Here is a 288358-nt window from a genome sequence, read left to right on the forward strand (position 1 = left end):
CTCTCTCTGTCTCAAAAATAAATAAACATTTAAAAAAAATTTTTTTTAATAAATAAAATAAAAAGTTTAGTTAAAAAAAAACAGAGCAAAGGAGTGGGTGAAGACAATCTTAGATTCCATCTGATGTTAGTAGAATTCCAAAATTGATTTATAGGTGATTACAAACCCAAGTTAATTTTGCTCCAATAGATTTCTGAACATTTTACAACTCCCTTTAAGTGGTTGAAGGATGCCACAATTTTAGGGCTAGGAAATAGTGCTGTGAGTAAGTGAAAATTAATGTCAAATGCAAACTTGATGTTACTGTTCTTTTTTGTTATATTATTTATAGATACTTCAGTACTAGCAGATGTCTTAATCTGTGGCAAAGTAAAGTGCAATCTTTTGAAAAGATATGGTTTTGGAATAACCTTAGGAGTAAGTCAACATAAATGACCTAAAGCATAGTGACCCTAACTCATGCTTATTCATTTCACCCCTAACCTTGGCACCCTGCAGCCATTCCTGTCTACCTAATCATTCCCATAATCCACACAGAGCACAAGAATTACATTAGGCAATGTGACCTTGGAACTCTCCAGTGTGCCATTACTCTATGCTGACAGAAATGATATGACACTGTGATTCATAGCAAACCCTTACCAACTGCTTCTCAAAGGTTTGTCATGGTAGCTTTGTAAGTCTGCCCTGGTTGAAGAGGGTGTAAGGAAGTGTTCTTTGGGAAAGAGATAGCTGAATCAGTACCACCCTCATCTTCATTATCATATGAATTCCAATGTGCTGGGCCAAATTGGTTAGATGAATTTTATAATGAACAAAAGAAGACTGAAATCAAAGGCAAATTATTTTGGGGGCACCTGGGTGGCTCAGTTGGTTGAGCGTCCAACTTCGGCTCAGGTCATGATCTCACAGCTCATGAGATCAAGCCCTGCATCGGGCTCTGTGCTGACAGCTCAGAGCCTGGAGCCTGCTTCTGCTTCTGTGTCTCCCTCTCTCTCTGCCCCTAACCCACTCACATTCTGTCTCTGTCTGTCTCAAAAATAAATAAATATTTTTAAAAAATTAAAAAAAAAGCGAATTATTTTTTAGGAGAAAGCTAGGTCAAAAGTGAGAGGGATTTTTGTTTTGGTTTTCAAGCAATGAAAAGGGTTTTTTTTTGTTTGTTTGTTTTTTGTTTTTAATTCTGGAGAAAAGTATAATGTGGAGCATAGTTTAAAAGAAGTTAAAGAAGAAATCAATCTATAAATCCTGAGAAGAAGATGGAAAAGTTAGATAGAGTTGAAAAGTACTTGTGGGAGAGAGTTTGGAAACAGAGTGATGTTGAGAGTGACCATGTGCAAACACAGTAGTCGAAGATAGTATCTAGCTATTTTCAGAGCTGCAAGGTCAGGACTGTTAGCCACAAATACAGTGTGTGTGGGGGGGAAGCCACAAAGGATATTATTGTCAAGCTAGAGGTCAACTGGAGAAGGAACCAAGTCCATTGGATTCTCTTCAGGAAAAACTGTTGCAAATGAATTTATATTTAAAATAAAACATTATAGGGGCGCCTGGGTGGCGCAGTCGGTTAAGCGTCCGACTTCAGCCAGGTCACGATCTCGCGGTCCGTGAGTTCGAGCCCCGCGTCAGGCTCTGGGCTGATGGCTCAGAGCCTGGAGCCTGTTTCCGATTCTGTGTCTCCCTCTCTCTCTGCCCCTCCCCCGTTCATGCTCTGTCTCTCTCTGTCCCAAAAATAAATAAACGTTGAAAAAAACTTAAAAAATAAAATAAAATAAAACATTATAATTTATTATTATATCATATAAATATTCCATACAGTCATATTAAATATATATTTTAAAATAATTTGGTACATGGCATTTGTTCTTCCCTTTGGCCCTTATAAGGAACTCTTGTTTGTAATCTTTTATGCTATAGCTTTAAAATATTGATCTATTCAATACACATTTAATGAGCCTTCTATTGCTGTGGAGACTAGAAATATAGATAGGCATGGCCTCTGCCTGGCAGTTGTCTTCCCCAGGGATACTGAATGGGCAGCTGGAGTCACATGGCCAGGGACGGAGTCCTAATACCATCGTGTCCTAGCCACGTGGAAAGTCATCTACTCTTTGGCAAACCATTTCTACACCTTTAAATTGAGAATAGCTTCTGATATGCTTACCTTAAATGTGCTTCTTGTTTTGAGAATCGAATGGGATAATCTTAAGTGTGTGATGAGCTCTGTTCTTTATAAAGCATGATATATTTTTGTATGATTTTTGTACTTGTTTATACTCAGTCCATTGTGGGGCAGGAACCATGCCCTACGTTCTTTATATCCTCACACCCTAGCACGGGGTCTGGCACATAGTAAGTGTGGGCAGCAAATGCTGGATATCTCAGTGAATAATATCTTTACTCGCATGGGTCTTACTACCGAGGTGACAATAAACAACAAGGATAATAAATCTATACATGATATGGCATACTAGAAGTGATACATGCTGTGGGAATAAAAATCTGAGTAATGAGAACTCAGAGTCCTGAGGATATGAGATGCAGTTCTTAAAGGGGAGACCAGGCTTGATTCCACTTTATAGAAGGTGAGGGTTTTAGTCATGTGAATATTTGCGGGAAGAAAATTGGGGGCAGAGGGAAAGACCAGTTTCCTAGTTGGTGGAACTCTGCCTCTCTTGTTCAAGGAACATCAAAGAAGCCAGTGTGTTCTGGGTGGAAGAAGGCAAGAAGAGGAACAGAAAGGGAGGTCAGAGAGGACATGGACAGAGTGAACTATTGCAGGTGCGCCTCTGAGTGCACTGGGGGCCACTGCGGGGTAATGAGAAGATGTACCCTGATGTGGTCTGATTAGCTTCAAAAGAATCACTCTGGCTGCTACTTTGAGAGTGGATACAGGCAGACGAGGGGGAAATGACAGCAGCAGAGAGATTGTTAAGAGCTATTGTAGTAATTCAGGTGAGAGATGACAGTGCCTGCACCCCGGTGGTAGAACTGGAGAAAGAGAAGTGGTCAGATCTGGAAATATTTCGACAGTCTGCGTATGGGATGTGGAAGACAGAGGAGCCTGCATGATGACTCCGCTGGTTTTGCTGAACAACTGGAAGGCTGGAGCTGCCACATGGAAGAAGCCTGTTGGGGGGTGCAGCTTGGAGAGAGGACCAGGTGTCAAGGTTGGGCATATCAGACATCCCAGTAGAAATGTCAAAGATGCATTCGTATATCTCAGTCAGGAATTCAGGAGGGAGTTCTAGGCTAGAAGTAACAATTTAGAAATTGTTGGATACGAGTGGTACTTAAAGCCATGAGACTGGCTGAGATTACAGAAGGAGTGAGAAAAACAGAGGCAAAGTCCAAAGAGGGAGACTTGGAGAACGCTGGTGGTAGTTTAAAAGTTGCAAGAAAAGGAAGACAAAGGAGATTGAGAAAGAGTGATCAACGAAGCATTGGAAAATCCAAGATTTCCTCCAGGAATCCAAGTGAAGAAAGTGTATTATGGAAAAGAGAAAGATAAACTTGTCAATTGCTTAAATTTTTCAAGTAAGTTAGAGAGAACTGACCTTTGGATTTAGCAATATGGAGGTTATGAGTGACCCTTAATAGAACAGTTTTAGTGGTGTGAAAGTCAAACTCCTAATTAGAGTGGGCTTAAGGGAAAAGAGGAGGGCAGGAAATGGAAACAGTGATAGAAACAACTCTCTTAAGAAGTCTAGCTGCAGGGGCGCCTGGGTGGCGCAGTCGGTTAAGCCTCCGACTTCAGCCAGGTCACGATCTTGCGGTCCGTGAGTTCGAGCCCCGCGTCAGGCTCTGGGCTGATGGCTTGGAGCCTGGAGCCTGTTTCCGATGCTGTGTCTCCCTCTCTCTCTGCCCCTCCCCCGTTCATGCTCTGTTTCTCTCTGTCCCAAAAATAAATAAAAAACGTTGCAAAAAAAAAAAATTAAAAAAAAAAAAAAGAAGTCTAGCTGCAAAGAGAAGGAGAGAAATGTGATGGTAGTTGGCAGAAGAAGTTGAGTCAAGAGAAGTTTTTTTTTTTTTTTTTTTTTTAAGATGGCAAAAATAACAGCCTCATGTGTGCCAAGAGGAATGATCCAGCTAGGATGGGGAAGTTGATGATGCTGGGAGGAAAAGCGTTCTTAGGAGGATGAGATACATAGTATAAAAATACAAACATAATAGGGGCATGGATAGTTCATTTAGAGAAACGGGTGGAAGGGCAGAGTGTTGGGTACATTCTGGTGAGTGAGCAAATGTCATGTCAATGGCAGTTCCCTTCTGAACACTTTGATTCTATCTGTGAAGTAAGAAACAGAGTAAGTCAGCAGAAGGTAAAGATCGGGAAAGAATGATAGACTTTTGAGGAAAGAAAAGGCATGAAAATTAGATAGTGGAAGAGAGAATGAAAAACTTTGTCCTTATGAATCTTTTTTTAAATTTTTTTTAATGTTGGGGAGCCTGGGTGGCGCAGTCGGTTAAGCGTCCGACTTCGGCCAGGTCACGATCTCGCGGTCCGTGAGTTCGAGCCCCGCGTCGGGCTCTGGGCTGATGGCTCAGAGCCTGGAGCCTGTTTCCGATTCTGTGTCTCCCTCTCTCTCTGCCCCTCCCCCATTCATGCTCTGTCTCTCTCTGTCCCAAAAATAAATTAAAAACGTTGAAAAAAAAATAAATTTTTTTTAATGTTTATTTATTTTTGAGAGAGAGACAGAGACAGAGTATGAGTGCGGGAGAGACAGAGGGAGAGGGAGACACAAAATCCGAAGTAGGCTCCAGGTTCTGAGCTGTCAGCACAGGGCCTGACGCGGGGCTAGAACCCACGAATTGCGAGATCATGACCTGAACTGAAATTGGTTGCTTAACCGACTGAGCCGCCCAGGTGCCTCAACTTCTGGTTGATCAAAAAAAGAGACTCTTCATGGTTATGGTAGACTGGGTAAGGAGAAAAAGCATTCTGAGGGGAAAAATACCTAAGTAAATTCACTTCTATCACCGAATTCGAGAATATGCCATAGAATCAGTCAAGTTGTGGCAGGACTAATAGTAGACTTTAGTACTAATAAGGCACAGCATAAGGAAGAGACGGTGGAGAATCTTGCTACCTGATCAGGAAGAAGGCAGGCCATAAATGTTGGCCATATACTATGTTTTAGGCATCATACTAGGTTTTCACCTTCTTAATTCACTTGTTCCTCACAGTAACCTGGAAAAGGAGTTGTTTTTATCCTTATTTTCCCTATGAGGAAACTGAGGCCCAGAGAAGTGAGCAAAGTGTCCAAGGTCACACAGCTTACAAGATGTGAAGCTCTGGGATTGAATCGCACTGGCTTCGAAGCCTTAATGATGTACTGCTCCCTGGTTTAGACACTTTCTTTTCAAAAGAGTGTGGAGAAATTAATCAGAAGGGACAGTTCCCATACAGGGGACTCAAGTAGGTGCTAGGTGCAGAGACAATTTAGTATAGGGAGAAAGGTCTAAGATCAGAGTAGGGAGAGGAGAGGCCACTGGAGACTGGATTCTCATACCCTGATGCAGCCTCAAGCAAGACTCAACCTCTGTAGCATCAATTTATTCTTGTTTAAAAAAAAAATGCAGGTTTTTATCAGGTGGTCTCTGACAGCCCTTCCAGCCCTAAGGTTCTTTGTCTCTAAGTAGTAAGAGGGCACCAACAGCTTTCCTCTTCTCTAGGGAGCGTCCCCTGGGCTCTGTGCCCCCAGCACCAGACCTGAGGACGCCTAAGTGGGAGGCGGGTCTGGAGCTTTCCCCGGCCCCTCGGTCGCCCTATGATTGTTGAGGGTCCGGAAACAACCCCCCCCCCCCCCGCGGGGGTGTAAACAGAAAACTGAGCACCGAGAGAGTATGACAGTCACTTTGGGGGGGCTTAGGTGCCCTGCCAGGCGAGCCTCTCCGAGCACCGAGCAACAGGAGCCCCAGGCTGGTCGCCGGCTTATCGACAGCAGAAGCCCCAGGCTGGGGCTCGCCCGGGTGGGCGGGGGCCGCGCCGGGCGCCCCTCCCCCCCCCCCCCCCCCCCCCCCCGGCCTCCCGGCGACGAGGGAGGCACTCAGCGCCCCTCGCCCGCGCCTGGCCTGCTGAGGGAGCCGGGATGGGGTGGGGCGGGGGGCGGCAGCGTTCTGCTCCCGCGGGTAGGAGGGCTGGCCCCGGCGGCGGCGAGAGGCGTCGCTGGGGCGCGGCCCGCGTAGGGGGCGGAGGCGAAGGTCCTGCGAGCAAAGTCCAGGCTCCGCGGCCGCAGCGCCCCACGCGCCCCGCGGCTCGGACAGAAAGAGCTCGAGGTTGGAGGTGAGTCAGGCCCCCGCGCTCAGGCCTGCGGCGGGAAACGCCGGCGGCCGTGCGCGTGAGACCCGGACAGCGGGGTCTCCGCCGGGCGCCCCTTGGCCCCGCGACCCTGCGCCCGGCTCATACCCCTCGGTTGCGAGCGGTGAGGAGCTGGGCCGGTGCCCCTGGACCTGAGGCTGTTGGTTTCTCCCCAGGTTGGCATGGATGTTGAGGCGGGAAGGAACGGAAGCGTCCGGTGCCCCGGGAGAGAGGAGGACGACTTTGAACTGAGCAGTAGCAGGTACCTCGCCAGCGCGCCAATCGGCAGGGCCCAATTCGGCCTTGGAAAGGGGAGAAAGTCTGTTGATGCCTTTGTTTTGGAGGCTTCTCTGGAGGGTGTCTTCTAAGATTCCGACTTTCCTGAAGGAGTGGCACAGAAGCTCCTTTTGAACAGGCTTAGAAGAGAAGGCTAGCTTCAAAAGTGCCTCTTCCCCGCTTGGTGCGGTGTGATTCGATGAATATCTGTGTTGTGTAACACTCCTTGCATCATAGAACTCAAAACTTTTATAAGTAACTTTCCTAAACATCTTCTGATTTTTCATGCTTATAGAGCATGAGATATCTGCTGTTGATGGCTGTGCTTTTTGAACAAGAGTAGTGAAGCAAACAAAAAACAAAAACAATAGCAATAACCACAACAAAAACCCTCCTCTCCCTGTTAATTCCTCTTCCTCCTTGGGTTATCTCCTCCCTCTGCCCCCAGCACCTCCTTGTTCCTATTTCTGCCTTTGGGGCAGTGAGGTGAGGAAGGGGTCCTTGAGCAGACTCTTTCTTGGGTAAACTGAGCTTCCAGATCAGTGTTTGTTCAGATGCAAAGGAGATACCTCAGCGCTTCATTTGCTTGCTCCTCTTTCTCCGTGACTGGCTGTTTGGTACTCTGGGGCCCTTGTTAAGAGCATTTCACAGGCCTTAGTAGGGGTAGAAGCGACCAGTCAGTCAATGGTGTGTTGTCTTTGTTTCCTCTTTCAGTGTGGGAATAGTGAATCATTTTCGCCTTTAGCCTCAAATAGTTTCTGAGGCTGTTATGGGAGTTCATGCCAGGCCACCCAAAACTAATTGACCTGTGTCATCAAGTAATCACCCAGAGGGACAAATTTATCAGGTTCTGTAGTGAGTCCTCAAGCTGCAAGGGGCCTGATTATCCAAATGAAAATACCCTATCTGATGTTTAAACTAAAGAATTATTTTAGTCTGTTAACATCTTCATACAGTGATATTGCTCCACTCCTTCTAAGTACTGTGGTATTCATTCATAGAAAATTTAGTTTGCCAATTAGAATTAGGAACCAGATAGATGGTATTATTTCTATAGGAAAAAAAATGTGGTTTTCGTAAGCTGGCAATTTAGGCTGGGATTGACTGTGAATCCATAAATAGATGGCATTTTTATGAAGGCTATATTTATGTATTGCACCCGTTGAACATTTGATGAGTGTACAAAGGAGCTATCACTGCAAAAGACGCAGTAATCCCCCAGAACCCACAGGAGGTCTCAGAAGTGAAGTTCGCAGCCTTGTATTGCAAACATGAGAAAACAGTTCAGAAGATAAATAGAGAAAGTTAATATTAGTTAAGACTGTAAGATTGTGAAAGTAAATGTTGAGACTAATTTTTATTTAAAAAAGCAGACCAGGGGCGCCTGGGTGGCTCAGTCGGTTGAGCGTCCAACTTTGGCTCAGGTCACGATCTCATGGTCTGTGAGCTCGAGCCCCACATCAGGCTCTGTGCTGACAGCTCAGAGCCTGGAGCCTGCTTCGGATTCTGTCTCCCTCTCTCTCTACCCCTACCCCATTCATGCTCTGTCTCTCTCTCTCTCTGTCAAAAATAAATAAAACATTAAAAAACAATTAAAAATAAAAAAGCAGACCAAAGCTTATTCGTTCAAAGGAAGTCAAGCACACATTAGTTATTTAGGGCAAGTGGCAAGTTAGTCATATGATAGTTCCAGTCATGCTGCTATATTGCCTATGGCACCTTCTTCAGGACATTAGTGTCAGATGTCTGTCTTTTGATTTTAATATATGTTCCAAATAATTTGGGATCAAGTCTTCTGAGCAAAACTTTATCACCTACCTAAACTAAACAGTTAACAAATTAAGCTAAATAAGTGCATTTAGGGGCACCTGGGTGGCTCAGTCGGTTGGGTGTCTGACTTCAGCTCAGGTCATGATCTCACGGTCTGTGAGTTCGAGAACCGTGTTGGACTCTGGGCTGATGGCTCAGAGCCTGGAGCCTGCTTTCGATTCTGTGTCTCCCTCTCTCTCTGCCCCTCCCCCGTTCATGCTCTGTCTCTCTCTGTCTCAAAAATAAATAAACGTTAAAAAAAAATTTAAATAAGTGCATTTAGGTAAAAAAAAAAAAAATCTCTACCCCCATGGAGTTTACATTATTATATGGACGGCAGACATAATAATACTTGTGCAAACTAAATAAGCTACAGCAAATGTTAGAAGATAATAAATGCTATGGAAAATATTAATCAAGGCTAAAGAAATCAGGAGTGCACAGAAAAAGTCAGTTGCAATTTTTAATAGGGTGGTTAAGATAGGTGTTATTGGGAAGGCATTATTTGAGGAAAGACTTGAAAGACACGAGAAGAGAGAGCTATATGGATGTGTGAGGGGACAGCATTCCCGGCAGAGGGAACTGACAATATAAAGACCTACTACAGGACCATGTTTGGTATGTTCACAGAACAACGACAGCAAAGAGGCCAGGGTGGCTTGAAGCAAAGCAAACAGGAGTAGGGAAAATATGGTCAGAGAGGTAACAAGGAAACAGATCATATAGGAACCAAAATCTCATGTAAGAATTTTGGCTTTTACTCTGAGATAAATGGAAACCATTATAGGCTTTTGAGCAAAAGAGTAACATATGACTTGAGTTTGTAAATGATTAGTGTGGATTCTGTGTTGAGGGTAGTCTGAAGTTGGTATAATTGAAAGTAGAGAGACTAAGCAGGAGTTTTCCTGGGCTACTGGGATAGTAATAAAAGTGGTGAGTAGTGGTTGAATTCTAGATTTATTTTGAAAGTAGAGCCAACAGGATGTCCCGACATCACTCCTTACAGTCTTTCAGAAGAGTAGACTTTACTATTTTTAGATCAGTACATATTTTAAGCAACAGAAGAATTTAATTATTTGGCAGATATTAACCTCTGTGTTTTCTTTCTGTGTGTGGCCTCTGCAAGGCAGGTGGCCATTTCTCATTAATCCAGATATCCTTGTGGTACCTTGGACAGTTACCTTTGCACTTGATTGCCTTGCAGTGTTTGTTAAACTGGATAATGATGACAATGTGTGGATATCACTGTTTTATATTTGAAAATATTAGAATATTTGAATGTGATAATGACTCAAGTTTATAGTCAATTGACTGTAAAACATTTGGTAACAGATTTAAATTCAAACAATTATATTTTTTTACAGCAACCCAGACACGAAAAAAAAGCAGAGCGTGAACTTGATTGGACCATTAACCTTGGTAAGCTGTGAAATATTAAGTATGAATAATTCTTGTCTTCATTCAGATTTGGTGTCTTGAATCAGTAGTTATGGAGCCAGTAGTTTAAGATTGTCTTAGGTTGGCTTCTTACAATCAACAGATCACATTCTCAACATAGATGATAAAAGAAGTAGGGATAGGCTGGCTATGAAACAGAGCAGAGCCACGACTTGTGTTCATAGCACCTCACAAACTCACCAATTTCTAGAAAACGCATCTATGTATCTGTTTCACACACACTTACACACCCACCACCGCCACCACACACACCCACCAAATTTTGGTTAAATAAGATTGCATATATGGGGCGCCTGGGTGGCTCAGTTGGTTAAGCGTCCGACTTCGGCTCAGGTCATGATCTCACGGTCCGTGGGTTCGAGCCCCACGTCGGGCTCTGTGCTGACAGCTCAGAGCCTGGAGCCTGTTTCAGATTCTGTGTCTCCCTCTTTCTCTGACCCTCCCCTGTTCATGCTCTGTCTCGGTCTCAAAAATAAATAAATGTTAAAAAAATTTTTTTAAAAAAAAGATTGCATATGAAGAAAGTGATTGTTAACTACAGAAATTTAGAAATAATTAAGAAATCTCTGTTTACATTTGGCTTCCCAGAAAATTGATTAAATGTGGAGTAATTATTAGAGATTCTGATTATGTTTAACACAATTCTCAGTGCTTTTCTGCTGGTACAAGGCAAGCCAGTATATTTTTGGAAGAAGTCTAATCAGTTTTTCATTTGTAATATGTCTCAGAGAGGTGGCCCAAGGAAGTGTTTGCCTGCCTTGAGTAAATATGATGGGTTTCAAACTATGACAGCCATTATTCCATAGCAAAGAAGTTGGTATTAAGTGGCATGTCAGCTGAAATCTCCAATTTAGTAAGTAAATGAATGAAAAGACACCAAAACGTCTTCAGTCCCAAATGTTGTTGCACATTTCTCATGTCACCGCAAAGCCCCATTCTCCTCACCCTGATTCTTGTAATATTTTTGTTTAAAGGTGTCTGTTTTTTTTTAATTCAGTGCTTTAGAGAATAAGTTGTTTGTAAAACGAAGTCTAGTTTTAATGCACATGTTTTAAATCTGCCTCCTACAGGAAGTAAAACACCACAAATCTGGACGTAGAAATTTAGAACATTTAATTTGACCTTAAAAGTTAAAATTTAGACTGAGTTGAAATATAATCTTTTCTGCCTCTGAATACATATTTATCCTGAAAGAGGTTCAGGACAACTGTTAGACGTTGGAAAACACTGTTTCCAACAAGAATTAGCAATTAATTGTTTTATTGAAAATCACTTAAAACAAATCTAAGTTTACTTAGGATGTTGCTGTGAAATTCTTATAATTTTAAATTTAAGCTTAGAGACAATGAAATTTTACTTAAGTAGTATGAAAAGTATTTAAAATGATCCTCAATTTCATATAAATGTTCACTAAAGAGAACATTACATGACAGCCCAATCCTGTACTTATAACTGGCCAGGAGACCCAAGTGCTGTATCTCCATTCCCTGGGAGTCACTAAAATGAACCTTAGGGACACTAGTCCCCATTGTAGCAATTTTAGGGAAACTTCACCATTTGCTCTTAACTTTACCTGCTCCCTTTGTTCTTTGCCAAGCTCTCCCTGGCACTGAACCTTTGACTCTTTTGGTACTCTTGCTTGCCCTGCGTGTTTGATGATGGAATTTGGCCTCCCCATACTGAACTTCTGGAACTCTGTGAGAACAGTTTGCACACCCCTCCTCCCCACCAAGTGTGTGTGACCTCACATTGCCCTGGCCTGTTGACCCTGTCTGACTCTGCGTCAGCTCTCCAAGACCCCACTCTGCCAAGCCTGACTCATCACTCATTCTCCTGATGACTGTGCCTCATCCCCAAAAGGGGGTGGGGTGATGGAAATGGGTAGAGAGAACAGATGAAGAAGGTGGTTGAAGGGAGATGCAAGGGATGGAGGGGAAGGTAGAGAAATGGAAATATAAGAGAAGAAGGATGTAACCTAGAAGGCAGAGAAAGAAAGAAGAAAACATAGAGAACCATAGAGCAGTCAATCAAAAATGGGAAGAAAAAGTGAGATTGGAGCTAAAAAGACAGTAAGGACAAAGTCTTTGGAGTATTAGGACATTGATTGGCTGGTTAGTTCTTTTTTTTTTTTTTTTTTTTTTTTTTAATTTTTTTTTTCAACGTTTATTTATTTTTGGGACAGAGAGAGACAGAGCATGAACGGGGGAGGGGCAGAGAGAGAGAGGGAGACACAGAATCGGAAACAGGCTCCAGGCTCTGAGCCGTCAGCCCAGAGCCTGACGCGGGGCTCGAACTCACGGACTGCGAGATCGTGACCTGGCTGAAGTCGGACGCTTAACCGACTGCGCCAGCCAGGCGCCCCAGGCTGGTTAGTTCTTGAGTGTTGTGCATGTCACTGTGACAACTGGTATCACCCTTCTAAGTGATAGTACTAAGTACACTATGCATTGATAGTCTTAAGTCCAGGAGGGTTGGTGTGGTCCAAGTCTTTTATACCTCTTTCTAATAACATGTCCCACACTGCGCACTTCAGGACTTCTACTCATGGGGTTATCTGAGCACTCCATGCAGCTTGCTAGGCACCTTGCTATTCTAGGCCTAAATACCCTCCACTTCATCTGTACTCCCCAGTTCTTCAGCAAATTCTCCCTTATCCTTCCAGATTCTACTGTGAGCATCATCTCTTTAAGCACGACTTCTCCAAATTACACATATAGGCACTCCATAATGTTTGTTTCACTTCACTTCTGAGCTCCCTTTTAAAAGCCAACAAACTTCTTAAAGGAAACTTATCCATAAAACTTAGGGTGTCTGTTTCCTCCTTCTTTGTAATTCTCCCTCTGAAATATTTTGAATGTTGTTTTAAAGAATGTGATGTGTGTGTGCATGTGTGTGTTCTTAATGTTTACTCCTAGCTGTTTTTAACTCACTACCTAAGGAGCTTTGGAAGATCAAACAATATTTCTTCTTTTTTGTTTTTAATGTTTACTCATTTTTGAAAGGGTGGGAGGGGCAGAGAGAGAGGGAGACACAGAATCTGAAGCAGCTCTAGGCTCTGAGCTGTCAGCGCAAAATCAGATTGATTAACAAATAAATTAAAACAAACAAATAAAAAAGCAATTAAGCAAAATGAGATTGATTTCTTCACAGTATATAAAATAAGTAGAATCATAAAATTAATCTGTCAATAATTTGGATTGAAATCTTTCGTCTTCCCTACTACATTTATCTGCAACTATTATAAAAGTACTGACCTTAAATAAAAACCCAAAGAACATATAGTTGTGGAGAAAGAGAGATTCTTTTCTATGAGGTAGTATTTTATTCCCCCCTTCCCCCCCCTTTTTTTTTATATTTTAGTTTCGATATTCTGACTGGCAGGATAAATTATTGATGTCCCTGGGCACTGTCATGGCCATAGCTCACGGATCAGGTCTCCCCCTCATGATGATAGTATTTGGACAAATGACTGACAAATTTGTTGATACTGCAGGAAATTTCTCCTTTCCAGGTAAGCATTTCTCTATTTTTTTAAAAAACATACATTGTACTCTAACTGGATGAAAGATTGGAAGTTGATTTTGCTGTTCTTCATCTACTTGTTTAATGGTTTGGATTCCTGGGTGACTCTAGATATCACTGATGGAGTTATAAAATTCTCAGAAAATTCCTCAAATACTCATTTAAGTTTCAACAAATGGGTGTATGTTTGACTTTTCTGTTTGACTTTTAATACAGAATAGGGAAATATACAGAAAGCTTTGCATCTCAATAAAGCAGGGCAGTCCCTTTACTTGAAGGCTGTGGAACTGTAACAGAGTATGTCCCTCCCTTTGGTGATTACTGACAGAATTCAAAATACCTCAGTTAGCATGGCATTACTTCTTTTTTTTTTTTTTTTTTTTTTTTTTTTAAATTTTTTTTTAATTTTTTTCAACGTTTATTTATTTTTGGGACAGAGAGAGACAGAGCATGAACGGGGGAGGGGCAGAGAGAGAGGAAGACACAGAATCGGAAACAGGCTCCAGGCTCTGAGCCATCAGCCCAGAGCCTGACGCGGGGCTCGAACTCACAGACCGCAAGATCGTGACCTGGCTGAAGTCGGACGCTTAACCGACTGCGCCACCCAGGCGCCCCAGCATGGCATTACTTCTTAGCTATACTCGGCTTATAGCTCTGTTTCTGGTTTTATTTTTCTTTTTTCTCCCTCCACCCTTTCTGTTAAAATTATTCCATTTTATGTCTCTAATTTTTGGATCAACCAGGTTGATTGAACCTTGATATAACACTTCATTAAAGAGGAATGGTTTCAATATGAGAATGATGTGTTTTGAAACTCAGGCAGAGGAGTATTAATTACTGAAGAGCCAAAGGGGTCCCATAAGTTAATGTCATCTGTAAGAGGGACTTGGGCAACAGCTCTGGATTCCGGTTCCAATGGACAGAGTTATTTTCATAGTGGCCAAATTCAACACAGAAAGAAAGATGTCTGTCCTTTCTACCAAGCCTGATGGCTCAGTTCCGGGATCCCAAGAGACCCTGTGGGCTCTAGGCTGGCTAACACTGAGTGAAGCTTTATCGGTACACAGATGGTGGAGTATAAGGGAAAAAAATGATAAAGGAAAGGCAGCTTAACATAGCAAAGATACCTGAGAAAAAATGGACTCTATCATTTAGATCAGTAAGAGTTTTCAGTGTTTACTGATTCAGGGCTACGTATTTGGTTAGCAGTGTAGAGCTTAAGTGTAATTACCTAAGAGAATATGATTGCTTAATTCATACAATAAGATCTGTTTACGTAAATATTAATATCTTTTAGAAATCTGGTAAAAGTGTCTTTTGAATAATTAAAGTTCCTAAAAAAAAAAAGCACACTTTATTTTTGCTCAAATATTGTCTCTGAGAAGAACCTCTTTATCATAAAATAACAATGATAATGGTAATCTTTTATTGTATTTATTATATGCTAGGTCCTATTTCACTTAACCTTTACAAGAACAATCCTTCACAGTAGGTAATATTATCCTCTGTAACATATGAGGAAACTGAGGCTTGGAGAGGATAAATAACTTGTCCAAAATTACATAGCTGGTGGGGGTTAGGACAGATTCAAACCCAGGCCTTTCTGCCATCCAAACAATGCTCAGGACCCAACTATACTCCAATGTAAAAATGTGGGTTTTCTTATAAAAGCAAAAATGGGTTTGGGAAAGTTTTAAATGGATTACTTTGACCAGTGACCGAAACTTTAACACAAACATTGTAAAGGTAAAATTGGAGCAAGATAGGATAGTTTAAAAAGTCTTTAAGGAAATGAGGAGTAAGAATTTTCTATTTGTTGTCCTTTTACTTCTTAGAAGATCTATAGGTCTATTATGTGTTTACATATATGGCAGGATATAGCCCAGATTTGGACACATCAATCAAGGCTAGTTTCAACTCAGGGTTAAAAAATTAGATTAATGGATGAATGGATAAACAAAATATTATATATATATATATATATATATATATATATATATATATATATATGTGTGTGTGTGTGTGTGTATATATATATATATACATATATATATAATGGAATATTATTCAGTCATAGAAAGGAAAGCAATCCTGACATGTGTTACACCATGGATAAACCTTGAGGATATTGTGCTAAGTGAAATAAGCCAGTCCCAAGAAAGACAAATACTGAATGACTCCATTTATATGAAGTAGTCAAATTCATATAAAGAGAAAGTAGAATAGTGGCTGCTGGGGGCTGGGGAAAGGGGTAAATAGGGAGTTGCTGTCTGATGAGCATAGAGTTTCAGTTTTGCAAGATGAAACGTTCTGGAGATTGTGCAACAGTGTGAATATACTTAACACTACTGAGTCATGTGAATGTACTTAACGCTACTAAATTGTACATTTAAAAATGGTTAAGGTGGTAAGTTTTGTTATGTATTTTATCTCAATTAAACATTTTTTAAAATGAGCTTAAAATAATGCATCACACTTACCACAGATGAGTTAGTGTTTGGGCCAATTTTTTTTTTTTTAATTTTTTTTTTTTCAACGTTTATTTATTTTTGGGACAGAGAGAGACAGAGCATGAACGGGGGAGGGGCAGAGAGAGAGGGAGACACAGAATCAGAAACAGGCTCCAGGCTCTGAGCCATCAGCCCAGAGCCTGACGCGGGGCTGGAACTCACGGACCGTGAGATCGTGACCTGGCTGAAGCCGGATGCTTAACCGACTGCGCCACCCAGGTGCCCCGTGTTTGGGCCAATTTTAATAGTCCTGTTTTTGGTTTTACTGACACCAGAATAATTCCACAACTTTCTTATTTGGAACAGTTTGTTTGTTTATTACTTGTTTCTAATTATGCAACCAAATTGCTTTGAGCTGGGCATGGCAGATAGTGCCATGTGCTGGGCCCAGTGCCAAATTCAAGGTCTCTCTGGGAAATGACACAAGCAAGTCACTTACAAAGCTGTGATTGGGGGGTTGATAAACTCCCTAGAGTTGCCAACATAGTTTCTGTAGCCACCAAATGAAATGACCCTTGGTCTTCTATAGCCACATTTGTCATCAGGCCTATAGGCTGTCTTGGATGATTTGCAGTAGGAAGCCCCTCACATGTTATTAATTTCCAATGTCCACTCTTCAGTAGTTTGTAAATATAGTATTCGCATACCTCTTTGGAGAAAATGAAATCTGTAAATTTCATACTCGGTCTAAATCCAGAGAGTTCCCTGGTATGTTGGGAGTTGTAGAGTTCAGCAGAAATCATGGAGATTGAGACAAGATCAGGTACTTAGCTGTACTTAGCCTTAGCTGAGCTCGCTTGCTCATCTCATAGAGATGATATTTATTTATTTATTTATTTATTTATTTAAAAAAAAATTTTTTTCAACGTTTATTTATTTTTGGGACAGAGAGAGACAGAGCATGAATGGGGGAGGGGCAGAGAGAGAGGGAGACACAGAATCGGAAACAGGCTCCAGGCTCTGAGCCATCAGCCCAGAGCCCGACGCGGGGCTCGAACTCACGGACCACGAGATCGTGACCTGGCTGAAGTCGGACGCTTAACCGACTGCGCCACCCAGGCGCCCCGAGATGATATTTATTTAAAGTCTATTCCTTAGAATTGTTGGATTCTTGGACAGCTGGACTTAATGGGAACCAACAAGAAGGGAATGTTGGAAGAAAAAAAGGTTTAAATTACAAGGTTTGACAGTGAATAATTGTGAACGGAGTCCATCCTGTGAACAGAGCCCATCCTGTCAACAGAATAAACCTAGTTGGTGACAAGGTTTGTTCCCTCACAATGATTCAGTTGTGCAGAAAGTGTGCACATTCTGTGTCCAAAACTTTAAGGACAGAGTCATAGGAGACATTTTTATGCAGAGTATCAGGAACTTTATCTATGTTGTGTCAAGTCTATGTGACTGTAATGAGCTGGAAATTTTTGTAGAGAAATCAATATACCCCTCACACCTTTGCGTTGCTGCATGGTTAAGAGGAAAAGGCATTTTGGAGACCCGTTACCTTACCTAACTGCACATACTGCCTAAGTTGTCTGGATAAATATTAGCTGTTTGTTTTGTGCTGAATATTTCCATAAGATAAGAGAAGTCCTAGGCAGAATGGAGGAAGGCAGACATTGATTTGAGACTTAAACATGACATTCAGGACTCTATGTAATATCTCCCCTGTAGTCCTTAAGATGTACAGTTATTTAAGCCCTTTACTTACCAGCTGTATGACCTTGTGCAAGTTACTTAACCTCTGTAATTCTTATTGTTCTCATCTTTGAAAGGTAATCATAGACTTATTGATAGAATTAAATGAGACCATTTATATAAAGCATCTGGAACATCGTAAATGATCAATAAATATTGGGGGAAAGTAGCTGTCAAAACTTGGAAATGAAACAACCACTCTAATATTCTGTTTCTTCATCCATAAGATAGATTTTATGGGAGCTCTCTGAAAGGAATAGGCAACTTCAAGAATTCCCCGTTTCCTTGTTCTGGGAGGCATTCAGGCAGACCGGAGTGGGAGTTATCCATCTTTGTGCTATAGAATCAAGTGGGGAGGGGCTCTTGGGTGGCTTAGTTGGTTAAGTGTCCCACTTTGGCTCTGGTCATGATCTCGTGGATGGTGAGTTCAAGCCCCACATTGGTCTGTCTGCTGTCAGCACAGAGCCTGCTTTGTATCCTCTGTCCCCCTCTCTCTCTGCACCCCCCTCTCAAAAATAAACATTTTGTTTTAACAAGAATCAAGTGGGGCGGGGGGTGCCTGAGTGGCTCAGTCGGTTAAGGGTCTGACTTCGGCTTAGGTCATGATCTCACGGTTTGTGAGTTCAAGCCCTGCATCGGGCTCTATGCTGACAGCTCAGAGCCTGGAGCCTGCTTCAAATTCTGTCTCTCCCTCTCTCTCTGTCCTTCTCCTGCTTGTGCTTTCTCTCTCTCTCTCTCTCTCTCTCTCTCTCTCTCTCTCTCTCTCAAAAATAAACATTTAAAAAATATATCTTAAAAAGAATCAAGTGGGGGTACTTCTTAGAAATGTGATGCTCTAGACTCAGCCAGAGGTTCTGATTTAACTATTCTTGCATGGAGCCTGGTCAACTCTATTTTTTTTAAGCTCCGCATGTGAGTCTAACAGGCAGATGGCATTGAGAACCCCCAACAACAACTTGGAGATTGTTTATGAGACTGGGGTAGAGTAGGTAACATCTGAGAAGACCAGGCCTAGACCCTTTCAGATCTAGAATCCCATGAGATTTCCAGATCTAGAGTCCTATGACTTTTCAGGGAACACATCAGCACACATCTGCCTTATCTTAGTCCTTAGGCAGCGGAAACTCTCCTAGGAGCTCCTCGGGTTACTAACCCAGACCTAGGTTGCCATTGTCAGCTTGGACTCTGAGAACAGAGCATTTCAAATTTTGAATGCCCATAGATTCTTATTTCCTAAGATGGAGGATCAGTCTGAGTTATAATATCCTCACTGGGAGAATTTTAACATTTGCAGTAAACACTGGAGAAGAATAAAATTCATTTAAATTTTACCTGATATCTTAAGTTCTGGAGGGGGGTGGAAACTAGCCCTATACACATATATGTGTTATTTTCCCAAGGTTTGAACAATGATTTCCACCAATACCCAGCTTTAGGTAGCTTGTCTGCCTCCAAATTCCAAATACAGTTCCAATTTGGCATCCCAAAGCTGCCATATTTAAGAACCCAGGGAGGAGGTGCCTGGGTGACTCAGTTGGTTAAGCGTCTGACTTTGGTTCAGGTCATGATGTCATGGTTTGTGGGTTTGAGCCCCATGTTGGACTCTCTGTTGACAGCTTGGAGCCTAGAACCTGCAATGGGCTCTGTGTCTCCCTCTCTCTGCCCCTCTCCAACTCCTGCTCTGTGTGTGTGTGTCTTTCTCTGTCTCAAAAATAAACATTTAAAAATTAAAAAAAAAAAAAAGAAGAAGAAGAACCCAGGGAGGAAATGAGCACACACAACTGAACTGATTAGAACAGAAGTAAAATAGGGTATGATTCCTTAAGGATCTGATAGCTTAAAAAAAAACAGATTAATAAGCAGAAACACTTCCCTGTGAACATCAGTAGAAATTGCAATATCGAGGGAGAAATTATGCCACAGTCAGGCCCACGTGCCTGGTTATTGATCCTGACTGGTAATTGATTCTGACAGTAGTTTAAGTTTTAAATACATTTCAATTTTAGCCCTCTTTGGAAGAAGCTAAGGAAGATACACTGCATGCAGAAAACATGAATATTGGATTATTTCCATGTGTTAAAGGAACAAACACTAGTTTCTCTCCTAGAGTCCTGGTAAATGGGAAATACCCTGGTATATTTTGTCCACAACACTGTGGTGACATTTTGTCCTATTATTTTGTGAGTGCAGTGGACATGGGCTGTTTCCTTTTTTTTTTTTCACTTAGTGGGTTTTTTTTAAATGTTTATTTGTTTTTGAGAAAGAGAGAGAGAGAGAGAGAGAGAGCAGGGGAGGGGCAGAGGGAGAAGGAGAGAGAGAAAATCCCAAGAAGGCTCTGCTTTGTCAGCACAGAGCCTGATGTGGGACTTGATCCCATGAACTGTGAGATCATGACCTGAGCCACAACCAAGAGTCAGGTGCTTAACCAGCTGAGCCACCCAGATGCCCCTTCCACTCTGTGTTTTTTGAAAAGTGAAAATAAGTCCTTACCACATGAAACAATCAGTGTAGTATAAACTTAGGAACTATATGTACAGCGCTAGGACTCTCAGCCTCCTTAGTGGCTGTGTGACTTTGGATAAGTGACTTTGTCTGTGTCTCAATTTCCTCATCTGTGAAAGGGGGATTCATAAAGTAGTCATACCTCATTGGATTGTGGTGAAAATTAAATGAATTAGTACATGTAAAGTGTTCAGAACAAAGCCTGGTATATAATAAATGTTCAGTAAGTGCTTGTTATTATTAAAACAGAAATGGCACATTGATAGTTTTATCAAATTAGTTCAAATTAATAGACAATATAATTTTCCCTCCTTTACAATGGATGTAACTCAGCCTTTCTGTTACTTACCACAAAAGGAAACGTGTAAGGGAAAACATGCATATATTGAAATAAAATCAACAAAAACAATTATCTATAAAGTGCTTTTAGCCACTAAGAAAAAATGCCCCTTAAATCTTGTGTTTTCTATTGAGACCATTTATTTTTTCCTCCTCTGTCTTCTGTATCCGCTCCTCTCTGCTGCCTCAGAAAGCTGCTTTGCTAAAGGCCTGAGCTCTCCAGGACCGCGGCGAACCTGGAAGGGCCACCTTTCCCCATCTGGACCCTAGAGATGTCCTGCATCTAAACCCTTGGATTTTTTATTTGAGTAAAGTGAAAAAAATTCATTGAGGGTGAAAGGAAAAAAGATTTTTAAAACCTAGTAATGCCTGTTAGTAGTTCAGCCTTTCAAAAATGTCTTATTTTGTTTTGTTTTGTTTTGTTTTTTTGTTTTTATTTAGTGAATTTTTCATTGTCAACGCTAAATCCAGGCAGAATTCTGGAAGAAGAAATGACTAGGTAATTGGCTGATATATATGTAGTTATGATATATAAATGTAGGTACTTATATATATATATAAATATGATGTACTTTTTAAAAACATTTATTTAACTATTTTAAGAGAGAGAGAGTGGGAGTGGGGCAGAGAGAGGGGGAGAATGAGAATCCCAAGCAGGCTTCGTGCTGTCAGTGCAGAGCCCAATTCAGGGCTCGAAATCACAAACTGAGATCATGACCTGAGTGGAAATTAAGAGTCGGATATTTAACTGACTAAGCCACCCAGGTGCCCTATGATGTACTTTTAAAAATGTATTATTTGAGAATAATGGCAAACTTACAGAGAATTTTAAGAATATAAAAAAGTGTCTGTATGCTCTTGACCTTTTGTTATATTTTTTGACCTGTTGTTATCATTTATACCCACCCCCATCACATCCACTATTTGAAGTAACTTGCATACATCATCATGGCCCTTTATTCATAAAAACTTCAGTGTGGTTCCTAAGCACAGGATATTCTTTTCATAACCACAGCACAGTTATCAATGTCAGTAAATTTAATATCGATACAGTAGTTTGATCTAATAGAAATCTCAAGGGCCTGTAACATAATGTTTGTATGTTTACTTATCCATCAATGTTGCTGATTTAAATGAGCACATCTGTATACTATTATAGACCCAAAAGGCTTTCATCTGGAAATAGTTTGTAAAATTATATCAAAAATGTATTTGAAAATGTCAAAACTGAATTTGCTCTTTTAAAGATACTAACTTTCCTGTAATTTAGTTAAGACTTTACTCAAAATTAGTATGAATTTATGACATATTTAGCATACTATTAAAAAAATATTTTCAAATTCTGCCAAATAGGAAGAGGTTATGCGGGGGGAGTTCTTTCTGTAAACAATATGAGAAAACTTACACTAAGACCCACTTCACATGTTTGGTCTCTTTATTCCTGTAACTTGTAATCTGTGAATAGTAGTGAAGTTTTTCAATAGGATCAGATATACAAGTCTAAAATCTAAATAATGAAAGAAAAAACATACCATGTTTATAAATTGTCAGTATCAGTTTTAAAATCATTAATGTCATGATTTTTGTAGTTAAGCACAAAAAATTATGTTTTCTTTGATAGTTCAAGTGGATAGATTTGCCATCATCCTCTTAAAATTTAGGAAAAGAGGAAAGGTTAAAAAAAATTTTTTTAATGCTTATTTATTTTTGAGAGAGAGAGAAAAGAGTGCGAGCTGGGGAGGGGCAGAGAGAGGGGGAGACACAGAATCCAAAGCAGGCTCCAGGCTCTGAGCTGCAGCATAGAGCCCGACACGGGGCTCGAACTCATGCATGAGATCATGACCTGAGCTGAAGTTGGACACTTAACTGACGTAGCCACCCAGGTGCCTCTGGAAAAGAGAAAAGATTTTAATGTGTATTTGTTATGATGTCCTACACAATCTTTGTGATTTCAGTAAACTTAATTGCCAATTCTGAAGATTTTTCCTGAAAGAGATGAAAAAAGGACAGTATTTAAAAGAAACTTTCTAATTATTTTCCAGATATGCGTATTATTACTCAGGATTAGGTGCTGGAGTTCTTGTTGCTGCTTATATACAGGTTTCATTTTGGACTCTGGCAGCCGGCCGGCAAGTCAGGAAAATTAGGCAGGAGTTTTTTCACGCTGTTCTACGACAAGAAATAAGCTGGTTTGATGTCAGCGACACTAGTGAACTGAATACAAGGTTAACAGAGTAAGTGTATTGTTAATGTCAGACTTTCATAACGAAATTAACCACTAACTATGCGAACATTTGTCATGGTTAGGTTTTAAATTTAAAACAATTACTAGATGAAGCATTTAATACGTACTGGGACTAGATCATCTGATAGCCCTTTCTAGCATTTACAGCCTGTGCCACAATGCATTTTCCTTATGTTAGTTTGTTCTCCTCAGTGGTAGGGTAGGCTAATGTGAAGATGTGCTCACATCTTATATTATCTCTCAGTGGAGCTTACCACAGGGCCTGACAGATGTTATACATTCAATTTAGATGACTGAATGAAAAAGTAAATGTGTGAATGAAGTCACAGAGAGACTTTTCTTAGTTAATTGTTGGCTCTTCACTTATTCAACGAGTATTTGAGGGGCTACTTGTGCCAAGCACTATTCTAGATGTTCGTGATTATACCAGCGAACAAGACTAAGCTCACTGTCATCGTTGCTTACTTTCCCGCAGAGGGAGATAGATGGTAAACTTTTTCTTCCTGGAGGCCCTGGCACAAGTGTAGTGAGCAAATGAAGTAAAAAAGGAGGGAAGGTCAAGACATTTAGGACCTGGTTCGACCTCACTAAGGCCTTGTGCTTTGACTCGGAGTGACATGGGCGGCCGTTGGGAGCTTTTGGTCTGAGGAGTAACACGTTCAGACTTCCGTTTTCAAAGGATCACACTGGCTGCTGTATGGAGAATAGAGTGGGTTCAGAAGCGGGTCCGGGGTAGAAGCAAGTGGCACTTTCCAATTACCATTGAGATGCCCTTCCTAACTCCCACTTTTAAACAAATTGACTCATCTGTTCAAAATGCTAATCCTTCTCAGACAGGATTAACTCGTTCCATAGTATCAACTTTAATGATACTAACTTCTTAGAGGCATGAACTGATCCTGAAACTCTTCCTTTGTGCAGTAGTTAGATAAGGAAAAATATCGTTCAAGAGGCTAAGACTGTGAAAGTGGCTTGCTATAGCGTGAACAAGTTTTACCTGTCTGTGTGTTTGTTAGATGTCTGCTTCAGGTTTCCAGCCGAAGATCTCCTGCCTGTAACCACTTAGTGTGATCTTTTTTAGTGACATCTCCAAAATCAGTGAAGGAATTGGTGACAAGGTTGGAATGTTCTTTCAAGCAGTAGCCACGTTTTTTGCAGGATTCATAGTAGGGTTCATTAGAGGATGGAAGCTCACCCTCGTGATAATGGCCATCAGCCCTATCCTGGGACTCTCTGCAGCTGTCTGGGCAAAGGTGTGTGAAACCGGGGCGTTTTCACGTGTGTCAGGCCACACATACAAGAGCTATTTTTAATATGCAGGACTCTGGTTCTTGCAGTTGTGCAGATCTGTGTTCCATGTCGATTGAAACCACAATAAGAAGCATGTTGTTAATGCTGTAATGAAGAAACTTATTTCTGGTGTGATTTAAAATGTCACTTACTACCTCACAGATTTTTCTCACTGCTCTTATTGCTTTGGGTAAATCGTCAGGCATAGCAGTTTAAACTACTTACATGGTATGTCCTTATAAAGGAAACACAACTTTAAACCATAACATTCTTCCAAACCATTGCATGAATATAAGAAAATTAAAGTTTGGGTTTATTTACTTTTAAGTGTTACCTGTGATGGTTAAGTGGCACCCTGCCAGTCTTGCCTTGCTATAAAATGTGTATAACCTGTTCTACTTCAGACAATACTGTAGAGTTGAGAAATTTTTCTGACAACTTTCTCTCTTTTGGAGGTTGATGATTTATCTAGTAACTTACTTGTACCCCTTTTATTTGGATTATTCCTTTACCTTTCTCCTGCAGCGTCTTGTTTAGCCATCTTAGAATGCCCATGAGGAGATCTGGAAGTATTGTGTTCATAGTACGGTAAAACCTTGGATTGTGAGTAACTTGTTCTGCGAGTGTTCCACAAGATGAGCAAACATTTCTAACAAATTTTAACTTGATAAATGAGTCATGTCTTGCACTCTTAGTAGTCTGTGATGCCGAATGTCACATGGTCACAATTGAGCCAATGGTTCTTGAAATTCTTTGATATATGAGTGCTTTGGATTATAAGCATGCTTCCAGAACAAATTATGCTCACACATCAAGGTTTTACTGTAATTAGAAATCATGACACAATAAAGGAAAGAATAGTGATTTTCCAAAGCATTAAGATTTTAGTTTAGTTTATTTTGCAATTAGAAGAGAAAAAAAACATAGTAGATATGGGACGTGACATTATTCCTCAAAATGTATTAGAGAATTGTATGTGGATTTTCTGTTCCTGACTGCTCTTGGGGAGCAGATCACCAGGGTGGGTCAGATCTAGCCTTTGTAGGGGGTGGAGAAGCCATTGGATCTGGTACACTGAGTGTCGTTCACTTAGTGACTTCGGTTTTCGGGAAGGGATAGATAGACTTTGGAAAGAAAAAGTAAAATGAAGAGTTGACAGTCTGCCTTTTAACTTTTCTCCCCATACAAAAGTCATGAATGTTTCTCTTCTGTCCAGATACTCTCGGCATTTAGTGACAAAGAACTGGCTGCATATGCGAAAGCAGGAGCTGTGGCAGAGGAGGCTCTGGGGGCCATCAGGACTGTGATAGCATTTGGGGGCCAGAACAAAGAGTTGGACAGGTCAGGAAGGTTCTCTGTCCGCTTTTATATTTTTTGTTGCTCATTCTTCTATGGTATGTGTTTGCTGCTTTCCTTTTCTTAGTATTAATCCCTCCCCCACAAAATACACAGTTTAACGTCAGCCCCTAAAGCAGGGTTTTTACCTGTTTTATGTTCCGTAGACCCCTTTGGCAGTCTGATCAAGCCTATGGACTCCCTTCTTAGAGTAATGATTTTAAACTCCTAAGACAGAAATAGATAGGATTACCAAGGAAACCAATTATAATGAAGTACAGTTTTCAAAATATTTTTAAATTACGATATAGTAAATATGTGCTTTCATTGGTAACATATTAATAAGAGCGAACTATGGGTTCAATAACTACTGTAACTCTGAAGGAGAAATACAGGTAAAAGTTATTTCAAGATATTTGTATCACTTGTAGCATGATATAAAACTGATCCGGGATTTCTACTGGCAACAAAGTCATAGTTACTGCTAATTTTACCAGGGTTTGTTGCCTGCATTGATAATCCAAGGAAATACTTAAATTTCAGGTATAGGTCAGTGAAAATAACTATATGATTTTTTCCACATTCAAATTCCTTGACCATGGATCCCAGGCCAGAACCCTGCTCTAAAGGAACCTGACATACAAAAACCAAAATGCCAGATCAAGGCCCGCTGATAAAGGCTAGGCTGCCTTACTTTAATGTCCCCAACCAGTTTTCTTTAAATAACATTCCCTAATACAGTGAAAGTATGATTCTGTGTTTTTTGTTTGTTTGTTTTGTTTGTTTGTTTTTGCCATTCTGTGGGACTCCTGATATCTACAACTTTTTGAAAGAGAAATTCTCTGGAAATACTCCAGCATTGAAAGCAACAGTTCCCCTAATCCCCTCCATTTTCATTTTCTATTTTTCTGTTCCTTAAGCCCTCTTCAAAACCGAGATGCTCCTTTCTCTAATCTCTTCCTTTTTCTCTCTTGCTGCTGCTTCCTGCACACAATAGCCCACACAGAGCACACTAACCCTCCCTCGGACCTCAGGATGTGAGTGTAATCAGTACCGCTCCATTAGCCGCAGTAAGCAAGCCACCTAAGCGAAGGTAATTACAGCACATCCACCACTGTCACCGGAGCCTGGGGGTCACACGGGGCTGGCCTGAATCTCCCTGGGCCCTGGGGCCCAGCCACACGAGACTCATCACAGTGCTGGACGCGGCATGCTGGCTGTCTCCCCAGGGACGCTCCTCTGCTAAATGAATGCAGTGCCCGGGACTGAGGAAAGCATGCTGGAAGCTGGCTGCTTTAAGTAAATAAACAAAGAAACTTTTTGGTGACAACTACATTTTTTAAAAAACTAATACATGCTCAATATCTCATTTGGCTAAACTAAAAAGAATGGTATTTGTTTTTTGTTGGCAACACACTATTTTTATATATTTTCCCTACAGTATCATTTTATATACATTGTGTTTTTTCCCCTAATTTTAGGAATCCCAAATTAGATTTTACACACTTGCTGTTTCTAGCATGGAAAGGTAGATTTAATATAAATTGATGTAAAACAATTATAATTTAACAGACCCATTGTAGACACTTGTACCTTTGTATGACATCCTAGAAGCCACTAATATGAATTTTACTTATTTATTGATGTTTATTTTTGAGGGGGAGGAGGGGCAGAGAGAGAGGGAGACACAGAATCTAAAGCAGGCTCCAGGCTCGGAGCTGTCAGCACAGAACCGACGCAGGGCTTGAACTCACGAACCGTGAGATCATGACCTGAGTGGAAGTCAGACGCTTAACTGACGGAGCCACCCAGGTACCCCAGTAATATGAATTTTAATTGCTACTCAAAAGTGTAATAGAATGAGCAATATTGAGGAGATTAAATTCTAAACAACAATAGTAATAATAACAGGAATAGGAATTACTAGGTTGTGCCAACTGTGTACCAGCACTGTGGTAACTACTTTCTAATGTTGTTCTTCAGTATCATAATTATTTACAAGGTAGGCATTATTTACTCCATTTTACAGAAAACGTAATGAAAATCTAAAAAAATTCAGTAAGAACCCATATCCTATGAGTAGTGATCACTTCATAACCTTGTTCCCTGGCTTGACAGTTGAAGATCACATGACCAGAAAACAAACAAAACAAAACAAAACAGCAAAGGCCCAAGTTTAAGTACTTGTAGAGTGTAAAATTCCTGTCCCTCATGCAATGGGGCAGTAGAGGGAGGTTTTTCTCTTGCCTAGAGAAGAGAAATTGAGTTGTGTAGAGTCTAACTAGTTTTGGCATCCTGAAAAGTATTTACATTTTGATGCCATTCCTGTTTGGCTTGGTTTCTCTTCTTCCACCTTAACGTTGGCCATGAGGGTGAAGGTGAAGGTGAAGCTCTACCATATCCCGGAGTGACGTTCAATACTGGAACAGCTACAGGAGACTGTAGGGACCAAGGGAGGTGAGTTCCCACCAGTAAAGAGAAGGTTCAGATGGGTTCTAGTCCTGGCTGATCCTGAATTGGTTCACTTCCCAGGAAGCTGGGTCCCAGCAAGTTTCTTACTTTAATGGCTTTCTTCCTTAAACCTCCAACTGTATAGGAGATGAATATGGCTCTGATTGTGGATTGTTTTCTTGTTACAACATTTGCCTCTCATTTTCTGGTAGGTATGAGAAACATCTACAAAATGCCAAAAAGATTGGAATTAAAAAGGCGATTTCAGCAAGCATTTCAATGGGCATTGCCTTCCTATTAATATATGCATCATATGCACTGGCCTTCTGGTATGGATCCACTCTAGTTATAGCAAAAGAATATACTATTGGAAATGCAATGACAGTAAGTAGTTTTCCTAATATTGATGAAGAAACCAAAAATATTGTTTATCCATCTACCTTTTGTTTCCTTTCATACTCCTCCTTTTCGAAGTATGAGCCATGATTACAGGCTTTTTTCTTTTGGTGAATCTTTGCTCTGTCCTTTGGGCAGAGCTGGCCTTCTAGGATACACAAGGCACAATTATGAGTTGGGGCCAAAAAAGTGGCATGTATTTAGACCAATTGAAAAGCTATATAACATATAAAAGGAAATAAAAATTGGATACATTTATGAATGAACAAATATGGATTGGAGGCATCCTCTTTGTGCCAATGAGTTTCATCATGTAAGAAAGTAAACAGGGGCGCCTGGGTGGCTCAGTCTGTTGAGCATCCGAGTCTTGATTTTGGCTCAGGTCATGATCCTAGGATCGTGGGATTGAGCTTGGTGTCAGGCTCTGGGCTGGCAGTGTGGGGCCTGCTTGGGATTCTCTCTTGCCCTCTCTCTCTGCCCCTCATGTTCTCTCTCTCCCTGTCTCTCAAAATAAATAAAAATAAACATTTTTAAAAAAAAGAAAGTAAATATTATTATAGATAGGTCATAGTATGAGATAATGCTAAATTTATAGAATATAAAACATCGGTTATACAAAATATAAGGTGGAAAGTCATTTTGTTTCTCAGAATGAACATAGCTTTCTTTTATGATTCTAAAAATAACATACATTAGTTATACAAAGGATTAGAAAACAGAGTTTTCAAAATTATGAACTACTTACAGTTGCTTATAATTTATTAATCCATATATACTTAATGATAACTTTTGGGGGGCACCTGGGTGGCTCATCAGTTAAGCGTCCAACTTTGGCTCAAGTCATGATCTCACAGTTTGTGAATTTGAGCCCTGCGTCGGGCTCTGTGCTGACAGCTCAGAGCCTGGAGCCTGCTTCAGATTCTGTCTCCCTCTCTCTGCCCCTCCCCCGCTCATGCTCTGTCTCTCTCTTTCAAAAATAAATAAGCATTAAAAAATTTTTTTTAAATGATAACTTTTGGTATAGATTCTCCAGATCATTCTGTATGTATGTATTTTTCTTTCAAAACTGGGATTATGATGCATATCTTTCCATAACCTTTTTTATAACCAGCAGTATTTTTTATAAACCAACAATATTTTGTGACCATCTTTACATGTCATTGATGATCAAAACAACATGTAACCATTCAAATAGCAACCTTTTAAAACCTACACTTCCCTGTGTTTCTAAACAGAGGATACTGAACACAGTTTGGCTCTTTGGTGAAAAATGAGGGCCATTGTAAAAATTAATCATCTGAAAATGTTTTCTGGGGTGATATCTTCAGTTTCCAATGATATTGAGGGCTGTTTGCTCGATGAGGTTTCAAAATTGAGGAGTCTATTCTTTCTCATTTTGGTCTCCTTTCTGGTGGTCAGCTCATAAGCTCTCCACCTTCTTCACTTCCTCATTTGCTAAATTTTGTGAAGGAGACAGAATCCTGACTCCTCTGTGACCTGGTTTCCTCATTTGTACTATGTGGATGGTGATATCTTCCCAGCAGGGCTGGAGAATGATAGTCATGATGTAGAGAACCCAGCAATACCCTCTTCGTAAAAGGCAGGAGCTCTGGTGCATGAGCTTTATAACATCTATTTTGGTAGAGACTTCTTTGCTTCCTTACTGGTCCTTACCGGTACTGCAGATAGTGGATAGATATTTGAGGGATATTTGAATTCTGGGTATGTGAAGTGTTACTGTTACTGTCTTCAGAGAACAGTGGAGCTACGTGTAGATGTTTCATCATGACCAGAGAGAAAGGAGTAATTTCTCTACATTTATGTTTTCCTAGTATGTTAATTATATGGATTCCTGAAGCTATATTCCTGGTGCTTCTATATTAATTTAAAGGGAAATGTGTTAGATTTTGTTTGCTATAGTATAGAATAATTGTGTAAAGGAATTAGTGCACACAGATGTGATTTAGTGGCTTATAATATGTGAACTGTTACTCTTTCATTAAAAATCTTATCAAAATACATATGGAAAATGCTATTTAAAAAATAGGAAATTCCATGGGACCAAAATCCTTCATGTTTCATTTTGAACATTCTGTGTAATTTCGTGTATAGGTGTAGAAAGTCACAAAGAACTGAATAACAATACTGATGGGAAATGTTTCCCTCTAGTGGCATTAGCTTCAGAGTCAAAGAAGTAGGTTTGAGAAATCTTTTTGACTCTGTGTAACTTCAGGAGAACAACAGATAGTTCAGCAAGCTAGACAAAAAAAAATATTTTTGATGTTGAAGAAGCCCATTGAGCAACGGAATACTATATTAACCTTATAAATTTTGCCCTTTTGCTAAATAAAAAAAACAAAATGTTAAAAGGATAAACTAAACTCAATCCTTAGTGTAATATGTTCAGTCATATCTGAGGTAACAGTGGGCACCAGAATGGGGCTTGCTTCTAACTTTTCCTCATATTCTCCTGTTCAGGTCTTCTTTTCAATTCTGGTCGGAGCTTTCAGTGTTGGACAGGCCGCTCCGTGTATTGACGCTTTTGCCAATGCAAGAGGGGCAGCCTATGCTATCTTCAATATTATAGATAATGTGAGTCACTTATTCATTCCATGTCAAAACGTACTTTGAGGCTTGCATACTTAAATTTGGCTTTGGGTTATAAATCCTGTGAAAATTAATTATGTGAAAATAAGGAACCTTTTCTTCGTGAGAGAACAAAAGTACCTCTTATTAATAATATTTCTAAAAGTTCGTCCTAAAATAATAGAATAACACTGACCTCATTTGGGAAAAGTACATCTGCACTAATGTTTATTATTAGAGTTCAGAGTAAAGACGTTTGCTCTTCCAAGGTTTTCTCTTTTTCTCTTCCAAGGTGCAGCTAGACCAAGAATACTATGACTTTCATATGCAGGAAGAATGGGTGGAAAAATTAGCCGTGTATTTTGCTGTGGGTTGCCCCCTTCAAAGAAAAAAATCACTGCATGATTCATATGATTTTTTAACCCACTATATCGAATGGGTTTTACCAGCTGCAGTGAAATAAAGAATACAATTTTCACATATTAAAACATGTTGCTGCATTTCTGCAGATAAAATGCAAAGTCGCTAATGAAATTTGGCCCTTTAATTCAGGCAGTTCCTTCTGTGTCATTGTCCTAAGTCATGAGAAAACTGAGTGGCTTCTGAATATACTTGCAGTTTACACTGCTCCTAAATAACTTGGCCCCAACCAACGTTTCAGTCTTCACAACCCAAATCCATGGCATGTGCTGTTTAGGAATAAGCTCATCTTCAGAGAAAGCTAAAATACCTGGCTCTATCAATTATAATATGTCTTGTTATCACAGGTGTATAAGCATGCATCTCTGACCATTTCAAAAATTTATGAATATATGCCAAAAGCTTAAAGCAAGATATTATAAGAAATCGAATTAATATGTCCCTCTGTACTTTTCAGAAAATGTCTATTTTCTGAGAAGGAATATTTCCTTCCACACACACACAACACACACACACATGCACACATGCACACACAAAATCTACAACTAGCGTTCTGTCTCATGTGAAGGAAACTGAGCCATTCCAGGTCCTGTTTTTTGGAATTTGCTAAGCCATATTCCTTAAAAGTGCAATTGTTTGTCCTATGATGGAATAGTCATTGAATTTTGTTTTATTTAGAGTCCTAAAATTGACAGTTTTTCAGAGAGAGGACACAAACCAGACAGCATCAAAGGGAATTTGGAGTTCAATGATGTTCATTTTTCTTATCCAGCTCGAGCTAATGTCAAGGTACTGTAAGCAATATTTACAAGAATTCCTAACTCAGATGGATTGTTTCATCATTATAAAGGACCTAAACTCCCTATTATTTTGATGTTTATATCCTTTTTCCTTTGGGGTTTTATTCCCTTATTTGATACTTTTTTCAAATTTAAAACTGAATCAAATTAGTCCCCTTTCAGGATTTTGTTGTAAATGATTCTTCTCTCTTTTCCCTCACAGATCTTGAAGGGCCTCAACCTGAAGGTTCAGAGTGGGCAGACGGTGGCCCTGGTTGGGAACAGCGGCTGTGGGAAAAGCACGACAGTGCAGCTGATACAGAGGCTCTATGACCCTGATGAGGGTACGGTAAGTGGGAAGAACCAAGTTCTCCAAAGTGAAAGCTGGGTACCAATTAGCCCTTCAAAAGTGTTTTGTTTTGTTTTGTTTTAGCAACAGTTGGCATGTGAATCAATTTTAATAAAAAAGCTATAGACTTGCAATGCATCTAGACAATGCATTCAAACATTTGGACTGGAGGCCACTGAGACTGTTGTTTTCAAAGAATTTTGGGGTTTGGTCAAAAATATTTCATCCAGCATTTTTTGACAAGCTGATATCAATGTCACAAGAAGTAATTAAATTAGGACAGTAATTAAATTCATCAAAGGTAGTTGAGTTTTCTTAAATGTTGGAATATCTCCAGGGGAAAGTGGGATTGTCTCTTAAAAAATGTCTTCTGGGGGGCGCCTGGGTGGCTCAGTCGGTTAAGCGGCCGACTTCGGCTCGGGTCATGATCTTGCGGTCCGTGAATTCGAGCCCCGCGTCAGGCTCTGTGCTGACAGCTCAGAGCCTGGAGGCTGTTTCAGATTCTGTGTCTCCCTCTCTCTGACCCTCCCCTGTTCATGCTCTGTCTCTCCCTGTCTCAAAAAATAAATAAAACGTTAAAAAAATTTTAAAAAAATGACTTCTGGGACATGGGGGACATTAATAACCTAGGGTACCTTTTTTACCTGTTAAAAACTTCCTTATAATTGAAACTTCAGGGGCACCTGGGTGGCTCAGGCAGTTAAGTGTCCGACTCTTGATTTTGGCTCGGGTCATGATCTTGTGGTTTGTGAGTTCAGTCCCCACATTGGGCTCCCCGCTGACAGTGTGGAGCCTGCTTGGAATTCTCCCTCCCTCTCTCTCTGCCCCTACCCCACTCATGCTCTCTCATTCTTTCTCTCTATATCTCTTTCAAAATAAATAAATAAACTTAATAAATAAATAAATAAATAAATAAAATTGAAACTTCAACAAAAGGTGCAAGACATAGTCTTCACCCACATTTACTAATGATATTTTGACCCATTTACTTTATTGTCTTCTCTCTCTGTCCACATGTGCCTATGTATATATAACAAACATACATGCACATGCATGCCTGCACACACACACACACACACACACACACACCCCACAGGCATATTTTTTTCTGAACTTTTGAGACTAAGTTAAGGACATCATGTCCCTTGCCCCTTAAATACTTCAGAACATATTTTCTAAGAAGAAGGACATTCTTTTACATAACCACAAAACAATTATCAAAATCAATAAATTTAATTTTAGTACAGCACTAGCCCACAGTACATATTCAAATTTCCTCAGTTGTACCACCCTGAGGACATTGAGTTTACCTGATACTGAAATATAATTCAACAATTACGAAAACAGAAGATTACAAGTTACAAAGAAAAACAAAAAACATTAAAAGGCGCTGAGATAGAATAGAGATGGCAGAAATGAGTACAGAGTTTTAGGGTTCATGAATTATTTATTTAATTAATTTAATAAAATACACACTTTGGAAAAATCTGATATTACTAAGGAGGAACATAATCCTTTCCTCATTTGCTAAAGCTAACTCTAAATTGGCTCAAGTGTAAATATTTTTCTTTATTTTTTAAAAACAACCTAGTAAATCATGATCTGGTGGTCTGTGAATTCGAGCCATGGGTCGGGCTCTGTGCTGACAGCTCAGAGCCTGGAGCCTGCTTTGGAATTTGTGTCTCCCTCTCTCTCTGCCCCTCCCCCGCTCATGCTCTGTCTCTCTCTCTCTGTCAAAAATAAAAACATTAAAAAAAATTTTAAAACAACCTAGTAAAAGACTAACCATTAAAAATACACATTTGAAAATATCTTATTTTTTTTTAATTTTTTTATTTTTTTTCAACGTTTATTTATTTTTGGGACAGAGAGAGACAGAGCATGAACGGGGGAGGGGCAGAGAGAGAGGGAGACACAGAATCGGAAACAGGCTCCAGGCTCCGAGCCATCAGCCCAGAGCCTGACGTGGGGCTCGAACTCACGGACTGCGAGATCGTGACCTGGCTGAAGTCGGACGCTTAACCAACTGCGCCACCCAGGCACCCCGAAAATATCTTATCTTTGAAATTATTATTGGAATAGGGGCATCTGGCTGGCTCAGCCTGAGGAGCATGAGACTTTTGATATCAGTGTCATGAGTTCATGCCCCACGTTGGATGTAGACCCAAGTTAAAATTTTAAAAATTTTAAATAAAAAATAAAATAAAATAAAATAATTATTGGAGTAATATATAAACTTTAAATATACATGTCAACAGGAAAAAAACTTCAGAAATTTTGTAACTCAGAGATATTCAGTGTTTACATCATGATTTAACAATTTTCTTACTACTCAAATAATAAATGTCCAGTGGTATAGTTTTCATTTAATTTTTCCTAAATTTCTCTTCAGTAAAAAATCAGTAAAGCTTCAATAAAAGAAAGCAATACATAGAACTATGATTTATATATGATAAAACTATTATATTTAATATTTGAGAAATTTGGATCTATGGTAAGATATGAACATGAAAATCTTTGAGAATAAATATAATTATGCATTTGTAAAAAGTTTCAAGATATGTTCATTTATAAATAAATATAAAACAAAGCAATTATAAGGTACCGGCTTGCACTTATTAATTAAAAAAAAAAAAAAGCAAAATGATAAAACTCAGAGGTAGTAAATTGTAAAAGAAAAAAAAAAGCAGATACAGTGCTGGCACTGTAAATTATTAAATTCTTTTTAGAGTGTTGCTTATGCAACCTTTACTCAGCAAATAATAAATACCCAACATATACCAGTCATTGCACAGGTAAGTAATTGTTATCAGAGAAAAAAAATAAATCATACTCTTTAGCCTGGTAACTCTCTACTTCTCCAGTGATTCTTCAGTGTTCCTTAAAAGAAGCCAAATGTCCAGCAGGTGGGAAATGCAGTAAATTATGGTATGTTACATATTGTAAAACATCATAATACCATCAAAATGATATGTACACTAAGTAAGTAAGTGGACATTTTAATCAAATTTAAATAGCAGTAAGCAAAAAATAATAGTATGCCCAAAATCTATAACCTATTATTGCTTATGGAGAATAATCCATCCATGAAAAAAACTGTATGTGTAAGATAACAAATATACTTTTTTAAATGTTTATTTAGTTTTGAGAGAGAGAGAGAGAGAGACAGAGAGAGCATGAGCAGGGGAGGGGCAGAGAAAGAGGGAGACAGAATCCAAAGCAGGCTCCAGGCTCTGAGCTGTCAGCACAAAGCCCGACGCGGGGCTCGAACTCAGGAACCGCGAGAACATGACCTGAGCCAAAGTCAGACACTCAACCAACTGAGCTACCCAGGCACCCCAGTAAGTATACTTTTTATTTTTATTTTTGCACATTGCTGTTTGTTTCTAATTCTCATTTATAACCATTTTTAACCACCACAGTAAGGTAAATAAGTTAAATGTTAGCTAAGACTTTTTGTAACAAATTAAAGAGTCTTGATGCTTTGAATGTCAGATGGATTTAAAATATTTAATGGAAATATTTCTGTCTTTCAGATTAACATAGATGGGCAGGATATTAGGACCTTTAATGTAAGGTATCTCAGGGAAATAATTGGAGTGGTGAGTCAGGAGCCAGTGCTATTTTCTACCACAATTGCTGAAAATATTCGTTATGGCCGTGGAAATGTCACCATGGATGAGATAAAGAAAGCTGTTAAAGAAGCCAACGCTTATGACTTTATCATGAAACTACCACAGGTAAAGACTTTGTTAATGCAGTTGCCCTTGAAATTAGAATTTGACTTCATGTGTCTGAGTTCTTTCTTCAAAGTTTAAGCTAATAATGTTTGAGATGTAAGGTTGTCCAACTTTGTTTAGGAAAATCCCTTAAATTATTCACTTGGGAGTATATGGACAGTCTGGTACATAAATCCTGTAAAATTTTATAAGAGTATATGTAAGTAGTTTTTTAGAATTCAGTATTCATTGATTTTATTGTAATTTAGGAGTCATTACAATAGTCGAAATGAAGCTCCGTGTTGCCTTGATGAATTTTAGACTCCATAGCTTTTTCTATTTAAAATACATCAGGAACTCCTCCATGTTTTCTGTTGTAGAAATTTGAAACCCTGGTTGGAGAGAGGGGGGCCCAACTGAGCGGTGGACAGAAACAGAGAATCGCCATCGCTCGGGCCCTGGTTCGCAACCCCAAGATCCTCCTGCTGGACGAGGCCACATCAGCCTTGGACACCGAAAGTGAAGCAGAGGTTCAGACGGCCCTGGATAAGGTCAGTCAACCCTGAACACCCGAAGGACCAGCAAAGTGAAGCTTTATTGGAAATTCTTGCCAGTGCTTTGTGAGTCTAGATTGAAAAACATAAACATAAAAGCAAGTGAAGCTCTCTCCTGGGGTTTTATTGATTTCCCTTTTCTGTCAAGTCACATTGCAGAGGGAGGTAGATGGCCCATTAACTGGTATGCTTTGACTGAAGTGCACAGAGCCCAAATCCAGGTCTATGCAGCGAGCCACGTAGCTTCGTTTACTTCCTGCACATAGGCTGTTGCTTTGATCAGAAAGTAGTTGTGTTAAAATGTGCAGAGAAAAATCTTGTTACCTAGATGCTGGTCCAGCTGAAAAACAGCTCAAAATACTTGCCTTGTTTTGTAGGCAGTAACATTATCTTTATTCAGGAAGGCAAAAGGAAGGCAAAAGGAAATAAAGTTCAATTTGTGTGTTTGTCTAAGCACATAAAGAAGCAATACATTTTAAGGATGCTGAGCTCATGTGCCCAGCTCAGGTATTTCTAAATCTCTCACTACCATTTTTAAATTTTTTTTTTTTTCAACGTTTATTTATTTTTGGGACAGAGAGAGACAGAGCATGAACGGGGGAGGGGCAGAGAGAGAGGGAGACACAGAATCTGAAACAGGCTCCAGGCTCTGAGCCATCAGCCCAGAGCCTGACGCGGGGCTCGAACTCACGGACCGCGAGATCGTGACCTGGCTGAAGTCGGACGCTTAACCGACTGCGCCACCCAGGCGCCCCAATCTCTCACTACCATTTTTAAAAGCGGAAACTTCACAGGAAGAACCTTATGTTGGGACACTCCTGTGATCAATGCTGATATCATCTGTACTAACAACACAGTATAATAACCAGAGTCAGAAGACACCTTATAAATGGGTTTCAAAAACATAAACATCACAAATATATTTGGCTTGAGAAAGTTTAATAATCAAATGTGCAAGTTACTGAACAGCTACTATCCAAACTACCTCTTGCAACTTTAGAGACAAGCTGTATGTATCTTATTTTCTCAGGAAAATTTCTACCTGAATCCTAAGTAAACACAGTGTGTGCTATAAACTGTGTTAATCAATGCTTCCCAGTTTATCAGATTAATCTTTTGGCTTATCTCATATAATTTAATCTAATGATGATTAATGAGATTATAATTGTTCCTCACAAATTCTTGCACTGAATTATATTGCTTTCGTGTATGTTAAGTCTCAATATTGAGGAATCGAAATATATACATAGGAAACTAGTATTTGGTTGGTTAATCAGGCATGACTTAAAGCAGGAAATTATTTTTTTAATGCATATATTAAAACAAAAATTAGGGGCGCCTGGGTGGCTCAGTCGGTTGAGTGTCCGACTTCGGCTCAGGTCTTGGTCTCACAGTTCGTGGGTTTGAGCCCCGCATGGGGCTCTGTGCTGACCGCTTGCTCAGAGCCTGGAGTCTGCTTCAGATTCTGTGTTTCCTACTCTCTCTGCTTCTCCCCCGTTCACGCTTTGTCTCACTCTGTTTCTCAAAAATAAATAAATGTAAAAAAAAAAAAAATTAAAAAAAAACAAAAATTAACTTAAAATGGCATTTATCTGTTGACATGGACTTTTTTCAGGAAAAGTCAGGTAGGATAAGAAAGGTATTTATGGGGCAAAAAGTCCCATTCAGCCCTAGAGCCCAGGTCCCAATACTTTCTAGGATATAAGTATTCAATATATTAGCACTTTCTGTGCTAAAAGAACACAATTATTGGACATGTTATTTTTTTGTGATATGGATAATTTCAGAAAAATTGTAGTCTTGCAGGTTTTAATTCATAGTTGGACAAGTTACTTCATCAACTTTAGCAGTTTGTATTCTCTAGGCTTATGACCCACACTCCCCAGTTGATAAACTTTTAGGTTTTAAAAATAGCTGATAAATCACTCATAATTTTTTTAAATCCTCAAGAAAAGCCATTAGCAACTTTGGCGGGGGATGCTGTTAAGAGCACAGGCTTTGGTGCTAGACAGGCTGAGGGTGGAGTCCTGGCTCTGTCCCTTTTCTAGCTGCATGACCTTGGTTGGGCAAATTAACTAACATCTCTAAGCCTAATCTACTGCAGACTTAATTAGGGAGGGGGGGAGAAATAATGTCATAGGATGATTGAAAAGATTAAATGAGTACTACATGTAAAGCTGTTAGCACATGTCTTGCACATGGGAAACACTTGGTTATGTTAGCTGATGCTATTATTACGGTGACTACCATTACCATGATTATTAACAACTTAGGTAACTGCTGAATTGGTGCCCTATTGCTGCATAACAAACCATCCCAAATTCATACCTAAAACAGTAGTTGTGTGGATTGGCTGGCTAGACCTGCTGTTTTCACCTGAGCATATGATTGCATTTACCTGAAAGGTTGACTTAGCTAAAACAGTCCAAGACGGTCTTACTCACATGGTGGCTGCCGGCTGGGCATCTCCTGTGACTTCTCATACTCATACTAATACTCACGCAGTAGGCTAGCCTGACTACCTTACATGGCGTTTTCAGGACACTGTACCCAGAGGCAGAAACCAGAAGACATCTAGAGGCTTAGCCTCCCGGACTTACACAGTGTCATTGGCATCATATTCTGTTGGTCACAGCAATTCACAAGGCAGCCCCAGACTGAAGGAGGAAATAGATTCCACTTCTTTTTTTTTTTTTTTTTAAATTTTTTTTTCAACGTTTATTTATTTTTGGGACAGAGAGAGACAGAGCATGAACGGAGGAGGGGCAGAGAGAGAGGGAGACACAGAATCGGAAACAGGCTCCAGGCTCTGAGCCATCAGCCTGACGCGGGGCTCGAACTCACGGACCGCGAGATCGTGACCTGGCTGAAGTCGGACACTTAACCGACTGCGCCACCCAGGCGCCCCTAGATTCCACTTCTTAATGGGTGAGCTGTAAAGAATCTTTGACTATATTAAATCTTCCACAGCACACCCTCTCTCACAATTATTTATATTTCTCCCATGTGCAAAATAAATTCACCTCTTCCCAATACCCTCAAAATTTTCATGCAGATATGAGCTCAGGTTCAAAGTCTAGTATCTGAAGACCTGTATGTGGTCCAGATATGGATGAGTTCTTCACGTAAACCTCATCTTGATCCAGAGATCTGTGACTGAAAGAGACAAGTTTCTTCCACAGATACACCCAACATGTACTGTTGATTCAGGGATAGGATAATGGTAGTCGCTCTTGTTCAAAATTAGAACAGGAAGCACATAGCAGTTACTGGTCCATACAATTCTGAATGCAGTCAGGTGCATGTAGCCAAATACCCCGCTGCTCCAGGGAAAAGGAGCGGTCCTTGATTAAGGCCCAGTTCTATCCCGAGTAGTGGAACATTCTGAGCTCTTAGATCCTCCCTCTGAGAAGTCTTTCCTTTTCAATAAGAAATGGCCTGTGTCTGCCTCTGATCAGCTTTCTCAGTATGCTTTCTGCATATAGAAATTTGGGACCTACAGGCCTCTTCATATTTTGAATTTTCTCAGTCTCTTTCAGTCCAAGCTGATGAGTTCTCTTAAAAACTTAGTTTACTTGGAATCTGGCTATGGTTCACTCAAGCCTCCAAAGCCACATCTATAATTTTTTTTTTTTTTCAAAAATAAACTTCCCTCTACTTTGGGCTGTGAGTGAAGCTGCCATGAGAAAACCCTTACTTAAGAGTCTTAGAAACCCTTTTATGTAGATGCAGGTGTGTACTAGACTGTACCTTAAATCTTTCAGAGATTTTAACAAAAAATCTTACACACTGATTTGATCTTTGGCTTCATTTCCCTAGATGGTTAACGATACACTTTCCAACCAAGCAGGTACTGGGTCTTCTATGTTTCCTCTAAATTCACCTTGCAAACCAAATAGCTCTTTCTTTAGCTCACCTTTCTCTTTCCATACCTTATAAAATACAGCTATTGGAATCCAGTTGGCACTTTCAACATTCTATTTAGAGATCTCTGGAAACTAGATGTACAAGTTCAGTAGATAAAATAACTTTCTTCCAAGTGACTGCAGGAAACATTCTTAAGCAATTATTGCAACGTTGCATAATGCAGGTAACCCTCTTTCCAGGCTCCAATACCAATTCCCTTACTTTTCTCCTAGACTTTACTAACAGTATTTCTTTTTTTTTAATGTTTTTTAAAATTTATTTTTGAGAGAGAGAGAAAGAGAGAGCATGCACGCACACATGCATGAGTGGGGGAGGAACAGAGAGAAAGGGAGACACAGAATCTGAAGCAGACTCCAGGCTCTGAGTGGTCAGCACAGAGCCCAATGTGGGGCTCGAACCAAGCTGCGAGATCATGACCTGAGCCAAAGCGGACATTTAATCAACTGAGCCACCCAGGCGCCCTGTTACTAACAGTATTTCTGCATCAGTTGTTTTAAGCCAAAACTTAGTGAGGTGGCTGGTGTGGTTCCTCTTTTGGTTTACTTAGTCTCCCTCAGGCAGCTACTTCCAACCCAGAGTCAGCTGGGCTGCAACATTCAAGATAGCCTCACCCTTGTGCCTGGCAGTTAGTTGGTGATGGCTGTTGGCTGAGGCAGCTCAGTTCTTCCCATGAGGCTTCTTATCTTCCAGTAGATTAGACAGATTTCCTTTTATTATGTTTTCAAGGTAGCAAACACACAACTGTAAAGCCTTTTGAAGTCCAGATTCTGGAAATTGCACAAGTATCAATTCCTTCATATTCATTTGGTCAAAACAAGTCACAAGACCTGCCTGGAGTTGAGGAGATGGAGAAACAGACTTCCCCTCTGGATGGGAATGCCTGCAAAGTGTTTGTGGCCATGTTTAATGTACCATAGCTGCCATGAATAGTTTATAATCTACATAATCGACTCCATATTTTGTAAAATTACTAAGCTAATATATTTTGCAGACAATAAATTGTATCTTTAAAGGGGAAATCTTTTATCACTACACTCCCCTCAATGTTACAAGTCAGTCAGTTGGGCCAGTCATTCTAAGGTATAAACTACATTTTAACAATGAAAAATTGAATTTTGCAGTTCATTATCTTTCCTCTGAGGAGCGTAAGGATATAGCACTATTTCATCTATTGTGATTCTTTCCTGATTACCTATCCTGTAAGAATATTTTCCTCTTATGGATCGTTTCTACATTTATCAGTACCTCACGTGTGGCACCACCTTACTGTAGTTATTTATTTAGTTATTTATTTATATGCCTTCTCTTTCCTGGAAAGAATAAATTTTCTAAGAAGCAGAATTACTGAATGGTTCGTGTTTATATCTTTTTTTAAAGTACGCTCTATCCCAGACTTGAACTCAGGACCCTGAGATCAAGAATCACATGCTCTACCAACTGAGCCAGCTGGGCACACCTATGTTTATATCTTTTTAACAATCGCTGCCTTGCACATACTAGACCCTAAATAAATATTGACTGAATTGATTACTGTGATCCAGCTCATTGAAATCATACATGACTACGTAAAAAGAATTTAATGACGACATCAGCTTTTGACTCAATGACTATTTATCAAAACATACAACAGGTTCTTCAATATAAGATCTTAAAGAATGCAAATGTAGATTTATTATTTTGATTTTTTAAAGAAAGTCAATAACCACAAGATTTTATACCTACATGACTCTCCTACTCACAGTGTTACCATACTGGAGGGGCAAGAGAAAAATAAAAAATAGCTTTCATGTGATTTTTATCAAATGACTCCAAAGGTTTCACTTTATATACCTCCCCCACCTCTTTTTTTTCCTCAGAAGTTCCAGAAAGGTTAATGGATCAGTACTCCCTTTGTTTGGGCCTGCCTTTCATCCCTGCACATCCAAAATTAGCAGAAGGTCCAAATTTCTTAATAGTTGGTGTCCTTAAATCTTGGATATTTATTTGCCAGTGTTTTTTCATCACTGGAACATCTGATAACTCTGAAAAGAAATCTCTTTGTGTCAAATCTCTATTCTGGCCAAGGTTTTTTTGGTCAAGGGTGACAGTTGCTAACTTTTAAATTCACCAACATATCCTTTGTTTCTCTTGCACACCAATCATTTACTCATAAGTCTGTTTGTAATTCCTCTGGGTTTGTTTTTTTTTTTAGTGTTGACAGGGGCGCCTGGGTGGTGCAGTCGGTTAAGCGTCCGACTTCAGCCAGGTCACGATCTCGCGGTCCGTGAGTTCGAGCCCCGCGTCGGGCTCTGGGCTGATGGCTCGGAGCCTGGAGCCTGTTTCCGATTCTGTGTCTCCCTCTCTTTCTGCCCCTACCCCATTCATGCTCTGTCTCTCTCTGTCCCAAAAATAAATAAAAAACGTTGAAAAAAAAAATTTTTTTTAGTGTTGACATAGTATCAACCTATTATTAGCATAATGTTAACATAATCACTGTTAGCAATTTACACATCACTATTTTTAGTATCATGAATATGATTAGACTGATCAAGTTATTTCCTATGCGCCTTGCCACACATGGACTGAGCCGTGCAACTTCCACATCAGTAACTATTTTTGAATGCCTCTTTGGGACCTATGTACTAAAAATCAGACAGTCTTAAATGTCCAATAGAGCAATGCTCTAGTCTCTGTCTTTTCCTATGGTTTAACTCTTTTATACTTATTTAAACACAGTTGAAGGTGGTTATTTTAGTGTAAGGACGGAAGGAGAAAGACCCTTTTTTTTTTTTTTCCAGGAGCCTACACATATGGCTCAATACCATTCTTTTGTATATTCCACCTTTCCCCTTCTGATAGACAATGCCATATTTATCAGACATTAATTCTTAAATGTTTTATGTCTATTTCTGGACCCTCTATTTTGTTTTATTGATCAAGTTGCCTATTCATGTGATACTGTCCCCTGGATTTTATTAATTTAATTGCTATAGCTTTTAATGGTGTAATATTTGGTGGAGGTATTTCCCTCTCACTAACTTCTTTTCCAGAATTTTCATGGCTGCTCTTTTTTTAAATTGAGATATAATTCATATACGATGAGGTTCTCCCTTTTGAAATGTACAACTCAGTGGTTTTTTAACATATTCACTACATTTTGCAACCATCACCATTATCTAATTGCTGAAGATTTTCATCATCCCCATAGGAAACCTTGTACCCATTAGCAGTCACTCTCCACTCCATACTCACCCCAGCCCTTGGCAACGACTAATCTACTTTCTGTCTCTATGGGTTTGCCTAAGTTTGATTTTTCATATAAATGGAATCATACAATGCCTAGTCTTTTGTGACTGGTTTCATTCATTTAGCGTAATGTTTTCTTTCTTTTCCCTAATTTTTATTTAAATTCTAGTTAGTTAACATGTAGTGTAATATTGGTTTCAGGAGTAGAATTTAGTGATTCCTCACTTACATACAATACCCAGTGCTCGTCACAACAAGTGCCCTCCTTAATACCTATCACCCATTTGTCCCATTCCCTACCCACCTCCCTTCATCAACCTCAGTTTGTTCTGAATCATTAAAAGCCTCTTATGATTTGCTTCCCTCTCTTTTTTCTTTTTTTCTCTTCCCATATGTTCATCTGTTTTGTTTCCTAAATTCCACATATGAGTAAAATCAAATGGTATTTTTTCTTTTTCTGATTGACTGACTTCACTTAGCATAATGCACTTTAGCTCTATGCATGTCATTTCAAATGGCAAGATTTTATTCTTTTTGATGGTTGAGTAATATTCCATTATATGTATTCACCACATCTTCTTTATCCATTCATCAGTCAATGGAGACTTGGGCTCTCTCCATAGATTGGCTATAATTGATATTAGCATAATGTTTTCAAAGTGCATCCATACTCAAACATGCATCAGAATATCTTTCCTTTTTATGGCCCAATAATATTCCATTGTATGAATGTACTTCATTGTGTTTATCCTTCGATCAACTGATGAACACATGGATTACTCCCACTTTTTGATTATTATGAATCTAGGCTGTCGTTTTAATTTGTATTTTTAACTACTTAGGTGAATTAAGCTGGACTCCAATAACCATCCTAATGATGTGGTTTTATTGCCTCAGAATAGAAGTGGTCGTAAGAAGCTGTTATCTTAATAGAGTTAAAGAGAATCAAAAAGAATAACCTTTATTAATGACATAACATGAATAATTTGATGAGCATTTTCCAGGATTTAAATGCCCACTGATAAATCCACCAAGCCAACATGTGAGTTCACTGAACTACCTACTGGGGTGATTTGTAGATTTTAGCTTGGGGCTAGATGGGGGCACTTGTTAAAAAGCAGTTATGGGTCCCACTCTGGAGATAGTGATGCAGATGGTCTTTGAACTATAATTTAAACTGTCCTCATCTCGAACTACATTTTCACCTAAACTGCCGGCATGGAGCCCATCAGAATTATAATTGAAATCAGGCACTTCAGAAGAAACCCTAGAGAAGAACCCCAGAGAAGGCTGCATTTGACAATGATTCCAACATGTTGCTGCTAAAGAGCTAGCGTACCATATAACTGGCAAGATAGGCTCCCCAGACAAGTGTAAAAACACTTGAGAAAGGTCACGCCTTTTCTTGTTTTGCTTGGGTAAGCCTGCACGGTGAGCTTGCAGAATTATCCATCCTTATACTGGAATGGTTGGCCTCCTTTCCGGTCCAGAACTCAAGTGTCCCTGTGACCTTTCATAGATAAGGATGCCTGTGAGCCCTAATCACACTGGGTAAGCTACTCTCATCCACCGCAAACACGGGCATCCAAATGCTTGACTGTGTGTGCTACTGACAGTATATCGACAGTGTGACCCTGCCGCACCACGTCTGTCCTTCTCCCTTTTAGGCCAGAGAAGGCCGGACCACCATTGTGATAGCCCATCGACTGTCTACAATCCGAAATGCAGATGTCATCGCCGGCTTTGAGGATGGTGTCATTGTGGAACAAGGAAGCCACGGGGAGCTGATGAAGAAGGAAGGGGTGTACTTCAAGCTTGTTACCATGCAGGTATGTGTTCCCCAGGATATGTTTTTGCTTCTCAATACAGTATTCTTTATATTAGTAAAATATTGGGCAGCTAATGACGTGCTGAGAAATATAAAACTTCAGGAAGATACCTAAAATGTGCATCTGAGACTTCAATTCAGAATCAGCGAAAGAATCCTGCCTGGAAGAGAGAGAAAGGTGAGGGAGGAGAAAAATGTCAAAAACATTTTGCATTTATTCTTCAGGACAGAGACCCTTAGTTTCCTGGGGAATGTGTTCAAACTTGCAGGTCTTTTCCACCGTAAGATTAGGGACCATCGGAGAAGTGGTAGGAGTGAGGGGGCAATGCCAGGATCTCTAATGGTGGGAGGAGGGCCTTTGTGATTTTGAAACGCTTCCTAGAAGATCCTAACAAAACTGACAGCTTCCTAGAAGATCCTAACAAAACATGACTCTAGGAAGTGAATAGTTTTGTCTTCTTTGTAAAAAAATCATGCGCTGTAGCTCCTAAAACAGGTAATATTGATAATTATTTATTTGTATTATCCTTGTATTGTGTTCACTTGTGCACTTTGCAAAATAAATAACCTGTAAGTATTTTTCTATAAATATGATTCTTAGACCAAGCAAATGTATATACTTCTATAAATATAACTGTAATTAGTATGGTCATGGACTTTTTTGTTGTTTTTCTTTTCCATTAACATTTCAGATACAGATCATCTGGATCCTAACATTTTAATGGGTGCTCGGCAGTCCATTATATTAATATGTAATGAATTGCTTAGTCATTTTTCTAAAGTTGAATACTTGGTTTATTTCCAGTATTTCTCTATTCTAAATACATGTTTCTTCCTCTATCCAAAAGTAGAGTGTTCCTATGAAACCTTTCATAAGCCAAAATGGCGTAAAGCTTGGGGCACCTAGGTGGCTCAGTTGGTTAAGCATCTGACTTCAACTTGGGTCATGATCTTGTGGCTTGTGAATTTGGGCCCTGCATTGGGGTCTGTGCTGACAGCTCAGAGTCTAAAGCCTGCTGTGGATTGTGTGTCTCCCTCTCTCTGCCCCTCCCCTGCTTGCACTCTGTGTGTGTCTCTCCCTCTCTCTCTCAAAAATAAATATTTTTTTAAAAATGGCATAAAGCAAAGAAGCAATTAGCATTAATTTACATAGAAAAATTTTTGAGCATTCCCGGACCCTCCAAATTAACCTCTCTTAGGCTTTTCTGATACCTTAGGCTCTATACCTTGCTAACAGATGCACAGAAGAAATCAAGATACAGCACAGATGCTTGCAGATACAGTTCAAAGCTCTGACGGCAGTCAGAGTGGCTAAAATGAACAAATCAGGAGACTATAGATGCTGGAGAGGATGTGGAGAAATGGGAACCCTCTTGCACTGTTGGTGGGAATGCAAACTGGTGCAGCCACTCTGGAAAACAGTGTGGAGGTTCCTCAAAAAATTAAAAATAGACCTACCCTATGACCCAGCAATAGCACTGCTAGGAATTTACCCAAGGGATACAGGAGTGCTGATGAACAGGGGCACTTGTACCCCAATGTTTATAGCAGCACTTTCAACAATAGCCAAATTATGAAAAGAGCCTAAATGTCCATCAACTGATGAATGGATAAAGAAATTGTGGTTTATATACACAATGGAATACTACATGGCAATGAGAAAAAATGAAATATGGCCCTTTGTAGCAACGTGGATGGAACTGGAGAGTGTGATGCTAAGTGAAATAAGCCATACAGAGAAAGACAGATACCATATGGTTTCACTCTTATGTGGATCCTGAGAAACTTAACAGAAGACCATGGGGGAGAGGAAGGAAAAATAAAAAGAGAGGGAGGGAGCCAAACCATAAGAGATTCTTAAAAACTGAGAATAAAAATAACTGAGGGTTGATGACAGGTGGGAGGGAGGAGGGGGTAGGCAATGGGTATTGAGGATGGCACCTGTTAGAACGAACACTGGGTATTGTATGGAAACCAATTTGACAATAAATTTCATATTAAAATAAATAAATGAATTAATTTTAAAAAAAGCTCTGGCGGCTTGTTGCTGAAATGCTGAGTGTAGTTCTGGGGAAAGAGCTTGGCGGGGCGCTGTCCATGCCCAGGGGCACTGCCTCTCTGGCAGCGGCTACGAAACAAATGCTGGTCGCTGTTTTCACTTTTCACCTTTCTTCCTAAGAGCAAAAATTCTCTTCATATTTCGTTTTGCTAGTGTCAACAGGTACTAATGTAGATCTTTCATAAAAATGAAGTAGCATAATGCTGATGTTCAAAAAGCAGGGGATACCTATACTGTCCCTTGGAAACATGGTACTAAAAATGTTAAGTCAAAAATTGGCTTTACCTTTTGACAAGTCACTTCTCTGAGCCTCAGTTTCCACATTTAAAATACTAACTCTGGGGCACCTGAGTGGCTCAGTCAGTTAAGCATCCGACTCTTGATTTTGGCAAAGGTCATGATCTCATGGTTCAAGAAATCAAGCACCACATGGAGCTCTGTGCTGATGGAAAGGAGCCTGCTTGGGATTCTCTCTCTCTCTCTCTCTCTCTCTCTCTCTCTCTCCCCCTCTCCCTCTATGCACCTCCCCCACTTACTCATGCTCTTTGTTTTTCTCTCTCTTTCTCAAAATACATAAATAAACACTTAAAAAGTACTAAATCTACCATGCAAGTTTGTTATAAGGTTAAGAAATAAGCAACTGATTATACTAAAAAACAACAACAACAACAAAAACAACAACTTCAAAAGAGTTGCTCTTATGGTATGCGAATTGTTTTAGTAAAACTGTAGGTTTTTAAAAAGAAGCACTCAGGGGGTGCCTGGGTGGCTCAGTCCGTTAAGCATCCCACTTTGGTTCAGGTCATGATCTTACGGTTTGTGGGTTTGAGCCCCGCATCAGGCTCTGTGCTGACAGCTTGGAGACTGGAGCCTGCTTCAGATTCTGTGTCTCCTTCTCTCTCTGCCCCTCCCCAACTTGTGCTGTGTCTATGTCTATCAAAAAATAAATAAATGTAAAAAAAAATTTGAAAAGAAGCACTCGGGGCGCCTGGGTGGCTCAGTCGGTTAAGCGTCCGACTTCGGCTCAGGTCACGATCTCGCGGTTCGTGGGTTCGAGCCCCACATCAGGCTCTGTGCTGACAGCTCAGAGCCTGGAGCCCGTTTCGGATTCTGTGTTTCCTTCTCTCTCTGACCCTCCCCCATTCATGCTCTGTCTCTCTCTGTCTCAAAAATAAATAAACGTTAAAAAAAATTAGAAAAAAAAAAGCACTCAACACAAAATAGATGCACGATAAATAATAGTTGCTGAAATTTAAAAGTCCTCAAAGTAAAAATACCAAATGAAATGATAGAAAGTATTATACCTCTTGCCACAACTTGCCAGAGAATGTTTTCCAGCAGAATGGGAGTAAATTTTACTAACTGCCTCTCTTTATATGTCCTAGCCATCACAGGGTCTTTATCATTTCCCTAGTTTAAAAAATATGAATAATGTTCCTTTAATTCAGTTTTAGTTTTCATTGTATTAATGGGTACTAAGGCTGTGCGGTTTTGCCTGTGAAGACACCTTACATCCTCAAAAGAGGTGGCCACTTTCTCCCCTGTCTGGCCTGTGTCTGTGCCCCTAAAAGAATGACCTTCCATTCCCCCTGGCACATAGCCTGGGAGGCCGCCGGGGGGTAAGGACAGCTCTGACCTTTCTCTAGGTATTCCGTAACTTTTTGTTCCTGGGAGAAGTTGTACAGTGAAAGATGGAACGGTGTCGTGTGATAGACAAGGCCTGTCACCAACTAGGCAGTGGTTTCAGCAAGTCATTGCGTTTTGGTGCCCTCGGTTGTTAAATGAGTGGAGTGTGCACTAAGATGACCGCTATTTCCACTGGCTCTGGCATTCCGTGATTCTTAGCCCCTTTGAACTTCTTGTCTTGGTACCCTCGCATTTCTCATTTCTGGTGTAGGCTTTACTTAACCATTTATTTGCTGGTGCTGTTGCAGAGATGGAGGAAAGAGCTGCAGTGGGCCTGAGTGTTCGCTAAATGCTCAAACTAACGTGTTTCTTTTTTTTCCAAAGCCCAACCTAGTGTTAATAAAAACCTGGTCTTGGTTATGTTTCTAAGTAGAATAGTCACTGCTTTTTCATTAGTTGGATTATTGGCTCTTAGTTGTTTCTTTTGTTTAAAAAATTTTTTTTAATGTTTATTTAATTTTGACAGACAGAGCATGAGTTGGGGTGGGGGGGGGGAGGCACACAGAGAGAGGGAGACACACAATCTGAAGCAGGCTCCAGGCTCTGAGTTGTCAGCACAGAGCCTGACACGGGGTTCAAACCCACAGAGGTTGGTTAGATCATGACCTGTGAGCCAAAGTCAGATGCTTAACCGACTGAGCCACCCAGGTGCCCCAGTTGTTTCTGTTACATGTATACTAACTTTTTCCTGATTATAAGTGTAATGCACTCTTATTTTTAAAAATTTAAGCTTAAAAAAAAAAAATCCAAACATGAATATCTTTGAAACTTGAAAGACTCACCGTAATCCAAACCCCTGTTGATAATCACTAGCAGCCATTTAGTATATATTTTTCATCTTTGCTAGCCTGAAAGAGCTAAACAGGATTTCCAGATTTCTTTAATTTTCATGAGATTGAGCCTCTTTTCACATGTTCAGTGGCCATTTGTGTTTTTTCTTACATTAAAGTGTTCCTGGGGCGCCTGGGTGGCGCAGTCGGTTAAGCGTCCGACTTCAGCCAGGTCACAATCTCGCAGTCCGTGAGTTCGAGCCCCGCGTCAGGCTCTGGGCTGATGGCTCGGAGCCTGGAGCCTGTTTCTGATTCTGTGTCTCCTTCTCTCTCTGCCCCTCCCCCATTCATGCTCTGTCTCTCTCTGTCCCAAAAATAAATAAAAACGTTGAAAAAAAAATTAAAAAAAAAAATAAAGTGTTCCTATTTTAGGCCATTTTTCTGTTGGGTTGTTCATGACATTCTTGTTGACTTCTAAGAACTCCTTGCATGAAAAGGAATTATACTCCTGCATGTATTGGAAATGTTTTTCCTGCTTTGCTATTTCAGTTTCACTATGTAGTTTGTTTAGCTACCATAAAAAAGATTTAAAACTGTATGTAGTTATATTATCATTTTTTTTCTCTTCACGTCTTCAGGATTTGGAGTTGTTCTTAGGATATTCATCGTATTTTCTTTCAACATTTATTGTTTTGCTTTGATAATTAAATATTTAAAACAGCTAAAATACATTCAGGTGTAAGAAATAAGGGCTAGTGGTTTTAAACGTATGCGTCTCATCACCTGGCAGAAAGTAGCCATCTTGAGTTTGGAGCTCAGTGACCTCAGCACCCACCAAATGAGGGCTTCAGGTAGGACACAGAAAAACGTATTACAGGAGAGAGAGAGGGATTGTTCATTTGGTCATAGAAGGCTAAAATCATAATGGGCTTATTGGGAGAACTGTCTGTTGAGGTGGACCCTTTGGTAGCATGGAGATGACAAAAAGAGGAAAAGAAAATGCCTTCATCAGTGGTAGTCCAGGCCATGAGCTAGAACTTGGGGGAGCCAGGCCTGAGCATGTGGTGAACCTGTGGAAGACTTTTGAGCTGGGATGTGATTTAAGCAGAACCGCCCTTTAGAGAAAAGAATCTGGTACCAGTGTGGGAGTGGATGGTAGCGAGGATGCAGGGATCAGTTACAAGGCCAAGGCTTTAGGTTCGTTTGGGTTAGGAGATGGTATAAAACAGTTCTAGTTATAAGCAAGTAAGGAAGTCCACCAAGCAGAACATATCACTGCAATGTGGTTCCAGGCACATGGGTGATATTTTGTCAGGTATCAAAAGCACAACTGGAAAGCTAGGATCAGATTATATGCAGAGCTCTAGATAGGCCACTGTAGGTGCAGTAAGGCACAGTCATAGGATTGGATTTGGGGACAGGACCTGAAGATGAGGAGCAAGAACAAGACAGACAATACTATAATAACTCAGGCCCTGTATAACCCATTAAGATGTGCACTTGAACATGGAGAAAGCAAATGGAGAACCAGACTCAGATTCCCACAAGGTTGGCTTGATGTTCTTCGTCATTCATTGAGCTAGAGGTCCTTAAGTTACCTTTAGCTTGGTCCCTTTAAGGAGAGAATTGATCCCATGCAGGCAGTGAGGCTTAGCCTGCAAGTGAGGTCACCTGTGATGACGTGAGTCTGAGCGGGACACAAGGAAGAAAATAATTACAGTCAGCTAGTCAAGGAAAGCAGTTTAATTGCCTCCCATGGGGAGTGACCCAGCTTTTCTTTGTAGCTTTAAAAATGAGCCCTTGGTAATGTTTCTATTTATTCTTTTTCCCTTTGGTGGTGGTCATGAACTGGCCCCTGCATTCTTGCATGTTGACAGAACTCCTATATACCTGCCGGATGATGAAAATTTGGCCTTTTAATTTTGGGGAAACACTTTTATACTCCAATATTTATATTGTTCAAATTGAGTTTAACCTTTCTGTCCTTTTTAACCTTGAACACAACTTCTGTGTGTTGTAACACCTCTTTACAGTTTTCAAGCTAACCTTGATTGAAAAGCTGTTAGAGAATCTTAAAGTCATGACACATGTAATATTCACCGTGACTCCATGGCTCTAAAGATGGAGGTTATCTCCCTTTGGGGACACGCACACATGTGCACAACTTAACATTTTGTTCTTCTTTCAGACATCAGGAAATCAGATGGAGTCAGGAGAATTTGATGTGGAACTAAGTAATGAAAAGGCTGCCATAGGAATGGCCCCCAATGGCTGGACATCCCGCATATTTAGGAATTCCACCCATAAAAGCCTTAGGAATTCACGAAAGTATCAGAATGGCCTTGATGTGGAAATCAAAGAACTCGTAAGTTGCTTTTCACTTAAATTAAATCTTTTGTGATGTAGTTTGGCTGTTGAAATTCTTATCCTTGCAAGTATATTGCAGGCACAGATGATTCCTACTGTGAATTATACCCTTCCTGGAAAAAAGGAAATTGCAACTTTTAAATGTATTGGACAATGAATTGAAATCAATTCCAATTAAAAGTGGACTTCTGGTAGATCCAGATACACAGTCTGTGTTTCGATGATTAAAAAGATTCTCCATTCATCTTTGAGATCCAGAGATAAAGCTAGTCTAAAGTAAAAGGCTCCGATATTTGCATTCTGTTAACGGACAATTACCTCTCATGGCCTGGGCTGAAAAAGCCAGAATAACATCCATTTAAATAAAGTAAGACTCTGCATTTTTCTTTGACATAAAAAAGCCTTAGTGGTGAGAAACCCAAGGCTAGCATGGTCGTGGCTCTACAGTTCCCTTGGACTCAGGCTCCTTTCATCCTTATCTTCACTGTCCTTGCCTGTGACTTGCACCCATGTGACCTAAAAGGGCCCCTGAAGCTCCAGCTGTAACATCTTTATTCCCAACAGCAGGAGGAAACAGAGATTTTCCACAAGTTCCATACAATGCTTTTATTTATATCATTGGCTGTAACTTCATCCCACGGCCATACCTAGCTACAAGGGAGGGTAAGAAATTGGATCTTTTTACTGTATGCTATTACCACTCTGAATTGGATTGGAATTCTCTTACTAAAAGAAGGGGAGAATGTTCAGAAATAGCAAAAATTGTATGTTCTTTAACACTTCTCACCTGAAGACCTGTGATATCATTAATTCAAGTCAACAGAAACTTTTGTAATCGAGGGGAAATCCATTCCAAGAAAACATAGTTTATTTCAAGAGATTGTTTGAAAACACATTACTTGATAAAGGTTGAGTTTATTTTTACTCTTGTCTTAGCCTTAAGAAACTAATCGTACTGAGAGTTCGCTGCATCTGTTTTTCTCTGCCCACAACATTACTTACTGCAGAAATTACAAGGGCTCCCTTAGAGGTCTTAATCTTGGTATATTTATGAAAAGGAGAGTAACAATCATACTATTGTGAATTTGCATTATCTGAAGTAATATAAATACCCCCCATCTTTTGGCTATGGAAGTTTCCAGTTTTTTCTCATTTATCTTAAGAGCTGTGCTGCTAAGTCTTTACAGTCTGGTATTTCAGAGGACCACTTGAAGGGAAATGCACTTCCCTTGAAGAATTGCACAGAGAAGAGGGGAAGGCAGAAAATGCCACAGTCAACAAATTGTCACAAGTACCATCAGAGAGGGTTTGACAGTGTGCCCAAGGAGAGGGAGGAATTAAGTGTGATGAGAGGGACCTGGGGACACCTGTTTGTGTGTGTTGTGTTGAAGAGCAGTCTGAGTAAAGGCTCATTTATCAGGCTGGAGACCAGGTCTTAGAGATAATGCTAACTATTGGGGGGGGGGGAGGTAAAATAAAACAGAAAATGGGTGGCTTGAAAAATGAAAGCTGAGTAGAATCTACCCCTATGTTCTATGTTTCATAGAGACCCAAACATGGGGCTCTGCAGTGGCTCAGTCAGTTAAGCATCCGACTTCGGCTCAGGTCATGATCTCACGGTTCATGGGTTCAAGCCCCACCTAAGGCGCTGTGCTGACAGCTCAGAGCCTGGAGCCTGCTTCAGATTCTGTCTCTCTCTCTCTCTCTCTCTCTGCCCTCCCCCACTTGCACTCTATATCTCTCTCTCTCAAAAATAAACATTAAAACAACAAAACATAGAGTCCCAAACATGACCTATTTAAATGACCATAAGGCTCTGGGATTCCATGTGCACCTTTTCTATCTAGTTTAATTTTACAGGAGAATATTCTGATTCCAAAAGTAGTTTATATGACCTAAATCCTTCATGTTTGAGCAGACCTTGAATTTGACATTTGCTGAGAATCTGATATGGGCCAAGCACTAGGATAGTTTCTAAGGATATAAAGACATAGTCTGCGGGTGGGTGGCTCAGTTGATTAAGTGGCAGACTTCAGCCCAGGTCATTATCTCATGGTTCATGGGTTCGAGTCCAGCCCCAAGCTCTTTGCGGACAGTTCACAGTCTGGAGCCTGCTTCAGATTCTGTCTCCCTCTTTCTCTGCCACTTCCCCGCTCACAGTCTCTCTGTCTCTCAAAAAATGAATAAAAACGTTAAAAAAAGTAAAAAAAAAAAAAAGACCTAGTCTTCACCTTAAAAAAAAAAAAAACCAACATATTAAAAAACAAGGCTTGGAAATAAATAAATGGGGGAAAAATGCAAAATAAGCTAAGCTTTGAAATAGGAGAAGCCAAGGAACAGTGATAAAAGAAAAGGGGCATAATTAATTTGGTTTTGTGAGTTAGGAACACGTCACGGAAAAAGGCAGCACTGGACAGGGTTCTGGGGGTGAGGAGACCAGGTCCAGGTTCATAATGGTATCCCACATTTATAAGGACATTTATCCATCTTTTCATGGGTATTATCTCATTTAACCCCAACATCATCCCTGTGTTGAGTTGGGACAAGATTCTAGAGCATTTTGTGCCCAGGTCCTGCCTCTCCTCCCTCTGTTGGGCTAGTCACATCATGAAGACTGCTTCTTGAGTGAACAGCTCTTACCTTATGTAATCAGTGGACACTGTTAACATTTGATAACAGACCGTCTTACTCTCTAGGAGACTGGTGTGGACTGGTTATTCTCAGCACCTAGTTTGGAAGTTCTTTGAGGACAATGCTGTGTCTTTGTCTACAAACTCTGGTGGTAACTGTTGTGTTATGACCAGTTTGTCCTGATACATAGATGTGTGTGTGTGTATGTGTGTGTTACAGGATGAAAATGTGCCACCAGTGTCTTTTCTGAAGATCTTGAAGCTGAATAAAACAGAATGGCCCTACTTCGTGGTGGGAATAGCATGTGCCATTGCCAATGGGGCCCTTCAGCCGGCATTTGCAATCATGTTCTCAGAAATGCTAGCGGTAAGTTTGAAACCATCATGTAGTAGTTTGAATTAAATGCGTTCTCGGGGCACCTGGGTGCCTCAGTTAAGCATCCAACTCTGTATTTTGGCTGAAGTCATGATCTCACGGTCTGTGAGTTTGAGCCCCACACGTTGATGGTGCAGAGCCTATTTGGAATTCTGTCTCTCTACCCTTTCCCCGCTTTCATGCTTTCTCTCTCTCAAAATAAGTAAGCTTGAAAAAAAATAAAAATTAATAAAAATTAAAAATCCGTTTTTGTGCCGACCTCCCCACTGGGTCCATTTTGGAGTAAAGCAGCCTCCATTTTGGAGTAAGCTGAAGTTTTTAATTCCCCTTTGAGGAAAGACGCAAGGGAAAAGAAAAGGTAGCCTTTCAAACGATTCCAAGTTATGATACTAATGAAATTGTAAGTTATAAAATCACTAACAGAGGCTTTTAATTAGCTCTTCATTGAGGTGAAGACGGTGCTCCTTTTCCCAATTGAGGAGAGCAGGTGCAGGCTCCAGGAAGGCTGGGAGGAGGTGAAGGACAGGCTCAAGTCCCAGCCCCCAAGGACCAAGCACTGGGCACAGACCGGCCTCGCCATTTCCCGGCTGTGCATACGTGGGCTGGGTGCTGCCCTTGTCGGTCCCCAGTTCCTTCATGTATAAAGTAATCCTGCCTCACAGGCTGGCTGAGGATGGAAAGAGATGCTACAGATAACTACAAGGGGAGTGTTTAAGAGTGTCTGCCTCAGAGTGAGTATTCAAAAACTAACAGCAAGTACATCATTGTTTTAGCAATCCTTCCCTGGCCTGAAGAGTCTAAGAAAACTCATAGTATCTAATCCAACTTCCTTGGGGAACATTTAGAGAAAGTTATCAGAAACATCTAAGGCTCCATTACACCCACCATTTGTATTGCATAATCTTAGTCAACCCCTAACATTATTGCAGAGACTTTCTTGTTAAGATAAATTCTTCTTCATCATGTTATAAGTTTATTGTACTTGTGACATGGGACGTTGGTCTCCAATTAAGAGCACAAGCCAAAACAGTAGTAAATTAGAAAGGACCCTTCAAATGTTTTAAAATTAGAAAATAAAGCAATCCCTAGCTCTCTTGCAATTCAAGAGCTGTGCAGACTGTATTTCTATTTTGGGGCCTCTCCTACATGCCAAATGGTGTCCTGGGCACCAGAGATAAAGCAGAAAATAAACCAAGCCCTGCCCTCAAACAATTTACTTTCTGTTGGGACAAACACAGAACACACAAACAAAACACAAACACGTAGCGTGTCAGGGGACAGCAAGTCTTTTAAAGGCAGGGCCTGGCAGCAGGGGGCTGGAGGTGGAGGTGCTGTTTGATGTTAATTGGTCAGGAGCAGGCAGAGCCCCTGTGGGGCAGGGGTGCAGGGCTGGGGCCAGGCAGGCACCAGTTGGGGCAGAGGGAACAGCAGTGCAGAGGAAGAGGAACAAACACCAAAATGTGCAACCACACACAATCCAGATGCAGTGTTTCTTCTCATGTTAATTACCACGTGACCCTCAAGTTCTGGGAGATGGGAAGTAGCATCGTGGTCCCCAAGGGCCTGGGGAGTGGGTACGGTGAGGTTCCTGTTTCACGGGTGCAGAGTTGCAATCTGAGATGATGAAAAAGTTCTGGAGATGGGTAGTGGTGAAGGTTGCATGATACGACACAGTGAATGTATCTTATGCCTCTGAATCGTACACTTAAAAATGGTTACGATGGCAAAGTTTTTATTGTATGTATTTTACAATTTAAAATAAAACCCCATATGTTCAAAGCCCAGTTTTTAAACTGTAATGCTGAAGCCATTATTATGGGAAGAGTGAAGAGAATCATGTAATCCAAGTGGGCATTTTAAATGTTCTTTTGTAGGTTTTTGGACCAGGGGATGATGAAGTAAAGCAGTGGAAATGCAACATGTTCTCGTTGCTTTTTTTAGGTCTGGGAATTATTTCTTTTTTTACTTTCTTCCTTCAGGTAGGTACCTATGATTTCATCTTCTCGTAAGTCTACCTTCTATTAGAGAATATAAACTATTAGGTTTTATTATCTATTAATATACATTAATTATCAATTAAAACCTAATGGAACTTTTGAATCTTAAATTGAAATGAATTGCAAACATAGTCTGTGCAGCTCTTTCAGAGGGCAGTGTCCTGAGCAGGAGGAATAGAGACTTTGCTATGTTCTAAATTATATTATGTCCCAGGTTTGCCCACAGCAGACATTCATTACAAAGGAAAAAAGAGACTTGAATTCATAAGAGAACATAAGTACCAGTTAAACTCATTATAAAGTAGAAAAAAAATCAGTACACCAGTATATTCTCTTTTTTGCTATTACTTTTGGTACCGTTTCAAGCAACTTCTCTGATCTTTTCCTTCTTAACAGATGAACTCTGTGTAAGAACATCTATAATACTGCATTTATATATTGTAAAGCTGGGCAAAATGAACTAAAAAGCCTGTTCTGTTTGTACTTTTCTGCCTAGATTTACTAAATTTCTTTTGTCTCTGTAACTCAGCACCACACAGGCTTTTCCAATACAATCCAGTAAGTCAGCAAAATGAGGTTTCCTAGTCTTGTCCACTATGCTTGTCTTCTGTCATTGTTGAGCCAATGGTAAAAGTAAGCCAAGCTTTTTATTTGGAAATCATTGCCTTACTGGTAGCAACGCAGTGATGCAATCCATCCCAGGCCCTGGTGTGTTAAGGAGTGGGGATAGTTTTAGAAATGTATTTTATATACTGTGGGAACAGTGGGATGACGAATAGAACTGCAGTGCCCACATTGGCCTTGAGCGCTGTGCCGGCCGAGGAAGGAGGAGACCGCAGTAGCCCGGGCTTGGACTCCTGGGGCAGACTCATCCCCAGGTACTGATCACCTACTCTCCTGGCTTAATAAAGACTCCTGATGTGTCCTCCCAGAGCATTCTCTGCACACCTACACCAAAGCTCTGTGTACCTGGAGGTCTCACCCAGCCCAGCGGTGGACATCTGTGCTGCTCTTCCATTTGAACATGGCATAATTGAGAGAGGAATTTTCTGGCAAGGCCGCTTGAGGAGGAAGAATAGCCTAATTGTTCCCCCAATCTGAGAACAGGTGGAGCTGTGACAGAGAACCAGCAAACTCGTGTGGAACTTGATAGTACAGACCTCCTCCTTCCCTCTGCACTACACAAGACAGAATGTGTTCCTGCATGGAGTTTTGTTACTTGTGCTTCCGGTGGTTTAAAGTATCAGGAACATGCCAAAAGTTGTAATTCTATATGATACTGTGCTTACTGAGATGCCCTTGAAAGTTGGGGAAAGGAAACACGTTTAGAATGTTTCAGAAGCCAGGGGTGTCTGCGTGGCTCAGTCGGTTAAGCATCTGACTATTGATTCCAGCTCAGGCCACTTTCTCACAGTTTATGGGTTCTAGTCCCATGTCGGACTCCATACTGACAGTGCGGAACCTGCTTGGGATTCTCTATCTCTCCCTCTCTGCCACTCCCCTGCTCACGTGCTTGCGTGCTTTCTCTCTTTCAAAAATAAATTATTAAAAAAAATTTTTTTAAAGAATGTTTCAGAAGCCATAACTGGACATTTGTAAGGTTTTTGGTCTCAGGATTCTTTTGTATGTTAATGATTGGGCAAGTACATGAATTTGAAATTCGGACTTGGAATTAATGTTTGGTCATAGACTTTTGTTACCTGAATAGTGGACTAATGTATGTGTAATGTAAAAACTAATATGAGTATACCCACTTGGGTCAAATACTACCGATCATCAAAAGGGACAACAGCTTTTTTTTTTTTTTTTTTTTTTTAACCAGGGCTTCACTTTGGGGAAAGCTGGTGAGATCCTCACCACAAGGCTTCGGTTAATGGCTTTTAAAGCAATGCTAAGACAGGTAGGTGTGTGCACTGGAGAATGCCTTCTGCTCAGATTTCTTAAATTCACAGCCTCTTTCTGTCGTTTGGGTGTGTGTAGTTCATGACCATGCCCACCTACCCCATCCATGCTTTCTTGCAGGGACTGGGCAGGGCCCTACCAGTTGTCCTGGTCTTTCAATATCCAAAGACTTTTCAGGAATTTCATGGGAGTATGCTTAATTTAGGTAGCTTTTTGAGCTTATTTTGTAACTGTCTCTATCCATATGTATACTGTCATTTTTAAGGACCTGTATCTCTTCTCTGGATTCTATGCAGGCCCAAGCTAGGAATCTGAGACCCCAAGATATCTTGAAACAAAGGAGAAGGTGGTTAGTAGGATTCATGTGCCACAACTGACTGTGCTAACTATACATTTTCCCAAATGTTGGTAACTGAGTTTCGGTTTTGTCTTGAGCTCTGTTTTCATATTAATTCACGTGTTGATTCACTCAGTCATTACCAACTATGAGCCCCTGTGCTATTAGCCGGGACTATAAAATGCATTATGTGCCCTCTTGAGAAGTCCACAGTCTTAGTGCAGGACATATGGGGAAATGTGCTTATATGAATTCTCTGTTTTTATGGAGGAGGCTTAAGAGAGAGGGCCAGAATATTATCCATGCACTTGACAGGAAGTGATTATATCCGTGCTCACAAAAAAGCCCATAGCAGGTATCCTATTTAGAGCAGGTCTGAGTTGAGCAACGTTTTTTGCAGTATCTTTTCAGTGTTGCTATGTGGGGAAGATGATTTGCTGTGAAACTCACATGCTATGGATGAGTGTAGGCTGCGGTTAAAATCTTATCTAACATACACTTTTTCAATTTTTGGTTAAAGAAACCAAACCAAACAAAACACGGTGAGGAAGCAGGGCTGATTTTCTCCTGCTTAGGAGTTACAGGAGCTGTGTTGAGCACCACTCCATCCCATCTATGCAGTACATCACCTCAGCAGGGAGGAGGTGTCTGCAGTGCATGGGGTAAGGATGGGGTGGTGAAATGTGCCCACCTGTGCCCACCCCCTCAGGTGCAGCTGACGGGGAACACAGCTGCAGCTAGAGAAGCCCTACCCCACTCCCGGCCCCCAGATCAGCTGTGCTCTCCCGGCCACAGCAGGGCAGCCTGGAGCAGGGGTCCTAATGGACCCCAAGGGTGCGTGTTCCTGTCAGGGACCGCAGCTCCGCACTGCATGTCCACTCTCCCCTGACTCCGGGGCCACATTAGGTATGGGTATTTCCAGCATTGAAGGTTTTGGAGGTTTCATCTACTTTTCTTGGCTCGTTTTAATTTGGAACTAATTTAAAGGTGTGCTTTGTGCCACAGGACATGAGCTGGTTTGATGATCATAAAAACAGTACCGGTGCCCTTTCTACAAGACTTGCAACTGATGCCTCCCAGGTCCAAGGAGTATGTAGACTGCATTCTACTCTTTTTCTTTACTGTGGTTTTGAATACAAATATGGCATAGCTGCATCGGTGATGCAGCTGGAAATAACAGAAAACTCAAACCTAAACAATAAAGAGGAAAGTTGGACTTCAGGGTTGATTGATCCATTGACTCAAAGCCGTCATGAAGGACATGTGTGCCCTCTGTGTGTATGTGTGTGTAGTAGTTCTGTGTGTGCGTGTGCCCTCTGTGTGTTGTATGTTCTGTGTGTGTGTGTGCCCTCTGTATGTGTGTGATTTTGTGTGTGGCTCTGTGTGTGTGACTCTGAGTGGCTTTCAGTCCTCCAAGATGGCTTTATCCTAACGCTCCTTTCCTCGTGGTGGTAAGATGGTTGCCAGCGACAAACAGGAGGGTCCAGTGAGAGAGCGCCCACCTGTACCTCAACCACCAAACAACCACCTTCCCTTAAATCTAATTAAGGCTAATTTGGGTTATCTGCCCAACCCTTAGCGATAACTGTCTCTGGGGACGGCCGCATCTCCTTGGTGTAGGTCCCTACCCTTGGAGCTGAGGGCTTTTTCTTTGAAGCTTCCTGCTCCTACACAATGCAGAAGCAGTGGGAGAGCCACCTGCCACGTCCCGAACACCAGCCCTCCTTTTCTGAGCCTACACACAGTAATTCATCCGATGTATGCTTTCTAGTGGGTAGTCTGTTAGGACACGTACACTTCGTAACAGATGGTTTCTTGAGGTATATCAATTCCCCTCTTACACATTTGCAGCAAAGCGTTCTCCAAATGACCAGAGTATGCTGGGGTTTTCTCTCTAAATGTTGCTTTTGTGCAAGAGTGCCTATGCCCCACATCCTATCCCCAGGGCAGAGCAGCTGATGGCCTGGTTCTGTAAGGCTGAATCCAGGTGGGAAGGACAGGAATGAGAATGGAGGGGCATGACCAAAAAAAGAACTGCAGAGCCTCATGAGTTAGGCACAGGTGTTGTGGGTTCATTGCAATGAAAGGGAGCAAATGTAAGCCAGACCCACAACCCTCTCCTCATTCTGAACTGGAAGCCTGCGGGGTTTGCAGCTTAAAACACAGCTCCCTCTTTTCTTTTGCTCTTCCAGGCCACGGGGACCAGGCTGGCTTTAATCGCACAGAATGCAGCTAACCTTGGAACTGGTATCGTCATATCGTTTATCTACGGTTGGCAATTGACCCTTTTGCTATTATCAGTTGTTCCAATTATTGCTTTATCAGGAATCGTTGAAATGAAAATGTTGGCCGGAAATGCCAAAAGAGATAAAAAAGAACTGGAAACTGCTGGAAAGGTGGGTCAAATAAGGCTTCAGTTAGTGTAAGTATTGTTTTTAGACATGTATTTTATTTGAGTTATTCCAACATGCATGTTTTGATAATTAAATGTGCTTGATACAAGTGAATAACTGTCAACACTGCATGAAGAAGTTTATCTGTAATAATGCCTATAATCTGACAGTGGGATCGTTAATATAAGGGTCTTAGCCTGTAGAAAAGCACTTTATGTGTGGTTCTTATAAAGAATTTCTGAATATCTGAAGTCTGTTTTGCCTTTTACTTCATAACCTGATGCCATTGTTGAAATAAATATCACCCCTATTTTACACAGGAGGAGTCCTTAGGGCAGAGAGCGTAAGCGCATTGTTTAAGTTAGTAATTTGCTGTTGCATAGGGGAGCAGTCTTTTCTTCTTGACTGTGATTTCTATAATTAAGGTGGGTGGCCACCAGATGGCAGTAATGCTTTGATTTGTGCTTCCAACTATCCTGGCAATTGGGCAAATATTTACTTGGGCCCTTGCTATGTACCAATTACTGTGTTTATGCACCAACTCATCACATTCTTAGAGTAATTCTATGAAGCAGGCACTAACGTTATCCCGATTTTATAAATGAGGAACTTGAGAAACTACATAAAGGGGTTGGCTGGGATTCAAGTTCTGGTCTAATTTCAAAGCCCTTTAGTGTGTGGTCCCTATGTATTGAAATGTGTCTAAATCTACATCTAAACATTTTACTCACATGTATATGCTTTTAAATATTTAAATATAGATTATAGCCAGGAATATTTTTATTTATGTCAGTATTATCCTCTATTGAAAGATGAGGAGGGGAAACATATAATGAGTAGAAATTGTGATCTAGTTTCTACAGCACCACACTTTACACAGCCCTTTCAACCATGTTACTGCGACTGGCTTTCACTCTGGTTATGCGAGGGGGGTAAATAGTATGGCCATGTTACAGGGAAGAAAGTATTCAGAGGGTCAGTGACTTGTTCCAGATGTATGTCACCTAAGGTATGAGATTAAAATTCCCTGCAAGCATGTTTGCACTAACCCACTAATGTCCAAGGAAACCATTTCTGTTTGTCTCTTAACCCACATCAGCTGTAGCTCAGTGTCATGTTGACATCACCCCTGGGTCTCCTTCAGAATGCTTCATTCTTCAGCCCACATCCTCTTCTGGAACCACTAGGACATTTTATAGTTCTGAGACTTGAGAAGCCCTGGGTGTTCAAAGTGCTTGAAGATTCTCTTGGCTGCTGGCTGTGTATATTTTAAGGCATCACCTCCTGGACTTGTGTTTGGCACAACTAACTGCTGAAAAAACTCTGTAGTTTTTATTTCCCTTTTCCCCGAATCCTGTTTCTTCCACATTTCAGAAGGGAAAATTGTCAGTAGGTAGAATGAAGGTCAAGTTTTCTTAGACTAGTTACATGAAAGAAAACATCTCGAATCTAGTTAAGATAATAGTTTTCACTCTATTGAAAATGACTAGGAACACTGAAAGGTATCAGGAGGAGGGCAGTTAGAAATGACCTTATGGCAAATGAAAGATAACCTCTTGGATTATTAGTCTCCGTCTTGGTAGTCACTGTGTATGATACAGGAGAAGATCCCCAACTTCTCTGTTCCTCACTTTATACTTTAATGAACTGAGAAATTTGATCCAATAATGTCCCTTCTTTCTTCCAGCTAATACTCTCATTCTAGGAACCAGAGAATAACCTGGAATGTCCAGTCTGAAATTATTTTTAATAACCAGTTAAACCTAATAAGGTTTTTTTTAATTTTTTTTTTCAACGTTTATTTATTTTTGGGACAGAGAGAGACAGAGCATGAACGGGGGAGGGGCAGAGAGAGAGGGAGACACAGAATCGGAAACAGGCTCCAGGCTCCGAGCCATCAGCCCAGAGCCCGACGCGGGGCTCGAACTCACGGACCGCGAGATCGTGACCTGGCTGAAGTCGGACGCTTAACAGACTGCGCCACCCAGGCGCCCCAATAAGGTTTTTTTTTTAAATATAATGTGAGTGGGGCATCTGGGGGGGTCTGTCGGTTGAGCATCAGACTCTTGATTTCTATGCAGGTAATGATCTCGTGGTTGTGGGACTGAGTCCTGTGTCAGGCTCCGCACTAAACATAGAGCCTGCTTAAGATTCTCTCTCCCTCTCCATCTGCCCCTAGCTCTCTCTCTCAAAAAAACAAAAAACAAAAAAAACAAGAACTGTGTGTGTATATATTTATAATGTGAGAAACTAGAAATTTTAGATGTTGTTAGCAATGAGTTTGTTTACTTAGTTAACTCTTAACACAGAATGAGGGTTAGAAAAAAGGTCCTGGAACACCCCCGCCCCCCATCCCCATCACAGTTTTTTGGTTGTGGGTTGTTTTTGTTTGTTTTTTTTTTTTCCCCCACAAAAATAAAAGCTCTTACTAACCTGGGTATAGATTAATCATGGCTAAGTACATCAGGATTTGGGATCCATTTCCATTTTCATTTTTCAAAAAGGGCTTGGTAATGAGGATGTTGACTCTTTGGCTGGTAAAGAGGTGGGGAGAGGCTGCATTTAATCCTCCTGACAAGGGCCCTGCCTAATGACTGAAATTATAACCCCGCTGAACCAAGCCTAGCCCATGACCAGAAAATCAAGAGGTGAGTGTGAAGTCATTAACAACTAGCTTCTCCTTGTGTAAATTACAAAGCAGGGCAAGCAGTAAGCATGACGGGTTACGAATGCAGACACGGAATTCTTGTCTACTTTTCAACTCTGGAGCCTCAGCAAGTTAGTGACTTCTCTGTGCCCCAGTTCCCACATCTACAAAAAGAGGAAAATACTGATCTCACAGGGTTGGCGTGAGGCTAAGTGGGAGCCTGTCAGTTAAGTGAAGGAATACCTGGCACATAGCAAAAGCTCACAAAGCAAGTATTCTCTAATCTGGCTATCATTACCATTAGATTTTTCATTTCTAATTAAAGATAAAAGGTCATTCAGCCTAAAATATCAAATATCTTGCTTTCATCTGGTTGCAGAGAACTGATGTAAAAATCTTAAATCTGATCAAACAAAAACATAAACTCTTATGCTCTTTGTGTTAATAGTTTAGATGAGCCGCCTGTGGAACTATGCTTTATTTGTTTTCAAATGTTTCTTTGTTTTTGAGAGAGAGAGAGAGAGAGAGAGCAGGAGGAGGAGGGGCAGACAGAGAGGGAGACAGAGGATCTGAAGCAGGCTCTGCACTGACAGCAGAGAGCCCAATAGAGGACTCAGACTCAGGAACCGTGAGATTGTAACCTGAGTCCAGGTCAGACCCTTAGACCCTTAACGGGCTAAGCCACCCAGGTGTCCTTGGAACTATGCTTTAAACTAAGTCACAGACCATTAACATTAGTCAAGGGTGGTTTGGCTATAAAAGTCAAAAAACTGCTTTGACTGGCTTGGGTAGAAAGGGTTTTGAGATAAAGAGGGAAGTTCGGGGGATACAGATGGATTATATTACTGTAAAATCACCACCAGGTCCTCTGTTAGAGCCACAAGCTCCATGGTGTCTGAGTCTCTTTACACCTTTGTTCCCTTCCTCCCCTGCTGAATATTCAGACCAGCTTCCTCCACATACCCAGTGTGGCCCCCCCACATGGAGACCTTCATCTCTGAATCCACAGGACATCCTGGGTCAAGCAGTGGCCTCCAAGTCTAGTAAACCTATCCATCTGGTGTCTGTCCCTAGTTTAAGCAGGGACTTAAGGCAGAGTTATGTTGTTTACAATCGGGATCTTCGTTCCAGTTGTGAGTGACCAGTTTCTCTAGGGATATGTGCATGGAGGAAATGACCGGCCCCTTCAGTGGGCCCTTATAAATTCCATAGCGTAATGCTAGGACCCTCTCTTTTAGGGCCCTACCCTGTAAAGAAAGCAAAGCCACAAAAGGCTGTGACTAAAACCAGTCAAGTAACTGACTGCTGGCAGGGCTGCAAATAAAAACCGGTTTCTGGTGTCGAGACCAGTATGTTTGCTCTAAGCTTGTCAGTCTCCCTGGACATCTGAAGACTTGCCCACCAAGTCTTACAAGATTTGCTTTTAAGATGTCCAGTTTTGTCACAGAGTTCATCTTGAAGAACACCTTATGCCATTGCTGTCAAAACTGAAGAAATTAAAAACCTGTCAACAAAATGTTGAGGATTCTTTTGACAGAGCCCTAAAGTGTATATTTTTCATTATCCAAAAATGAAAGCCCCACTTCTCATCAAGATCTGTTCTATGTTACAGATTGCAACGGAAGCAATAGAAAATATTAGGACAGTTGTGTCCTTAACCCAGGAAAGAAAATTTGAGTCGATGTACGTTGAAAAATTGTATGGAGCTTACAGGTAATGAGCATATGTGATTGTTGCTAAGAAACTACTGCTTTGCTGAGGTTTATTGTTCCCAAAAGGTAATAAAAATTGTGCTCAAACAACAATAGAACTGGAAGGATGATATTTTCTCAGTATCTCACTGAAAGTAAGTAGCTTTTTGCGCTATAGGATTGGATTTTTACATCTCGTAGAAAAAATAGGTGTGTTCTCCAAGACCTAAATGACACAGAGGTCTGTGCAAACAAATGTTCCTTAGTGTAGGCAACTCAGACACCCAGTGTAGGCGTTTAAGGATCAATATTATTTCAGGGAATTCCTCAAACTTTTATTTTCTTGGAACTGTGTAGACTGAACTAAAGATGAGACTTACTTGGTTAGACTATTCCATTTGTTCTCTGGATGAGGACCAGACCCAACCTACTCTGAAAACACACGTCTCCTGTCTCACTAGTTCTTACTCGAGCAGTTTAAGAAACTCAATGGCACTATTTGCCACTGGTTTCCAACCAGACAAGGCCTAGTTTTATAAATGAATATATTTTAAAACTAACAAAAATGAAAACAACTTACAGTACAACTTTGTAGACGAGAACAATAGTTCGAACGCTTATAAATTTGAAATGGGAGAATTGAAATTCTCATTCTATCTCCTTAGTTATGTACACTTCATGAAGTAATTTTTCTCTCCATTTGATGCTTGACGTATACGTGTATGTGCCATTACCTAAGACTTAGGGTTAATTTGAATTGCAAGGGAATTAAGGAAGAATTCATTTTCAATTTGATTATAATTTAAAGATTGAATAGCATTGTAAATTGTTGAGTAATTTTACATATTGACCGTGCTCACAGGATATAAGTTAAAATATCCAAATCAGTAATATTTTCAATTTTCCCGTCTTTCCAAATGACTTCCTATTTTAATCTAGGAGAAAATAAATTACTGTTCTTTTGGAGGATTTAGAATACTGAAGTATATATAATAAAGTAGCTATACTGATAAAGGATAGCATGTGGTCTAATTAGAAATGGTGTGAAACACATTGTATTGGGGCTGGTGGGATCTAGCTCAGGGAGGAGCTTCTGATGGGTGTCTGCATAAACCTCAGTGACCCTACTTGTCTGAATCTGAAATGTGAATTTTGACGTATGAGGCTATACCTTGTCACTATTAGAAGGCAAGATAGTAATGAAGAAATTGCATTGAGACCATTCCAACTTTAGTCCTAACTTTACATCCTCCACATTTTTGATAAAACAGTCATATTTATATCATAGGGGTTGAATATCTGATTGACTAGATACTAACATTTAATAATATCAGCACCTCTCATTTGAACAACCAATAATGAGGTGCTTTGCTAGACATTTATATTTGTTTAATCCTCAAAAGAATTCTGCATCATGCTGTTTATTCCCATTATACAAATTGGAAAACGTGATGATACACAGATTGTCACTCACTCAAACTAATAAAACTGGAGTCAGAATATAAACCCAGCCTTAGAAGCTGTTGCTCTTTCTATGACAAAGTGCTAAGAGAGGCCAAAGAGAGGGTTATGAATATACTAACTTGCCTTTCAGGAATTCTGTGCAGAAGGCACACGTCTATGGAATTACTTTTAGTATTTCACAAGCATTTATGTATTTTTCCTATGCTGGTTGTTTTCGATTTGGTGCGTATCTCATCGTGAACGGACACATGCGCTTCAGAGATGTTATTCTGTAAGTAAACTTAAAAATAGATTATTCTAGGGGTGCCTGGGTGGCTCAGTCGGTTGGGCGACCGACTTCGGCTCAGGTCATGATCTCACACTCCGTGAGTTCAAGCCCTGCGTCGGGCTCTGTGCTGACAGCTTAGAGCCTGGAGCCTGTTTCAGATTCCGTGTCTCCCTCTCTCTCTGACCCTCCCCCATTCATGCTCTCTCTCTGTCTCAAAAATAAATAAATGTAAGGAAAAAAAGAAAAAAAAAATAAAAAAAAAAAGATTATTCTATAAAAAGGTTTTAGAAAAAGGTTTTAGTAGGTCTATGTAAAGTTTGGGAATAGAAAAAAAAAAAAACACGTGCTCTAAAATGAGGTCAGAGAGTTGAATCTGCCACAGAAATCTGATCTTGATAATACTCCAAGTACAATTTAAACATCCGAGTTGAACTAAAATGAACCAAGCTCCTAAAAATGATCATATACCAGAATTGTAGTAATACACAGAACTCCAGTCAAGAGGAGAGCGAGTGTAGGCAGAAATAAATTGTAATGAGAAAATCGCTGGTTACCATGGACTCAAAACAGAGGGTTAAATAGCTTGCTGTTGATCTGCAACCAAAGATGGCATTGATAATGGGATGGGAACGCTTAACTGAAATCTGGCAGAGCCTTGTTCCCCTGACTAGGCCTGGGATGACCTTGCCAGCATTGCCTCGTAGCCTCTCCTTTTTTCTCGGTTTCCAAGGCTAACCAGTGGTCTTCCTAACGGATGCATTCCTCTTTTCAAAATATGCTAAATACATTCAATTAGGTTGCATTCTTGTTTTGCCAAAGGGAAGCCATTCTTTTTAAGATCACTGGGCGTATTTCTGCTCTAATGGGTTGATTTTAAAGTAGTAGTAGTGAGCAGCCTTTTTTCTGAACAGGGTCAAGACAAGGAAAGCGTTTTCGTCCAAAATTAAAATAATTATGAAAAAAGGTATATATAATGTTCATAGCTTTCAGGATCCCAGCAGGAAACAGATGCTCCTTCAAAGCGGTAACTAAGAGTTTGCTAAAGGGTCTGTTTATAAAGGTGTGAGAAGAGTTAAGGTAAGCACTACCCAGGAAAGCTGTGAACACCCCAGCAGTTTGCAGCTGGGAACCGACCACTGAGAGCCTCAGCCTAAAGGGCCAGAGGAGGGGAAGAATCTCAGAACCGCGCATAGGGGGGCGTCTGTGGTCCCTGATGGAGGGACACCAACAACACAAGAACCTAACCAGACAGAGCCAATACCCTGGCCTCACACTCCTCCAGCCCTCCCTTCCCCTGCTGTTGCCTTTCATGGCCAAACCCCATCAAAAGCCAGAGGACAAGAAAAACCTTTTGATGCCATCCATGAAGGTCAGCCTCTCAGGCAGGAAGTGAGATGGTACAAGATGGGGGGTGGGGGTGAGGTGGAGAGCAGAAAGCGGTTGGAGAGGCACAAATGGCAATATCCAGCTCTGGGAATTACAACTTAGAGTACTTTTATTTTCTAGAAGAGCATCACTGAGAAAATTGGCCCTGCTTTTTTGTTTCTACTGATGAGGGAATATGAGTCAGGCTAGCCCAAGCTAGCAACCCCCCCCCCCACCCCAGTCCCCAGGTGGGATCTGTGTGATACTCCTTGGACACTCCTGGCTACCCAAGAACAAAGGAAAAGGGTTTAAGTGCTTGCCATGGTAGTGTGGGAAACTAAAGCAAATGAAAAATTAAATTCCCTTACGGCCCTCAGCCCATTGACCAGTCCTTGAAACTGGCAGAGTGACCTCCCTCCAGGAGCTGAGCTGCTTAGATTATGACACTTTGTTAGGGGCAAAAGAGAACCTTAGCTTATTCTCCCAACCTCAAGGATCCTGTAATTCTACTTCCTTTATCTCAATTGCCCCAGGATATATGCTGGCAATCATACTCCAAGCTTATGCCCCCCCTCCCCAGTATACATTTGAAGGGCCTCATGGCTGGGGTTTTATTAAATGGTAAAAAATGGCATTTTCCTAGCAACAGCTAGCCCTTCAAGGTCCTGGAAACCTTGCTTCCAAAATTCCTTAGAGACTTACTCTCTCCCTGACCCCTTCCCAACCTGAGGGTATATAATGATTTACCCGTCAAGACCCCATACCATACAGCTATTTCCCATGCATGGGTCGTGTCCCCATGCTTTATTAAAATCACCTTTTTGTACCAAAGACATCTTCAAGAATTCTTTCTTGGTCGTTGGCTCTGCACCAGCCCACCATCCCCCCAAAACTTCATCACTACCATTAATAAATTAAATTCTGGATAATTGGAAGACAACTTTTTAATCTTCAATGCTAAAGCTAATTTATAGGCTATATCAGAAAGCTAGGCAGCAACATGCTGGTTCATTACTATTTTAAAATTTAGTTTTTGGTAACCAAACTTACCCAGTATTTAAGGGAAAGCCTTATTACACCCACCATTCCTGCCCCCCATGTACTTAAAACATAGTTTGATACCTTAGATTTAGAAGTTTGGGACATGAAAGTTTTTAAAAATTTTTTTAAGTATTGCTAGATAAAAATTTTCCTCCCCTCCCCTTTTTCTAGGGAAGCTCTGATGTCAGAAGTAAATAGTTTTGTGGAGATACAGATCTCAGAATCTTTAGCCCTTCCTAAAAGATACTATAATGTATTATCATTCTTCAAAGAGAAGATCATTGGAAAATAGAACTTTAGGGCAGTTGTTTTTCTGAGGGTAGTGCCAATAGTTAGCTGAATTGTAAGAGAAAACCTAGTTCTAGTAAAAGAGCTTATTTTCCCTAACAAAATTTCTTTAACTACAGTGATTAATATTGTTTGGGAGCCTAGAAGAAACTACCAACTGGAAGTCAGGGCCAGCAATTCAATAGGAAACATCCTTTCTTGTTGGAGGCTGATCACACCTGCCCCCAAACCACCCCCCCCAGCCACCCTCCCACCCCCCCCCCCCGCCACCCTCCCACCCCCCCCCCCGCCACCCTCCCACCCCCCCCCCCAGCCACCCTCCCAACCCCCCCCCCCCAGCACTCTGTATGTACTTCATTCAGTTCCCTCAGGTCTAAAAAGGGTATAACTAGTCACTAAAAGTACTTGAGGTCACAGTCAGATTCAGTTATAAGCCACTTCCTGAAAAAGAAAAACCGTGGCAAGTTACATCAATTTTTGCTTCTCCTCTAGATGTCCTTTGTTAGTGGAATTTCATGGAAATGTGTGTAGTGGTCTTGTGGTGGGGTCGGGGGGAGGCAGGGATCAGTGAAGGGGTACCCAAGGGAGTAAAGAAAATCAATACTAGTAAGCAGTATGTCTTTGGACTTTGAAATATCACAGAGCTAATTATAGAAACTAAGGTTTTCATTCCTCTCCTTCCTTCTAGGGTTTTTACAGCGATTGTGTTTGGTGCGGTAGCCCTAGGACACGCTAGCTCCTTTGCTCCGGACTATGCAAAATCCAAGCTGTCTGCAGCCCACTTATTCATGCTGCTTGAAAGGCAACCTCTGATTGACAGCTACAGTAAAGAGGGCCTCAGGCCTGTGAGTTCTCCGTTGCCTGATGAATGCTTGCTTAATTTTTCCGAAAGGTTTGATGTCTGCTAGATTATAACTGCAGGATATGTTTGTAATGATTCTATCAGCCTGTTTTAGCTTACTCTGGGATATTTACAGGGCTAATATTTGGCCTGCATCCTTAACAGTTTAACATTTCATAAGAGGTTTCAAGGATTCTGAAATAGAGTACACTGAAAGTAAAGAAAGAGGAGCCTGGGCTCAGTGAGTGGAGCATGCGGCTCTTGATCTTGAGGTGGTGAGTTCAAGCCCCATGTTGGGCATAGAGCTTACTTAAAAAAAAATTTTTTTTAATCTTGAAAAGCTAAAACCTCCTGTATCGAATGAAAAGTCATAATAATGAAATTTTTAAAAAAATTAAAATACTCCATCAAGAACTAAGTAATTCCCATGAAAACAGTTATTTCTGCATGAAGGTCTATGCATGTAATTCTATGGGTAAATGCAAATAGCAATTGTGCTGGGGTGCCTGGCTGGCTCAGAATGGATATAGCATACAACTCTTTATCTCAGGATTGTGAGTTCAGGCCCCATGTTGGGTAGAGAGATAACTTAAAAAATACAATCTTGGGGCGCCTGGGTGGCGCAGTCGGTTAAGCGTCCGACTTCAGCCAGGTCACGATCTCGCGGTCCGTGAGTTCGAGCCCCGTGTCAGGCTCTGGGCTGATGGCTCGGAGCCTGGAGCCTGTTTCCGATGCTGTGTCTCCCTCTCTCTCTGCCCCTCCCCCGTTCATGCTCTGTTTCTCTCTGTCCCAAAAATAAATAAAAAACGTTGAAAAAAAAATTAAAAAATACAATCTTTAAAAAATATTAAAAATAGCAATTGGACTTTAATCACATTTTGTAATGACAGTGTTAAATTGGTAAGAAGGCTCCTTCATTCACATTAAGAGTAATAATGCTATACTGTCTCCAAAGTTAATTCAAATTTAGATCTGAATGTTCGTTGTAGGACATGAGCTGCTGTACATTATAATGCACAAGCAGCAGTGTGGGGAAAGAAATGAGGAGTTAGTTTTTCTGGGACTTTATCATGGATGTCACCTGCTGAGAAAATGGCCGTGCCCCACGAATGAGATAAAGAGGTGGCCAGGGGGTACCCTGGGTGGCTCAGTTAAGTGTCTTGATTCTTGATTTCAGCTCAGGTCATGATCTCAGTGTTCATGAGTTTCAGCCCCACATTGGGCTCTCTTGCTGTCAGTGTAAAACCCTCTTGGGAGTCTCTGTCCCCACCCCTCTCTCTGCCCCTCCTTCTCTCTCTCTCTCTCACAAAAAGTAAAAAAAAAAAAAAAAAAAAAGGTGCCAGGGTTGGAGGCCAGGGCTGTCCACCGACACCTTACTCAGACACTGCACTGAATGCCCAAGCCTTTGAGCCTTTGGCCACTGGCTTGGCTCTAGCCTCAGAATCCTCATCTGGGAAAGCTAAATAGTTATCTAAATGAACCAGAAATTGAGTTTAGAGAACAAGTCTTTCTAATGTGACTCTAACGTTTACCCCATTCTCCTATCTTCATTTTATGTAACAACAACTTGCTTTCAGTAATAACCAGTGCCAACACTTAAACTGAATATGAATTTTATGTCTTTCTACCTTATCTTTGCTAAAGTTGCTGTGAAAGACTTGTAATAATTATCAGACCAATTATAATAGCAACATTAAACTTTGGTGTTGTTTTGTTTTTAGGATAAGTTGGAAGGAAATGTGACATTTAATAAAGTCCTGTTCAACTATCCCACTCGACCAGATACCCCGGTGCTTCGGGGGCTGAGCCTGGAGGTGAAAAAGGGCCAGACGCTGGCCCTGGTGGGCAGCAGTGGCTGCGGGAAGAGCACGGTGGTCCAGCTCCTCGAGCGGTTCTACGACCCAATGGCCGGAACAGTGGTGAGCACACTTTCTTAAGTTTGTAACGGGATTTAAGGCTTTACTTCAAGTGGCTGATAAACCAGTAGTCTTGTAATGGAAAAAAATGGGGCAAATAAAGGCCTATAATCCTATTTGGTGTGATGACCACATTCTATAAACCTCAAACTGGCACCCCTAGATGAGGAGATGGGAACAATAGGGTAACAATAGCTTGACTACACTGTGTAGGTATTCTGTACTAATACTCTGGTGGGAATATCTTTATTTATGGAGAGGTCAAGACTAAATGTACTTGTTTCTATTCCCTCACCCAGAAGGTTACTGCATTCTCAGCTAATATATCACAAGACTTCTCTAGAAGCACTGCGCCTCCTGCTTAAAAAAAATCACCACCACCAAAACCATATTCCCAAAGACAGTGTCCTTTGAACTTGTTTTATGTAGTATTGAACTCTTGTCCTTAGTGCCATCAGAAAGAGAAATGGGAGAAATTTAAGGCTGGTAGTTCTCAGGGAAAGAGTGGTAGAGGTAGGACAGGAAATACCCAACTTTCAGAAACTGGGGCCACATACTTACCAGCTTTTTTAACTGGTCCACCCAGAAGAGGGGAGTAAAGTCAAGTTGAAAGGTTGGAGTCATTCCAGGAACAGCAGATATGAGTAGGACACCTAATTGCAGACTTCTAGAGGCAGAAGGAACACTGGCCTGGAGGAGGGCAGATAAGGACGAAGAGGAATTTGGAAAGACAAGGCCAAATAAGCTACCATTTTGCTGGTGAGATACAGGAAAGGATGGCCTAGTCACCATAAAAATCATTTTGTTGGCCTCCAACAATGTGAGCACTTAGAGGCTGGGAGTCTTGTTACTTCACAAACTGATGATGCCCACATGCAACAATGCTCCAAATGGTAAATCTATTAGTTTATGATTTGGTTTTTTTTTTTTCTTTTTAAGCCCGTCTTATAGTTTGTGGACTTTGGTTTTCAGCTCCTAGATGGTCAAGAGGCAAAGAAACTTAACATCCAGTGGCTCAGAGCCCACCTTGGAATTGTGTCCCAGGAGCCGGTCCTGTTTGACTGCAGCATTGCTGAGAATATTGCCTACGGAGACAACAGCCGGGTGGTGTCACAGGATGAAATTGTGAACGCAGCCAAAGCAGCCAACATCCATCCTTTCATCGAGACCTTACCCCACGTAAGTTAATGCGTCACTTCTTAGGATGAAATCACAGTCAACTGCAAACAGTTTTCATCCTCCAAGCAGTACACAAAGTTACACACCAACGAAATCTTAGAGGAGAATTTATCTCTTTAGTAGCACTGGGACCTTGGACAACACACTGAACTGCATACCGTGTTTCCTTACTGGCAAATGAGAATATTGGTCATCATGTCTAGATCTTATAAATGCAGTGAGAGGCAAATGAGGTGACATTGGCTGCAAACACCGTCTCTCAGGTTGCAAACTGGTGGCTGTGGGCTGCATTCAGATTGCAGTCCCGTTTGATTTATCCCTTATGGTGCTTATATTTTTAATGATTTTTGAGGTAAACATGGACATGTGGTTGTAAGGAACAGAGATTTTACGTACCCTTTACCTAGCTGCCTCCAGTGCCATCTTGCCAAACTGTAATACAGTATCACAACCAGGATATTCACTGATAGAACGTGCTCATCTTAGATCCTCTAGTTTTAGTCGTCATTTGCTTCTGAGTTTAGTTCTCTGCACTGTTACTGCACGTGCAGACGCCTCCCCAGCATCCCTCATGTTGCCCCGTTACAGTCAGGCACCTCTCCCTTTTCTCCTCACTCCATCCAACCTTTGGCCAACCACTAAGTTTTCCATTTCTCTAATTTTCTACTCTAAGAATGCTATATAAGCATGCATAAACTATTAAGATGAGCTTTTCCATGCAGCATAATCCCCGCAAGTTCTTGTTCTCTATAGTTCATGCCTTTTTCTCTCTTTAGTGCCATGCCATCCTGATTATTAGGACGAGTAAGGTTGCATGGTACGGATATACCAGCTCGTTGAGCCATTCACCTGTTGAAGCCTATCTACGTTGTGTCTAGGTTTTGGCTATTAAATCTCCTAAGCATTACTGTACAGGTTTTAGCGTGAACTGGAGTTTTTATATCTCAGATACATGCCACAAGTGCAGTTGCTGGACCATATGGTAATTGTGTGTTCAGTTTTCTAACAAACTGAACTGTTTTCCAGAGTGTACCATCTTGTGTTCCTACGGCAGGTGTGAATTACAGCTTCTCTGCATCTTTGCCAGCATTTGCTGTTGTAATTCTGGTAGATGTGTAGTAATAACTCATTGTGGTGGGTTTCCTAATGAGAAATGTTGAACATCTTTTTACATACTTACTTGGAAATACAGACTATTTCCTTTTTGGTGAAATAACTTGTTTTTTTAAATTATTTTCTAATTTGAAAAAAATGTTGAGTTCTGACAGTTACATATTTTAGTTATTAGTCCTTTGTCAAATACATAGTTTGCAAATATTTTGAGCCAATCGATAGCTTATTTCTTCATCCTTTAACAGGGTGGGTCCTATGCAGAGCCAAGTGTTTAATTTTGATAAGGTCCAGTTAACACGTTTTCTTTATACACATTGTGCACTTGGTATCAAACAGGGCTATTTCCCTAGCCCCAGGTCTTGAAGAATTTCTCCATTTTTTTTTAAGTTTTATATTTTCGGATAAAGTTTTTCTTTACTGTTTCAATTTATTCATTTGGAGAGGGCATTATTCTCTTATTTGCATGGTCCCCAACTCTCCCTTGTTAGCTTATTGTAGCTACCGTGTCTGTAGCCAAAGTGCATTTAAGTCACTATGGATTTAAAAATAAGAAAAAGTTCAGTGGAACAATTTTCTCCAGTAGTTGGTAAAGGTGAGTTGTCCTGCAAAGATTATTTGAAACTCGAAAGTGATGGCAGGGATCATTAATCTTGTGTCTTAGCTAGCATCTCAGGTTCCACTGAATTAAGCTGAAATAAATCTCAACTATTTTTACCTTTTCTCTTCTGCTGTAACTAACAATCACAGTCATACACTGTCAAACCCTCCATGTTGGTTAACCTTACTCACCCTTAACACCTAGTCATGGACCCTCATATAGAATTTGATTAGCAGAAAAGCTAAAGCTTCAGCTCTTTACTGACATTGGACTTGAGGAAATTCACATTACTGCCTAAGCCCTACAGTACTTTTTTGGCCCTTTTATTCCTTCTGCTTTTTTCCCCCCCAGCCTAGAATGTTCTTTCTCAAGATGCAGCTTTCCAACTTCTTTCCTTCATGCACAAAGGTTTCTTTCCTTCATGTATCTCTTGTTTGTTCTCCTGCTTTCTCTCCATAGTTGCTATTTGCTGCTTCTGATCTTTCATACCATGTTGAATATATTACTCATTTGGCACCTATTTGACCTTAAATAGAGTGCTGTATAGGTGGCTGATCTCTTCACATTATAAATTCCTTCAGGGTTAACAACAAAAGAAAGCTGCCTCCATTTTTATATTTCTCACAGTTGTTGGTATAACAGGTATTCCATAAATATTTAAGTGAATGCGTTGAAAAGAGAATACACTAGGTTCCACATGAATATTTAACCTTAAAGTTAAAACTCAAATATTTGTATTTAACCTTTAAAGACTGCAAAGACATCAGATCAATTGGCATTATGAGAATGGTGGGAACTCAAGAATTTACTGCTCAAATTTCTGTTGCAGAACACTAGTGAGAACTAAAGAACTTTGTTCTAGTTTGATCGTGATTAAGTGGGGGGAAAAATTAAATGGATCACCAAGTAGCTGTTATGTATTTTTTTCCTGTTAAGCAGAACTGTCAAATGTTGCAAAGTACAAGTTTATTCAGTATACCATGAATCATTTTGGGGGGTTAGGACTTGATTAACTTTACTAATGGTTAACTTGCAGAAATATGAAACAAGAGTGGGAGATAAGGGAACTCAGCTCTCAGGAGGTCAAAAACAGAGGATTGCTATCGCCCGAGCCCTTATCAGACAACCTCAAATCCTACTGTTGGACGAAGCTACATCAGCTCTGGATACTGAAAGTGAAAAGGTGTGGCCTCTGCCCTGATGTTCCATTTACTTTGCATAATAGTTTTGGTGCACTATCAACTACGAAAAAAAGTAAACAAATTTTTCCCAAATTTTGTAAAATTATCTGATTTCCTAAACCAAAAATATTCAAAAGAAAAAAGCAGCATACATCACATTTTTAGCACAATAATAAAAGGGAACTATTAAGTACGAGAACTGGACAGAAAACTTAGATACCTGTGACTTAGTGAGAATCGGTTTTTATTATAATTAAAAAGAAAATACTTTTTAAATGCCATTTATGTAAATTTACATGCATTAAAACCAAAGACTCAAAGATTCAGAGATGAGAATATAAAAAGTAAAATAATCTTCTGTGATGGTGAAAGTTTAAGGTTTCTGTTCTGATTGATCATTAGATTGTGCAAGAAGCCCTGGACAAAGCCAGAGAAGGCCGCACCTGCATCGTGATCGCTCACCGCCTGTCCACCATCCAGAACGCAGACCTAATAGTGGTGTTTCAGAATGGCAAGGTCAAGGAGCATGGCACACATCAACAGCTGCTGGCTCAGAAAGGCATCTACTTTTCCATGGTCAGTGTCCAGGCTGGGACACAGAACTTATGAACTCTTGTTACATCTTAAAAATAGATTCAAATTATAGCTTTCTCTGATTTAAACTAGAAATCGTTTTTTTACAAATAATCCTATAATTCAGATGTGTCTCATTCCATAAGTTTTAGAACATCTGATTTGCTGCTGATACTATAGCATTGCAAATTCAGGAGTTACAAGTGACACCTGTCTTGAGGTATAAAAATGGCAGCCTAGCTGTTGAGTTATCAGAAACATACAGAGAAAAGACAAGTTCAAATAAAGCTATAGAGCTAACAGCACAGACACAGGGAAACTTCTTACTGTCCTGAATAGCTGGGTAGATGACCGGATAGATTGGAAAATTTTCCAAAGAAAAAGGAAAAAGACATTCATTGTTCCACTGCCTACTGTCTACCTTGGTGAGTTTCTGAACTATTCTTTTGGGGACCTGAGGTTTGTTTTTTCCAAAAGAATGGATTCCCAACTTTATCATCAAAGTCCAAGAGAAAATGAGATTCTTACACAAGCTAACTTCACAGGCACACATCTGTTCCTGTAAAATAAAAAATTGAACATTAATTAAAATTTTAACTCCATAAAAATTGCAGTTATCTCAAGGGTAATTTGAAACATTGGAAACAATAAAATGCTAGGTTCTCTATTACTTTTTATCACTAATCCTAATTTGCCCAGGATATGTTGAGATAGGGAAAAGAAATCTAGGCAACCTTTGTAACCATACTAAAGGGTTTTTCCTTAATTTCCCATTTGTTTATAATTTACTGAGGCACTATCCATTCTCACCTCTGTCACAGGCTCTTTAGGTAAATAAACTGCCCCAGCTCCGTTCCTCTATCTGTAACAAACCAGATCTTACCAAAGATTTTTTTCACATGGAACCATGTGGGTAGTGGACTAAATTTCAGATTAACCAAGAGAAGAATAGGGCAAGGGGTTCATTACCCAAGTGGTGACTCAAAAGCCTCTGAAAATTTTACTACTACCAGTCGGGTTGAGACCCAGAAAGCTCTTTGTAAAAAGCATTACAGATGATTTTTACATCAGGCAGGTTAGGGAAACGTGTTAAAGTAGGACAGAAGAGGTTTCTCTGCAGGAGGTGAATAGTTTCTAAAATACCCAAGTCTTTAGACATTATTCAACAACAGCGAACCAAATGATTCTAAATCCCATGGCAATGTAGTCTATAAAATTGTACTGAGGAAAAAGGGCCAAAGTACAGAATAGGAGGAAATATGAACTGTTAAGGATGTATCCATTGCTAAAGAAGCCCACTCAACTTTTCACAAAGAAACAGGGGCCACCTGGGTGGCTCGGATGAGCTTCTAACTTCAGGGCAGGTCATGATCTCACGGTCTGTGGGTTCAAGCCCCACATCGGGCTCTGTGCTGACAGCTCAGAGCCTGGAGCCTGCTTTGGATTCTGTGTCTCCTTCTTTGTTCCTCCCCGACTCATGCTCTCTCTCTCTCCTTCAAAATAAAAACATTCAAAAAAGTAAAAAAAAAATGTTTCTTCTATCAAGAAATGACACCCCCCCCAATCTACACTGCTATTGCAACTTATTTGGCATTTTATTGGTTAAAACAAGTGACATCACGTGACTTCAGAGCCTAGGCCTTAAGAGGTCTTGCAAATTCTACCTTTCTCTCTGGGAACACTCCCAATGCCAAGTACAGAAGTCAAGGCTAGAATACTGAATGATCAGAGACCATGTGGAGAGTGTCCCAGGTACCAAGTCCCCAGCGAGTGGGGGCTTTACAGCCTCAGTCCAGCACCCTAGTGAATGCAGCCACATTAAACTACAGCAAGATCAGAAGAACTACCCAACTGGGCACAGTCAACTGACACCATCGTGTGAAATAATTGATTTAAGACCGTTAGTTTTCGGTGGTGTTGTACGCAGCAGCACCTAAGTTACATCAGAAAGTAGAAGGTCAAACAGGAATCGATTAGTTATCCAAACACCATACAAGAAGCTATAGGATTGACAGCTTTATTTTCTATTTTGAACAGCAGGGAAAAAAAACCCTGTAAAATCCTGAGAATCTGATTCAACATTCAATCTTTTTAAAGTCGCCAACTCTAAATATGTGCTTTCATTTTATATATTCACAAACTAGTTATAATGAATTTTGATAGGTTTGGTATAAACCTCCCTCTAATTCTTATATCCAACAGAAATTCTACTTTTAAATGACCAGTAAATTGTAGTGGCCTTTCCCATCAAACAAAGCAGGCTTGTATCCCTGTGCTGAATGTGGAAGGCAATGATTTCATGGGGAGTTAGCATTTAATCATGTACTTTATATCCTTTGGCAACTAGAAACTGTTAAAGTGCTTGGAAGACAGACTCTACAATGATGGTCAGAGGATTTATAACCTATACAGGTACCAACAAAAATATTTGTAAGTTAAGAGTAAGACTTGCATTATTAAAAATTGTAGACTTGCATTGTTGAGGCTCATCTTCAACTTTCGCATGATGCTATATCTCATTGTATCAATTTGCATTGCTACTGCATCAGAGGAAGCTTAAAAATCCTATTTTTATCTTCTAGGTGAGAATAGATTTAAAAAACGTGATTCTACCTATGTCTACATTTAACAAGTTTCCTTAAATCAATATTCCTTTCTATCTCACATCAACAACCCACTCTCCACACCCAGTGTAATATTTTTGTCAATGCTTAATAAATGACTAGTCTCTAAAGATGAGCAGTGTTCATCAGTTGCATCATATCTTGGAAAGAATGAAAAACCAGCTGAACCAGCTTTTCTGCATCAGTTTCTGGGCAGGATTTCCAGGCTGTACTGGCCACATTAAACCTGTGAAGCACAAATAAAAAATGATTAAGTACTATACAAAAATCACAACACAAAGAGGCTCCAAATGGTGATGATGAACACAGCCATGACCTTTACAGCATCTGGTAAAATGCCTACTATTATACTTAGGAGAAAATTCTGACTTCTTGTATTACAAGGCCCTGTATCAACTGACCACCCAAACCAAAACTCCAGAAGCAATGTTTTTAAAGCTCTCTAGGTGATCCTCATGTGTACCCAGACTTGAGAACACTGTCCTCCAAATGGAGGACCTCTTCAACTTCTACCCCCACCCAAAGCAACTTCATTGCTAATTGTCATGCTGTTTCTTTCTGTTCCTTATAAATATCAGGCTCTTTCCTACCCCACGACCATATAATTTTGTTCACCAGCAAAGTCACTGTGAAAACATTAAGTGTATTCTACTTATTTAGAAGGCATTGTTACAGGGCTGGGGATACAACAGACAAATCAAAACCCCTGTTCTTCTGGGCTTATATCCTAGGAAGGGAAGAAAGAGAACATACAAACAAACATGGATACCCACTGGATGGTTATGAGTGTTCTAAAAAAAAAAAAAAAATGCAGCAGGTGTGTGTGTGAAGGAGGCACAAGGGCTATTTTAGACCATCAGAGAAGGCCTCCCCGGCCAGAGCAAATTTTAAGCAAATACCTGTACGGACTAACGGAGTGATCCCTGCATGTTATTTCAAGGAAGAGTAGGAGGCAGAGGAAATCACAACCACAAATGCCAGGAGGAGGGAGCTTGCTTGCTGTACTACAGGTACAAGAAGGCAAGGGTGGCTGCAGTAGAGTGAAAGAGGAGAGCTAGAGAGGAAAGGTCAGATCTGTGACTGAGAACTTGATCAGACAGGATCTCACAGGAGGACTCTGAATTTTACTGTGAGTGAGATGAGCTCTTGGAGAATTTTGAGAAGAATGATAGGACTTGAGTCACATTTTTAAAAGGGCATCAGGGCTGTTGTGTAGACAGTGGTCTGTAAGAATGAAAGGGTGGACCCAGAAGACCACGTGAGAACCTGTTGCAATAACCTCAGTGGGAGAAGATGGTGGCTCAGCCCGGATGGTGGCACTGGAGGTAGGAGGCGGTGATCGGAGTCTGGAGAGCTGCTTTCTTGGCATAGTATTAATTCCTTCTCATCCCTAACATCTCAACTTCCCTGTTGCTCTCTGACCACACTAAGTAAAGTGGTGCTCGATCTCGCCCTCCCCACCAGTGTGTCTGTATTACCACATCAGCTTGCTTTCTGGTTCCCAGCACTCATCACTACTTACCTTGCTTATTTGCTTCTGTCCCTCTTTCCCCAGGAGAAAATAAAATCTCTAAAAGCGAAAATCTGGTCTGTCTTGCATCCTGAGCACCTAAAACGCTACAAGTTTCCACTACATACTTCCTGAATGAGTGAATGGATGTTCTGCCCCAGGATCGGGACTTCCAAAGTCAGAGACCTGGTGTGTCTGGACTGAACCCTTGTCACTGCATGCAATACAAGATCCATACTTGTCAGGAAATATGTTAGAATGCTTATGCTCTGTGTCTGGTCGTGATTTTAGACCGTAGACCCTTTATATGAAAACATAGTAAGATCTATGTTGAACATTTGTAATTTAACCTTTAATTTGTACATTCATGGGCATAAACTAAATACTAGGGGAACAAATATCTAAGGACTTAGATGCTAACAAATGTAAGTACCACTGGTGTAAGAGACTATATGCACAGGTCACACTTGACACAGAGGCAGAAGAGAACATTTTGCAGAACAACCCTGACTGTAAACTCTTTTTAAAAAGTTAATGAAAAAAATAAATTACAAACAAATATGTCAGACATATTATCAATCCAATTGTTCACATTCCATCCGAAGCCCCCAATCCTACCATCTTATTCACATAGTGCTAAATGTGGCCACATGATTTTTTACAAAGCCCCCCAAGCTCTCAAAGATCTCTGAGATGGCCAGACTATATGGATGAAGACCTTGCAAGCCATTCTTCCAATTTCATATTACCTTATTCTCCACCTAACAGGTTTTAATATTTTCTTTCTCTTTCTTTCCACAAACACCAATCAAACCTCATCTGAAATTGCATCTGAGCAGGTAAAACATTCTTTTTTGGAATATAAATTAATTTACCTAGTCTCTTATCTTGGTCACATTAGTACTGTTAGGACTACATGAACCACCACATATTTATAGGCAATTACATTTTATGTGTTTTATTACCATAAAACACCTTGCCCAGAATATGTTAATATGTGTACTGAGATTTAAGGATGATGGCAGTATATCACTGAGTCAACCTAAATCGGTGTTCTGCACAAAATGCCTAAGGGACTGATTTGACCAGTGTCCCAAAAGCAGGATAGAGAAACAAACACACATTAAATGCCCACGTGGTAAAAACAATTACCTACGTAGCGAGTGGCAGATGACAACACAGTCAGAATTACAGTGCAAGAATGACATTCAAAAGACAGAATAAAAGCTCTCTTACTCTATAGCACAGTAAGAATGAGAAGAGCAGTCTCACCTGTCATCTCTGATGTGGTAGAAAAATCCATAGCCATTGTGTACCATGGGAACCACCACTCCCAGGACTCTTGAATACCCAACCAGACTTGTTGAGAGAACAAAGTTTCCACCTCCTCCACTGTATGCCATAAAGAGAGGATATTTTACTAGGCTTACAGAAACTTACATTACTTCAGAAAAGCTTTTAGGGGCCCAGAGGTGGCTCAGTTGGTTAGGCCTCCTAGTTCAGGTCAGGTCATGACCTCTCGATTGCGGAGTTTGAGCCCCACTTTGGGCTCTGTGCTGACAGCTCAGAGCCTGGAAGCTGCTTTAGATGCTGTGTCTCCCTCGCTCTCTGCCCCTCCCCTGCTGGCACTCGGTCTCCCTCTCTCAAAAATGAATAAATGTAAATTTTAAAAAAAGCTTGTAACCTTCAGAAAGAAGGAACTGATTAAGTTATTAAACACTACATTACATTATATTACCTTTTGGAGAAAAGTGGGTCTGTAAAGAGTTCTGGAACTGGAAGATCTTCCTCTTTTGCTATGAGTAAAAGACCTAAAAGATGACGGTCAAATCCTGCAATGAAACCCCAAGTATTAAGCTAGAAAACATTTTTCAACATGAGAGAATTTTTTTAAGTCAGAATAATTCCAATTTAAGTACCTTTTCCAGCCAAACAATATTTCATCATTTTATCATGTTTTGCAAAAGCTTGTAACATCTTTCGCTGTCGCTCAAGAGGCTGTGTTAAAAATCAAGACATATTTCAATAAACTGTACAGCAACAACAACAACAACAAAAAAACCTGAGCTCAATGTAGTTAGGATGCGGGTCATCTGAGAGAGAAAAGATTTCTAAAAAGACCTTTAGACACATGCTTCTATTTATTTTCCTCACTTCTACTGCCTTTTCTTTCCTATAGGTCCTGCATCTTGATTCTTTCTTTCCCAGAGCAGGAAAAACAATAGGAACTTGTGGGCAGCACTGAAGTGATACTAACAACTGTCAAGACAGAAACAAGTAGGATTTCAATACTAACACACAGCTGTTCAAAATGATAAGGAAGCGGTTCTAGGACACTAAAATAAATTAACACATACATAACTATGTCTATCAAAACTAAAGAAAAAAAATACAATACCAAAATACCAGGGGGAAGGAACTACCCTATCGTCTAAATGCTTCAAAAATAAATAAATAAATAAAGTATACGGGTGCCTGCCTGACTTCGTTGGTAGGAGATGTGACTCTTGATCTCGCTGTTGTGAGTTCAAGCCCCAGATTGGGTACAAAGATTACTTTTAAAACAAAACAAAAATATAAAACAAAACTGTTCTGGGTCCAACACATTAAAACAAGAATCTGTGATTTCAAAAACGTTCAACCACATTAAGAAAAGCTTCCTTTTAAGGCACTTTGGGAAAGTCTTCACTTTATTGGTGTTATCTCAAAGGTAGATCAATAATAGTAAAATACTCATGGTATTGAAGACACTTTGCTGAAACACCAATCAAAAGCACAATGAGATACCACCTCACACTTGTCAGAATGGCTAAAGTCAACAACTCAGGAAACATATTGGCAATGATGCAGAGAAAGGGGAACCCTCTTACACTTTTGGCAGGAATGCAAACTTGTGCAGCCACTATGGAAAACAGTGTGGCGGTTCCTCAGAAAGTTAAAAATAGAACTACTCTAACAACCCAGAAACTGCACTACAAGACATTTATCCAAAGGATACAAAACTACTGATTCAAAGGGGCACATGCACCCCAAAGTTTACAGAAGCACTCCCAACAACAGTCAAATTATGGAAAGAGCCAAATGTCCACTGACTGATGAATGGATAAAGATGTGTGTGTGTGTGTGTGTGCGCGCGCACGCGCGTGTGCCTCTCTCTCTATATATAGAGAATATTAGCCTTCAGAAAGAACAAACTCTTTCCATTTGAAAAACATGGATGGAACTAGAGTGTATTGTGCTAAACAAAGTAAGTCAGAGAAAGACACATACCATATGATTTCACTCATATATGTAATTCAAGAAACAAAACAGATCAACAAAGAGGAAAGGAAGGAAAAATAAGATAAAATCAGAAATGGAGGCAAACTGTAACAGACTCTTAACCGAGGGTTGCAGGAGAGGAGATGGGGGGGTGGGAAATGGGGGAAATGGGTGATGTGCAGTAAGAAGGGCACTTTCTGTGATGAGCAGTGGGTGTTCTATGTAAGTGATGAATCACTAAATTCTACTCCTGAAATCAATACTACATTATATGTTAACTAACTTGAATTTAAATAAAATCTTAGAAGAGGAAGGAAGGGAGGGAGGGAACCAACTTTGCCTGGAAACAGACACAAATGGACTGCTTCTCAGGTCCTTCCTGTTTCATATTTTTCCAAGTATATACTTCATTAGCAAATGAATGAATGCTTCAAAAACTTTCAGAAAAAAATATCTGAAAGTATTTTACTGATCCAGGAGAACTGAAGCCAAGGGGTTCGTTATTCAAGGTCTAAGGATCCTTTAAACAAGTAAATAAATACTATGAATTTTTTGTTTTTCAAATACTCACACTAGTAGAGGGATCCTGCATGGACTGGCACCACCTGACTGCTTCTACTGTACATGACCTCACAGTCTCTGTGCGGCCATGATAAAAGTATCTGGTCATGGCAGTTTCATAGCAGCTGCCAGGGCTACAAGAAAAAATGAAAATACAAGGATGTGTCACAAGAAAGAAAATGCTCAAACATCATCCAAAGAAAGCGTACGTAATAAAGCTGGCTTTGGTCAGAGACTAAGTTCTGTAATACAGACCACAGTCGAGACTTTCAATAACAAAGAGACTATTTTCGGTATCAAAGAGCAAAAAGGTATTCTGATCAACAAGGCCTGGTATTAATACGGGCTGTTTCCAAGGCTTGGCTGCTCTGAGGTTATGTACACTGGAGTGTGTGTGGTAGATGGCCTGTAAGATGCACTCGCAGTGATCCCTGCCTCCCGTTATTTATGCTCTGGTGTAACTCCTCAGATGGAGTGTGAGAGGGACCTCATGATTTGCTTCTATTGAAAAGAACAGGACAAAGGTGATGTCATCTCTGAAATAAGGTTACAAAGAGATCTCACTGCTCTCACTTCCTCAATATGAGGAACACAAGCTGCCATGCTGGAAGGTGCCCTACAGTGAGGCCCAGGTAGCAAGAAACTGAGGGAGGCCTCTGGAAAACAGCCTCGGAGGAAGTGATCCCTGTTAATAATCACATGAGTGAGCCTGGGAGCAGATCCCTTCTGAGTACCTTCAGATGAGAAAAGAGCTGAATGACACTCTAACTACAACTTCAGCAGACTACTACAATTGTATTTACCCACAGACTACAAAAATTCTAACTCAAAGGGATATATGCACTCCAACGTGTATAGCGGCATTATCTACAAAAGCCAAATTATGGAAAGAGCCCAAATGTCCATCAACAGATTAATGGATAAAGAAGATATGGTATACATATACAATGGAATGTTACTTGGCCATCAAAAATAATGAAATCTTGCCATTTGCAACGACGTGGATGAAGTTAGAATGTAAGAAACAAAACAAACAAGCAAAGGGGGGAAAAAAGAGAGGCAAACCAAGAAAGACTCCTAACTACAGAGAACTGATGGTTACCAGAGGGGAGGTGGGTGAGGAGTTGGAGATTAAGGAGTACACATGTTGTGATAAGCATTGGGTATTGTATAGAAGCTTTGAATCACTAAATTGTACACCAGAAACTAATACTACACTGTGTTAACTAACTGGAATTTAAATAAAAACTTAAAAAAAAAACACTACAAGAAAATACTATAGGCCATTATCCCTTTACGAATATAGATGCAAAAATCCTGAAATTAGCCAACCAAATTCAGCAGCATATTAAAAAGGACAATTCACCATGCCCAAATGCAATATATCCTAGGAATGTGAGGGTGGTTCAACAAATGAAAATCAATCAATGTAATACACCTTATTAATAGAATGAAGGGTAAGCCCTAGAATAATTGAGACAGAAAAGCATCTGACAAAATCCAACACTCTCCAGTAAAAACGCTCAGTATACTAGGCATAGAAAGAAACTTGCTCAACATGATCAAGGGCATTTATGAAAAACTCACAGCTAACATACTCAAAAGTCAAAGACTGAAACCTTTCCACCTAAAAGGAGCAATAGGACAAGAATGATTCAGCATAGTACTGGGTGTTCTAGCCAGGAGAAAAGAAATAAAAGGCACCCAAATTGGAAAGAAAAAAGCAAAACTATCTCTATTTACAGACAACATGATCTCATATTTAGAAAACCCCAAAGAGTCCACAAAAAATTGTTAGAGGAAATAAACAAATTTGGCAAAGTTTATTTATTTTTTAATGTTTATTCATATTTGAGAGAGAGCACGCACGCACATGCGTGAACGGAGAAGGAGCAGAGAGAGAGGGAGACACAGAATCCGAAGCAGGCTCCAGGCTCTGAGCTGTCAGCACAGAGCCCGACACACGGCTCGAACGCATGAACCGTGAGATCATGACCTGAGCCAAAGTCAGACGCTTAACTAGTGAGCCACCCAGGGGCCCCCGGCAAAGTTTAAAGATACAAAACTAACACACAAAAATCAGCTTCATTTCCATATGCTAGCAATGCACAATCTGAAGAAAATTAAGAAAACAACTGCATTTACAACAGTGTCTAAAAGAATAAAATACTCAAGATTAAACTTAACCAAAGAGGCAAAAACAGTATACACTAGAAACTACAGAACATTGCTTGAAGAAATTTTTAAAAACATAAATAAATGGAAAGGGATCCTGTGTTCATGGACTAAGACTTATTATCATTAAGGTGACAATACTACCCATAGCAGTCCACAGATTCAAAACTCCCAACATTTCTGTAAAAAGGGAAAAACTAATCCTAAAATTAATATGGTATTTTACAAACAGCCAAGAACTGCCATAACAATCTTGCAAAGAACAAAGGTGAAGGACTCACACTTTTGGATTTCAAAACTTACTACAAAGCTACCATAATCAAAATAGTATGGTATTGATATAAGAAGAGACATACAGACCAATGGGATAGAATTGAAACCCCAGAATTAAACCCTTACGTCTATTATCAATTGATTTTAAACAACAACATCAAAACCATTCAATGAACAGTCTCTTCAACAAATAATGCTGGGAAAACTGAGTATCCACTTGCAAAAGAATGACATTGGACCCTTACCACACAAAACTCCTACAAGAATATGTAAGGGGAAAACTTCATGACATTGGATTTGGCAACTATTTCTTGAATACGTCAACAAAAGCACAGGCAACAAATAAAAAAAAAAAAAAAACAGATAAACTAGACTTCAAAATTAAAAACTTGTGCGTCAAAGGGTACTATCAAGAGAGTGAAAAGAAAACCCACAGAATGGGACGAAATATTTGCACATCACATATCTGATAAGGGTTTCATATCCAGAATACATAAAGAACTCTTACAATTCAGCAACAAAATGGCAACCCAATTACCAAATACACAAAGGACTTTTATGGACAGTTTGCCAAAGAAGATATACAAATGGATAATTAACATGAAAAGCTACACAACCTCATTAGTCAATAGGGAGATGCAAGTAAAAACCACCATGAGATACTACTTCACAAATAATAGAAATAATTTTTTAAATGAAAAATTAAGTGTTGGCAAGGATGTGGAGCAACTGGAACCCTTACATATTGCTGGTGGGAATGTAAAATGGTATAACCATGGTAGAAAATAGTTTGGCAGGTGCTCAAAAAGTAAAAGAGAATTATCACACAACCCAGCAATTCCACTCCTAGGTACAGACTCAAAAGGAAACTAAAACAGGACTCAAACAGATACTTGTACGTGAATGTTTACAACAGTATTATTCACAAGATCTAAAACATAGAAACAACCCAAGTGTCAACCAAGAGATGAATGGACAAACAAAATGTGGTATACTCACATAATGGAATATTATTTAGCCATAAAAAAGAATAAAGTTCCGATTCTACAACATGGATGAATCTCAGAAACATTATCCTAAGTTAAATAAATCAGACACAAAAGACAAATTCCACTTACATAAAATATCTATAAAAATAAGCAAGTTTATAGAGACCGAAAGTAGTTTAGATTACCAGGCGCTGAGGAAACAGTAGGAATGAGAAATTATTTTTCAATGGGTACAGAGTTTCTGTTTGGGGTGATGAAAAAATTTTGCTATAGACAGTTGTGACGGATGTATAACATTATGAATGTAATTAATGCTGCTATATCATACACTTAAAAATGGCTACAATGGCAAGTTCTATTTTATATATTTTACCACATTAAAAAAAAATACTCAAATGCTTAAGGCAAATACTAACAGTGTACTGTAAGGCTTGTAACATATGTAGAAATATAATGTTATGACAACAACAGCACTAAAGATGGGAGAATCAAAATAGAAACATTCTGTTTTAAGGTTCTTACATTATACTTCAAGTGGAAAATGTTATTTAAGGGTAGACTCTGTTAAGTTAAAGATGTGCTTTATAAACCCCAGTTCAACTATTAAAAGCAAAACAAAACAGTATATCTGACAATGGAAATAAAAGGGAACAAGTGAAAAAAAATGAATTCACAAGAAGACGAGGGGCGCCTGGGTGGCTCAGTTGAGCTTCTGACTTTGGCTAAGGTCATGATCTCACAGCTCGTGAGATCGAGCCCTGCGTTGGGCTCTGTGCTGACACCTCGGAGCCTGGAGCCTGCTTCGGATTCTGTGTCTCCCTCTCTCTCTGCCCCTAACCCACTCGCATTCTGTGTCTCTCTCAAAAATAAAATAAACATTAAAAAAAAATCAAAAGAAGATGAAAAAGAACAAAAATCAGATATGATAAAAAGAAAAGAAACAGCAATATGGTAGACTTAAACCTATCATTACTGATAATTATATTAAATATAAATGACCTACATATCCTATTTAATGACACATATTCTCAGGGCACCTGGGTGGCTCAGTTGGTTGAATGTCCCCCTCTTGATTTTGGCTCAGGTCACGATCTCATACTCATGAGATCAAGCCCAACATTAGGCTCTGTGCTGGGCGTGGAGTCTCCTGTTTTTTCTTTTAATTTTTTTTTTTTTAAGTTTCTTTATTTCTGAGAAAGAGTGAGCAAGAGTGAGCGAGCATGAGCAGGGGAGGAGCAGAGGGAGACACAGAATCTGAAGCGGGCTCCAGGCACCGAGCTGTCAGCACAGAGCCTGATGCGGGGCTCAAACTCGCGAACTGCGAGATCATGACCTGAGCTGAAGTCAGAAGCTCAACTGACTGAGCCACCCAGGCGTCCCTGGGTGTGGAGTCTCCTTAAGATTCTCTCTCTCTCTCTCTCTCTCTCTCTCTCCCTCTGCCCTTTCCCATGCTTACAGGCAGCATGCTCTCTCTCTCTGTCTCTCAAAAGAAAAAAGAGAAAGGAAAAAAAAAAAAGGACACATATTCCCTGATTAGATTTTTAATTTTAATGCTTATTTATTTTTGAGAGAGACAGAGCACGAGCACGCACGTGAGTGGGGAAGAGGCAGACAAAGAGGGGGACACAGAAACCACAGCAGGCTCCAGGCTCTGAGCTGTCAGCACAGAGCCCGATGCGGGGCTCAAATTCAAGAACCAAGAGATCATGATCTGAGCCGAAACCAAGAGCCGGACAGTCAGCCAACTGAGCCACCCAGGTGCCCCTGGATTTTTTTTTTTACACTCAGCTGACTGAGCCGCCCACATGCCCCTGGATTTTTTTTAAGTTTTATTTATTTATTTTGAAAGAGAAAGAGAACAGGAGTGGGGAAGGGGCAGAGAAACAGAGAGGGAGAAAGAGAATCCCAAGCAGGCTCCACACTGTCAGCGCAGAGCCAGATGCAGGACTTGAGCTAACTGTGAGATCATGACCTGAGCCAAAACCAAGAGTCAGGCGCTTAACCAACTGAGCCACCCAGGTGTCCCTCAGACTGGATTTTTAAAAAGCAAGATCAAGGAGCTTCTTCTTCTGCTTAAGATTTAAGAAAGTCTCAACATACCATTTCTCCAATCCTAAAAATTAGTAAAGACTGGATAATCTATAAAATCATGAACACATCAGGAAACTGAGGCTACAAGAAAACCAAGTGATTTGAATTCCAAAGAACATAAAACCCCTCGTAGAACAAAGCAGACACTTCAGAAGTATTAAGGTTATGAAAAACAAGACTATGAAAGTGTCACAGATCAAAACTCTAATATACTAATGATGTTAAGTCCCAATTAGGACAAGGTGCTACTTGGGAGAAAAGTCAGGAAAAACAATGGGAAGGAGTTATGATGGAATACCTATGGTAAAGATATACCCTTGGACTTCAAGATCTGAAAATGGAAAATGAATGGTCCTCACCGTCCATGAAGTCTATAATAGGCCAGCTGAAGTGCAAGCTGAATAAATGCATCAGGGTGAAGCCTCTTCTTCTTGGTTAGTTTTTTGCCAAAAGATGTAAAGGCATACACCACAATCTGCAGATCAGATGCCTAACAAAAAAAAATTAAATGGGAAAAATGAAAAATCACCTAAGAAGAATACCCCAAAGATAACCAAATCATCATTTGCATCAATCATTAGATATTAAATAATAAAGGTATCAAAGCTATAATTTAAAATGTTTTATGTTGTCATGCTTGGATGGTAGCCAAATTTTTATATACGGTAGTTAAAAGACAAAGCATCAGTTTCTAAGAAAAAAAGTTAAAAAAATCTACCTGCTTGAGATATTGGGCTTCAGCCTGTTTAATGTTGTTTAGGATTTTATCATCCACAGTGAAAACGAGCTCCTCTGGAAGTGATATATCCCGTACTTTTTCTGAACCCTGAAAATAGGGAAGACTTAAAAATGCTCAATCAAAAAACTACCAGGAAAAAAAAAGGATGAAATATTTTTTCTGACATACCTTCCATCTTCCTTCATTCTCTACAATTTTCTCATCAACATAATGGCTGACGTTTACTAGAACCATTGCATCAAAAGGAGCATGCTAAAATGAAAATATACAAGATACTGAATACTTTATGTCAACTTAAAATTTGACCCAATATTTCATTTTCAATTTCCCTGCCCTTCATTCTTAATACAGAATAAACTGCAAAATTCAAATGCTTCACCTAATAAGAATATATGGCATAATAAATGACTGTTATATTTTATCTACTGCAAAAGAACAAATACTTAAAGCTGGAAGCACCTAATTAGAGATCCTTAGGTAATGATATTTATACTGGAAGTGAAAGCAGGTGTATGTGTGCAGTGCTAAGATGCTCTGAAATTTTAAGAGCACTGTGCAAAACACAAATAAGGCTGGCAGACTTTCTGAAGGCAAACTGAGCATGGATGCAAACTTTTTAGGTGAAGACATAGACCACTAGGTTGAGTATCAAAAAGCATAACGATTTTGTGTTTATGTCTACAAAACTGTTCAGATGTAGCAGAAATAATTCTCAACCTTTAAGGAATTCTGGAAAGATGGGCTGAGTTACAGGGGTATTATGTGTTTGACAACTATATTAAGAGAAAGGAATTGCAGCTAGTGAATTTTTCCATCATTTACTGTGGAGGACAAACTTTATGCCTTCTTTTTCCCATGTCCTTTGACAATTGCATCAAATAGTTTTATTTTTTCTCCATGTTACTGCTTCACTTTAAACAGTTACCATCCATGAACTGTATGTGGCACTACTAGCCTTGGAGAGAAAGATGGAGGCTTAAGATAGGAACTGAGCACACTTGGACCCAGTTTCAGAGGGAGTTAGGTATCGTAAATATCACCCTAACATTACAGAGATGCGCTGCCCTCTCGAACAGCCCAGTGGAGCCTAGAAGTACAGATGAATATTGTTACCAACTAGAGAGCAGCCACAACACGAGGAACGGCTCCTGAGAGAGTTCAGAACAAGATGCATGAACAACTCACCCCACCTGTCAGCAACAGCACCCATAAGACACACAGATCAGTGACAAGTACATTTTCTAACTGCATCTTGCAACTTTACAAAGAATTTTTATTGGTATCACATAATGTTTCATTTGAGAAAATACTATTAATTTATAACTCTTTTACTAGAGCCAGTAAGAAAAAGCAAGACTGGAGGATAAAAGTCTCTTTGACTTCTAATTCTACCCTACCCATCTCATGGTAGAAAGCTTATCTATTTTTTTAAAAGTTAGGAACTATGAAAACTTTAAATGCTTTCGTGACGTTTTATCTGTTAATACAGTTTTAACTTCCTTTTCTTTTTATTTATGTGGCGACAATACGTGTAACATACTGTTTAGGAATGAGGGCTTTGATTCGGAGTCCAAACGCTACCATTTCCTAGTTGTTCAAGTGTTGAAAAGTTACTTAATTTTTTAAGTAATCTGCCTCATCTGTTAGTGGGGATAATAATCACAGACTTAGTGAGAAAAATGATTTTAATAATGCTTATAAAGTACTTACTACAGAACCTGGACCACAGCAATCATCAGTAACTGCTGTTATTATTTAATTACTTTATTATATGCCTCCTTATGTGCCCTTCACAAAGCCCTAAAACAAAGCCTGTATAGAGAAGACAAAATAGTTGACCCCAGGATTTTAAACCCCAAAAGGGAAATGTAATTAACTGCTATAATCACAAAAGTACATATTCAAGTACCAATGGAATACAGCAGCGACATGGCTTTGGATATAGAGTAGACCAACTTTTAGAGTATACAGATGAACAACACTGGCCTCTCATGCAATCAAAAATCCATATATAATTTTTCACTACCCAGAACTTAATTACTATTGACCCAAACGAAGTCTTGCCAATAACATCAACAGTCAATTAACATGTTCTGTGTTATAAGTATTATATCTACATTCTTACAATAAAGCTAAGAGAAAAGAAAACGTTGAGAAAATCCTAAGCAAGAGAAAATACACTTACTGTATAGTACATTAGTAGAACAAGGCACTACACATCTCCTCATTCCCACCCAAATTAGCAAAGCTACCCAGGAATGCAGGAAACCTCCTTCCAAGAAGATTCTAGGGGAAGGCAGAGAAATGGCGAAGAGAGAGCACCATTACCCTTCTTGCTAGGTTGCTTGCTCCCCTGACCCCTCTGCATGGTTCTAACTCAGCTTCTGCTTGTGGCAAGTGCTGGCAAGTGGCTCCCAGCAGTATTAGTTTTCTACTTCAGAGAATTTTCAGCACCTCAGACAGCATTCCTTCCTGCCCTGAGCTCTGCAACCCAGGTTCCTGCCTGGTGCTATCCTGCCCCAGATATTCTCCTGGACCCGTGGCACGGAGAAAGGGTTGGAAGGAGTGCAGATTATCATTCTGTGGTTCCTGGCCAACTGTGGACAATGACTGGCCTCCAGTTCCTCTGCTCCTTTCAGTTCAAGACCTCAGTGAACCAAACTTTGCACAGGTAGTGAGGTGAGGACTGCCAGGAGCACGTAGGAGCCCTGCTGTTCCAGCCTTCCCAGCATCTCTTCTCTACCTTTCCTTCACTTTTAGTCATTTGGCAACTTCTATTTTTCAATCACAATATAAAATATATACTTAAAACAATTAAAAAATAAAAATAAAATATATACTTTTAAAAATCCATGTATTTACACCCACACAGTTGAAACCCATGTTGTTCAAAGGTCAACTGTATACACTCTATTAATGATATTTTACATAAGTTAAATTGTTTTTTTCTGCAATCATCTCAGGTTACAAGGGAAACCTACATGGAATTTTAAAATAAGTGGATATTAATAAATACACATAAAACATGTCCATACACTTACTACAAGAAAACATCTCGTTTGTGCTGAGATGTGTGTTCATTTTGAGACCAATATTCTTCATTTAGAGATGAAAAAACATCATTAAAGTTATTTTCATCCTGAATTTGAGCAAGTATCAAGAGTTTAGTGCTATTAGTAAAAGTCAAAGTAGTGCAAGGAGTTTTTTGGAGGGATTTGAGGGTTGAAAGTGATGATGAGAATAATTTACCCTTATGTAACAATATAACAACCAGTTTGAACAATATACAATGAAACAAAATTCTCAAAATAAGAATAGGTAAAAACTAGAAAAGAATAACTGCTCCATTGAGAGATGAGTGGATAAAGAAGTTGTGGTATACATACTCAATAGAATATTACTACTTTGCCATAAAAAAGAATGAAATCTTGCCATTTGCAACAACATGGATGGAGTTAGAGAGTATTATGCTAAGCCAAACAAGTCAGTCAGAGAAAAGACAAATACCATATGATTTCACTCATATGTGGAATTTAAGAAACAAACAAACAAAAATGATCATAGGGAAAAGAGAGAAGCAAACCAAGAAAGAGACTCTTAACTATGGCAAACAATCTGCTGGTTACCAGAGGGGAGGTGGGTGGGGGTAAGGGTGAAATAGGTGATGGGGATTAAGGAGGGCACTTGCAAAGAGCACTGGGTACTGTATGTAAGTACTGGATCACCACATTGTACATCTGAAACTAATAGTACACTGTATGTTAACTGGAATTTAAACAAAAACTTGAAAAAAAAAACGAATAACTTTAAGCTACCCATATACAAATGGTCAATGAAACTATTAAACCAGGGGAGAGAACACACATAAGAGGAAACAGTGAGACTAATAGTAAGGTCAGAATCAGTACACAGGACAAGACTGTTAAGAGATGGAGGCAATGTCAGAATATGTATGAAGAAGGTAATCAACTGCAGCAGACAAGTCAAGAGAAAGAGAGAGGAAGACACTAGGAAGTAGTTAGCTACTATACAAAGGATAGTTTCCGGGGAATAGAAAGAACTCAAGAAAATGGAGGCAATTAACAACAAGTATTTTGTCAACAATGAATCCCAAGGAAGATAATAGACAAGAAATCTTTAAAATGACTCAAAACAAACTTGCACTCTGATGAGGTACTATAATAGACATCTAGTTTATTACCTGCTAATCAACCCTTCACCCTCTTCTGAGATTTATTTTTCTGTAGGCAGCCAACACATATGCTGTGGTGGTATGAATGAGAGTGATTCTACCCCCTAGGTTCCAAGGTTTAACATGTGACCCAGGCCACACAAATGAGAGCACCTGATCCCTCAGAATGGGCACATGATAGACAAAGGCCAATCACAACCAGTGAGCATTATTCCAAGGGCTTTTGCTGGAACCGCTAGGATGGTGGAGGCGGTGTGTGTGGGGGTGAGGGGGACGTTTGGGGGACGTTTGCATGAAGAACACTAATCTGTGAAGGGAGCTGTGAATGTGAAGACAAGACATTTTGGGTACAACGACCACATGGGATGGTCCACCTGAAGTCAAACACAGGAAGTAGTGTAAAAAATGAAGAGGGAAATTTCTTTTTTTTAAATTTTTTTTTCAACGTTTTTTATTTATTTTTGGGACAGAGAGAGACAGAGCATGAACGGGGGAGGGGCAGAGAGAGAGGGAGACACAGAATCGGAAACAGGCTCCAGGCTCCGAGCCATCAGCCCAGAGCCCGACGCGGGGCTCGAACTCACGGACCACGAGATCGTGACCTGGCTGAAGTCGGACGCTTAACTGACTGCGCCACCCAGGCGCCCCTAAAGAGGGAAATTTCTAATAAAAGCATTTGGACACTGGAAGTCAGCCTTACCCAAATTCAGCTGTACCCTTATGCCAACAAATACCTTAAGCTAATGCCAGTATAATTTAGGTTTCTATCACCCACCACTGAATACTGATTAACACAACTACTGAACGCAGATCAACATAACAGGTCTTTTTAGTATTGTATAGTTGCTAAATGCTTCTGGAGGAAGACAACCAAAAACAATCTACCTAATACTACTTTATAGCAAATTACGTATTTTATGAAAGGTCTTAAAATGAGGTTACAAGTGTATGCTGCAACTCTGACTTTGATTGATTTTTTAATTTTCTTGGTTTATAGACTTCTTGAATGGCCATCAGAAAATGGCAAGGTAGAGCTAATAAAGATGATCAAAGGAGAATGAAAGAAACAAGTTTTTTCTTTTTATTATGAAGCAGGTAAAAAATTGTAGAAGCATCACTTTAATATCTACAGTGTAAATAAAAATTCCAAGGATCATGTGCCATTTTAGGAAAATAGTTTAATAATTCCTGGGTAAATCTAGAGATATATCCACATATATCTCTCTGTGCATAGAACGTACACATAATGATCTTTTTTTTTAATGCTTTTATTATCTTTATTTTTGAGAGAGACAATGTGAGCAGAGTTGGGGCAGAGAGACGAAGACATAGAATTCAAAGCAGGCTCCAGGCTCTGAGCTGTCAGCACAGAGCCTGATGTGGGGCTTGAACTCACGAATCATGAGATCATGACCTAAGCCCAAGTCAGAGGCTTAACTGACTCAGGTACCCCAATGCTGTATCTTTTAAAATAGGTTGTAACTCTCAACCAACAGGTAACAGTGGACTTCAAGACCTTCAAAACTCTTTAAAATCCTTAACTACATAAAATACATGCAAATTCCACTTTGCAGATACACGTCAAACCGTCAGCCTTACTACGAATAAAAATAACTTGTCCTATACTCTGTCTTCACTGGAAATCATAACTAAGCCTTTTAGTATAATGTTACAGAACTACCCAAGTGTTTATTTGACCACAGCACAGCTTAACTACTATAGTTTATTGCCACTAAATTAACCTCAACAATTGAAAGGAAAAGTAACTTTAGTTGTTTACTTACATCACAATTACAGCCAAATACTCCATTGGAAAAGGAAATCAAGTTATACGATTTGTCTCCCCAGCGTAATGTTGGATCTCCTGCAAGAATCATTGCAGTTACCTAAAACAAATTCAATGTTTTAAAATTAAAAGAATTTTAATATTAAAAGGTATATAAGTATTTATACCTTAAACGTGTATATATACACACACACAAACACACACAAAACCCACTTTTCCTCTTCAGGTAAACCAAATTTAATAAAATGATAATAATTATACTCAAGAGATCATACTAATTTCAGCCCTGTCTCTAGGTATTTCTCAAAATCTCAAGAAATCCCACCAGTAAACAGAAAGCTGGTAAAATACTCATGGGTGTTTAGAGAACTTCGAAGGGAAAAGACAAAGCTTTTGCAACTTGAATAGTCTAAGAAGCTGTGATAAGTTTCGTCATTAGAGTCTAGTTACAAGAAGAATAATTCAAGAATTCATACCCTACGAAGCCTGTTTCTTAAACAGTAGGTTTTGGCCCGTTAGTGAGCCATGAGAACAATTTAGCACATCAGAGTAAACATTCATTACAAAAAAAGTACAAAATAAAAATAAATATCAGAGTCTATCACAAATAGTAAAAGTAATTACTATTTTGTGAAACTTCCATTATGTGTGTATACGCGTGTAGTGGGCTACAACCTAAATGCATGTCTAACTAGACTGCAGTAAAAGTTCAAACACTACATTAAAATACATTCTTCCTCAAGAAGTTTGGTGACTCTCCCAGGCCACCTGGGTGGCTCAGTCGGGTAAGCATACAATTTTGCCTCGCGTCATGGTCTCACAGTTCATGAGTTTGAGCCCTGCATCAGGCTCTGTGCTGAGTTCAGCCCCTGGCCGGGCTCAGAGCCTGGAGCCTGTTTCAGATTCTCTGTCTCCCTCTCTCTCTGCCCTGCCCCGCTCACGGTCTGTCGGTGTCTCTCAAAAATTAATAAACATTAAAAAAAAATTTTAAAAAAAGCTTGCAGACTTTCCTACTAAAAAAGTCCAGCTAAAGTTATTTTTACTTACAAAATTTTTCAATCCTTTATTTTTTCTACTATTTAATCGTGGTGAATCCATTATGAAATAATTTAAGTGTTTTCAAAAGCCTAAGAGACTTCTACAGGTACGAATACTACCTTTTATTGTTTCCCAGGAAATAACATTACCCTGGGGGGGCAGGGAAGGAAACAAAGCAAGGCCACATTTACTCTGTACTCTGTACCTCACTAAAAGTCAGTGTGTCAATAAAAATCAAATGATAAATTACTTACAAGAGTGATATAACTCCTAGAACAGACCTCACCAACTAAGATGTCAAGGCACACTGCTGTGGGTTACCGGAAGGTTCTCATGTCACCTTTGGCATGATAAGCTCACTTAGCCCAGAGTCCCATGCAAATTTTCCGTTCATCCAAACAACAGCCATACTTCTTTAAATAATGTACAAGATATATCTAAATTACCTAAACAATGAGGCAAGAATTTACAAAGGATTATTTATGTATAAGCTTCAATCTGGTAAATGTATGTATGACAGCTAAGTAAAAATTTTAAGAAACTGCATGTAACAAAAAATCTTTTCATCTTTAATATACACAAGAGCCTTCCAGAATAATCTGTGAGAAGAAGTAACAGAACAAGATAGTCAAGCACCTGAGAATAATCTTCTGGCGTTACATGTGGACTGCTATCCTCTAGGGAATACACCAGTAAACTGCTTTGAATTTTTTCTAACCTAGTCAAGTTCTCCGGATCAAGACTAATCAAATATTCTCGTGCCTAAGAGACAAAGAAATAATGATTAAATGTTACAAACTAAATATATCCAGAAAATCTACAAATAGTCTGTTAGGGAAAAGGTTTATTAAGAAAAGCATAAACCTCTACCTGAAAGTAGACTATTCCTATGAAATCTTTCATGAGCCAAAATGGTATAGAAGAGCAAAGAGGCAATTACCATTAATTTATATGGAAACAGGTTTGAACGTTCTCCAAAAATAACCTCGCTTTTGCTTTACTGATAACACAGAACACATCTTGTGAAGGGATGCACAAATAAAGTCAGATAAAGCACAGGTGCTTCCAGACACAGATGCCCAGAGCTTGATGGTGAGATTCTGAAGGCAGCTCCAGGGGAATGAGCTTCGTGTGCCACTCTTGCTGCTCAAGGAACGTGCTGTGACACACACTTGCTGACACTATTTTTGCTTTTTGCCTTTTTTCATGAAAGCAAAAATCTTCCTTGGGTTTCTTTCAATGCACAAAACCCAGTACTAATGTAGGTACTTTGTGAGAGTGTAGTGACATAACCAAAACTTTCAAAAAGTGGGAGATACTTGTGCAGTTAATAATGCCCTGTTATATATTTCGAAACTGCTAAGAGAATACATGTTAAAAGTCCTCATCACAAGACAAAAAATTTAATTATGTGAGATTTATTGTGATCATTTTACAGTATATACAAATATCTAATTATGCTGTACACCTGAAACTAATAGAATGTTATGTCAATTATACTTCAGTTAAAAAAAAAAAAAACACACACAACTATAAATTATAACCTTAGCCCATCGGGTTCGCTCCTCACTGGTTAATGCTGGTATCCCAGGTCCATCGGGTTCACTATGGCACTTCTTGTGAATATATGTCAATTGCCTTAGGGAAGATTAAAGAAAGAATATGTAAAAAAAAGCATAAGCAGGATCACTAGCTACTTTTAGCCTTTAATAGGTCATATTGTTTATCAGTACTTAACTGTTTTGATGTATTATCCAAAGAAAGGGATTATGATCTCAACAGCAATTTCCCACACCTTATCTCCTTTTTTTTTTTTTTTTTAAAGTGAGTGTGTGGCCTATTAACACAAAAGTATATTTAATAACTTTAAGTAATTAAATTTGCTGTTTGGCTGGTATTATTTATATTTTCAAAATGTACATGTACTTCTGGGGTCTAAGTAAATACCCCTTACAATAGAGAACTTGAAAAATATTCTGTAAATGATATCACAAATATTATGTACATCTTACCTAACTAAAAACTATGTGCATATATGTTTAACAGAATTACTCTATAACCAATTAATATTTGTGTGTAACTTCAAAAATAGAATACGTTGTCAATTTTAAATGTTTTCACGTTACTTACAATCATTTTAAAGACTCTATTAAAGAAAAAATTTCACTCCAAAGTACTCTATACTCCCAAACTGATGAGTTTCCTGTATCTTTAAACATTTGACAGGCAAATAACAGGGTTCTTCAATAAAGAAATACACTTTCATCAATCCAAAATCCACAGAGGTTTAGCATAGGCAACAAAAGCAAAAAATTACATCAAACTAAAAGCTTCTGCACAGTTAACATCAAAATTAAAAGGCAACCTACAGAATATGAGAAAGTATTTGCAAGCCATGTATCTGATAAGAGGTTAATATTCAAAATATATAAGGAATCCCTACAACTCATACCAAAAAACCAAATAACCCTAATTTAAAAATGGGTTAAGGAACTAAACAGACATTTCTTCAAAGACCTACAAATGGCCAGCAAGTGCATGACAAGGTACTCAACATGACTACCCATCAGGGAAATATTAATCAAAACCAAAATGATACATCACTTCACGCTATTTGGATGGTTATGAGAAAGTAAGAAGTAAGTGTTGGTGAGGATGTAGAGAAAAGAACTCTTGTGGACTGTTGGTAGGAATGTCAATTGCTGCAGCCACTATGGAAAATAGTAAGGAGTTTCCTTGAGAAATTAAAAGCAAAACTACTTTATGACCCAGCAATCCCAGTTCTGAGTGTATATCCAAAAGGAATTGAAGTCAGGACCTTAAGAGACATCGGCACTCCCATGTTCACTGCAGCATTATTCACAATAGCCAAGAGGTGAAAGACACTTAAGTATCCACTGACAGATGAATGGATAAACAAAATGTAACATATATGTACAATGGAGTATCACTCACCCTTAAAAAAGAAGGAAAGGAAATCCTGCCATTGGCAACAACATGGATAAGCCTGGAGTACAATACACTAAGTGAAGTAAGTCAGACACAGGACAAATACTACATAATATCACTTACAGGAGCAAGCTAAAATAGAGTGGCATGGTGGTTTCCTGGACATGGGTAAGGAGGAAAGGGTGCGGTGGGGGGGGGGGGGGGGGGGAGTGGGTAATTAGTCAAAGGACACAAAGTTCCAGCTTTGTGGAATATCCAAGATGAATATCCTAGAGATCTACTGTAGAGCACAGGGCTTATAATTAACAATACTGTATTGTATGCTTTAAAAAATTAAGAGGATAGGTTTTATGTTAAGTGTTATCACAAAAAAATTATTAAATAAAGGAGGCAGGCAACTTTTGGAGGTAATGGATAGGTTTATGGTAGATTGTGGTGATGGTTTCATGGGTGTGTACTTATTTCCAAACTCATCAGGATGTACACAATAAACATGTACAGCTTTTCATATGTCAATCACACCTCAATAAAGTTTTTAAAAGTCTGTTCAAATTTTTTTAAATGCTACAGATTTGGTAACTAGGATAACCCCTTTTCCTTTAATTTGGCCATCTATGCATCTGTTTTTTAGCTACACATGCATTGTTTGATATTTAAAAGCACAAAATTTGTATTACCAGTATTTACATTTCAGACTCCTACACCTTTCAAAATATTCTATACTTGAGATTTTCTCACAATCTGGTTTCTGCCTTCATTACTTTCCACTTTCATTTACTATAATCTGGTTTTGTCCTCCAATGATTATCTTGAAACTGCATTTCTGAAAGTCACCAACAGTATCCCATAAAACAAATGTAGTAGGTTTATCTCAGTCCTGTTTTCCTGATCACAGAGTATTTAACACCCAGGAGTAAATCTTAAAATTATCTTCTATCTTAGCTTTTGTAGCACGGTTCCACGGCAGTCTCCTTACCTCGCTTTCGGCTTAGTCTATTTCACTGATCATCTGTTCTCTTTTCACCACCAAACGTTCCCCCAAATCTGTCAATGACCTCTCCTGACGTCTTCTGCAAGTTTCTCCTTTGGTAATTTCATCAATTTGTTTAAGAGCTTTAACTGTCTATTACCTTTGTGTAAGAGGCAACCAAATCTCTAACTTTAACCCCACTTTCTCTTAAAATTTCTGGTCCCAAATTTCCTAATGCTTGCTGATATCTCTATTTCAGTTTCAGTCAGCATTCCAAACTAGATTTAAAAATCATCTCCCTGTCCCCTTTCCAAATTAAAAGAAAAAAAGCTTATCTTAGAAGAAAACATAGGTATACATCTTTGTGACTTCGTTTTTGTTTTTTAAGGAGGCTCCATGCCCATTGTGGAGCTTCAACTCATGATGCTAGGCTCAAAAGTGGGATGCTCTACCAACTGAGCCTGCCAGGTGCCCCTAAATATTTATGACTTTGGATTAGGCAACGATTTCTCAGATACAAGACCAAAAGCGCAAGCAACCAAAGAAATAGAAAAGTGGACTCTGTAAAAATTAAAACATTTGTGCTTCAACGGAAGTCAAGAATAAAATGAGAAGAGAACTCCAGAAAGGGAGAGAAATATTTGCAAATTATGTATCTGGTAAGAGACATACTTAGAATATACAAAGAAGTTTTACAACTCAATAATCAAAAGACAATCCAATTAAAAATCGGTAAAGGATTTTAATAGACTTTTCTCCAAGGAAGATACACAAATGGTCAATAAGCACATGAAAAGATGCTCAACAGCACAGAAGAAAAAGAACACTACTGCACCATTGGTGGAAATGAAAACTGGTGCAGCCACTGTGGAAAATAGTATGGAGGTTCCTAAAAAAGTTAAAAATAAAACTACCTAGAATCTAGCAATCACACTACTGAGTACTTACCCAAAGAATACAAAAACATTAATTCAAAGGGGTACATACATCCCTATGTTTATAGCAGCATTACTTACAATAGCCAAGACATGGAAACAGCCCAAGTGTTCACTGATTGATGAATGGATAAACATGTGGTATACATATACAACTGAAAACTATTCATCCATACAAAAGAATGAAATCTTGCTATTTGCAATGACATGTATGGACCTAAGTGAAATAAGTGAGCGAAAGACAAATACTATATGGTTTCACTCATATGTAGAATTTAAGAACACAACAAATGAGCAAAAGGGAGAAAAAAGGGGAGACACAAACCCAGAAACTGACTCCTCACTATAGACAACAAACTGATGATTACCAGAGGGGAGGTGGGGGGAGGATTGAGTTAAATCGATGATGAACACCGGCTGATGTATGGAATTGTTGAATCACTATACTGTATACCTGAAACTAATACAGTTAGGTATGTGAACTAAACTGGAATTAAAACAAAAACTTAAAAAAAAATAAAGTTCTTAGTCATTTAAAAAAACGCTCAAGATCCCTGTCATTATAAAAAAGCAAAACTAAACCACAATGAGATCCTACGTCACACCTTTTTGGTTATAGCCAAGGTTACAGGATGGCTATAACCAAAAAGACAGATAATAACAAGTGTTGGTGAGGTGAGGATGCTGAGAAATTAGAACCCTCATTTACTGCTGAAGTGAATGTAAAATGGTGCAGTCATTTTAGAAAACAGTTTGGCATTCCCTCTAATAGTTAAACAGAGCTACGACCTAGCAATTCCCTCCTAGTTATGTATCCAAAAGAAATGAAAATACATATTCACACAAAAGTCTGATGTTCAGGACAGTATTATTCATAATGTCCATTAAGTGATGAATATTTACATAAAATGTGGCATATCCACAGAATGGAATATTCAGCCATTAAAAAGAATAAAGTAATAAAGCATGCTACAACACAGATGAGCCTTGAAAACATCATGCTAAGTAAAAGAAGCCAGACACAAAAGACCATGTATTTTAAGATTCCATTTGTATGAAATGCCCAGAATAAGCAAATATACACACACAAAAAGTCCACTGGTGGTTATGCCAGACTAATGGGATTACAGTGTTTGGGAGAAATGGGTAGTGTCTACTAATGGATGGGGTGAAAGCTGGGGAGCAATAGGGCTTTACTGCTTATGGGTCCAGGGTTACTTTTGGAGGTAACAAAATGTTCTAAAATTGATTGTAGAGATGACTGCACAATTCTGTGAATATTCTAAAACATGCCAAATTTCACCCTTTATTTTTTTAAGTAGCTTCACACCCAGCACAGAGCCCAGTGTGGGGCCTGAACCCATGACCCTGAGATTATGACCTGAGCTGAGATCAAGAGTCGGACACTCAACCAAGTGAGCCACCCAGGCACCCCAAGAATTGCACACTTTAAATGGGTGAAAGGTATGGTGTGTGAATTGTATCTCAATAAAGTAGTTATTAAAAACAAGAAAGAAAATGAAATGGTTCCTCCTCCTCTGTTGCCTCCTTCTGTTATAATACTACTTGCCTACCCAACCATGTTTAAAAATTTCAGTCCTATTTAATACCTTCTTTTCTTTCTAAGCCCAATCACCAACTCTTACTAATTTTATCCAATGATATTCTAATAGTGTTGTATGGTGACGATTGGTAGTTGCACTTCTGGTAAGTATAGTGTAACACAGGAAAAAGTTGAATCGCTATGTTACGCACTTAAAACTGATCTGGGGCGCCTGGGTGGCTCAGTCGGTTGAGCGCCCGACTTCAGCTCAGGTCATGATCTCACTCTGAGTTCGAGCCCTGCATCTGGCTCTGAGCTGTCAGCACAGCTGAGACAGCTGGAGCCCGCTTCACATTCTGTGTCTCCCCCTCTCTCTGCCCCTCCCCTGCTCATGCTCTGTCTTGGTCTCAAAAATAAATAAAAACATTTAAAAAAAATTAAAAATTTAACTTATCTAACACTGTGTGCCAACTTCCCTAATAGAAAAACTAAACAAAAAAAAAAAAAAAAAGATACTTTAATAGGGTACAAACATCTTCTATTCCGTGGATTTCAACACCTAAACACAACAAAAGGCTCACATCCAAAAAGTATAAAGAACTCCTCCCACATAGTCATATATGTATGAAAGTGCTAATTAGTATAACTATTTTCATAAACTGCATTATGTACTGAATTTCAATGTTCACATACCCTATGACTCAACAAGTCCTTTCCTAAGTGTAATCAGAAAGAAAACGTACAAGGATTCTCACAGCATCATTTTTTGTTCTAGTAAAAACCGTAAGCCACCTAAATAATTACCCTTAAAAAGAAGAGAAAGCATGGTAACTGACGAGTGGTATGAAGGAAATTTCTAAAATACTGGAAATATTCTATTATCTTGACCTGGTGGTGGTTACATGAGTATGTAGCTGTATATTTCTGTGTGCACTTTTGTACATGTTTGTAATACTTAATAAAAAATTTTAAAGATATATATATAGATACATACAACTCAACATTTATAAGACAATCTAGGAAGATTTGAACAAATGATTGTATATTAATGATATTAAAGAATTCCTCATTTTCTAAAAGAAGCAAGTCATTAGGTGTGATAATGGTACTGCATGTGTATGATTTTAAGAGTCCTTATCTTTTAGAGGTACATACTAAAATACTTCAGTGGAAACATTATGTCTTGAGATTTTCTTTACAACAATCCATAGGAGACTGAGGGGAGGAGAAAAGGCGAGTCGATACAAGGCTCTGAATTCATAATTGTTGAAGCTAGGAGATGATAACTGTTGAAGCTGGGGTATGAGAACATGGAAGAGCTTCATTATACAGTTCCCTCAAAATTTTGAAATTTTCCATAATATACTTTGAAAATATAAACACACAAAATACTATACGTACATACTACGTGTACATACTATTTATATGCATTTAAATACATACTAGATATAAACTACATTCTTTTTTATAAGTCTTTATGTGCATATAAATTCACTAGAACAGATACAGAAGGACAGAATACACCAAACTAGTTAATGGTGATAAATTCTGGGGCAAGAAGTGGAATTGATAATATTCTCCAAGTAGAATAGATTCATATACATCTAGTAAAGTTAAAAATTAATGAAAGCTAAAAATAATAAATTTGCAAAAATCAGCATATACAGAGTTATTTCTTTTTAGCTTACTGTCCCTTTATACAAAGGCAATTGTGAACAAAATTTATTTTTTTAACTCAAGCAAAAACTTAACACCTTAAGACTCAAGAAAGTAGTTTGAAAACCTGTGAATCTCTGGTGGGGTCATCAAACATCCTTCATGCATTACATCAAAGACAAAGACTCGGCCTCGACAAAGCACCGTAATGTGAGTTGGGGAACGCCCTTCGCTCTCTGGAAAAAGAAACAGGAAATCCAAACTCAATCTCTCAAAGTTAAACAAGAGTAAAACTGCTTATTTACATCCAAAATAAGAAAATAATCCTTGCTCCAATACTTGATAATATATTCATATATTCATCAAAAATATCATATGAACAATAAGGTGATGGACTTTCAATTATGATATAAATATACACTCTTGAAATCTGTCCATGTGAAACAGCCAAAAATCCATGGAGTTTCAAATATTTGTACACCTTGAGACTTATATAATCCCAAACTCCTGCAGGGCTTTCTAGTTTATTCATGGATAGAAATGACAAAGGGAAAAGGGCAGCAAGAAATCCTGTAGAAGAGCTATGAGAATTAGTTGCTCCTAGGCTTTATTTCAATGTTGACGGCTTATCAGATAATTTAATTGCAGTAATATCTAGCTATGATTTCTAAATAAAATAGTTTTCAGTTGAAAAAGGGCACTGTTTGAGTGGCAAGGAGAATGCTTTTTGCCAAATCTAGTTTTACTTAAGGCTCTAATCACACCTGGCAAGCCACTGATAATTGATTCTATGATTCTTTGGGCACACTTTAACTCTCCAAGAACTGTATGTTTGCTGTAAATCTCAGAATATTCTGATTTAGCCTCACTTTTCTATTACCATTGCCTTTGACAAAGGTCTTCCTATATGGTCCCTGTTCCTTTCCTCTAAGAAAAAAGACAGAAAAGACATACACTGCCAATGGAAGGAAATGTACTGATTGATATGTACAATTAACTGTGGTAAATGCTTTACACACATTATCTCATGAAACCCATCAACTATGAGGAAAGATCATCTCCTCATAGCACTGTTTTTTTTTCTCTTACATCCTATTTCTTCCAGTTCTAGGAGGTAAGGTATGTATTTTCATTGTCTTTCATGGCTACTTCCAATACATTTCTTCTCTCTTCTCCTTCAAAAACCTCCTCATCTTTTTACATTTAATACTACTACATCTTATTGTTGCCATTTACTGACCACCCCCTATTCAAAATTTAGGACTGGAAAAGAAAAAAGAAAATAAGCTTGATGGCAAATTCATCAACAAATGTTGGGAGGGTGACAGGACAGGAGGGTACTACTTCAGGATGGGCCTAAGTGGGGATATTTTAGCAGAGACCTAAACGAAGTTAGGAGTGAGCATGGAAATATCTGCAAGAAGAGAATCTCAAGCAGAGGAAATGGCAAGTGCAAAGGCATTAGGACAAAATGAGATAGTTTGCTTTAAAAAAAAAAAAAAAAGTCAGTATAGCTGCAGCAGAGAGAGAAAAGGGTAGAACGGTAGCCAGGATCAGGGCCAGGTTACATTGGCCTCAGAAAGCACTTCCAATTTTAAATATCATGAAAAGGAAGCCTATGGAGGGTTTTAAGTAAGACAGTAATAATGTGACCTCATTAGTACTTGAAAAAGGTCACTCAGGCTACTCTATGAAGAGGAGATCATAACAGTGAAGAGAACATACAGCAAGATCAGTTGAGAGATAACTAAAGTGATCTAGGAGACAAGGATCTATGTGAAAGGTGATGGTGGCTTTGAATGAGGTGTGACACTTGAAGCAGACAAGAGGTCAATTTTTTTTTTCTTTCCAGATGAGAGATACTACAGATTAGAACAATCCAGTAAAGACGGAAAACTGACAATGCAGCAAAGAGAAGATAAGTCTGCAGCAAGGTCCTTGATTACACAAGAAGAGGTGGGGCCCAGTGTACCATACAGAAGGTTGTCTTTATGAGACACAGCAGTTCATCCGTTTAAACCAGGGAAGGCAGAACGTAAAATAATGTATTGTGAGGGGGTTGCAGGATGGACAAGTATTTGAATGAGTAGGTTTTCTATGACTGCTGTAACAAATTACCACTAACAACACAAATGGATTATCTTACAGGTATGGGGAAGAGAAGTTTGAAACTTGTCTTACTAGTCTAAAATGAAGGTCAGCACGTCTGTGTTCCTTCTGGAGGCTCTAGGGGAGAATCAGTTTCCTTTGCTTTTCCAGCTTCTAGAGACTGCCCACACTCTTGCCCTTAGGACTCTCCTCCATTTTCACAACCATCAAAGGAGGATCATGACTTTCTCATCCTGCCATCAATTGGGTTCTCTTCTGCCTCTTTCTTTACTTCTAAGAATTCTTGTGATTATTTTGTGTCCACATAAATATTCCAGAATAATCTTCCCATGTCTAGTCAACTGATTAACAAACTTAACTTCATTTTTGACCTAAATTCCCCTTTACTATGTAACCTAAAACATCTGACAGGCTCCAAGGATTAGGAAGCAAACATCTCTGGGGGGCTGAGGAGCATTATTCTGCCTAACAGGTTGGTAAATTTTGTGATGGAAAGACTGCTTTACATTTATTGAGAATAAGAGTTCATTAGCTGAGAATAAAGAAAACCATGAGACAGTCTTTCTGGAAGAGAGAGAATAACCTGACAAAAATATATGGCAAGATCGGGGCACCTGGGTGGCTCAGTCGGTTAAGCATCCGACTTTGGCTCAAGTCATGATCTCACAGTTTGTGAGTTCGAGCCCCACATCGGGCTCTGTGCTGACAGCCTGGAGCCTGCTTCTAATTCTGTGTCTCCCTCTCTCTCTGCCCCTTCCCCATCATGCTCTGTTTCTCTCTCTCTCTCAAAAATAAACAAACATTAAAAAATATATATATATGGCAAGGTATGCTGTGGGTCCATTTGAGGTTTAACTGAGAAAATTAAGTTTTCTCAAGCCAAGGAAATTGCTATGGTAATATGTAGAGGTAAGAGAGAAGATTATAATTAAACAGTGATGAGGGGTGGGTGGAGTGGGGAAGGGGGGGTGGGCAAAGATTTGAATGTGTATGCAAAGGAGTGATTACAGTGGAGGTGGCAGGAATGGAACTGTGAAGAACTGTAGAATAACTGCATTTAAGTCACAATGTGATCAAAGAAACAGCTAAGGTAGACTCCCAAAGGAAGGGAGTTGTGAAGACAAGGTGGAGATCAGAGTGAGATGCTTATAATTACCATGCAGCATCGAAATTGGAGATGGAGTTTTTGATAACAAGGTCTAGGGCATGACCACAGGAGTATGTGGCTCCTTGAGAAGGAATGGAGGTGCAGATTACTAGAGGAAGAAAGTGAAGGAAAGCAGAAGTCACAGATTATCAACAATTGGAAGTTCAAGTCATCAAGGATGTGACTGAGGTAGTAATGGAAAGAAATGCAGGGAGCCTGGTGCTATACCAATCAATGAACAAAGGGGAATGGTCAAAAACAAAGTCACTGCAATCATGACAAGCTCTGGGGATCTCACCTGATAGCTTTCCTTTTTTCCAGAGCTCAAACTGTAAGGAAGAAGGGAAAGTGGAAAGAATAACAGGAGATAAAGAGCATACAACATCTCCTACCTTTCTTCTAGTACCAAAGTATGAGAGAAAATATACCCACTTGAGATGGTTATAGGGAACGCAGTAAGCTCAAAGAATAACCAGGTTCAGTAACAGAACCCTTCAAAGTAAACAGGAACTTTCAGAGAAAAGGTTGAAGATATAAAGGATTTTGCTGACTGTGTGCTTCAGGAAGTACAGAAGAGTCTGGAAAAGGAAAGGAGTGGGTCACAGTAGTAAGGAACGTAGATCAAATTAGGCTATGCACAAATCCACGAATCCAGAGGACAGGCTATGATCTGAGAAGTCTGAACTTCTAGGCAAAATGAGGTAAACAGGGCAAAAGGCATGACAGAATTAGTGTTAATGGTCTCTTAAGGAGGAAGTAAAAATAAAAATAGTTCTAACTATTGCCTCCTTATTGACACCATCCTTTGAGCCACAGCAGCTTACAGGCTGCCTCCACATACATCATTTCTTCAATTTTCTCTGTCTCCAAGATAGATTCCATGACCCATTTTAATTTCTCTCTTCCAAAACACTTAAATCTTCCACTTTCTCTTTCTGCACCTGCTTGATTGTTGTAGGAAAAAAAAAAGAATATATCATCCAATTTTAAATTCGTAAACACCATTTCAAATGGGCACTCAACACTGATCAGCTACCCTACATTTCCATAGCAAATGTGTTTCTCCCACTTTCCAAAAATGACTAGTATTTCACACCATCTCCTTTCTCCTCAAATCTTCTACCCCAGGTGATGACCTCAGTTCTCATTTCACCAATGAAAACACAAGGAATTCATAGGACCTCCTCATCTTCCCACAACAAAATTGGTCAATTATGTCTGCATCTAGATGCACACTTTCTGCATTCCCTCTCATCATTGCTCTTGTCAAAGACCAACCCCTCCACCATTTCTACTTTTTTGACCCTCTCAGCTCTTATCTTTTCAAAGACTCTGGCTGTTTATTCTTACCCCTGTAAGATCATTGTTCTTTCTCTCCTATGTCAATCTCATGATGTAATAGCACTCATTTTTATTTAAATTTTAGCTAGCCAACATCTAGTGCAGTATTGGTTTCAGCAGAATTCAGTGATTCATCGCTCACATACAACTCCCAGTCCTCATCACAACTGCCCTCCTTAATACCCATCACCAATCTAAGCCCATCTCCCACCCACCTCCCTCCATCAGCCTCAGTTTGTTCTCTATCATTAAGAGTCTCCTGTGGTGTTTTCCTCTCTCCCTCTTTCCAACCTCCTCTTCTCATATGGTCATGTTTGGTTTCTTAAATTCCACATAAGAGCGAAATCATATGGTTTCTCTAATTGAGTTGTTTTGTTTAGCCTAATACATTCTAGTTTCCTCCATGTCATTTCAAATGGCAAGATTTCATTCTTTTTGATGCCTAATATTCCGTTGTGTGGGTGTATGTGTGTATACATATGTGTACATGCATATACACATATATATGCATACACACATAGTTTGACTATTGTGGATAATGCTGCTATAAACACTGGGGTCTGTGGACCCCTCTGAATCTGTACTTTTGTATCCTTTGGGTAAATACCTAATAGTCCAATTGCTAGATGATAGGGTAGTTCTATTACTAGTTTTTTGAGGAACCTACATACTGTTCTCCAGAGCGGCTGCACCAGTTTATATTCCCACTCACAGTTCAAGAGGTTTCCCCTTTCTCTGCATCCTTGTCAATGCCTGTTGTTTCTTGTGTTGTTAATTTTAGCCATTCTGACAGGTATGAGGTGGTTATCTCATTGTGGTTTTGATGTGTAGTTCCCTGATGAGTGATGTTGAGTATCTTTTTATGTGTCTGTTAACCATTTGGATGTCTTCTTTGGAAAAGTGTCTATTCATGTCTTCTGCCCATTTCTTCAGTGGATTGTTTTTTGGGTGTTGAGTTTGGCAAGTTCTTTATAGACTTTATCTGATACGTCATTTGCAAATATCTTCTCCTATTCCATAAGTTACCTTTTAGTTTTGATTGCTTCCTTCACTGTACAGAAGCTTTTCATCTTGATGAAACAGTTCACATTTGCTTTTTTTCCCCCTTGCCTCCAGCAACGTGTCTAGTAAGAAGTTGCTGTTGCCAAGGTCAAAGAGGTTGCTACCTGTGATCTCCTCTAGGATTTTGATGGTTTCATGTCTCATATTTAGGTCTTTCATCCTTTTTGAATTTACTTTTGTGTATGATGTAAGAAAGTGGTCTAAGCTTCATTCTTCCACATGTCACTGTCCAGTTTTCCCAACACCATTTGTTGAAGGGACTATCTTTTTTCCATTGGATATTCTTTCCTGCTTTGTTGAAGAGGAGTTGACCATGTAGTTGTGGGTCCATTTCTGGGTTTTCTATTCTGTTCCATTGATCTTTGTGTCTCTTTTTGTGCCAGTAACAATAGTGTCTTGATGACTACAGCTTTGTAATATAGCTTGAAATCAGAATTATGATGCCTCCAGTCTTTTCTTTTTTAGGATTGCTTGGACAATTCGGGGTCTTTTGTGGTTCCGTACAAATTTTAGGATTGTTCTAGCTCTGCAAAAAATGCTAGTGGTATTTTGATTGGGATTGCATTAAATGTATAGATCCCTTTGGGTAGTATAGACATTTTAACAATGTTTTGTTCTTCAATGACCATGGAATGCTTTTCGATTTCTCAGTGTGCTCTTCAATTTCTTTCCCAAGTGTTGAATAGTTTTAAGAGTACTTCTTTAGTTAGGTTTATTCCTAGGCATCTTATATGTTTTTTGATGTAATTGCAAATGGGATCAATTCCTTGATTTCTTTTTCTGCTACTTTGTTACTGGTGTATAGAAATGCAACAGATTTCTGCATGTTGATTTTATATCCTGTGATTGTGCTGAATTCATGTATTAGTTCTAACAATTTTTTGGTGGCATCTGTTGAGTTTTCTACATACAGTACCATGTCATCTGCAAATAGTGGAAGTTTGACTTCTTCCTTGCCAATTTGGATGCCTTTTATTTCTCTTTGTTATACAATAGTACCCATTTAAAAAAAAAATAAAGTATTTCCCACTGTACATCAAAACTTCTTCCGTAAGGATTATTTCTATGTTGTCACTACTTACTTGGCTTCCTTTCATCTTCTCCAGTCGAGCTCCCTTCCCCAACTTCCACTAAGACTGCTCTTGTTGAGGGCAGCCGGTCCATGTCATGTTGACAAATAATTTGGTCACTTTTAAATTTTATCTCAGTTGACCTTCGGAGCATTCAGTACAACACTTCCTCCTCTTGGCTTCCAGGAGACCACTGTCCTTGCTTCCTTCCCACTTTAGTCTCTTTTGCTGTGTTCGACTCTTCAGACCACCAAATACCATATTTAATTGTGCTAAGCATCATTATTTGTTCACTTGATAATCTTCCTCTTTATGTGTTACAAAAGCTACTCTTAGGGCTTTAAAATGTTTTCTATGCCTGCTAATATTGATTCCTAAATCTCTTGGTGCAGCACTGAAACTGCTCCCCCAGCCCAAACTTTGCATCCAACTATCTACTTGCATTTCCACTTCAGATGTCTAAAAGGCATCTTAAACTCAACATAGCCTAAGGGACCTCTTAATTTCCTCCCTGAATATTTCGTCCCAATTTTTCCCACCTCATCAACCAACACACCTATCTACCCCATTTCTTAAGCCAAATACCTTGAAGTCATCTGATTCCCCTTTTTTTTCTTACATCTCATAACCAATCTATGAATAATTCTGCTAAACCCAAAACCAAAATATATCCAGAATCTACAGAACTTTTTATCAGTTCCATATTATTACGCTAGTACAAGTCATTATTGTAGCTCACTAGAACTACTAAAACTATTTTCTAACTGATCTCCCCGCTTCTACCACTGTCTGTTTCCTAAAAATCTTAATCTTCAAACAGCAGGTACAATCATCTTTTCAAAACATAAACCTGATCACATCACTTTCCTCCTCAAAACTCACTAATACTATCTTATTCACATTTTAAATAAAATCTAAATCCACGAGTTGGCTTCCAAATTACCATATGATCCAGCCTCTAGTCACCACTCCAGTCGGCCACCTCCCCGTGGCCTAGTGAGCTCCATCCATATTTCCCTTCAAACATGCCAAATTTATTCATGCCCAGGGGATTTCTTCCCTCAACACAAAAACAATATGAACCAATCAAAAATAAAAAGACAAAAAACTGCTGTAACATCTTATTCATATCCTCAGAGATGCTTTCCCTGACTAAACAGCCACCTGCTTACCCATTATTTGAATTCTCTATACAGTATTTATCACCAACTCTGTTATTTGTTTACTTATTACCTCAGCTTTATCCCTAACTATACCTCTTTGCATGGCTGTAAGTATAAGAATATAGTTTATGATAGCTTGAAGGACTGTATTAAGAGGCACATTGTTAAATTAGTGACTGCATTTTACATGCCCAAACACCATAAAATACCTAGCAATAAACCTAACCAAAGAGGTAAAGACCTGTATGCTGAAAACTATTCAAAGCTTATGAAAGAAATTGAAGACGACACTAAGAAATCAAAGAACATTTCATGCTCATAGATTAGAAGAATATTGTTAAAATGTCGAAACTATCCAAAGCAATCTACACACTCAATGCAATCCTTATCAAAATAGCACCAGCATTCTTCACAGAGTTAAAACAATCCTAAAATTTCTATGGAACCACAAAAGACCCCAAATAGCCAAAGTAATGTTGAAAAAGAAAACCAAAGCTGGAAGCATCACAATCCCACACTTTAACTCGCAATACATGCTGTACCTTAAAGGATTATTTTATCTATCTTAGAACATACCTATGAAATAATAAAGATTGAACCTGAAAACCAGGTTGACTGATTGGAGTTCTTAACCGATACGCATATTTCTCTCTTTGCTACAGCTATTCCATTTTCTCCTGTTCATTTTTTCCATTCATGTTTGGGCATTAAACTTTATGCCCTAAGTAACCAGGTTTTTCACTTGCAACATCAAGATAAATGTGTGTGGGCCTGAGGACATTAAATATCTCAAGCATCTAATGAGGTTTACAAAGAGGAGTTTATGAAAGTAAACTCATATTCCTCACACTACAAGCAAAACTGGCAAAGAAATTTTACTTTTAAACAAAATTTCAGGTAAGAAAAATATCCTTTCATAGTTACATTCTGCAGTAACTATAAACTATGTTATTAAATATATAAAAAAGAAAAAGATCCTGAAATAACCAAAAACAAATAGTTACTACAATAGAATTTTCCATTTTGAGATATGCTAGGACACCAAGCAGAATTTACCATTAAGCGGACAGTAAAAACAAAAACTTTGGTGAGTCAATCTGAACTCATATGCCTTCAAGAAGACTGACACCAGGCTCTCACTTCAAAAGGCTGGGAGTGGAAGGAAGGGCATACTCACAGAGAAATGGGGCATAATAACCATATATAAGCAAACACTCAAAAAGAAAATTCAAGTAAGAGGGTAGAGACAGAAAGATCCAAATCATATGCTCCAGATTTCCCAATATTCTAATTGATAATATTCTTTAAAATTTAAATACTGAAATGATGCAACGTAAGCACCAGCTTTTATATAGAACTAGGTAAGACACATTTTATAAAATCCATTCCCAGGGCATCTGGGTGGCTCAGTTGGTTTAACATCCAACTCTTGATTTCAGCTCAGGTCATGATCTCACAATTGGTGAGTTCACGCCCCATGTCAAGCTCTGGGCTGGCAGCAAGAAGCCAGCTTGGGATTCTCTCTATCCCCTCCCTCTGTGCCCCTCTCTCTCTCAAAATAAATAAGCATTAAAAAAAAAAAAAAAAACCCATTCCCATAAATTACTTACAACTAAAAGGTTCACAGAAAGCCTCCAATTAGTCATCCACAGCATCAGAGTAGAAACCACAACACAACTATCCAAATCCTAATGACTTAACCAAAAAAGTACCCATGTTTTCTACTTACCAGTCCTAAAATAATTCATAATTGAATCTCTAGTAATCCCTGGAATCTTGCATGTGGAAAACACCATTCGGAATTGATCCATATCTAGAGGATTATTTCCAACTTTATGAACAGGCACTTTTTCCCTATTAAAACAAACAAAAAAAAAGTTTTTTGGTCAACGAGTCTTTATAACACTTGTAAAACAAGTAGTCACAACTATAGTATCCTTGAATAACTAAAATTCAGCTTCTCAACATTTTGCCACCTAAAACTGTAGGTAAACCTGTTACTAAATTCACATAACTGTCCTTACTTTCTTAATAGCTGCCAGTAGTTCAAGTTGTGCCAAAGACTTATACTTCCTCTTTCCAACTGAGTCCCTTCCTTTGGAGGCCAGTAGTGTTCAATATAAGGTGCAGGACCAGCAAAATTGACATTCAATTGTGACGGTAAACGAGCATCCAGATAGGCAACATTCAGCCACCATTCTTCCAGCTAAAAGAAATTAAGAACTTCAGCCTAATGCAATTGGGTATACTTGAATGTATAATTGCTGCCAAAGAAAACCAAAAAAACAAAAACTGTATTTGTTCTTTTCTCTTTACTCTTTAACACTTAAAAACACATTTACTTACCCACATCAAATTGTACACAGACAATGGACTTTAAGTCAATTTTACCTCAGTAAGCTCTTTTTAAAAAAATGATAAAAAATAAAAACACACTTTCTTGTTTTAAATTATCACAGATATTGAAAAATGGTGTTATGATCATTTCTTTCTTCTGGAACTATAGGATCTTAATTATAATTACATTACCAAAAACAGGCAACAAGAAAGCACTGAAAAGGCACCTTCAGATAGATCATACTGAAGTCAGAACACCAAAGTCCTTAGGTGAGTCTTCCCAGAGTACTTTGGGTATAATAAATATTTAACAAATCCTCAATTATAACAACTAGTAAGACATTTGCAATTTTCCTTTTCCAAGCAAAAACTGCAGTGCTAAATCAGAAATATGAAACCTTTTCAGTACACATAAAACTAATTTAGAATTTTCAGTGCTTTCTGTGTCCTTCTTTTATAATATGCAACTAAATTTCAGGCAGATATGCAGATCTCATCAAATTATCTGGAGTTATTTTTAAGAAATGGATGTTATAAACTATAATCATTCAGAAAAGGAAGTAGCCAAAAAGGATACAGACTTCTTACCTTACCCTGATTCAATTAAAATTGCTCAAGTCTCAAGACTGCGAAGAAAGAAATCTCAAAGTATAAAATTCTATTACTCCTTCATAGTTATCAATGACTAATGGAAAGATCAACTTGCTTTTTATTTCTAAAGCTTAAATACAGTTACAATCATTATTTCTAGATTAAGGCAATTTTGTTTTGATGTTTATGAGAGAGAGAGCACGAGTCATTGAGGGGCAGAAAGAGAGAGAGCCACAGAATTTCAAGCAGGCTCCAGGTTCTCAGCTGTCAGCACAAAGCCCAATACAGGGCTCAAACCCACAAACTGCGAGATCACAACCTGAGCCAAAGCCAGAAGCTTAACCGACTGAACCACCCAGGCACCCTGGCAATTTTTTTAAATTACAAAAACCTAACCTCTGGTTCACACTACAGAAGCAGAGTAGTTAAGCTGAAGAAGCCCAAGATTCCTTAAAGAAAATTATGCACTGCCTCAGTAATGACTGTATCAACATCTCCCAATCTATCTAATTCCAACATATAATACTCAAAACCATTCTCCACTCCAACTTTGTAATGGCCCTTTCTCTCCCATGCAATGTTTAAGTATTTGTATGCCACCTATGTGGCATGTCTATTTTTTTCAGGCTAGGATTACCTGAACAAAATGTTTCTCTCAAAGCAGGGTCTGCAGATCACCTCCACCAGGACCACATGGAAAGTTAAAATAAGGACTTCTGGGCCCCCATTCCAGAGATACTGAATCAGAATCACTGGTCCCAGGAAGTCTGCATTTTAACAAGTTCTCCATGTGGTAAAAGAAAAGTTCACACACAACACTTAAAACTCCCTAGAGTTAAGCAATTCCCTCATTCTTCTGGATGATTACAACAACGACTGCAAGGATATTTACACTAATAATTTTAAATTGAAAGCTATTTAAATAAAACATTTTTATTTCTCATTCAAGCATCATCAATTTTCTAATTATAAGTACAATAACAGAAATACCCAATTTCTTTTTCCTTTTGCCCTTTCAAGTAATTTCTGGTGCAATTTTCTTCCAATACCATCTTGAAATTTTTGGACAATTTCTTCAGTTTTTTTATATTCTTCTGTATTTGCAAATGGCTTTACTATAAAGATAAAACATGCATTAAAATACTTAGACATCAAGTACCATAAACTCACATTATTACATAAATCTTGAGACTTAATTATGTAAAACAACTATAAATGCATTAATTATCACAGCAGTCCGATAAATTATGCCAGAGTTTACAACATAAAAATAGCTGAAAAGCAACAATGCAAAACGAGGTGAAAAATAAAACAGTGGATACTGGGTATTCTGATAACCTTTTTCTGAAAAATTATTTTAAAATTATTCTGGATGATGAGAATTAAAAAGATAAAGATAGAACTATCATCTAGCTATTAGTCCAACAGAAAAGTTAATCCTGTTTAGCCATGAATAAGAGAAATTAAAATTTCTTTCCACTAATGTTCAAGCAGAGCCCTGAACATCATGTATGTAAGTGCAATATGTATGTAAATTTAAGTGTAAAGCCTGCCTCCAGCCCAGAGCCAGAGCCAATAACAGTTTCCTTCCAAACTGTTCCAAACTGTGTGTACACACACACACACAAAACAAAAACAAATAAAATACAGGATTTTAGTCCATGAAAATGAAAACCAATTGTTCTGAAAATTTGCTACCGAGAAAAGCAAATTAGCAATCAAAGGACATTAATATCTTCCTTTTTTATGATTCTGTCTCTTCCAAGTACTATCTTAAAGTCAATTTAAACAGCTGTATTTAGAAACAGTCCAAGTGAAATGTATAATCAAAAACAGTGAATAATCATTAAAATTTTTACAAAAGAAACTTGAATTCCCAGATAAAAGTACCTGAGGAAAAAGAGAAAAGAAGAAATTTAAAGAACATCAAGGGCTTTCAGTTCAAGAAATTGAACCAAATGCATACATTTATCTCCAAACCTCCTAGAATTCAGTAAAATCACAGTAATTAAAAAGGCAAAAACCTATAAGGACCAAGAATATGGAAGGAGAGGACAGCAGACCAGTTAGGCTAACATTCTACAAAATAGAAAACACATGAGAAAATGGGGACTTTGTAGAATGGAGAAAGCCTGTCTAAAGCCTAGACAGCGGAAGGGAGGAAGATACAAGGTTAAGGTTAGGTGCAAACCAAGAAGCAAGTCAATTCCTGCAGTAGAATCCCAGAAAGATTCAAGAATTCTAGGCAAATGGACTTTCAAAGGGGGGGCAAAAAGTGGCTGAAAACAGGTCTCCTGTAGATCTTTCTCCACTCTAGAAAGCCAGGCAACTTCCTACCAATGCCAGCGGAAATCTAGAGGTTTATTCTTAGGAAAAATTGACAAGCAGAATACATGGCTTCTAAGTCATATTGAAAAAAAGAAATCATGATGAAAGGGTACACCCAGAACAATGACCCCTCCAGCCTCCTTCCCCTACTTAGTTCCCAAAACACTAGAAATCAGGCTCATGCCTTCTAAACAAAAGAGGACTCTTTGGGGAAACAGATCAGTCCAAGAAAAATTATTACTTAGATCTGGGCATGGTCCCATTGGAACTGCTAGATCTCTGCAACAAGAGTCACTAGAAGGCCCACTGGTCACCAAATCCCTACCCACACATATAGAGCTTCCAATCGGCTTTTTAGGGTCTAACTCTAAAATATGAAGACTACAGATTTTCTGATATTTGAGGAAAGCCTCTTACATGACAGTCAAAGGCAGAATAAGCAAAAATAGGATTGGTGGTCCCAAACAATAAACAGACCCTTTCCCAGGAAGGGAAAGGCACTAATAATAAGGGAAATCATTTTTTAATTAAAAGCTTAGTCCAGAATGCCCCAGATCCAATTACTAGGAATTCCAGAAAGAGAGGGAAAACAAAGGAGAAAACTATTCAAGAAACACTATTTTTCAAATTTCCTCGAACTGAGTAACTTGAATTTTTCAACTTAAAAGAACCTACTGTGTATTCAGAGAAATAAATGAGAAAAAAAAAAATCTACACACTAAGGGACATGGAAACAATCAAAATGGTAGGGATAAAAAGGTTTCCAAACACATCTGTAAAGTAAAAAACAAGCCACATATGAAGGATCAAACAGAATGGCATTAGACCTCTCAAGAGAACAGACAGTACCTTTAAAACTCCTAAGAAAAATCATTTCCAACCCAGAATATTCTATATTCAGCCAAACAATCAGATATGAGGGTAGAATAAATTTTTAGGTCTCACATTATTTTTTTCCCAGAAATTCTTTTCTCAAGTAGCTACTAAAGATATACTTCACAAATATAAGTGAAAAGAGGAAGAAAAAGAAAGACAGGAACCAGAGAATCCAGTAAAGGAGGGAGAGGTGAAGCAAACTGCTAGGATAATGGGGGAAAGAAAGTCCCCAGAGGACAGCTATCAGCCAACTTAAGAAAAGTATGCTGATTGAAGGAAGAGGGCAGAGGGCCCTAGGAGGGATGTCTCCAAGAAATGAAACTCAGAGAATAGCTTATGTGTTTAATATATGTACAGGTACATACACATATATGTATCATATATAATGTACATAAGGGTTTTCAGTGTATTGAAGTGTTTGGGAGTGAATTAGTTAAGGATACAAAGTAAGCAAATGAAAAATGAGGCAAAATAAAACAAAAAACCAGCAAAAAGGTAACCGAAGCACAGTGTGATTAACTGCATAATCATAAACCCTAAATGATCAGGTAAAGTAACACAGGTACATACTGATTTAAATGAGGTAAAACCTGGAGTTCCATCAAGTGAATACTAATTTTAATCATTTAATCCCAAATGGTGATTCTGTACAACTATATTGAGAGAATGAAAAGGAAAATGTGGATATGTTGGATTGCATATATGCTGAGCGTGAAGAGTGGAAAAGTAAAAGGTGTGGAAGAGCTAAATCCACATCTTTTTACCAACAAATTTATAATATCTAAAACTAAAAAAAAAAAAAAAAAATAGTAGTATAAAAATGTTACTTTAAATCTGGAGATAAAAAATATCTGGAGATAAACAATATCAAAAAACTGAGAAAATGTTTGAAAATGCTTGCCTGAGGGAGTGGGATTTGGGGGTGGGAGTAGAGAATGAGGCAGAGGCCTGCTACTTTTTATTATAAACCTAAAAATACTATCTGGCTTTTCAAACTATGGAAAAAGTAACTTGAGAAATAAAGACAAAAAAGTTCTGCACATTTTAAGGATACATTACCATGAGTCTCAAGGAAAAAACAATTACACCCCCATCAACTTCTAGTAATTTCATAGTTTCCTACATTACTAATAATATAATACATACGAAAAAATTACAAACATACATACCTGATTCAAGGTATTTTTTTAATGATTCTTCAAGTGAAGGAACAGGCAGAGATGGAAGAGAATCCTGGTATTGAAATGTTCGTTCTTCAGTTGATTTAGCCAACTGATTTTCCATGATGCAATCACAACAGGAAAACTAAAGAAAAAAGCCCTCACAATTTCAATCTCATAAATATTCTTATATATGCTAGTTCCAATGCAATAAATCATTATCTAGAGACCACAATATATACAGAACTTTGTTCTAGTCCTTACAGAAGTCATAAACTTGTCAGAGTGAGAAAATCAATTAAAAAACAAAAAAAACAAAAACAAAAAAACATGTAGATTCCAAGAGCTGGAGCTCAGAGTCAGTACCTACTATTTACCAAGTACTACGGTATCATAGAAGACCTTATCTAATCTTCCTATTATCTCTGCCTTTTGGCATTCACTGACATTTTATATACCAAGAAACCAAAATTCAAAAGACAATTTACCAACTCTAGTAAGGTCAAGATCTGTTTGATTCCAATCTTCCCCTTAAACAAAAGCTACTAGAGAGCGGGTAAGAGAACCCACAGGAGCTCTAAATGGGTAGGGAAAATTCAGATGTGTAGCAAGTTATGCTGGGTGGAAGGTGAGCACTCCCAAGAGCCTAGTATGAAAAGCAGAAGATTCATCCAGCTGTGGACTTGTAGAATATTACAGAATTCATCAATCATACGACAAGCTGTTGTAACCGCATACAGATGGTTTGAAGCCTACCCAGAATGACTTCAAGTATCCCCAGCAATCTTGAACAATTAATTTTCATCAGAGAAATCAAACTAACCCAAAATGTGAATGAGGTATACAAATGTTAAAAGGAAAACTAAGTTTCTCAAAGTCTTTAATAGCAACTGAGAAATCAAGGAACCTTAAGAATTATCTGTGTTTTCAAATCTTTTTAAATTAAAACTGATAGCAAACCAAATAAAATATTCCACTCATAGGTTAAAGAATAAAACATTATCAAAAGCAAGGGTGTGGCAGAGACTGTTATCAGCCAATATTAACTGTTTCCTTTTTTTTTTTTTTCTTAACAGAATCCTGACTTTCAACTGGGTATAAAGCCACACAGCTTTATCTCCTACCCTGCCTTGGAGCTCAGTATGACTTTGTAATGTGTCACCTCCAGGTCATGCCCCTATAAAGGACTAACTACATGTGTTCTCCCTGTGCTTTCTCTCCTCACTAACAGGTATGACCAACGGAAGCAGCACCTTACAGACACCTCAACTGCTTACAGACACCATGTATTGAGGTTGTCAGAATCTTCCTATTACCCCTAGCCTCCACCCTCTAGATGTATGGGAAAACAGTGTCATTCATGTCATCGAGCTTTGTTAGGATAGAACAGTTCAACCTACAGCACTAATAAAAAGATACACTCCAGAAGGTACAACAAAGACCTCCCATTTAATAGCTTCTTGCTATCTAATGACTTTGCACTTTATTTTGACCATCCACCAACATTAGCTTTAGACTTAACGGAAATGTAGGCATGGGTCCATATGCCAACTCTACCACTTTCTAGTCATGAGCCTCTGGTCAACTGACTTGAACCAAATTCCCTTATCTGTAGAGAGGATAATCATACAATCAGAAAGAGTTGTTGTTAGGATTGTTTTATTTATTTTTATTATCATTCTTAAATAGGCTCCATACCCAATTGGGGCTTGAACTTGCAACTCTAGGATCAAGAGTCAGATGTTCTACAGAGCCAGCCAGGTGCCTCCAGGATTGTTTTTAAATGACTGCAAAAACACGTCACAGGAGCGCCTAGGTGGCTCAGTCGGTTAAGAGTCCGATTCTTGATTTCGGCTCAGATCATGGTCTCACAATTCGTGGGTTCAAGCCCCTTGTCGGGCTCTGCATAGACACCAAGAAATCTGCTTAGGATATTCTCTCTTTCTCTCTCTCTTCCCCTCCCTTGCTGGCACACAATCTCTAAATAAACTTAAAATAAAAAACAAAAAAACACACATCATAAAAATAAAGCAATCTGGGGCATCTGAGTGGCTCAGTTGGTTAAGCATCCGACTTTAGCTCAGGGCATGATCTGCCCGTTCGTGAGTTCGAGCCCCGTGTTGGGCTCTGTGCTGACAGCTCAGAGCCTGGAGTCTTCTTCAGATTCTGGGCCTCTTGTCTCTCTGCCCCTCTTCTGCTTATGTGCTGTCTCTCTCTCTCTCTCAAAGAATAAATAAACATTTAAAAAAGTGTTTAAAAAAATAAAACAAATAAAAAAAGTTAAAATAAAGCAATCTAGTTGAGACAACCATGTTATGCTAGGCAGAATTTCTAGGAATGGCTCCCATGATTTCACCCCTACACTCTCCAGAACCTGTGAATATAACGAGATCATCACTTCCATGACTGTGATCACGTTGTCTTACACAGCACAGGTGACCTTAGATTATCCAGGTGGGTCTAATCATTTGAGCCCTCAAGAGCAGAAAGCTTACTCCAACAGTTGGCTGTAGATGAGTCAGGGGGATTAAGAGCATGAAAAGGATTGAAGGTGCTGTCTGGCAATGAACATACAGGTGGTCTTACGGAACTGACAAAGCCCCCAGCTGGAGCCTAGGAAGGAAATCGGGTCCTCGGCCCTACTACACCTGCAAGAAAATAAATTCTGCACCTTCACTTAGCCTAGAGGTGGATTCTTCCTCAGGGCCTCCAGACCAGAGCCCAGGACTACAGAAACCTTTATTTCAGCTTTGTGAGGTGCTAAGCAGAGTACCCAGCTGAAACTACATGGACTTCAGACCTATAGAAGCTGTGAGATAACCACTTTGTGATTTTGTGTGGTTTGTTTTGTTTTTTTAATTAAGTTTATGGTAAATTGTTATGGCAGCAATAAGAATCTAATACACATACGTAGAAAAGATAAGCTATTCTCTGTATACTTACCTCCCTTAGTACTTAATGGACGCTAGAAAAATGATACCAAGACTACCAATCCCATACCTATATGGTCTTAACTCACCAAAATGTACACAGTGAAAATATGAATTAGATTTTTTCAGCAAGGACTGTTTTGAATGTTCAACTACAAAGATGAAGTCTAAAAGAACCTACATACGCACTAAGAAAAATCATGACACTGGATTTAATTACAGGATCGCTTCCTGGGGGCAATAAAATGTAAACACAGATTGGAAAAGAGAATCGGGAACAGCAAGTAAAAAAATAGTCACATACCGGTACACCAAGATGAACTGTTTAGGACTTCCAGGAGGCCGCTGCAACCATCCTGTTTGAGAACACAGGGGTTTGAACTAGGCTGGTGACTGTGGGAAGCAAGAAACTAGCGTGACAACCGCCGGGGACGGGGGGGGGGGGGGGTAATGGAAATTTTTACCAAAAACTGGCTTAAGAAAATGGAAGACAAGAAATCTGCAGACTATGAAGCCCTAAGACTTAAAACTGTTGGGAATCAGAGCACGCACTCAAAAGAGCCCATCTACGAGACAGCTGGCGAACAATTGTTACGGGATTCACCAGGTTTTGGACAACCACACTCAAGAGACAAAGTGCTCCCGGTGCCCGGTATCTGGGGCCCCCGCCCAAACGCAGGGCGACAAGCTTAAAGCTTGGCTGTAGATACAGAAGTGCAGAGCGAGGAGAGCTCAGACTTCTCCCACCACACCAAAAGTTGCTCTGCACACTCAAGAGGACACCAAATGAGAGAAATCCAAATAAGCAGCGCTACGGCACCGCCCGGCGGCCCAACCTCGGGGGTACGTCTACGACCGCGGCAGGCGAGCTGCCTGGCTACACGACACTCCCGCCGAGTCCGGGCACTTCCGCCGTTCTACGCTATGGAACTATGTTCTACGCAACTTAACTTTTCCCCACCATCTCCACGGGCTGGGGGAGAGAGGGAGCGCTGCCCCATCGGGCCTACTGGTCCTCACCGCTTGCCCTTCACCTCCTCGGCCGCGGCCCACAGCCGCGCTGGCCCGCTCCCCCGCGGCCCCCGAGGAGCAGGAATTAAACGGAAAGCCGCGAGGGTCCCGCCCCGCAGGCACCGGCGAACGAAGATTGGATGGAAAGCCGCGAGGGTGCCGCCCCGTACTTGAAGCCTGGGACGAGCCGGGCCTGCGCTCTGATAGGACCCAGCCCAATCTCACTCGGGCGTCCTCTGCCGGAGGCTGGGTTCCAGGCTGCGGGGCTGGGAGGGGCTTCCCCGACGCCCGAGAAACGGCCCCAGCCCTGCTGGACAGCGGTTGACTGCTTTCAGCAGGTGGAGCCCAGCGCCCGGGCCAGGGATACAGCGGGAGACTCCGGGCAGGCAGCCCTCCGCCTACGCAGGTACACAACCCTGGGACGGGCGTAGTAACTGATGCCTCAGACTCATCTTGGTCCAGTTTGTGCAAGACTCGGCGCCCTGTTTACCTGCCTCTTCTAGCCCCAGCTCTGTCTTGCCAGCCGCTCCTTCTTCCCCTTACCAGTGCGACTCTTTTTGCAACCCTCAAGCAATAAGTTATACCATTGCTTTTTAAAGGAATCTTGTTCACCCTGTGTCTTGGCAAGACAGTAGTGACCACACAGATTATCTGCTTAATCTCTTTCTCTATCCACTGAGACTGAAGTTTGCCCAGCGAAGATAATGCTTCAAGCACTCTGCGGCATCCCTGGCTTCCCTACCCGTCTACAATTCTTAATGATGCCCAAGGTCGGTGAAGCCCCAAGGGATGCTTACCCTGCAAGCTTGGGGTTGATCTGATGTTTTTTTTACTATTGCGCTAAAAAATAAGAGTTTTCAACCAAAATGGAGCTAGACGAGTTCAAGAAGATCACAATGTGATTAACTTCGTTAAACAGGCCAGTCTATTTTACATTTACCTCCTGAAACAAAATATACTGTTCGAATTTTCATTTTAAATACATTGTTTCATTTGTGTGGAAGCAAAGACCAATCTTTTACCCTGGCTCTGAACTAAATATCCAATATAAAGAACTGGGTTTCTAATTAACATATCAATGCAGGTCTCAATCCTTTATCTGTCTTTCTTAACTCCCTGGTAGTTAAATCTGAAGTGAATGGAACTGAAGCTATGTATAACTGAATATTCACTTGGTTTGAATATTCCTAAATTTCCTACAGAACTGTTAATGTGGGTGATTATGGTGCAGCTCCAGCCCTTGCTGAAGGTGTCGCAAAATATATGACAGACACACCTTTCTAATAAAAGTTCTGAATTCTGAACTATATCAGGTCAAACAGGTTTCGAATAGGAGTTGTAAATTTGTAGCAGTTGTTTCTGAAGGTGTCATAAAGAATATTTCTCACAGTATGTAAATGTTGTGTTCTGGATAATGTTACAATTGGCTTATAAGATAGTATTCTTACACAGAATAATAAAGTAATAAAAAGCTGCTCAAAAGCCTTCATCGTACTTTTTTCTTCTTCCTGATGAGTGTTGGCACCTCTTGAAAAATTTATGCTTATTTAATGCCTTTTGATGGCATAGAAGTTAGGGTCTCTTCACTATCTTTCTCCTACTCTTGTGACTTATGGGGAAACAAGTTATTTCTGTAAAGATTCCTGGATTCTTGAAAGGTGGAAAAAGATGGACTGAATGAAAATGACAGGAATGGAGACTTGAGTGTGCAGGGAAAAAATGTAAGCTTAAAATATACTGAGGAGCCACTTGGGTGGCTCTGTCAGTAAAGCACCCAACTAAGGTCATGATTGTATGGTTCCTGACATGGAGCCCCACATGGGTGCCCTGCGCTGTCAGTATGGAGCCTGCTTGGGATTCTCGATCTCTGTCTGTGCCATGCGCACCTGCTCTCTTTTTCAAAAATAAATAAATGTTGGGGTGCCTGGGTGGCTCAGTCAGTTAAGCGTCCAACTTCAGCTCAGGTCATGATCTTGCAGTTTGTGGGTTCGAGGCCTACATCGGGCTCTATGCTGACAGCTTAGAGCCTGGAGCATTCTTCGGATTCATTGTCTCCCTCTCTATCTGCTCCTTCCCTGCTTGCGCTCTGATTCTCTCTCAAAAATAAATAAACCTTAAGAAAAAGTTTTAAAAATAAACCTTTTTAAAAAGATTTTAAAATATACTGATAAGCATATGTACTAATAATCCTTAAAAGCATATAAGTGATTTTTCTTCAAAATGCATAATAACTACTTTAATGGCAGACTCCAGATTATGTTCTGTTCAAGTTAAATTCTAACTGGTTTGCATTTCTTAGATGATATGGAAGATACTGGCTAGTGAGGAAGATGTTTCAGGCACATGAAGTACATTGATAACAGTAAGTTTTACCAAGATTAAGAACTGATTGTGAATCAAAATATTTTGCTACAGAAAAACTTGTAAGTACTATAAGTGGTGATAATAAGTTTTTTTAAGTTGCCATAAAAGATCTTTCATTTTTAGTCCTGCATAGGTCTTTCTCACTATGCTACAAATAGAAAAAGCCCTTAGAGACGAGTCCAGTAAGTACAACTAGCTTACTGCTAAGACTTGTAACTCTAATGTGATGGGGGAACTGAAGGGAATCCGATTTATTTTATTTTTTTATTTTTTTTTAATGTTTAGTTATTTTTGAGAGAGAGAGACAGAGTACAAGCCAGGGAGGGGCAGAGAGAGAGGGAGACATGGAATCTGAAGCAAGCTCCGGGCTCTGAGCCATCAGCACAGAGCCTGACGTGGGGCTTGAACTCATGAACCATAAGATCATGACCTGAGCCAAAGTCTGAGGATCAACCGACTGAGCCACCCAGGTACCCCAAAGGGGATCCATTTTAGAAAAGGTCCATCTGTGCTGTTTGTCTGCTAGGCCCATTTGCTCATGTTTTATATTTCATCTTTTATCTGAGTAAACCAAAGAAGCTATTATGTTTGCATTCCAAGGGGGAAACAAGAAAGTTAATCATTCTCTGAGTTTCGTCCTAGGCCCCCATATACCTGATAGCATCTTAAGAACAAATCTCAGCAGACACTGGTGCCAATAGCCCCTTCCTTCGGTGATTTGTGGAATAACACCTATTGTTCACCTGACACTCACCTTTGATTGGACCCTACCCTGGATTCGTGAAGGAACCCATGCCCTGGACCCCTTTCCAACATAAAGCCCTAATCCCAAGCAGTGGAGAAACTCACTTCTTTTCTGAGCCTCCCAGACACTCCATCTGGGGTATTCTATCTGTTCTGTGCTATCACTTAGGTTATTCATTAAACTCTGCTCTCACTTCTTCCCGGCTCATATTTGATTTGTATCCCGTACAAAGCCAAGGACCCTCCAGTCCTATAAGACCCCCTTTGGGTCCTCAGACGTAGCCTGCTTACTATGTCACTACCTGTCACTAAGAAGTAATGAAATAACATATAAATAGCTCTAATCTATAGAATAGATCTTGACTTTCATCCCAGTGTGTAAAATGAACATATGGAAGACATAGTGTTCTTATTTTTAATGGGGAGGCAGTAAAAAGGTGGTCATTTTGGGAAGGAGCCAAAAACAAAGTATGCTGGATGCAAAGAGGCCAAGAAGGTCTAGAAACCTACTTCTGCACCTGTGAGACATGTGTTCTCAATTGCACAAGGATTCATCATGCAAACCCCACGTAGGCAGGCTTTGGCATTTTCTGGGAAATAAAATGATACTCTCCAAGCTCCATGCTCCTACTTTATAGTTCTGAGAAACTCCCAATAAGATTTACCAGGTGTCCCAAAGCAGGGCCCATCATGCCCATGTCTCCAGCTGGGCAGAAGCCCCAAGAGAAACTGGAGTCGTCCTGGCTTGAGCAGGATTTACAATCAACCACACGAAACTTGTAGGAGTCCTTAGAACACAAAATGGGTTTCATCATCTCTTGCAGCTGCCATGCACTCTTTCGTAACACGCAAACTGCTGTGGGAAACCTTCCTTCCTGTTCTTGTTCCTTCACCTTACCAGCAACCCAGGCTGACTGCGTACCTGTTTCCTCACAAATCCTTTCCACTGCCCACCTTTTGTGTAATCATCGTGAACCCTTCTCAGCTGCAATTGCACCCTGAATTCCCTCCATCACTAAAGATGCTTAACCTGAATAGTTAACATGACTAAGCAATTTGATACACTTGTCAACACCGGCCGCCCACTATTGTAGTTTTCTTGTTAGCATTCCAAATATCCTGGATTCTGCTTTGGTGTGCGTAAGATTCACTTCCTTTTTCGTGTGTTTCCTACACATTCATATGTGATTAGCTACAGGATAAAAGGCTATACAAGCAAGTGTTTATTTTTAATTTATTTATTTTTGAGAGAAAGAGAGAGAGGCAGAGCACAAACAGGGGAGGGGCAGAGAGAGAGGAGACAGAGAATTGGAAGCAGGCTCCAGGCTCTGAGTTGTCAGCACAGACCCCTTCGCTCGAACTCACAAACTGTGAGATCATGCCCTGAACTGACGTCAGACGTTTAACCAACTGAGCCACCCAGGCACCCCTACAAGCAAGTATTGACTGAGCACTGCTCCTTACCTAACATTCTATTCAATATCAACAAATCAACAAGTCAAATCCATAAATTTATGAAAACCTCCCCTCAGAGAAATACAAATACACATATAGAAACAAAGTGTAAAAAATTTCTGAAGGTTCACAGATGCCCTGGAGCTTACTCATACATACCCTTTCAGCCTTGATCAAAGCATGGGCTACAATTTTCATCAGAACACCTGAAATGCTTGTATCAAATGCAGATTCCCAAAGGTTGCCCCAGGCTTTAATTGAATTGGAGGGAACAGTGGGACCCCAGAATCTGCGTCTCTAAGGAGACAGTCATTCCCTACCCTCCAAGTATGCGGAGTGCATAGCAAGTGAGAATCTCAGGACCTAGGTGTCTACACATCCCACATTAAGAATCCTAAGTAAGAATAGCAAAAATTAAAATGATAGAGAATACCCAGTGCCATGTCTGGAACTTAGGAATCTGAGCAGAAGGCTGTCAAGTAGAGAAAGCGAGAAGGAGGCTTGCAGCCAAGGAAGGGGAAGAATTGGACAGAGGGAAGCATGGGCACAGAAGCGTGAACTAATAACAGTCTGACTGGGAACTGGAAAGAACTAAATAAAGGAAGTTCAAAGTGCTCACACAAAGTCATGAGCAAGACTGTCAGAGTCACATGTAGAAGTCATGAGGCCAAAAATAGTGGTGCCAGGCTCAGGCTAGTGTGGTTTTGGAGAAGGGATGTTTAAAGTAGTCTTGGTGGGAGGACCTGGGTGGCTCTGTTGGTTAGGCAGCTGACTCTTGATCTTTTTTTTTTAATGTTTTTTAATGTTTATTTATTTTTGAGACAGAGAGAGACAGAGCATGAGCAGGAAAGGGGCAGAGAGAGAGGGAGACATGGAATCCAAAGCAGGCTCCAGGCTCCGAACTGTCAGCCCAGAGCCCCACATGGGGCTCGAACTCATTGACCGTGAGATCACCACCTGAGCCAAAGCCGGACGCTTAACCGACTGAGCCACCCAGGTGTCCCTGCTCAGGTCTTGAGCTTAAGGTCGTGAGTTCAAGCCCTGCACTGGGCTCAGCACTGGATGTAAAGCCTACTTAAAAAACATACATAAATATGGGGCGCCTGGGTGGCGCAGTCGGTTAAGCGTCTGACTTCAGCCAGGTCACGATCTCACGGTCTGTGAGTTCGAGCCCCGCGTCGGGCTCTGGGCGGATGGCTCAGAGCCTGGAGCCTGTTTCCGATTCTGTGTCTCCCTCTCTCTCTGCCCCTCCCCCGTTCATGCTCTGTCTCTCTCTGTCCCAAAAATAAACGTTGAAAAAATAAAATTAAAAAAAAAAAAAAACATAAATAAAAATTAAAGTAGCCTTGGTGGTACATAAGGATGTTTCATATTGTGAGAGTAGAGGGGAATCCCATGAGCAAATATGGCAATATTATTTATCTGAAGAGAAAATAGGAGCTAATGAGTACTTCAAGAAGCTATTCTGGAATCATAAGATGTCAAGAATAGAAAAGACCTTGTTACTTATCTCTTACAGCATCCTCATTTTTAAAAACTGCTTTAAAGTTTATTAAATATTTATGTATTCATTAGCATTTGAGGTAATATTTTTATGAAAATACAATAGGTTAATATAAAGTACATTTCATCACCGTATTTATTTTTTAATTTTTATCCGAGCCTCATTCCCTACCCCCAGCCCCCAATCTCCTCACTTTCTTATTGACACCTAATGATGTAATTTGCATCCAGGTCACACATGACAAAGCTGAGCTTGAAAGTAGCTCTATTTCCATACCACTCAAATTACACAGTGCCCAATGCTGAGAGGTAATAGGTCAATATTTATGCTACAAGCAGCCTTTATCCAGTAATTGGCTCAGGAGTGATAAGCACTGAGGATGGGCATTTGAGACAGCTGCAACAATAGCCTACGGCTGCCACTGCTCGGCTCACCGCTGCCCCTACGCAGGGGAGCCACAAGGCCCAGGAAGCTCCACTCCTTCGGGGGCAGGCATTGCTAGTGAGCGATGACCAGAGGGTACAAAAGCCAGCCCCTTTGCCTCAGGTGGAGCTAATTTCGGGGCAGCTCCTGTTCCAGAGCCCCCCAGAATAGACTGAGGCCAACTCCAGCCAGGACAATTGCTCTGCCCCATTCAGCCTCACCCGCTGCCTTCCTGGGTCACCATCATGCATGGTCTTGGATCCAGATGGCAGAGAGGTGGAATGCAAGAAGGAAGAGGCGGACTGCAAGAAGTTTGGGAACACCAGAATTGCTGGAGGTAGAGAGAGACTTTTTCTACTGGTGCAGAAGTGTTTTCAGGAAACATAAGGTCAATGGGTGGGATTAGGTTTGTCGTAAATGAAACCTGGGCTTTGGACATGATACTCAACCATTAGAAATGTTCGCAATCCTAGATAAATGTCCACAAACCTGTAAACAAGTGAAAGTTTGCGTCCTGCTGTTACCCTAATAATTTGGCACATTTATTTTTTCTCCTTGGTTCATCCATCCGTCTATACCACCATGTTATTGTCAGTCACAGTAGTAAGTGCAGGAAATAAAGTGGAGCCTAAGACTGACATGTCCTCTAGCCCATGGAGTTTACAGTTTAGATGGGGAGACAGCCAACAAGCAAAGGAAATACACAAGTAAATATCAAATAAGCATTAAAAATTTTTATTAAGATAGTAAGTGAAATAAAATATCTAATTTATATACTTGGTAAAAGAAGACCTCGTGGACAGATAACATGAAGCTGAGACCTGAAGGATGAATATGTTCCTGGGGGTGCCTTGGTAACTAGGCTCTTACCAGGTGAAGATGGTTGAAAGAGTCCTCTATGTAGAAGGCAATCATGTGCGAAGACTTTGAAGGATCCCAAATAAGATCCATGTGGCTGAGGTCCAAGAAGCAGAGGAGGCGTGTCAAGAGAAGAGGTAGGACAGGAGCAAGCTCACACAGGAATGCTCACCGTCCAAATCAGCATGAGGCTTCTAAACTTCAGCTGCTGCTTTAAATGGCCGTTCTGATCTATGTTTTGGGAGAGGGATACTTCAGACTGCTGGAGTGCAGTATTTTTAAAGACAGACTGTCCATATTGTTTTACAACAACCTCATCAGAAAATTTTTAGCCAGGAGTTCATTTTGAAAACCTTGTCTTGGTTGGATAAGTTCACTAAATTCCTCTGAGCATTCAAGGTATTCCAGTTTTGGACAGTTTAAAAAGGTAAGATTTTATTCAGACCTACACAATTAACTAATATTTTTTTTTTTTTTTTTTAAATTTTTTTTTTTTTCAACGTTTATTTATTTTTGGGACAGAGAGAGACAGAGCATGAACGGGGGAGGGGCAGAGAGAGAGGGAGACACAGAATCGGAAACAGGCTCCAGGCTCTGAGCCATCAGCCCAGAGCCCGACGCGGGGCTCGAACTCACGGACCGCGAGATCGTGACCTGGCTGAAGTCGGACGCTTAACCGACTGCGCCACCCAGGCGCCCCAATTAACTAATATTTTTAAAGCAATAATATTGCCCAATGTTGGTGTGTATTTGGGGTGTGAATATGTTATGCCAGATGACAAAAGGGATTTTGCGGAAGTAACTGAGTTAAAGACCCAGAGATAGGGAGCACTTCCAGGGTTACTCAGATGTGTCTAATGTACACAGGTGTTCTTAAAAAGAGGGAAGTAGGTGGGTCAGAGTCAGAGAGGGAGATGTAAAGATGGATGTCAGGTGTTGGAATCCTGTGATTCCTGCCTGGGTTTGAAGATGGAAGGGAGCCACAGGCCAATGAATGCAGATGATTCTAGAAGCTGGTAAAAGGTAAAGAAACAAAATAGCTCTTAGCGCTTCCAGAAGGAATACAGTTCCACTGGCCCCACAATTTTAGCCCCTTTTCCTGAGTTTAGATGGTAAACCTATGTTGTTTTAAGCCACTAAATATGTTGTAATTCGTTACAGGAGCAAGAGGAAGTTAATATAAAATAGGCATACCAAATATGTGCCCAAGGCCACATCACTAACATCACTAGTAAGTGATGGATCACAGTTCAAGCCTAGATCCTCTGTGACTACCAAAGTTATACTTAAACCACTCTCATAGTGGTATGAGTTAAAGATTTATTCAATTAAAGATATATTGAGTTAAAGATTTATTCCAGAAGTCTGAAATAGCTGAGAAAAGGATATGTCCTAGTATTTTGAGTTGGCTTTGGTATCACATCAGTCTTCCAAACAGAATTCCCTGCAACAGTGGTGTGGATAAGACCAACTACAACAAAGGCCAGAGCAAATCTTGAGTGAAAGAGAATTTCTCCATTCTGTCTGCCCCCCCCACACACACACTTAACTGCTACTATCACCATGATCTACTTTGAATTCTTGAGTGTTCACATTTTTAGCAATACACAAAGTGCTTCACATACATAAAGTTCGTTCATCCTTTGCTTACACTAACATTTTAATAAAGACCTTTAGCACACTGCATCAGCATTCAGGTTTCATGGTTTATAACTAGGGTGAATAGAAAGAATAAAGAGGATGACAGACAAAAGAACAGAAACTCTTGAAAATGTGAGTCTGTAAACAACTGCCTTCTATTGAGCCAGATGGCCAGTCAAGTTGGAAATGAGCGACAGATGTGGCCAATTAGTTCTTAAAAGTAGTGGAGTTAGAGCAGCTCTACAGGTTACTTTGAAAAGATGCTCAGAGACATCACTCAGCCACTCATGAAATAAAATGCTAGATCCTTTCCTACTACAGAAGAAATGGAGAAAAAGACTGATCATATAACACTTTAAGGTCCTTAGAGTTACATACAAAGCAAATACACTTACATGTGCTGGCTATCTATGCTGGCAGATTAGGTCATGTTCAATCACCATCACTTTAAAGATTAATCGTTTATTCTTTCTATCTTGGTTCTAATTTTTCTAATCTCCATTTTATGAATGCCATTATGTGTTGAGTTGTAAACTGTTTAAGATTGTTTTTGAAAAGATAGACTAGGGGCACCTGGGTGGCGCAGTCGGTTAAGCGTCTGACTTCAGCCAGGTCACAATCTCGCGGTACGTGAGTTCGAGCCCCGCGTCGGGCTCTGGGCTGATGGCTCAGAGCCTGGAGCCTGTTTCCAGTTCTGTGTCTCCTCCCTCTCTCTCTGCCCCTCCCCCGTTCATGCTCTGTCTCTCTCTGTCCCAAAAATAATTAAACGTTGAAAAAAAAAATTAAAAAAGAAAAGAAAAGATAGACTAGATAGAAATTTTAAATGCACAAATGTCTGGACCGTCAGTTGCAGAAAATCCAACTTGAAAGAAATTTAATTTCATTTATTTTATTTGAATATTTGACACAATGTTACATTAGTTTCAAGTGTACAGCTTGGTGATTTGACAAATTGACACGTTATGCTATGTTCTCCACAGAAAGAAAAAAAATGTTTAAATGTAAATTATAACTGCAAGCATCACCTTTTAAGTCACTTTGCAAATCACCTCCCTTATATTTATTGGCTTTCTTGCTTCTACAACCTCAAACTCTTCCTTGCCAAGCACAAGAAAGGGTTAACTCTTCATCTTCCTAGTGATTCTTACAGAATCTATGATGATTTACTTAGAGCTGCCTTATGCAGTCCAGGCTACAGTTAGGTTGAACCCCTGCCTTGAGTCAGACATTGTAAATGGAAAGCATGAGGATTATGAAGACGGAAGGGGAAAAAAAAAAAGAAGATTGTTGTTGTTGAATCCACACCACTGTTTTCATCACGATCCATTTCCAGCCCTACTTGTGTTTTGTTTTGCATGTAGCTTTTATCAGGCTTTCTGTGAATGCATTCCTGACTTCTATGCTGAACATATAAAAAACCATAAATACTAATTAAGTGAGTGGAAATCTAGAAAATTCCACATTTATTTAAGCCTTAGAGGAGAAAAAAAGAAAGAAGGGGCAGAAATCATGAGGGCTAAAAGAAAGACCTATTACTAATTTGCAGTGCTTAGATTTGGGTCATAACGTATTATCTGTTTTATATATTACTGGATTTGGCTTACTAATATATTATCTAGGATTTTTCCATTTATGTTCATTAGTACATTGGCTTAAAATTGTAATTTCTAGTTATGTCCTTCTGGGATTCTAGTATTAAGTTTACACTAGTCTCATAAAATGAGATAGAGATGGTGTTGTGTCTTTTTCTATTTTCTGTAAAAGTTTGAGTAAAATAGGTATTACTTTTTTCTTGAATTTTTGGTAGAATGCACCAGACAAGTCCTCTTGACCTGTAAGGGTGTGTGTGTGTGTGTGTGTGTGTGTGTTTTGTTTTTACATATTACTTTAGTGTGTAAGTTAGCAGTTTATAGAAACTTAAAATAGAATTGAACTTTTAAGGTATGACTTAAAAAAAAAGTCTAGTCTGAAATAATGACAGATTCACAGGAAGTTGCACAAGTAGTATAGAAAAGTCCCAGGTACTCTCCCCCTAGTTCCCCCACATAGTTTAATATAACTATAGTACATATAAACACCAGGGAATTGACAATGGAACAATGTGTGTGTATACCATTTTATGTTATTTTATCACATTTGTGTAACTATAGCTGTAATGAAGGTACAGAAATATTCCAACACTACAAAAATGCGTTTGTGCTAACCTTTTATTAATAGAGCTCTTCTCCCCTCCCCTTCCTTTCCCTTCCCAAACTCTGGCAACCACTAGTCTGTCTTCCTTTTCTACAACTTTGTCATTTCAAGAATGTTGTATAAGATGGAGCGACTGGGTGGCTCAGTTAAAGATCCTGCTCTTGATATCGGCTCAGGTTCTGATCTTGTGGGTCATAAGATTGAGCCCCACATATGGGTTCTGCACTGGCAGTATGGAGCCTGCTTGGGATTCTCAGTCTCTCTCCCTGTCTCTCTCTCTCTCTCTCTCTCTCTCTCTCTCTCTCTCTCTCTCTCAAAAATCAATAAATAAACATTTTTTAAATGTTGTATGAATGAAATCACACTTTTGAGATTAGCTTACTTCACTTAGCAAGATGCTGCTGATAGCTGTCCTAGTAGTTGTACGTGAAAGTTGATTCTTTTTTATTGCTGGGTAGCATTTCAAGGTTCAGATGTACCAGACATATCAGATGTTCAAGGTTCAGATGTTACTAGAAGTTTTATAATTTTATATTTTACATTTGAATCTATTATCCATTTTGCGTTGTTTACATTTAAGCATATTAGAAATAAAACTGCTGTGGACATGTGCAGGTTCTTGTGTGAATAGGAGTTTCCATTTCTCTGGGATAAATGACCAGGAATGTAATTGCTGGGTTGCATGGGAAGTGTATGTTTGGTTTCCCAAGAACCTTCCAAACCTTTGTCAGAGTGGTTGTACCATGTTTACATTACCGCCAGTAATGTATGAGAAATCTAGGTTCTCCACTACCTTACCATTATTTGATATTACAAATTTTCAAATTTTTGGCTATTCTAATAGGTGGGTAGTGACGTCTCATTACAGTCGTGACTTGCATTTCCTCAGTGGTTTAGAGATGCTGAACTTATTTTCATGTGTTTATTTGCCATCTGTATATCCTCTTTAGTGAAATAGTTCTTCATGTACTTGGTTCATTTTCTAACAGGACTGTTTGAGTTTTTACTGCTGAGTCTGGAGAGTTCTTTTTTTTCTTTTTTTAACATTTATTTATTTTTGAGACAGAGAGAGACAGAGCGTGAATGGGGGAGCGTCAGAGAGAGAGGGAGACACAGAATCTGAAACAGGCTCCAGGCTCTGAGCTGTCAGCACAGAGCCCGACGTGGGGCTCGAACTCACAGACTGTGAGATCATGACTCAAGCTGAAGTCGGACGCTCAACTGACTGAGCCACCCAGGCGCCCCTGGAGAGTTCTTTATATATTCTAAGTACAGTTGGTTGTTGGCTATGTGATTTGCAAATATGTATATTTTTTTACCCAGTCTGTACTTACCTTTTCATCCTCTTAACAAAGTCTTTTCCAGAGAAAACGTTTCATTTTGATCAGGTTCAATTTATCGATTTTTCCCTTTTTGTATCCTATTTTCATATCTTAAGCACTCTTCACCTAGATCCTGAAGATTTTCTCCCTTTTTTTTCCTAGACATTTTGTAATTTTATATTTTACATTTAAATCTATTATCCATTTTGAGTTAATTTTTGAATAAGGTGTGAGATTTCCTTTTCTTTTTTTGGCCCCTGTATATCCAATCACTTCAAATATTTGTATATATTTAACATTTTCTCTTAATACATTTTTATACATTTTATGAGTATACTTGACACAATGTTACATTAGTTTCAGGTGTACAACTTAGTGATATGCCAAGTTTATATATTATGCTAAGCTCACCACAAGCGTAGCTACCATCTGTCACCATAAAACATAACTACAGTGTCATTGACAATGCTCCTTATGCTACACCTTTTATTCCCCTAATTTATTAATTGCATAACTGGATGCCTGTATCTCCTACTCCCCTTCACCAATTTCACTCATCACCCCTCCCTTTCTCTGGCAACCATCAGTTTGTGCTCTGTATTTATAGGTCTGATTCTGCTTTTTGTTTAATGCATTTTTTTTTGTTTTTTTTTTTTTAGATTGCACATATGAGCGAAATCATATGGTACTTGTCTTTCTCAGTCTGATTTACTTGACTTAGTATAATACCATCTAGGTCCATCCATGTCATGGCAAACGGCACAATCTCATTCATATATGGCTGTGTAATACCCACTGTATATGTGTGTGGGGTCATGGATGTATACATAGAGTACATCTTTTTTATCTATTTGTCCACTAATGATACTTACTCTGTAATTGAAATCATTACCTGGCCAAGTTAGATATTTTGCCACACGTACTCTTTTTTTTTTTTTTAATTTTTTTTTAGCGTTTATTTATTTTTGAGACAGAGAGAGACAGAGCATGAACGGGGGAGGGTCAGAGAGAGGCAGACACAGAATCTGAAACAGGCTCCAGGTTCTGAGCTGTCAGCACAGAGCCTGACGCGGGGCTCGAACTCATGGACCGTGAGATCGTGACCTGAGCCAAAGTCGGACGCTTAACCGACTGAGCCACCCCAGGCACCCCTCCATAGGTACTTTTCTTTGACAACTTTGCTCACACCTGTAACCCTGCATAACCTTCCCCCAAAATGGCCATAAAGCTCCAGTGGGTCTCTGTAGGCAATTTGAAGACCAGCTTATATAGGAATTCATTTCAGTAGCACTTGATTTACCAAATGCAGCTTTATTTACTTGTCTCAAATTATGTTATCAAATCAAGGATTATTTACTTGGATTAAATTAGTTCCAGCTCACATAGTTCATATCAGTGTCAAATATCAAAGTTCAAAAATACCTGTATTCCAGAGAGAATATTTTGAACTAGAAGGGAAAGCTTTGGTTTTTTCCAAATATTTTGTCAAAACTAAAACAAAGAACAAAGTGACACAGGAGGTTATTACCCCTGAAAAGAATAAATGTGCACTTTGATATTACCAATATTGTAGATTTCCAAGTGAACTGGAAAATTTCACTGAAGGGCAAAATTTCTGTGAAGAGTAAAATTTCATTCTATACTTCGTTTAGATAGGTAGCTTCAACAGACTTAACAAATTTAAATGAGAAAGTCCAGAGAGGAGATTTGTACTGTTAATCTCTGTTGATGACATTAATAGAAAAAAACTAGTGGTAGATCGTGGGTTATTTCCTCCTTCACCTAATTATCGACCCTGATTTTGCAAATATATTAAACATTAGTGATTTCTGATGTCACAATAATCACCAACACCTTTATCTTCAAATGTCAGTGGGACTAAATAGTGTCTTAAGCCTCTTGGTGTCACCTAAAGGCAGAGACGGGGGGAAAAAATAAGAGAAAAGAGGAAGGACAGGATACAATTGGAAAAGAGATAGTAATATGAAAGAAAGAGATGAGAAAATCAAAAATTAAGGCAACACTTGCACTTGAGTGAAAAATCCATGGAGTATAAAAAAAATGTATCGAGTAGGGGTGCCTGAGTGGCTGAGTCACTTAAGAGTCCAACTTTGGCTCAGGTCATGATCTTGTGGCTTGTGAGTTCGAGCCCTGTGTTAGGTTCTCTGCTGGCAGCCCAGAGCCTGGAGCCTTGCTTCGGATTCTGTGTCTCCCTCTCTTTGCCCCTTCCCCAGCTCACTCTCTCTCTCCCTCTCTCTCTCTCTCTCTCTCGAAAATAAACATTAAAAAAAATTTTTTTTTAATGTATTGAGTAACATGAAGAAAGAGGTCAAGAAACAGCATGAAGAATCTTATCACACTGACCTAGATATTGGGAGAGTAAAGACATATATAGGCAAATATTTTTATGAGAGAATAAGATGTGAATAAATTTATAAAGTTATTTTAAATAAAAAATATTTCAATAAAGACAATAATTAGGGACAATTTTCTTTTTTTCTTTTTTTTTAAAAAGAAGATGGTTTTTTTCTTCTTTTTTTTTTTTTTTAGCCTTTATTATTTTTGAGACAGAGGAAAACAAAGCGTGAGCAAGGGAGGGACACACAGATTCTGAGACAGACTCCCGGCTCCAAGCTGTCAGCACAGAGCCTGACTTGGGCTTCAACTCAGGAACTATGAGATCATGACCTGAAATGAAGGCAGACAGACACTTAACGGACTGAGCCATCCAGGACCCCTTGGGACCATTTTCAAATGGCAATCTTACCTCCATTAGTTTATCTTATCAAAATCTCATTGGCAAATTTACAAAGTTTCCTTGAACAGATAGGACTATTTTTTTTTTTTAATTTTTTTTTTCAATGTTTATTTATTTTTGGGATAGAGAGAGACAGAGCATGAACGGGGGAGGGGCAGAGAGAGAGGGAGACACAGAATCGGAAACAGGCTCCAGGCTCTGAGCCATCAGCCCAGAGCCTGACGCGGGGCTCGAACTCACGGACCGCGAGATCGTGACCTGGCTGAAGTCGGACGCTTAACCGACTGCGCCACCCAGGCGCCCCCAGATAGGACTATTTTTATTTGAGTTGCTTAAAGCAGTAGTGTAACATTAATAGAAGACTGTAGGTCTATACTGTATCTTGGTGTTAGCATTTATAGATCTATCGTTTCCATCGCCAGTGTCCAGTGTAAGATATGCTGGAACAGACCTGTGATCCAAAAAGCCATTTGCAAAAGACATTTATCATATTGTTGATGATACTGCTAGTTCTCTGATGCCAATACTTCATGAAAAGCTTTTGCTTATTTTGGTCACAAGGTAAAAAATACAAAAATAAGCACATGGATTTCTAATGATCCATTTTGGAGTTTTTGATACACATGCGTCTAAAGCCATTGATTTGGCTTTGTATTTGTTTAATGAATTAATGTATTAATGCTTAACATATTTGTTTAACATATTTTTAATTGGTTAAATTTTATCATTAATAAATGTTGTATCTACATTCTCAATAAGAGATCAAAAGAAACTATTAAGCAGTAACTATAAATAATGTAAACCCCATGTGGCAGTGCTGACACATTCTTTTAAGGACTGAATAAGTCTTGTTTCACAGGACAATAAGTCCCCCACTAGACTGTAAGCTACTGTACCTAGCACATTTTAATTCCTCAATGGATGCTTAGAAAACAATGTTTAAAAGTTGGTTGAGGGATGCCTGGGTGGCTCAATCGGTTAAGCGTCCGACTTCGACTCAGGTCATGATCTCGCGGGTCTGTGAGTTCGAGCCCCGCGTCGGGCTCTGGGCTGATGGCTCGGAGCCTGGAGCCTGCTTCTGATTCTGTGTCTCCCTCTCTCTCTCTGCCCCTCCCCCGTTCATGCTCTGTCTCTCTCTGTCTCAAAAATAAATAAACGTTAAAAAAAAAAATTTTAAAGTTAGTTGAGAATAAACAATTTGTGGAATATCCATGCAGTGGGATGCTGCTGAGCTACAAAAATAAATGAATTATTGATAAATGTAATAACATGTATAATCTTAAAAAGAATATGTTAAAAAAAAAGAATTATGCTGAGAGAATGATTCAAGATGGCGGCATAGGAAGATTCTCAACTCATTTCCTCCCATGGAGACACCAAGTGTATAGCTACATATGGATTAATTCCCTCTGAAAATGACCTGAAAACTAGCTGAAGAGCTCCTCCACAACAAAAGGTCAAAGGGTCACAGCACAACAGTTAGGAGAGGTAGAGAAGCAATGTTACCCTGAACCTATCCTTGTCATGGCAACCCACAATTGGGAGGGATTTCACAAATACAGAATTTCTCCCTGAGGAGTGAGGGGTTTATACCCCACATCAGGAACCCCAACCTTTGGAACCTACCTCAGAAAGTTGAACCCCCAAAACATCTGGCTAAACATCTGGCTCTGAATACCAATGGGGCTTGTGTCCCGGACATCCAAAAGGCTGTGGGGAATGAAAAGTCTGTTCATAAAGGGTTTGCACACAGACTCACTCTGGATCCAGCACCAAAGCAGAAGTTTGAAAATCACGATGATACATAAAGGAGATTCGTTAGCTTGTTTTCAAAAGTCTGTTGGAGACCCCGGGGTCTGGTAGGATTTTCTCCAGGAAGGAGACACTGGTGGCCATCATTTTTGTGAGCTCACCTGAGTTTGCTACTAACAGCATTCGTGGGTGCCATTTTTGTGCTCCTTCTACCTGGCTAGGCCAGCAGACTTGTCCCACCCTCACATTCTCCCATTGTCCCACTGTCACTGTCTCCCATTGTCCCACCCCCACACATTCCTACAGCCCTATTGTATAGCCAGGGGGCTCACCTCACCATGCACTCTCCCAGAGCCCCACTGTAGCAGACAAGGGTGCATAGTCCATGCAGGGAACACCTTTCAAACACTTGGCTCTGGTGGCCATGGGGACATGGGGACTCAACCCTATGGGACCGAAACAATTGGAAAGAGAGTTCTAGGCAGGTTACCAACCCCAGGGTACTGCACAGACAACAGACTGAAACAAACCATTAGTCTTCATGTGACAAAGATCTATTTACTTGTCCTGGAACTTCTTCCTAAGGGGCAGGCTTTAGTTTTACCACACATCTAGAGTATGTGGAGGATTTCTCAGGGACTGTAGGTCAGGGAACACCAGTTTAGCACTTCCTCTTGGCCTTGCTATAGCTCCCTGGTACCTCCCAAAAAGGAGTTTATAGACTTGTCTAGAGCCCCAGTTGTCACAGCTGTCACCAAGGGGACACCAAGATCTCCTGATGTGGAGGCCAGCAGGAATTATGAGTGCAGTCCCACAGTACTGTATACATTTGTATATACTTTAAAAGCTACTACAGAGGGTCTGGCTTCAAATCAGCTTGAAACTAGGTGCTTACCAAGCTCCCACGTTTTGGAGCACTGACTGGCCTTGGCAGAAGCCTACCAAGAAAAAATAAGGCTGCTTAGGTAATCACAAAGATTCAAAAGATAACCATGAACTAGGGCAAAGTTGAAAGATAAGTTTCATCACCTAGATAAGGCTGCTCTTCCAAGAGGGGAGAGGTTGCTGTTTGTCTAATACATAGAAACAAATGCAGAGAGAAAAGCAAAATGAGGAAACAGAGGTATATGTTTGAAACGAAAGAACAAGATAACCTCCCCCCTACCAAAAACAAAACAAAAAAAAAAACCTTCACGAAATGAAGATAAGTAATGTACCTGATAAAAAGTTCAAAGTAATGGTCAAAAGTGTTTACCAAACTTGAGAAAAGAATGAACTCTCTAACTCAATAGAGAGTTAGAAAGTAGAAGAAAGTAACAAACAGGAGTCACAGAACTGAAGAATACAATTGCTGAAAAATATACTAGAGGGGTTCAACAGCAGAGTAGATGAGGCAGAAACAGCAACCTGGAAAACAGGGCAGTAGAACTCCCCCAAACAGAGCAGCAAAAAGAAAACAGAATTTTAAGAAAGAAAGATGGCTTAAGAGACCTTTAGGACAGCATCAAACAGAATAACATTTGCAATATAGGGATCTCAGAAGAAGAGAGAGAAAGGAGCAGAAAACTTACTTGAAAAAATAATGGCTGCAAATTTCTCTAACCTGGGCAAGAAAGCAGACATTTAGGTCCAGGAAGCACAAATATTCCAAATAAGATGAATCCAAAGAGGTCCATAGCAAGCACATTCTAATTAAAATGTGAAAGGTTAATGAATCTTAAAAGCAGCAAGAGAAAAACAACTTGTTGCATCCAAGGGAATGAGGCTACCGTCTGGTTTTTCAGCAGAAACTTTTACAGGCCAGCAGGAAGTGGCATGATACAAAATGCTGAAAGGAAAAAACTTCCAAACAATGAAATCCTGCTCTCTAACCAAGGGACTAGAAGAGTGGTGAATCAGCTATACAGAAACTTTTGGACAAAAATAAAACACATGGGACATATCTCAAGTTAGATTATATCCTGAACCGTAAAGCAATCCTCAACAAATTTCAAAGAAACAAAATCATAGAATATAATTGTTGAATGTGTTAGGGTCAGGCGTAAGGAAGGGTAAAGATAGGAGTCAGAGGCTAAAAAATTTTAGCAGTCAAAGGCTTTATTTGGGAACTAAGGTCTAGGGCGAGGTTGCGTGACTCAGGGAGGGAGAGAGAGAGGGAGGAGTCAGGGAAGTTGCACCCAGGTGTGGTGGGGTGGGGTTTTTAAGCTGCAGCAGTTCCGGGTGGGCCTTTTTCGCATCAGGTCGTGCTGTCGCTCCGTGATTGGTTGACCTCCAATTCGTTCTGGCACATTACTAGGGGCTTTTCCTTGGGTTGCACTGGCAAGATGGCTGTCCCCTCTACTGTGGTTCCAAGGACATACTAACAGAATGATGGGGTCTTGAAGTGATGGTGGGGTTCGGAGCTGACGGCCAAGAAAGAATTCTTGAAGACGTCTTTGGTGCAAAAAAGTGATTTTATGAAAACACAGGGACAGGATCCGTGGGCAGAAAAAGAGCTGCATTGGGATTGTGAAGAGTGACTGCTGATATACTGTGGAGTTGGGGGAGATAAAGTCAAGAGGAAGTTTCTTAAAGGGATTTCTACATGCTAAAGAAAACTCACAAATTACTGGAGGCCTGGGTATTTTCAGGCTAAGGTTGTTTTTCCCTCTAGCAAAGCATTATTTTTAAGACAGTAGGGAGTTCTTGGAGATTAGGCTATTGATACGGTTGACTTTTTCTTGTAATTTACTCAGATATTGTAAACTGATGGAGACTATCAGTTTAACCATTTGTTTTCTGTCCTTTCCTTTGTTCTTGGGCAGTCAGGAATGCCTGAGGAATGTCACACATATCCCACCTGGGTAGAGGGGGAGGGTTGTTTGCAGGGTATCAGCTGGCCTTATGCTCCCTCATCATTGAACACACTAAAATTAAACTAGAAATAATTAACAGAAAAATTTTAAAAACTTCAAGCACTTAGAAACTAAACAATGCACTTCTAAATAATCCATGGGTCAAACAAAGTCTCAAGGGGAAAAATGTATTGAACCAAATGCAAATGCAAGATATGAAAATTTGTGAGACATAACTAAAGCAATGCTAGAAGAAAAATTTTGTAGTACTAACTGTATACTTTAGAAAGAAGAAAAAGGCTCAAATCAATAGGCTAATTTCTCATTTCTTTTATTTATTTATTTAAAAAAAATTTTTTTTTTAACGTTTATTTATTTTTGAGACAGAGAGAGACAGAGCATGAACGGGGGAGGGTCAGAGAGAGGGAGACACAGAATCCGAAACAGGCTCCAGGCTCCGAGCTGTCAGCACAGAGCCCTATGCGGGGCTTGAACTCACTGACGGTGAGATCATGACCTGAGCCGAAGTCGGCCACTCAACCGACTGAGCCACCCAGGCGCCCCGCTAATTTCTCATTTCAATATCTTAGACAAAGTGAGAGACTAAGAGAAAAATTACCAGGTGTACTCACAACTGCAAAGAAAAGACACCCCCCCCCCCCCCAAGCATTCCCAAAACCAGCCAGGGCGTGCCTGGTTGTAGTCTGATCTAAAGGCGGGAACCAATCAAGTTTAAATGTCAACCAATAACCACTCTGTAACCTCAAAAAATCCCTAACTTGTTTGTGCCTGTCTATAAAAGAAGCTGTAAGATCCTTGCTCGGGGCCTCTTCACATCACCAGCAACGAGTGCGCGGAGGCCCGGGTTCGAACCTGCAATAAACGACCCTTGCCGCTTGGCTTTGACTCTGGACTCTGGTGGTTTGTTTTCCGGGGGTCTCTTGAATCGGGGCATATCAACAGAAGAGTTAAATAAACCTAGGGTGAAAAGAAAGAAAAAATAATAAAGATATGAGTAGAAATTAATGAAATTGAATAGAAAAGTAACAGAAAATCGATGAATCAAAGAGCTGATTCTTTGAAAAGATCAATAAAATTGACAAGTCTCTAAGAAGACTGACAAAGGAAAACAAGTGAAGACACAAATTACCAGTATCAGGAATGAAATGGGGTTATTACTACGAAGACTACAGACATCAAAGAGACAATAAGGTAATACTATGAATAATTCCACAAACATAAATTTGATAAATTAAACAAAATGGATCAATCTCCAAAAAACACACTACCACAATGCACTCAGTATATAGAATGAGTAATTCGGATAGACAAATAACTATTAAGAAAATTTAATTCATAATTTTAAAACTCCCAAAGACAGTAATCTCTAGGCCCAAATAGCTTCACTGGAAAGTTCTAACAAGACATTTAAAAAAAAACCAACCACCAATTCTACATAATCTTCTAAAAATGGAAGAGGAGGGAACACTTCCCAGTTCATTTTATACAGCCACTGTTACTACGATATCAAGCCCAGATAAAGAAAATTACAGACTACAATTTCTTATAAACAAAGATGCAAAGTCCTTAATAAAATATTAACAAATGGAATTTTAAAATATAACAAAGAATTATATACCATGACCAAGTGTAGTTTATTCCAGGAATGCAAGGTTGATCAATTAAAAAAAAAAAATCAATGTAATCCACTATATGAACAGGCTAAAGAAGAAAAATCACATGATCACATCAATCAGTGCCAAAAAACCACTTGATAAAATTCAGTTGCCATCCACTATTTAAAAACAAAACAAAACAAACTTTTAGAAAACTACGTATAGTGGGCAACTTTCTCAACCTGGCAAAGAACATCTACAAAAAACTATAGTTAACATTATACTTAATGGTGAAAGACCAAATGATGTTCCCCAAAGATAGAAAATAGGGCAGAGACGTTCACTCTTAACATTCTTATTGAACATAGTGCTGGAAGTGCTAGCTAACAGAATAGACAAGGCAAGGCAATTAAAGGCAGACAGATCAGAAATAAGACAATATCTATTTGCAGATGACATGATGCTGTAAGGGTTCTTTCTTTCTTTCTTTCTTTCTTTCTTTCTTTCTTTCTTTCTTCCTTTTTTGAGAGAAATAGAGGAGAAAGAGAGTACAAGCAGCAGTGGAAGAGAGAGAGAATCTTACAAAGGCTCCATACCCAGTGAGGAGCCCAATGTGGGAATTGATTCCATGACCCTGAGATCATGACCTGAACCAAAACTAAGAGTCAGACACTTAACTGAGCAAGCCAACTAGGCACACCTATAAGTAAGATTTTCTTATGAAAATAGTAAGTATCAAAAAAAAAAAAAGTAAGTATCAGGGCATTTGATTGGCTCAGTTGGTTAAGCATCCTCCTTTAGCTCAGGTCATTATCTGGCAGCTCCTGAGTTTGAGTCCTGTGTCCAGAGCCTGGAGTTTGCTTTGGACTCTGTCTCACTCTCTCTCTGCCCCTCCTCCACTCACACTCTGTCTCTCTCCCAAAAATAAATAAACATAAAAAAAAAAAAAAACTACCCCTATTTACAGGTGACATAATGGTCTATACAGAAAATCTTCAGATATCTACAAAACAAACAAAAAACTTCTAGAACTAATATATGAGTTCAGCAAGGTCACAAAGATAAAAGATAAAAATCAACTGTATTTCTATCAATGAACTATCAATGAACAGGGAAATTAAAAATATAAAGTCATTTGCAATTGTTCAACAAAAATTAGATGTAAATTTGACAAAACATGTACAGAACCTATATGATGAATACTACCTAACACTAATAAAAGAAATTAGAGAAGAACTAAGCAAACGGAGAGACACACTGTGTTCATGGATTGGAAGATACGACATGGCAAAAATGTCAGTTCTCCCCAAATTGATCTGTGGGTTTAATGCAATTTCTATCAAAATCACAACAGGATAATTTGTACATAAAGATAAAATTATTCACAAACATATGGCCAACTAATCTTTGACAAAGCAGGAAAGAATATCCAGTAGTGTAAAGACAGTCTCTTCAGTAAATGGTGCTAGGAAAACTGGACAGTGACATGCAGATAAATGAACCTGGACTGTTATGGAACCAGGCTGGAACGCTGTTGGAAAAACCAAGCGACACTCAGAGATCTTGCTGGATTGGAGATTTATTTAACACCAGCGGGCTCAGAGGAGATCATTTCTCCAAAGATCTGAGCGCCGAATGCAAGTGAGGAGGGTAATTTATAGTCGTCAGCTTCCATATCTGTGGGGTTTTTGCGTGCGCAGAAAACAGGGAAGAAGAATATGGAGGAGGGGTCGCTAAGCTAGAGACCAGAGTTTGTTCTACCCCATTGGCCATCTTTGGCATACTTTATTCACTTCTCCAACAGGACCACTTTCTTACACCGTGCACAAAAATAAACTCAAATTAAATGAAAGACCTAAATGTGAGACAGGAAGCTCTCAGGATCCTAGAGGAGAAAGCAGGCAAAAACCTCTTTGAGCCCAACCGCAGCAACTTCTTATTGAACATGTCTCTGGAGGCAAGAGAAACAAAAGCAAAATGAACTATTGGGACCCCATCAAAATTAAAAGCTTCTGCACAGTGAAGGAAACAATCAGCAAAACTAAAAGGCAACTGATGGAACAGAAGATATTTGCAAAAGACATATCAGATAAAGGGTTAATATCCAAAATCTATAAAGAACTTACCAAATTCAACACCCAAAAAACAAATTATCCAGTGAAGAAATGGGCAAAAACATGAATAGACTTTTCTCCAAAGAAGACATCCAGATGGTCAACCAACACATGAAAAAATGCTCAACATCACTCATCATCAGGGAAATACAAATCAAAACCACAATGAGGTACCGCCCCACACTTGTCAGAATGGCTAACATTAACAATTCAGGCAACAACAGATGTTGGTGAGGATGCAGAGAAAAAGGATCTCTTTTGCACTGCTGGTGGGAATGCAAACTGGTGCAGCCACTCTGGAAAACAGTATGGAGGTTCCTCTAAAATAAAAAATAGAACTACACTACAACCCAGTAATTGCACTACTGTGTATCTATCCAAGGGATACAGGTGTGTTGTTTCGAAGGGGCACATGAACCCCAATGTTTATAGCAGTGCTATCGACAATAGCCAAAGCATGGAAAGATCCCAAATGTCCATCAACAGATGAATGGATAAAGAAGATGTGGTGTATGTATACACACACACACACACACACACACACACACACACACACAATGGAGTATTACTCAGCAATCAAAGAGAATGAAATCTTGCCATGTGCAACAACATGGATGGAACTTGAGTGTATTATGCTAAGCAAAAGATGTCAGTCAGAGAAAGACAAATATCACACGATTTCACTCATATGTGGAATTTGAGAAACACAACAGATGGACATAGGGGCAACGAAGGATAAATAAGATGAAAACAGGGAGGGAGCCAAACCAGCAGACTCTTAAACACAGAAAACCAGCTGAGGGCTGTTGGAGGGGAGGGGGGGTGGGGGGGATGGGTTAAATGGGTGATGGGCATTAAGGAGGGCACTTATTGGGATAAGCACTGGGTGTTACATGTAAGAGACAAATCACTGGGTTCTACTCCTGAAGTCAAGACTACACTGTTAACTAACTTGAATTTATAAATAAATAAGTAAATAAATAAATCTTCCGATTGTATTCTCAAGCCACAGATTAATTTCTAAGAGCTCTCTCTAGAAAGTTAGCTCTTGCCTAAAATGCTGCCATCTCTGCACTGTAACTGAAGACCTGAAGTGTATTCCTTGATGAAGATTACCCTCCTGAGGATCAGGTGGAGTCTGCTCACCCCCACATCCTTATCTCTAGATTAGGAAACAGAGTTTGTGTAATCTTGACTCTGCCTTGTGCCTCTTTCAATTCATCCTTCTACAACCTTCCTTCAAAAATTTTCTCCCTCATTGAGTTTCATCATTCTTCACCTCAGCTTTAAGGATGTTCACTTCCAACACAAAAACTCACATATTAGGTCACAATCTAGCATTTACCATCCTGAAATATTCCTTTAAAATGTTTAAGTCAATGGGGCACCTGGGTGGCTCATTCCAGTTGAGCGTCCAACTTGGGCTCAGGTCATGATCTCGCTGTTTGAGTTCAAGCCCTGCATCAAGCTCTGTGCTGACAGCTCCGAGCCTGGAGCCTGCGTCAGATTCTGTGTCTCCGCCTCTCTCTGCCCCTCCCCTACTTGTGCTCTGTTTCTCTATCAAAAAGAAATAAAATGTCAAAAAAAATTTTTTTAAATAAAATGTTTAAGTCAAGAAGCTAAATTGTATGTGATGTATATTTTACAGTAGGTAAAAAACACCTTTTTAAAGAAATGTTTTTTAATACTTATTTATTTTTTAGAGAGAGACCAAGTGTGAGCAGGCGAGGAGCAGAGAGAGAGAGGGGGAGACACAGAATCTGAAGCAGACTCCAGGCTCTGAGCTGTCGGCACAGAGCCCGATGCGGAGCTTGAACTCAGGAATCACAAGATCATGACCTGAACCGCTTAAGCGACTAAGCCACCCAGGCACCCCTAAAAAACATCTTTTGACATAAATGCCCTTTTTTGCCACAGCCTCCTCTGCTGAAGAGACTTCCACCCTCTCTTTCTCTATACCTTTGTATTAGCTTTACAAGACTCATAGCCTGCTGACTTCTCCCACTGGCCTCCCAGGGAAGGTGGACACCATCAAGTCAGGAATTTCCTCAATTTCTTTTCTCTGTCCCTCTGGACTCATCCACAGGTTTACCAAGTCTACATTCTTCCTTTTTACAGCAGAGGAAAGAAGCGTCCTTTACCAGATTTCACCTGTATTATTGATGCAATTCTTTCCCATCTGCTAAGGGAGCTACTCAGAGCTTATCTGCTCATTCTCCTTTATCTTTAATCTCTGGATTCTTTGCCTTACTTATACAAATTGCTCATTTCCTGCACATACTAAGACATAAACCAAACTCTCTCCACAGATCATGCATCCCCCTAAATTGATTTCTCCTTTCACCTGTAAATTTCTTGAACAAGTAGACTCTCTTCATTCCTCTCCCACTCCCCTCTGATGTACTCCACTGTGTTTCTAAAACTATCCATGCAACTGCCTCTGTGACCCCAATCCTAAGTGCCACAGGTCAGCGGAATTCAATGACCTCTTTCCCTTCCCCATCCTCACCTTCCTTCACCTCTGCAGCATGTGACACTGCTGGTGGACCAAAATGGGTCCCCTTCTTGGCGTGCTAGAGACAAGAGACTACCCCAGGCAGAGTTATCACACAAGGTCATCTTTATTTGTACAAATAAGGAGATCATGGGGAATCATTTCCAAAGCTGTAACTCCCTGAGCAAGGGAAAGCAGGCTCATTTTTTTAGGGCTTGAGATGAATATTCAGAGGCAGATTTTAACATCATAATGAGGCTGAGGCACTTTTTGATGCTTTTGAGCAGGTGTCTTCCTCCAATGTTTCTTTTGCTGTTCGAGCAGTCTGTTATTTCTTAAGGTAAGATTGCCAGTTAGGCAGAAGGTCCTAGGAGTTATTCCTAAAAGGTAAGACTGACAGGCAGAAGCATCTAGTAGGAATTTCCCGAGTTCAGGTGGTCAGGACAATGACAACACTGTTCACCATCTTCCCTCCAATCTTACCACCTTGACTTCTATGATGCCGCTTTCTCCTGTGTAATTCCTGGCCCTCTAAAATTTTCACTTAGGTGCCATTTTAGTGGACTTGTGACTCTTCTCTCCATCTTCATGGTTAACCTCTCGCGAATTCCTGTCATTCAATGTCTGTAATGCCTCTTGACCCCATCCATTGCTCTCCACTCACTGCAGTGAACTTGGTCCAAACTCTTCACCTGTTATATGCCCCCTCCACCTCCCTCCCTCACACCACAACCTCAGTCCAACCCTGTGCACCATTGCCAGAGCTATCCATCTAAGATCCAAATCTGACCCAATCACTCTCCTGGAAAAAAAGAAAGATGAGTGGCTCTCCAGTGATCCCGAGATAGTACTCAGGCTTCATAGAAGTCCTTAGCTGCTTTTGCTCATTGACCACCACTGTGCCTCACACTCCCTGCTGGATTCTAAGCCTGATTATGAACTCTTACTTGTGCTTCAAAGGCAGATTACATATTACTTCCTCTAAAGTATCTTCCTAGTCTGTCTTTTTCTTCCCTTACTTCTCTCTTTCTCTTTCACTGTCCTTGAGGACCTGATGTAAGTATGTACAGAGCTCTTTAGAAGCAGAGATGGTCAGTTAAGTAACTTCATGCTAAATATTCTTGATGAGGGAGTGTGGGGAAAGCTGAGGACAAAATACAGGCTAACAGCACTCCCCACCCTGAGATGGAATATGTGTGATATTCCTTGGACACTCCTGGCTACCCAAGAACAAAGGAAAAGGGTTTAAGTGCTTGCCATGGCAATGTGGGAAACTAAGGCAAATGAAAAATTAAATTCCCTTACTGTCTACAGCCCATTGACAAGTCCTTGAAACTGGCAGAATGACCTCCCTCTAGGAGCTCAGCTGTCTTAATGAGGATACTTTGCTAGGGGCAAAAGATAACCTTAGCTAACATTATCCCAACCTCGAGGATCCTGTAAATCAACTTTATCTCAACTGCTCCGGGATATATGCTGGCAATCATACTCTAACCTTATGCCGCACACCCCCCCCCTCCCCCCGCCATAAATCTGAAGGGTCTCATGACTGGGGTTTTATTGAACAGTAATAAGTGGCGTTTCCCAGCAACAGCTAGCCCCTCAAGGTCCTGGAAACCTCGCTTCGAAAATACCTTAGAGACCTACTCTCTTCCTGACCCCTTCCCAACCTGAGGGTATATAATGAGTTACCCATCACAACGCCATGCGGCTTTTCCTGCCTATGGGTCCTGTCCCCATGCTTTAATAAAATCACCTTTTTGTACCAAAGACATCTTCAAGAATTCTTTCATGGTCTTTGGCTCCGGACCACCCCATGAAACCCCCATCATCCCAAAACTTCATCGATTCTCACACATTTCATTGTCACGATTAGGACTGGCAGATAAGATACGGGACACCGAGTTAAATTTGAATTTTAGATGAGCAACAAAAAATTTTTTTGTGTAAGTATGTCCTAGGTATAAATATTCCCATGGAATAATTGGGACACAGATTATATTATAAAACCATCAAATTTAACTGGGTATCATAGAAAATAACTTATAGTAAAAATAACTTATTGTTTCACTGAAATTCAGATTGTCCTGCATTTTTATCTGCTAATCTGGCAATTATAGTCACGCACCAGATTGAAGGGTAGGTAAACGATGACGATTTCACAGCTGATGAAACAGAACGAGGCTCAGAGAGACCATTTCCCCAAAGTCACCTACCGGAAAAAATGGCAAGAGACATGATGGGAAACCCAGGTTTGATTGAAGGGGTATATCTCAAATGCCGCCTCAGTTTCAATAACGGTCAGCAATGGTGAGAAAGTGGGAGGGAAATGAAAGTTCACAAAAGCTTCAGACCTGAGGCGGGCACTAGCTGCCTCTCCTTCAAACACAAGTCTCCTCTGCATAGGAGAAAACAGCTCTATACTTGACTTTGTGGTTGTTGATTTGGCTTCCTGAGCTTGCTGAGACGTGCTTAACATAACACTCGTCTCCCAGACATGTCACTGTGTGTATGCCCTACAGCTAGTCTCCGTTCTTTCAGGTCTCAACACTTGGCGGATCACCTCTATCCCAGTTTCCTGACAAGGTGGGAAGAGGGAGATACATTACAGACCCCCACGATTGAGCTAGGTGGCTGCTGAGATGTATCCAGTAGGGCTTGATAGCGTGAATACTAATAGAAACGTTAGCTCCCATTCATTAAAACTTGATAGTATTAACACAAATACAAACAGCAGTTATTCTGTGCCTTGCATTGCTAGATCTCTTACATACATTGTATTGTATAATCGACACTCCCAGGTGGAAAATACTCTTATCCTCAGAGAGGCAAGTAACTTGCCCAAAGTCATTGGTCAGAGCCAAAATTCCTGTCGAATGTGGTCTGCTCCCAAATCCTGTGATACACAGCTTTGTCCCCTGCTGCCAGGAAACTAAACCTGGAGGTGGTGGCTCCCCCTCCTTCCAGCTATTCCAGTTCCAGCAGAAAGCACCGGAAGGCCAGGGTTTGAAATGAGCCCCTCTCTGCCCAGACTCACTGCCCCTACTTCTAAAGAGGATGCCTGAGCAGAAATAGTCCCTACCCGCCTCACGGCCTCTCCTCCTTTCATTCCCAAGTAATCACATGTGCTGTAACCTGAAAGGGACATCTTTTCTAAAATTATCCACCAGTCTCCAAAGTGCCCTACCCCCAGAATTGGCTCTGTGTCTCTAGCAGGACACAGGATGAATGAAGAGGGTCTTATTATTTGGATTTTTACTCATTGAGCAAAGCAATTGCAATTTTCTCTTCAGCAAGTTCTGCAGCTATTATAACACTTTGCAATTGAAGTGCAAGACGGAACGTGTGTTCTGTCATGCCAAGGACCTTAGGAGGATCCTACCCAACTTGAAGCCAAATCAGGAAACAAACTGTGAACACTGTATTAAGAGTGCAAAAAGAACGAAACGAGATTCACCCTCTTATATAAGCAGTTTGAAACTTTTAATCATAAGAGAGCCATGGAAAGGGCAATGTTCAAAGATAATTACTGATATTCGCACAACACTTCCTCAAATTTGTAACAGTATATTTTGAGGAAGGGTTTAGAAATAACATTTTCAGTTTATGGATGTTTTAAAAGTGTCAGGGAAGCTATATTAGAAAATGCTGGGGCACTTGGATGGCTCAGTTGGTTAAGCATCCGACTTCAGCTCAGGTCATGATCTCTCAGTTCGAGGGTTCGAGTCCCATGTCAGGCTCTGTGTTGACAGCTCAGAACCTGGAGCCTGCTTTGGATTCTGTGTCTCCCTCTCTCTCTACCCCTCCCCTACTCATGCTCTCTCTCAAAAATAAATAAACATCAAAAAAAAAAAAGTTTTTGAAGACAATGCTGGTCTAGATCCCTACTACTCAGTATGGTCCAGAAACCAGAAGCACTGGTGTCACCTGGGATTTTATTAGAACTTCAGCCCCATCCCAGAGCTACAAAATTAGAATGTGCATTTTCACAAGATCCCTGGAGGATTTCTATGTAATAGTCTAGATTAGTAATTGGTAATAGCAGCTGGCCTGGTAGTGGTGCTCAGACCGGAGTGAGATGTGGAGGTTTGGCGTAGGGGTGAAGCCTAAAGTGATCTTCAGGTGGGAAGTTTCAGACTGGGAGAAGTGATTGGGCAGCAAGACAAGCAGGGGGAATATATGTGGAATATACGGTTGACCCTTTTTTTGAAAATTTTTGTTTGATGTTTATTTATCCTTGAGAGAGAGAGAGAGAAAGAGAGCACAAGTGAGGGAGGGGCAGAGAGAGAGGGAGACACAGAATTGGAAGCAGGCTCCAGGCTCTGAGCTGTCAGCACAGAACCTGATACAGGGCTCGAACTCATGAACCACAAGATCATGACCTGAACTGAAGTCAGGTACTCAACCGACTGAGCCACCCAGGGGCTTCTCTAGAGTTGGCCTTTGAACAATGTGGAGATTATGGGCACTGACCCCTTGCACAGTTGAAAATCCATGTATAGCTTTTGATTCCCCCCAAATATAGCTACTAATCGCCTACAGTTGACTGGAAGCCTTACTAATAATATAAAGCCAATTAACATATATTTTGCATGTTATATGTATTAATATAGCGCATTCTTACCAGAAAGTAAGCTAGAGAAAATAAAATGTTACTAAGAAAATCATAAACAAGAAAAAATACATTTACAATACTGTACTATATGTATTGGAAAAAGCCTGCATATACATGGACCCATGCAGTCTGAACCCATGATGTTCAAGGGTCCACTGTGCGTGTGTGTATTTTATATATATACGTATTATATATAATTTTTACATATTATATATAACATATATATAATTTCAGTGCTATTATGGTTAGAAGAAAACTGTCAATTTGTCTTCTTAAGCCCAGGATGTTGAATGTTAGAAGTATTATCCAAATGTTAAAATTATTATTAGAATCTGTATTCATTTCACACCAACATAAATGCAGCAGTAACATCGCTATCCACATAATAAAGCAGTCAGAATCACTTTCTCTTGTTGTTGAAAACAGCAGAACTTGACTCAGAACCTGAAGTTCTGGATTATGCTTCAAAAACTTGAGGAGAGTTAAAAGTGAATGACCACAGAAGAACAAGGAGATCTCATTTATAAAAAAGCTGTCACCAGCCTGGCCAGGAATGATGACAAGGAAGGCTGGAAATTCCCATGATTTTTACCACTCACGGGATCCAGGACCAGCCCAAACCAATGATAACAGCAGTATCTTCACATTGTCCTGGCTGTTAAATAGCCTATTAAAAAAAGAAGACTTAAAAAAAAAAGAAAAAGAAAAAGAAAAAGAAAAAGAAAAAGAAAAAGAAAAAGAAAAAGAAAAAGAAAAAGAAAAAGAAGAGGTGCCTGGGTGGCTCAGTCAGTTAAGCCAAGACTTCAGCTCAGGTTTTGATCTCACAGTTCGTGAGTTCAAACCCCACTTTGGGCTCTCTGCTGTTAGCACGGAGCCTGCTTCGGATCCTGTCTCCCTCTTCTCTGTCCCTCCCCTGTTCTCACTCTCACGCTTTCTCTCCCTCTCAAAAATAAACACGAAAGAAAGAAAAGAAAGAAAGAAAGAAAGAAAGAAAGAAAGAAAGAAAGAAAGAAAGAAAGAAAGAAAATAAAGAAAAAAAAATTAGAGGAGGGTCCAGCCTGGGCCCATTTGTCTTCATAAAAACTCACATACATCAAGAGCTGGCTCCTCATTTCCCTACCTCACCCCTCCCACATTGGTCAATTACTTTTTTCTGCATAGCTACCCCACACTTAGTGGTTTAATATAACAAGTTATCATTTCTGTGGTTTGACTGGGCTCTTCTGGGCAGCCCTGTTCTCCAGGTCAGCTGTTTAGTGATAGCACTGATGGTTGATCTCTACTTGTCCTTTTCTAGTGCTTTTCATCTTAGGGGTTCCAGATTTTATTTTTTTAAATTTTTTTTTTTCAAAGTTTATTTATTTCTGGGACAGAGAGAGACAGAGCATGAACGGGGGAGGGGCAGAGAGAGAGGGAGACACAGAATCGGAAACAGGCTCCAGGCTCTGAGCCATCAGCCCAGAGCCTGACGCGGGGCTCGAACTCACGGACCGCGAGATCGTGACCTGGTTGAAGTCGGACACTTAACCAACTGCGCCACCCAGGCGCCCCAGGGGTTCCAGATTTTAGAGGCAAAGATAACATCACCAACAACAGAGTCTCTGTAAATGGAGGATGAACAGTTTAAAGAATCCTCTTCCCTCTGTCCAGAGGGGCTGGGTTGAGCAGGGTGTTCTCTTTTCTCTGCATATATAACCTGTATGTAGTTTATGAAGGCCATTCACTGTGACCATTTCTCCCCCGGGGAAGATAGTCTAAGGCAAATTGTGCCACCTACCTAGATAGCTGTCAAACATGCCTTTAGAATCTGTTTCCTGCCCCCCTCCATGCACTATTGCTGTCACCACATCAGACCACCCAGCAAAGGTGATCAGACCGTATGGCTCTAGTTTTCCAAACAGTCCTTTAATGCCAAGCGTTTCTTCCTTTTTCTTTTTTTAAGCTTATTTATTTATTTATTTATTTATTTATTTAGAGAGAGCGCGCACGCGCATGAGCGGGGGAGGGCGAGAGAGAATCCTAACCGGGCTCGATTCCACAAACTGGGACCATGACCTGAGCTGAAATCAAGAGTCAGACGTTCAACCGACTGAGCCACCCAGGCGCCCCTGTAGGCTTTAGTTTCTTAGCATTGTGACAGACTTATTCATTGAGACTAGATTTCCTACAGTGGCTTTATCCCCCAAAGAAAGCAAAATATACATAGTGCCCCCACTTTGAGGAAAGCTCCTAGCATATGCATTATCACCTACTGAGAATCTTAAAATACTTGACTCCAAAAGAAATTAATTTTAAAAGTGCGTCAAGGAGTTCCAAGTAATATGAAAATCCAATAAATCTCCTCTGGTAATGACATGGTGAAAATACGCACTCGGGCACAGCCTGGTAACTGATAACTTGGTTGTAGATTTATGGATTCAGTGAGCAGTTCTGAGCCTCCTGCAAATGCTGGCTGTGGTGGAGCGACACCTTCTGGCAACCTTGGAGTACTGCATGCCAGCTGCCCACCAACCCCCCCCCCCCCCCCGCCCCCCCTGGAAGAGGCTGTTGCTCAGGTTAGCTTTAAAGCAAGAGTTCAGCCCATTCTACTGACCAAGTTCAGTTTCATCAACAGGGTCAAAGGGCAGTGAGCATCTTGTTCCCAGAGTGAATAATTTGCCCTTCTCGGGGCACCTATGTGGCTCAGTTTGTTAAGTGTTGGAATCTTGGTTTCTGCTCAGGTCATGATATCACAGTCGATACCAAGCCCTGCTTGGGGCTCAGCACTGCTGGTGCAGAGCCTGTTTGGGATTCTCTCTCTCTTCCTCTCTTTCTGCCGCTCCCCTGCTCTCTTTCTCTCTCTTTTTCAAAACTAATAAATAAACTTTAAATAGAATAATAATTTCCACTGCTTGATTTTACAAGTTGTTCCTGGCTATGGTCCTTTTAGAAAGAAACAAAGCAGCCTTAAATACACTTATCATTTACAATTATAGGAAGTATCCACCAGACTCTCCCCACCCCCACTTCTTGTCCAACCCAAAAGGAAACTTCATAGGACCAGAAATTAAATGGAGTCTTTGCAACAGCAATCAGTCCAGACCCTTTCTGGGTGATATAGATAGCTGACCAGTTATTACAGGGTGTTACAGCTCATATTGTTCTGGTGGGCCCTGAGACAGTGGGGAAAAAAACCCCACAAACACAGTAATGGAGTTCATAACTTCATAGGAGGAAAATAGTGCATTGTTATTTAAATGTATTACTTCCTTACGGCTGCTGTTACAAAGTACCACAAACTGGGTAGTTTAAACAATAGAAATGTATTGTCTGCCACCTCCAGGAGTCATAGATGTAAGCTTCCAGCAAGGTTTGTTCCATTAGAGGGCTGTATGTGTGTGTGTGTGGGGGGGGGGGGTGGTGGAATCTGTCCCATGTCTCTCTTCTCGCTTCTTTTGTGTCTCTTGGCTTGTAGACACATCATCTCAGTTTTCACCTTTATGTTCAGATGATATTCTCCTAGTATGCATATCTGTCTCTCTACATGGTGTTCTTTTTTTTAAATTTTCATTTATTTTTGAGAGAGAGAGAGATAAAGCATGAGCGGGGGAGGGTCAGAGAGAGAGGGAGACACAGAATCCAAAGCAGGCTCCAGGCTCCAAGCTGTCAGCACAGAGCCCGACACGGGGCTCAAACTCACGGACGGTGAGATCATGACCTGAGCTGAAGTCGGACGCTCAACTGACTGAGCCACCCAGGTGCCCCTACACGGTATTCTTTATAAGGATACAGTTACATTAGATTAGAGGCCCACCTTCCTCCTGTATGATATGACCTTAAGCCATTACATCTGCAATGACCCTATTTATAAATAAGGTCACATTTGGAGATAGTGGAGCGCTAAGCCTTCAAGATATGAATGGGAAGGGGGGACACAACTCAACTTCTAGCAGTTTGTCCCTTGGTCCTCCCAAAACTCATGTCGTTCTCACAGGCAAAATATAATCACTCCATCCCCACATCCTCAAAAGTCTTAATCCATTCCAGCATCATCTTTAAATCCAAAGTCTCTTTTAAATCAGGCATGGACAAGACTCAGGGTATGAGTCATCCTGGAAAAATTCCCCCTGTCTGTGAACCTATAAAACCAGACAAAATTGTCTGCTTGCAAAATTTGAAGATGGAACAGACATAGGACAGACAATACCATTTAAAAAGGGAGAATTTGAGAAATCCCATTTACCAGTATCTGGGCCCATGTTTCAATTTATATTTGGAGAATACTGGCCATGCTCTCTCTCTCACCTGGCATTCTATAACCAGCTCTCTCAACTGGAGAAATTTTATTCTGCTCCCCTCTTCTCCATATAAAAATGCACATTACTCCGATTCCTGGATTCCTTTGAAAGGAAAAGCATCTTGAAATTCAGTGCTTTTGCTACCACATCCCTGTGCTGCCCACACACCCACCCACACACATTCACAAATACACAAACACAAAATAATACTTCCGGAGCTGCTGCTTTTGAACATTCGGAGGCTACGTGATGGATACATGGAGCTTCATTATATTATTCTCTCTACTTTTGAATATATTTGGAAATTTCAGCAATAAAAATACTTTTAAACTATTTTTTAAATGGAGATATTGAAAAGAGGAAAGGGCCAAGATTTCATTCTTTTTTTATGGCTGGAGATTATTCCATTGTGTATATATACCACATCTTCTTCATCTACTTATCAGTCATTGGACACTTGGGCTGCTCCCATATCCTAACTATTGTAAATAATGTGTCTATAAACATAAGGATGGGTGTATCCTTTTGAATTGCTGTTCTTGTATTCTTTGGGTAAATACCCGATAGTGCGATTGCTGGATTGGTTACCAGAGGGGAGGAGGTGGGTGGATGGATAGAATAGGTGATGGGGATTAAGGAGGGCATTTGTGATGAGCACCCGGTGACGTATGGATGCATTGAATCGCTATGTTATACACCTAAAACTAATATAACACTGCATGTTAACTGGGATTTAAAAAAAAAAATTTTTTTTAATTTTTTTTTTTTAATGTTTATTTATTTTTGAGACAGAGAGAGAGCATGAACGGGGGAGGGGCAGAGAGAGAGGGAGACACAGAATCGGAAGCAGGTTCCAGGCTCCGAGCCATCAGCCCAGAGCCCGATGCGGGGCTCGAACTCACGGACCGCGAGATCGTGACCTGAGCTGAAGTCGGACGCTCAACCGACTGAGCTACCCAGGCTCCCCCAAAAAAATTTTTTTAATTAAAAAAAAAAAAAAGGGAAAAGGAGTCATGGGTCCCAAGCAAATTGGAAACCTAACACAGCAAAGTGCATTAGATTTTGAGACATGAGAATAATCCTCTTTGGATGAGTGTTGTCTTCCAGGCCCACTGGTCTGACAACAGCCTTCTGGAACCAGGAAGTGACTTTGCCCTCTGAAACCAGAGAAGAGCTGGTCTCTGCAGAGACGTTCTTGCCTTTTCTTGAAGAATAACACATGTTCACAGCCAAATAGCTCTATTGTCCAGTTTCTTGACTGAAGAATCCCAGATGTGTAAAAGCCTCCCTTCATTTCTTCCAGTCTCTGCCCTGCCTTAGCCCAAGCTTGCAGTTTCTGCAGAGAAGGATAACTGGGTCCACGAATCACACACCTAATCTCTTCAGCATACTCTTGCTATTCTCTCTAGAGCACTTTCTCATTTTTTGCAGTACAGATAGGCTGAGAATTTTCCAAACCTTCAAGTTCTGGTTCCTCTATGCTTAAAAATTCCTTTTTCAATTTATTTCTTTCCCCTTGCATTTTACTGTAAGCAGCAAGGAGAAACCAGGTCATAAATTCAACATTTTGCTTATAAAGCTCCTCAGTTAAATACCCAAGTTCTCTGGGACTCCTGGGAGGCTCAGTCAGTTAAGCATCTGACTTTTGATTTCAACTCAGGTCGTGATCTCATGGTTTGTGTGTTCGAGCCTGGTTTCGGGCTCTGCACTGGCAGTGAGGAGCATGCTTGGGATTCTCTGTCTCCCTCTCTCTCTGCCTCTCCCCTTCTGACTCTCTATCTCTTTCTCTCTCAAAATAAATAAATAAACATTAAAAAAGTTTTTTAAACATCTAAGTTCTTTGCTTAGAGTTCTACCTTCCACCCAACAGAAGAACACAATTCAGCTGAATTCTCTGCCACTTTATCAAGTGGACCACCTTTCCTCCAGTTTCCAAAAACATGTTTCCCACATCTGTCTGAGAGTTTGCCAAAAATTCTTTTAATGTTCCTATTTCTTTTTTTAATTAATAAAAATTTTTTTTTTAACATTTATTTATTTTTGAGACAGAGAGAGACAGAGCATGAACGGGGGAGGGTCAGAGAGAGAGGGAGACACAGAATCTGAAACAGGCTCCAGGCTCTGAGCCATCAGCACAGAGCCTGACGCGGGGCTTGAACTAAGGAACCGCGAGATCATGACCTGAGCCAAAGTCGGACACTTAACCGACTGAGCCACCCAGGCGCCCCTTAATGTTCCTATTTCTAATGACAGTTTCCATAAGGCAATCTAGGCTTTCTCTATCAAGGACTTCAAAGCCTTCCAGTCTCTACCCGTTACCCAATTCCAAAGCCACTTCCACATTTGCAGGTATCTGTGATAGCAGCACCCCACTGCCAAATACCAAAATCTGTGTTAGTTTCTTGGGCAGCTGTTACAAAGTACTACAAACTCAGGGCACCTGGGTGGCTCGGTTGGTTAAGCATCCGACTTTAGCTCAAGTCGTGATCTCACAATTCATTGGTTCGAGCCCCGCGTCGGGCTTTGTGCTGACGGCTCAGAGCCTGGAGCCTGCTTCGGATTCTGTGTCTCCCTCTCTGCCCCTCCCCTGTTTGCACTCTGCCTCTCCTCTGTCTTTCAAAAATAAATAAATGTCAAAAAACAAAATAAAAAAAAACCACAATACTACAAACTCAATGGCTTAAACAACAGAAATTGTATTGTCTCACAGTTCTGGAGTCTAGACATCTGAGATCTGCAGAGTTGGTTTCTTCTGAAGGCTCTAAGGTAGAATCTGTTCCATGTCTTCATGTTTAGGTGGCATTTTGTCTGTGTGTGTGTCTGTGTCTTCACGTGGTGTTCTTTTATAAGGTCATCAGTCATATTGGGTTAGGAGCCCATCCTAATCTTAACTGTATCAGCAACAGTGCTATTTCCGAATAAGGTCACATTCAAAGGTACTGGGGGGGGGGGGCTTAAGACTTCGACTTCAGTATGAGTTTCAGGTGGGTGGAGAGGACACAGTTCAATCCATAATATTAAGAAAATACTTTCTCTCTTAATCTCCTCGCCAAAAAGTAATAGGCGTCCATGAAAGATGTGCATGTGTGTATTTTAGTAGGTTTCATGCCTCAAGAATAGACATGCCAGCAGGTCATACTGGTGAAAATTTTTGAAAAGCAAATTAGGACCCAAACCCGCTGTAGAGTCAAAGAGCTATGACAGTAGCAATTCTTCCTGCCCCTGTGGTGTGAGCTGAGTGTACCATCACGGAGAGCCCAGCCAGGTCCCTCGGACTCCTCCAGACCAGATGGCTCAGGCTTGGGCGAAATACATAGTGGGGATGAGAATGGCTCCAGACTTTGTGACTGCTCCGTTTGCCTAAGGGCTGGTTGCCTGAAGGAGACAGTTGAAACTGATGGGAAGAAATGGAGACCAAGCTCTTTGGGACGGGGGAGCATACAGGAGGAGATCTCCTCTGCAGAGGGCCCTCTGTCCTTTGATGCTGCAGGACTCTGGCAGAGCTCTAGTTGGCAAGCGCTTTTGGCATATTTTCTGTGGTATAAATCTCTTTGGAGATTTCCTAACCTTTCAAAGAAAATGTTTACTGACCCTCACAGGACAATCCTGATGAGATGGAAGGAACCAGAAGGTCAGGGAAAGAGAAGCATGAGTCACTCATTTTGTCCCTGACTCATAGAGAAGGAACATTATCTAGTTAAGTGGGCTATTTAATGAGTGGTGAGACATGTAGCTGGTGGTGACCCAGTGTGGAGCTGCGAACAGTGGGGACGCCCATCTGACCTGGCAGCACACTTCATCCAAGACAGACTACCGAGCTGAGACTTCTGTTTGCCCATCTACATTATAGGAAATGGGGGGAGCCGGTGGACATCCGAGGTACAAGGTTAGTCTGGCTGATAATAAACTCCCACCATTTCCTGCACTCCTTATTTTGTAAACGGATGGGCAATGGCTCTCTAGATAGGAGCTACTGTGTAGGGGTTTTTTAAATGTTTATTTATTCATTTTGAGAGAGAGAGAGAGAGAGAGAGAGCAAGCTGCGGAGGGGTAGAGAGTGAGAGGGAGAGAGAAAGAATCCCAAGCAGACTCCATGCTGTCTGTGCAAAGCCTGACATGGGGCTTGATCCCACGAACTGCGAGGTCGTGACCTGAGCCAAAAACAAGAGTCAGTTGCTTAACTGACTGAGCCACGCAGGAACCCCTGTTCTTTAAAAACAAACAAACAAACAAAAAAAACCCCAAACTAATAAAAGGAAATAGGATACCTCTGAGTATTTCCTGGGATCTCTAAATTTTAAACTTAAAAATTGGTTTCAGAAGGAGAAAAAAGCCCTAACCTTTGGGGAAAGGTTTTCAAGTTCATCTCTGAGAAAGGATTCATCAAATGAGTGCCTTATTTATTAAAGAACAACAGCCCCACTCTGCCAAAAAGGGGAGGGGGTAAAAACCATTCCCAGCAGTGCAGTCTAGTTTTCAAAAGCACATTCAATCCATGGTTGTGGATTCCAAGCAGAGGACTTGGGACGAGACAAATACCTTTTGGCAGTTCTGGGTAATGGACAGAAGGTCATATAGGATATCTTTTAGACTGAATGTCTAGAAAATGCCAATAAAAGCACGATGGCTTCAGTACTCCTAATACACCCTGTCAAATCAGATATCCTATTTCCAAATCAAATCTCACACAATTACAGAGCTTGCCTGCTGATAGTGTCCTTAGCAAGCACTCTGGTTTCCTTATTTTGCAAATGAAAAAACAAAGCAAAACAAAACAAAACAAACAAACAAACAAACAAACAAACAAAAACTCAAAGAGGAGAAGCTGGGGCCCAGAGTCGGCCTCAAATGAGTGGCTGCCTTTAGTTAGTGCCTCTATGGCTAAGGTTCCTAAATGTGAAATGTGTCAGGATCACCTGCAGGGCTTGTTAAAACACATATGTGGGCGCGATCCCTCTGCCTCTAGAGTTTCTAGGGCTGGAGAATTTGCATCTCAGGCAATGCTAATGCTGCAGGTCTAGGAGGCCCCCCGCTTGAGAACCACTGGTCTAGAGACTCGAAGTGAGAAGAAAAGGAAGGTACAAGTGCCAAGAAACTAAAGCTGTAGATTTTTTGTTGTGTTGGATGAGCTTTTGGGGTTATATGGACAGAAATTAATGCAGACTAACTGCATTAATAAAAGCCTATTGTGAAAATACAGAATATTGTATGAATTGTGAGACCATCGATAGAAATTTTTAAAAGGCAGAGTCCTTGATGCAGTCCATACAAAGCAAGCCCACACTGAAAAAACAGGTACTGCGGCCCGCCCAGGCTTTAAGGTGACCAGAATGTAGTTTATTTCATTTTATTTATTTATTTTTTTAATGTGAAATTTATTGTCAAATTGGTTCCATACAACACCCAGTGCTCATCCCAACAGGTGCCCTCCTCAATGCCCATCACCCACTGTCCCCTCCCTCCCACCCCCTCCATCAACCCTCAGTTTATTCTCAGAATGTAGTTTAGAGCTGAAAGTTTCAGAATGCGACGAATAACCTGGTTAGCACCTTGTCTCCGGAAGCTGAAGGAAATTTATTTGCTGTCATGAAATGCAAACTTTGGCTATGCAATGGACATCTGGGGAGCTTAAAATGAAAAACACCTGAAGCCTGAGTCACATTGCCAGAGATGGTGAAGTAACGTATCTGTTGGGTGGCCTGAACATCGGTGTTTTTGAAAGCTCCCCAGGAGGTGCTAATGTGCTTCACCTCTAAGGCGAGTCACCACCTGTCTTTGCTTCTGGTGGCCTCTGAAGCTGCCAGTCAACTTCCTCAGCTTCCATTCTGTAGGACTGGTAAGCTGCTCATCATTCAAGGCATCTGCTGCCTGTGTGCAGCCGTGTTTATCTGTTATAACTGACTGATTCTCGCCTGAATCTTGCTTTTACATTTGGAAAAGACAGTAACTAACCGGTCACTTCTTATTCCTATTGGACAAAACTTTCACATTAGGCCGACCCATAGGCTAATTCTTAAAACAGGTGCCCTCCTGCAGCTCAGTCAGCTAGCTGTTTTGATGATGCTGGGTCAAGATAACTCCGTGGAAAAGAATCCCTTAGAAAGTGACAATTGGTGTAGGATTGTCAGATTCCACAAATAAAAATACAGGATGCCCAGTTAAATGTGAATTTCAAACAAATAATGAATGATTTTCAAATATGAGCATGTCCCATGCAGTATTTGGGACATACACTAAAAAAGTAGTTATACCCAAATACTGCATGAGATATAGGAATAATATAAAAAAAAATATTCCTTGTCTAAAATTCAAATTTAATGGGACATTTTGAATTTTATCTGGCAACCCTAAAGAGGTGGGAACACCTTTGATAGCCATGGTTTGGCCTACCCAGTGTATACAGTGGTGTGTTTTTAAATGTTTCACATCCGGCTCTCTGGAGGAAAACAAACAAAACACCTGAGACTCTTGACTGTAAGTAGTTGTGAATTGGCAAAGGGGAAATCCTCCCACTGGTGCTGGTTTTAAGCTGCCAAGATGATGCTACTAAACTCAGAGTGGGAAACAGACATGCAGGAGGACATCCTCAGGTCATAGACCCACCAGACAGACACAACATACTAAATAACCTCAAGAGTACACACTATAATGCGCTAAAATGATTCAGAAGTGACGAGTGTTAAGTATCTAATATCTGTGTTTTAAATTTTATTTATTTAGGGGCACCTGGGTGGCTCAGTCAGGTAAGCGTTGGACTTCAGGTCAGGTCATGATCTCACGGTTCATGAATCTGAGCCTCACGTTAGGCTCCGTGCTGATGGCATGCAGCCTGCTTGGGATTCTCTCTCTCCCTCCCTCCCTCTCTGCCCTTTCCGTGCTTTTCCTCTCTCTCAAGATAAGTAAACTTTAAAAAATATTTGGTTTGTTTGTTTGTTTGTTTATAAGTAGGGCTCACACCCAGCACAAGGCCCAATGCAGGGCTTGAATTCATGATCCTGAAATCAAGCCCTGAACCTGAAATCAAGAATCTGATGCTTAATCGACTGAGCCACCCAGGCACCCCTAAATAAAATTTATTTAATTGTAAGCTTTTGAACATCAGTTTTTCATAACGGCTGGGGGGTTTAATAACTTGTTCCTGGAATTTCTGACAATTTAACATTTCATTCTTGCAAGCTGGGAGGAGATGACCACTAAAAGTCAAGCATATTTCAGAAAGCATATAGTTTGCTAAAGCCAAAACAGTTTCAGAAGCAGAAAGGAACTTGGGGTGGATAAAAATAATCATATCCTGTGTACTTTGTGGTGGTTTATGTCTTTTATTTGAACTGTTATAGATATAAGATGGAAAATATTAATACCTAAAACAAATCAGTAAAACAAGAAAATTGATTTCGACACATTATAAGGTATTAATGGCTTAAAAGGAAAATGGTTCTAAAGTGGTTGTGCAGAAATGCAGATTCACAGCTGAATAAATCCACTGTATTTTGATATACTTTAACAAACTTTCTGCCATATCTGTTAATAATAATACCTTTTATTATCAAGTGTTGAATGTTGTAAACATTCAGTTTGTATTGCCATGGATATTCCAGAACAGCTCAAATCTCTGGCCACACAAAAGCAATTTGGGTTGTGTAGTCTGTTATTTTGCAATTTAGGTTTGTGATTTGAACCAATTTAGTTGAATTACGAAGCTAAAAATGCAGTACTTGGCACTATCAGTAGACTGTGAAGGTATAAAGCACCAGGGATTCTTATTAGAGTGAAGACTGTTCTTGTAACATTTGGAAAACAACTCAGCGCTAGACAGAAAAATGAACAATTTTCCGATGCCAAGACGTGCAGTTCTGAGAAGCGTGCTGATTTCCTAATCAGCCTTAAAACTTTTTTCTCTGTTAGATATTTTCTAATTTAGTACATCTTTTCTTCCAATATTTAAAAAATAATGCATATGAAATGAGCAGGGAAATATGGCTAACACTGACCTGATATTGGTGTCACCAAAGGAAATAAACAGTCAAAGTTAAATACATCTAGGTCTCTGTCACTTGAATCTGAAGTTCAAGGGGAGTTTCTGCCTATGAAAGTCCTGTTTACAGTTATTTATGTTTAATATTCAATTCATTAACATCACCAATTTAGTTTTCCTTAAGAGATAAAGTTCAACTTAATCTTTTTTTTTATTTTTGAGAGAGAGAGAGAGAGAGAGAGAGGGAGAAATTGAGTGTGAGCAGGGGAGGGACAGGAAGAAGGAGAGAGAGAGAGTCCTAAGTGGGCTCCGCACTGGGCAGAGGATCTCCGGACCATGAGATCATGACCTGAGCTGAAATCAAGAGTGAGACCCTTGACCAAATGAACTACCCCAGGAGTCCCAAGTTCAATCCAATCTTTTTTTTTTTTTTTTTAATTTTAAACTTTATTTTTTTATTAAAATTTTTTTTTTGTATTTTTATTTTTGAGAGAGAGAGACAGAGCATGAGCAGGGGAGGAGCAGAGACACACACACACACACACACACACACACACACACACACACACAGAATACCAAGCAGGCTCCAGACACCGAGCCATCAGCACAGAGCCTGACGCCGGGCTCGAACTCACAAACCGCGAGATCATGACCTGAGCCGAAGCCGGATGCTTAACAGACTGAGCCACCCAGGAGCCTCCAACTCAATCTTAAATACAGAATATTGAGTTCATCTTGATTTTCTGTTTATAGATAAAATAATTTTGCATACCTTAACAAAAATCAAGTATTCTTTAATCAATGTTCCCCTAACAGTTTAAACTATCCTGGACAAATAATGTCTTTATAAACTTACTTAATAAATTGCCTCAAACCAGTGTTTCTTAAACTTCTAGAAAGTTATTAAAACCAAAGTTGATGATCCAACTCTATAATTTCTGACAAAGAAGACTTAGGGTGAGTCCCAAGAACATTTATATCTAACACATTCCAGATGATTTAAATTTGACGATATAAATCAACAAATATAGATGTAAAGTATCTGACTTTCTTGAACACTTCAAACATCTTATGAGACACCCAACTGGACACATAAGCAAGATCTTTCTTAGTACTTCACTGTAAGTTGTTGTGTTGTTTGCTTTCCAATTTAAATCCAAGCTTCTTAACATAGAGTATAATAATGGTTTCAGGAGTAGAATTTAGTGATTTATCACTTATGTATAATACCCAGTGCTCATCCCAACAAGTGACCTCCTTAATACCCATCACCCGTCTAGCCCATCTCCCCACCCAACACCCCTCCAACAAACCTCAGCTGGTTCTCTGTATTTAAGTCTTTTATGGTTTGCCTCCCTCTCTGTTTTTATCTTATTTATCCTTCTCTTCCCCTATGTCCATCTGTTGTGTTTATCAAATTCCACTTATGAGTGCAATCATATGATATTTGTCTTTCTCTGACTGACTTACTTTACTTAGCATAATACACTCAGGTTCCATCCATGTAGTTGCAAATGGCAAGATTTCATTCTTTTTGATGGCCGAGCAGTGTTCCGTTGTATATGTATATACCACATCTTCTTTATCCATTCATCTGTTGATGGACATTTGGGCTCTTTCCATAATTTGGCTATTGTTCATAGTGCTGTTATAAACATTGGGGTGCATGTATCCCTTCGAATCAGCATTTTTTTGTATCCTTGCACTACCTAGTAGTGCAATTGCTGGGTCGTAGGGTAGCTCTGTTTTAATTTTTTGAGGAACCTCTATACTGTTTTCCAGAGGGCTGCACCAGTCTGCCTTCCCACCAACAGTGCAAAAGGATTCCTCTTTCTCCACATCCTCGCCAACATCTATTGTTTCCTGGATTGTTCCTTTTAGCCATTCCAACATGTGAGGTGGTATCTAATCATGGTTTTGATTTGTATGTCTCTGCTGATTAGTGATGGTGAGCATCTTTTCATGTGTCTGTTAGCCATCTGGATGTTTTCTTTGGAAAAGCGTTTGTTCATGTCTTTTGCCCATTTCTGAACTGGATTATTTGTTTTTTGGGTGTTCAGTTTGATAAGTTCTTTATAGATTTTGGATGCTAACCTTTTATCAAATATGTCATTTGCAAATATCTTCTCCCATTCCATTGGTTGCCGTTTAGTTTTGTTGATTGTTTCCTTTGCTGTGCAGAAGCTTTTCATCCTGATGAGATCCCAGTAGTTCATTTGCTTTTGTTTCCCTTGCCTCCAGAGACATGTCTAGTAAGAAGGTACTGTGGCCAAGGTCAAAAAGATTGTTGCCTGTTTTCTCCTTTTGGATTTTGATGGTTTCCTGTCTTACATTTAGGTCTTTGAAAAAGAAAACCAAAACTGAAAACATCACAAATGCAGACTTCAAGCTATATTACAAAGTGTAATCATCAATACAGTATGGCACTGACACAAGAACAGACACATAGATCAATGTAATAGAATAGAGAACCCAGAAATGGACCCACAAATGTATGGCCAGCTAATCTTCGACAAAGCTGGAAAGAATATCCACTGGGAAAAAGACAGTCTCTTGAGCCAATGGTGTTGGGAAAACTGGACAGCAGCATGCAGAAGAGTGAACCTGGACTACTTTCTTACCCCATACACAAAAAATAAACTCATTAATGGATGTAAGTCAAGTTCTCATATATATTCAAATTCCATCAACAAACTTAAATTCTTCTACACATGTGCTAAATCATAATAGAAAGTATAATCACACATTTCAAGTAAAAAATCACATGATTAGGGGCACCTGGGTGGCTTGGTCAGTTAAGCATCCGACTTTGACTCAGTTTCATGGTTCATGGCATGGGTTCAAGCCCCGTGTTGGGTTCTGTGTTGACAACTCAGAACCTGAAGTCTGTTTCAAATTCTGTGTCTCCCTCTCTCTCTGCCCCTCCCCTACTTGTGCGCGTGCGCTCTCTCTCTCTCTCTCTCTCTCTTTCTCTCTCAAAAATAAATAAACATTAATTTTTTTTAAAATCACATGGTTAATATTATCAGAGTCAATAACAAGTCAGATTACAAACACCTTAAATTACAAGATATGCAGGGTTTGTGTCAATAAGAGCAAAATTTATAAACAAGATTATCATCACTGATGGCCTGAAGTTACTAGATTCAAGGTTTTGGACCAGAAAATAATCACTGGTATGAAAGGAGGACACAGAAACAAAACTATCAAGAAAAGAGAGTTTTACTTGCAAATTTTTGTGAAGGAGTTAGATTTTAAAAGAACTGGCTCGCTCACACACACACACACACACACACACACAAGACACCCAAACACAATATTTTAAGAAAAAGAAAGTTACCAAGACTGGTCTCTTCATGCCCCCAAAGCAGCATTTCTCCTCCTCTGTTAATATGGCATGTACAAGAGTCATCGATATTTATGGACATCAGCTTTACAAATGTCAGGGTCAGATTGGCTCTGGTTAGGAAGTTGATTCCATCTAGAGCTAGAGAGAGCACCTTTTAAGAAATTATGCTCTGGGTGGCTCAGTCGGTTAAGCGGCAGACTTCGGCTTAGGTCATGATCTCACGGCTCGTGAGTTCGAGCCCTGCATCGGGCTCTGTGCTGACAGCTCAGAGCCTGGAGCCTGTTTCGGATTCTGTGTCTCTCTCTCTCTGACCCTCCCCCGTTCATGCTCTGTCTCTCTCTGTCTCAAAAATAAATAAACGTTAAAAAAAAATTACGCTCTAAGGTAGCATTTCATATTAGATTGCATTTTAGGTCTGTTTTTTCTCTAACTGCAGTATGTGATGCAGCAGCAGGACAAGAGGCTGGTTGGTGGTCCTCACTTGTTGACAGTAATTGGGTACCAGGTCGAATTTACCTGGACTGGACATGCCATGTCCTTTCTTATAGTTGGATATGGCCAGCAAAGTAAGTGAAGGATTCCCTAACCCAGATTTCAGCTAGGACTTAGCTATGCAACTATACAACATCATGGATCCCATGAGCATTTTCCATTTTTAATTATATTAAGATTGTATTCTGCTCTTTTTCTTCTTTTATCTCCTGATTTTGATAGATTCTGAAACTCCATATCTTTCAGATTGCTATTAATTTCCTTCACCAAGAATTCAACTAATCTCTTCACTGCCTGATTGGTTCTACACTCTTTTCCTTTTATCTGGACTTAGATCACTTATTGGCAGTCTTTAATGTGGAAAGTCAATAATCAAAACTCCATAGTTTTACTAAAAAACTAACCTATGAAGAAAATGCTACAACATAGCTAGAGAAAAATGATAATTAATCTTATTTTACCTCTTAGAAAAAATTACTTCATTAGTAACACAATTTTAAGAAGTATTCTTAAAAAAATTTTTTTTTTAACATTTATTCATTTTTGAGAAACAGAGACAGAGCATGAGTAGGGGAGGGGCAGAGAGAGAAAGAGACAGAATCTGAAGCAGGCTCCAGGCTCCAAGTTGTCAACACAGAGACCAACATGGGGCTTGAATTCATCAACTGCGAGATCATGACCTGAGCTGAAGTCAGACACTTAACTGACTGAGACACCCAGGTGCCCCAAGAAGTATTCTTAATAAATCTATGTAAAAACACAAGATTAAACTTTTTAAATATTTCAAAAGCCTCGGTGCTGTGTTGTTCCCTTGGCATATTTCTTAGAAGCATTTTATAGTCTAGGAGAATCATTATATTAAAGAATTATAAGAATTACAACAGCATTTCCAGATACACTAGAAAAACTTACTACTCAAAAAACTCATGTAAATGTGTTGCCCGATAGGGAAGATGGTAACTGTGTAACCATTTTGATGGTAAAGATTTAAAAAAAAAAAGGAAAAATAACCCTTTTCAGCTATTAATTAGCAAAGAAAAAGGAAAACTAAAAAAAAAAAAATAAGTTAAAACACGAATTTCTTATCAAAAAGCACAGGCGCTGTAGATACACTTGCTAGGCAGGTGAAATATTTACTCTGAGGCAATGGCTGAATATATTAAAAAGAAATAGAAAGCATTTGCAACAACATTGTGTTCTGCCAGATATAAACTGCTAATGGAACCCCACTCCTGGGCAAGGAAATAAGGCACTGTTTTTATTTTTATTTACTTTTATTTTTTTTTCCAATATATGAGATTTATTGTCAAATTGGTTTCCATACAACACCCAGTGCTCATCCCAAAAGGTGCCCTCCTCAATACCCATCACCCACCCTCTCCTCCCTCCCACCCCCCATCAACCCTCAGTTTGTTCTCAGTTTTTAAGAGTCTCCTATGCTTTGACTCTCTCCCACTCTAACCTCTTTTTTTTTTTCCTTCCCCTCCCCCATGGGTTTCTGTTAAGTTTCTCAGGATCCACATAAGAGTGAAAACATATGGTATCTGTCTTTCTCTGTATGGCTTATTTCACTTAGCATCACACTCTCCAGTTCCATCCACGTTGCTACAAAAGGACATATTTCGTTCTTTCTCATTGCCACGTAGTATTCCATTGTGTATATAAACCACAATTTCTTTATCCATTCATCAGTTGATGGACATTTAGGCTCTTTCCATAATTTGGCTATTGTTGAGAGTGCTGCTATAAACATTGGGGTACAAGTGCCCCTATGCATCAGTACTCCTGTATCCCTTGGATAAATTCCTAGCAGTGCTATTGCTGGGTCATAGGGTAGGTCTATTTTTAATTTTTTGAGGAACCTCCACACTGCTTTCCAGAGCGGCTGCACCAGTTTGCATTCCCACCAATAGTGCAAGAGGGTTCCCATTTCTCCACATCCTCTCCAGCATCTATAGTCTCCTGATTTGTTCATTTTGGCCACTCTGACTGGCGTGAGGTGATACCTGAGTGTGGTTTTGATTTGTATTTCCCTGATAAGGAGTGACGCTGAACATCTTTTCATATGCCTGTTGGCCATCCAGATGTCTTCTTTAGAGAAGTGTCTATTCATGTTTTCTGCCCATTTCTTCACTGGGTTATTTGTTTTTCGGGTGTGGAGTTGGGTGAGCTCTTTATAGATTTTGGATACTAGCCCTTCGTCTGATATGTCATTTGCAAATATGTTTTCCCATTCCGTTGGTTGCCTTTTAGTTTTGTTGGTTGTTTCCTTTGCTGTGCAGAAGCTTTTTATCTTCATAAGGTCCCAGTAGTTCATTTTTGCTTTTATTTCCCTTGCCTTTGGGGATGTGTCGAGTAAGAGATTGCTACGGCTGAGGTCAGAGAGGTCTTTTCCTGCTTTCTCCTCTAGGGTTTTGATGGTTTCCTGTCTCACATTCAGGTCCTTTATCCATTTTGAGTTTATTTTTGTGAATGGTGTGAGAAAGTGGTCTAGTTTTAACCTTCTGCATGTTGCTGTCCAGTTCTCCCAGCACCATTTGTTAAAGAGGCTGTCTTTTTTCCATTGGATGTTCTTTCCTGCTTTGTCAAAGATGAGTTGGCCATATGTTTGTGGGTCTCGTTCTGGGGTTTCTATTCTATTCCATTGGTCCATGTGTCTGTTTTTGTGCCAATACCATGCTGTCTTGATGATGACAGCTTTGTAGTAGAGGCCAAAGTCTGGGATTGTGATGCCTCCTGCTTTGGTCTTCTTCTTCAAAATTCCTTTGGCTATTCGGGGCCTTTTGTGGTTCCATATGAATTTTAGGATGGCTTGTTCTAGTTTCGAGAAGAATGCTGGTGCTATTTTGATTGGGATTGCATTGAATGTGTAGATAGCTTTGGGTAGTATTCACATTCTGACAATATTTATTCTTCCAATCCATGAGCAGGGAATGTCTTTCCATTTCTTTATATCTTCTTCAATTACCTTCATAAGCTTTCTATAGTTTTCAGCATACAGATCTTTTACATCTTTGGTTAGATTTATTCCTAGGTATTTTATGCTTCTTGGTGCAATTGTGAATGGGATCAGTTTCTTTATTTGTCTTTCTGTTGCTTCATTGTTAGTGTATAAGAATGCAACTGATTTCTGTACATTGATTTTGTATCCTGCAACTTTGCTGAATTCATGTATCAGTTCTAGCAGACTTTTGGTGGAGTCTATCGGATTTTCCATGTATAATATCATGTCATCTGCAAAAAGCGAAAGCTTGACTTCATCTTTGCCAATTTTAATGCCTTTGATTTCCTTTTGTTGTCTGATTGCTGATGCTAGAACTTCCAACACTATGTTAAACAACAGCGGTGAAAGTGGACATCCCTGTCGTGTTCCTGATCTCAGGGAAAAAGCTCTCAGTTTTTCCCCATTGAGGATGATGTTAGCTGTGGGCTTTTCATAAATGGCTTTTATGATCTTTAAGTATGTTCCTTCTATCCCGACTTTCTCAAGGGTTTTTATTAAGAAAGGGTGCTGGATTTTGTCAAAGACCTTTTCTGCATCGATTGACAGGATCATATGGTTCTTCTCTTTTTTTTTTACTAATGTGATGTATCACGTTGATTGATTTGCGAATGTTGAACCAGCCCTGCATCCCAGGAATGAATCCCACTTGATCCTGGTGAATAATTCTTTTTATATGCCGTTGAATTCGATTTCCTAGTATCTTACTGAGAATTTTTGCATCCATATTCATCAGGGATATTGGCCTGTAGTTCTCTTTTTTGACTGGGTCTCTGTCTGGTTTAGGAATCAAAGTAATACTGGCTTCATAGAATGAGTCTGGAAGTTTTCCTTCCCTTTCTATTTCTTGGAATAGCTTGAGAAGGATAGGTATTATCTCTGCTTTAAACGTCTGGTAGAACTCCCCTGGGAAGCCATCTTGTCCTGGACTCTTATTTGTTGGGAGATTTTTGATAACCGATTCAATTTCTTCGCTGGTGATGGGTCTGTTCAAGCTTTCTATTTCCTCCGGATTGAGTTTTGGAAGAGTGTGGGTGTTTAGGAATTTGTCTATTTCTTCCAGGTTGTCCAGTTTGTTGGCATATAATTTTTCATAGTATTCCCTGATAATTGTTTGTATCTCTGAGGGATTGGTTGTAATAATTCCATTTTCATTCATGATTTTATCTATTTGGGTCATCTCCCTTTTCTTTTTGAGAAGCCTGGCTAGAGGTTTGTCAATTTTGTTTATTTTTTCAAAAAACCAACTCTTGGTTTCGTTGATCTGCTCTATGGTTTTTTTAGATTCTATATTGTTTATTTCTGCTCTGATCTTTATTATTTCTCTTCTTCTGCTGGGTTTAGGCTGCCTTTGCTGTTCTGCTTCTATTTCCTTTAGGTGTGCTGTTAGATTTTGTATTTGGGATTTTTCTTGTTTCTTGAGATAGGCCTGGATTGCAATGTATTTTCCTCTCAGGACTGCCTTTGCTGCGTCCCAAAGCGTTTGGATTGTTGTAATTTCATTTTCGTTTGTTTCCACATATTTTTTAATTTCTTCTCTAATTGCCTGGTTGACCCACTCATTCTTTAGTAAGGTGTTCTTTAACCTCCATGCTTTTGGAGGTTTTCCAGACTTTTTCCTGTGGTTGATTTCAAGCTTCATAGCATTGTGGTCTGAAAGTATGCATGGTATGATTTCAATTCTTGTATACTTATGAAGGGCTGTTTTGTGACCCAGTATATGATCTATCTTGGAGAATGTTCCATGTGCACTCGAGAAGAAAGTATATTCTGTTGCTTTGGGATGCAGAGTTCTAAATATATCTGTCAAGTCCATCTGATCCAATGTATCATTCAGGGCCCTTGTTTCTTTATTGACCATGTGTCTAGATGATCTATCCATTTCTGTAAGTGGAGTGTTAAAGTCCCCTGGAATTACCACATTCTTATCAATAAGGTTGCTTATGTTTATGAGTAATTGTTTTATATATTTGGGGGCTCTGGTATTCGGCGCATAGACATTTATAATTGTTAGCTCTTCCTGATGGATAGACCCTGTAATTATTATATAATGCCCTTCTTCATCTCTTGTTACAGCCTTTAATTTAAAGTCTAGTTTGTCTGATATAAGTATGGCTACTCCAGCTTTCTTTTGGCTTTCAGTAGCATGATAAATAGTTCTCCATCCCCTCACTCTCAATCTAAAGGTGTCCTCAGGTCTAAAATGAGTCTCTTGTAGACAGCAAATAGATGGGTCTTGTTTTTTTATCCATTCTGATACCCTATGTCTTTTGGTTGGCACATTTAATCCATTTACATTCAGTGTTATTATAGAAAGATACGGGTTTAGAGTCATTGTGATGTCTGTATGTTTTATGCTTGTAGTGATGTCTCTGGTACTTTGTCTCACAGGATTCCCCTTAGGATCTCTTGGAGGGCTGGTTTAGTGGTGACAAATTCCTTCAGTTTTTGTTTGTTTGGGAAGACCTTTATCTCTCCTTCTATTCTAAATGACAGACTTGCTGGATAAAGGATTCTCGGCTGCATATTTTTTTCTGTCTAGCACACTGAAAATCTCGTGCCAATTCTTTCTGGCCTGCCAAGTTTCAAAAGAGAGATCAGTCATGAGTCTTATAGGTCTCCATTTATATGTGAGGGTACATTTACCCCTTGCTGCTTTCAGAATTTTCTCTTTATCCTTGTATTTTGCCAGTTTCACTATGATATGTTGTGCAGAAGATCGATTCAAGTTACGTCTGAAGGGAGTTCTCTGTGCCTCTTGGATTTCAATGACTTTTTCCTTCCCCAGTTCAGGGAAGTTCTCAGCTATTATTTCTTCAAGTACCCCTTCAGCACCTTTCCCTCTCTCTTCCTCCTCTGGGATAGCAATTATGCGTATATTATTTCTTTTTAGTGTATCACTTAGTTCTCTAATTTTCCCCTCATACTCCTGGATTTTTTTTATCTCTCTTTCTCTCAGCTTCCTCTTTTTCCACAACTTTATCTTCTAGTTCACCTATTCTCTCCTCTGCCTCTTCAATCCGAGCCGTCGTGGTTTCCATTTTGTTTTGCATTTTGTTTAAAGCGTTTTTCAGCTCCTCGTGACTGTTCCTTAGTCCATTGATCTCTGTAGCAAGAGATTCTCTGCTGTCCTGTATACTGTTTTCAAGCCCAGCGATTAATTTTATGACTATTATTCTACATTCACTTTCTGTTATATTATTTAAATCCTTTTTGATCAGTTCATTGGCTGTTGTTATTTCCTGGAGATTCTTCTGAGGGGAATTCTTCCGCTTGGTCATTTTGGATGGTCCATGGAGTGGTGAGGACCTGCAGGGCACTTCCCCTGTGCTGTGGTGTATAACTGGAGTTGGTGGGCAGGGCCGCAGTCAGACCTGATGTCTGCCCCCAGCCCACTGCTGGGGCCACAGTCAGACTGGTGTGTGCCTTCTCTTCCCCTCTCCTAGGGGCGGGATTCACTGTGGGGTGGTGTGGCCTGTCTGGGCTATTTGCACACTACCAGGTTTGTGGTGCTGGGGATCTGGCGTATTAGCTGGGGTGGGTAGGCAAGGTGCACGGGGGCAGGAGGGGCAGGCTTAGCTCGCTTCTCCTTAGGTGATCCACTTCAGGAGGGGCCCTGTGGCCGAGGGAGGGAGTCAGATCCGCTGCCGGAGGTTTGGCTCCGCAGAAGCACAGAGTTGGGTGTTTGCTAGGAGCGAGCAAGTTCCCTGGCAGGAACTGGTTCTCTTTGGGATTTTGGCTGGGGGATGGGCGAGGGAGATGGCGCTGGCGAGCGCCTTTGTTCCCCACCAAGCTGAGCTCTGTCCTCCGGGGGCTCAGAAGCTCTCCCTCCCTTTGTCCTCCAGCCTTCCCGCTTTCCGAGCAGAGCTGTTAACTTACGACCTCCCAGACGCTAAGTCGCGCTTGTTGTCAGCACACAGTCCGTCCGGCCCCTCCGCTTTTTGCAAGCCAGACTCGGGGGCTCTGCTTGGCCGGCGAGCCGCCCCCGCCCCGGCTCCCTCCCGCCGGTCCGTGGAGCGCACACCGCCTCGCTGCCCTTCCTACGCTCTTCCGTGGGCCTCTTGTCTGCGCTTGGCTCCGGTGACTCCGTTCTGCTAATCCTCTGGCGGTTTTCTGGGTTATTTAGGCAGGTGTAGGTGGAATCTAAGTGATCAGCAGGACGCGCGGTGAGCCCAGCGTCCTCCTACGCCGCCATCTTCCTAGCTCAATAAGGCACTGTTTTTAGATGATTTACAACATGATTGACTATCACTCACTACTTTTTTATTGAATTGAGAACAGAAGACAATGCCAAGCAATTTCTTGTTGATCAAAATGAAAGATTGCTTATGTAGTCCAAGAGAAAGTCCCTTCCTCAGTTAACCAACAAAGAATTAACCACAAAGCCTTTGGGGTTGAGGTTCCCATGAATGCAAGAACATTTCTCTGCAAAGGCATTAGCAACAGTTGCATGAATGTATGATTTGATGTACTAATGTGGCAAGAAATAATGTGCCCGCTTGCTTGTACTGGGGTTGGTTCCCAGAAATAAGAGTGGTGGTCTAAGCAGCTACATTTGTAAAATTGTAGACTTGAATAAGGGATTTCAGGAAAGGTTTTTTGGTTTAAAACTTGAGGGAAATGAACTGACATTGTTCAGTTTTTTTGTTGCAATTAATATTGATAGTGTGAATGAAGAGCCAGAATCAGAAGCTACTGAACTGTGGTGCAACACAATACTGAAAACCAACTAGGAGGCTGTTGGAGAAGCAAATCTATGGTAAATATTTCTGAAACCATTTTCTTAACTACAAAAATCAGGGATTTTTTTTCAAGTTCAAAAGTACCTATGTTTGTGGATTACTGTTTTTCATTTTCAGTAAAGCCAACTTTTGCTTTCAGTTGAACAATGTATGGGGGAAAGTCTATAGTAAGCACAAGACCTGAGACTGACAGGTAGAAAAGGAAGAAAAGTTCCAGGTTGTCAGTTCCAAATCAAGGGAATATGTAGTGAATTATGAGGTCATGTAATGACCAAGATACTTCTATTTTTCACAGCCACATTTAAAATATCTTCACCATTTGGGTGCCTGGGTGGCTCAATTGGTTAAGCATCCAACTCTTGATTTCAGCCCAGGTCATCATCTCATAGTTGTAAGATTGAGCCCTGCGTTGAGCTCTGTACTGGGCCTGGAGCCTACTTGAGACTCTCTCTCCCTCTCTCTCTGCCTCTCCCCCACTTGAACTCTTGCTCTCTCTCTCTATCTCAAAAAAACAAAAAAATGAAAAACATTAAAATATCTTCACCATAATACATGCATAGGAGGTCACATCTATAAGTATGTAAGCAGACGCTGTGTGTTTACTGTTCTGGTTGTTCTTTCTAATCTCTGCTCCTTCCTTCTTCCCACCCCCTAATCAGTAGACTTAACTTACTTGCTTTAGAAGCACACTTATAAAACAAACTTTTTGTATTCAGAAACTAGGTAAGACTGAGGAAGAGGATAGAAGAAGGAAGAGAGAACATAAAAGGGAGGAAAGAGAGAATGGAGAACCTGAGTTCTGGAAAGGAAAAGAGGAAGGAGGGCCCATCACAAGTGCCAGGGCACCATGTGGAAGGGACTGCCCAACCATGATAGAGCTGGCACCAATAGCAGATGGCCCACTGGGCCAATCACCTTCTAATGGTACTGAAAAGGACTGAATGCTTGTGTCTCCCTCAAACTGATATGTTGAAATCCTAACCCTCCAGTGTGATGGCATTTAGAGGTGGGCACCTCAGGGGATAATTAGGTCATGAGTGTGGACCCCTCATGAATGAGATGAGTGACTTCATAAAAGGGACCTAGAGGGTCCCCTTGCCCTCTTTCTGTTGTGTGAGGACACAAGGAGAAGTCCATAGTCTGCAATCCAGAAGAGGGTCTTAATCAGAACCCAGACATGATGGCACCCTAATCTCGGGTTTCCACCCTGCATAACTGTGGGAAATCAAATTCTTGTGTTTATAAGCCATATACATACATGAATCAATTACGTGTGATTTTGTGCATTTTACGTGAACCTCACCTCAATGCTCTCATTTTATCTCCATTTTACAGATGATGAAAAGGAGGACGAGAGACACTGAGAAACTTGATTAAGGATTCAGAGCTGTAAGTAGTGAAACCAGGACATTAACACTGAGTCTACCTGGCTCCAAAGTCCCTTTACCCCGTATGGTAGTCTTCTTGCCCCAGGTCACCGGGACTTGATCAGTGAAGGGCAAGCCCAGTGGACCTGGACTCTACCTTAGCTTCCTGGTACCTTCGCCTGTCTTCTCTGAGAAGTTTCTATGCTTTCCAAGTGTAACTTGTCCACATGAGCTCTTTTTTTTTTTTTTTTTTTTTTATGTTTATTTCTGAGAGAGAGCGGGGGAGGGGCAGAGAGAGGGGGAGAGAGAATTCCAAGCAGCCTCTGTGCTGTCAGCATAGATCCTGACTTGGGGCTCAGTCTCACATACCATGAAATCATGACCTAAGCTGAAATCAAGAGTCAGCTGCTTAATCGACTGCCACCCAGTCGCCCCTGTCTACCTCAGCTCTTGATTGCATTTATCACTTCCCCTGGAATCTTTCTGCATTAATTCCATCCTGATTTTCTTACATCTTGTCATTCTCTCTTCACAGATTCCTTCCTCTTAGACTTACACACATGCTTCAATTTCTCCTATCTGACAAAAACAAATACCCTACCCCTTTCCCTTTCTGCTCCTCCTTTCCCAAAGCTTAACTTTGCCCTCAGATTCACTTCCCATGGATTTTCCTGTGTAATTTGGCTCCCCCCGCCCCCCCCCCCCCCCACCGGCCAGCTCACGTCAAACACACCTTTTTATTTTTTTTTTTTAATTTTTTTTTTTCAACGTTTATTTATTTTTGGGACAGAGAGAGACAGAGCATGAACGGGGGAGGGGCAGAGAGAGAGGGAGACACAGAATCGGAAACAGGCTCCAGGCTCCGAGCCATCAGCCCAGAGCCCGACGCGGGGCTCGAACTCCCGGACCGCGAGATCGTGACCTGGCTGAAGTCGGACGCTTAACCGACTGCGCCACCCAGGCGCCCCAAACACACCTTTTTAAAGTACTTGAACAAAAACCTAGTCTATTTTGTAAGTGCCTAACATTTAACAATACCCAATACAATATAAACTAAGGCTTATTAAGCTCCTTTTAGATGCCAAGTGTGGTACAAGGCACAGATATTAGCATTTGATAGGTCTTTGATTAAACTTGCTGAACTGACCATAGGCTAGCAATCACCTTTCCTGTGTTTTTAGCTGGATGCTTCTCCTTCTGTTCACTGTCTGGCAGATACTCTCATGTGATTTTTGCCAAATGAAATGGAAGCTTCTTCTGCTCCTAGTAGGTCATCTGATAGGTGGGGAAAAAATGTTTCCCGGAGTATGTTTCTGCCCTTATTTATAGTTTTTACCATGGGGACTATATGTTCCAGCATGTATTGTGGGATTCCAAATACCCTTTTGCCTAATTGTTTTCTGAGTATCGTGATCCCCGGATGAATACAGAAAGTACCTGGTTCCCTTAACACTCATGCAAGAAATGTTTACTGGAGAGTGTAAGTTAAGCATTATAATAGGCACTCAGGGACACAGAGGTAAATAAGAGAGGTACAGTTCAAAGAGGGATTTTACACAAAAGCAAATTGATAGGTGTGGCAACTGGGAAAATGGGAAAAGCACACTAGTTGCCTCAAAAAGCAGCATCTAGGGGCACCTGGGTGGCTCAATGGGTTAAGTGTCCGACTTCAGCTCAGGTCATGATCTTACGGTTCATGGGTTCGAGCCCTGAATTGGCTCTGTGCTGCAGCTCAGAGTCTGGAGCCTGCTTCAGATTCCGTGTCTCCCTCTCTCTCTGTGCCTCCCCCACTCATGCGCTGTCTCTTTCTCCCTCTCTCTCTTTCTCTCTCAAAAATAAATAAACATTAAAATCTTTTTAATTAAGAAATTGTGGTTTATATACACAATGGAGTACTATGTGGCAATGAGAAAGAACGAAATATGGCCCTTTGTAGCAACACGGATGGAACTGGAGAGTGTGATGCTAAGTGAAATAAGCCATACAGAGAAAGACAGATACCATATGTTTTCACTCCTATGTGAATCCTGAGAAACTTAACAGAAACCCATGGGGGAGGAGAAGGAAAAAAAAAAAAGGTTAGAGTGGGAGAGAGCCAAAGCACAAGAGACTCTTAAAAACTGAGAACAGGGGCGTCTGGGTGGCGCCCGACTTCAGCTCAGGTCATGAATGATCTCGCGGTCCGTGAGTTCGAGCCCCGTGTCGGGCTCTGTGCTGACAGCTCAGAGCCTGGAGCCTGTTTCAGATTCTGTGTCTCCCTCTCTCTGACCCTCCCCCATTCATGCTCTGTCTCTCTCTGTCTCAAAAACAAAAAACAAAAACTGAGAACAAACTGAGGGTTGATGGGGGGTGGGAGGGAGGGGAGGGTGGGTGATGGGTATTGAGGAGGGCACCTTTTGGGATGAGCACTGGGTGTTGTATGGAAACCAATTTGACAATAAACTTCATATATTGAAAAAAAAAACAAAGAAATGTAGCTCCTAAACACTGAAAAATAAAAAATTAAAAAAATCTTTTTAATTAAAAAAAAGGCAGCATCTACAAATGGTCAGTGGACTCTGAATTTCTGAAATGGAAAGCAAGACAGTAGAGAAAAAGGCATTCCCTCTGTGAAAGCCAGCTTGTTTGCTCAGTTTCCAAAGCATATAACAGGTTGCCCTCCAATTGTGCTTTCGGTTCGTTTCTGGGAGACTTAGTTAACCCCGGGAATGTGGTCTGATAACAGCTCTCCTTGTTGGTGAGGATGTGACTCTTTGTCTTTCTTTTCTTTATTGGCATGGCTCTCCAGGTCACTGGAGAGAGGCTGGGATACCTGTATGGGGTAAAATAATTAGATCTCTATTGCACATCAGTGCAAACATGTTTCAGATAGATTAAAGATTTAAATGCAAAAAGCAAAACTTTAAAACATCTAGAATGAGACTTAGGAGAGTGTCTGCATGACTTCAGATAGAAAAATGCTTTTTAAAGCAAGACTTAAAGAAAACAAATGAAGTAAAACATTAATAAGTTCTGTCAAAATGAAAACATCTGTGCATCGGAGGATACCTTTCAAAAAAGTGAAAAGACAAACCATGGGTTGGGAGAAGATGTTCACAGCACCTGTGACCAACAAAGAATGGATGTCCAGAATTTATCAGAGGACTCCACAAATCAATAAGGAAAGGGGCAAACGTGCCGGTTAGCAAAATGAACAAAGGATCTGAACAGGCAGGTTGCTAAAGAGAAAACCCAAAGGCCAATAAGTATTTGAAAAGATGCTCAGTCTGACTGATAACCAGGAAAATGCAAATTAATCCAAGATACAATTTCAGACCCGTAATACTGACAAAAATTTAAACACCTGTATATACTGAACACTGTAGGAATGTGAGGCTAAAGTAACTTACACACAGCTGGGGGGGAGCAGAAAACTGTGGCACCCGTTGGAAAGCCATTCAGCTGTATCTAATAAGGTCACAGACACTCATATTTTCCTGCCCTTGGTATATACCAAAGAAACTCCCACATGTGGTACAAAATTCAGAACAACCTAAATTTCCATCAGTAAGAAAAATGTATAAATGAATTGTATATCTTCAAATTCATTCAATAGGTGAATGAATGAAGCAGATGAGCTCCATGTATCAGTATAGATAACTCTTAAAAACATAGGTTAAGGGAAAGGCAAGTTGCAGAATTACAATAGCATGCATGAGTATTACAAACCCCAGGGCAGACAAGGATGGGAATGAGATGGGACAGTGTTATATGCGGGGCTTCCATTTTATCTGTTGAATATGCATCAAACATGATCGAGTGTTGGGAAAGCTCAGGGGCGGTAGACGTATGAGTTAAGTTACCAATAAGAAAAAAAAAAGAGCAACCTGATTTGGCACTGCAGCTAACAGCTGTGGGCTCTTTCACTTATGAGCTCCATCCTCAGGTGAGTTCGTGAACTTGCCAGAGCTCTCACTGCGCCACATACATACCGGGTGTTGGGATACTTAACACTCTTTCACGGGAAGCCTTTATGGTTCTGATTCTGGTGTCTCCTGCCTGCTGTCTCTCTGAACTCTTGTTCATGGCTATCTGTTTCCTTATGACACTGGGATTGTTGAGAGTGCGTTCAGATTCCTTGGAACTTTCTCTGGGAGAATTCTCAGAGGCCTGACTTTAAAGTATTTTCCACCAGGGAGGATATATGTTTTCCAGAGCCCGTGGCACTACAAAAGCAGGGCCACTTTAAATTTTTGCCCTGAGGGCTTTTCTTTTTCTGGAGTACCCCGATAGTGCTGTGTGTGGGTGGAGATCTATTGTGAGGGCGTTTTGGGGTCATCAGTTCTTGCCGTTGTTTTATCTTCACCCGATACCGAGGTTTGAGACGATCAGTTTTCCTTGTTGCTACATGAAAAGCTCATTCTTTCGACTTTACGTTCACACTAAACACGTAGCCCTGTGGCACCCAGCATAAAAGTGGAGGAATAGGAACCATTACGGTGCTCGCTGCTTTGTGTCGATTCTGGGTTTGGGTCTCCATCCCCTGAATTCATGGATACCATTGAGAATGGGGATGCAACTTCATCTGGGTTTAGTTAAAATCCTCAAGGTGAGAGCCAGTTTCAGTTCTTCACCTGCTCTGGTTTTCACTTAGTTTTTTGCCTCTGAGAATTCCTTTCTTTCTTGCCAATTTTTCAATGCATTTTCAAAGATTTTTTCCCTTAATTTAATTCAGCATTAAAAAAAATTTTTATGTGAGATGTTTCCTGACGATATCTCATTCATGATACTGATGAACTTGTGTGAAATGAACTTGTGTGAAAATGAACTTGTGTGTTCTTTTAAAAAGATTATGTGAAATCATACCTGGGATTTGCATTAAAATAATTCCATCCCCCCCCCCCACCCCACCACCGAAAGCCCTACAAGATTGGTCAAATTAGGTGATAGGTACAAAGGAATTCGTTACGCTATTCCTTCTACTTTTATGTTTGCTTGAAAATGTCCTTAATAAAATTTCAGAATCCAGAGGTTTGATCACAAAGGGCTCCCTTTTCTGTTCCTCTCAAGGGCTGTCTAACCTGGACTACCTTTTTGCTGCCAGCCACAGTGCCTATACACCTTTCTACTCTCAATACATATAAAAATGTAAACATCTGAAAATAAAAATTATATTTTTTACCAGGAGCTATGGTTTACGGTCTTTACTCTGTCCCAGATGAGCAGCTTCCCCACGGCCTAGGCAGCAGGTGTTAGTATCTCCATGTGCAGAGGAGGAAACAGGCTCAGGGAGGTTCAAAGTAACTTGTTGATAATGACATATTCCTCCAGTGACGGGGCCACGAACTCAAACTCAGTGATCACAAATCATTCCGTGTCTGGATGGCTGCTCCTTTTTTTTTTTTTTTTTACTGTTTATTTATTTTTGAGAGAGAGAGAGAGCAGGGGAAGGGCAGATTGAGAGGGGGACAGAGGATCCAAAGCCGGCTCTTTGCTGACAGCAGCGAGCAGCCCAATGTGGGGCTCCAACTCATGAATTGTGAGATCGTGACCTGAGCTGAAGTCGGACACTCAACCAACTGAGCCACCCAGGCTCCCCAAAGTTCATGCTTCTAACCACCACAGTAGATTGGCTCCCACCACATGTACTTTACCAGAAAGAAAAAAACAAAAGCATAAGCTCCTGCTCCATTTGGAACCTGTCAGTGTCTTCTTCCCACTAGCTTAGGGGAAGAGATGCTTCATCTTCTTTCCCCTCCTGCGTTCTACAATCCTACTGTCTGCACCTCACTGGACCTTTCCCTCACCTCCTCTGCCTTCCCAGGCCTGTGTCGCCAACTTCCTGCTGGGAGTTTCCTGTTAGCCATTCCTGGCAACCAGCTCTTGTGGCCGTAATGTCTTTAAGCCCACTGCTCATCCCCAGGGAACTGTGAGGTCTTGAATATGTAATAGGCTCCTACCAGTTTCTGCCCACCAGTCTCTTATTTCTCTGGACTGATCTGTATTTCATACAAGTTACTTGCCCTAAAACACTGCTTTTGTGTGGACTCTGTCCTAAGAACTTCAAGTCTTCCTAGGACTTAGAGGAAGTCCTCACCCGTGGAATGACAAACACGGGTCACAGAAGAGCCCCTCGGTGCTCCCCTGCCATCCCTCGCTCTTATCTGAGCACACAGTGCTCAAAGATCACAACCATCTTCTCTCTCAACCCAGTACTCCTTGGAATCCCAACTAGTCAGGTGCACACAGGAGTGCACTCTTCTTGCACTGTGGCCTAGAGCCCTGGGGGTAACCTCCTGCATGCACGGTCAAGACCTCCCCAATAATGGTTTCATTCTTCAAGTGAAATCTCTATGGATCCTTGCATGAGCCCTGCTATTCTAGCCAAACTGCTCTATTCACTGTCTCAGGGACACGTCTGGTACTTTCTCACCTTGGCCTTTGCTCTTTGCTTATGCTGTTTTCTAAATTTTGCTTCCCACACCCTCTATGCTTTCCATTGAACCCTCTCCCCTGCTCAGATTCCAGCTCAGATTCTAGCTTTTTAAAAAAATTGAAGTATAGTTGACATACAATGGTATGAGTTTCAGGTGTACAACATAGTGATTTGACAACTCTCTATGTTATGCAGTGCTCACAACAATAAGTGTACTTACATCTGTCACCATGCAATGTTATTATAATATTATTAACAATATTCATTAGGCTGTACTTTTTATCCCTGTGACTTATTTATTTTATAACCAGAGCTTGTATCTCTTAATCTCCTTTACCTATTTCACTCATCCCCCTAACTGCTCCCTTCTGGCAACCACCAGTTTGTTTTCTCTATTTACGAGTCTGTTTCCGTTTGTTTGTTTTGTTGTTTAGATTTCACATATAAGTGCAATCATATTACACGATCTATTTGTGTAATAGAGTGCAAGTTCATCTGCCCAATGCACAGCAAAGCCAATCACTGGGACACTGAGTATGTAGGAAGGAAAGGGTTTATCCTTGAGGCAGCCAAATGAGGAGACAGAAAGCTAGTTCAAATCTGTTTCCTGGACTGAGATTAGAACAAGTTTTTTTATAATCATAGGGATGGGATTACATACATATTGATGAAAAAGGTGGAGAAATTTATGACTATTCATGAAGAAAGATGAAGCATGTGCACTGTGCAAACATAGATGTAAAATGTATTCCATGTTCACTTTGGGGTGGACACTTAACATTAAAATGAGGCAAAATTCACCCTCTGACATCAGGAGGTTATTTTAGGATTAGGAGAGGAGCTACAGGCATGCTCCTAGAGCCTGTATAAACTGGATGTGGTTTTGGGCTCATTAATCTAGGGTAAGAAATGCAGGCTCATTCTTGGTCGTACGGTGGAAAAATATCAATGACCCTTCCTGTGGATTTGTTCATGGAGTCTGAAAAGAAACAATGGTTGATGAGGGAGAAACAGGTATCTGAAAAATAAGCTTTAAATTTCTTGTTAGTTTCAATCAAGTTGATTGCCCCAACTAGACATGCCATTTTGCATCCTCCCCTTCTTTAAACCCTTTCCCTTGTCTGGCCCATCTATCACCTCCTGACAGTGACTACTTATGAATCTTGTTATGTCTCTCTCTAGTCCCATCCCTTTATCTCTTACACTGTATAGCTCATAGGCAGATGTTAGAAACATAATTTGTTTCAATCTCATTAGTTAGTTTCAATCTCATTAATTCTATGAGTCATGTTTTCATTAATTCTATGAGTCATGATTTATTTCATGTAGTATAATACCTTCTGGGTCCATCCATGATGTTGATATCTTGCCATGATGTTGTAAATGGCAAGATATCATCTTGCCATGGATGCCAAGGATGATATCTTGCCATTTACAACATCACGGATGGACCCAGAAAGTATTATACCACGTGAAATAAATCAGACATATGAAAACATGCCTCAGACATTTAATGAGATTGAAACTAACAAGAAATTTAAAGCTTATTTTTCAGACACCTGTTATATATATATATATATATGTATACACACACACACACACACACACACACATAAATACACCCCACATGTTCTTTATCCATTCATCAGTCAATGGACTTATCTTGGCTATTGTAAATAATGCTGCAATAAATGTAAGAGTGCATATGTCTTTTCAAATTAATATTTTTATTTTCTTGGGGTAAATATCCAGCACTGGAATTACTGGATTGTGTGGTATTCCCTTTTTATTGAGGAACCTCTATACTGTAAACCTCCATACAGTGGCTACACCAGTTTACATTCCCACCAACAGAGCATGAGGCTTCCCTTTTTTCTGCATCCTCACCAGCACTTGTTATTTCCTGTCTTTTTGATAATAGCCATTCTGACTGGTGTGAGGTGATACCTCACTATGGTTTTGATTTGTAATTCTTTGATGATGGGTGATGTTGAACATCTTTTCATGTGTCTATTGGCCATCTGTATATCTTCTTTGGAAAAATGTTTTGTCAGATTCTCTGCCCATTTTTAAATTGGATTATTTGGTTTTTTGGGTGTTGAACTAAGTTCTTTATATAGTTTTTATATTAACGCCTTACCAGATATATCATTTGCAAATATGTTCTCCCATTCATTAGTTTGCCTTTTTGTGTTGTTGATGGTTTCCTTTGTTGTACAAAAGCTCTTAGTTTGAGGTAGTCCCAATAGTTTATGTTTGTTTTTGTTCCTCTTGCCTGAGGAGATATATCTAGAAAAAATGTTTTTAAGGTCGACAATGTCCAAGAGATTGCGGCCTATGTTTTCTTTTAGTGGTTTTATGGTTTCAGGTCTCATATTTAGGTCTTTAACACATTTTGAGTTTATTTTTATGTATCCTTGAAGAAAGTGGTCTAGTTTCATTCTTTTGCATGTAGCTGTTCAGTTTTCCCACCACCATTTATCAAAGAGATTGTTTTTCCTCATTGTATATTCTTTCCTCCTTTGCCATCAATTAATTGACCACATAAGGTTAGGTTTATTTCTGGGCTGTCTGTTCTATTCCACTGATCTATATGTCTATTTTTGTGCCAGTACCAGACTGTTTTGATTACTACAGCTTTGTGGTATAAATCACAAATTGAAATCAGATTCTTGAAATCAGATTCTTACCTCTACACAAATCTCCCTTGATTGCCCCAACTACAAGTGCCATTCCGCATCCCCCTCCTCTTCTTTAAACCCTTTCCCCTGTCTGGCCCATCTCTCACCTCCTGACAGTGACTACTTATGAGTGTTATTATGTCTCTCTCTAGTCCCATCCCTTTGTCTCTTATACTGTATAGCTCATAGGCAGATATTAGAAACATAATTTGTTCTTGATTTCCCTCAAAAAGAAACAAAAGTGCAGTGAGGTTGAGGGATTTATGCAAGTTGACACAGTAAGGTACAGCAGACCTGGGTATAGAATGTCAATTTCTGGGTGCCCCTTCAACATCATTCTCCCCACACTCTGTTGCTTCCTTCACCAACTAATGGGTAACTTCCTTGCGGTAAGAGAAGGTACTTCATACTTTGTATACATAACCGGTCCCTCATTTCCCCCCTTCCCCTTCCACTCCACATAACTTTTCCCATGCCTTGCACCCAGTAGGCTTCATGCCCAACGCAGGGCTCAAACTCACAATCCTGAGATCAAGACCTGAGCTGAGATCAAGAATCTGGATGCTTAACCAAGTGAGCCACCAAGGCCCTACCCAGTGTTGTTTTATAAATATTTGTTGGTGAATTCTTATACACTAATAATGAAGCAACAGAAAGACAAATGAAGAAACTGATCCCATTCACAATTGTACCAAGAAGCATAAAATACCTAGGGATAAATTTAGCCAAAGATGTAAAAGATCTGTATGCTAAAAACTATAGAAAGCTTATGAAGGAAATTGAAGAAGACATAAAGAAATGGAAAAACATTCCATGCTCATGGATTGGAAGAATAAATATTGTCAAAATGTCAATACTACCCAAAGCTATCTACACATTCAATGCAATCCCAATCAAAATTGCACCAGCATTCTTCTCGAAGCTAGAACAAGCAATCCTAAAATTCATATGGAACCACAAAAGGCCCCAAATAGCCAAAGTAATTTTGAAGAAGAAGACCAAAGCAGGAGGCATCACAATCCCAGACTTTAGCCTCTACTACAAAGCTGTCATCATCAAGACAGCATGCTATTGGCACAAAAACAGACACATGGACCAATGGAATAGAATAGAAACCCCAGAACGAGACCCACAAACGTATGGCCAACTCATCTTTGACAAAGCAGGAAAGAACATCCAATGGAAAAAAGACAGTCTCTTTAACAAATGGTGCTGGGAGAACTGGACAGCAACATGCAGAAGGTTGAAACTAGACCACTTTCTCACACCATTCACAAAAATAAACTCAAAATGGATAAAGGACCTGAATGTGAGACAGGAAACCATCAAAACCCTAGAGGAGAAAGCAGGAAAAGACCTCTCTGACCTCAGCCGTAGCAATTTCTTACTCGACACATCCCCAAAGGCAAGGGAATTGAAAGCAAAAATGAACTACTGGGACCTTATGAAGATAAAAAGCTTCTGCACAGCCAAGGAAACCAACAAAACTAAAAGGCAACCAACGGAATGGGAAAAGATATTTGCAAATGACATATCGGACAAAGGGCTAGTATCCAAAATCTATAAAGAGCTCACCCAACTCCACACCCGAAAAACAAATAACCCAGTGAAGAAATGGGCAGAAAACATGAATAGACACTTCTCTAAAGAAGACATCCGGATGGCCAACAGGCACATGAAAAGATGCTCAACGTCGCTCCTCATCAGGGAAATACAAATCAAAACCACACTCAGATATCACCTCACGCCAGTCAGAGTGGCCAAAATGAACAAATCAGGAGACTATAGATGCTGGAGAGGATGTGGAGAAATGGGAACCCTCTTGCACTATTGGTGGGAATGCAAACTGGTGCAGCCGCTCTGGAAAACAGTGTGGAGGTTCCTCAAAAAATTAAAAATAGACCTACTCTATGATCCAGCAATAGCACTGCTAGGAATTTACCCAAGGGATACAGGAGTACTGATGCATGGGGCACTTGTACCCCAATGTTTATAGCAGCACTCTCAATAATAGCCAAAGTATGGAAAGAGCCTAAATGTCCATCAACTGATGAATGGATAAAGAAATTGTAGTTTATATACACAATGGAGTACTACATGGCAATGAGAAAGAATGAAATATGGCCCTTTGTAGCAACGTGGATGGAATTGGAGAGTGTGATGCTAAGTGAAATAAGCCATACAGAGAAAGACAGATACCATATGTTTTCACTCTTATGTGGATCCTGAGAAACTTAACAGAAACCCATGGGGGAGGGGAAGGAAAAAAAAATGAGGTTAGAGTGAGAGAGAGCCAAAGCATAAGAGACTCTTAAAAACTGAGAACAAACTGAGGGTTGATGGGGGGTGGGAGGGAGGGGAGGGTGGGTGATGGGTATTGAGGAGGGCACTTTTGGGATGAGCACTGGGTGTTGTATGGAAACCAATTTGACAATAAAATTGTCATATATTAAAAAAATAAATCAATAAATATTTGTTGGTGATGAAAAGGCAGTCCTGTTTGGAACTACAATATTTGTGTAATAAATAAGAAATGCATTTAAACACTCTTATGTCATCAAACAATTCTCAGGAGCACAAAGAAAGGATATTGCCTCTCTTTGCCCAAGGCATTTTGATAGAGTAGAGAGGAGATCAATGATGTCTTCCTTTTTCTAACTGCCAGATTTTTCTGCTCAAAAATTTATCGCAGAGATCAGATGTGGTGACCGTGATCCCTAGTTCAGCTGAAATGTACTGGGAACAATTGTGTGCACGATTTATGCTCAGCCAGAGAGGAAACTTCCAAAGTGAGAGCTTCCCAGGCTATTGGGAGAGTCACATGTAAAAGTAACTCTACATCAAGACACATTATCAAGGTGTTCTAGTGGAGGGTCGAATATTAATGACCAGTAAGCATTTGGAAAATTATTTTACCTTACCAATAATCACAGACAAAGAAATTCACATAAATATCGTGAGTCCTTGATCAAATTGGCAAAGTTTTTTGTTTTAAATCATGATATCCAGTGTTGACTAGAGTTTGGGACAGTGGGCTCCCAAACACTTAAGATCCTTTCAGGTGATAATTTAGCAAAAAAAATTAAAAACCTTATAAATGTACATAGTTCACCTAGCAATTCTATTTCCACAAGACCTAAGAAAGTCTGTTCTCCAAAGATTTTGCTACCAATATATTCATTGTATCAGTTTACTTGTAAGAGTGAAAAATTGGACACGATCTAAATAATGATAATAGATAACAATTAAGTATTTACAACATCCCACACACTTGCCTGAAAACTTTATATAGCTTAATTCATGCAGACCTTACAAAAAAACAATATGGGGAGATACTATTATTATTAGTACCCCCATTTTACAGATGAAGGACTGAAGCACACAGAGGTTAAGTAATCTGGTCATATGCCTGGTAAGCAGGAAAGTCAAGATTTAGCCTCAGCTGTCTAGCTTTAGTGTCCACACTCTTAACCATTCCTCTCCACTTCCTGTTCAATCTAAACAGCCAATAATAGCGAGAGGGTTAAAATCAGCAATGTTCAATGTGTGTATGTGCGAGGGGGTGGGGAAGAGGGAAAGAGAGAGAGAGAGAAGGAGGAGAAGAAAAAAGAAAAGAGAAGGAGGAGGAGGAGGAGAGCATGGGGGTAGAAAAACGAGAGCGTGTATGAATTATAGCACATTTATACAAATACTATGCAATTATTAAAAATGTATAACTATATAGGTATAGCTCGTTTTATTGTAGTTTGTAGATATTGTGGGCTTTTTTTTTTTTTTTTTTTTTTTTTTTTTTTACAAATTGAAGGTTTTTGGCAATCCTGCTTGAAGCACGTCTGTTAGCACCATTTTTCCAATAGAATTTGCTCACTTCATGCCTCTCTGTCACATTTTGGTAATTCTAACACTATTTCAAACTTTTTCATGATGATTATATTTGTCATGGAGGTCTATGATCAGTGATTACAACTGGCTGAAAGCTCAAATGGTGGTTAGTATTTTTTAACAATAAAGTATTATTTAATTAAGATACGTACTTTTTAGACATAATGCTTTTGCACACTTAATAGACTATATACAGTAGCATAGAGACATAAATTTTATGTGTACTGGAAAACGAAAACATCCATTTGACTCAATTTATTGTGATACACGCTTTATGGCAGTGGTCTGGAACTGACCCCACAATAGCTCTGAGATCTTCTTGTATTGAGTTGTGTTCTAGAACAGTGTCTTTCAAACTCTTTTGACATGACCTCTATTAAGAAATAAACATTTTGCATTGCAACCATGCCGATCCATGACAGGTTGAGGGTAAGGTGGCTTCTACCAGCACAGCTGTGCTATTTGTATATTGTGGGTGTCTCTTTTCCTATGTCATGCCAGTTCTTAAATTTTTTGGAGTATCACATACATTGTTTTATACACACACACACACACACACACACACACATCTGAAATAGAAGTTTCGTAAAAACAATACTCAATCTTACTAAGTATGAAGCAGTCTTATATTTTTTGTTCTATTCTATTCCATTCTTAAAATTCTGGTTGTCACCCTCTAGTTGAGGTCATCATCCTGAATTAATGTAGACAAAATTTGAAACAGATTCTGGAAGCAAACCATGGTGCTTGTAATACCTCAAGTTTCCACAAGAAGGCACCACAATTCTAGCCAGACACATTTTCCACCAAAGGCTCCCCGCACTGGGGTTCAGGAGAGGGCAGGGATGTTGTCTTTTGCAGGATACAATTAAATGGGCCAGGCCCACTGGCACCTGGAAGAGGAGATAGGATCAATATATAAGGAGGTGCAGTCATGTTAATGGCGGAGCCCCGGAGGGAAGTTCTTACTCCTGCTGCCACCGTCCCTGGAGTTCCCAGTTTTGTAAGGCCTGGTCATACTTGGATTCCCTTTCTAAGAGTTTCATGGAACCCTGTATTCCTTAGTGCCAGGGATCTTTACAGTAAACTCTTGTTTCGTTTGCTGACCAAGCCGCAGTCGAGGATGTTCTCTTTATTCCTACAAAGGAACCTCATTGAGAAAACAAGAAAGAGAGATGTTCTCGGTATATTCAGTTAAAAAAAAAAAAAAGGATATCCCTTGACAGCACTTCTTTATAATGTAATTTTGTTTTAAAATGTATAACATAAAATCTGGAAGGGTATACAGCAAGATATTAACAGTAGTTCTAGCTGAATGATTTGGGAGCATATACTTTTTCTGCACAAGTTTTTTTTTTTTTTCCCCTAAAATAACTGTATACTACTTGTTTAATGTTTTAAGTGCAATGCTCATTAAAAAGAAAGAAGGAATCTTAGGACACCTGGGTGACTCAGTTGGTTAAGTGTCTGACTCTTGATTTCAGCTCAGGTCATGATCTCACAGTCGTGAGATAGAGCCCCACATTGGGCTGTGCAGTCAGCATGGACACTGCTTGGGATCCTCTCTCTCCCTCTCTCTCTGCTCCTCCCTCACCCTCTAAAATAAAAGGTAAATTAAAAAAATTTTAAAAAAGAAACAAGGAATTTTAAAAACCAAGATATTTTTAAAGACAACAGCACAGGGTTGCTGAATGTCTTCAGAAGTATGATAGGATTCAGGCTGGGTCCCAGAGGCCTTTGATGGAACAGGTGTCCTGGGAATTTTCCTCAATGGAGCCACCGAGTGAAGTCCGCAGGCTAGTTCCCTCAGGAAATACTGGGAAAATGGTGAGGGTTGACTATGGTGAGGGCTGAAGTAGAGTACCCCGAGCTCATAAAGGACACAAAAATTTGAATGTGTTTGGTAGAAATAGTTTTATCTTTTAGACTTCCAAAAATTGTGCACTTTTTGACAGACATTTTATTTTATTTTATTTTTTATTTTTTTTTAATTAAAAAAAAATTTTTTAACGTTTATTTATTTTTGAGACAGAGAGAGAGACAGAGTATGAGCGGGGGAGGATCAGAGAGAGAGGGAGACACAGAATCTGAAACAGGCTCCAGGCTCTGAGCTGTCAGCACAGAGCCCGACGCGGGGCTCGAACTCACTAGCCGTGAGATCATGACCTGAGCTGAGGTCGGACGCTCAACCAACTGAGCCACTCAGGCGCCCCTGACAGACATTTTAAATGATATAATGTATACGCAAGTTGTAAAGCATAATAATGAAACAACAAAAATATCTCCATTATCCAACTTCAAAAATAGGACATGACTAATGCCTTTGAGACCCTCAAATACCTCTCTCTAAACCCACCAAGCTCCTGCCTTTCCAAAAGTAACCACTCTTCTGAATTCTGTGTTTAACATTTCCCTTACAGTTTTATTGTGAATGTATACATCCTTTTTTAAATCTTTACTTATTTTGGAGGAGAGAGAGGGGTGCAGAAAGGGGGTGGAAAGAGGATCTGAAGTGGGCTCTGCAGCAGAAAGCCTGATGTGGGACTCGAACTCATGAATGGTGAGATCATGACCTGAGCTGAAGTCAGACACTTAACTGACTATATACATCCTTAATAATAGTAACAGCTAACATTCTTTGAGTGCTTTCTCTTTATAGGACACTATTTGTAGGACAATATTTTTAAAAATATTTTTTAATGTTAATTTTTGAGAGGGAAAGAGAGACAGAGAGTGAGCCAGAGGAGGGACAGAGAGAGGGGGAGACACAGAATCCGAAGCGGGCTCCAGGCTCAGAGCTGTCAGCACAGAGCCTGATGCGGGGCTTGAACTTGCAAACCACGAGATGGTGACTTGAGCCGAAGTCACACACTTAACTGACTGAGCCACCCAGGTACCCCTGTAGGACACTATTCTAAAGTCTTTACATATTTTAACTCTAATCCCCCCAACAACCATGCAAGGTAAATATTGTTATTAACATCTCAATTCTGTAGTTGACAGAACTGAGGCATGGAATGGTTGAGTGACATTCTCAGAGTCACGCAGCTGGCAGGTCGTGGTGTCAAACCCAGGCAGTTTGCTCTAGCTTCTGTACCCTTATCTACTTATTCTACCTACTTTTTTTTTTAAAGTTTATTTATTTATTTTGAGGGGAGGAGGGGCAGAGGAAAGGAGAGAGAGAATCCCAAGCAGGCTCTGTGTTGTCAGTAGAGCCCAATGTGGGGCTTGATCCCATGAACCATGAGATAATGACCTGAGCTGAAATCAAGAGTCAGACATTTAACCCACTGAGCCATCCAGACGCCCCATTATTCTACCCACTCTTAACAATATATTGTCATTCTCCTTATTTTTGAATCACATACAAATAGAATCCCACCAAGTTAGTTCTATTTGCCCAGAAGCACACTCTGAGATGTGGGTTCTAATGAGAGTGGTTTATTTGGATCTCTTTTAGTCAGGGTTCTCCAGAGAAATGGAACTCACAGGATATACATCGATATATATGAGGAGATTTATTTTTACTATAGGGATGGGCTCACATGGTTTTGGGGCTTAGAAGTCAGTCCCACCATCTGCTGTCTGCAAACTGCAGAACCAGGAAAGCTGGTGGTGTAATTCAGTCTGAGTCCAAAGGCCTGGGCACCGGGGCCCCACGGCATAAGTCCTGGTCTGAGTCTGAAAGCCAGAGAATCAGTAGTGCCAATGTCCGAGGGCAGGAGAAGACAGACGTCTCAGGTCAAGCAGAGAGCAAATTTGTCTTTTACTTGCATCTCTGTTCTGTTCAGGTCCTCCAAAGACCGGATGATGCCCGCCTGCATGGGTGAAGGCAATCTTCTTTGCTCAGTCTACCCATTCAAATACTAATTTCTTTCAAAGATGTTCTCCCAGACACATCCAGAAGTTTTCTACCAGCTCTCTGGCATTCCTTGGTTCAGTTAAGTTGACACATCAAATTAAGCATCACAGCCACAAAAAGCCAGTAAGGGAATGGAACACTGGAACAGGGAAGGAAAAGCCAACACAGAACTTACCCCCGTGGGCAACTATATCTTAATCACACTGAGGAGCCAGAGTAGAATATACACTAAAGATTTATCCCACCCAAGGGGTGAGGGAACAAGAGTATTACTACAGCAACTCCTGTCAATCACAGGTTGAGGTTTGGCTTCTACAGGATGTTAATTCCTGGGCGCCCTGGCCTGCCATGCCTGCAGGCGGAGCAAGTGTCACAGAGAAACCCCTCTGGCAAATGGTTGACCTTACTGACATAGGGGCTGGACTGGCCTGTGCTGAAATGGTAAGACCGAAGGGAATAGGAGCAGGGAGCTTCCAGTATCTTGATACATACCCTGTGAGCATTTGCAACTTGCTTTCTTGGCTTACTGTTCACCACTATGGTTGTGAGGCTCATTCCTGCTGGCATGCTGGGACATGTAACTGCGGTTTCTCCATTTTTCACTGCTCTAGTCCATTGTATGAATATGTTCCCTTTTATTTATCCCTACTTTTTTGTTAATCTTTTCTTTTGTTAGTGGACATTTGGGCTGTTTCTACCTTTTTTTTTTTTTTTTTTGTCTTCAGAAATAGTGCCATTTTCTTTCACAAAATCTCCTGCATTTGTCAAGAGGTTCTCCTCCATACCTAGGTTTAGAATTGTTGGGGTAGGAAGTATTTGCATCTGAACTTTACTACATAACGAGTGCAGTATTCTTCCAGTAGAAGTATCAGCAGCAGAGTACCAGAGTTCTAAAGTTTCATATCTTTGCTCAAAATGATATTGTTAGGGCACTCAGCTGGCTCAGTTGGTTAAGCACCTGACTCTTGATCTTGGCTCAGGTCATGATCTCACAGTTCGTGAGTTTCAGCCCTGAGTCAGGCTCTGAACTAACACTGTGGAGGCTGCTTGGGATTCACTCTCTCCCTCTCTCTTTGCCATTCTCTCTGTCCCTCCCCACTCATTCTCTCTCTGTCTCTCTCTCTCAAACTAAAAAAAACCCCGATATTGTTAGACTTTTAATTTTTGCCGGTCTGAAGGGTATAAAGTGAAATTTCTTCATTTTTTGAGAGGATACACACGCATTTTTTCAAATTTAAAACTCATGTGGATTCAAGTTCAATTTTGGTCTCTGTCCTTGCAAATTAAATTGTCTAAGAAGAAAGTTTGGAAATAACAGCTGGAGTTGTGACTATAAATGACTGAAATTGTTTTGCTTGCGTAACTCGTATGACGGTTAATTTTATGTGTCGACCTGACTGGATCACCCAGATATTTGGCTAAACGTGATTTCTGCATGTGTCTGTGAGGGTATTTCTGGATGAAATTGAATCAGTGGACTCACTTAAGCAACTTGCCCTTTCCAATGTGGTGGGCATCCTCCAGACTGGTGAGGGCTTCAGTAGAACAAAAAAGTGGAAGAAGGAAGAATTTGGCCTTTCTGACTTGAGCTGGGACATCGATGTTCTTCTGCCGTCGGCATTCCTGGTGCTCAGGCCTTAGATCTGGACCAGATCTACCTCAGCTTTCCCTGTTCTCAGACTTTCAGAATAGGACTGGATTCTATCACCAGCTTTATTGGGTCTCCTGCTTGCAGATGGCAGATCACGGGACTTCTCAGCCTTTATAATTGCAGGCGCCTATGTTTAATAATAAATATTTTGTTTATTTGTCTGATTATTTGTTTATTTATAATTGGGTCTGTTTATCTAGAGAACCCCTACTAATACAACTTGCCAACAGGTTCTAAGGTCCATGATGGGAGAAGACTTTCAAAAGTGTGATTGAAGTTGGCACCTTGAGTTAGGTGTTGTATTGAAGGATACATTGTAGGATGACACTAAAGTTTTGTATGTCTAGTCAAAATTCAGTGTCCTTATATTACAGGCAGGTCTCATACCATACAGATGATGATAGCCTTCCCTCTTTGTGCTTCCGTCTTTTCCACCTTGGAACAAGTGGTTCTTCTAGAGGGCTTATCTGAGGAGAGAACTGTGTCAACATGAACACCTTTTTGCAATATCTCTAGTGAAGGAGGAAGTGGTTCCCAGTATTAGTTTCATAGGACGGCTGTAACAAATTAGCACAAAGTGGGGGGCTTAAAACAGCAGAAATTAATTCTCTCACAATTCTGGAATTCAGACGTCCAAAATCAAGGTGTCCAGCCTCCTTCTGGAGGCTCTGAGGGAGAATCTGTTCCGTGTCTCTCTGCTCGCTTCTGGGAGCTGCCAGCCAGCCTTGGCGTTCCGTGACTGCTGAAGTCAGAAATCTGACTCTGTCTTCACGTGAACTTCTTCTCTTATAAAGGCACTTGTCACTGCCTCAGGCCCCAACTTGGTCCAGGATGCTGTCATTTGGAGATTCTTACCTTCGTTACACCTGCAAAGACCTTTTTCTCAGTAAGGTCAAAGTGTAAAGTTTTTGGTAAACACATCTTTTGGGAGTCCACAATTCAATCTGCTCCAGGGGGCAACAAAGGATGCTGTTGAGAGGGGAAGCTAATTACATCACACATTCAGAGGTTCTGCTCGTATCTCTCTTTTAGTGGGTAGAGCAGAAAAACGCCATGCTGGGCATGATAGATGAGAGTTCTTCATTTGTGTATTCTGAGAGTTCATAGCTTTTCCCTAAATAGGGGCTCAGTAACAGATGCCTGATCTCACCATAGGGATTGTCAGGGAAGCCAGCCAACAGGAGGTAGTGCTAATAGTTTCACTGGGGAGAATATAAATGACTCTCTAAGAAGGAAAAATATATGTGCTGTTGGATAGGCAGGATGCAAAAGAATTTCCTTATGGTGGTTGTTATTTATTTAACTTTTTCTCCCTGATCTTTTTTTTTTTTTTAATTTTTTTCAACGTTTTTTATTTATTTTTGGGACAGAGAGAGACAGAGCATGAACGGGGGAGGGGCAGAGAGAGAGGGAGACACAGAATCGGAAACAGGCTCCAGGCTCTGAGCCATCAGCCCAGAGCCTGACGCGGGGCTCGAACTCACGGACCGCGAGATCGTGACCTGGCTGAAGTCGGACGCTTAACCGACTGCGCCACCCAGGCGCCCCATCTCCCTGATCTTAATATCCTTCTTAAAAAAAAGAAAAGAAAAGAAAAGGAAAGGAAAGGAAAGGAAAGGAAAGGAAAGGAAAGAAAGAGAAAGAGAAAGAGAAAGAGAAAAGAAAAGAAAAGAAAAGAAAAGAAAAGAAAAGAAAAGAAAAGAAAAGAATAGGAAAAAAAAAGAAAAGAAAAAGCCCTCCCTGGAAATTTCTTCCCTGGAAAATAAACCTATTCTGTAATGTCCTATTTATTTTATTTAAAAAGTCAGAAGCGAGAATGACAACATGTGACCTTTTTTAATTCTTGGGATTTTTTTTAACTTTTCTGTATTTTTACAGTGAAAAAGTTAATTTGGCAAATTTCCCATCATTAGCAAGAGACATCATAGATATTTTAAGCAATACTTACTTCTTCAGATGTATATTTTTCACTCTGAACCTAGATTTCTAAGCAGTAAGAAAGTTGTATTCCTGTCTAGTATTTCTTAAAAAAAAGTGACATTATTCTAAGAAAAGAAGTGTGATCATCCCATTGTTATGTCTATTTAGACAACACCTCAAATAATTAGTACAGGACACGTGCCTCCAGCAAGGTGAGGAGTTTCAGACTGGAGTGTGCAGGGCTGTCCATACAGTACTAAAAATAAGCATCACAGGGAAAATACCTTTGTGAAAAAGATCTTGCGCCCTCCAAAAAAAAAAAAAAAAAAAAAAAAAGGGCCCAAAGTATCCAAAGAAGCTAATAAAAGCTTCATAAGGAGCTTACTACATAAGAAGCAAATAAGAAGCTAATATAACTGCACTGTGAATACATTATGCTTATATTTTCCTTTCTTTCTCCCTTTTAACTTTAGACCTTCCTCTCTTAAGGTCGGAGTCACATGGTTTTAGTGCTAAAGACTCTTGAAAAGTTACTTATGCTATTGTTCTCATTTTAGAGTGAGGAAATGGAAGCTCTTAAGGATAAATGAAAAACAGAATGTGACACATGTAGTGACAAAACCTTGGCCTGGCACACACTTCTTCTGAATCTAAATGCCTGAAGTTTAAACAATTTATTCAAAATCATTATCAGGAATGTCTTAGATCTCCTATAAAATGATTACAAAAAATAACTGTCATTCCCAGCAGTTTTTCATAAGTTTTCTTAAAAGAAACTTAGAAAAATACTTTGTCTTTGCATCTTTATTTTCAAATTTCTAATTCATGGAATTAAAAACAATATACACACACAGGTACAAAATTTGAAACCCAGAAGTTACTGTAGGTACAGTGAAGTGCTTACCTGCTCAAAATTCCGTTTGTTCCTATTTGAGAGGACTGGCTTAAATTGGCATATTTGTTTAATCTAATTTCTCTGTGCAAATTCTGTACTTTTTTGTGAGAACAGGGCTTCAGCTGTGGACAACAGAAAATTGCTTCAGATTTTATTTACTTCACTGCTAAGTCAATTATTAAAACACCTGAAAATTACTTTTTATCAGTTGTGGCTCATTCCAGAGAATAACACTTCAGAGTATAAAAATCAATTTCCCCCACCATATCTTACTTAATTCTCACATGGCAACCCTGAGCGGGAATGTATTTTCCTGATTTTTTTTTAGCGTGTGTAAAACTGAGCTCCTGGGATTTGCTCAAGGTCACAGTTCTCTATTATACATCAGCCTTATTTAAAGTAGAGAACTCCAAATAAAGTGTCTGTGTGTAATAGTATTATACCAATAATTTTCTTAGGTTTGATAAATCCCTGTGCCATGTAAAATGTTAACATGGGGGAAAGCTGGGTGAAGGGTATATAGTGGATCTCTCTGTAGGATCTCTGTAGCTTTTCAGTAACTTTAAAAGTATTTAAAAACGTAAAGCGATTGAAAAACAGGTCCTCTAATTATTCTCTGAGTTGATTAGAATTTTAGGTCTGGTGGGCTAGAATATAATCTTTCCACTTACAGATAAGAAAATGGGTTCCAGGCTGACTTTCCTAAGCTCACACCAGACCAGACTCTCAATTACTAAGCTGGTTCTTTCATGACACCTGCCTGGTTTGCAGGGCATGTGTAGAGATCGCGTACTTCTATTCAGAAAACTTTGTCAGCAAGCCAGTAGATCCAACCCACTCTTGGGAACACATGCAGAATGATATGGCCAGTATGTTGCAATGCCCGGATTCATGATATTTGTGAATCAATCTTCCTATCACACGACTATTCAAACCATGTGCACCTGCAAAGGCCCCCAGCAGTTCCTGCCATCTGGCCCCATGACGTAGGAAGACACTGGCTCCCTTTTTCTCATTTCCTTTGCTTTTCATTGGTACCACAGCCTTTCTTCCAGCTTGACTTCTTTTTTCCAACTTACCCTTCTCCCTGTGTCTGTTGAGTGAGGTTGTGAGGGTGGGACTCATAGCAGAATTTTGAAACCTTGTGCTTCTCCCCATCCCTACAATTTAAGAGACATCCCAGTTGGACAAGACTCAGGCACAAATTACCTGGCGTGGACTCCTCTCATCTTTGAGCTCTGGGGTCAAGGAGAAGCACACTTCTTCCAAATTCTGCTTGGTGACCCTACCCAAATGAAGCTGCTTAATATTATTCTATCCCCCAGCAAGGGTTGTGTGTGGGTAACTGCTTCATTCCTTTTGCAAGCCACCTCACTGACAAATGTTGGAAGGTGAATTTTTCCTTCAACTCTGTTCTCGCCCTTGGGCTGAGAACACTGCTTCTCTCCTCACTCTCTCCGGAGCTCTAGTGTTAGTCTTTGAAAACTGTTGCCCTTGGCTATTGAAGGAACATGCTATGCCAGGAAGCATATACTAATAGAAAAAAAGGAGAAAAAACAGGGGCGCCTGGATGGGCCAGTCAGTTAAGCATCCAACTTCAGCTCAGGTCATGATCACCATTCCCAAGTTGGAGCCCTGCATCGGGCTCTGTGCTGACAGCTCAGAGCCTGCAGCCTGTTTCAGATTCTGTGTCTCCCTCTCTGTCTCTGCCCCTCCCATGCTCATACTCTGTCTCTCTCAAAAATAAATAAACATTTTTAAAAAAGGAGAAAGAACAATAAAGAAGCACAAAGGCATTATTATCAGTTTTTCTATTTTCTGGCGAAGGCATGGAACTGAGAAACCATTCTGGAAAAGAGAGAAAGATTTAAAAAAATGACAACTCTGCTTTTATATTTTCCATTTAAAAAATATTTTATTTTTCTAAAGTAATCTCTACCCCTAGTGGGGGGCACAAACTCATGACTCTGAGATCAAGAGTTGCAAATTCCACCAACTGAACCAGCCAGGTGCCTGCATGCCTTTATATTTTTATGTTTCTTCCCAGTCTTGGTTCACATGCATAGATATCTTAAACAACAGTACTATAAAGATTCTACTTTATATTTAGTTTTTCCCTTTAAATCATGTGCATTTTTTTCATTTTGCTACTGTCTTTATTATGTTCATTTTAGTAGATGCATAATGTACAGTGTTAACTGTGTGTCCAGTGTTTAAGATGTTATTTGATTCCCACGAAACCCTACAGAGCAAGAATTGTTTTGCTCATTTCATCTTAATTACAAAAGTGAAAATGGAGGCTCAGAGAGGTTAAGTAAACTGCTCAAATTCATCCATCTACTGAGGGGGTAAGTCAGGATTCAGACCAAGGTGTGTGGACTTCAAAGTCTATGATCCTGACTTGTCAGATAGTAGAGTGAGGATACACAGTGGGACTCCAGGTCCTGTTACTTAGCCTGATACTCTGTGCAGAAACTGGTGGTTCCCTGGCTGAACATCAGCATCATCTGGGGAGCTTTGAGAGACCCTGCTGCCTCATCCTTAGAGATTCTGATGTAACATCAGGGTTTTCCAAAAATCCAAGTGTTTTAATGTCCAGCTACTGCTTTCTGTGACGACCTCACTGTAGAGACAACAGAAGAGGAGAAGCAACAATTAAATCACAACCGAAATGAATGAGAGTTATTTAGCTTCAAAAATGGCTTCGTGAGTTTTCTGTCTCCTGCCAAATTGTGGAAGTCTGTCTGTATAAGTTTAGGAGTCATTAGCATAGAGATATAAAGTGAAGCCTTGAATGTAGATGAGCGGGCTCTTGCAAAGCATGTAGCGAGGAGAGAAAAAGGCTAAGAACAGAGCCTTGGGGACTAATACTGAAGGGATGTATGGAGGAAGAGAAGAGCGCTAGGACAGGATATTTCTAGGATTTTTAAATGCTAAGTGCTACCAAGAGGCCATGTAGGAGAATGCCTGAAAACCCGTGGATTCAGCACCAAGTCCTCATGGGAACGTTTATGGCGGAACACTGGGGGAGCAGTGTGGGTGAACAAGATTTCAGTGACTGAGGCCAATGTGGGAGGGAAGGAAGCAGATACAAACTTTATAGACCTTTTTACTGAAATGCTGGCTTTAACAATGTGTCAGTATGTTTTCAGCTGTAAGCATGAGAATCCCCAAATAAAAGTGACTTACACAATAGAGACCCTCCCATTCAACACACACACGCGCGCACGCACACACACACACCACATATATAACAAGAAGCCCAGAGGTGGACGGTTCAAAGATTTAGACTCTAGTTGGCTTCTCTGGGATACTTTTGGCCACCCCTTCATGGTCATGAGATGGTAGAAGCGTCTTCAAATATTACATCCTCATGTGACAACACCTAAGGGACAGGGCTCCTCTTAAATTTTTTTTTTTTTCAACGTTTATTTATTTTTGGGACAGAGAGAGACAGAGCATGAACGGGCGAGGGGCAGAGAGAGAGGGAGACACAGAACTGGAAACAGGCTCCAGGCTCTGAGCCGTCAGCCCAGAGCCCGACACGGGGCTCGAACTCGTGGAACGCGAGATCGTGACCTGGCTGAAGTAACCGACTGCGCCGCCCAGGCGTCCCAAGGGACAGGGCTCCTCTTATACCTCTCCTTTTGTTAGGGAGGAAACCTTCCTGAAAGCCCCAAGCCGACTTGCTCTAATGACTCATCACCCTTAACACCCACATTGCCACTCCCCCAGCTATAAGGGATCTCTCAGTGAGTGAACATCTGGCTTTTTTTCCTTTATACTGGGAAGCAGGCTCTGCTTTCAAAGAAGAGGGGAGGAGAAAGATGGCTATATAGGCAACCACAGAGTTCCACAGAGAGTATGAAGGGAACATGATAGTCAGAGGAAGACATGGACTTAATGCAAGTTTGCCGCATGTTTGTGTTAACATCTTTGAAGCTAGGCATGTTTAAATGCTTTTCACAGATAAAATATAATAGTGAGACCCCCATGATTGTGAGATGCATGGAAAGTAAAACATGAGAGACGGACAGGTGTCTCTTCCATTCTAATTGGAGGGAAGGAGAAATGAAGAGGGTGGATACCCTAAATGTATTGGTTTGCTGTGGACTTGAGGGGATCACCCCTGATGGCTTCAGTTTGTTTCTTGCGAAGTGGGTGACTGAGTTCTCTGCCAAGAGTAAGGGGGACACAAGACAACACAGGAGAGAGTTGCCCAGGCAACACAGGAATTCCAGCTGATTTTAAGGGCTCAGTTGAGGTTGGCTGCCCTGAATTTAAAATTATTCTAATCAGGGGAAGTTGTGATTTTTCTGTCCCCTCCAGCTGCACCACACGCCTGGCCATGGGGGTTGAGAAGGCACAACGGCTAGGGGACTTTCTGTACAGGTGTGACAATAAATGCGACAAGGGAACTGAACGCATCATCTAAAGAGCAATTTCACTGATATCACACACAATCTGAATGGGAACAAAGTGAAAACAGGGGAGTAGATCCACTGGGAGAAAATCAAGACACCAAAGGATCGGGCATGGAAGTGGCTGAGGGACTGATGTGAACGAATGAATTGGAAGAATTGGAGGACAAGGCTTAGCAAATGGGCTGACTTATTTCAAACACGGCACCATTCTGGGTGTTGAAAACATCCAGAATGTTGCATTAGAACGAGTGGCTTACATATGATGAAGATCGAGAAATGATAAGCTATGGTATTGGAAGGGCCATCTATACGGCCTGACGCACAATTTGTAAAAATAGAAGTGGATGAAAGAAGTGATTTTCAAACTTTAATGTGCCTATGAATTCCCTGGGGATCCTGTTAAAATGCAGATTATGATTCTGTAGATCTGGGATGAGGACTGAAGCTCTGTAGTTATAACGAGTTACCAGGTGATGCCGATTTGTTGATCCGGGAACAACACTTTGAGTGGCAAAACACTGGATAAGCCCACCATTGACTTCTACACATACTCTCTTTATTAAAAAACCTTCTATCCCACTTTGCTGAAGGGGATGGACCTCAGAAAGTATGTGTTATACCTGGTCCCACTTGTTGCCCTGTTGGGGTAGAGGACCTGATGCAACTAGAAACTACCCATAATCTGAACTCAGCTGATTGAAATTTCTCATGAGATTCTAAACTTACACACTAGAGACTAAGTCTGCAAATCATTGGTGGGCAGTGGCTCTCTAAGACCTATTTTCCCCAAGTTTAGCAGCAAAACAAGCTTAGGCCATATGTCACTTGAAATTTTAGGGAGTAGTAATCAGGAAGAAGCTGGTTCTTAGGATAAAGAATGGAACACAGGCACAGAAAATTAATGAGACGAAAGAATAAAGTGCTAGAGTGAGAAGGTGATTATCTCCAACTCAACCTTCCTCCTCAAATACGCCCTACCCAAGTATGTGGCCTCTCTGGCCTGCATTGTTGACTTTCCTCCTCACACTGGCTAAATCATACTCTTCCTTGGTGTCTTGATTTAGAAAGCTCCTTAAGGAAGCTTTCTCTGCCAGCTGAAGCTGGTGGGTGGCCTCCTATGTGTGCCTATAGCACCTCTTGGTGTCCAGATCATAGCATTTATCACCATGACAACCACCATTGGGATATTTATTTGCCAAATGTCTTATATATTCTCTACGCACTTTTCTTGATAAAAACTAGTTGAAGTTAGATATTCTAGTTCCATTTATTAACATCATTTTCACTTTTTATATAAAAAGGAGCTCAAGAGAGATTACATGACTTGCCCAGGAGCACATAGTTTGTGGGTGGTGGTAATTAGGGTTTGAGAGCAGAGATGATCTACGTCAAAGCTTGTCCTCTTAGCCATCCTCTTTCCCCAGACTCTTGATCACTGCATTGCCCTGTCTGGTGGTTGGCTGGTACAGAGCAGTACTCAAAGGTATTTGTTGAATGGATGTGGCTGAATGTGAGTGAATGAAGCTATTTGTTAAGCCAATTAGCCTTCTAACAGAACTGAGTGAAGGATTGTGTAGTACTGCTGTTAAGAAGTCCTTAACAAAAATATCTTTTATGAAATCTATAACTGGTAGATCAGATGTGCACCACACCATACTCTGCTCAGCGTTGCAAATTTTCGAATTGATGGTGGTTCTTAGTCCATCCCTTGTCCTAATCCCTCGACCTAAACGTTCAAAGACCACCTGGAATCTTTGCTTGGACTCTAAATATTATATGGCTACAGCATTCCAACATGGGTTCTCCCTGCACACAGAATTGTCAGAGCTCTCTCTAATCTAGGAGCTGCAGTGTTCAGCGAAGCTAGCGTGGTTGCGTTTGTTTCCCAACACTTGTACTGCATATGACTCCAAATGCAGTGACACTATGTCGTCCACATCCAGTTAACTATGCTGTAACACCCGGGAAAAAGGTTGACACATGAAGCGTTTTCCGTGGCTGCTAACACGCTTAGTCAGCACAATCACTAGCAGGATGAGTGGGCAAGTCAAGGAAGTATCTTCCTTACAAGTATCACGTCCCAACTGTTCTTTAAACGCCACAGGATCCCTATCACAGAACAAAAAAGAGAAATACACAAACAACCCTAAACCAAATTTATCAGTGACCCCCGTTGCGTCCTAGTCGTGCAAAGACTAGGCTGGTTGTTTTTAAGATCTTTTCAGCCAAATGCAAAGCTACTTTCAGAAATGTTTTTTGCCCACGTGGATCGCGCAGACGCTAATTACTAACGGGCTAAGAAACACGCAACCAGGGAGACTGGCCGCACCTCCGGGAATAAACTGGCACCTCTAGAAATAAAGCTCCGCAGCCAATGCGGCGCCACCGCCCGTGGGATTGGTGGCCTCGGCCGTGACGTAGCCTGGGCGGGCCGAGTCGGTTTGCGACAGAGGCCGCGGGTCCCGGCCGGGGAAGCTGAGAAGAGGTATCTGCAGCGCAGTGCTCGGCCCGCGAGCTCCCTCTTCGCCAGCCCGGAGGGCTTCTTTCTTCAACGCGCAATTCGCCGGCGCTGCAGAGCCTCGGCCCCGAAACCCGGCGGGGGTGTGAACCTGAGACCAGCAGACCCCGGCGAGGCCAGGACTCCCCAGCGCGAGGGCGGCAGGGGACGCAGAGGTTTGGCCTGCGGGCGCGGGGCGGGCGCGTTTCCCGGGAGGGTGGCCAATCTGTGCAGGGCCGAGGCGGGATTTTCTCTTCCGCTGGCGCGGTCCGGGCCGACTCTCCTGCTGAGAGAGGAACCGGAGCTGCTGAAAGCGCGACGCTGTGCTGGTAGTTGCAACACTTGAGAGGGGAACCGAGTTGCCCGGCGCGGCTGCGGTCGCGACCTGAAGCTGCACCGCTGCGGGAGAGGTCCGAGGGGCGCTCGGCTCGGGCAACTTCACTTCTTCCGCCGCTCGAGAATTGGAGGGGTGGAGAGGTGCTGGGGGTTTGGAGAAGGGCTTGTAATGAATTCTCAGGACCACCGCCTCCTCGAGCGTGGAGGTATTGGTGCTCACCAGAATACTTAGAAAGGTTGGGAAACTATCGCGTAAAGTAATGGGGTGGTGAGGGGTGGGGATCGTGGGTAGCCCCGGGAGCGCGGGACCGCCGATTTGCTTTGCAAGCCGCAGCGTCCGGCGGGGTTGAGCGCCGAGATTTGGGGAAGTGGGAGCTGCCCGGGCGGGGCGTCCCGAGGAGACTCGGCCACGCGCTGTTTGTTTCCTTTCACTTCCTGCAGCGGCCGCTCGCTATGAGGAGGGGAGCGGGCCTAGGGCGGAGCGGCCTCGTCCCCCGGGCCTGAGCGCCCACCCGCTGCCGCCGCGGGACGTCCCCAACCCTCCGGGGCTTTCGGCCATGGGCGCTCGGTGAATAGGCGACGTGGGGAGTCGTGGACCTGCCACTTCGGGAGGTAATGCTGGCTCAGTTTTGAGTGGCCCGGGGAGAGCGAAGAAACCCTAAAATGGAGGACTTTACTACCAGGACGTACGGCACTAGTGGCCTGGACAACAGACCTCTGTTCGGAGAGACGTCGGCCAAGGTGAGTGCGGACCCGGATTCCAGGGTAATGGGTTTGTGTGTCTGTGTGTCTGCGCTCCCGCCCAGAGTCCTGGTTGCGGCCCCGGGAAGCACTTGTGGGTAGAAAGAGCTGTTTCTTCTATCCTGCTTCCCTCTAAAGATGTTTGTCCTGCCACTTGGCTCCTTGTTGGGGGTAGGGTTGGCCCGGAGCTCTGAAAGCAGGGTTTGGGGGGGGGGGGGGGGCGGGGTGGAGAAAAGTTCAGGAAGTTCTGGGCTGATAGGGGTCCTTCAGGGGAGTGCAGAAGCCTCTCTCCGTGGGGGATGGAGTGCTAATCTTTGAGAGGCTTCAGGTGTGAGACCAAAGCTTTCGTAAAAAAGAACCCTGCAGAGGTGCTTCTGATTAGTATTTATCTAGAGCCATTAAGGGTTTATACTGAGGCAGCCAAGCAAAGAAAAAGAGGCTTGGAATGAGATTTTCTTTGATGGCATTCCATTCCTGGAAGGGATCAAAGAGTCTCTGGACTTAAACAAGCTATAGTATCTTGTTTTAGCCTTCTGACAAGGATAATGCCTTCTTACAAGCTTTATCATGTGATGCTCAGGGCCAGTAATTGAAGACAGAGCTCTTTTCCTGTCTCCAGCCGTAACTTTGAGTTGTTTTGGCAAGATTAGCCTGTGGTTTTTTTGTTTTTGTTTTTTTTTTCCAGCTAGAAAGTGATCTTAGTAACCTTTCACCCCTGAAAAGGACTTTCAGGCCTCTCAGAAAGGAGGGCACATGTGGAGTCCAGAGCTTCTTGGGTTTCTTAGCTTTGGCGGGGGACCTCTAACACCAAGGATTGGAAACTTGTACACCCGGGAGTGTGGGGCATAGTCCTGAATTTGGGCTGCCAGCCTGCCACAGGACAACTACTTTATTTTTTAAATTCTTTGTGGATGTCCTTGTTTTCTTAAAGTATCTTAACAACAAAATGCTTTAAGCTTGATCTCTAGGAAGATGCACCTTGTTTATTTGGGGGCTTTGCATAATCCCTGCCCACATTGCTTGTGGTTTGAGAAGCATGGTTGTAGTTTATTAGACGTACCTGTTTCTGCTACAGTTATTGAGCGTTATGTGACAGGCCCTGGGGATCCAAGGAACACAGGTGAGGGAAATATGTAAACTAATGTGATGCGTTGGATCTGTGCTATGGCGGGGCATAGAGGGGGTATGTTGGGGTACACAGGAGAAACTGGTCACTTTTGTTTGGGAAGCTTTGGCAAGATCTTGGATGGCTTCTCCATTCAGATTTTCTGATAGCCTTGGGCTTTCAGATATAAATGTCCCTAAATTGGGGTTTAACAAGAAGAGGATTTGAGTCCTGGAGAGTGGAGGCAGCAGCTTGCTGCTTGTTGGACCCAGGGCACCTGACTGTCCAGCTGTTCCAAGAGCTAAGAGGTTCACTGTCAGCCTCATGTGCCTTGGTGCACAGATTGGGGTTCTGGGTGATGTAGACTTCTGACCCCCTTTTTAAGCCCCACAGCCCCTGAATACTGAGGTGGATGATTTGGTAATGGACTTGATTTATAGAGGCACTGAGAAATACTGATGTTTTCTGACTTGCTTGGGCCTAGATAGTTAATGACTGTAAGTTTCCTATTGCCTGTGATCAAGTTGAAACCATCCAAGAACCTTTCAAAATGTTTATCTGTTGGCTTCATAATTATTTAGTCCAAGAGTATATGGGCCTGGCATTATTTAGGCAGCTTTGGGCATTTATAACAGAAGATTTGGCTACTCCGAGACAACGTTAAGAATAAGATAATTGGGGCACCTGGGTGGCTCAGTCGGTTAAGCGTCTGACTTCTGCTCAGGTCACGATCTCCCCGTTGAGAGTTCGAGCCCTGCATCAGGCTCTGTGCTGACAGCTCAGCGCCTGCAGCCTGTTTCAGATTTTCTCTCTCTCAAAAATAGATAAACATTAAAAAAAGTGTTTTTAGATAAGATATAATTCCAGATAACAGAATTGCTCCCTTTAGCCCCCTCCATGAGGCTGACAGAGTAATTGGACATAGAGAAGTTACACAGAACTGAGAAACAGACCAGTGGTCTGAGGATGGGAGAAAACCTCGTGACTTTTTTTTTTCCAGTCAGCACAAAAGTGTTATTTCTTTTAAGGATAACAATTAAACCATATCCAGGGTCTTAACTTACAGTTAGAAGCCAAAGTGGCATCTATTTTTATTTATTTTAATGTGTATTTTTGAGAGAGAATGCGCGTGTGAGCAGGGGAGGGGCAGAGAGAGGAAGACACAGAATCGGAAGCAGGCTCCAGGCTCTGAGCTGTCAGCACAGAGCCCGAATGCAGGGCTCAAACTCCGGGACCATGAGATCATGACCTGAGCTCAAGTTGGATGCTTAACCGACTGAGCCACCCAGGTGCCCCCAAAGCGGCTATTGAAAGCATTAGCTATTGAGGTGCAGTACACACACTCAGGGAAATTGCTTTGCCATCTGAAGCTTACGTCAAACTTTGCTTGGTCGACAGCTGAGCTCTGCTGGTGCCTGGGTGTGGTTGAGGGTAAGAGTATATCTGTGCATCGTATGTCTTACAAGTTGAGATGTCAGGTGTGAAGAGACGGAGATTTGTGTCTTTAAGGACAGCAAATGATTTTATTGGAGGATCTGAAGTGGGCAAGGCACAGGAACTGGGTAGGACATGTTGCAGTGGAGCCATTCCCATGGAGGACAGTCAGTGCCAGAGCAGGCTCTGTTCCTGCAGACCCAGAGAAAAACCTTCATTGGCCCCTACGTGTAGGTTTTCCCTGCTTGCTCACTTTCAGATGCTAGGAAACTGGACACAAAAGTCACTTAACAGTGAGACTTAATACATTACAACTCCTGAGGAGAAAATCCAGAAAGGGGAAAGCCTACGTCCTGTCATAATCTGATAGAGCCTCTGAGCTTCCAGTAACCATGTTTGCTCTACAGCAACTGACCACATAATAGCCTCTCAATTTTAAATCGAGAAAGGACCAGAGAGCTTTAGGTCCAGTCTCTAGCTTTAAGGCAAAGGTGACTGAAAGCCCACAGAGCAGAGCAACGTCTTAAGGGAAGTCGTGTGTCCTCAATGCCACAGGCACCCTGCTAGGTGTTCCACTTTCCTTTGCTTGGTCACCCAATTCCTTTGTGAGGTGGGCATTGTTACTTTTGGAATTAAGGAAACCAAACACACAGCAGGCTGCTTGTTCCGTCACACTACTAGTGCTTGCCTGGCAATGTTTTAACAACTTGCTTTCATGAGTTGAATAGGATAGTAAATGGTAAATTATGCAGTCTGTGCTACATTGTTTTTTATTAAAAATTCTTTTTTAATGTTTATTTTGACAGCACACGCATACAAGTAGGGGAGGGGCAGAGAGGGAGAGAGAGAATCCCAAGCAGGCTCCACGCTGTCAGTGCAGAGCCCGATGCGGGGCTCAAACTCCCGAACCATGAGATTATGACCTGAGCCCGTATCAAGAGTCAGACGCTGATCTGACTGAGCCTCCCAGGAGCCCCTGTGCTACATTCTTTGAAAAGCACTATAGACATTCACATACCAGTTTTCCATTCACAGGAAACAGGTGAGTCACAGAGTAAGTGAAAGATACTAGAATCTACTGTAGAACAACTGATATGTAACCCAGTGGGACTCGAGCAGCTCTCTTGGGCAGTCTCTGAAGGAACTTTTGTTTTCACCTGTACGGGATGCACATACATCATTTACCAAAGTCCAAACTTACTCAAACTTAGAGTTTGGTAAATGAAGTATGTGCATCGTGTACAGGGATCCCGTACTCAGAATTCTGCATGATGCTTAGGAATACCCTCTCACATAGAGCCATAGAGGGAAAGGCGGAGCGAAGCAGTTCTGTCATTACCTAAATATTGAAGGGATAATAGACAAAGAAAGAAAGGAACAATGTTTATCTTTTTGGAAAACTGTCATTCCTTTGGAATTACATATTGCTAGGTGGGGTAGCTTTAGCATCCTGGTCAGAATGTTGTTTTCATCTATTTTTATCCATTCCCAAGTTCTGGGATATAGTTATGTATATTCTCTAGAGTGAAAAACAGCTGTTGGCACAGTTACCTGGATGGATATATCTGGGATTTCCAAGCCTATGCTCTAGCTTAGCATTTTCTAAAGGAGCACTAGCCAGTAGAAATAAAGTGTGAGCTGCCTATGTGATTTTAAATGTCGTAGTAACCATGCTAAAGTATAAACAGGTAAAATTTTAATACGTCTTATTTAATTTCCTATCAAAAATACACTTGAGGGGAGCCTTGGTGACTGAGTCGGTTGAGCATCCGACTTCAGCTCCGGTCATGATCTCACGGTTCATGAGTTCAAGCCCTGCGTTGGGCTCTGTGATGACAGCTCAGAGCCTGGAGCCTGCTTCCGATTCTGTGTCTCCCTCTCTCTCTCTCTCTCTGCCCCTCCCCCACTTGCTCACGCGCACATGCTCTCTCTCTCTCTCTCTCTAAATAAACATAAAAAAGGTTAAAAAAAAAAAGTACATTTGAGGGGCATCTGGGTGGCACAGTTGGTTAAACTTCCGACTCTTGGTTTCAGCTCAGCTCATGACCTCATGGTTTATGAGTTCAATCTCCATGTCAGGGTCCTTGCTGACAGTGCAGAGCCTGCTTGGGATCTCTGCCCCTCCCCTGCTCACTCTCTTTGTCTCTCTCAAATAAATAAACTTAAGTACATTTGAATGTACAATCAATATAAAAAGCAGACATATGTTTACATTTCTGGACTAAGCCTTCGAAATCCAGCGTGTATTTTTCACTTTGAGCCCATGTCGGTTTGTGCTGGACACATTCCGGGTGCTCAGTAACCACAAACAGCCAGTGCTACATTATTGGACAGCACGGTTCTGAAGCAGGTGAGTTCTTAGTTACGGTGGTTCCATAATCATTATCACAAAATATTTTTCTTTTCTGTGGGACTTCTCAGAACCTTGAATATGGCAATTTTCTCAGGGACTCTGATTGGAGAGAGTGATAAGTAGTACTTCTGGACTGTTGGTGACGTAGCCTTTTAGGACTGGCACGAGGTGTTATGTATGGAGTTCTTACCTCCCCCATGGGAGTGTTCATGAGACCAGTTTCTACAGGACACCCTTTGGGAAATACTACCGTACAAAGCCTCATCCTTTGCTCCTTCCTTCCTTCCCTCCCTCCCTCCTGAACTAAAACCTGGAGAAATTCCCCCTCTCTTGTGCAGGGCAGTCTTTGTTATTATTGTTGTTATTTTTTATTGTTTTTTAAGTTAATTTATTTGGAGAGCACACACACGAGCAGGGTGGGGGTAGAGAGAGAACCCCAGGCAGGCTCCAGGCTGTCATGCTGTCAGCACTGATTTACGGGGCTTGATCTCATGAACCCTGACATCATGACCTGAGCTGAAGTCAAGAGTCCGATGCTTAACAGACTGAGCCACCCAGGAGCCCCTCCAGGACTGCCTTTAAAAGTATGCCTTAGGACAACACATAGTTGGGTGTCTTTCTGTGTAATGGAGGGGCGCTGTTAATCTCAAGCTTGTGAGTCGGTCTTCGTTCGGTTTGCTGGCTACCTTCCCAATCATCTGAAGTCCGTGTGTTCCAGTGCAGATGGGGTGAACCCAGGCCGGGAGGGAGAGGATGGCTGTCTCTGGGGAGAACGCAAACCAGCACCTCCTTGCTGGAGCAAGTGGGAATATACTGGTAGAATATAGTATAAACTGCCTTCTAGACCAGCCTATTCTGTTGATTTGTCACTGATCCCCAAAATAAGTGATTCATTTTCTAAGGGGGTGGTGATGGTGGTTGGATGTTATAGAAGAAAATGAGTGACTTTGGCCAAGGTGCATACGTTGAACTCTGATGATTGGGGTGGGGGTGGAGTGCTCTGTGTAGAGGACAAGTTACTGGGCCCTGAGGCTCAGATCTTTGGTTCCAAAGGCAAGAGTTCCGTGTACAAAAAGCATCCTCTGTTCTTTTCCTGTAAACAAAACATATAAAATTGTTGGGGGCGGGGGGAAGGTCTTTTTATGTCCGGTACTCCAGTTAAAGCAATTCAGACTTGGGGCATGTGGCTTCTGCAAATGATAGTGTAAAATGAGAGTGCTCCTTCGTGTCCTTTTTTTGTGGGAGGGTGGGTTTAAAGGTTGCTGCTTAATTAAGGACAAAGCTGCGATTAAGATGGTTATGTCTGGCTGCTGCCCTTCCCCCTGCCTAGACCCCTGAAGTCTTTCCTCTGAGGGGTGCAGGCTTCTAGCTTCTTTCCTCTTGACACGGCTTCTGGGCAAACCTCAGAGCACAACTCCTGTCTCCCTCATGGGAGAGGTCATAGCCCAAGGGACCAGATCAACCGTCCCCTTGCCTCTCAGATAGCCTGACAAACCACTTTGAGTTGCGGTTTCTTGTGCTGGAGACAGTTCAGGATGATTCAGGCCATCGTTTGTTTCTTCCCTACCATAATAAATTTGCTCTTTCTCATCCTCAGACCAGAGGACTGGGGATCTCTGGGGGTTGGACTCTGGCAGAGGTAACTTGGGAAGGCTCTCAGAGGATGCTGGTGCATAGAGAGGGCTGAAATGTCTGGGTCTTACCCAAGCTGTGTGGACACTCAGGGCAGGCTGGCGCCTCTCCACCCACCTCTTTGCTTTTAGCTGTCTCCCGCTATGGGCAAATGCTGTTTACCTTTCCGTAGCATTGTTGCCGAACCCTGAAATCGGATTGGTGATGTGCAGTAAGCCTGTCTCTGAGTCACTGGGTGTGAAGCAGAGAAAGTTGTAGTAAGAGGAGGGCAGCCCAATAAGAAGACAGGGGAGCATCGCCAAATCTGAGTTGCCCTATTGAGCCTAGGAACATGATTAGCAGAATATGTGGCAGTCATGGCAGGATGTGGATGGGCCTTGAAACTTCTCAAGGGGGCCTCGAAACTTCTTGAGGTTATCATGTGCTGTCCTCAGAGTCTTGGTGCCAGCCAGAGGGTCCTGGTATGTTACATGTTAACCTGGTGTCTGTTACCGGTTCTGCAAGACAGACATTTCAACTGGCATCCCACTCCTGGTCTCTGTAATTAGCTTCAGGAAAAAGAATGAAAGGACAGAGTTAATAATTGTGTTGCAAGGTGGCGAAGGAACGTGTCTGTATGCAGCCCCTGAAGTTACTACGAGGGAGAGCCTCTTAAAGGTTTAAGTGAGTAAAGAAACCTGTTCCTGAGGTTCAGCACCCTCTCTTCTCCAAATATCTGAATCCTGTTCCGTTTCCGTCTCCACCTTAGAGCCTTTCTTAAAACCCAGCCTGCACCCATGCTGCCCTTAAAGGAGCCTGGTGGCCAGAGGTGCCCCCTGGAACTTAACTCCTTGTGTTGTCTGGGATTTGTTGAGATTGTGCCTTCCTGACCTGAGTGTAACCTCCTTGAGAAAAGCCAGCTGCCTCATTTCTCCAGCCTCTCTGGCACTGGGTGTAATGCCTTACCCGATTCTTGGAGTTACGTATGCTAAGCCTTAAGTGAAAATGGAGCAACATCAGAAGGGTAACCTACATTCTTGGGACATACTGGGTGACAGTAGAAGAGGGGGCTGGTGTTCAGAAACCTGGAACACTGGATACCACAACAGGAAATGGTGCTTCAGGCTCTCATGCAGTTAGAGTCCTCATGTGATCCTCTCCTTGCTGAGCTTCAGCAAAGGGGCAGGTAGGAAACTTCATACAGTATTGCGTAAAAACTGTAAACCGAGGTTGGCCTTTAAGAGGGCTGTCTGGTCTGCTGAGTTGTCCTCTCGATAGGTGTGAGTTTTGCAGGTGTGTGGTGGTGGGCTGGGTCTACTGAAATGAGTCCTTTTTTTCGTACGGTGAGTCTATGGGCCATGTATATGTATGATCATACACACACATGCAGCGTTTTAAAGTTTATTTTGAGAGAGTGTGTGCATGAGAGAGAGGGACAAATGGGGAGAGAGAATCTCAAGCAGGCTCTGCACCGTCAGTGCAGAACCCAGTGCAGGGGGCTCCATCTTATGAACCGTGAGATCACGGCTTGAGCTGAAATCAAGAGTCAGAGACTTAACCAACTGAGCCACGCAGGCGCCCCTCTAATATTTTTTGAGCTGCTTTAGGATCAAGTGGGTTGACAAATTTGAGTGTCCCTGTGGGAATGATGGAATGCATTTGAAATTGGGGCTGACTTAGAAATTGGGGCCAGGGTCTGGACCGTCTCCATTCCCGCTCATCTCTGAGGACCCAACATGTCATTGGTAAGACACCTCATTAGATGTAGAAATAATACCAATGCCATATTAGCAGCTGTGACTGGCTCTCGTAAATGTTACTCTGTTCTAGGGGCTTGACATATATTATCTCTAAATCCTTAGAGCAACTGTACATGTTTGACCACTGTACAGATATGGCAATTTAGGCTTAAAAGTTGAGTGACTCCTCTAAGGACATAGGCTGGCATATGGCAGGAGAAGAAATCTGCCTGGTCCATCAGGCACCTCACCTCATAGTGTTGTACTCTGCCTCCTGTGCTGAAGGTCATGGCACATAAAATAAGGCATTTCCTGTGGGTACCAACTCTAGGGATTATTTTGCCCCTTAAACTTGTGGAGTAGGTTCGTTCTCTATTTTTACTGCTGCCGAATGTCCCTAAGTGGTGCTTTAATAAAATTAATACATTTCAAGTGCACATGTCTATGAGAAAGAATCTGGTGGGATGGATATACAAAAGTATTCACAAATGCAAAGTACTTCAAAATACCGATCTGTGAAATAAGGGAAACACTTAAAGATGTTTATGCATGGTACTTTGTCCAAAAGGAGATGAGGGGGCTGTTGGTGTTCAGATGTACACGCAGTGGTGGTGGTCGTGGTGCATTTGTGAGAGTTGGGGGTGTGAAGGTGATAAAAGCATGGGCGTGTCTGCATTCTCATAAATACTGTCTTACGCTGCCTCTGCTCCTGGCATCGTTCAAAGTCCCATGTGTCTTCAGGAAGTCTGAGCAGTAGCACCTATGATCAAGTGCACTATCACCTAGATTTTGCCAGTGAGATAAGGTGTCCCCTCGCTTTCCACCCTTTGGATGCTGTCCCCAGGTTTGCTCCAGATGACAGTGTGAGGGGTGTTCCTACTTAAGAGTATGTAGCTCTGGGGGAACCAAATGAACCCACTGGAAGGTGTGAGATTTCCTGCTTCATCTGGGCCCCAACCTTCCACGTTTTACGTCCTCTCGGTATGTTTATTCCTATAGGGCTGCCTCTTAAGACCTCTGACTGGGCCATTCCCAGAACTTTCCTGACAAGAAGTTTTGCACTGTGATTTGGAAGAAATAAAAGGAAAATCATTTCCGAGAATTGGCCACTTATTTATGGTATTGGAACCCTTACGTTCGAGAAATGCAAAGACTTTTGAAACAGAATTGTAGGATGTGGCTCAAGGGTCTGAATCACTCAGTCTGGTTAACAATGGTAGGAAGTGGTGTCCTTTGGACATTTCATACGTGCTGAATGGATTGTTTGCTCTTTCCCTCATAAAAGAAGATCATCACTGTCTTTAATGACGTGAAGCTCTTGTGGGTTATGGAGGATAAGTTTTGAATTTAAAATGGGGTTGAGGCCTTTATTGAAAGAATGAGCAAAGTGCTGGAAGCTTGTTCTAGGGGCTAGGGAAAATTATAGTTGGGGCACCAGATCGGAGGGCTTTTGAGTCTTAGGCCTTGAAGCAAATGTAGGATTTTTGACGGGAGGAGGTGACTGGGAATCCCAAGCAGGAGGTCCAGCTGTGTCAAAGGGGTAGGAGCAGGAAAGTACAGGAAATGGTGAAGGAACTCTGAGCACCACTGTGACAGAGGAAATGCTGGGCTGGGCAGAGAGCCTTGAATGCTGTACTAGGAAGAATGATTTTCTTCTGGAGGCTATAGGTTGTTGAGTATGAATGTATGTATGCTTGTATTCAGTTATTAACTGAGCGCATACTATGTCTGTGGAGGTGTAATATATGTTGGGTAGTTATCTTTTTTCACAGAGCATGTGTGTACCACACGGAAGATAGAAAGGCATTAAACAAATCATTTTTCTTCTCTCTCTCTTCCTTATTATAAGCTTCAGTCATTCTGCACCTCCCCCCCCCCCCTTTTATTCATCTAGTACCCAAGCTTACTCCTGCTTCAGGGCCTTTGCACATGCTGCAGTGGCTTGTTTGCAATACCCTTCTGCCAGATCCTTGCCTGTGTCATTCCTTTCCCTTATAAAGGCCCCTGCTCGGTGTCACATCCTCAGGATTCTTTGACCTTTTTTTAAAAATAGCCCCCCATCTCCACCCTGGTCACTCTCCATTGACCCTGTTTGATTTTCTTCCTAATTTCCTAACACTTTGCCTGTAAAATGAATGGAGAATGAATGACCAACATCAAAGTGGGATGCAGTATGGATGGAAGGCTCTTCCGATGTTGGAGGGAATTGAGATTGTTGGGCTGGAGATGGACTCCATGAAGGAGAGATTGAACATAAAGCCGGAAATGGTGATAATTACTTGAGCCAGGAAACGGGTGCAGGATCAGAGAAGCTGGTCACCTTTTGATCCTCTTCAGGCTGAAAGGGGTGGAAACAGGAGGAGTTATCTTCCTGTTGTTGGCATCTTATTTATTTAAAAAAATTTTTTTAATGTTTATTTATTTTTGAGACAGAGAGAGACAGAGCATGATGAGCAGGGAAGGGGCAGAGAGAGGGAGACACAGAATGTGAAGCAGGCTCCAGGCTCTGAGCTGTCAGCACAGAGCCCGATGTGGGGCTCGAACTCCTGGACTGTGAGATCATGACCTGAGCCGAAGTCGGACACTTAACCGACTGAGCCACCCAGGCGCCCCGGCATCTTATTTTTAAAAGGATGTCTGCTGATGTATAGGCTTCAAGAGTGGGATCAGGAAGCTAAGTTGAGACGGATCTGCAAACCGCTTTCTGGAGAGAGACAGCGACAGTTCACTCACAAGGCAGTGGCAATACAGTGAAGGCTCAGCTGAAAACACGAATTTGCAGTAAAATCAGGTAGTGTGTATTTCAGCTAATATTTGGGCATCCAGTATGTGCTGGGTACTGTGGTCAGCAGAGGGAAATGACCAGTTCTACTATCCAGTTCCCTGGCACCTTTATACAGTCAGAAGGTTATTTCCACTCTGGACAGTGGCAGCTTCCCAAGCCACATAGCTTGGTTTTGTCTGAATTACAGAAAGGTTTTCCTGCCAGTGGGGTGATGCAGGCTGGTGCCAGGGTGCGCAGCTTGGAGAGTGTAGCATTGGGCTGGATTGCAGCCATGTGGCCGTGTGTAGTGAGTGGCCCACAGCGTGACAGTGAACAAGGAATACGTGGCTCCTGGGAGACGCACGGGAAACTGGTAGGTAGGGTTAGGACAGTCGAAAGGCTTCACAGCGAGGCTTCGTGCCAGAGCATAGAAGCGGTCGAGGGTTTGGAGGGACTCAGGACTGGGTTTTCAAAGCATGAAGAGCAGATGAACAGATCCATTGGGGAGTTTTCCATGCATTAGAAGCTGCTGACTCCATGGTCCGAAATTGATAGGGGGGCCCTCAAGTTAGAGCTTTGGTGTAACTGATGGGGAATGGTCTAGTCAGTGGGTGTACGTAGGGCAGAGTGTTGCAGGAATATAGATTTGGCCGAAGCAGGTGCTGAAATAAGTGAAGTAACTGAGACGAGGGGAAGAAGTCGACCGGTTATTGCCAGGGACATATATTTTAAAGAGGATGCTTTAGTCCGTTCGGGCTGCAACAGCAAAATACCACAGACTCGGGGATTTTATAAACATCAAACGTTTTTTTTTCTCTTTGTTTTCGAGGCCGGAAGTCCGAGATGAGGTGCAAACACCAGCTACAACCTCACATGGCCGAAAGGGCGAGGGAGATCTCTGGAACCCCCCATCAGGGTACTAATCCCATTCCAGAGGGCTCTACCCTCGTGGTCTAATTATGTTCCAAAGACCCCACCTCTTAATATGGTCACATTGGGCATAAGGGTATCAGCCTGAGAAATTGGGGGACACAGACACTCAGCCCGTAGAGGATATTAACTGAAGTTGCTAACTCTACCTGGCCCGTGAAGCGGGGAACACCCTGCACCCTACAGCCCAGCCCAGTGCACTGGGGATGAGTATGAGGGTGACACAGTCTCTCTCGGGGACCGCGTTCAGAGACCGAGACAGCAGGGGAAATTCAGGGTGTGGGAGAAGTCTGCAGGTCCACGAAGCCGTTTGCTCACATGGAACAGGTTTTGGGGGCTCACAGGGATGGCTCACAGGACTTGCAAGTGTGGGTATGAGGACTGATGGGAGAACATTTAGTGGGAGGGAGTGGGTGTGCTGGGATCTCTGGTGTTTGAGGAGCAGGGTATTAACGAGTCACAAAGTTAGAGGCGACAACCAAAAATGGAATTCACAGTCTTACCCCCGCCCTTGGCCCCTCTTGTCTCCTTCCAGGGAGTGGAAGGGCACGTTTCCATGGCTTTGTCCCTTCAGGGGTTTCCTTTCTGCAGAGACCCTCCTGTTTTCCTTCCTCCTACTCCCTGGGAGTGACCACCAGCACTGCCGAAGGACGGACTCCGCAGCAGGGGCTGCTGCCGTGCCTCTGAAACCGGGGCTTGGTCTTGCCCTGGTGGAAAATGCATAACTGGGCTTGTCCTCACATAGGGAAACCTAGATAATTCCATGGAACTAATGGGACCTAGCCTGGGAGGCACCAGTGGGGTGTCGGGCCTTTGTGGCTGGCAAAAACCTGACGTTGTGGGCTGCGGAACCAGGCCGTCGCTTGGGTGCAGTGGTGTCCCCGTCCCCGTGCTGCGGCGTGCCCATCCCGGAACGGTGAGGCCACGTGCTCTGCTGCCTGGGAGCTGAGATTTCTGAGGAGCCGGGCCCCCGATGAGTGATGAAAGTGGCCTCTGGTGGTGAGAGACCCTCTAAGGAAAATGCCCTCTGCCGCTTCTCTTGTCGATTCTCTCCTCAGAGCGCACGAGGTGTGCCGGGCTGCACGGAAGACAGGCCGCGTGCCTCGCCCTAAGCTAACTGCCAGTCCTGATGGAGAATACGGCTCAGAGAGCGTATTGCGATGCAGGAAGCATAAATCTGGGCAATGTGATCTTGGAGCCCCAAGACCAGCACATCTCTTCCTGAAGGGCGGTGAGGGGGGAGGTGGGGTGTGCCCGAGGATGGTGGCCAGAAAGGAAGGACAGTGGACTTGCTGTTCGAGTTGAGCTCTGAAGGGTGAGCGGTCAGATAGGGAGTGTGGCACGTCAGCCATCCCACCTCCCACCCTACAGCTCACTCTTTTGAGAACATCACGCCCTTTGTTTATCTTGTGGGTCAACGTGAGACGGTTATGTGTTAAGTAGCTGTGTTTTCTGCATCCGTGTATTTGCAGAGGCCCATGCCACGAACTCTTAGATCCAGAAGTTTGTCTCTTCTAATGATCCAGTGTGCTTAATAATTAGCAAGCCCTTTTAAACCCTATTGCACTTCCCACTTGGTTGTTAGGAGTGCTTAGGGCTAACATTTGAGCTTAAATCAGAAACGTTTTCTTCGCTTCAATTTATATATGTTCCTCATCTATCTTTCCACTTGCCAAACCCCTTTAGAAAATCTGCCTTGATATTTTTATTGTTACTTAAATGGGTTAGAATTTTACTACAGTAGCCCAAGTCCTGAAATCCATTTTGGAAGTAGACAAAAAATAAGTGGCTCTGGAAATGTTAGCATTCCAAACAATCTAGAACCAGGATGTTTCCAGGTTGCTGAGGGCAAATGCCAGTTTTTGGTTATTTGGGGAGTTACTGCCAGTTTCCTCCCAGAGCCATCATTAAACACCTGAGCATTTGACATGAGTTTGGGGTTCTCTGTCTTGTATCAGGATGCTGGCTAATGACTGACCAGGCAAGATTGGGGGCTCCTCTGCTTTTTGATTGCTGGGGAGTAGGCCTTCTACTCTGGCCCAAGTGCAGTCTGAAGCTGATGATTCAGAACCAGAAACTGTTAAAGCAGGAAGGGACCAGACACCATGTAGCTCAATCCTCTGATGTGGTAGACTCAGAGTTAGCCAGTGGCAGAATGGATATGAGAACCTTCGTCTCTTTAACTCTTAAAATTTCAGGGTCCACACAGATTAGCTTAAGGATTTTTAGACCTTTGGCCTCCATTTTGCTAAGAGCATTGGATAGACTCAGTCATTACCTGCCTTATGACCTTGACAGATGAATCCCATTGAACCTAGTTACTCATTAGTAAATGGAGATTGTATGTTCCTTACTTTACGGGGTTACCTTCTGCCATCCCAGGTACAAACCATTGGGATGTATGTTCTTCGTGTTCTCCTTCTCCATTTCAAAGTTAGATGAAGACTTAACTGCTTTGGGCCCAGGCTGACTCCAGCCCCTTTTCTCAGCTCTGACAAAGCTGGCTCAACTATTGGCCATGTCCATTTGCCATGCTTTTGTTCTCTCTGGGGTCTTGGTTAAGTTCCTTCTTCATGGGCCACCTTTTCTTTGCTTTTTGTTCATCTTCTAGTCCTCTTTCAGATTTGACTTTCTCTTAGGTTCTCTCCCTTTCGCCTTAGTGCCCTCTTGAGCTCTGGATGGTATCAACTTTTGGAAGGTAAAGACCATTTTATTTGCTGTGTTTGCATCTGGAATATAGGAATTTTTTTCATTTTAATGAGATATAATTGAGATGTTTAAATGAATAAATCGCTTACAAGGTTATACATGCAGAATTCCTCACAAAACTATACTCTATTTTCTGTGCTAATGTGTACATATATATATTTATATATACATAATATGCATATAAGCTAAGACTCTGAACTTGTTGCTGAGTCTTTGGCAAGGATGTCCCAATTCTGTATCCTATCCTCTCTGCAGGTAGGATCAAGGCTGATTCTGATCCTGTCGGGCTTTCTGGGGGAGTGAAAATAAGCAGCAGTACAAGGTCTGAAGAAAGATCTGGGAGGGGAGAAGTTTTGATAGATGGAAATAGGATAATAATATAACTGGGGAAGAGAGTTTCTCTGAGAAATTATTTCTTTTCATGTACTTTTTTCTGATTTGGTGCATATTAGTTTGAAAACTGCCCTTTGAAATGCTATTTATAATTATTTCCTTACAGTGTTTTCTCTTTGGAGACTGGGACCTGGGAGAGCTACTAAAGCCTTGAAAAGTAATCTCTGTGCTAAGTGTCTTGTTCTGTTTGTCTAGACCAGCTATAGCAACTGTAGGTGTTTTTCCAGTGAGAAGTGTCAACAGAATCCACTCTCTTGGCGTTGAATCCTGTCTCCTTCACTTACTGATCTGAGACCTTGGACAAATTGTTTCCCAGAGCCAATTTTGTCACCTGTAAGAGTCCTAATGCCACTTCACCCCAGGATTTGTAGAAGATAGGTACAAGGTCTTGGCATAGTTACCATCCCTTCACTATTACTATTATTTTTCCTCCTGCTCTGGATCCTAATTGACATCTTGCTGTTTGGACATAAGTGATGCTTCTTGGCTACCTCAGCGGAACCTCTTCCCTGTCTTCTATTGGTAAAACAGCTGTTGTTGTGAGGTAAAACCTCACAGAGCAGACCTTTGTAAACTTTTGCAAATCCTTGGAACTCAGAGCAGATATTCTCAGTACAGACAGGAATTAAGTTGAACCTTTTTCCCAAGGTAAAGACAATGGGGCTCCCATTAATAGACGGTCTCTACATCTTAGGTTAAGACACACACACACACACACACACACACACACACACACACACACACACACACATTTGTCTTGCATGTGGAAAGAAGTGATTAGTGATCGTAATTTTCCCCTGGGTCTCTTCGCTCACAGATGGTTGTTGCTGGGCAGGCTTCTCTAGCTATGGGATGAGAAGTGAGGGTGTGGTCAGTTGTTACCTTTGTCCTCCACAGTGTGTGAATTGCAGTGGCCTTGGTCTGCAGAGTGGTCTGTCCTTGATTAGATCAAACACACCCAGTTTAATGCTTGGCTTTCCTTCACTTTTCCCTCCCAGCTTTGCCTGCCTCTTAACTTTGGATTCTTATCTTTAAATGCAGACAACTTGAAAATGGCTCTGAATTCAGTTGCTTCTCTGTGCTTGTTCCTGTGCCCTTCCATCTGTGAGCTTTTGTTTTCTGGCTGCTCGTGGTCCATATTCCGCTGGTCCTTGCTCAGATGTTACCAGAACACTCATTAACACCACTGATTGCTCAGTTTTGACTTCTCAGAAATAAGACTACTTGCTATTCTTGCTGCCTGAAAATAGTGTTTCTTAATCAGGTCTTAAACTCTTAGGACTTTGTTCTGTAAATCCATATATTATACATGTATTATATATTACTAATATTATTATAAATTTTTTTTTCAACGTTTATTTATTTTTGGGACAGAGAGAGACAGAGCATGAACGGGCGAGGGGCAGAGAGAGAGGGAGACACAGAATCGGAAACAGGCTCCAGGCTCCGAGCCATCAGCCCAGAGCCCGACGCGGGGCTCGAACTCACGGACCGCGAGATCATGACCTGGCTGAAGTCAGACGCTTAACCGACTGCGCCACCCAGGCGCCCCTACTAATATTATTATATATACACTAGTTTTATATATGTATAAAATATTTGAACTTTTTAGTCCCTACAGCTGAAACTTTATTTAGCCAGTGATCTTGATTTGGGAAACGTTAAAAGTTGCTTTTTACTTGCTGTATGACTTTATGCAAATAATTTAACCACACTCAGTGGACCTAAATTTATATTAACTTATAAAATGAGGATTGAATTACATGAGAAATTAAAAAAAAAATTTTTTTTTAATGTTTTTTATTTTTGAGAGAGACAGCACAAGTGGGGGAGGGGCAGAGAGAGAGACAGAGACACACACACAGAATCCGAAGCAGGCTCCAGGCTCTGAGCTGTTAGCACAGAGCCTGATGGGGCTCATGAGATCATGACCTGAGCCAAAGTCAGATGCTCAACCAACTGAGCCACCCAGGTACCCTAGAAAAATTTCAAACCATCCTGTGGAATTGTTTGGGTGGGCATAGGAATGAAGAGAAGGCTCAATGGGTAGGACCCCAGGCTGCAAATTCAGCCATATGATTCTACTTGTGTTACGTATTGAAGGTTTTTGCTACTAAGTTGGAAAAGCACTGGACTAGATGGTCTGAGATTGCCTCCAGCCCTGGCATGGTGTGACCTCTGCTAGCAGAAGCATCTCCTTGTAAATGACATTAGAGAAGGACATGTAAGCAGTATCACAAGTAGGTCCAAACTCACGGCACTCAACATCACCTGCAGTCTGGTTCTGATCTCTTCACCACGGCTCTGGGCTGGCCATCCTAGTGGCTCCCGTCCCTTGGCTTCTGTTCAGACTGTTCCCAGCGTGCGTTGGAGTATTGATAAGCATCCCTTGCCCATTCAGTCCTTCCCAGCTTTCAGAAGACTGTAGTGTAAAAATGGCCTGTCCTTTCAAGGAACCATTTCTTTCTTTTCTTTTTTTTTATTTTAAATATTTACTTATCTTTCAGAGGGAGACAGAATATGAGCCGGGGAGGAGCAGAGAGAGAGGGACACACAGAATCCAGAGTAGGCTCCTGGCTCCACGCTGTCAGTACAGAGCCTCATATAGGTCTCGACCTCATGAACTGTGAGATCATGACCTGAGCGGAAGTCGGATGCCCAACTGAGCCTCCCAGGCGCCTCAAGAAACTTTTTCCAACTAGTTGTCCCTGTCTTCCTAAAGTACCTTTTCCACTCTGGTGGCTCAGTACACTTTGCCTTTCTGGCAGTTGTATGTATGTGTCAAGCTCAGAGAGAGGCAGGAGGACCTTGGTGTCTTAATTCTAAGTCACCCCAGTGGCTAGCATTGTACCTTTCTGAAAGTGGATCCATCACAGGGCTAAACAATTATTTTCTATTTCAGGATCGAATCATCAATTTAGTTGTTGGCAGCTTAACATCCTTATTGATTCTAGTAAGTACCTTGATTTTGTGTCTTCTGCAGGCTCTGAACCAAAGTTATTGAAAACTTGAGTATTGTGGTTAACACTCAAACCCAAAAAACAAAAAACTTAAAAGGGGCCAGTACATGACCATGTGAAGTACTGAAGTCATAGTTAAATTAATGCTTTCAGTTTCATTACTGCTTGAATAAAACTGCAGTTGGTAACAGGAAGAGCTAAATTGATTTCAACCTTCAGTTGAGTATATGAAATAGCACACAGCAAATAACTCGATTTTTTGAGTTTGCCTTGTCTAGGAACGTTGTACATAACCCACAACTGCCCCCTTCTACTACCTTAATTTATTACTAAAGCACATTCATTATCCTTTGGTTTAAAAAGATTATTTGGTCATGTAACAGTTCGGCATCCTGTGTAGTATAGCTTGGTGTTATCACTGTAAAATAAAGACAAGCTATATTTTCTGTGGTCTAAAGATGCCACATTTTTATTAAGTCTACGAATTTTAGTGAAGTTTGTTTCATTGACTTCTTAATAAAAAGAATGGGTATCATGTTTTATCTATGGTAGAAATAGAACTCCAGTGTATTAGAAACCTGAGTATTCTCCAGAATGTTCAGCAAAAACTGTTTTGGTTTTCATTTTTGTTGAAGTATTCAAAATAACATAACAAAGGTTGAACTTTTTCCAATGTAATCCTTAATCCTGGAATGAGGTTTAAATGCTTTCTCATCTTTTTGTTAAGAGGGTTTTTTGGAGCTTCGCTAGTTTTCTGAGCTGTGATGTTTTGTCTCCTTTGATGAAAGAGGAAGAGGAAGTGCTAAGAGAAGTAAGACACTGGAACAGATTTACAAATACTTTACTATTAACATACCTGGTGGTAGATACTATATAATAGGACATTGCTTAAACTCCAGTCTAGCCTACTATTGGAATTACTCCTAAGGCCTGACACAGTTTCTCTTCATACAGGTAACGCTGATCAGTGCTTTTGTTTTCCCTCAACTACCTCCAAAACCGCTGAATATATTTTTTGCTGTCTGCATCTCTTTGAGTAGTATTACTGCCTGCATACTTGTGAGTACTACTGACAACCCTTGAGGGCAGACTGCTGCAGTGCCTACCTAGGACAGATTCCCAGCCTTAGATCTATAAGAAGGGGTGTGTCTAGTTACCCCCTAGTCCTGGCCCCACCAAGAATGTTAAGAATTCTCAGTATTTACTAATTTTAGATATTTTATTTATCTTTGGAATCAGTTTCCTTTTCCCTTAAATCTCAAAGTTAAGTTCCTATCTAAAGGAAAACTCTTTTCCTTTGAAAGTGAAAAACAAAAAACCCCAACAGGAGGAAGGGGGGAAAAAAAAAAGAGTTAAGACTTGGGTGGCCAAAACTTAAGGTTTAAGTTTAACTTACTTAATTCATCTTCCTTCAAGGGCTACAACATACAGGGTCCAACAGGCTTTGGCAAATGCCAGTACTGCTCTTAAGGGAAGAGATACATAGCACTCTGGATTTATTTCTGATAATTACAAAATTAGTCTATTTTAATCTCTGTGCATATCTACCCAAATGAAAGTAATTAACCCAAGAATCTCCTGGGAAATCTTAAGCTACAGTTGTATCCTTATCACAAGAATGTACAATTTTACCATAAAGATGCTTGTCTTTTACATAAAGGAACAAAGATGGTGATAGGTCCTCACTTGCAAATTGGACAGGGGCTTAGTCATTCATTAGTCGGCTTGTTGTTTCATTTCTTTTGAGAAGAGGTAGAACCAATACTATAAATGACACCCTTAAAAACAATAGTTTTGATTCACATGGGGCTTATATCTTCATAGTGATGTGTTTATCTAATTGACTTTGTTTGCTCGACTCGTATGATCTGAGGGAGACTTGGCCCACGCCCTTCCAGAGCCTTTGGAACAAAGCTACCAGAGATGCTATGCTCCCCACCCTCCCGGCCTAATGCCCCGGAATGACACACAGGGTCTAGTTTGGTATAAAAGCTCTTATTTTGTATTGGCAATCTGACTCTGCTCCGTGAATTTAAAAGTTACCCTCCTTCCCAGTACCTAAAGAGAGCTGTACTTCTTACTTACTCACATAGAATTAAAACACATCTACAAGGTACAAATTCTTGGATAGCTGGTCAATAACTGGATGACTATCGGTTTGAACATTACCAAAGGTGAGAAAGCAGGAATAAGCATAATCTTGGGTGTGGACACTCGGTACTACTAGAAAAAAGGGAAACAAAATTACATTCTGGCTGCATTAGCTTTAGGAATGTAGACTAAAAGTAAAGAGGGCCTCATTGAGGGAGAAAAGTTTATATGGATGAAATCTGTCACAGTGGAAAAAAAGATTAGTTGAATTAAAATTTTTTAATGCCAGGACCAGTGACTGTTAATTAAACTTTGATTTAATGCTTCTTTTCTTTTTAGATCTACTGGTATCGACAAGGAGACCTAGAACCGAAATTTAGAAATCTAATTTACTACATCTTATTTTCGCTCATCATGTTATGTATATGTGCAAACCTGTACTTCCATGACGTGGGGAAGTGAGGCTGCCGAGGAGAAACACTTATCAGGTCTCTGCGAAGCTGTACACTTGGACTGTAAGAGCTGGGTCAGGTGTGCTGAAGAATCTCCTGTGCAAGTCTGATACATGATTTTCATGTTAATTGTAAATCTAAAATTCCCTCTTGCAGGGGAGACGTATCCTAGATTGCTTTGCTTTTTTCTTTAAGGAGCTGATGTTGCACTGAAACATTCCAAACCTTAAAGCTCAAACAGCACAAGCAATTTTCACTTTGGAAATTAAAATTTTTTATAATGTAGGTGCATGGCGAAAGGCTATGTGACAATCTTGCATTTTAAGACAAATATTCTTTTATTTCTGTTAAACTGAATATACAATTATTGTTCCCTAGGCAACCAACTTTTGCTTATAACTACAATTAAATTTCACATTAACAAAACACAGACGGTGAAAAGACAACTTTGATTGTGAAGATCTAATTACAGTAATAAATAAAATAATTTATACAAGTTTTTTTTTTTTGTTTGTTTGTGTGTGTGTGTGTGTGTGGCTTTTCTATTGGGGTCATGTTCATTAAAATCCTAGAGGCTAATTTTGGTTTAACCTTCTCTAATACAGGAATGACTCTTGATTTCTTTCCTTTGCTAACAGAAGCAAATTTTGTGTTTTTAAACTGCCTGAGAGGGAGAAGTTAAGTGGCACCCCACCAGCTAATGCACTAAAGTGAAGGGCAGACTGCAATACCTTCCTCAACTATTTCCTGGGTCATCTGTATAGCAAAACGTGTAAGAAACACGCCTGGTATGGGGTAGGCAACTTTCCTTCCTTTGTCATTTAGTTTAATTTTACTTCAAAGTGCTAACTTTGTAAACCAACAACGGGGGGTTCCGAAGGGGTGAAAAGTCTGCTTAGCTTCTGGTGAGCTGTGTTGCTACTCTCTTCCATATTCCCTTTAAAAGTAGTAAAAAACCTGTAGTGAATTTTAATTCTTTTAATGCTTTTCTGTGTACCCAGCCTAAATCAGCTCCCACTGCCAGCAATGGGTAAACCAAAAACAACCGCCACACAATCGTCTCTTAGGTCTCTGTGTGTGTGTGTGTGTATGCTGGTTAACTTTCAGACTAAGGATACTTAACATTTTTGAGGGTCGCTGATAAGCTCCACACCATGTTGACAGGACTTCTCTGAAATATGAAAAGGCCTGCTTGAGAATGGATAGAGCCATGTCTGATCTTCAGAGATGAATATCACTGCTTTTAAAACAGAGTAGTTAAGCTTTGGTGATTGTAAACTTTTTTTCAGTAGCTGAATGAAATTCCCTGCTGTCAATTAACACTAATCACAGGGATCTATGCAGTTAAGTCCTCCATACTCGAGTCACCTACACACTGTCATAAGACTAGACCTCAGATGATCCATTTAAAGGAGGTAAAAAGTCATAGCAGCAACACTGTATGTGGCTTCAGCACTGTAGCTATTTAAAAGCCATAGGAATGGTAAATTCAGCCTCTTGGGAGTTGCTCCTATTTCTTTGGAGATGTAATTAACAGTGTGGCTTCTTTGCCTGAGGTACCTGTCTTTTAAGAATTACCTAATGACAGTTGACCAAATCTTCAACATCCTTTGAGTCTTCTGAAACAGGACTGCCCAAAGATGATCCAATGATATTTGATTCTTCTCGATGATGTTGGAGTATTGGATCTGTAAGAAGTTAAGTTTTAAGTGTATGTACTCTAAACCAGGTCAAGAAGTTAGAGTAAGTACTCTACCAAAGTGCAAAGTTAAACAAGATGATGAACTACTGTTGGATCAAGACTAAAACAACAGAACTAAGGAGCCTGACTTTCCCCTTAAGATGTAGCAGGCACAGGATGCAGTTCTGTTATAGTACCTGTTAGCGTCGTCAAAGGCAAGACCGATTCGGTATCGATAACATCAGATGCCTGGATAAAGCCATGTGGTGAAGGAACAATAAGTATTGTTTCATCGTCAATGGTTGTCTGATCAACTTGTTCTTCTATGGTAGGAGACTCGAGGTCCTAAACAATAGCAATTCAAAAAAATCAGATTCTGACTTCTTTGTCAGTTTTAAGATCCCTAACACATTTAGGTTTAAAAGGACTTAAATTCAAACACTGTCCCATATTTTATAAAGCAAAGAAAAATGAAGCCTTAAAATGGGCAAAAGTAATGACCCCCTACTCTCTTAAATACTGACAAAACAGAACCTAAAAGAAGCAATTCAGTTACAGGTTCCCTGAATGTAGAAGAAACAAATGCTGTTACACTGGGGTCAGTAAGGTGGTTAAGCTGAACCACCAGGACCTACTATTAACCACCCTCCTGAAAATGATTCCATAGGTTTTCAACAAACAATTCTCAGTCTACTGGAAGGATAGGGGGGAAAGGTTTTAGTGAAGCACAGTGCTAAGAGCAATACTGCTGTCTGACGGATACTTGTGAGGTCACAGGTAGGGGTTTGCACTTGATTTTGTGTCTAGAGAAAAAAGGAAGGTATTGGAGGATGTATGACCTTTACTTCCCCCAGATCATTTTTAGGCTCTTTAAAAACTGCAGGTTTGAGGCTCAAGGCAAGAACCCAGAGCCTGTTTCCCTGGCTGCAACTTACCTCAGTAACGTAAGCACGGGCTAAAGGAGAAGACGACTCTTCTTGTTTAAGGTCGGTGTCAGAGATTTCTTCTGTTCTGACCATAACACTATCCATCAGTTCTGTGCTATTTTGGTTACTGAATTTGGATACATGAGCATCATTAAATGATGGCTCTACAGTTATCTTAGGCTGATGAATTTCATCGGGGAAAGTGTCTGCTTCTAGGGCATCTGGAGGCTCAGGAAAATCAGATGAGTGAATATCACTATCTACCGTCAGTTCTGCTTGGGACATGGAAGAAGTGATGTCCTCTGTGGCAACAGTCTGGATGATGACTCTTGGTGTGTGACACTGTACTGTGACATTGTCACTTGAGTTCAACAAATGTTCTGGCTATAAAATGTTAAAGAAAAACAATGGTAAAGTGAAAAAAGACCTACCAGACTCGTGTTACAGACAAAAAATACCATCTACAGATGGTACCCTACTGTCCCTTCCCCACCCCTCCCCTCTCCCCTCTGGAATGGTTGAATTCTTACACTATTTTTCTAAAACGCCTGTCAATCTCCTGTAAGGACAGACATGGGATGAGGGTTATATCCCAATGAAGGCAGAGTGATGGTGTAAAACCTTGTTCCCAAGGCAACGGTGGTAGGAAACATTGTTTAAATAAATGGACGACATTAGTTCTGGTTCTTAAACTTTCTGTCAACAAATCCTGTTCCCTAACAAGTACTTGGATACTTGAAGGGAATACATAATCGATTTTTCCCCCCGAGATACATTATTTTTGAAGGCACATGGGTTTCATCATAGTATTAAAAATAAAAGCCATTTGGTGACACTTATCAGTTTAGCCAGTCTAGAGAAAGTAGAAAAATCAAGGAACGAAGATAACATACGGATAGAGCATGGACAATGATCTGTTCAGGAGAAGCAGGAGCAGCAGCTGTCAGGGTTACTGTGGGACTAGCCGTCAGAGTTAGGGGAAGGCCTTGGCTTGAGCTTGTTTGAAGTAGGTATGTGCCTGGAGTGCCAGTGGGCTGTAAATGGAAAGACTAAGGGAAAAAAATGAAGATCAATACAGGTGCAAGAACACGGAGTAAGTACGCTTATGTACACTCATAAGTCTAGCTTTACATCCAAAACAGGGACTTCAGTTTAGCCACACACGTATTTCCCCATCCTGAAGGTGCCATCAAGTAACAAAATGAAGGCTATAATATTCTTGACTTGTCCCAAGTCCTTAGTTGTTCTGGAGATTTACCAGAGAGACCAGGTCAAGCCCTGATCCTGCTCTTCACTCCCATGTATGTCTATGATCTGGTCTTAGCTATTTATTTCAAGGCACCAAGAATGGCTGCCTAAGCCACTGTGTCCAGTGCAGTAACCTACCTGCATGATCTTCCTTTACCACATATAAAACTGGCAATCTCCGCCCTCCCAACCCCCCACTTTTTTAAAGTTTCACATTTTTGAAAAGGTATTACAGCAGAGTTGACCTGGACAGATTTTTTTCATAGTATAAGAAGAAATGTACATGGATAGCAATTCAAAATCTGAATGAAAAAGAAAATTCCTATTTGAAAAGCTGGTTAACTGATAATATGTTTATCTCTGGAGATTTTTTTTTAAATAAAACTAACAAAACTATTCAACATCAAGTCTTTCACAGCCATAGGTTTCTATAGAATAATTTCAGTTTGCTTTATCCTTCCTCCCCCACCCCCACAGGAAAGTATTTGCATTTGAAAGACAGGGCGACACTGAAGTCCTAGAGCCTGTGGTCTTGTGTACTTGAGTCACAACAACTCTTCTGGGTACTAATTCAATGAATCTAGGTTTCCTTATTGGCAAAGGGGGCATAATCACTAACCCCCAGGGAAGGGGTTGTGAGCATTACAAATTATTACAAAAGAGTGTCTGGCACACGGGGGCTCAATTTCTTTCCTCCCTCTTCATAGAAGTAAAAGCTGATCTTTTAATAAATACAACCTTTAGTAAATTACATGTGGTCAGGCAGGACAGTAAATATTACATATATGCATTTTATTTAATACACTTAAATTCACATAATCAGTTTTTTGAAGCTGAAGCACTATTATCATCCTCTTTTACTAAATTAGGACAGAAGTTTCTAAATACTTGATCGTAACCCAAGTTAAAACCTGGACACATACTCTAAATGTATGTGTATTTATTACTTTGGCCAGGGGCAGGAAGGGAGTTGGCAAAGGTTATCCACCTGTAATAAACACATTCCTGTTTTGGAGACCACAGGATTAAGAAGTGGAAGCTTAGGTTAAGTAAGTTGCTAGTAAAAGTTCCAAAATTGTTCTAAAAGAGAACTTCTTGCTGTGTTGGCCATCCTCATGAGATTTGACTGTGCAGAGGATAAATTCTTGCACTAATACCTCATAATTTAAATACTATCTACTTTCTATATTCTTCCTGAAAAATGAGCTAATTTTGGGCATTACCCATTTTAGTAAACAGAACAAGAACAAGGACTTAAAATTTTTCTATCACACCCCAAAGAAAAACCCATTCAAATTAGCAATCATGGCCCATTGCTCCCCAAAACCTCTTAGGAAACCTCATAATAGACATTAATCTACTTTTTTTTTTGTCTCTACAGATTTGTCTATTTTAGACATTTCAAAGAAACAGGAGTCAAACACTTTACAGTATTTTGCATCTCATTTCACTTAGCAAAATGTCTTCAAGGTTCATCCCAGGGACATGTTATCAGTACTTCCTTTGTTCCTTTTTACTGCTGAATAATTGTGTGGCTATAGCACATTTTAATTACCCATTCATTGGGATGGACATGTGCGTTGTTTCCACTTTTTGGTTATTATGAATACAAACATTCATGTTCAAGTTTATGCAAACGCGCTTTCATTTCAAGAGAAATGAATATATATTGGATTAGAATTGGTGGCTCAGATGTTAACTATATTGTTTTACCTTTTTAGGAACTGCAAGATTCTTTTGCAAAGGGGCTAGTATGGTATTTACTGAGAGTACTGTGAAATAATTCATTCCACAAACCTTTTCTCAGATAACCAGTATAAACTTTTTGGTTGCACATGGTGTCTGTTTAACACTCCACCCAGGGGCACCAGGATGGCTTACTTGGTTGAGCATCCGACTTTGGCTCAGGTCATCACCTCACGGTTTGTGTGTTCGAGCCCTACACATCGGGCTCTGTGCTGACAGTGCAGATCCTGCTTGGGATTCTCTCTCACCTTTTGCCCCTCCCCCACTCACGCTTTCTCTCTCAAAATAAATAAATCAACTTAAAAATACTTTAAAAATTAAAAACAATAAAAAATTTAAAAATTATTAAAATGGCAAATTAAAAAAAGGACTCCATACAAATCCATAGCATGCACCCTACTCATTAAGCACTGTCACTTTCATATATTATTATTGGCTTATATACAGATGAAAAAAAAGACTGAAGTTAATTATAAAAGTGAAAGTCTGATTTATGTCCTCTTAACCATCTGGTCTCAAAAACACGGACATAGTTGTACGTTATGCCATTCATGGTAATTTCTGTTTCTTTTGTTCATGTGATAACAGTGTAAAACCAGTAATTTTTTTAATGCATAAAATGGCCAATATCTATTTTGTGCAGTGTTACTCACTGGAAGAATCTCAAATGTCTGTAGTGTTCCACTGTTTAGTGTTATTGTTTCCGAGTCAACAGTAGCGGCAGGGGACTCCGTTGAAGCTATGGTGAGAACAAGGACAAAATAAATAAAAGACATATTCTCATACTGAATAATTTGCATGGAAACCTGAAGTCATTTAATCTTATGAGAGAAGAAAGCTAATGGATTTACCTGGGATGGCATAGATCAGGGTTGGCAAACCACGGCTCAACCCAAATCCAGCCCACTACCAGTTTTTGTAAATAAAATATTAGAGGAGCAGGGCCACACCTGTTTATTTTCTATGGTTGCTTTTGCACTACAAGGACAGAGATGACTAGCTGTGATACAGTACCTGTTAACCCCTGGTATTAATCACAAAATATTTCTAGTGTTAAGAAGTAAGAGGAAGACACTAAGGCTAACTTACAAAGCAAGAGAAAGTGGATAAAAAAAATAAATTTTCCCTGGATATTCTGGTAAGCGGTACAGATGACTGGAACAGTAGTCCCCAAACACGAGGCTTTAGTTCTAGCAACATTACTTCTGAGAATGTAAACCTGAGCAAGTAACTTAATTTGAACTTAACTTATTAATGTTTAGAGATTTTGGCTGTCCTTCCTACATCATGGGAGTTGTTGGGAGGACCAAAAACATGAAATATAAGAGAGTACTATTTCAGAATACCACATATGGGAGACTGAACAGCTCATTAGAGATCACATCATATAATCTCCTTATAGATGTGTCAATTGAGGCTTTATTTAAACTTGGGCAGTGTTGGTTACACCTGATCAAGGTTATTAGGAACTATAACTAGAAGACATGTTATCTCTTGGTGCTTTCAATTGTACCTGCAGATAAACCCATGTGAAAAAAAGATTTGGAATCGGCTTTTAATCTGTAGTTTTTACTACAACTATAATACATCTCAGTGAGAAAGGAAGAGACCCTTTTCAAAATAAATGCACTTGATTTATGTTATTTCTCTATTAGATGGATTCTTAAGATCATACCTAGAATAATTTAAAGTGATTCCCAATAAATAACCTAAGTCATGGGTAAACAAACTATGGGCAGGGACAGATGTGGCCCAAAGCGAAGAATGGTTTTTACATTTTTACAGGATTGTTTAAAAACAAACCAGAATATTCCACAAAGACCTATGTGGGCTCCAGACCCTACCATGTTTATATTTACTATTCTGGCTTAAAGTGTAACAATCCCTGACTCCTAACACAAAGGAAAAAACAATCCTGAGATTTTAGCCTGAATGCAAACAGTAACTGATGTGTTGTAAAACTCTTACTGTACTCACATTTCTTGCTGAAAGAAAATTATTCTACATATATTTAAAAAAAAAAAGCCATCTTGTAAATATTAGGGTACCAATTCTAAAATGCCTGTATTGCCAGTAACTATAGTCATTCCAATGTCCAAGGAAAGTTCTACCAGTCTCTGCACAATCTATAGCCAACAGTAGCTCTCATATTTGTGGCAGACCAGTAATTTCAGTTGCTTTGCACTTCTTCATACTATAAAGGAAAATAAACAGGGCTAACGAATTTTTTCATGCCTTTATATTACATTGGTGGAAAGCTAATGCAAATAACCAAACTTAAACTAGGACTGTAAGACAGGCATGATTAAAGATCCAAGGTAACTTTGACAGTCACTGGATACAGGAGGTGTTACTACCACCAATAGATAGCTCAGTGATTCTCAAAATGGGATCATAGGGTACATTTGAAACCCTGTAGGGTGTTTTTATATTTTGCCATAATGATTAGAAAGTATTACTGGCATTCTGTGGGTGAGGTCAAGGGACAAGGAGCATCTTGCAATGTGTAGGACAGCCCTGGTAACAATGAATTGTCCCACTCAAAATGCCAATAATCCCCTGAGAATGACACACAGCAATTGGTATACTCTCGGCAACGACCTTGCCATAGGCATAGCATTTAGGGAGAGAAAAGAAATGAGGTGAACGTGAATAATAATATGGTTCTGAGAATTTTATTTTCATTCTTTTTCTGTTACTCTATCATGGAAAAAAGGGCAGAAATATCAACCTGGTTTAGATCTCAGGAAATAAGTTTCCCTCCCTATACCAACTGTTGGTTTCTCATAATCTCCTTAAGCACAAAAAATGTCAGAGGCTAAGGAAAAGAAGGGTAAACACAACAGTTCCCACAGGAAACTGGCTCTTCACTTCCTGAAGAAAGTCTTTAATCTCATCAAAACCATTTCTTCTACATATGGCCTCAAGTCCACCCCCAATCCCTGTGCCTTCTGGTGAATTACTACAAATGATGTGCCACCTTGTGAAGTTTATTTCCTTACTAAACTGACTAGAGTTCAGGTAGTGTTTTATTAATCATTCTTTGTAACATCTAAAAGAAAGGATTTCAAATGGTTTATGAAGGCTGGGCAGTTGGTTATCAGTCCTTCCTGTCACACTCAACTTTTGTGCAAATATTGAGCTAATAAACATAAAATGCCTTGGACTGCCTTTGTCAACTTGTACAAATTTCTATCCACATTCTAGAAGAATGAAGGGTATTAGATGGTAAAGCCATTAACAAATTGTATAGGTCCCATAATGGCAAGGGGTCTTGAGTAATAAACACTTACAGACATGGGTGATCTGGACCGGAATCTGCAAGGCTGCCACGGGGCTTGGAGACATGGCTGTGCTGTCTTCCAAGCGGGCGACTCTGATCTGGACATGCTGTACACTGGAATTGGAATTACTGTTTGGAACTCCAGATCCTGATTTATTCTCCAAAAGCGTTGGGTTGTTTTTTTGGTTCTCATGTAACTGTTTAAGACCTTTTATTAAGACTGAAGGGAGATGGGTAGACAAAAAGAACATTGATTCTCCGACAGACCACCATCTAAGCAGCAAGGGAGGTGGGGGTAAGGAGGGAAAGTATTTGGAATAAATAATTGTATACTGCATGTGAGATCTCAGCAAAATAGTAATAAAAATATTTTAAGGCTACAACCTGTCTGGAAATTTGTGGAAACACTATCCATCACAAGAAATTAAAAAAAATTCATAGTATTATTCTTGTCAACCAAGATGCATTAGAAAAAACACAAAACCCTGTGTGGAACATGAAAATAAGACCTCTTCAATGTCCTAAGGCTTCAGGATAAAATTCTTATTACTTAAGAAGAATATTGTTAATGCAAAGTAGCTTATTTTCTTTTCAAAACGAATAGTGTACGCCCTGCAACCCCCTCCGGGACTCAAGGACACTTAACTCACACCTCCAGAGTAGCAGCTCATCTTTAGCAAACAGTACTCTGCAACCACCTTGAATTCTTGTACAGGAAAGCAAAATCTACACTTGTCACCCTCCACTAGTCATGATAAACTCTGTAAGCCCTTTCAGGTGATAGTAAAATCTGGGTGGGTTCATGTCACATTAGTATTCATCACTCTTCTGGGTTTAACACCTGATTTATAAATTTATGTGTTTAAAAAAATATATATTTTCATCAAGCCAGAGTTCTTCAGAATATAATTTTCCTTTGGAAAAATGGGAAGTTGGAGAACTATACCAAGGGGAATGAATTTGATGACCTTAATTAAACAGACTGTACGACTTAGATGCACACCCTACGTGCAAAGCAGGCAATGAAGAGCCAAATGTACTCTGCCTCATTTTAAGCAAACCCAAGTTAATATCTCTAGATTTAGATAACAAACGAATTACAATTTAGTCTTTGTACTATAAAACCACTAAGGAATTTCTCTAAATGACAAACCCAGTTAAGATATTTGAAATTATTCAACACATAAAAGTTGATTTAAACCTAAGTTTTCAAAAATACATCTTTGTACACAATATCTAAAATCAATTTCTTCTTCACAGTTTATATGAGAACAAGAATGTATGTCAATTGTGTATATTTTCATCTCAGCTGCTTTAAGAATTACAAATCACATCAACTCTTCTTAAGGGAAGAAAAGACAGTTGCCCCCCAAAATAGGGCAGAGGTTTAAATGAAGTTCTGCCATGATTCAGATCTCTAGCTGAGGCAAAGAACTTCTAACCTCTAAGTAAGTCCTGAGGAGTAAAAATGGTAAGACTTGGGAAGGACTTAAGAATCAAATAATACATTACCAGGAAACGAAACATCCTTATGATTTGCAATTTGCCTTTTGATGGTCCACCATTTACTTCGAAGCCACTGTGGTGAACGGACACTGCTCCATCCCTCTGCTAACAGATCCCAGTTTATGTCATTTTCATCAGCTACATCAAGCTCTGCTATCCTACAGGTTAAAACAACCATTTGTTACATGTTATTTATTTCTCTGTAAGAAACCTCCTCTGACTACACGTGATGGCAATGTCAATAAAGGGAATGTCAACTTATGTTGGAGATGCTTCGTTAAGGTGTATGGGAAGGAAGGGATTCCAGGAGTGCACACTGCTTCCAGAGCTGAGAGCTATGAAATCCCACCAGCAAGAGCCTTTTGTTAATGGTGCAACTGATGGGCCCGAGTGTAAATGGTGACAACCAGATGAAACACTGTAAAGGAAAGGGAGTAGCTAAAGGTTATTAGAACAGGATAAGAGCAGGTTTAGTTGTATAGTGTTCTGCAATGTTTTATAGTGTGTTAGAGCAAGTTATTTCCTACATCTGAGCTTTTCCGTTTCTATACTAAAAATGTTTAGAAATGAGCTATTTGTAGACGACTATTTGCAAAAAGTGTATTAAAAACAAAACCCCAAATAAAATGTTGAAAAAACAAAAACAGTGCTCCAGCAACAACCAAAACATTAACAACCATTATAATAGCACAACTAAATTTTGGGGGTATGAACACTCTACTTGTTTTCTAGCTTCAACTGTCATGATGATTTTGATTTTCAGGAGGGAGTAGCTTCTATTACTTCAAGGTCTCAAACATTTCTTGCTGGTATTTTTGCTCATTTGGGTCACTGATTCTTAATGGTTAAACGACTAATTTAAAAAAGAAGCTTAGGATTATCTTGTAGCTATGTTTGGATACATGTGAAATGGAAGTATCTGATTCGGCCCAGTATGAAGGTGTGGGGTGACTGTAGTTGAACCCCCTTCTTGGCAATCCAAACAGCCCAAGAGTGAAGGGCATGGAGACTGAACAGCCCTCTTCCCCTTGACACGGTCTCCCTCTGCTAGGAGTGAGGCACATTGCTGGGGCGGTGGCAAGCTGCAGGGCCACCGCCTGTGCCATACCTGTTCTGTGGATAGAGAGGACTTCAGTCTCTACGCCTTCAATCTGCTACTTTGCACGAGCACTAAATCCACTAAAAAGGAACACAAAACAAAAAAAGCTCAATATGAAATACATAGGATCTGAAGGATCCTCTATGGATCCTTTCTCTATGGAAAGGATGCTTTTCAGACATTAGGCATCTAGGGAGACCCAAAGAGGAAAATCCATCAAGATACCTAGAGCCATTAAGCAGCTTTTGTTATTAAAAGATCTAGGACACGAACCTGAGGATGAGATTGATTTCATCTTCCTTGGTCCATTCAGTACCTCCACTTTGTTTCCAGTTCAGGTAGTTGAGCCATTTAGAGCGACACTGCTTTTCTGAGCGGGTCCCCACTCGTTCTGCCACAGCTGCCCAAGACACGCCCTGTGTCACTATGTCACCAGGCTCAGTGCTTGTCAATTCATGAACCACCTCTGCAAGTCTCTTTTCCTCTTCTTCTGTCCACTTCCCTAAAAGAAGGAAATCATCTAGACTACTGCTACCTTTTTTTTTTTTTTTTTCCAAATCAGATTCAGCCCTGTATTTCCAAGGACTGATGGGAAGTACACAGTAACACCCAAAGTATTTCTGAATGACCCGGGGGTGGGGAACTGCACACATCTACTAAGACAGTTGTTTTACTAGCCTATACTAGCCCAGTAAGGTTCTTGGTATCAAAGAAAATACAGAGTCTTGTAGAAAACAATGACCGACTCTTAAAGGAAAGAAAAACTACCCAATATATACCTAGAAAGAATTCTGTACTGTCAAGTTGCATTAATTTTAAGTAGGAAGAGCTTCACGAATGGCATGATGGACAAAGAAACACACAATTTTTACTTAGTATCACCTAAGATTCCTGCTCTGCAGAAATGTAGTAAGCCAACAGAGATCCTTCATTACAGTAATGAATGGTGTAACTCCTATGGGCTTCCACCCATTTTAGTAAAAATGAAAACTAGGTTTACATGATCTCCTTTCCCCCCATCCCAACTCCAAGAAACTGTGATAAAAGAGAAGTCTGAGACTGGCACTCACACATGATTTTACTCAAGGCTTTCCTGAAGCCATAAACCAGTAATAACACCAAATGATTCTCTTTGGTCTTTTCTTAAGGATCAAGCAGGAAAACAGGAAAAGAAGAGAAACTTTTTACCCCTCCCACTTCTGTTTCCATTTTGTTATTAGTAACTAAAAATATCTAGAAAATTTCAAAAGTGCCACTATGCCTGCTTCAGGGATTCCATTCATTCAACAAATATTTACTGAACATGTATTATGTGCTAGGCATAGTTCTGGATACCACATACTCAAGGCAAAATCCTGCTCTCCTACTTTAGCATGAGTGTCTCATAGTGTGGTACAAAAAAAGAGAAGTCATGATCAGAAATACTATGTAGCAACATGAAAAGCAAACAGGCGAATCAATCCCTCAGACTGGCAATCAGGAAATGGCAGTGGTTTTCCATTATTATGCTAACAAAAGGGGTTCTGCTCTCCGAATGTCTTACATAAAACGCTAGGGTCCCATCCTAAATCTAAAGCTCCTATTCCAGCTTCATTCATTAAGCTGTCATTCACAGAATAACAAGAGTTAGTGGAATTTCTGTTCTCACTGTCTTGCAGGTCATAGTGCTGGTGGAATGGTTACTCAGAAAATATTCCTAATTCCACTTTAGCAGGATAGGGAGGTGAAAACAGAAAATATATACACTGAAAGCTTAACTTGATAACTATTTTTTTTTTTTTTAATTCAAAGAATGAGCAGAGTGTGGATCCTTCAGAGAATTTTGGGGCTAAAAGGGAACAATGAGATCATTCTAACCTCTTTCTTTTACAGAGGAAACTGAGGCTCAGAAAGATTGAGTGAGAGTTAGTGGCAAAGTCTAAATACTGTTGTTGATCACAAAGGTTAGGTTTAACAGTGTCATCTGTTAAAAGTTAAAAAGGCATTTGTGGTCTGGGGGTTGAAACAACAGTCGCAAGTTTTTTTCTATGGAAAAATATACTTATTTGTTTGAAATAAGCAAAAGAGAGCCACACCTTTGGAATATAACTTCTTAAATTGTGATCTGCCTGAACTAAAGTGTTTTATAAATCTGAGTTGATAAGCTTGTTAACATAAGCTCCACAGTTAGATGGGCTTAAATTAAAACAAACTCCTGTATGTAAGCCTTAATGATAAATACTTTCACAACCGGAGCAGTTATGAGTTGCTACAAAAAGGAAACATGGTACATACCTAAAACGACTGAAAAGTGAGATGTGTCCCTGTGAACAGTGTCATCTCACACAAAAGAAAAATGAAGGATTACTTAGGTCTATAAAGCTTGATGAAAAAGCAAGACTAGAAAATAAAATCTGAATTAAAATTGTGGTAGGGTCCCCTCCCTAAGGAAAGAAAAGGAAAAAAAAAACCCTCAAGGCAACCTTGCTATTTGCTTACTTGACAACATCCCTCAAGACCTTGTAAAATGAGACCACTTAACATCAGACCACATGTTTGTGTGTTACCATATATGGGAGACGAAGTAAAAAAATACATAGAAAACTACACCATGTGGCGTTCGGGGCTCAGTTCTTTGGGAACGAACCTAACTGAGCGGTGCCAGCAGGAATAAAGTTGCTTCCTGGAAAGAAAAGCCTCGGTGTTATGACTCTTTGTGCGAGAATCCTGCTACATTACTGGGGGGCTCGTCTGGGATTCAGACAGTGCATTTCCACCTCCTTTGCCACCGGGGCTGCAAACCTTGGGGTGCCGGGAGAGGCAGCCTCACCTGGTGCCAGCAGGCCGCTTGATCCACAGGAGACCAGCCCTCCTGGCACACCGGGGCAACAACCCCCGTAGGTGCTCATGCAACCCAAGAGGCCCAGGAACCGGCTCAGGGATGCCCATCAGCCTTTTAAGAACCCAGGTTCGTTTTGGCAGACCTGCCCGTAAGAGGCAGAAGGGGAGCCTGATCACTTCCCAGAGGTGCACTAGTAGTTCCACAAAGGACGAGGAACGAAGCTGCAACACTAAGGTGTTGTTGCTGGGCAGCAGGTTGGAGTCGCCGTGTGACTGTGTATGGGGACTTGTGTCTCCTTCATTTCCTTGGTCAACGACTATAGTTTGAGCCAACTGTCTCTGGTTATTCTACCTCAGAACGGGGACTTGAGGGAATATTCCCAAGCAGCTGCCGAAACTCCTTTTGTTTCGGGGAAATTCCCTGTCTTCTCAGGACCGACATGGACTGTCTCGTTCCACTGGTGGCAAACAAAACAAAAGAAACCTGGAGTCTGCTCCTCTGTCTGAGCTGCCAAGATTTAAAACTGGGAATTCTCTTCTCTGCCTTCCGCTGGCACCTGTCTCTTCTGCCTTCCCTTCCCCGCTCCTGTTTCTGCACCACCTGGGGGGCGGCTGGCACAACTGGCTCCTCAATGCCTCAGGCACCATCAGCTCCTCCTCCCACCTTAGATGTCCAGGAACAAAGACCACCGATGTCAGATTTCCCCACCAACGTTGCAGGTAAAAATTAACCAAGGGGAACAAATTGTCTTACGTGGACTCAAGTAAAACGTATTCAGTGTTTAAGCTAATTTAAGTTTGTTGGTTTGAGACAGATGTTTATTAACATTAAAAAAAACTTTTATTCTACCTTGATTTGCTGAGGGTCAAATAAGCTCATGTTATCTCTGTTCCAATTTGTTAACAAAAGGATGACTTAAAGTGACAGTTAATTTTGTCGGTCTCTTAAGTTTTCATGGGTAATTGATAAGATAGCTTTCAGTCTTTGGTAACCTAAAACGTTAATGTTTTACTTGCATGATAAACTAAGATTGAATTCATTGGATATCTAACAAGATAAGAAGCTAAAGCACTAATTACTAGATGTAGGTTTGTGCTTCTGACTTGTGGCAAAAAACCCAAAAAACCTAAGGATCTTTGGAACTGGTGAAAACATGCTTTGTGCTTAATGGATTTATAAGCTTGCCATCTAAAAAAAAATTCTGATGTAACAGAGAGTTCACAATTGGTTACTAGTTTTCACTGGAGACTAAGGTTTCTAAGAGTTAAATTCCTGCTACAAAGTGAATGACAAATTTCTTCCCAGGACAGAAGACAGGGTATATGTGAAAGGCCAGGAAGCGCCAATGGAGACCAGAGAAGCCAGCGGGGGCGCTCACAGTACCTGTGTTGCAAGTATCCTTCATCAGTCGGCACCGATCTTTGACGGAAGACGCGCTTCTTCCTAGCGCCGCCCCTATTGTTGCCCAGTCATTGCCATGCTTTATCCGGAGCCTAAAACAAGAGTCTGCCAATCAGCATTTGGTTCAACTGTTTTCTCCCTTTTAATTTCATCATTTATTCTTCATTCTTCTTCTTCCCATTTGAGTGGTTTGGAAGTTGTGGGCAGCAATACTTTGAGAGCCAAAGTTTGAAAGTGTGGCCTTTTTTTGGGGTCCACAGTTGTCTGTGGGTGAAAAAAAAACAGGCAGCAATTGCCTTTTTCCTGGGTCAGAGAAGAAATAAGTAACTTGGATATGTGTTCAAAAAAGACCAAATTTCCCCTCAGGTTACTGACAATCTCCCAGGCAATCCCCAGATTGTTCCCTTTTGAGTACTCCTAACAAGCTCTTCTCAGTCATCTGAAAAAGTTTCACAAGGTGCTATCATTATAACAAGGACCAGCCTTCAATTTTCACCATGATCCATACAATCCATTTACCCATACTTTATGGCCCTGCTCAACGAAGCAAAATTATTTTTCCTGTGAAATAGCCTTTATAAGGTAGAGTCCGCCCAGATATTAAGTAAAACATTTGCTAAGTCATCATTTTAAACACAGAGTAGCACAACCCTGGTTTTAATTCCGTATGTAAGTTCCTGAGGTCCAGTCTTCAGGCCACCAAGAATGGCCATCTAGTCTCTTCTGTAACCCTTATCAGTGGTCTGCCACACATTTCATTCGGCAGCTCACAACAGGAGACTAAATTTATGGGCATTTATGGGCATACTCTGCACGTATGGATCTGAAAAGTTCTTTTTTTACGGTCTCATGCTTAACAGCAGGATTAAATATACCAGTCTACTAAAACTCTCTTGACATTTTCAAAATAAAAGTTTTAAACACAAAGATATTTTTTTAGAAAGGTAAAACCCAACTATCAGAATTAATGAAAAGGAAAAAAATTGTTAAACTTACTCCTTGAGCTTTTCAATTTCTTCAGGTGTATATCTAGAAATTTAAACAAATTTTTAAAAAGATGAATTAAAACAAAGAATGCTAAACAACCTTGATAAAAATCAGATTTTCACTTAGGGAGCCAAATGGTAAGTCACTTAGCATAATGATAATATTTTTAAAGTGACTAATTTCAAGGTAAATGACTGAAAATTAAAACTAATGCTTCTATTTTTTTTTGCAAAAAAAAAAAAACTTTTAGCTGTAACAAAAGTAATTAATGTATATTTTTCTCTAGGAAAATTCAACATTTAAAACATATTTGCTCCTATTCTGTTTAACTTTCCCTTTATTTCAAAACTGGTTTCAGGTTCTCTGATAGTTATTCCGAAAGACTTATGCATGACATTATAAACCAGAGCCAAGATGCAAATCTATGGTGAATTCTCACAAGGCACTGAAAAATTTAAAATTCTCTTCATTTCCACTACCCATGCATGGACATCTGCCATACTCTTGCTTTAATGTAAAGGCTCTTTTTCTTTAGTTGGGCAAGTACTCAAAACAGCCATTGCAATTTCTTTTTAAAAGCAGTATCTAATAAGCTGTCCTATGACTACCTAAAATATAAAGAGAAATTATAAATATGTTAGTAACACTGTATAATCATTGAGTTGAAAAAAAGATGCCTTCCCATAAATGTTGCCTATAACAGAAATCCATGCATTGTATTCAGAAATTTAGTTATTTTTCCACTCTGGTTTTATTTAAAAAAAAAAAAAAAGTCACTAACCTAGGAAATGCTATACTATAAAAAAAAAAAAAAAATTGAATAAGAACAATGTTACTGATGAATTGAGGTTTTTCCACACTTCCTAAATCTTTAACCACTATAATACATTTTATTATAACGTTACTTTATTACAAAGCAGAGTTTGACGCATGAAGACAGCTAAGTCTAAAATCTGACATATATAAGGGGATTTAGATTCTAGTTTCTAGGAGCCCTTGTTAAAATGAGGTTTCCATATTTATAACATGGAAATGGAGAGAAAAAATATTAACACAACAAACTAATCATAGCTGTCTCCAATTAAAGTTTTAATCATAACTATACTTTAAAAAATGAAAGCTCCTTAAGGTATTTCCCCTAATTACATGAAAACATGCAGCATTACAAGTTTTCATACTTTCCCACATGGTTTCTGTCATCATACATGCGAAGCACTCTTCTATAAACTGCAAACAAAGGCCGGTTCAGACCCCATGCTATAGTCCTGTAGAAATCTTTTCTTTCGTCTTTTGACATCTCAAAGATGATTTCTGTAGCATCTTTTATTCCGCGTGCCTAAATGGGTTACATTTCTTTGATTTAGGGATTTCTGATAAAATGCATATGGATATACTATGCTTTTTAAAAGTTGTTTCTTTTATGTTCAAGATCACCAATGGCATTTAGAAAAATAATGCATTGTTAATTCATTAATAAGTCAAATATAAACTTTAGAATGTTTCAAGAGATAATAAAGTGATACTTTAATGTTCCAAAAAGAAACTGTATAAAATTCAGTAAAGTTGTGTCAACCCCTTTTAAAACAGAAAAATATTAAAATCTAAAGTAGAAAATCATAACAAAATTAATGGAATGAGGAATCAAGTAACAGAAATGACAAGCAATGCTAAAAAATGCTTCTTTCAAAAGATCCATTAAGACTAATAAAATATTTAAAGATAAACTTACAGCAAAACTAAAAGACAAAACCATACTGGAAATGAAAAACATGGGGCCTAAATAGAAATGCTACAGACAGTAGAGAATTAAACATTATGAAAATTCTATGGCAATAAATTTGAAAACTTACATAAAATGAACAAACTCCTAGAAAAATTAAACTTACCAAAATAGACTCAGGAAGAGAAAGAAAATCTAGACCATCAAGAACATTTAATAAGTTATTAATAATTTTCTCACAATGGAAACACCAGGCCCACATGGCTTTATAGGTAAATCCTACCAAACAATCAAGATAATTCTGATTTTTAAACTATTCTAGGGTATAGAAAAACAGGCGGGACACTTCTTCATTCTCTTTATTAGGCTGACATAACCTCAATAACAAAACCAGACAAGGACAGTTTCAGAAAAGATTTTTCAGGTAAGCTCATTCATTAACATAGATCCTCTAAGTCCTTAAAGTATTTTAGCACAATGAACCCAACAATGTATAAAAAGGTTAATAATCAATGCAAAAAGTGAGCTTATTCCAGGAATACAAATTTGTGTTAATTTCAGAAAAAATTAGTTATTAATTATAAGATTTATGGAAAAAATATAAATATAAATATCAAGTTTGGTTTTGCTGACAATTTGATAAAAGAAAATATTTAGCAAGGCTGCCGCTTACGAAGTCAATATATAAAGTCATTTATTTGCGTTTCTATAGAAAGTTCCTAACAAAGTTTACAAGTTCTCATTTACAGTAACATCAAAATTAAAAGCAATAGGACTAAATCTTAGGCAAGTTACCCAAGTCCTTCATGGAGGAAAACAAACTATCAAAAGGCATTAAAGAGGAATTCACTTCAATGGAGGGCTATACGATGTTCTCAGTAGCAAGATGAAATACTATAAAGATGTGAATTCCCCTCAAACTGATGCACAGATTCAATGCAGTCCCCCCAACAAATCCCAACAGTTTCCATTCTCTGCAACCTGATTCTAAATTTATAAAGGAAGAGCAAAGAGCCAAAACTAGCCAAGACATTCATAAAGAGACTTGTCCCACATTTATCTATACTTGTGCAGGTATCAACAAACAGAACCTGGGAACATATTAGAAAACCTAGAAACAAATGTGTGGAAACTAGATCTGGGACAGAATGGACATTGTACATTGGGAAAAGACTGATATTCCATAATGATGCCAGGACAACTGCCATCCATACAAAATAAAACAAAAAACCCCAACAACAGTGAAATCCTATCTCACAGCTATGGGAAAAGAAATCAGTATGAAAGGCAAAACTAAAACTTTTATGTCCTTGACGCAGAGGAGGAGTACCTTAAACAACCATGCAAAATATAAAGGTAAAAATGATTATTTTTATATTGAAAATTAAGAATCTTTTTTCATCATATGACCCCTAGGGAGAAGGAAATGCTAGGCCACTGAATTGGGACAAGATATCTACAATACAAATAAACAAAAAAACCATTAGTAACCAGCATACATTAAGAATGTCTAGGGGCACTTGGGTGGCTCAGTCAGTTAAGCACCTGACTCTTGATTTTGGCTCAGGCCATGATCTCAGGGCTTGGGGAGATGGAGCCCCACATCAGGCTATGCGCTGAGAGCACGGAGCCTGCTTAGGATTGTATTTCTTTTCTTTGTCCCTCGCATATGCGTGCTGGCTCGCTCGCTCTAAATAAATAAATAAATAGTCTAGAAAATGAAAAAGAACCCTATGGAAAAACTGACAGAAAATACAAATAGGAATTTCAAAAAGGAAACACTAGAAATGGCCACTAAGCATATATAAAAGTATGTAATCAGAGAAATACAAATTAAATCCATAATAAAATACCACTCACACCCATCAGATTTTTACATATTAATAGCAAAAAACCTAAAAAGACCCTAAATGACCACTGACTGCACCTGGGTAGGTATTTATCCTAGCATAATGAAATACAGCTAAAAAAAATCAACAGGGAATGGATCACAAAATCACAACAAACAACAGAAATCAGTTAACACTCAGGATAAATCTATTTACATAAATTTCAAAAAGAAGTAAAATTATACTGATATGCATTATATACATTCTTTTGAATATGTAAAATTTCAGAGTAAAAAGTCTCTAAATTTTTTAAAATTAATTTTCTTTTTTAAGTAATCTTTACACCCAACATGCACTTCAAACTCATGACTACAAGAGCAAAAGAGTGACACACTCTACTGACTGAGCCAGCCAGGAACCCCAAGTTTCTAAATTCTAGAATCGAAATTTTTCTTATGCAGTTTCAATTATGCAAATAATTAGGCCTAATATTTATAAGCCTAAATATATGAAAGGCAATGTGTTGCAGGATGACCATACAGTGAGATAGAAAGATTTTCTTTTTCTTCTATTTTTTTCCAAACTTGTGACAGTTACTTTCATTTATTTGACATCTAATTAATTGTTTTAAAAATGGCACCACAATGTTCTTAAACAGCAGCACATACTAAAAACCATGGTCAAATATCAAACAAATTATCTTTTCCCAAGATCAGTACATCTTTGTGGACATTTCCTATCCCTGCCAATCCATTCATTATTCTCCTAGTTATCCAAAAATAAAACATTATGAAGTTATTCCAACCCCTCATTTTCCCTCTTCCCCAACATCCAGTCACCAGGTTTCCTTAGAGATTACCTGCTTATCTGCCCTTTCCCTGAAAATTCTTCTCCCACCACCATAAAGTCCTTACTACTCTCATCTGGTCAACTGAAATGGTCATCTAAAAGCTCTCAAATTTCAGTCACATTCCCACCCTTTAATCCCTGGAAACCATCTACTCCAATCCCCTAGACAAGAAACCACCTTAATTCCCAAAGTTCAATGTTGTTACTGTTCGTCATTGCCTTATTTAAACCTGCAACATTTTTCCAGGTTTTTCCATTTTAACTAAAGTGTATGTGACCAGTGGACAACTTTAATACACTTCTAGATACATTTTCAATGGTCACTGCACTTGTGTTTCTCTTAAAAACAAACAAAAAACCCCAAAAAACTAGTTTGCTAGGAATAATCTTTACCCATTAACAAAGAAATGAAGTGTTTCACTCTTTACAGTTCATAAAGCTTAGCTTGGGAAGAGTACAGCTTAAAATTAAGCTTTACAACGTGGATATTCTAGGCAGCAAATGTATTTATAATAGTGAAAAATAATATAAACCACCTAAGGATCAAACAATGGAATGGTTAAATAAATAGTGCTAATGGTCTATATTTCAAACATGCACTAACTCCTTTACAGGAATGGTCAGCAAATCTCTGGAAACATTTCCTTGAGAAGAGCACAGATCTACTCCACCAATTCCTCACTTAACTAAGTTACCAGTTTTTCTCATTTTCCTATAGGAAAGAGTTCTAATTTTTTGGACTGGATTTCAAAGTCAAGCTTCCAGAGGCTAATTAACTCAGTTCAAGTTAAAAGGGCTAATTCAACGTGCTCTGGGTTTCATTTCTGATTCCTTGGTACTCAGCATTTACTCATGCTGTTCCCTCCAGCCCTATTCCAGTCTAAGTTCTATTTCTTAAAAGATTCCGCTCAAATCCTTGATCTTCCAAGTATTTTCCCTAACTGTCCCAAACCCTAAAAATACACTCTTCCTTCTCTGATTTCATGCAGAATTTATCACTCACATGGTACAAAGCCTTGTGTTGGTCTTCACCTGCTTTCAACACTCCCAAATGAACTGCTGGCTTTTCAAACACCAGTACCTTGTGTTATAGGAATTCCTATCTCCAGTGCCTCAAAAATACTGTGTTCGAGAGACATTTACTGAAGAGGATGACTTAGCTAACATATAAGCCTCAACAGGAAAATGAACTAAATTATCCATTTTTTTAAAAAAGGGAGGACTGTCATGTCAGAAATTCACTCAAAGAAGAAGATGTGTATCTTAAGCTTTAGACAATACAAGCTTAAACTCTTAATTATTAGGTTGCTTGAAAATACAGGGCTTTAGGGTTTTGAGAAGCTGTGAGGATTTTGTCTAAACTTTTGGTATTAACTAAAGCAGTAAAACTATTTTAAACTAAGAATTCAAAATTTGTTTAAAAACATACCATAATCATACACCTTACAATTATTAAGCCAAGACACATATTAGCCAATCATCCATTATAAAAATTACTGAAAAGCTCCTAATAAGTACATACAATATGATGCTTTGATAATTTTTGCAACTGGAAATGAAAGAATTAGTGAAACAAAAATATGCCATAAGATACCTTTAGATAGCGTTCAATATTGTTCATCAAAATATCAATTTCCTCCTTAGACCACATCCCCTGTTTCCATTTATGTCCTTTAAAGGAAAACAAATAATATTATAGAAAATGTTATCCTTCAAGATGGATAAAACACTAAAGATTTGCTTTGTGATTAAATAAATTATCTGTGTGAATAAAAGGCAGCTAATTTCTCCTTCATCTGAAATCTGAAAGATCTCCACGTAGTTGCTTTTGTAACCTCTGGTTTTTAAAACAGAATACATTCAATCTTACTAAATAAAGACAGTAAGAAGTAAAAGGAAAAAAAATTATTACTTCCTATCAGTTATATTTCTTATTCAATAATAAAAGCCTGCTAAAAAAAGGCATGAGAATTATAAAAGCCAAATCATGCTCCAAACTTTCTGAAAAATTTATCCAATGCAAAAAATAAATTTTATGGGCAAAAGAATGTGCACAAAAGATTCTAGGACAAGGTAAACATAATCCAATGGATACCAAGTGAATAATACATTCTTAATGAGTATTTACTATGCAGTGGTTGAAAACAATCAATTTACTTACTTTTGCTTCCTTTTCTTATTTCAGAGTGGCATATCCATGACTGCACTTTGTTGTAGCAGTTCCCTAACAATCCTTATGAACTCTGCAGCACTATAAAACACTTAGTTTAAGCTGCTAAGCTGCCTATCAGACCAAAGTTAGATCTCTGAAAAGACTGGTCTTCCCACTCCCATGCAGTAACTATACTGTCTTTTAATGGACATCTGTTTATAATTTACTGCATGTCAGAGAAATGATCAAGTACTGAAAAACAAATGTTGGTTTCATGGTAAACTCAATTTCTGTAACTACTCAATCACAACTATGAAGGCCCAATTCAAAATCCTGATGACTACCAGATCTTTTTACCTCCATTTTTTTCCAGTGGACACTAAAATTCACAATATAGCTTACCTTTGTTAGTCAGAGAATCTTTATCTTCTTTAGTTGTAAACCATGCTTGGCTAACTGCTGAAACTTCCTCATTACCCAAGGGAGATATTTCATCTAGTTGCTCATTCTGTAGAATCTTGAAGATGTAAAAGTAGAAAAAAAAAAAAAAAGTATAGCTCGATTTAATACCCAATCTGATTCATCTTTGTGTGCAATACTAAACATTCTAAAACTCTACTAATACAGAATTCATTTGTTTCAGATATAGTAAAAATATATTCAATTTACAGAAAAACAAATTTTTTTTACTGTTCTCATGGCAGTATGAAAACAAAACTGCATGCATTAATAAAATATGACCTTCATTTAAGCAAGTAACTCTGTACTAGTGGCTTAAATTTTATAGAATAATAGTTAAGATTCCATTATGTGACTGAATTAATATATCTGAAGCCATCTGTATATTCATATATGTAAAATGAGCTCATACATACAATAAAATGGAAATGTTACAGATGAGTGTCACGGTTGTTCATGTCCTTATAGGTTATTTGTTGCCTAAATATTTAGTCATCTGTAATGTACTCTCTTGCTAAATTTAAAGAATTAACAGGCTAAATCAAAAGACATTGCAAAATCAGTCTGCTTATAGTTCACTGACAACTTTGTTTTAGCCACTCTCAAGAGTTGGTTCCTAACCTTATTAATATACCTTCTTCTCAAAGAACTATATGGTATTATTTATTATTATTATGGTAAAAATAATCTTCATTGAATACCATGAAGTTAAAAACTAACAACTTTATTGAGAACTTTATAACTCCAATTTTTTAGTATATGTGCTGCTGAAGCAAGCATGAGATATAATTCACACACCATAAAATTCACCCTTTATAATAAAAAATTCAGTTGCTTTCAGTGTATTTATCCAACTGTCACACCAAGTACATTTTCAACTACAGATATACCTAACCTAGCAAATTCTGCAGGAACAAAGCTTTTTAAGAGAGTTGGTCTTGGGCTAAAGACAGATACAGTGTGAGTCAGAAAGATCTGGAAACAGTGCTACCATTTCAGGCATGAGCCCACCTACCATAGGCAGATAAGAATAGGAGGAAAGTCACATGCCTAGTGACCACTCAATTCCATTCGGTCTCAGACTAGATTAACTAAACTATGTCACTGGCTGGAGGTAAATCCTAAGAGATTGGACTATTTCTTGAATAGACAGAAATTGAATTTCTAATTTCAAGAGGAACTGAAATCATCCTACTTGGAAAGAGAGAAGCTGTCAGTGAACAAACCAAGCACAATGAATAGAAAAGCCACGTTTCCTTTGTCACCTACTTTATTTTTCTATTTGGGGGTAATGAATATATTGTATTTATTAAAGTGTTTTCTTAAATCCATGGGCAAAAAGCTAGAGTCACTGGAACAAGTATGAAAAGTTTTGTAACCCTGCATTTATGTGTCATACACTTTAGATTTTTTCTTTTAAAGATCAAGAGGCTACCTTTATAAAGCTGAGAATGGAGACAGACTAGACAGATAATGTCTCTTGTATTCTGAAGAACCCAATTATCTAAGATTTGACACAGAGGTTACTGTGATAGAGACTGCTGTGAAAAGACCTTGATACAAACAATATCTACTGTTAAGAAATGTAATGTAGAAAATATTCTTCTGAAATGATGTTCTCTTATATATTAACCAGTTGCTTAAAAGAATAAAATCATCATTTCCCAGAGTGAGTCTAAATACACAGGCCACTCTATGAACTTAGGAATACACTTATCATGCTAATTAACTGCTCTCTTTGGACAAATACCTAATGCCTTTTGGCTTAAATTACCCTGATGAAGAATTACAATTATTACTTAAGTCATATAATGGTAAACATGTAAAAAGCCATCAAATGAAGCCAACAATTATTGTATTTTAGAACTAATAATTAACACTGTCCATAACAAATGAGTTAAATGAGGATAGTAGGAGACATAGTTACCTTAAATGTTATCTATCTACACGTAGTATGTAGATATTAAGTTTTACATTATTTTACCTCCATTTTCACTACTTTATGTAGAAGCTTTTTAAATTACTCAGATATGTTTAGTATACTTTTTTTTTTTACACTTGTGATTTTTTAGAGACAGAGCTTGAGCAGGGGAGAAGGGCAGAGGGAGGGAGGGAGGGTGGATGAGGGAAAGGGGGAGGGAGGGAGGAAGAGAGAGAGGAAGGGAGGGAGACGGGGAGACGGGGAGACGGGGAGATGGGGAGAGGGGGTGAGGGAGAGAGGGGGTGAGGGAGAGAGAGGGAGAGAGAGAGAGAGAGAGGGAGAGAGGGAGAGAGAGAGGGAGAGAGGGAGAGAGGGAGAAAGAGAGAGAGAGAGAGAGAGAGAGAGAGAGAGAGAGAGAGAGAGAGAATCATAAGCAGGCTCCATGCTCAGTGTAGAGCCCCACTGGACCCTGATTCCATGATCTTGAAATCATGACCTGAGCCGATATCAAGAGTCGGACGCTAAACCGACTGAGCCACCCACTATAGTGTTTTTTGTTTTTGTTTTTTAAATGCAGTCTTTTTGACTTGGCTGTAGGGTTTCATGCCTATAACATACATTGACTTAGGAATGTAAATCTAAGCATTTTACCCACTAAATGCCTCTTGCAACCACAAAGCACTGTATATATTGGGAAATTTTTTAGTTTCTAATCATTTTTCAAGATAGTTCCATTGCTGAAATGGGACAGTATAGTAACTACCATAATATGTGAAATAGCTACACCTGCTTTGACACAGAGGACAGAGCAAAAAGCAGACTATTTCTGAAATTTTAACTATGCTTTCACTCACAACCTAACGGTATTCTTATGAAACAAATATTAGAAATTATTACAAGTTTTTCATTGACTAAAATGGTTAATAATAAACCAAGAGGCTACTATGAAATTATAACTCACTAACTCTTAAGAAATAACCCAAACAAAACAACCCTATAATCTGTCTAACACTGCCACTGCTCAATCTTTTAACAACTAGGTTGTGAACCAAATCACCTATGAATACACACCTATTTGTACGGTGCCGAAAACGGAATCTAAGTGGGACTACATAGTCTTTGAATTGGAAACGAATTTGACAAGCCCCATTTTGAAGAACGTGCTCTATTGCTTCAGAGAGCATGGAAAAAATTCCTGTCCAAACCACCCACTAAAATATAAGAGCAGATAATGAGAATCTCTAGCTGGGCTCAAAGCTGTTTGAAGTACATGAAAGACTCACTCCTCTAGAAATTCAGTCATTCTGGAACCACTGTGAAGTTCCCTATTGAAAAAGGCTCACAGTGCACCCACTTGAGATATCCTTAGTCCTTGATGTTATATTATCAACTTGTAATTCTTCTACCTAACTGAAGAAGGCTCACTGTCATGCTTCACATAAGATAATGATGTAACATCTCTACTGTCTACTTTAAAAATATTTTATTAATTAAAGAAATGAAACAAAAGGACAAGATACTAAAAAGAAAGGCCCAATCAGCCAGAGATATAAACTTACAAGTAAAAGAGATTTAAGCTCCAGGCTATCTAAAAGAGCAAAGGATTCTATTACTTTTGGCAGAAATAACTCATATGAAACACAGAAGTTCACATAAAAAGAAAGCAGTAACCCCTAATTGTTATCCAACTTCTTAACTCAGGGTAAAATGTTATCTAGTCCTGCAAACACCAAAAGGTTCTACCTGAGCTACAACTGTCATAATTAAAATCCGTGTTAAATAACTAGCTTCCATTCATATTAGAACAGAGAACACATGTAGCCTTTCTAAATCAGTCACTAGAGAGAAGTGCTGGGTAACACTTAAAAAGCTTTGTATCAATATCTTATATAACCGGTAAGATAAAATTTAAAGTTATTTAACAGCTCAAATGAGTTCATTTCATGTAGCTAAAGAATACACGTGCACCATCTGTTTCAACAGATGTGAACCACTATAGGGAATGAATTTTAAAATTCTATCTTTGCCTACTATTGTGAGATTCATACAAGTGGGGACTGGAAACCTGAATGAAATAATAAATCTTACCTCAATTCTGTCCTTTGTCAGACAAATTATGTTCTCATCATTTTATCACCTAAGGTATGTGTTAAGGATAATCCTCTTGTAGTCAGTAAAAAGACTCACTATACCTGGATCTGTGTCACAGTTCCCTCAGTAATCTCATCATCTGCCACCTCTGCGGTTGCAGTCATGGTCACCTCAAAGCTCTGATCATTTTCTGAAACTTCAAGAAGAAAGAACAATTCAATTCCAATATAATAGCAAGTTCTAATTATTAAAAAAATAAAATCCATGGGAAAAAATACATGACCGTCTAATTTCCTAGCACATTCCTTGCCAATTAAGTCTATGTCTATAAAGATACAGATATATATATGTTTAAGAAAAAGTCATTATGCACCTAATACACACTAAGTAATGCTTTGGGTGGTGGGAAGACAGCAGAGAGCAAATAAAACAGAATTGTGCCTTCATGGTGCTTATATTCTAGTAAGGAAGACACGAAATGAACATATTATGTTGGGTGTTGATAAATGAGAAAAAAGTAAAGCAGGAAAGGGAATGTACTGGGGGGAGAAGATTGAAATTTTAGTTAACAGGAGAAGAGAAGTAACCCAGACTTGGAACAAAATGGGAACCCAGACTTGGAACAAAATGGGAAAGGGAGCTAGTCACACAGGTATCCTAAGAAAGAGCACTTCATGCAGAAGGAAAGCCATGGGCAGAGACTCTGAGATGGGGGCACATCTGGACTGTTCAAAGGGATGGCAAGTAGGATAGTGTAACCAGAGGACTGGTTCTGTGAGGACTTGTAGGCTAATGTAAAGACTTTGGCTTTAATTCTCAGATGGGAAACCACTGGAAGATACAGAGTGATATAATCTAATTTTTATTTTAACAGGATTGCTTTGGCTACTAACAAGAAAACAGCCTGAAGGGTGGCAAGGGCACTGTGAAATCAGTTAAGAAGCTAACTCAATAATCCAGGTTAGAGAAGTCAGGGACTTGGCCCAGGGCCAAAGGCAAGTGAGGATGATGAGCAGTTCAAACTGTGGATATATTTTGATATGAGAACCAACAGGATTTGTGGATAAACTAAATATGAAAGAAATTGACAACAAAAGGATGTTATTAAAGTTTTAAAAATCAGAGCTACTAGAAAAATGTACCTGCCATTAATGAAATGGGAAGATTTGTAGAAGCAGCAAATTTAATTTAAGAAGTTTCATGGGTTGGTTTTAAACACACTACTTTGAGATACCTACTAAACATCTAGAGTTAAGATTAAGGTTGGACTGGAATAAATCTGAACATGATCACAAGAGACAGGATTTAAAACCACCAATTCTAGGGAATGAGAAAACAAAACAGAAGCAGCAGCCTAAGAATGGAGTCCTGGAGCACTCCAATTAGAGACTAGGGACATGTGGACAGGTCAGCCTAAGAGACTCAGAAGGCACAGACAGAAAGGTAGAAGAAAACTAGAAGAATGGTTCCCTGAAAGCCAAAAGACATTATTTCAGAGAAGACTGATAAATATTCTCAGAGTAATAAATACTGTCAAAAACTGTGGATAGATCAAGTGAAGACAAAGACTAAAACAAAAAATTCATCACTGGACTTAGCAACAAGATAGTCTCTGGAGACCTGGGAAGAACAATTTTGGTGAAGTGACAGAGATGAAAGCCAGACTGGAGTGGGTTTAAGGAAGAATGGGAGAAGAAATGGAGGGAAGTATATGGATTCTTTCAAAGTATTCTGCTCTAAAGGAAAGAGGAGAAGCTGGAGGGGAGCCCAAAGTGGGCTAACAGGACGTCTTATTTTAAAGAAGAAATTATAGTAGGTTTCTAACACTGATGGGAACGATCCAGTAGAGAAAGAAAAGCTAATGATTCACGTGAGAAAGGAAGAAATCCTCCAACAATGTCCTTGAGTAGGTAGAAGGGATGGGATCTAGTAAAGTGAAGGGCTGGCCTTAGTGAGAAGAAAAGATAGGAACATACGGACACAGATTCATATGGACAGATTCATTTGTAGTGGTGGAAACTGGCAGAAATTATCTTCTGACTACTTCAATTTTCTCAGTAGGGTAGAAGCAAGGCTATCAGTTGAGAGTAACAAAGGTAGAGAAAATACTGGAGGTTTCAGGAATGTATGAAAGTCATCTCTGAGTGGGAGAAAAAACCATTCATTTGTTAAGTGTGGCGTGACTGGCAGGCAACATTATGAGCCCACCTCAAGTTAATGATCATGAATTTAAAATAAGATCATTCAGCTTGCTTGTGCTGTTTTTCAATTAGCTGTGCCAGTATAGACATATTTAACCAGGCATATTTAACCAGGATTGTGGTTTCACTAAAAACAATGAAGTGAGAGAAGGAAAAAAAGGATTTGAGGGTAAATTCAACAGTGATTATAATGATTAATTATGAGCCAAACCTGGTAGGGAGGAAATAAAAGATGGGAGTGGAAAAGGAACAATGAAAAAGTGGTTAAGATCAGTGGGTCCCTGAGGGGCAAAGGATTCCAAGTGTTAGAGAGGATTAAAGAAAGTAACCTGGGAAGAAAGGAAGTATTGGTACAAAAACAAAGTCTGAAGTAGATCACAAACGGACTCCACTTAACAGGTAATACCAAAGGAGGTAATGGGACTAATTAATGAGGTAGTATGGAGAACAAAAGGCAGAAGAGGATAAAGTATTGCAACAATCATCTAAATGAATAACCACCAAGAGTTGTAACTATGAGTAGGGAATGGAGAAAATGTGGTGACAGACAGTAACAATAAGAAGTTGTAAGTGATTTAGAATGATTAACATGAGAGTTAAGATTTTTTAAGGAACAAATTTTTTTTATCAGTTTTATAAAGCATGTAAAGAAAACGTGAACATTAAAATGAAATTTGAAGTTAAATCTTTAAAAACTAGTATTTACCTCCATCAAGTCCAGCAAACAACGACTTGCCCATTCAGTCAGTCCCAGATGATGGTGATGATACAGGACTTCATTTTTTTACGTGACTTTTTAATGGAGAAGTTTTCCTACGTTGATTTTATCAACATGCTTTTTACAAATCTAGGGAACAATACTTCAAGCCCACTTTTCACAAATTTAGTACTACTGTAAATATTAGGCTCTAGAACATTCTCCATATGTGATGATGCTCTGACCCCACAGCAAGTAGCTCAGGTCAGTACGTCCATATTATCATACCCAGTTAAGTGAAAGAGGGTGTGAAGGGTTCAGTGTGACACCGTACATAGAATATAATAGCAAATGGACTTTGAACCTACAGTCATGATCAAGGTACTCAACTTTACCCAAATGAATTAACCAGTCTTAATTTATGTCAAAATAATCCCTCAAAAATTCTGGCTTAATAAAATATTTTCATCTTATTTTATGTCTTGGGGACATAATGTACAGCATGGGGACTATAGTTAAGAATACTCTATGGTATTGTTGGAAAATGTTAAGAGAACTTATCTTGAAACTTTTCATCACAAGAAAAAAAGTGTTAACTATGTGTGGTGGCAGATGTTAACCAGACTTATTATGTTCATTCCACAACATATACAGATACCAAATTATCATGTTGTGCATCTGAGACTAATATGTTACATGTTAATTATATCTGAATTCAAAATATTCTAGCTTGGAAAATGTCCATATAGGATTGTATCTGTATAGACATGCCAATCATGGCTGAATCACAACCTAATGATGGTCAAATTAGAGGAGTTTTAAAAAAATCGTATGAATCATCACTAGGAGTAAAGATCATTTAATTGGAAATACATATGTCTGTCTACGTCACTGGAAGCAATATTAGCAATCTTAACATTAATACTGTCTTTCCATAAAGTCTCACAGTAAACTGAAAATGGTTTCTGTTCAATTGGATAAACAATAAACTCTAAATAAAGAGTATACATCTATGTGTGAAGACAAAGTCTGCCATGATGAAAACCTAATCTTAGTTTTTTCCAACTGGATGAAGATGTGATTGCGCTTGATGCTGAGTGCAAAATCAAAGTTCTCAAAGACCAGAATGCTTGGGTATGACTTTAGGCAAGTTATTGTATCTCTCCGTGCCTTAGTTTTCCTAAAAAATTTATGAAACAGAGATCATAATACCTACTCTACAGCATGCTTTCTCAATGAGGGCAAAATATGCTTGCATCTAGGAGGGGTGTGTGTGGAAAAAAAGTATCCTCTTTGTTATTAAAACACTACATACATACAGTACATTAAAACACACACACACACACACACCAGTGTATCTGTGGTATTACAATTTCACTGGGGAGAGCATGATCAGGAGAAAATGTCTAAAAAAGCTTGGGGTGGGGAGGGTGATAACTGTCAATGAAAAAGGCTGAAAAAATTCAAATAGGCAACATATGCAAAAGCATTTAGAGCCATGCCCGCTCATTAAGTATTAGTAAAAAGAGGTTTTTTGACTAAATGAAGAGAAAAACAATGGGTCTAAGTCTACCTTGAAATGCCAACTTGATCTCGCACAAGCTAAAATCAGATTTCAAAAGGGAACTGCGTTCTTCATACGTGGTGACTTACGTGGAAGTGCAACAACTGATATGCAAGGAGTAGAATCATCAATACTCTGATCATCCTCAGAAGACAGACAAAGCCTTTTATGTGGAGGTTCAGTACTATCTTCTGAGTCTATTTCATCAGCTTCTAATGAAACAAAATAAAACAAAAATCTCAAAAATCTTCAAACCAATGAAGAAAAACCCACATCTTCAACAAGTGTGAAACCATCTTATCTATTTGCTCAGTTAACCCAGTTGTGCAAGTAGGACCCCCAACGACACTGCCGTCTCTATCCCCAGTGCAGGGCCTCAGCTCCTATTCTTATGACAAGAACTATGAAGAGAGGTGCTACTTTTTAAACATCACACTTTTGTACTACTAACTATCTGTCTTTCCAAATATTTCACATGCAAAGACAGGGCTGGTTATTCAATTCACTCAGTTATTTACTGAATGCCTACTATGTGCTAAGTGCTGCGAACAGAACAATGACAGACACCCTTGACTGTCGAGGCACTCACAGGGTAATAGAGGAGATGACTAAACAGACAATTTCAAAATTGTGTTCTAAGAGCTATGCAAGGGGAATGAAGAAGGTTTCATGGGCAGAGGGGAGAGGCACTTAATTTAGACTACAGGTGAAGGTTTCCCAGAAGAAGTGTGTTGAACTGGAAAGAACTTGAATGAACAGAAACCAGGGGAAAATGAATATTACTGGCACTAGGAATAATTATTTGTGGTGACAGTACAGTATGAAAAGCTTAAGGTGTGTTAGGAAAATGAAGACAGCTATGAATTACTAGGACATAGGTATATGAAATGTGGCAGGAAGGGAGGCTAGCAGAAAAATTGACATGGTAGGAGGCCATCACTGTGTTCTAAAAACCATGTGAAACTTAAAAAAAAAAAAAACAACCTTCCTCCAATACTGAGCATCATGACCAAGGTCAATGGCAGTATGAAAGATGAATTAGCAGGGAGACTTGTTAAAAGGCTACTGGGGCCTCCCAGGTGAGAAATGAGACTCTAAACTAAGAAAGGGGAACTTGAGACCAAGGAAGCAATGGACTCAAGAAACAAAACACTATCAACAAGTCTTCATGATAGAATGAATGTAGGAGATGAAAGAAGGGTTTATTCCTACCACATTTATGATCTGGGATACTAAGTAATGAAATTGAGAAAGAAAGAGAGAACCAGGTCTCGGAATTTTGTGAAAGATTTCAGTTTGGAACATGTGATATTTAAGGTGTCTATGAGAAACACAAAGAATTCAGAATAAAGACAGAAATTTGAATCATTTTAATAGGTAGGTGGTACTTAAAATCACAAGTTTGAATAAATTACCAGAAATTAAGTATTGAATGAGAAGAGAAGATAAAACCTAGGTTGAACAAAGATAAACTTAAAGCAAAATGAATATAAATACGGAATAGGTAGAGAAGTGACAACAAAATCACAAGCCTCAGCCTCTTGAATCTTAACTGATTACAGATAATGATATTAAATCTTATTCAAATAGTCACGTAAAATCCTCTTCTACAGATTCTAGAAAAAATTGACAGGATTGCTTTTACATTTTTCAACGTGCTATATACATTGCCGGCACCAAATGATATCAAAGAGAAAGTGTTAATTACAGTTAATTCATCATCTTTGGAGGCCCAATGCATTCTACTTACTTATAAAGTAGCTACGAAAGTCAAAAAAGTTCAAATTTATGGCAAATTAAAAAAATATAAAGGTATATTTTAAAAACATAAAAATATAAATTAAGATTAATTCATAAGCCAAAAAGAGAACTCCCATTTCTATTATCCTAGCCCAAACTGTCAATCAGGGTAATAACCATCAAAGGGAATGTGAAATCCAGAAATCCAGAAAGATCCATAATTACATGTCAGCAAGTTTTCCTACCATTCTGAGGGCAATGAAGAATGAGGTTCCCGTCTGTGTCCTGAGTCAAAGTCACAGAGTTCACAGTTTCTACTGTTACTGTGTCAGAATCCTCTTCAACTGTGCTCATACTCAAATCTACATAATAGATTTCAGATTTAAAAAATTACTCCCAAATATGAACATAGAGTAGCCCCCAACTTCCCCCACCTCCCCATAAAAAACCCCTCACAATTCATATGTGCTATATAGTGCTCTTTATGTGAAATTCCAATGGCAGCTCAGACTTGAAATTTTTCAAAAGGTTATATCCATGATTCAGAATAAAATGTAATAATCTGCAAGAATCTGCTTCTCTAAATAAAAACCTACAGCATTTTTTTAATGTTTATTTATTTTGAGGTGGGGGGAAGATAGAGAATCCCAAGCAGGCTCCAGGCTGTCAGCGCAGAGCCCCACGTGGGGCTGGCTCTCACAAACCGTGAGATCATGACCTGAGCCAAAATCAAGAGTCAGACACTTAACTGACTGAGCCCCCATAGCATTTAGTTTTTAAAAAGACTTGTTTTTACCACATCCAATGAAAAAGACTCTGTTCCAAGTTGTTTCATCAATAAAATATGAGGTCTTATCAGTAAAACTCTCACCACTTTTTATTTACTGGCAACTTTGATACATTCAAATAGGTGTTTAACTTCTGATTTTTTCAGAAGATGGATTAAACCTTTTATCTTAGAAAGCATCGATAAATCTAAGAATTACTTCTCCAAAACACTTTTTACAAGTATTTAAGCTCTATTATTAGCTGAAACTAAGAGCACTAAAAAATTATTCTCATCATTCCCCCCCCCTCATAATACCAAAACAAGTATGTACATTCATCATTGACCAAATTGCTTTTTAAATGGATATAGTGCAAGGCCTTCTTTTGAAATAGAGAACTGATTTTGTTTAGAGGGCCTTCACCTGCTATTTTACACATATATCATTTTCCTCTTGTTCAGACAGACTGAATGATCAGAGTCTCACAGTATAATACCTCATGGCTAACAGAAGGAAATGTGTTGAATTAAAATCAAGGGCCTGGCTGAAGTATTCCAGTTAACTTTATAATGTTCAATGAAGTTTTTCCCTTAATACTCAATTTTGTTCTTGTCCACATACTTTTTACCAACTAAACAAGAAGCCATAAGGCTTAATGTGTACTACTCACTCAGTATTTATTTGGTTCCTATACACAACATGTTAGTCTGCTCATATATTTACCATTTATTTAAGTGCATTTTTGCTTGCCAGAAGAACTTAAGATCTATTGATATTTACAGGGTGAAGACCCAGTGATTCGTTCAGGTTTTACTATACAAATCACTGCCTTAAAAGGACATCATTTTGCAATGATAAAAGACGACAGGTCCCAAATTCAAGATAAATAGAAATCACAATCAAGTTATACCAAAACTTGCAAAACACAAGGTGGCATCCTTGGAATAAAGGCAGGCTTACCTAGAAAATAGATGGATCAGGTATAGCCCTTCCCACAGAATCAAGTCGCCTTCCCTTAGACACCAGCATCACTTTCATGTTATCCAGATTGCTTCTCGCCCATATTCCTACCTCTGCAACACTCTGAAAAAGTAACAGCATTACACAATAAGGCTTAATAAGAACAAACAACTGTGTGCTAGCCGTATGCCCAGGACACTCTAGCCTCAATCCTCTGTGATGTCTTAACTAGAAAAAGAATGACAAAAACCAGAATTCTTTTCTTTTTTTTTTTTTTTAATTTTTTTTAACGTTTATTTATTATTGAGATACAGAGAGAGAGACAGAGCATGAGCATGGGAGGGGCAGAGAGAGGGGAGACACAGAATCTGAAGCACGCTCCAGGCTCTGAGCTGTCTGCACAGAGCCCGATGCAGGGCTCGAACTCACAAACCGTGAGATCATGACCTGAGCCCACGTCGGGTGCTTAACCAACTGAGCCACCTAGGCGCCCCCAGAATTCTTTTCTAAACAGACCTTTTAGAACTCAGCCTCTAAAAGTATTCCCCAGTGAAAGGCAGAAATGATGAGATCTGTACCTATTAAGTTCATTTAGAGGCAGTTTCTCAACCTCAACAGGCAAACAGTCTCAGAAAAAATAGGCTAAACTATGGTACTAGTTCAATGAACTGTAGACCAAGGTATGTGCAACATGACCCAAGATGTAGAGTGCCACAAATGTTACCAGTAACTGTATTTTTTCTTTGTAACAATTTACTAACACTTCTTTATACATAATACGGTAGTTCATCCTAAAGCATTACAAACAGTATCCTTCCTATCTGTGATCAAACCTGCCTACAGATCTGTGGAAAAAAGAAACCCTCAACAGTTGAGCCAGAAAGGTAAATTACAAGCAAGCTCTTGAATGCAATGTGAAACTTAAAAATCTGAAATGATTTTTAAAGGTTTGTTTCAATAAACTCCTCATTATCATCCCAAAGCTTCAACCAAAGAATCAAAAAGTACAGCAGGATTCGAGATTCAAGGGAATGATTCAGCAAAAATTAATGATTAACATTTCATTTTAGCAATGTTCTAATTAGAACTCATCTCCAAGATGGTTATATTTGGAGAATTGCTACTCATAAATAAGTCTGCAGTGAAAAGGTAGAGATCCTACTAGGGTCAACTCCAGTCAACTATTAAATTTCATGTTTTTCTTATTTCTGAATCCATTAAATTTTCTTTAAAAGGTGGTAATACTGAAGATAGAGAAATTCAATTCTAAAAAAAAATCCATAAACTTACCAAAAGCAGAGTTCACTCTCTTTGTGTATGTTTGTAAACGTGTATACGCTACAGTGTACAAGCAATTTATATTTAGCTTTTTAAGAATTAATTCACGGGGCGCCTGGGTGGCGCAGTCGGTTAAGCGTCCGACTTCAGCCAGGTCACGATCTCGCGGTCCGTGAGTTCGAGCCCCGCGTCGGGCTCTGGGCTGATGGCTCAGAGCCTGGAGCCTGTTTCTGATTCTGTGTCTCCCTCTCTCTCTGCCCCTCCCCCGTTCATGCTCTGTCTCTCTCTGTCCCAAAAAAATAAATAAACAAAAAAAAAAAAATTAAAAAAAATAAAAAGAATTAATTCACATTAAAAAGTATGATGGGGGCGCCTGGGTGGCGCAGTCGGTTAAGCGTCCGACTTCAGCCAGGTCACGATCTCGCGTGTCCGTGAGTTCGAGCCCCGCGTCAGGCTCTGGGCTGATGGCTCGGAGCCTGGAGCCTGTTTCCGATTCTGTGTCTCCCTCTCTCTCTGCCCCTCCCCCGTTCATGCTCTGTCTCTCTCTGTCCCAAAAATAAATGAAAAAAACGTTGAAAAAAAAAATTTAAAAAAAAAATAAAAAGTATGATGAAACCTAACTGAAGCTAGGTACCTAACTGAAGTTTTCTGTATCACTTAGAATTTACACCATATTAAAAAAATGACATTATTTAACAATGACCCTATCGATGGACATTTGTTTTTCCTAATTTTTCATTTCCTTAAAACATACTGGAACATTTATATACTCTATTTCCTTGAACATTAATGGAAATTATTACATGAAAGAAAATAACAAAATTTAGAACTTTCTAAATTTTTTAAATTTTACTTATGTATTTTGGGAGAGAGACAGAGCATGAGCAAGGGGAGGGGCAGACAGAGAGGGAGAGAGAATCTGTACTGACAGAGTGGAACCCAATGTGGGGCTTGAACTGTGAGTTCACGACCTAAGCCAAAATCAAGTCGGATGCCTAACTGAGTGAACCATGCAGGTGCCCCCAAATTTAGAACTCTTGTCACACTGAGACAGGGAAACTGTAAAGGACCTATGAAAAAGAGCTGGTTTCTATTCGTTTTCCTGCTTCTATTTTTGCCAATACCTGCACTCCCACCTTACACATGCCTTGATATATGTCCCCCTTGTAAGGGTCAAGGAGTTAATTATTTCTTTGACGTCTTCCACTACAACTGATAACAACTTTGAAGTGGCCAGGTGAGGTCCTCATGAAAGTTCTCCAAGACCACTGACTCCAAACACCTTGACAAAAGACCCTGGCTCCAGAGGATAAGTGACTTATCGAGGACACCTGAGCACTCGTCCTTGATCAGTTACTAGAAGCCTGAGAGGACATGTACACCAGGCCACTATCCTTAATAAAAACTCCAGACCCCCCCAAGCAAAGATGAGACTCATGCTCCTTTTCCTTTCTGAGTCTCCCAGATGCTCTGTATCTGCTGTCTCCAATATCTTCATTAAACTCTGTCCTCACTTCTTGCTGGCTTGAGCCTCATCTCCATCCTGCGTGAAGCTTACAACCCTTTTGGCTGGTCCTGTGGGACCCCTTCTGAGTCCTCTGACCTGGCCTGCCTGATCAGTTTTCCAGAAATGTTGTTCAAATTTATATCCAAACCAAGGAAGTATAATCTCTATTCCTGGCAACCGTTCTTTTGTTAAAAAGAAAGCACAAAGCAAGAAACAGCACAAGACTTCATTTGATAGGTGCAAAATAGTCACAGGTTTAGCATTTTAATCAATGTCCTCTCAGGACCCAAATGAATCCAAAACTCTAAGAAAAAATAAAGGCAGATTTGAGGCAATATGGAGATAAAGTGTGATAACAGTGTAAGAAAAAAGGGAGTCTGAAACAGCTAGCTAGATGCAATCAGTATTTCATTCTTGACAAGCTGTATTGATTACAGGTGATTCCAGGCAGTGTGCGGTGTACCAGCTTTAAATAAGAAATCTGGGTTCGGTTTTTAAAGTCCAGCAACTCATGTTTGAGACTAGTAAATGGTTCTAAGGTGCTGTGCAAATTAACAAGCATATGTGGTCAATCAACAAATATTTATCACATGTCTACTATCTACATGTTAGGCGCTCTCTAGGCACTGGGGATATGGTAGTCACTTTTATTTTTTTACCATCTTGCTCTCGACTCATTTTCCAGGGGTCTCTCCCATTTCCCACCATAGTTAGAGCTACAAGGTCTAACTTAAATATCTTAAATATTATTAACATTTAAGAAACTGACCTGGTTTTACCTTCAATTATTTTTATTAGGTAACACATTTACATGATTCAAAATTCAAAATATAAAGAGGGTTATACAGTTTAGTCTACTTCCCATTCCAGTTCCCCGGTCATCCAGCCCCCCTCCCTGTATAGGTGAACTCATCAATTTCTCAGGCTTCCTCACACTTATCTTATGCATTGAGAAGTCAATACAGCCCTTCCTATTCTTCCTACACATCCTCTTTTTACAGAAATGGTATCATACTACCAACACTGAACAGTACCTTAAAGGCTACTTTCCACTGCCTCAGCAGCAAGATGAGGAGACATCACTACAGCACACAACTGCAAGGTAGCCAAAGGATTAGCAATGGCAAAGTCCCTAAAGTGGGACTGCTTTGGCCTGTTGCAGGAAAAAAAACAAAACAAAACAAAAAAAAACAACCACCCCACAGCTGGTATCGCAGAGGCTTTCCATAAAGAGGGAGAGCAGTTGAATTGAAGGTTGGAGATAAAGACTGGGGCAGATCTCACAAGGCCATACAAATCCTTGGACGATTTTCAGTTGAGGAATATAATTTACATTTTTAAAAGATCACTTAGACTGCAGTATGGAGAATGGATAGGTAAGTCAGAAGAGATGAAAGCAGTCAAAGGAAGGAGGCTGAAAAAAGGATATACTTTGGAGGTAGTGTTGACAGGATCTGCTGAATGAAGAGATGATGGAGATTAAGAGAAAGTGAACTATCTCAAGCTGTTTCCTAGGCTTCTGGCTTTAACAGCTGAGTTTGGGGGCACTTAGATATATTTCATTACGTATTTGCATTACTGCTTGTATGAATAAAGTTATAAGACATTCAAATGAAGATATTAAGTTGATAGGTGGAAGCTGGAATTCAACAAACAGGATTAGACCTATCAAGACAAACTTAAGTTGGTGGCATTCAAGTACTTTTTAAACAGAAGATCGCCCAGAGAGATCGTGGTACAGAACGCTTATAAGGGAACATTTATATTCGCATTTAAATGATAAATATATTTCTTTTCATCTAAAGCTCCCAATGAGTGAGAACCCTATTTAACGTAGAACAAAAGAACAACTCTGGATCTAGTGTTTAATACAGAATTCAAAGAAATGAATCCTTCGTCCTACTTCATTCTGGTATTGATGGAAAGTTCTTATTCAATGGATTATCTTAGACTGGTGTTTTCATCAACTGAATCTACATACAGGTATAACTCATTTTATTATGCTTCACAGAAAGGGAGTTATTTTATAAACTGAAGGTTTATAGCAATCTTGCATTAAGCAAGCCTATCCACGCTATACTTCCAACAGCTCACTCAGGTCTGTGTCACATTTTGGTAATTCTCAAACTATTTCCAACTTTTTCTTTATTACAGTTGACCTTTGAACAATACATATTTGAACTGAATGTGTCCACTTATATGTGGATTTTTTTACAATACAGTACTGTAAATGTATTTTCTTAGCCACGTTTTTCCTCTACTGTAAGAATACAATATATGATACACTTAACATACAAAATGTGTTAATTGACTGTTATTATTAAGTCTTCTCGGCAAGAGTAGGTTATTAGTAGTTTTGGGGGAGTCAAAAGTTATACATGGATTTCTGACTGCCCAGGGGGGCATCACCCCTAAGCTCCCATTGTATAAGCTCCCAAGAACTGTATACTGGCTGTGGCCATCTGTGATCAGTGATTAAGACTAGCTGAAAGCTCAGGTGATATTTTTTAATATAGGCACATTGAATATACATACAATGCATGTGTATACACATTGATTTTTTTGACATGCTATTCACGTTTTTAAATGAACTACCGTAAAGTATAAACAGAACTTTTACATGCACTGGGAAACCAAAACTCATTTGACTTGTTTTATTGCAACCTTTACTGCAGCAGTATGGGATTGAGCCTGCAGTTATTTCTTTTTTAAATATATATATTTTTAAGTTTATTTTGAGAGACAAAGGGGCAGGGGGTGGCAGCAGAGAGGGAGGGAATCCCAATTTGCACTGATAGTGCTGAACTTGATGCAGGGCTTGATCCCACGAACTGCAACATCATGACCGGAGCCAAGGTCAAGCAAGAGTCGACGCTTAACTGAATGAGCCACCCAGGAACCCCTCCTCTGTAATGTTTTTGTGATGTTCTTCCAAACATACTGTCACATCTTTTAGAACTTTTTTGCACTTATTTTTTTCGTAGTATTTTTCACTAGGTCTACTTACTCTTCCACAGCATTTTTAATGGGTACTTAGTATCTAAGTTTACCTAACCATGATCCTATAAATGAACATTTTTCTTTGAGGTCATACTATTATAAAGACCTCATACTGACCATCAACATACCGATCATTGCATATAACTAATGCCTTAGGACATGCTTATAAGTGGATTTGCTTAGTAATATTTAATAAAGATGTGTTTGAAAATCTGAAAGAATAAACCTCCTTGCTAATTAGAAAGTCTTAGTGGAAGAGAATAATTAACAAATACTTGTATCCTCAACATGTGTACACAGCGGGCTGGCAGAATAGAAATCTGCAGAATATTGATTTTATTCAAGATAGGAATAGGGACTTGAGGTTGAATGCTTCGGATTGTTGTTCCAGGCCCATGGGGATTTGCTTTTCTGTACACTTTGTGGAAAAGTCTGAGAAGCAAAGCTACAAATGAACATAAAGCATACTAGACTAAGGTAACAAATGATCACTAATAGCTGAGTTTTAGTGGCAAAATATAGCTGTATGCCATATCAATAGTTGTTTGTTGAGTTTATTTTAATAGGCTTTAGTCACTTACGCTTTGATTTTAACTACGGACAATTGAAAACAATGTCTAAGAGATTTCTTGGCAACATGGTTCATTTCAAGGTGTAGCATTTCATACCTGGTCTGGCAACAATGTTGCTTATTAAAAAGAAAGAATATTTTTTACCCAGTGCATGATTTAAGAGCTTATAATTTGTATTTGGCTACATTTAAAAATTTTATTCATTCAAAACTGAGCACTTCATGCAAGGTACCATTAGAAGCTCTTTAAATGATGGTAAATAAAGATCAGTGTTCACAACCCACTGCTGGAAGAATGGCCTGACAACAGTGTACATAGCCAAAATGACAGCTAAAAAAAAGGAACGTGTAAATAAATAAAGTTAAAAACTGTTCATAAAGGGCTCTCCAGTGTGCCTTTTCCTGACAGCTTCTGGGATTCAGTCATGGAATGGAGTATCTTCCCAAAAACTTGAAGCAGCAGACATGTTAAACAGGTTCCTTCTTTTATTTATCATTTATCTTTATGGAATCAAAACAAAACCAAAACCTATTTGTGATTTCTATTACAAGGATTTTCTTCACAAAATGAAAAAAAGAGGGGGCGATGATACGAAAGCACACACAAACATTTAATATATCTGTACATTTAGCATACTTGGCACAGTTTATCATTTTCTCAGGTCACTTCATACCCTTTGAGGACAGAAAAAGCTTTGGAACTGAAATTACAAAGCATTTAAAGGTACAGCAATTCAAAAACAATTCTTTTATATGGGGGAAAAAAGTGCTGACGATTAGGGCAGTAAGAGAAAATTGACTATTAAAAAGAAAACTCCATTCCAAGAAGACAGATTACCATCTCCTGTTAAATAAGCAGCCTCTAAGACATTAGAACTCTTCCTAAACTTCATTGCTATTCGAAACTTTTGACGTTCCGCAACAAATGAAAGTGTGTGTTCAGTGTGATCTAGGACCTCAATACTTCAAAAAACTTCCCTGCCCCACTAAATTTTTAACATCTATGTGCCAGGTTGTAAATCCCTAGGGATGCTCGTGTTTCACATTAGTGCATTCATCTTCACAGGTGTTAACTTAAGCCAATGTACTTAATGGAGCATGACAAAAGCAACTGCTTATAATAATGAGAGGTTACTGTCAGGACATACAAATTTATTACAACGTTAATAAAAACTATAGGGTCTGTAGATGTTGGAGAGATAAGTGAAGTGAATAAAAAGAAAGGCGTTATGTGGGGGGAAGGGAAGGACTAGTTTTGTTGTTTTTATTTCAACAGTAACTAGCCATTTCTAACCTTACAAATAGGCTTCTCTCTCTCACTGCCTCAGGGTGAAAGGAGATAAACTTGCCCCATCTTTAAAGAAAAAGAAAAAACCAGTAAAGAGAAGTGAACTTAAAAAAGACTCAAGGGGATACGTCTTCTTTTGATATAATTCTATCAGTAATCCTTTTCCAGCCACACTCTGCTTCCAAAGATCGAATCCTAATTCCAAAATGTTCTTGTGGCTGCTTCCTCTCAAAATACTTTTAAAATCTCAACATTCTGAAATATAGAGTATATATTTATTCATCTAACTGCTCAAAGTATGAACTTAAAGTTCTAAGCAAGAATGCAATGCCCAGTACTTACTGATTAACTGTAGATGAAGACAGGGCAATAGCATTTTGGCTCCACCATCTAGCTCAACTGCAATCAATTAAAGAGATTCACGCAGAAAATGCAGATTCTAGATCAGTCCCCAAAAGCATATTTTGGTGTGAGCCTATCAACTAAAGTGGTAAAAAAAAAAAAAAAAAAAAAAAAAAATTAGCTTTTTGGTGGCACATAAGTATATGGAAGTAAAAATAATGAGATAAAATTATCACAAAACATGAAATGTATTTTTCTTCAAAACTGTATACAATTTTTCCCCCTGACAAATTCAAGCTGTTTTTTTGTCCCTGGTGAATGAAACAACTCTCACATCAAATTTTACACCCTGGCAATTTTTTCCTAAGGCTGAGGGATTTAATTTTAATTTTTTCTTAAAACAACTAAATTTCTGTATCTGAGCCTAATAAATCATCTCTTATCACTACACCTTCTTAGTAAAACGCTACGTTTTCGGCCTATTATCACCAGAGTCTTTAAATGTTACAGTGGTGGTAATTACTCAAATTACTAACCAGAAAACAGTGATACTAAAAAGCTGGGAACAAATTTAAAGCCAGCTCACAGAAAGAATCCTAATGGGAAAATATGAAAACCTTTGAAAAAGAAAAAAAGATTTTCCGTTTGTAAAACTTTCAACACAATGGAAGAATATTTTCTTAGACTGTAGCTTAAACGCTATAAATGGTTAATCGTCTTTCACGAATTAAAAAGTATAATTAGTACAAGATCAAAAATTTCGAAACGGTATATTCTATGCTGACAACATTGCATATTCGAAAGTCACCCTACAAAATACGCATTTTATCGGATGTCCCAACAAGCTGCCTCGCCTGTCAGGAGGAACACAGACGATCAATCAAGTTATGAGAAAAGCAACCACACACTGCATTTGAATTTCCAAATTCAATCATGCAAAGTAGAGATAAGTCCTGACTTATATTTCATGTAATTATAACCCTCCCCTTAACTTCACCGAATATTTTTATTATAAAAATACATGCTGTATCATTCAACTGCATACAACGGCACTTGGCCACCTCTACTGTCCTATCTATGCCGGAGAATGGGTCAAAACAAAGTATATTTTTAAGGACAAGAAGATTAAAAAATTTAAAAACTCATTCAGAACTCAACATATGACGATTACTACTTTGCAGACACATTTTACTGTTCTCGGCTCGACTAGGGCACTCTCACTCGCAGTTAGTCCCTGCCCCTCCTTCTTAAAAGAGCCTGACATATTATGGCCAAGCAACCCCGATTCCTTCGGCACGGGCCTTGAATAGCAGAGCTACAATGAATCCCAAAAGATGGAAGAGTCTAAGACGCAAACAAGGTAAAAGAAAAAAAGGGGGAGGGGGGACAAGACCCGCCCAACTCTCTCAAGCCCACCTCTCCTTCAATGGACTACATAAACCTGAAAAGGAAATAAACAAAAAAGGAACACCAAGAGAAAGCAACTAAGGCTCCCTTACTCTCTGCATTCTCGGGCCCAATTCTCTACCGAAGCTCTCGGCTCGGCCCACCCCACCCCCAGGGGTCCCGGCGCCATTTAGCTCCTCCGAAGCCGCCGCCATTTTCCGCCCCCGCCGGATCGCTGCTGCGCCTCGGCGGCCGCTCGCTACCCCACTCAGTAGCCCGAGCCACTGCCGCGGGCCGGGCCCCGAGAGGGAGGCCCTGGCCTGAGCGTGCGGGAACGGCAGCTTCAGCGTCACGAAGGCCCAGCTCCGACCCCGCCCGCGGTGCCCAGGCGCCCAGAGCCTGCGCCAGCCGGCGGGAACAGGATGGCAGCAAGGGGGCCGGACAGGCTCCACTGGGCGGAGCGGCCCTGGCGGCGGTTGGGACCTGAAGGTTCCATCGCACTTACTTCCTGTTTTGGGTCCGGGCACTTTGGAAGAACCAGGATGGAGGCTCCAAAAAATACCAGGATGGAGGAAGCAGCCACGGGCAAGAGTGGCTGCAGCTGGAGTGAGCGAGCGCGACGAGCCACCGGAAACGGAGCTACGGCCGCGCCCCGCCCCCAGCCCCCGCACGCTCCCCCTCCCGCGCTCCGCTCCCTCGGGACTGCTGTGTCTGTTGGCTGCTCGCGTCACTTCCGACCAAGTCGGAGCGCGAAAAAAGGTCTCGGGTAATTGGAGCTTCGGTACCGTTCTGGGTAACGTTCGTTTGCGGTCCGCAGCTTCTCTTTTCCTACTGGGAGACCTCGGTACTGACAATTCTGCTGCTGATGCTGTAAAGAAGGCCCATCTTTCTTGGGCGTAACTGTGGTCTTTCTGGCTCTGGTGGCAGTGGCGCCCCGCTGGCCGAGTTTCATAAATTCGCAGAGCTCAGAGCGGAGACAGCCGGGTGTGGAACGGAGTGAATGCCGTGTCTAGATGCAAAAGAAAGTTGGAAATTCTGTGTGGCCCTTCACACTTAGTTTGCGTTGCCCTAGGCGCTCGGTGTGAGGTGTTCCCTCTTTGGGCGTGTGATGTTCTGGTCAAATGTATCCTTTGTGAGCGAAGGAAGGTGCTACTATAATGCACAGTCCGTCTTGAAGCGTAGGTTTTCTAAGCCAGCTGCTCTTGAGTAAGTGGGAAGCTTTTAGGAAGGACCTATACTCGGACCGAGCCCCTAGACCAGCCTTTTAGAAGCTCTATGAGACCCTGGCAGAGATTTTGTTTGTAGAGTTTTAAGGCGTTGAAAATCTTTTGGTGTAGTGGTGTGAAACTGTTACAACTCTGTATGATTCCGAACTCATTTACTTGTTTATAAAACTAAATACGTTGTAGTCTTTTTTCTGTATTGGCATGAAGGGAGATGAAAAGTTAGACTTGACTGATGTTCTTGATTCCAACAGCTTTGTGTAGACTCACACTACATTGACACAAGGGGAATGTAGCCAGCATCAGTCGTAAAGGTCAAACAAAGGCTCTGCAGAACGTGAATATGTACTACTAAATTGGTCCTAAGGAATTAATGAGATTAGTAATACTTAGTAACTTCTCCCCCTCCATTATCTTAGCATGTTTTGATTTTGCCACAAGGTTGTGGTTTCCTTTGACTACAAAGTATAGTTGAAAGACTTTGTGGAAAGAATAATTCATCAAAGAAACATGGAGGAGGAGGACAAAAAACCACACTGACACGGGTTTAGAAACTTATTATTTAGATTTTAAGCCAAATGTACTTAGTTTTCACCAGTGGTACCTATTACCATGCTATTTACAGTAAAATAATTTCTCAGCCATAAATGCTGGGTTTCACAAAGGGACGACAACGAGATACTTTTAGACACCTATTAGAATGACTAAAAAAAAATCCGCAGACAACACCAAATTCTTGTGAGGATGTGCAACAAACGGAACTCTCATTAATTGCTAGTGGGAATGCAAAAGGTTACAGTCACTTTGAGAAACAGTTTGGCAGTTTCTTACAGAACTAAACATTCTTACTATATGATCCAACAAATTGCTCCTTGATATTTACTCGAGTTGAAAACTTATGTCTGTGTAAAAACCTGCATGCAGATATTTATAGCAATTTTATTCATAATTGCCAAAACTTGGAAGAAACCGGGATGTACTTTAGTATGTGAAGGGATAAATTGTGCTACATCTGTACAGCAGAATATTATCCAATGCTAAAAAGCAATGAACTATCAAGCTATGAAAAGACACGAAGGAAGCCTAAATGCATATAACCAAGTGAAAGAAGTCATTCTAAAAAAGTTATGTACAGTATGATTCAAACTAGATGATACTCTGGAAAGGGCAAAATTGGAGACAGTACAAAAGATCAGCAGTTGCCAAGGTTTGGGGCTGGAGAGAGGAATAGATGGAGCAGAGGGTATTTAAGGCAGTGAAACAATTCTCTTTGATATAATGGTAGATATAAGTCCTTCTACATTTATCATACCCCACAAAATGTAAAACACCCTATTGTGAACCCTAATGTGAACTATGGACTTTGGGTTCATCATTTGTAACAAATGTAACGCGCTGGTGGATGATGTTAATACGGGAGGAGACTATGCATGTGTAGGGCAGGCGGTATACGGGAAGTCTGTACCTTTGTCTCAGTTTTGCTGTGAATCTTAGACTACTCTAAAAAAAAAAAAATCTATTTAAAAGAAAGAATGAAAAGGCTAGATAAGCTTTTTGATTTGGACAACATGAGCCAGCATTTTTTGAGTGCTTACGTGTCAAATGTTTTACATGTCTTAAACTCATTTAATGTTCACAAGTGCCAAAGGCATTAGTACAGTTATTACAAATGAATCCTCTTTTAGACAACCAAAAAAAAAAAAAAAAAAAAAAAAAAAAAAAAAGGAAAAAAATGTCAAGGGACACACAGCACATAAGTAAATGGTAGAGTCAGAATTGAAGCCTCAGCTCAGACCGTACGGTTTTGCAGTTTGCAAAGTACACTTTGGCAACAGCCTTTTTATAATGAAAACAAATAATTACAACCAGTTTCCAGAGTCTTAACTGGAAGATGGACATGTTTGGCCAATTTTCAAAAACAAATGCCAGAAGCAGCGTTTTATTACATCTAACTTTATTACCAATATGTGATACTTTGCATTCCATTATGGTTATGATGCAAATCACTCAATTTCTAAATAAGTACATAGGCAAAACCATGAGGTAGAATAGTGTTGAGGAATAGATGTTGGAGGTTGACCTGAGTGTGCCTCTTGGCTTTATTGCTTAGTAGTGGATATGGTACCTCACCACGCAGCTGCATTAGCCTTCAAAAAATGGGAATAATAAAATCTACTGCCCCAAATAATGGAGGCATGCTTTGCACAGAGCCTGACATGTGTAGTAAGCAGTTAAAAACGGAAACTAATAAACCCCTGAATTAGAAAAGCAATTACTCTCAGAGCAGTTCTAATGAAATAATAATTACATATGTAAAATCATTGACATTAACATTTATGAGGAAGTGGTTCCTAATTAGCCACATTTTTCATAAAGCATAACCATATAGGATTCTTTTTCAGCAAGGCATAACAGAGTGGTGTCTAAATTATAGTTTGGCTGTCCATTGCCCTCTGCAAAATTTTGCAGCCTGCGCTCTGCTGCACTCTGCTGTTAATTCCCTGAAAAAGTCAAGCCCGTCCTCATAATTTTCCCTTTCTTGGTGAGTTTCTTTCATAACTACGTTTAACAAGGTCCATTGGTATTTACTTGGGGAGGGCAAATGTATTTTAATATTAGTTTAATACATAATTTTTTTTTTTTTTTTTTGAGAGAGAGTGCGAGCAGGGGAGGGACAAAGAGGGGGAGAGGGAGAATCCCAAGCAGGCTCTATACGGTTAGCACTTAGTGCTCAGAGCTGATGCAAGGCTCAAACTCACGAAACCACAGGATCATGACCTGAGCTGAAATCAAGAGTCAGACGCTTAACTGACTGAGCCACTGAGGTGCTCCAGTTTAATACATAATTTTTTTTAAATGTTAATATTTTTTGAGAGAGAGACAGAGTGCAAGTCGGGGAGGGGCTGAGAGAGAGACACACACAGAATCCAGAGCAGGCTCCAGCCTCTGAGCTGTCAGCACAGAGCCTGACAATGGGGCTTGAACTCACAGAATCCAAGATCATGACCTGAGCTGAAGTCAGATGCTTAACCAACTGAGCCACTCAGGTGCCCCTTAATACATAATTTTAAAAGCAAATTCAACATCCATTTGTGTTAAAAACAAAATGGGTATAGAAGGAATGTACCTCAATATAGTAAAGGCCATATATGACAAGCCCACCCCTAACCATACCCAGTAGTGAAAAGCTGAAAGTTTTTCCTATGAGATCAGGAACAAGACCAGAATACCCAGTCTTAGCACTTTTATTCAACATAGTATTGGAAGCCCTAGGTGCAATAATTAGGCAAGAAAAGGAAATAAAAGGCATCCAAATTGGAAAAGAAGAAGTAAAACTCATAATCTGTCATAAGCAAATGACATGACATTTTATATGTAAAATCCTGGACTCCATCAAAAAACTGTTAGAATTTATAATTCAATAAAGTTGCAAAATACAAAATCAATACACAAAAGTTGGTTGCCTTTCTATACACTAATAACACTGTCAGAAAGAGAAACCAAGAAAACAATTCCATTTACAACTGCATCAAAAAGAATAAAATACTAAATTTAAACAAGGAGGTGAAAGATTTGTGTGTTGAAAACTACAAAACATTAATGAAAGAACATGAAGACAAATAAATGGAAAGATATTCTGTGCTCGTGGGTTGAAAACATTAATATTGTTAAAGTGTGGGGTTCAGCTCAGGTAGTGATCTCATGGTTCATGGGTTTGAGCCCCATATCAGGCTCCCTGCTGTCAGTGCAGAGCTTGCTTCAGATCCTCTGTCTCCCTCTCTCTCTGCCCCTTCCCCACTCGTGCGCTCTCTCTCTCTCTCTCTCTCCCTCTCTCAAAAATAAACATTAAAAAAAATATATATTTAAAGTATCTGAACTACTCAAAGCAATATACAGATTTAGTAAAACCCCTTAAAAATTCAAATGGCATTTCCCACTGAAAGAGAACAAAGAATACTAAAATTTGTACGGAACCACAAAAGACCCCAAATAACCAAAGCATTCTTGAGAAAGAGGAACAAACCTGGAGACATCATCCTCTCTGATCTCAAACTGTATTACGAAGCTATATTAATTAAAAGAGTGTGGTATTTGCGTTAAAAACTGACCCATAGATCCAAGGAACAAAATAGCCCAGAAATGGACTCATGCATGTGTGGTTAATTAATTTATGACTGAGGAGCCAAGAATATATAATGATGAAAGGACAGGCTCATCAGTAGATGGTATTGGGAAAACTGGGCAGCCACCTGTGAAAGAATGAAATGGGGACCACTATCTAACATCATATATAAAAATTAACCAAAAAATGGATGAAAGACTTGAACCACACCTGAAAACATAAAACTCCTAAAAGGAGACACGCAATAGCCTCCCTGACATAGGCCTTGGCAGTGGTTTTCTGAATGTGACACCAAAATCAAAAGCAACAAAAGCAAAAACAAATAGGACTACCTCAAACTCAAAAGCTTCTGCACAGCAAAGGAAACCATCAACAAAATGAAAAGGCAACCTATTGAGTGGGACAAAATATTTGCAAATCATATATCTGATAAGGGGCTGATGTCCAAAATATGTAAAGAACTCATACAATTCACTAGCAAAAAAATAATCTGATTAAAAAATAGGCAGAAGATCTGAATAGACTTTTTTCCAAGGAAGATACAGGTGACCAACAGGTACATGAAAAGATGCTCAACACCACTAATCAGGGAAATGTAAACCAAAACCACAAAGAGCTATCACCTCACACCTGTTAGAATGGCTATTATCAAAAAAGTGAGAAGTATTGATGAGGTCATTGAGAGAAGAGAACCCTTTTATGCTGTTGGTGGGGATGTAAATTGGTGTAACCATTATGGAAAACAGTATGGATGTTCCTCAAAAAATTAAAAATAGAATAGCCATATGGTTTGGGGGCACCTGGATGCTTCAGTTGGTTGAGCATCTGACTTTGACTCAGGTCATGAGCTCATGGTTTGTGAATTCAAGCTCCATGTTGGGCTCACTGCCATCAGCGCAGAGCCCGTTTTGGATTCTCTGTCCCCCTTTTGCTCTGCCCCTCCCCTGCTCACGCATGCACATGTACTCTCTCTCTCAAAAATAAATAAACATTAAAAAAAAAAAAAAGAATAGCCATATAGTCCAGAAATCCTACTTCTGGATTTATTGAAAAAAAATGAAAACACTACCTCAAAAAGATATATGCACCACATATTTATTGCAGCATTATTTATAAGAGCCAAGATATGGAAACAATCTAAGTGTCCATCAATGGATGAATGGATAAAGAAGATGTGGTATATATAAAATGAAATATTAGCCATAAAAAATGAAATCTTGCCATTTGTGACAACACGGATGGACCTATTATTATGCTAAGTGAAGGTATTGTGCTAAGTGAAATAAGTCAGAGAAAGACAAATACCATATGAGTGTATGTGGAAAATTAACTGCCCCGCTCCCCAAAAAACAAATCCCAAGCTCATTGATATAGACAGCAAATTGATAGCTGCCAGAGGTGATGGGTTTAAGTTGGAAGAAATGGGTGCACTTAAATTTTTTTTTAGTAACAAAGAAAAAATAAAATTTATTATAGTAACACCATTATGTCTTTAACTCGCATAATCATTGTAAGGATTATCCATAATGTTATTTGAAGTCTAGGGTAGCTTTCTTTAGTTGCACATCTAGGTCATTTCCACCTTAGTACTTAGTCACTGTATACTTAGGGGATGCAAGAGATTTTTAATGTCCTAGGATTTGCCTAATTAGGAATTAAATATTTTGTAGAAAAATCATGAGAAATAATTCTATCCCAAATAGAACTTACTATATTATAAAAGTATTTATAGTACAGTTATGGTATTTGCTACATTTGCTAGTTATGATTAACTCTGTTGAAATCTACATTTTTATTAAATTTTTTTTTTCAACGTTTATTTTATTTTTGGGACAGAGAGAGACAGAGCATGAACGGGGGAGGGGCAGAGAGAGAGGGAGACACAGAATCGGAAACAGGCTCCAGGCTCTGAGCCATCAGCCCAGAGCCTGACGCGGGGCTCGAACTCCCGGACCGCGAGATCGTGACCTGGCTGAAGTCGGATGCTTAACCGACTGCGCCACCCAGGCGCCCCGGACTCTACATTTTTATAACACTTTCTTGAACTTTATCAGTGATAGAATATTGATGAAATTATTCTTTTTATGAAAGAATGATATATTAATGAAAAAGTGTTTCAAAATACTGAGAGGCAGTTTCTGTTGTTTGATGATTAATTGTCTTGTGTTTTGGATGGTGTGAAAGAGATGTTTTTACAAGGGCTTTTGTCAAAGTACACGAAAACTACAATTATTGAGAGGTTCATTTTCTTTCGACACCATTTCTGAGTCCTGTTAGTACAGTTTATGGGTTACATTGGAAGGCCTTCGGAAAGTTCTGGATATCTGATGGGGAATCCTACGGTAATAGGGGAACGAACAAACTGTCCCTGGTTAGGCCTATACATCAAGTTCTTCCAGGTCCTCCTTTGTCTCACTTCTCTCCTCTAGGCTTTTCCCTGAGACTCATGGCACTCCATCTTATAACCCTTTTCCTGCCTCTTCCATTTTGTGACAGTGTCTTATCTCCACATTCTTTTAATCTTTCAGCATAGTCACCACCTCTTCATACCTTCTTCACTTTTTCTTTTGTAACACATCTTTACTGAGACTTATTAATGGAACGTTAGCAAAATTTGGCTTCTCTTTCAGTTAGGCAAATGGAGAACTAAGGCTTTGGATAATGCCAGCAAGTGAGGATAAAAGTTTTCATTCTGTCCTTCAAATTTTTTGTGTGTGCAAAATAAAACAGTTACTTTACTAAGGTTGGGAGAATGTCTGAACCCAGATTCAAGGACCCATTCTTTTACAGTATGTCATAGGGGAGAGAAGGACAATAAGCCAATAAATAATTGCCAATTTTTATAAGTTCTGAGGACAGAAACGGAAGGCTCTGAAAGCGAACTTTCCATAGAGTGTTCAGAGTAGGGCATTCTGAGAAGACATTTGAACAGAGACTGGAAAGAAGAGAAGAAATCACCATAGTAGGGGATAAAAGGTAGGAGAGCATTTATTCAGTTAACATGGGAAAGAGTGCATTTGCAGAAAGCAACTGGCTTACATGATGTTTGTAAAAGGGAAAGAGCACGGTGTTGGTAAGGGGGTAAACTCAGTCTCTCTCACAGTCGTTAATTCAGTTTAAGTCCACTTCTCTAAGATTGGAAATCAGCATGTGCCCAGAGGTGGCTGGACAACTTGCTACCTCTGCCTTATCACATAGCTTCAGTTTGCCAGCACATTAAGTTAATAGACGCTTAAATGTCTGTTGAGATCAAAGATAATTAAGTATCTTAAGCCAGGAGATCAGGAAGCAAGTCATTTCTTTTCTTTGGCGATAGTTACTGACTACAGGAGAGCTCATTTTTTCAGATACTGTCAGTACTTACATAACTCTGGAATAAAACAAATGCTACCTTTTATTATTCCTGTAGTGCAAAGAGGTTATTTTAACAGAAGGTTGGGTGTTACTTTATTGCCCAAATCTCCTTATCCCCCTAGTTGCAGTATTTTAAGGATAAAAGCATTACATTTTAACCAGCAGATGTCCCTGTTGTTTAGCAAGATCTTTGTTTTCTTTCCAGAGTAGTAGCTTCAACAGTAGATGGGAATTTTTTGGCTTGAATTTGTTAGTGGTACACTATGGTAGACCAATGACAAGCCTCAAGAATAAGAAAACCAGGGGGATATGCTTTGAAATCTAAATGTGAAAGGTGTTCTAGCATTTAAAGACTTGTCACTGATGTATCCTCTTCTCTTTTATTCAATGTACAGCATACAGCTAATTCTCTTGCACAGAATATGCAGTGAGTGACAGAAAGAAACAAGGAACTTGTGTAACCTTTATAGCTTTGCACATCTGTGATACACCTGTTCATTGGTTGCATTCATCAGACATTACTGAGCACATACTTTGTGCTGAGCCCTATTTTAGGGAGAAGGAATATGGTAGAGAGCAAGAGAGGTAAGGTCCCTGCCCTCAAAGAACATATAATCTAATGCAGGAGCTTATATTGTACTAGTTTTTTTCAATGTATCTTTGTAAAAAAACAAACAACAAACCCTTGGTTAAACTACCAATTTACTGACTTATTGCAACTGCCCATAAGACTTGCTCATTGTTAGCAACTTAATGAGACAAAATATGAATCAAATCACTTGGTGTCATCAGATTACTCTAAATTGCAAATACTAGGAAAGATCAATGTTCATTGGTCTTGCTTAGTCAAAGCACTTTGGTTTTCTTTTAATGACAATGCAGTTCTTTAATATTTTTATTAGATTTTTAATTTTCATTCCAATACAGTTAACATACAGTGTTATATTAGTTTCAGGTATAAAATATAGTGATTCAGCAATTCTATACATTACTCACAGCTCATCATAAGAGTATTCACCTATTTCACCCTTCACCTATTTAAGCGTCCCTCCCCCCACCCCCCACCTCCCCTCTGATAACCATCTGTTCTCTGTATTTAAGAGTCTGTATCGTGGTTTGACTATTTTTTCTTTTTCTTTGCTCATTTGTTTTGTTTCTTAAATTCCGCATATGTTTGAAATCATGTGGTATTTGTCTTTCTCTGACTGACTTGTTTCACTTAGCATAATACTCTTTAGTTCCATCCACATCGTTGCAAATGACAAGATTTCATTCTTTCTTATGGCTGAATAATATTCCATTGTATATAGGTATATATACTACACCTTGGACACTTGGACTGCTTCCATAGTTTGGCTATTATAAAAAATGCTGTAATAAACTCAGGGGTGCATGTGTCCCTTTGAATTAGTGTTTTTGTATTTGTTGGGTAAATACACAGTAGTGCAAATATGGGTTCATAAGGTAGTTCTGTTTTTAATTTTTTAAGGAACCTTCACTGGGGAAACAGTGGCTGCACCAGTTTGCATTCCCACCAACAGTGTACAAGGGTTCCTTTTCCTCCACATCCTCAGCAACACTTGTTGTTTCTTGTGTTGTTGATTTCAGGCATTCTGACAGCTGTGAGGTGATATCTCCTTGTAGTTTTGATTTGCACTTCCCTGATGGTAAGTGATGGTGAACATCTTTCCATGTGTCTGTTGGCCACCTGCATGTCTTCTTTGGAGGAATGTCTGTTCATATCTTCTGCCCATTTTTTAATCGGATTATTTGTTTTTTGGCACTGAGGTGTATCAGTTCTTTCATACATTTTGGATACAAACCCTTTATTGGATATGTCAATTGCACATATCTTCTCCCATTCAATAGGTTGCCTTTTAGTTTTGTTGATTGTTTCCTTCACTGTGCAGAAATTTTTATTTCGATGTAGTCCCAATAGCTTATTTTTGCTTTTATTTCCCTTGCCTGAGGAGACATCTAGAAAAATGTTGCTATGGCCGATGTCCAAGACATTACTGCCTATGCTTTCTTCTAGGATGTTTGTGGTTTCAGGTCTCACAGTTAGGTCTTTAGTCCCCTTTGAGTTTATTTTTATGTATGGTGAAAGAAAGTGGTCCGGTTTCATTCTTTTGCATGTGACTGTGTAGTTTTCCCATCACCGTTTTTTGAAGACACTGTCTTTTTCCCATTGGATATTCGTTTCTCCTTTGTCAAAGTTTAATTGGCCATATAATTGTGGGCTTACTTCTGGGTTTTCTGTTCCGTTCTGTTGATCTGTGTGGCTGTTT

The 288358-nt window shown here is 40.1% G+C and overlaps 4 protein-coding genes across 12 annotated transcripts; 2 read left to right on the forward strand and 2 right to left on the reverse strand.

The window, feature by feature from the left end:
* Positions 1-6143: 6143 nt before the first annotated feature.
* Positions 6144-78281, forward strand: ABCB4 (ATP binding cassette subfamily B member 4). The gene is made up of 28 exons (XM_025929634.2): positions 6144-6286; positions 6478-6563; positions 9751-9805; positions 13205-13355; positions 20854-20911; positions 22455-22646; positions 23739-23910; positions 25164-25288; positions 27946-28117; positions 30608-30721; positions 31814-31924; positions 32138-32263; positions 35800-36003; positions 36363-36533; positions 45356-45517; positions 52220-52396; positions 55249-55395; positions 57279-57383; positions 59224-59301; positions 60646-60729; positions 61833-62036; positions 66293-66393; positions 67966-68106; positions 71486-71642; positions 73360-73557; positions 74527-74733; positions 77481-77627; positions 78028-78281. The coding sequence occupies exons 2-28, from the start codon at positions 6484-6486 to the stop codon at positions 78232-78234; spliced, it is 3846 nt and encodes a 1281-aa protein (XP_025785419.1). The 5' UTR covers positions 6144-6286; positions 6478-6483; the 3' UTR covers positions 78235-78281.
* Positions 78282-80199: 1918 nt separating this feature from the next.
* On the reverse strand, positions 80200-126724 carry CROT (carnitine O-octanoyltransferase). Of its 2 annotated transcripts, none has more exons than XM_086696786.1 (18): positions 126625-126724; positions 125909-125960; positions 122684-122819; positions 119301-119425; positions 117407-117588; positions 117112-117236; positions 107618-107726; positions 100982-101075; positions 100074-100199; positions 98398-98499; positions 92590-92673; positions 92401-92508; positions 92042-92172; positions 86165-86288; positions 84252-84330; positions 84071-84164; positions 83605-83724; positions 80200-81048 (listed from the first exon to the last, which is right to left on the reverse strand). In XM_086696786.1, exons 3-18 carry the CDS (start codon positions 122796-122798, stop codon positions 80928-80930), a joined length of 1839 nt encoding a protein of 612 aa, XP_086552912.1. In that variant the 5' UTR covers positions 122799-122819; positions 125909-125960; positions 126625-126724; the 3' UTR covers positions 80200-80927. The 2 variants fall into 2 exon arrangements, with proteins under 2 accessions (XP_086552912.1, XP_025785255.1); XM_025929470.2 differs by having other exon boundaries at positions 126556-126688.
* Positions 126725-210667: 83943 nt separating this feature from the next.
* TMEM243 (transmembrane protein 243) lies at positions 210668-232846 on the forward strand. 4 transcript variants are annotated; one of them, XM_025929843.2, is made up of 5 exons: positions 210668-210908; positions 211510-211809; positions 229750-229800; positions 230762-230866; positions 232238-232846. In XM_025929843.2, the coding sequence occupies exons 2-5, from the start codon at positions 211732-211734 to the stop codon at positions 232358-232360; spliced, it is 357 nt and encodes a 118-aa protein (XP_025785628.1). In that variant the 5' UTR covers positions 210668-210908; positions 211510-211731; the 3' UTR covers positions 232361-232846. The 4 variants fall into 4 exon arrangements, with proteins under 4 accessions (XP_025785628.1, XP_086552917.1, XP_086552918.1 ...); XM_086696791.1 differs by lacking the exon at positions 210668-210908 and adding an exon at positions 210961-211304; XM_086696792.1 differs by lacking the exon at positions 210668-210908 and adding an exon at positions 210961-211274.
* Positions 232665-278028, reverse strand: DMTF1 (cyclin D binding myb like transcription factor 1). Of its 5 annotated transcripts, none has more exons than XM_086696787.1 (19): positions 277876-278022; positions 275985-276124; positions 267999-268121; positions 266517-266633; positions 264621-264743; positions 260171-260265; positions 256001-256115; positions 255041-255117; positions 250227-250384; positions 249058-249090; positions 248044-248153; positions 244113-244341; positions 242747-242898; positions 241245-241454; positions 238605-238690; positions 235851-236006; positions 234967-235341; positions 234229-234376; positions 232665-234038 (listed from the first exon to the last, which is right to left on the reverse strand). In XM_086696787.1, the coding sequence occupies exons 4-19, from the start codon at positions 266623-266625 to the stop codon at positions 233929-233931; spliced, it is 2286 nt and encodes a 761-aa protein (XP_086552913.1). In that variant the 5' UTR covers positions 266626-266633; positions 267999-268121; positions 275985-276124; positions 277876-278022; the 3' UTR covers positions 232665-233928. The 5 variants fall into 5 exon arrangements, with proteins under 5 accessions (XP_086552913.1, XP_086552914.1, XP_025785412.1 ...); XM_086696788.1 differs by lacking the exon at positions 277876-278022 and adding an exon at positions 277484-277845; XM_025929627.2 differs by lacking the exon at positions 275985-276124 and having other exon boundaries at positions 277876-278028.
* Between the last annotated feature and the right edge of the window lie 10330 nt (positions 278029-288358).

Source organism: Puma concolor, chromosome A2 (assembly GCF_028749965.1).
Source record: "Puma concolor isolate L17-30 chromosome A2, mPumCon1.1.hap2, whole genome shotgun sequence".
Classification (NCBI taxonomy): domain Eukaryota; kingdom Metazoa; phylum Chordata; class Mammalia; order Carnivora; family Felidae; genus Puma; species Puma concolor.

Coding starts and splice junctions, on each gene's coding strand:
- ABCB4 (XM_025929634.2), top strand. CDS start 6,484: ATGGATGTTGAGGCGGGAAGGAACGGAAGCGTCCGGTGCCCCGGGAGA. Junction 6,564..9,750: donor TTTGAACTGAGCAGTAGCAG/GTACCTCGCCAG, acceptor ATTTTTTTACAG/CAACCCAGACACGAAAAAAA. Junction 60,730..61,832: donor ATGCCTCCCAGGTCCAAGGA/GTATGTAGACTG, acceptor TTGCTCTTCCAG/GCCACGGGGACCAGGCTGGC.
- CROT (XM_086696786.1), bottom strand. CDS start 122,798: ATGGAAAATCAGTTGGCTAAATCAACTGAAGAACGAACATTTCAATAC. Junction 92,674..98,397: donor TATTTGGCTGTAATTGTGAT/GTAAGTAAACAA, acceptor TTTTCATTTTAG/CATGCTCCTTTTGATGCAAT. Junction 86,289..92,041: donor TATTATAGACTTCATGGACG/GTGAGGACCATT, acceptor TTTTTCTTGTAG/CCCTGGCAGCTGCTATGAAA.
- TMEM243 (XM_025929843.2), top strand. CDS start 211,732: ATGGAGGACTTTACTACCAGGACGTACGGCACTAGTGGCCTGGACAAC. Junction 229,801..230,761: donor TAACATCCTTATTGATTCTA/GTAAGTACCTTG, acceptor CTCTTCATACAG/GTAACGCTGATCAGTGCTTT. Junction 230,867..232,237: donor GTATTACTGCCTGCATACTT/GTGAGTACTACT, acceptor TTTTCTTTTTAG/ATCTACTGGTATCGACAAGG.
- DMTF1 (XM_025929627.2), bottom strand. CDS start 266,625: ATGAGCACAGTTGAAGAGGATTCTGACACAGTAACAGTAGAAACTGTG. Junction 264,744..266,516: donor TCTTCATTGCCCTCAGAATG/GTAGGAAAACTT, acceptor TTGTTTCATTAG/AAGCTGATGAAATAGACTCA. Junction 260,266..264,620: donor ATCAGTTGTTGCACTTCCAC/GTAAGTCACCAC, acceptor TTCTTCTTGAAG/TTTCAGAAAATGATCAGAGC.